The sequence below is a fragment of the Colius striatus genome, chromosome 2, assembly GCF_028858725.1.
Source record: "Colius striatus isolate bColStr4 chromosome 2, bColStr4.1.hap1, whole genome shotgun sequence".
NCBI classification, from domain to species: Eukaryota; Metazoa; Chordata; class Aves; order Coliiformes; family Coliidae; genus Colius; species Colius striatus.
Genome location: NC_084760.1, coordinates 77,590,544 through 77,845,054, shown reverse-complemented (window position 1 = coordinate 77,845,054; position 254,511 = coordinate 77,590,544). Strand labels below are relative to the sequence as shown.

Sequence of the window (254,511 nt, the reverse complement as noted above, 5' to 3'; positions counted from 1 at the left end):
AAAAATCCTGTGCGAGTCAGGGCTTCTTCAGCTGAAAGTGGAGACCACAACAAATATTTGAGCATAGACTTTTGTGTCTGTGCAGGGAGATCTAGTGGCCATGGGCACGCAAGCCTTTGCCAGCAGAAATAAAGAGGGGGTTTGACCCTGTTTGGAGCATCAGAACTGTATCCACTTCAAATACTGTTTCTGTTGAAAGGCTCTTGGAATTTGTGACCTTTGCAGGACCCAAACGCAGGGATCCAGTGAGATCCTCACTCGCTATATTTTCCATGCCTCTGCTAGAGCTCAGACAGCCTTGTTATAAGCTGTAACTGTCTCTCCTCCCCTAATTCTGGTAGCAACAAGAGGGTGGCTCTTTTGAGGAAGCCTTCCTGATCAAAAGAACCGCAAAACACAGAGGTGCCGGGGCTGTGAGCAGTTTTCATGCTCCAGGAAAATACAAAGTTTCTGGGCTTAGAAAGAAACCTGCCTGGGAAGGATCTGGAAGTAGTTTATTGCCCAGTGGTGTGGAAATGCATGTGGTGGACAGGCTGCAGCCAGCATCAGGGAGTACGGCAGCTGCTGTGCCTGGCGCCTGCACGCAGGTGCTACACAGGCCTCAGCGGCTCACAGTTCCAGGAACTGGAGGAAGCCACAGCCAGGAAGAGCAAAGAAAACACAGACTGAATAATCATGAAAAGAAGATAAACTGTGCAGAGTGGCAGCTGTTCTTTAGAGAACAGGCTGTGTAAATATCCCAAGGGCCTTGTGCATCATCCCCAGGAAGCCAGTCCCCAGAGAGAGACTCAGCTGGATCACCATGCCACTCCACACTGGAGGTATGTTTACTTCTGCATAGCCTTCAGTGTTTCCTGTGAGAACATTCCCCTACTCATAACCAATATATGCTGACCTTTCAACAAGCAATGTTTCCTTTCTCTGTCTATACACATCTGTCTGTGCCAGAAAAAGCCTCCAAACAAATTATTTAGTTCTCATCCTCTACTAGGCACAGGAGGCAGAGGTGCAGGTCCAGTCCCGCTTTTCCCAGTGTCAAGTGGGGAGACCAGCCACCAAATAACAGGATTCTTCATTATGTCTTCCATGCATAGGTGACATACAATGTAGTTTTTCTATTTGTATGTTCTTATGCTGGAAGCAGTTTCTAGAAAACAACATGTCTGGCATAATTTTCAGCATTGTGTATACCACCAGCTCTAAACCAACACTGTTGCAGTGGTCAGGATGGGTGACATTTGGAAGAGGAATGCAGTTTGCCAGCACAGTGGAGTTTCAGTGCCTGCTGAATCTTTGATTTGCCTGCTGAAATTAGTGTTGCTTCTGGCTGTAATTGTGCAAACTGTCATTCAATGAATATTTAACAAAACATATCACCAGTTTGCCTTTTAATTTACCCTTAGGTTTATTTTGTGTCTCCTATGTCTCTTTCTTTTCATCCTTTGCTGTGTTTCCCTCTTCTCTCTCTCTGCCTCTCCCTGGGATCTCCAGCAATGTGCCTTGTTAATGTTCATTCCCTGCAGATCAGTTGTACTAGTAGAGTTGCCAGTGCTAGAGGCACGCAGCAGTTTTGGCACTGGCAACGATCTGCAACGATCTTGGCAAAAGAACTGACCTTAGCCTGGAGCTGTGGGTTTCCTTATGGGGCTGTGCAGAGGCCCCACAGAGCAGGGATGGCCAAAAGGAGACGAACAGCTGAAATGATTTACTATCAAACAGATGCTTTGTACAAGCAAGGTTTGGATCAGACCAGTGCTGTTGAAGCAGTACTTAGGTGCCTTCCAGCCCTGCTCCACTCATGGCCTGTAGCTGTTGTAGCAGTGAGACATTTGGTCTTTCACCAGCCAAATCCTTGGGCTCTCTTCCACTGTCTTTACACTGCAGTTTCCACCCTCCCCTTCAATGCTTATGGTACCTGTCATCACTCAACACCTGGTTCAGCAAAGCAGCTGTCTGAAAGAAGTCTTTCAGTGATTGATTTACTTTAGCAAGTTAAAACATAAGAAACTCTTCCCAGTACAGTCTACACCAACGGCCTGTCAAGGGTACTGCAGTGCTGTAGGCACACTGTGCTTGCTCCCTGACACAATGTCCCTGCTCTAAAAACTGTCAGTCCGATTCAGAAGTGAAAAATGACAAAACAGAGCAAGGGGAGGATGTGCCCCATGGCAGGGATCTGCCCTCTCTCCAAAGCATGCACATTACTTAGAGTGTTTATGTGGTGCAGGGAAAAGGACCTGTGGATTAACTGTTGTCTTTATTATGCAAGTGAGAAGCAGGTAGCAGAAACAAACCAGAGAGTGAAAAGGAAACTTTAAGGATCTGGGTCATCGTCTTGTTTATTGGCTGTTAATGGTGCCCACAGGCTCTAAATGAGAACAGACAATTATTTGCATTTACTGCAGTACCAGGCAACTTCTGCTGTGGATTAGAATCTAATTATTCCAGGAACACAAACAAACAGAAAACACAGGAGCACAGAAGAAGAAGGAAAAAAGCAAAGTCGTTTTCAGTCTAAGTAGATAAAAGAAAGAGCTGGAGAGAGAAAGCATTATCACCACCTTTTCATGGATAGGAACTAGAGCACTAAGAGATCAAATAACTTGCCCAAAGTCATAGAGAGGGTGGGCCAGGAAATGAAGCCAATCCATCACCAGCCTTTGCGTGCAATCCCCTCTCTTCTTTGCACAAGGACTCTGCTCCACCCGTGCAGGGAATGTGGTTGTTTAACTACCAGGCAATACTCTGAAAACTCCCATGTTGAGTTGCAGTTTTAATGAGGTATAACATCTGAACTGTAGGATTGCTGTAAGAACTGATGCTGCTAATGAGTTGCTGCTGCTCAGTTCCATGGACCCATAAGAAGGACTCAGATGATTCACGTGCTTATGCTCACTTGCACCCGTGACGTGCCTAAATCTAACAGCTTGCAGGAGGTGCAATAACCCCCTAAATTCTAAAGGCAGAGATTTAGGACTGGAAAGCAGGAGAACTAAAAACCTGGGACAAAAAAAATCTGTTTTCTGCTACCTGTTTTTAATGGAGACTCTCTTGAACATCCTCTTGAAGAAAGCCTGTTTGGAAGTTGCTGAGGGACAGAAAAGACAGCTGAAGTGGTAGCAGCCACTTGTTGTACTGCAGGCACTGGACATGCAGCTGGTGGCTCCTGTAAGCCCATCAATTTGCCACTGTCATCACAGCTGCTGGAGATCCATTCCTGTATCATGCTCTCTGTAAACAGCAGCTCATAACCAAAAAGCACTGAGTGTCTCTGGTCCAGCATCAGCTCAGGGAGCCAGAGAGATGCTTGCTGAAAGCTACCTTCTGTTTGCTTGCAGACGTGTCAATATTTACTGAGTGAGGCTCCACTTTTGCCCAGCTGGAGCATGACAGCTTTGCCACTCTTGCACTCAGTGGCCCTATCTTCCAGCATTAACATCAGGAGGTGATGAGTGACCAGGCCGGCCTGATAAATGAGAAGAGATCTGCAAACAGAGAACAGCAAACACTTCCTGGGGGGGCTCAGGACACCTGCTGAGAAAGGTGTTCTTTTTTGCAAGGATCAGGTAGCATATGATGCTGTATCAGGAGAGACATGGGAAAGGTGCTATTGGTGATGTTGGATACTGAGGAAGACCAAGCTGCGAGAGGGGGTTCAGGTGGCCTCACAGGGAAGGCACAGGGTGATATCTGTACTCATGTTGCTGGGCTTTCAGAAAGCAATGAGCTCCACTGCACAGATACAGCTGCAGGTCCTCAGTTAACAAATGTGTATGAGTGAGCATTGTATGCAAATAAAAATCAAGGGACCAGCTTCTGCCATTAAGCCTTCAAGATTAATCCTTTGGGATTTCACAGCTGTTTGTGGATACTGTAGTGGTAGGAGCATTACAACTAATGGTTTTTATTTGTTCAGAGCTTGCTGGCATGTTCTGCTCTGCACTAGGCAGACATTAGCTCATAGTGGTGGCGACTGGCAGAAGGTGCTTAGAGATACTGAGAGAGAATATTCAAAAAAGGATAAATTGTTTTGCTGTAGCATGTCCAGAGACAGGCAATGAAGCTGGTGAAGGGTCTGGAGAACAAGTCTGATGAGGAGCAGCTGAGGGAGCTGGAGGTGTTTAGCCAAGAGAAGAGGAGGCTGAGGGGTGACATAATCACTCTCCACAACTACCTGAAAGGAGGTTGTAGCAAGATGAGAGTTCATCTCTTCTCCCAAGTAACAAGCGATAGGACAAGAGGAAATGGCCTCAAGTTGCACCAGGAGAGGTTTTGATTGGAAATTAGGAAGAACTTTTTCACTGAGAGGGTTGTTAGACACCGGCACAGGCTGCCCAGGGAGGTGGTGGAGTCACCATCCCCTGAGATATTTAAAAGCCGTGTAGCTGAGGTGCTGAGGGACATGGTTTAGTGCTGAGCTTGGCAGTGGGAGCTGAGTGGTTGGACTTGATGATCTTAAAGGTCTTATCCCACCAAAAATATTCTATTCAGCTTGGTCTGTTTCTTCTTAGTTAGGGTTTGGGTTTTTTTTCATCTTTCTCCATCAAGACCCTCTAGGTAAAGAAAATTAAAGGACTGAAGATTGAGCTATACTATCTAAGTGATACAGGATCATAAGTTCCCCAGAAGTTGGCTAAGACACCTTTGAAAATCTCTCAGAGACGTCAGTATGGGTGGCAGCATTTCCCAGAGGATTTAGGAAAAAAGAGAGAATGATCAAGAGGGTTATGAAGAGAAGGAGACCAGCCCTTGTGTAAGTAAGTGGTGGCTTGATACAGCAGAGTGCAGAATAAGGGAGACAAGGACAGACAAAGTGTTGAGAGGAAGGCAGGAAAAGGTACAAAAATGGTCAATAGTGTGGCTTATGGACTGAGAAAAATTAATTTTGGCAGCTAAACTGTGTATGGAGTCAGGCAGTGTCAGTAGTCCATCCTGGCTTTTCTGATGGCAAGCTTTACGTCCTGGATGGTTTAATGTGGCCTGAGAGTGGTTCAAATCTCCTTTCCTGTTACGGATTGGACAGCTCACCTCAGTGGGGCCATCGCCAGCATATCTCAGTTAAATGCTGGTGTCTTATGGTCATGGGAGTTTGTTTAAATGAATTTTTACATAAAGGTCACTCTATGAAACAATCTGCCAGAGCAGAAAAGGGTACCAGCAGGGCCATGCTCAGTACTGTCCTCTGAAAATCAGTGCAAGGCTCCAAGGATCCCAGCCCTGCTAACCCAAGCTAGCAGAGCCTGGGGCAGACAGCAGCTGCACTGGGCTGCCTCCCAGGAGCAGGGTGGACAAGATCAGCCAACATCTGTTCCTCTTTAATCTCTTGTTCCTTTATGTTTTGGTGTAGCGCTTTTGTGCGTAATGAGTTGCATGCTCTGGCACATCCCCAGCCACCCTCAGGGACAGTGGTTCCTCAGGCAGGCAGCACTCCTGGGACTGAAGATTTCTGCAAGGCTGGGATGTGTTGAGAGACTGTGCAGGCTATAGACTCAAGTATATTTCTGATGGCCCAGCATCTCCTGCCACACCAGACTCAGCTGGATTCCCACGGCTCACCAGACCCCATCAGGAAAAGGCTGAACCATGCAAGTTGGCCCTTTCATGTCACTGCTTCCAGATGTTTTGGTTACAATGGGTTCATATCAGGACAACCTCCAGGGCTTCCTTTCTCTCACACTCCACTACACAGTTAGTGTCTGCACCTGCAAGGTCCTCTCGCCTGGAGCCCCTGAGGCTTTTAACCTCATGAGCATGCCATTGAACAGACTCCGTTGCCTTAGGAGAAGTGGAAAGAGGGGAATAATGTACTAACAGTCTTCCACAAAGGCCTTGTGATTTCTCAGCTTCCACTGCTGCCTCCAGAAGTTTACTGTGACCATGGGAAGGAAGCCAATGGTGGTCTCCTGCTGAGAAAAACAATCACAGATACTCTGTGGCATCTTTCTCCATTTACCCCCCTACTGAAGGAACCCTCAAAGCAGCATCCAGGGCAGCAGCCTGAAGGGTGAAGGCTCCCTATAATACAAAGGGTTTAGACAGTCCTCAGAAGGAGAGGTGCTTTTCTCTCCAAACAATGTATGAAACCCTAGATAACTTCCTTCTGCTTTGGTGTTTGATGGCATCCCTACGGCTCCTCCAGGTCAGAAATCACAGAGGGATAACATTAATTGCCTTCTGCCTTTGAACTTTTTGAAACATGAGTGCCAGAACCCATACAAATGTCATTCAGGAAATCATCAGCAAGAGGAAGGTACATGGGACTGAACTTACTGAAGTAGTGAGGCACCAGCTTCTGCACGACAGCATGCTGCAGCCAGGAGCAGTAATGATGGCAGTATCACACGTGGAAGAGCAGTTCAGATGGGAAATGGATGTAAGGAATACACAATGGGACAGACATTGGAGGCTAGCAAACCCAGAGCAGCTCCAAAGGATTTTGAAATGACCCTTTTCCATGTCCAGCTGTAAGACAAAGCTGGCTGGATCTATATTCCCAAAACTCAGAGCAAGGGAGGATGAATAAAGCGTGAGGCCCTAAGCAGTGGAGGCTCTGGCTTTCAGATTTCCCAGACCAACGTCATTTCATGCTGGCCAGCCTATCTCTGCTTTGGTGGATGTATTATCCTCCTCTTGAAGTCAAAAGGGTGGAATAATGGCAAGTTGCAGCTAAAGGAAAAGAGCAAGAAAACATCTGGAAAGCTGAGCTGCTGCCCTTCTCGTGCATCCAAGAGGCAGGAGCCAGCAATGGCTGTGGCGTGTTGGTGGCACACCAGCAGATATTTGTACATCTTCTTCTGTCCCCATCTGAGTGCTAGGAGGAGGGTGCTGAACTGTCTCTCATCTCCTCCCTCCATGTCTATGCAGCAGGGAAGGGTGGTCATGGCTGAAGAGCACATATAGCTGTGGAAGCTATTGCTGTTCCGTGGGTTATTGTTCAAGGGCTCAACTCTTTTTTTGTCTTCCACGGTCACGACAGCTTTATGTTCCAGAAACCAGTGAAAACAGGATATAATGAAATGGAATGAACCTCTCTGTTGCTCTCAGGAAAACAACCTATGGGCAAGGACCCTACAAAGCCAGGAGGGAACTGCCAGGAAAAACAAAAGAGTCACTTAGCGGTGACTTCCCCTCAAGCTAGGGGGCCTCTGCCATGTCTCTTTTCTCTCCCTCTCCATGTCACTGCACAGATCAGTAGGAGATTCTAGAAACTAACGTGGAGCAAGAAGCACTTCAGTACTGCTCTCCTTTTTTCCCCTTCTCATCCACAGCTCAGAGATACCCAGTTTGGGAATCTGCAGAGGGTGCTGGTAAAGAACAGATAGGCCTTTAAGTTGCCAGAAAAGCCATGGATTAGTGCACTCTATTTAAAAATATCTCTTTTTTTCCTAATTTCTCCTAAGTTTGCAGGATAGAGACCTATCTTACAGTCTTCTGTGCTTCAAGTCCCAGCTGCTGCGCCATGGAGGCATGAAGGCCTTTTGTGCACTCTGCTGCCCACATCATACAGAAAATAGAAAGAGAAATTTGCCCTCTTTCCTAGGAACCAGTGGTTCTCAAAACAAATGAACACTCACTTGGCTTGTTTTTGCTTAGATTCGGGTTTGAATCAGAATTAGAGTCAAAACAAAAGCTATTTTCTCTTTGATTATTAATCTTTAAGAGGAACGTGAAATCAGTGGACCACGGGGGTTAATGCTGTAGTGGAGACAGTGCATTAGTCTGCATCCAGGCCCTGATAGGCTGATGTGTTTGAACCTTGACTCTTCAATATCAGGGGAAAAAAAATCACTGCAGATTGTAGGAAAGGGATCTGGATAGCCATGTCTGCAAGTAAGCCCTCTGAGAGGAGATAATAGATTTGTTCATCTTTTAAACATTTTTTTTAAAGACTTATCATCATTAGTACAGTTCAGTCCTGTAATGGGGCTGTTAGAAGAATTTGGATGTTCTTTATTAAACAGAGAATCTGGGAAGGAGAGGTTGCTGTCTTCTATTGCTTTCTGTTTGGATTTTAGTTACATGAGCTCTATTTCCTTCCCAATTTTTCAGGCCCTGCCACAGTTAGGACATGCCTACTACAGCATCCGTGTTTAGCTGCAGCATAGCAACTGGATATAAACTCTAACAAGGATGAAGTAACAGCAAGACAGGCTTCTGGGAAGGCCACTCAAGTCTAGTCAGTGGCTTGAGCATGCTTGTTGGACCCAGATGCTGTGGCTTCACTGCTGTTGACATCCCAACTACTTGGAGCTAGATGACTCTGCTGGTGCAGCGTTCCCTTCTCCAGTTGCATTTAAATAAGGAACATCTTGCAGATCCTTTTGCAAAGGCCTGGTGTAACAGGACACTCCACATGTTGGACAGAATCGCTTATTTTCCAGGGCTTTCCCATGGCCCCAGATCACCCTACAGCTTTCAACTTTGCACTTTTTAAAGAAAATTAATTCCAAATCCATGCAGGGGGCTCTGTGCAAAGAGATGATTGTCATGCTGGCATGTTCCAGGGGCTGGTGTGGCCCCATTAGTGCCTAAAGGAGGCAGATGGATAAACAGAAAAGGAAGATAAAGGAGAGCCTGGTATAGGGAGGTTTGAATTTGGGTGCCAGGTTGATGATTGACAGCTGGCAGAGGGAAAAGTGGAGACAGAGATGGCTCTCAGCTATATTAATGTCACTCAAACTTCACTAGCAAGGCATACAGAGAGGGGAATGGAGCAAGACAACTGGGCTAGTGAGGGTTAGTAACTCCAAGATCTACGTAAAAACACCCTCTCAGTGCCACAAGGGAGCTGAATATGGCAGAAGCGCAGACAGAGCTTAGACAGGCAGACGGGAGATGCCACCCCTGTACTGTCCTGGTTTGTAAAGCTTGCTTTATTGAGCAGTGCTAACCCACGCAGGCTGGCACCTTCTACCAAATGATGGACTATGCCTCTGTCTTAACACCATTTTCTTGTGTCGTACCTACAGGGACACTCAGCGACATCCCCTACCCCTCATCATGACCACTGTGTAAACTTTTCCCTTCCTGAGCAGAGGACAGATGCTAACCTACACCTGAGTGCCACAGCTTCAGCTCTGCAGCTTAGCTCTGCTTTCAGCACCAGCACAGCGTGATCCTGTCAACTATGTACTCCTGGGTTGCTAAATCCACTCTTTTAAAGAAGCTTGAGCAGCACCGGGGCTTGCAGTACCTCAGCTCTGTTAGCTTGCCCAGTGCATCCAGCTCACCCTGTCCTGTCCTCCTTGTCCTCTTGCTGGAAGACTCCCTACACCTCTCTCCCAACTTGCCAGTCAGCTCAGGAGGGCTGCCTGCCCCTGAGGAGAGTCCAAGCTGGATCACTTACATCATGGCTGTGCAGTGGGCCATTAGAGGTGCTCAGTTGTGTCCATGCTGCACAGTGCCCAGTTCTCAGTCCTTTGGGTCTCTCCAGCACAGCTCTCCCAGCTCACAGCTCGCTACTGGTTCATCAGCACAGCAAATACATCACCCACTGCCATGAGACACTGCCAAAGTTATGCTATAGTAGACAAATCCATGAGGTGAGGAAGCCAAACTTGAATTGCAGGGCAGGCAGGACTTCTATGTCCCCTCTCTAGACCTGTCTGCACATATAGGTGGCACTTCATATTGACATTATAAGTTCAGGAATGACTTTTCTTTTTCAAGGAATTTCTTACTTTGTGGTATCCCCGTCTTCCTGCCCCCACAGCACTCGTGTGCTTTACTTACTAGTTGTCTTCTGACTGTCACATAGACTTTGAGCTGCTCTTCTTGACCAAGACTCTCTGTTCCTGGCCTGTACTACACTTACGCTGCCACATCTTTGATCATTAATTAGAGAATCAGAAGATTAATACCTTCAATATACAGCTCAATATCTCACAGGTAGGGAAAGTACAACAGGAAGACCAGGCACATTTTCCTTGCCTCATTTCCACCAATTACTTATAGTTCTATCTTCCTTTATTATGCTGAATAATTTCTCTTTACTCTTCAAATATTTGAGGGCCACTAATCAATCATCCCTTAGGCAAACCAGGTTTTGCTTTTGCAGTGTTTTTCTGCATAGTAGCTACAGCCTCCTAATCATCTTTATTGCTGTTCTTTGAGCTGCTCCTTGTTTGTCACGATTTTTTCTGGTAATGTAGTTCCTGGAAGTGAGCACAATATTCCAGGCACAGGAGCCCTGCATGTCCCATTGCATGTGTGATGTTGCCCTCAGGTGGCTACTTCAGAGAGAAGAAGCAGGTTTGAAAACAAAAACCTCCCAATATCTTCAGGAACAAGATTTGTAACTGCATGGGAGCTGCAGAAAGGATAACTTTGTGCTCTCAAAAGTGATGTCTTTGCAACAGAAACTAGGATTACACTGACTTTTTCTGTCTGTCCATCCTCAGCACCTCCTCTCTGCATTCTAAGTGTGTTTTCCCATGTGGACAACACTGTGCTCAGAGAGCAGCAGGAAGAATCTCAGCTTTAGTGAGCTACACAAAGCTGAATGGGAAGCCTAAGACAAGAGGCACAAGAACTGACAGAGTTTCACCATCACCAACTTTATGAATACTAGTGGCATCACTAGAGCTACTTGTCTTGTTTATGTTTTTCAGCAATTGTCTCAAAACTATATGCATCATAACATTAGGTTTCCTTTCTTTATTACACCAGACATCGTGTACCTCCTAGGTGGTTACTCATATAGTCTTGGAAGATGCTCAGAAGGCAATGTGAGACTTTGTTAAAGGTCAAAATAGAAAATCATTGTGTTTGACTCTCCCCATTGTTATTTTTTTCTGTCTTCTCTATTCCTCTCTGCCCCTTTGTTAGGGAAGGGACCATACCTAACACCAGTTCCAAGGTGGAGATACACACCTGACTTATTTAGGGATTATTATGGTAATAAGTGCACTACTGTTTAATACATTACATAAGCTTTGATTTTGCTTTGCTCTGCACCCATCTTCCTCTCTAAACACTGTGCTACCCACAGAGGTGCCCAGAGCTTTTCTCTGAGATGAGCTCTAACTCAGAATTTTTCATTTAAATATTAGGTAAGTGAAATACTGGCATACAGAGAGCTCCATCTGCCATTACTTTGCCCCACTTAACTAATATTCAGTGCATTCTGCTCCCACTGAATGTAAATGCCAAGACATGTATTGGGTTTAAAAGGATCACCCCTTACTACGGCCTTTGGATGTTTTTCCCAGTCATTCTGTATCTTACATAGATTTCACCACCTCACTGAACACTTCATCCTCTGGATGTGGTGCAAAAGTAAGCTGTGGTCTCCCTAACGGTACCAAAAATTTTGCAATTGAAACCAAAGGAACTGGACTGGATTGTTCTTGGCTACTGTGTGTCTCTACACTGACCAAAGGGGAGTGTCTCTCAACTCCTGGCAATGCAACGTTGCTAAGAAATGGTTTCTCCTATGTTTTATTTCAGATCTTCAGTTCCTTGCTTCATGCAGAACCGATGCTTGTACAATCATCCCAGTGTGTCCTCCCAGTAACTTTTTGTTCTCTTTGCTTAGTCCAACAACTTTGTCAAGCAGAGATTTCAAGAATAGTTCAGAAAGGTGTTTCTACAGATCTCCTGAAAACTGATTGCTTGGGGAAGCACAGGGGGAGTTTTATAAACACGTCTAGAGAAAACAAAGACTTAGAACGATTCAGTCAGAATTTTTTCATGTTTGTTCTTGCAAAATACAAATTCTTTGTATTTTCAAATAGTAACTGTATTTTGCAACAGGAAATGAGGCTTCATTAGTTCCACTGCGTGTGGAATTGCCTATTAATCTTTGGCAAGGATTCATCCTGCAAGCTGTTGTTGCCAAGTTTTCTTAATAGCCACTTGCAAAGTGCTTTATCCTTGTACCTTTAGGAAAGGCCGGTCAGTTACGTGTGCTGGGATTTTGCTTAGATAAGTCTTTCCAAGAATGCTAAAAAGCTAGAGCAGACAAAAAAACCCATACTTATAGACTTGTTGATAGAGTCTCATTTACCATATTCAGGCTGATATCTTAAAATACAAAGCCTAATTGTTTTCCCAGCTGTATTTGTGGGTCCTTGTATAAGGCTCAAGGTCCATAATGCTATTTTCTTTAGATGAGATGTCTGCAGTGCCATTATTACATTATACCCAAACATCCCTGGTTTTCCAGACTGGCTGTTTTTAATGAAAAATGAAAATCACATCCTTATGTTTGAAGTTCAGCTGATTCAGTCCTCATTTTCTTAATGTTTCTGGACCTGAAGGGTTTCTTCATATTACTGTTGTTGTTGTTGTTATACAATGTAGGCATAACAACTAATAATGAACAGTAGGAAAAACCATAGAGAGAATAAATAATCATTTAGAAAGGAGGCCACAGAAATGTTTCCAAATAGCTAGCCTGGTTCCCAAAAAAGGGAGCAAATAATGCACAGAGGCAGAGCAGAACATTTTCCAAAATTTCCAGTGAACTGAAACATCATTAGACTGACTTCTCAAAAAGCCTGTCTCCCGTTGCACATTTCTTTGGGCCTACAAAGGGGAACTCACACACTCTGGCAGCCCCTCGGCTGCCTCTCGTACGGACCGTGGGAGTTCTGTGGGTGCCTAATGCTCACCGGAGGTCTCTGCCAAACCCACACTTAGATCTAGGCTTCCCCTTTTCCCTCTGTAGCCCTTCTTTGTAAAGGCTAGTTTTGGGAAGCTGACTTTGCAGAGTCGTGGCAGAGCAATGGGACAAACACAAGCTGTACACAATCCTGTAATGCAGCCCTGATGCCCACCGAAAAGCAAAACCAGGAATTTTTCCAAGATAAAGATGGAGAAAGGGAACCTGGGATTTGGCCTGTGATGATAGTTATTACAGGAACCTCAGCAGTGTTCATTGTTATAGAGAAGGATGGAGATTGTCCTCTGCCATTTCTTTTTTTGCCTTAGCCAAATATGATGACTGTTTTTTTAGAGGTGGTGGTTTTTTTAAGACAACGATATAAATTGTTGAATATAGACCCCCTACACATACTGATTTATCTGTAACCCTTTGTTGAAGATAAGGCCCTTGTTTCTGCCACCAATGCTTCTGTCAGTACAGTAATAACAAATAATCTGGGATATTCTTTTCTGTAAGATATTTATATTGTCCTACAGATCTTAAGACTAGTCCTTCCCTCAAGTGCCTTTAGTCAGTTGCATGCTTTTTTTTTTAAGATTCTTGCTTTCTCTGCAAGACAATCATTTTGTATGGATTTTCCTTCTGTATAAGAAGTTCCTTGTGTCCAGGCTACTGGGCACCTGGGTTAGCTGAGTCAAGCTCACAAGCCTCCACCACACTCACTCACCAAAAGGCCAGCAATGTCTTCAAGCCCGAGGGGGCTTAGTCTCACATTCCACTCTCGGGTTAACACTCCTAGTGCACAGCATAGCAGGGCTCATATCCCAGCACATAGAAAAGATCCATCCACCCTGCTTTCAGTGCACGGCCAGACACACATGCAGGGACCATCATGTTTGCCCATCCTGGCTGTGAGCACAAGCTCACAGCTCCTGGTGCCTGCCTCACATCACCAATATCCCCGAGATTATCCCCTGGGGTATCAGTGACCTAAATACAGTGGTTTGGATTTGAAAGTTGCTTTTGTTTTTACTGTTGCTGAGCCTTTAAAACCAGCACACGTAACAAACTGCCTGTTTCCATGCGGCTGTCTTGTAACTTTGCACCCCACCCCTCCAGATATTGCCTGCCATTAATAGGCTGGGTTTCACTTGGAAGTGCCTGGGGGAACCTCTTAGCTCTCTAATTAGCAACAGAAGGGGCCAGTCCTTGCTGGGGGTAGCAATGAAACGTTTGTGAGGTCTCCTGAGACCTCAGAAGGCAGAGAAAGGGCCATTTCCAGCTAGGAAAACTCTAATTTTTATTCTACATACAGTGCAAGGCAGAGAACTGAAAGAGAAGGTGTTGAGGGAAGGGTATTTGCGGAAATGATGATGGGCTTTCTAGGCAAGAAATGAGCATTTGTGAAGGGGAAGGAGGGGGTGGGAGAGGTAGTTTCTGACCCTTTCAAGTTTTTCGTCACTACTGCAATCTGAGTTTTATATAAGATACCACAGAGTAAAACAGAGGCCTCATGGGCTGGCTGCCGGTGGAAGCAGGAGCAAGGTGGTGTTGAGATCTGCTCTCAGATGTTTGAACTGGTTCTTGTTAATAAGATTCAGGTATTAACAGCTTGGAAGTGCTTAGGAGTTATGTTTCCTCCAGGGACATGATGACTAAAGCTGAGCACAGAGCCTGCTATTCAGGGCTGGAGTAAACTTTGGTGCAAAACAAATCTCCCACCAACCATCTGAATGTCCTGAGATCTCACTGAGTAGTTGAAAACTTTGTTTGTCCATTGCAGGTGCTTGGGGCTATTCTTTAACCCCCAGGACACAGACACATGTGGGTAAGCTTTCCATTTTTTTCCTGTGCAAACCTGGTTTTGTGGACAGTTTTTTTCATGCAAAGCCAATCAAGAAGGATGTGTGCATGGACAGTCCCGCCTTGGACCTGTTAAACCGTGGGGACCATTCCCCTTCAGAAGGCCTACAGGGAAATATAGCATTTGATATCTTTGTCCTGTGGGAACAAAGATCCAGTGTAGCAAAGGAAAGGCCTTAAGGAACTTCCTTCAAAGCAAAGGAAGAAGATGAAATTCAAAGACAGAATGATACCATGGGGCAAGCAGAGTTGTGGGCGCTTGGAGGAGCACAGGGGAGATCTGAAATTCCAGATATTGCCCTACTTGCAACTCACTGGTAGTGGCCACTGACTAGATACAAAGGAGAGAGGTGTTCCCTGGTATAAGTCAGGAAACTGCATTCATAAAGATCCCCTCTTATTGAGAACTATTTGCACCTTATTTTGTGCATGCAAAAGGAAAATTATGCAGCAAAGCCTTCACACTGTAAGATGAAGGACATCATTTTACAGCTGGGGCCATAAATCCCAGAAAGGGCCATGCCATGGCTCTGAAGGTCAGAATAATCATTTTCAAGCTGCCACAGCATCCCCAGTTGCCCCTGTTCATTTCATAACCGGGTCACCAGGTTTCCTCCCTGAGTCTGGGGTTTCAATGTTAATGTTTACAAGATATGAATTATGATAAAACCAGAAAGCCCAAAACGGGGGGGGGGGGGAAGCCAACATGGGGGGAAAAAAAAAAAAGAAGCCCAAACAGGAAAAAATAATTATAATAACAAAACCAGAAGTGGTATTTGGTGTCCCATGAGCTCTGCTTTCCCACTAGAGGGCACGCAGTATCTGCAGAACTGCTACTCAGCCTTTGGGTGCCTCCTCCAGCCCCGGGTCACACCGCAGTACTACAATTGAGGGGACCTGGGACAGCTGGCTGGTTCTGTTACCATGGGCTCCTCCTGCTTGTATCCAGCCTCTAAAACAGTGAAAGGTACCTTAGGGTAACACTTCCATGTGCACGCTTTCTGTCATTGCTGCAGGAATGATCCTGCAGATCAGTGACAAGAGCATGAGAAAAACATATGGGAAAGAAGCTCCCCGTTAGTATGTGACTTGTGCAATGGAAACATTACATTCCTTTATAAAAATTACGCCAGTTGTAAAGGGACTGCACCGTGGCAGCAATTGCAATTAGAGGGAGATACAATAATGAGTTACAGTATATCAGAGGTTATTCTCTTTTTTCCCTTTGCCAGAGTAGCAGCTGAATCAGTAAAATTATAGCACCGGGACAGAGGCAGAAAACTTTCTACTAGTGCTTCGAGGGGGCTTTTTTAAAAACAGGTTTGCTAAGATGCCTGTCATTAAAGATAAAGGATCCTGCCTCAATGCAGGGAGATTCACTAAGACACTTTAGCAGGTCCTTGCCTGCGGGATTCCCCTTTCCGTTTTACGGGACATGCATCAAAATCTCCCATGGGAGGCAGCTTTTTTTGCTTCAGCAAGTGGTCTCTGCTTGGTTTGGGCGGTTCGGCCACTAGAGGTTGTACGACGGAAGGGAAAAAATCTTTTTTCAGCGGGCGAGCGGCTGCAACATCCCAGAGCGAGATTTCCTCTGGGATCCTTTGATCTCTGCTCACCAGCACCCATACAAGACTGCTGCAAATACCCTGCATTTCAGTAGATGAGATCCTGGCATCTCAATTGTTTCAGATTTATCAATGGGGGTTTGTTGCTTTTTAGCTCCCTTTTAATGGCTCTGGTATGTCCCCTTATACCTTAAGCAAAAGCCGTTCTGATTCTCCCAAATCTTTTAGAGAGAGAGTAGCAACTTCTATCTTTTCTCTGCAGCTTTATATAGCTTCTCTGGCTCTTTTCCTACATCCCTGATATAGATAATTTCACTCTCAGATGTTCAAACCAGACTTTCCTCTGCCAGCCTTGATGCTTTTTTTTCCTAGTGCTAAGAAGAATTTTCCTTGGGGTCTGTTTTGTCTCCTGGAAACATCACAGCCTGTTGTACTCCAACCCGCATCTCGTGGGGACCTCAGCTATTTTCTACACAGGTTGTAATTCTTTCCTTGTGTTGCTAACAATTCTCTAGTGTTCAGACTATAGTCCCCCTGCAATCGGGTATACCATCTTCTGAGAAGCCTCAAGAGGACTGGTTTTGTTTGGGAAGTAGAACTTTAAAGCTAAGTAATCTCAGATGGACACAGGAATAGCTGTGGTATAGCAGTAAACTGAACTTCAACCAAATTAAGGATTTACAAGCTTTTCTTCCTGACGGCTCTTTTTGATGACATGGTGGCTGCATATGAACTCACAGCAATATGGTGTCTAATCACCACAGAGCTCACTGGTGATAGTGCTTCACTTGAAGCATTGCATGGAGATACGACTCATTTCCTCTGACAGTAAAATGTAGCTGTGCAGCACAGCAAGGACACTGTGCAATGATTTAGGAAGGAGAAACCTTTACACAGTAAGATTTTACCAACTGTGAGGGAAATGAAATCTAGTTCCCTGAGATAAAGCATTGATTTCTGTGGAAAAATTCCAAACTTAACTTTGCCCATTTGTTTTGGCTGCTGCAAATCACAAGTGCACACAGAGTAGGGGCACATGATACAGGAGTTGGAACGGACACCTGGAGTTGAGCTTACCTAAACCCCTGCTCAGAGCAAGGTCAGGTAGGTCAGGTTACTCAGTGCCTTGTTCCTGTCAAATGTTGAGTGCCTCAAAGCATAGAGATCCCAGATCCTCTCTGGGCTCCATCCCAGTGTCTGAATACTTCCATGGTGAACTAGTTTCTCTTCATTATATAACCAGAATTTCCTTTGTTGCAATTTGCATCCATTGTTTCTTGTCCTTCAGCTGTTGCTCCTCCAAGATGAATCACAGAATCTTAGAAATCTTAAGGGTTGGAAGGGACCTTGAAAGAACATCCAGTCCAACCCCCCTGCCAGAGCAGGACCACCTAGACTAGGTCACACAGGAACTCATCCAGGTGGGTTTTGAATGTCTCCAGAGAAGGAGACTCCACAACCCATCTGGACAGCCCATTCCAATGCTCCCTCACCCTCACAGTGAAGAAATTCTTCCTTGAATTTCTTTGGAATCTCTTGTGTTCCAGTTTATACCCATTGCCCCTTGTACTGTCATTGGACATCATTGAGAGCAGTCTGGTTCCATCCTCCTGACACCCACCCTTTACATATGTGTAAACATTAATGAGGTCACCCCTCAGTCTCCTCTTCTCCAAGCTGAAAACTCCCAGTTCCCTCAGCCTTTCATCAAAAGGGAGATGCTCCACTCCTTTAATCATCTTTGTGGCCCTGCACTGAACTCTCTCCAGCAGCTCCCTGTCCTCCTTGAACTGAGGGGTCCAGAACTGGACACAACATTCCAGATGTGGTCTCACAAGGGCAGAGGAGAGAGGGAGGAGAAACTCTCTTGACCTACTGTCCCACAGCCCTTCTAATACACCCCAGAATGCCATTGGCCGCCTTGGCCATGAGGGCACATTGCTGGCTCATGGTCATCCTGCTGCCCATCAGGACCCGCAGGTCCCTTTTCCCCTACACTACTCTCTAACAGTTCATCCCCCAACCTGTACTGGTACTTGGGGTTATTCTTGTCCAGATGTAAGACTCTACACTTACCCTTCTTGAATTTCATTAGATTTCTCTCTGCCCAGCTCTCCAGTCTGTCCAGGTCTCTTTGAATGGCAGCACAGCTTTCTATTGAGTCTGGGTCCATTTTTCCTACACTCTCCAGTGGGTATCTGTAGACAGCAATGACCTCACCCTGTGCCTTCTCTTATCTCTGGTGGAAAAAGACCTGGGGATGTTTATCAACAGCCAGCTGAACATGAGCCAGCAGTGTGCCCGGGAGGCCAAGAAAGCTAATGGCATCCTGGTCTGTATCAGAAATAGTGTGGCCAGTGTGGCCAGGGAAGTGATTTTCTCCCAGTACTTGGTGCTGGTGAGGCCACACCTCAAGTGCTGTGTTCAGTTCTGGGCCCCTCACTACATGAAGGACGTTGAGGTCTTGGAGTGTGTCCAGAGACAGGTAACAAAGCTGGTGAAGGGTCTGGAGAACAAGTCTGATGAGGAACAGCTGAGGGAGCTGGGGATGTTCAGTCTGGAGAAGAGGAGGCTGAGGGGAGATGTGATCACTCTCTACAACTACCTGAAAGGACACTGTAGTGAGGTGGGGTTCAGTCTCTCCTCCCAAGTAATGAAGGATAGGACAAGAGGAAATGGGCTCAAGTTGCACCAGGAGAGGCTTAGTTTGGAGATTAGGAAGAACTTTTTCACTGGGAAGGTTGTTAATCATTGGAACAGGCTACTCAGGGATGTGTTGGAGTCACCATCCCTGGAGATATTTAAAAGATGTGTAGACAAGGTGCTGAGGGATGTAGTTTAGTGGTGGGCTTGGCAGTGTGTGATTAGTGGTTGGACTTGACCTTAAAAGTCTTTCCCAACCAAAACAATTCTGATTCTCTGTCTCTCCTCATATGCCATGTGCTCCAGCCTCCTGGCAGCCTGGTGGCCCTACACCACCAAGGATGGGCTCACTCCAACCTTTCCTCTGTCAGCAAGGCTAGAACTGGACATGGCACTCCAGATGTGGTCTCAAAAGTGCTGAAGAGAGCAAAGGATCACTTCACTCAGCCTGCTGTCTAACCTGTTTGCTAATACAGCCCTGCACACAGCTGGGCTTGACTGCAAGGACACCTCCCTGATTCATGCTTAGATAAGGACCGCAGATCATTCTCTACAGAGTTGCTTTCTGCCTATTTGGCATCCAGCCTGTGCTAGTGCACAGGGCTGTTCCCTCTCCATGCAGGACTTTGCACTGCCTCTGTTGAACTTAATTTGCAACTGTACACTTAGGCAATAGGCGGCACTAACAGATGATGTAACTTGCATTGTCACCCAGAAAGCGTCACTGCCAAAGAGAAAGCCAGCAGAGGAGACTCTTGGGTTGCTTCACTTGCAGCAGCCAGGCGAGGAGGAACAGACATGTGGCAGGAGATCCTTCCAAATGCCTGGTGAGATGTCCTCAGCTTGGGGAGGAGGGACTACAAATGGGGCTGGCCAGGGTTGGGGTGGGAGAAAGCCCCTGTGAGGTCACCAGGCCATTAAAGGATGAGAGCGGGCAGCTGAGTTATCCTGAGCATGAGTGAGGAGGTTTTATTAGCCTGAGCCTTGGTTTGTGTCACTCAGATAGCTGCCTCTGGGACATGCTTGCTTTGTTAGCAGTGCCGAGCTGGTGCCATTGCCATGATAACCAGTTTCATGCCTCTGACTCACTAAACTCCAGGATATAAGTGCAGAGGGGTATTATTACTTGTTTCATAAGCTGCTCAGCCTCCAGGGAGGTGGAGGCTGACATTGTTTGCTCTTAGGAACCATGTTTTTCCTTATCTGGGAGCAGTTTAGAGAGATACCACCTTAAAAATCACATATAGGCTGTCTCAGAAATTGTTACCAAACTGCCTTGGTGATTGCCAAGGTCTCCAGTACAGGCAGCAGATTCTGTGTCAACGGACAGCCGTGGGAAACAATACTGAGTAAAAAGAAACACCCAGCAGACTGGGTATTTCATGGAGTTTCATGTCCTTTACTTTTTTTGTCTCCAGGTGGCATAATTATGACACCAAAGAGCTCCCTAAGCTAGCTGCCTTAAACAAGGCAGAGTACAAGACTTTCTCTTGTCACTTTCTAATGTTGCTAGATTTTAGATCGTGATTTTCTTGCAAGAGAACCTACCAGGTTGAAAGAGAACTGAGGGGGGATGTTCTCTTTTCCTTGCAGGCAGGTGAGATCTAAAAGCTTAGAATCCAGGTAGGAGCAGTTTGAAGTAGCAAAGGTATAGCAGCTCATTGAATTCAGAACAGGGAAAGGTCTCACAAGCCTCTCCTCCTGCCAGCCCAGCAGCCACAATGAGTAAGCACGTCTGGCAGCGGAATAACCCTTGAACTTGAAAATTCCCTGCCAAGGCTGTGCACCTATTACTATGCAACAGTTAAACAGTTTTCTTGGCTGAAGTAGCACACACGCTCCTAGAATGAAACACAGCAAGGACACATACCCAGTTGTATAGTGACTTTTATCTAAATTGTGCTGAAGGAGGGAATATTATGGCAACAAACTATCTAGCTAAAACACATTAGCTGGGAGACACTGTCTCTTTGTGCAGAGGCAAGGCTCTGAGCAGCTTTCTTTCTATCCCATCTAAAAAGTAGGGGAAAATTTGGATAGGTGTTGCCAGGTGACTAAACAGCATGTGATCCCATGGCTGGGCAGTAAATGATGCTGGCAGGTAACGCTCTTTGCACCATCTTCAAGGGCATTCAGACAACACTATCAGAGTATAAGGATTTTTTTCCCCTCTTTTGCAGGGAGAGCATCTTGTCCCGGATCAGGTGAGTGAAATCACTTCTCTGTGGCGAGACCTCCACCTTTTAGCATCTTTTATTGGGGCACAGCATAGTCCCTTCCCTACCCTGTAGAACAACAACAAAATCTTCAATCACAGTCCACTTGCAGCCTCCTGCAATAGCCCCAGACACCTTTACCAGTCCCCAAGGGAAGCTGGGGAGCTCAAGGCACAGGTCATAGGGACAGAAAGGTACACTGTATTTGGGACTGATTGATCAAACATTTGAACAGGTGTGAAACATGCTGTATGTCTGTTAAAACCAGCTCTGTTGACTTAGCTCTCACACCTCAAGAAAGTCTGACACTTTGCTGACTAACATAGAAACAGGGACAGAAGACAGAAAAGCTGAGACTCTTATCCATGGAAAATCTATGGCAGAGGGAGTGACGTCCTAAAAGATCTGTAGGGGAGCTATGTATAAAGCGCTGCCAAGAGGGGTATGTCCTGCACATCCATCTCTCTCCAGCAGCTGAAGACATTTGTCTCTGCTCCTCAGCCCATTCTGTATGTTGGTTTTGATTCCTGCAGAAATCTCATTCACTCTAGCACTGACCTATTGAACCTTGTCCCCCAGGGCACCTTGGTTCACAAGGAGAGGGACAAGGAAACCTTGTGATCAGAAAGCCTTGATCAGTATGGAGTTGAGGTGACCAAGAAGTACTGGTACACGTACTTGTCTCAGATTTGAAAAATAACAGCCCCTCTCCCCCAGCCCTGGCTGATGCTGTGGGGTTTGTAGGTATTTGTTACTGCTCAGGCCCAACTCATGTGAATACGAGTCTCAGCATAGTCTCTTTGCCTTTGACCCTTCTTTTGTTGAACACGAACAATGTTATGCCTCCCCAGGTCTTTTGAATATTCTCAGAAGAATGCAGTCCTGATCCCTGCAGTCACCCTGGGGGTTGGGGGGATGCTGATTTACTGGTTGAGGTCTAGACACAAGATGAAGACTATTGAAATGGGCGATGGATGGTGGGGCGCAGGTGAAAGACCGCTGAAAGGGAAAGAAGATGAAAGTATCCGTCCCTTCAAGATTGAAACGTCTGACAAAGAAATCGAGGTACTGGTGGCTGGGATGTAGGGAAGGGCAGAATGCTGCAAGGTAGAGTGAGTCCATCACCCACCTTATTGCCTCAAGGTGGTGTTTTAGGGGTGACAGCAGTGCACTTAACATACACCAGTGCAGCTACCAAGCTCTGTCAGATGATGCTCTGACTCACTGCCCTTTATGAATGGGATTGGAGCTCAAATTCATTGCAATGTACTATAAAAACCTCCTAGAGCCCAGACCTTCTATGCAACACAGGGCTGCTCCTGTGGAAACGCCACACTTGGAGCAGAAGATTTTGACAGTGTGTCTGCGGATGGTGGAGCAGGGTGGGAGGGTCTCAGGACAGCAGTGGCACCAGTGGGATGGGACTGAGGGATTTCCACAGAGGGGAGGGCTGGAAGGGTGAAGAAGGACCAGGTGTTGACTGAGTCACAGCACCTCTGTCCCTACATGCTTGTCTCTAATTATCTGTCCAGCTATCAATAGGCTGCTTCTTCTCCAAACCAGGAGTGCCAGCAAGTTCCTAGTGCCAAAACCCCTGAATCACCTTAGCAGCAAGGCAAGAGTAGGACCTGGTACACCTGGGTGCCCTAGGGGAACTAGTAACCTGTAAAAAAGATAGTCCCCACATAAATAATTTGTCCAGTCATGCAGAGCGTAGCACTGCTCCAGGGGTGCTCATGGTGTCCCAGAGAGCAATGTAAAAGCCAGTAGAGCCAGGAGAGCCCATTGATGGCTGCTCTGGCACAGGACAGGCAGAGGCAGCTGGCCACAGCCTCCACAGAAGGGCTCTCCTCCACAGGACCTGCATCACCGCCTTGACCAGGCCCGTTTCACCCCACCCCTGGAAGGGGCTGCCTTCCACTACGGCTTCAACTCCAGCTACCTGCAGAAGGTGGTGGCCTACTGGAGGAACCAGTTCGACTGGAGGAAGCAAGTGGAAATCCTGAACAAATACCCCCATTTCCAAACCACCATTGAAGGTGATGGGGTCTCTGTGGCTTGAGTGGATCTTGCTCTGAAACACATAGTGGCAAGGGGGAATTTAAGAGGTTATAAGATTTAAGACAGCAGTATGCATAACAGCTTAATGATATAAGTACAACATCACTAGTAGAGAAGATATTAGGAATAGCCTTCTACAGATTAAGACCATTACATGCTGGCAATAAGATCAGGTCTGCTTCAAGGTGGAGTTCCTCTGCCTCTCAACCTGTGCTAACTAACGATGAGGTTTTCTTCTGCCATTGCTTTGAAAATTTGCAAAATTCATCCAAACTCTGAGACTAGAATTTCCCCCACCACTATGCAGTTTATCCAGGTGAGGTTAGCCAGACTTTAGGTAAGAGATCTGCAGGTTAAACTTCTATCTTGCACTTAGTTTTTTCATGTTTCTCTTTTCACACACATGATTTGTAATTTTGACATGGATTTGCATGTGCCTTACCTGCACTATGCTGTTCATTTCAGTGCAGCTCTACTTATATACTGTGAGCCGAGTTTCTCAGGAGGTAGATGCTCAGTCCCCTGTGACCCCAATATCTGGGCTGAGAGCTATACCTCTATGTGTATATAAAAGATGAGACATAGGTATAATACCAGACATCTTCCAGCTAGGCATTGTCTTGCCATTCACAGCTTCTGCTGTTGTAAAATTACAATTTTAACACTGTTCTTTTTCAAAGAGCAGGGCAGAAATTGTGACAGAACCAGAACTTTAATTTGTCTGTCTTGAATGTGTGGCAGGGATCGATATCCATTTTATCCACGTGAAGCCCTCCTACATCCCTCATGGTCGAGCTGTTCAGCCTCTGCTGATGGTCCATGGCTGGCCCGGCTCCTTTTATGAGTTCTACAAGATTATCCCTCTGCTCACGGAGCCAGCTGGGCACGGCCTGAACGAGGGTGATGTGGTGTTTGAGGTCATCTGCCCATCCATCCCGGGCTATGGCTTCTCAGAGGCACCGCACAAGAAAGGTGAGCAATGAAAAGGCACTGTTGGACTCACAAGGTTTCTGGAGTAACACCTCAACCATCCCCAGGCCCCCTGGGTACTGCAGTTTGTCAATGCACATGCTTGGCTCTGCACTAACGTGTGTGGCTGAGGCTCTGGGGCTGACTGTGGAGATTTTAAAGGAAATGGTAGCTGAAAGCAGGTCTGCTTTTCACTTTCTCCACTTTCCACTGAATTTCCATCATTTTGTGTTCACTTTACTCCCCAGGAGTGAGGTAGAGCATCAGAGCATACTGTGCCTTCACACAGCAGCATGCTTATGTGCCTCGGGCCACAATCTTTGTCCAGGGAACGAACACCAGCACAAAAACATCAGCTGTGCTTCTCTTTACCTACAGGCTTTGACAGCATAGCAGCTGCTCGGATATTTCATAAGCTGATGAACAGATTGGGCTTCAAAGAGTACTACCTACAGGGAGGAGACTGGGGATCTCGTATTACCACAAACATGGCCCAGATGCTGCCACAGTGAGTAGCAAAGGGCATCAATGCAGAAAAGCTGCCTCCAGTTCTTAACTTATCCGTGCTCCGTGCTCAGGGTGCTGCCTTCTGTTTGCCCTGCCTCTTATTCTGCCCCTGCTTCATTTCCTCCAGGGACATCCCCACTCCTGTGCATTCAGTTGTATTCATACTCTTTGCATTGATACTGGCACAGTTCTCAGGCTTTCTAAATTTCAGCACTATTTGGCTTCCCTGTCACTACCTGTGGAAGTAAACCCTGCTGCATTTTTATTTAAGACTTCAAGGAGACAGATCATAGATACAAATCCAGAAGGAGATAAAATCAGCAGGGAGAAAAAGAAGGAAGGGAGTTCAGCCTTTCAGCAGCTGAACAGTACCACAAAATATAGGACTTTCCTATCTCAAGTGCAGAGTTGAGACTGATTGGAAAAAAAAAAATGCCTTCCTTAGAAGATGGCATCACAGGTCACTATTTAGCATTTAATGTAAAGTGGGCACCACAGCCATGCTTAGGCCAGAGAACAGATAAAATGGGAAAGCTCTTTGAGCAGTTAGATTACAGGCTGGTCAGCTCACTGTTCCAAATCACAGTTGTGCTTCATAGCAGCAAGGGCACTGTGGCCACAGCTGATCTACTAAAGCTTTTCAGGAAATACTCAACACAGCCTGTTCCCTGCAGCACAGAATACCACAAGATCAACAGCAGAGCTACCAGCATTGGATGTGCCATATCCAGAAGCTGTACACCTAAAGCTATCATACCAGTGGCACAGCTGGATGGAGATGGCACATCCAATGCTGGTAGCTCTGGCTGTTGATCTTGTGGTATTCTGTGCTGCAGGGAACAGGCTGTGTTGAGTATTTCCTGAAAAGCTTTAGTAGATCAGCTGTGGCCACAGGGCTTTGTGTATTTGGCTCAGTGAAATGCTTCTATCACAGCTCCAGTCAAACTTACTTTCTAGAAAATGTGGAGACAGAAGATTGCTTGGTTTAACTTCCTATTCATGAACTTAATTTTAGATCTGTGAAAGGGCTTCATCTGAATCTTATCTTCATCGGCAGTCGAGCTTTGAGAAGGACAATTTCTGTGATGCTTGGGGCTTACCTACCATGGCTTGTAGGCTTCACTAGGGAAGATGCTCAACGTATGTACCCTTTCATGCAGAAAAATATATATTACCTTCTGCAAGAGTCTGGATACTTACACATCCAAGCCACCAAGCCAGACACTGCAGGTAAGGAACCATCTCTATATCACTGCAAATATTGTATACTAACTGCTTATGGTATATAAAAACTTACAGTTGAAAAAAAATAAACCATGTTTGAGAAGCAATGAATTCTGGTGACTGAATGCAAGACAGAGGAGGAGAATTGTGGGAAAGTTAAAAGAAACAGCTTAAAAAATATAGAGACTGCAAATATCATTTTTCAGGATCTTTTAAATGGTGTGCCAGTCTCTTGATGAGAGAACTCCTTTGCAAAAAGACTCCTAAAGCACATGGTCCTGAAGTTGAAGCTTCTAGAAATACATGTGGATGAGAACAAGAAAAATATCATAAGCAAGCACAGTGTGAGACTTGCAGAGAGGTAGACCACAGCCCTAAGGCCTGAAAAGCCAGAAGGCTGACATAGTTAGTGGGGCCAGTAGATAAGGAGTCTGAAGAAAGATACAGCTGCCTCAGAAAAGTTAATGATTTGCATCAGCCCTCAGTAGCAAGGATTATGCGGGTATTCCTTTATTGAAACATTTCCTCATCGGGAAAGATAGTGGAGCTGTCTCAGACTGGTGTCAGATGTCAAGGCTATAGAATGAACAGCACCTCATCCTGGCAATTCACTGAAAAAGAAGAAACTCAGACTTCAACTAATGCATGTCACTTGAACTGATCAAATACCAAAGAAATAAAGGTAGATCATCAAGACACCAGGTTGGGATTTTTTTAAGAGCCAAATAGTGAAGTTAACCTCAAAAAAAACCCCAAACTGAAGACCAGTATATCTATTCCTTCTGAACAGAAAACTAGTAGAACTATTTTAAAGAGGAAAATTGATTTACAGGAGGTAATATCACAGGGAATCATGCTTTAAAAGTCAGAGCTCTTGAAGAATCAGAGTTGCAGATGAAAATGGAACATCTTTATTTTCCAAAAATGTTTTATTGAGGTTCCTCCAACAGTGTTCTTAAAGAAATTAAACTGTCTTAAAAAAACTATTAAGTTCATGGATTAATAACTAGCTGACCTGAGAATCTAAGCACAGGAATATGTAAGCAAGTTTCAGTTCAGGGACAGAGTCACAAAAAGCTGTACTTTTGAACATGATCCTAATTTCTCTACAGATAAAAGTTAATGATTAAGTGAAAACTTGACAGCTATCCAATGTTTGGTTTAATTTAAAGATAACTGCAAATATTTGGAAAAATGGTTGATTAAACTGGCCAATAAAAACTGATGTCAACAAAGTTCAAAGCAATCTAAGTACAAGAAAAAAATCCCATTGGGCTCTAGTTTGGCTGCTGCCAAATGAGAGAATCCATGATTCAGCCAGCTGAGTTTAAGAAAATCCTACAAACTCTTCAAGACAGCAGAGACAAAGACAAAACACTGAATCCATGATATTCAGAATCTCTTGCACCCCTGTGCACCTTGTTTAAAAAATATATATTTTTCAATCAGAAGAACACAGGAAAGGGACAAAAAAAAAAAGCTAAAGAGCTGGAACAGTTTCCATATAAGCACTGTACATAGTCTAGCACATTTCAACCTGGAAAAAAAGAAGATCAGGAATTTTCTTTGTGAAAATTGTGTAAAAAATGTGTAAAATTGTGAAATGTGGAAAATGAAGAGGGGAAGAATTGAATTCCTTCCTTAGCCTCAAGAAAGCTCAGCGTTATCAGTTTAGTTCTCATTAGGCAGGCTTAAAGCAAAGCTAAACTATTTTCAATCACAAGTTGTGGTACCTAAGATGTGGTATAGGTTGAATGACTAACAAGCTGCAAACAAAACCAGTGTTTCTGAGCATCTAATCCACAGATATTGAATACAGTGGTTATGTGGCAGCTTTTAGCCCAGAAAATGCTCATCTCCAGTTTAGTCACGTCCTAGTGGCACATTTTTGTCTGCCTTGCAATTGCTGGTCAAAGAATTTACATGACTTCCATCTGCAGCAAATCACTCCAGGCCTTCCAGCACAGGGAAACTGATGTGCCAATGCTTAAACTTACTCTGTGTTAACTGTCCACTGTTGTGCACCATCTTCTACAAAGTTACTCAGTGCTCACACTAAAACACACTTGAGACTATAGTGTAAAACTACAGCCTAGGATATGGTACAGGAATTTTCCCCAGGGCAAGCCTCTCTCACTACTGAAGTAACCCCTACCTGTGTGTAAGAACACAGATATCATATGCTGTGTACCTGCTGTGTTTACAACATTTGTTAGTGTTGCCCAAAGGTGGGAAAAGATAACAGATGCACAACATCCCACTGGGTAAAAAGCAACAAACAGCACTTAGGGGCCTGGTTAGCTGTCCTAAGCAGGATAGGACTCCCAAATAGTTAACATGAAATTTCTCTTCAGGCTGTAATTCCTTTGTATCTGAATTTGCTCCTTCTGCCAAAAGCCAATAAGACTTTATTAGCTCCTAGCTTCTTTTGTATAGGAATTATCCAAGTGTGTAGTGCTGTCAGTTACAGCCAGAATCCCATTGGAGTGAATTGGTCAAGAATAAAGTACTAGTACAGGGCTAGTAAAATACAGGCTCTCTACTGAATTGTCCTAGAAAACTCTGGAAAGTCCAGTTTAACCTCCACTGAAGTATTTCACTGCGATGCAACTGCATTAGCCCTTCTCTTCTTCTCCTGAATTAGGCTGTGGACTGAATGACTCCCCTGTGGGGCTCGCTGCATATATTTTGGAGAAATTCTCTACCTGGACAGATAAAGCGTTTCGGGAGAAAGATGATGGAGGCTTGGAAAGGTAAGAAAACAGATCCTTTTCCATGAGAGGATTAATCAAATGATGAGTGAGGTTAGCTAACAAGGAGATAGTTAAGACTGGCCAGTCAGAGCTGAATTTTAATGATGAATGATTGCACACAGGTAGCAGTTTAAACTTACAGCAGGCTGCCTGCAAGCTACAGCTTCAGCACCAGGCAGTTTTTCTCTGGGCACATCGGTCCTGATTCGTTTGCTGCTTGAAAATGTGCAGAGAACAAGAGGAACAATTCTTCTTCAGGGCAGGAGCCCAATATTACATAGTGATAAATAGCTTCCAATTACATGTCTTCATCTTCCAACAGCAAATACTCTCTTAATGAGCTGTTGACCAATGTGATGATTTATTGGGTGACATCCTCCATTGTGTCTTCAATGCGATTCTACAAGGAGAACATCTCCAAGGACCCTGGTTTAACTGGTCAGAGCAGGTAATGAAGTGGCGGGTACATGATAAATTGCAAATGAGATCAAACCCCATTTGCCTGTATAAACATCTAGATCATGTACAACAGCAAATTTGACTAGCTTTAAAAAATAAATCCAAGCTCTTCATCTTCTTCTGATATAGTTAAGGGTCACAGAATCTCAAGGTCTGTAAGGGACCTCGAAAGATGATCCAGTCCAACCCCTCTGCCAGAGCAGGACCACCTAGAGTGGGTCACACAGGAACTCATCCAGGTGGGTTTTGAATGTCTCCAGAGAGAGCCTCCACAACCCATCCGGGCAGCCCCTTCCAGTGCTCCCTCACAGGGAAGAAATTCTTCCTTGTATTTCTTTGAAACCTCTTATGTTCCAGCTTGTACCCGTTGCCTCCCATCACGTCTCTTTTGAACCTATAATTCACACAAGGTAGCTTGTGGCCAAGACAATGCACTAGACTTATCATAGTATATTCAGTCTTGTGTTCAAAATGCAGTCCTCTATACTTAGTCACCAAACAAACGTAATCTGTGGTCAGCTCAGCAAGAACAAAACAGAAAACTGAGTATTTCCAAGACAGAAGTTTAAACTGAATTAGGAAGGATTTATCTTACCTTTGGATAAACTAAGGACTGTAACTGTTAAGCACAAACTTTGGGGAAGTGATTTAGAGAGCGGTACTTGAAACCAAGCACCTACTAACAGCTGCTGGATTTATGACAACTATAGGAGAGGCTAGCCAGAAAAATGCTACTGAGCAGAATCCTCCAAGTGATTGATAATACAAACAAACATGAGTCTTTCTTTGTAGAGTCAATCAGTCTGCCTTTCCTCTCAAAAGCCATTTGTTAGGCTAGTACCATCACTTCTAAATAGGAGCTAGCTCATTTTGGACTTTCCCAGAGACAGGAGTCAACTTGCCACAAAACTACAAAATGAATCTGAAACATTTCAGGACCAAATTGGGTGTCAATTTGGCTCTGCTTTACACAGCTTTGGGACAGGGAAGTGCTGGAGAGAGTCCAGCGCAGAGCCACTAAGATGATCAGGGCTATGGAACATCTTTCATATGAGGAAAGGCTGCGGGAACTGGGGCTGTTTAGTCTGGAGGAGTTTGAGGGGAGATCTTATTAACATTTATAAATACCTAAAGGGTGGGTGTCAGGAGGTTGGGGCATCCTTTTCTATAGTAGATAGTAACAGGACAAGGGGTAATGGGATGAAGCTGGAACACAAAAAGTTCCACTTAAATATAAGAAAAAACTATTTCACTGTGAGGGTGAGGGAGCCCTGGCACAGGCTGCCCAGAGGGGTTGTGGAGTCTCCTTCCTTGGAGGTCTTCAAGCCCCACCTGGACATATTCCTATGCGACCTGATCTAGGTGATCCTGCTTCTCCAGGGCGGTTGGACTAGATGATCTCTAAAGGTCCCTTCCAGCCCTACCATTCTATGATTCTATAACATTCTTAAACTCAAGGACATTCAAATACAAGTGAAGCTCTTGAGCTATGCTGAAACTTCTCCAGTTGACTGTAGTAGTATCAGAGTCAGAAGGGTTTTATAGACTTTCCCCAGGATTTCTTGCAAAATGCAGTTAACTAATGTCTTCCAGGGTTGCAGTGTATGTTCCTACGGGGATTGCAGCTTTTCCTCAGGAGATAGCACATACACCACGTGCCTGGGCCAAGGGTAACTTCAAGAACATCATCACTTACTCTTATATGCCACGTGGAGGGCATTTTGCTGCATTTGAGGAACCGAAGCTTCTGGCACAAGACATTGTGCACTTTGTCAGAAAGGTGGAACAGCTATGAAGCTGCAGTTTAGATACACATGTAGAACAAAAGTAAGTTGTTCTGCCATCAGCAAAATCCTGACTTTGAGGGATTAAATAAATACAACACAATCACATAGAGAAGCCAGCATTTTATTTTGATAATGATTATAGTACTAAAGTTGTTAAACTCCAAAACTCCTCATTAAAAAAAAAGCATCTTGTCTTCTTTCATTCATGGCACCATACCATTGTTGCACTCACAGTTCAAGTATAACAGAATATGTATAACAGAATACGTAAACAGTTTAATGTGGTAACATTGCACTCATATGGGGAAGCGAGCAGAAAGGAAAGCACCTGCTTCCTCCGAACCAAGAGCTTCTTTCAATAGAGTGCTCACACTCTTTGATTATGAATGACAAGCAGCTTTGGTGGAAGTGTAAAGGTTTTGATCTCCTGAGCACAAATACTCTTACGTTCAAGCAATATTTCATTCGAGAGACCTCCGATTACTCCTTAAAGAGGGCAGTTGCACACAAGGCAGCTTTCTTCACTCTAGCAGTTCTCCCCTAGAGCTAGCCTCAGTGTTTAGTACACATTGTAAACAGTTGTTAATGGATCGTAAGGCAGAGACTACACTCCTAGTGTTCTCTTGAGCTCAAAAATAGCAATTTTATTCCCTCCTAGTTCTATAATCTCCCCTTCCAAAAGGTCAAAGTTAAAATATGCACCAAGTGTAGAGGGTTACTCCAAGTTTCACCTTGCTTTCGAAGGATTTTTACCATCCCATTGTGCAGCTTTTGCTAGCAAGAAACTGCAACCAGCTTCAGTACCAGCAGGCTTGAGTTTCTCTTCAAATAAGACAGAGCTATTTGGAGCTATCAAGCTCACTACATTAGATACACGTTCAACTGACAAGGTAACCGCAGCACATACCAAGTTCTCACACACTGTGCTCTAAGGGTTTCTCTCACTCCATCCCTGCCCCATTCAGCACTAGACACCAGGCCAGAAGAAAAGGTTCAAGTTCTGCTTATAAGTGACACACTCAGATTTCGAAGAGTTATCTTGAAGAGTTCTTGACTTGATAAGCCCACCTCACATTTCGGAAACATTTAGAGTCCAAAACTGAGACTTCTGAAACTAAGCACAAAACTAACTTTCTTTGGTTGTTTCAAGTTAGTTAGAATAAGCTAGCATATTGTGTCAGGAGTCCTAACTTCCTTTGAAAGAGGGTTAGAGCAGAAACTGCCAACTTGTACTTTTAACTGTCTACCTGATTATCAGGGCAGTTCGACTAAAGGTTAGTAAAAAGAGGAAGATGTGTCTCCCTGCCTCTCCAGGGCTGCTCAACCTCTTTCCATCACCTGTACAAGGCAATGCTAGGTACAAGGTCTTCCCACTGCTGAGAAGTCTCACTCTTTTATTAAGTAACTGAAATTGAGTTACAAGGAACACTAATTTTATCAAATAGGTGGGTAAACACTCAAGCAGTCAAGCCTGATCAGGCTGAAGGGACAGATGTCCTTTTACAGAAAGGGATTAGGTAAGAATGGTTACGGCCTTTACAGTGAAGGTAAAGTGTATTTATAATAAAGTACATTACAGTCCCAAGCAATCATCTACTGTAGTTATTACCAGAGAAATAGACGCATTAAAACTCAGGAGAGATAGGACTGGATCCAGTATTTGCCAGTTCAGTAAGTACACGGCAAGGAAAGTTTTACTCCCACGACATGAATTCATCTCGGATCCCTAAAGAATCACTGTATCTGTGTGCAACTGTGCCTTAAAGAGTATTTGCTTCCAAAAACTCAGGAGATGAAGACAGATGGATGCAATCGAGCTACAGGAAGGCAGCTGATACCCTGGAGAAGAGATCCAGAGAGACAAGAATATGCAGTTACACTTGATCAAGTTATTGCCACTTAGAAAAGCACAAAAGGTTATTTAATAGTCCCTTAAAGTTCTGGAAAACACGGGTCATTCATGAAAGCCTTTGAGTGTCACTGGCGCTTGAAACCAGACGTAGTCCTCCCAGGCAGAAGTCACACACTGAAGAGGCTCAGCGTTTACGTCGATGTCTCCATCACAGGACAAGCTAACAACTATTTTTCTCCCTCGGGTGGGCATTCTGTAGTTGAGCTTGGGCCGGAACCAGTCAACACCACAATCGCGGTGTCCCTGGAGCATAACGATGGTGCCTGTGGCAGGGAGCGCCTGAAGCTCACTGAAGACGTCAGCAACGAAGAGCGAGTGGAAGAGCTTGCGAACACAGGACGCAGTTTTCAGGCTCTCCTCAGCGCTGCCCTCCCAGATACCCTCCAAGTTGAGCTCATAGAGCTCTTTGGGGCTCATGATGGTACCTCCAAGCAGAATGAGAACCCGAGGAACCAGTGTCAAGCTAAACATAACTTCTATGTGCTGGAGCATTCCTTCCAACTCCATCACCATCTGCTGACACTTCTTGCTTGCCTGGTCCACAGAGGGTGGCTTCTTAATCACATCTCCGTTCTAGAAAACGGACCAAAATAAGATTAGTGCATTTAACTATTAGGACATACGAGTCCTAGTACACTCTCAGAAAGGATGGACCATTCCATCCCCAAAAGGCAAGGAATGCTCAAGGGATTTTATGCTACTTCTAAGAGACACAGTTACCCCCACACACAGAATTGAGAAATCAAACAGGAACACAAAATGCCATTCTATAGCTACTCAGTTTGAATCAGAATCACGCTACTAAGTCCCATAGGAATTAGAAGCCATATCTTTTAAAGATCAGCTATCACTCCAAACCCACTTTTTTTTCTCTTAAGACTTGTTCAAGTACCAAACATAGTGACAGGCTTTGTGCCTGAGTAGATGAGTGGGACAAGAAGAGATAAATAAGACATCCAGCACCTAACTCAAAGCTTTTTTAAGGGAAATTGTGGGAACTTTTAAGTATACACCTATAGCTAGCACTTTAGAAGCAGCTAATACGTCCAAATAAGTTATTGAGCTAGAAGAGTTTGTTCACAGGCAAATTATTTACTATTATTTGTGGGTTTGCCCATGGAACTGAAACGCCGCAGCCTCCGGGGCACAGCCCCCCCAACCCCCCCACCCAAGGCCCCCTGAGCCGCCACGACACCCCTCACCTGTACTCCCCGCCGGCTGAAGTAGGCGAGCTGCTCGTAGGGCAGCGGGAGCTGGTGCCGCTGGTGCAGGACGTGCTTGAGGAGCTCGCAGGCGAAGCGGCAGCAGCTCTCCCGGCTCACAAGGCCCGGGAACACAACAGACACCGAGGAGCAGGCCGCCGCCGGGCCGCTGTACCGCAGCCTTCTCCTGCTACGGCGGCCGAGGTCCAGCGGCGCCTCAGATACGCGGAGAGAGGCGGGAGAAGCCGCTCCAGCAGGAGCTGCGACAAGGCCGGGAGCCGCCATTTGCTGCCGAGCAGAGAGCGGCCGGGCACGGTTTGAATGTCCGCCGCCGCACGGCATCATGGGAGCGGCGGAACGCCCGCCCCGCGCCGCCGCCGGCCGCGCGCGCGCCGCACCTGGCAGCCAGCAGCGCCGCTCCCGGCCGGCAGGGGGCGGTGTTCAGCCGCCGGCCGCGCCCGGTGGCGCCGCGCTCAGGGGCCGCCCCCTCGCAGCGCTGCCGGCGGCACTCGGCAAACTTGCCGTGTTGCTGCGCCCGCCCGTAGCACGTCTGCAATGTGCCTGGCGGTGAGGGGGCAAAACTCCGCCGGCCGCCGCCGGCACGCTGAACTATCCTCTGCCGCCGACTGGCAGCCTTCTCGACTCCGGTCCCTTCGCCCCGCGGCGGGCTCGCCTCCTGCCGCGGCTGGGAGGCGGGGAGCGTGCTGTGAGTGGGAGCCGCCGTGTTTGGAAACAACGTGTCCGCGGCCCCATTGGGTGCCGCCTGCAAAACACGGGGAGGAGAGGGCGGTCGCCGGCGGTGAGTGGCAGGAGGAGCCGCTGCCCGGCGCTGGCGGCGGGAGAAGTGGCTCTGCCGCAACGTCGGCTGCCTGTTCAAAGCGCCGAGGAGTATGAGAAACGTGAATCAAGCGTTGCCCTCCCCGGAGGATGCGGCGGAGAGAAAATGAGGCTGGCTGGCGGAGGCTTGAGCGGCAAAACGCTCGGTGAGGAGACACGGCGTAGGGCAGCAGGGTCTTTCGCTATTGCACCCTGCCCAGCAGGAGCTGAAACGCCGTCTGGCATGGCTCTGTGCGGAGCTGCTGCCTCTGCCTGGTTTGGAGGTACCTCTAATCCCAAACACCTTCCAAAACGTCCGAGCTCCCCAGTGCCAGTCAGAGAGGGTGCCGGTAACTCGTTGTCCCTGAACAGGGGGCCTGGGTCTCCGCCTCGCCTATGAGTCGCCACGGGGGAAACGCGCTGGCACCGGCAGATGCTGGGGTAGCGGCGGCACCCCGCGTGCCGTGCGTCCTCTCCCCCCGTCGGACTCCAACTCCCATGCGCCCCCGCAGAGGGAGCCCGTCAGGGAGCGAGCAGGCCGCACCGCGGGGCGTGCCGGGAGCTGTAGTTGTGAGCGGGCGGGGCGCGGGACTTGCTGGGAGCTGTAGGCGGGCGGCGGGAGGGACTCAGTTTCCCGTGGCGCCGCGCGGCGGTTGCTGACGGCAGGGCCGGGGCGGAGGAGCCGGGGCGGGGAGCGCGGGTGGGGGGAGCGGGCGCCGCACCGGGACGGCGGCGTCGGGCCGGGCCGTACCGGCCGCCATGGACTCACGGGTGTCGGAGCTGTTCGGCGGCTGCTGCCGGCCGGCGGGCGGCGGGGCCGGGGGCGCGCTGCGCGGGCGCGGGGGACCCGCGCCCGGCGGCGGCGGAGGCTCGAAGGCGAAGAAGAAGAACGGGCGGAGCCGCGGGGGGAAGGCCAACAACCCGCCGTACCTGCCGCCCGAGGTGAGCCTCTACCCTGGCCGTGCTGACAGCCACCGCGTCCCGCTAGCCACGGAGGGGGCTCCCGCCGCCCCGGGGCCTGGCGCCGTGGGGACCCGCGCCGCTCCTGTCAGGGCCGGGCAGGGCCCGGGGACGGGGAAAGCCGCCGCAGGGATGCCGTCCGTTCTCCCCCCCGGGCGGCTCGGTGCGGCGCGGGATTGCGGCCCCGCGGCGGCCACACGCCCTGACAGGTTGGGTCGCGAGTCAGGCTGGGAACAGTTTTTGAAGAGGCTCGGCCGAGGGTCCCGGCGCTGTCGGTGCGGGGTCGCGCCGGGCTTGGGCTCGCAGCCGTGGCAGGTGATGCCGTCCTGTAGCCCAGGCCCCGAGAACGGTGTGTGTCCTCCCGTCCCGGTCTCTCCTCTGAGGTTTGACGTGGCAGCATGCAGTGCTTGTGCCCCGGGTGCCAGCGAGCCCCCTGCGTGGCCCACCAGACCCGGCCCGTTAGCAGCATCTTGCTGCCCGGCTTCCATCCGTGCTTTACCGTCTGGGAAATAAATAGGTTTGGAAATAAAGCTTTGATCAACTCGTAGTCCAGAGCATCCTGAGCACATCTCCCCGAGAGCCGATCTGGTGCGTTCAAGTCCCTTTCCAGCTGCCACATTCACAGACATTGGTTGGCAGGTTCTAGTAATTCACCGGCTAATTTGGCAACTATTTTCTTACATGGAGATGCAGATGGTTTTGAGAGGGTGTGAGGCACTTCACTGTTGAAGCGGGCAAAAATGGCACTGATAGTATAAGTGGGTGTGTGTTGGTTAGCTCAGGCAATTGGCACCACACTAATAAAACTGCTATTGCAGGAAGCATTGCGTTGCCCCACACATGATTGCTTGGCCCCGCTCAGTGAGCTTTCTGTAAAATGTATAAGAGCCTGCGCTGGAAGGGAGCAATTCCTCCACCAGGCAGGGTTGTGGCTCTTGGCAAGAAGGGAAGACAGTGCTTTGCTACTGTTAGGTCTCCACGGGCAGCATGATTCTCCCCTGCAGCCGCTGTTTCCTTTTTGTTGCTTTCAGCTGGAGGCTGGACAGCCCCCTGTGGTTTCAGCACAGCTTCCTGTCCCTGGCTACCCTCTGCAGTATGTGGCCCAGCAAGTCTGGGCTGCTTATTCTAGCCTCAGCTGCCTTGAAAGAGACCCACCCCCTTATTTAGAGGACAGCATACTCTGTGACTGTGTTTTCCTTAGAGCAAGAAAGCTGGTTGATGGTAAGAGAGGAAAACCTTCCACAAGTACCCTTTCCTTATTGTGTAGCTCCACTGCCTGAGAGCTGGGCTCATGATTCAAGACTTCTCTCTGTTGGCCTTTTGCCACCATAAGCACAGCTGTGGTTAGGAGCTGAGCTGGAAGGCAAGGAGAGGGCCATTGCCTCTTCTGACATGTACATCGGAGTCTAGAGAAGGAAGTGCTTAGTATTGGCAGCCCCATTTAGTCTGCCAACTGGCTTCCTGCAGGCTCCAGCAGGCTTGGTGGTGTTTACACTGAATCAATGGGAAAGTTACCTCAATATTGGCTATATATTCTCTTTTGAAAGCTGGAGCTTGTGGTTGGAGTGAGCTTGATGAGTACCCAGGCCTTTCTCTGGCAACCCAGGCTAGCTCCAGACCTTCCTGAGAAAGTTCTTCTGAGGATGTTGTGTACTGAGAGTCTCATCAGGTCTGGTTCTTCAGAACTGCCAGGCCAGTGACCAGCTTTGCTGTACTGCAAAGAAGTCAGTAGCTTGCTTCCTTCTGTCTGTTGGCATTCTGTCCTGCAAAGATATAACAAACAAGGGTATCGAAAGGAGTCAATGAAAAACCGATTGAGTGAGGGGAAGTTATCAGTGTGCAGGAGAGGAGGCAGCAACTTGGTTCCCAGTCCCCTGTTTCTGCATACATTGGGTGGATGGAAGCTGCTGGATAGAATGGGAGTGGGGTGCTGTGGGTGGCACTTGTGAGTCATAAACGGGTGAAGGGGGAGACTTTTAGTCATCTACTGGTCTGCATCTTTTTGAAACTGGACCTCTCTATGTCTGTTAGACCAACCCTATTCTTTACTGTCAGTAAAGAAATATCTCTCCCAAAACAGTATTTCCCCGTGTCCCCCTCTAGTTTTGTCATCTGGTTTTCATGGTGTGGGTTGCAAACAGATGAAACAAACCTAAAGTAAGTTCCAGTTGAGTGTAGGTATGAATGGCAGACACAATATATTTCTGCCACTTTCTCTCTCTCTGAAACAATCAGCACGAGCTGCAGAGTATCTGGGCAGCTGATGCCTATAGAAGTCCCTGCTGGCACAGCATCTAACCTTTCTGTCTTGTTTCATTCCCTGGCCAGGCAGAAGACGGGAACATCGAGTACAAGGTGAGCCTTTTGAGGTTACAGAAGGAGGTCCTCCTCCCAGAGGGTTATTTTGCAACAAGTAACTTCACCAAAGACAGCATATGGGGAACATGTCTAAGGAAAAGACAGAACAGTGTAATAAGTTATCTTCTGTGTCTCTATGCCGAGCAACACTCGGTATACTGAGCGAAAAGAGTTTAATCTCAGTATTCATATTAAGGAATCTGTTTTAAGAAATGAGACCCACCGTATTTTTTCCTGAACCCTCTTTGTTTTGAGAGAGAGCTGCAGGTGTTCCTGACAATTATTTGCCACTTTCTTGTGGCTGTTCTGCCATTTGCACTTAGGTGGCTCCCGTGTCACAGATAGGTCCCGCAGTGCTGTCTTTACCCCTGCAGCAGTCAGGGTACAGATCCCTTTGTCGAGATGCAGGAAGTTTCCTCTGTCAAGTGTATGCACCTTTGTGAATCCCATTCTCACCTGTCCCATGGCTTCTATGCAGAGACTAAGGCGGGCTGAGTCTTCTAGGAGTGTGTAAGAGTTGGGAGCATTGCCTGGTGGTGTTGGGTGAGGGAAGCTGCTGGCATAGGCAGTGGGATTCCTCCTGCATCCGGGCTGTGACTGTATCCCCTGAACAGCTGAAGCTGGTGAACCCCTCGCAATACCGCTTCGAGCACCTGGTGACGCAGATGAAGTGGCGGCTGCAGGAAGGCCGAGGCGAGGCCGTCTATCAGATTGGTGTGGAGGACAACGGGCTGCTGGTGGGCCTCTCGGAGGAGGAGATGCGTGCCTCGCTCAAGACTCTGCGCCGCATGGCAGAGAAGTACGTGTTCCCTTCATCTGAGGGATCTGTAGCCTTAAGCAGCCTCAGTAGAGAGGCTTGGCCCCAAGAGTTCCGTGAGGAGCCTCTGACTCTGTTCTACAAAAGCCCCATATGACTAAAATCCCCTCTTCGTGGGGCTCTGGAAATGCGAAGGCAGTCATAGGGCTTCTGGTTGAAAGCTCGAGGCTCCCTCCCTGCTGTCCCCAGCCTTCACCCCGTTCGCTTTGCCTACTGTGGCTGTAGAGGTGCAATAGCTGCTGAGTACGAGTGTGTCTCACTCCTTCCTATGGTGTTTGTGGCAGGGTTGGGGCCGACATCACGGTACTGCGGGAGAGAGAGGTCGATTATGACAGTGACGTCCCAAGGAAGATAACGGAGGTGCTCGTCCGGAAGGTGCCTGATAACCAGCAGGTAGGGACCTGCCACTCTGTCATCCTTTCCCAACAGAGACTTAGAGGCTTCATAAAGCAGCTTCCTTTTGGGATGGGAGCCCAAACCCTAGAGGCACTTCCTTATGGATTGGCCTATAGCATATGCTTTAAAGAGCTACCAGAGGGAGGCTTGATGATAACACACTTCATCTTCAAGATTGTGTTTGAGGCAGATACCAGTAGGGAACATTACCTGGGTGAGAGGTGGGAAATTGTTTCACCTTTATGGCAACAGCTCTGATGCCAGCCAGTGTGGAAGCAAAGAAGGATTTAGAGGTCCTGCTGCAGGGACATGGCCCTTTTTTATGCTATCACATCACAACTCTAGAAGAGTGTAGTAAAAGTCCTGGGCAGTGATGTGAGGACGATGTGAGCAATATTACACGAGAGGGTATCCATTGTGGAGGAGAGCTCTCTGAGGTACATGTCGGCTGTTATGTCATGATCCTGCATATCCAGCACAGCAGCAGTTAAGTTTTGTGATTTCTCTGTTCTTCTTGCTGTAGTTCTTAGACCTGCGAGTAGCTGTGCTGGGGAATGTGGACTCAGGGAAGTCAACCCTGCTGGGTGTCCTGACACAAGGAGAGCTGGACAACGGTCGGGGCAGAGCTCGCCTCAACCTCTTCCGGCACCTCCACGAAATCCAGTCAGGAAGAACGTCAAGCATCAGCTTTGAGATCCTCGGTTTCAACAGCAAAGGAGAGGTGAGAGAGTGGGCTGCTGAGCTTAGAAAGCTGGAAGAGAATGGGACTACCCTCCTGTTATATCTGTGAGTGAGATGTGAGGGAAGAGAGGTGGCATAGCTCTGTCCCTTTAGCTGGACCCAAGTGTTGCTTGTCCACTTACAACAGACGTCATTTCTTGCGCCCATAGTGAATGATCCCATTAATTCTGAGGTCAAAGTGGATAGATAAGATCTGAGTTCACTTCCCTGCCAGGGCTTTTTCTCTCACCAAGTCCTTATGTTCCTCAGGTGGTAAATTACAGTGACTCTCGAACAGCAGAAGAGATCTGTGAGAGTTCTTCCAAGATGATTACTTTCATTGACCTGGCTGGCCACCACAAGTATCTGAAAACAACCATCTTTGGCCTCACCAGCTACTGCCCAGACTTTGCCATGCTGGTGGTTAGCGCCAACACTGGCATCGGTGAGTGTCGCCCTCCCTGCATGGATTGACAGCAATGTGTGAGGAGGAATGGAGAGGGGGGAGAGTGGGGGTCCTTGTTAGCTGGGAACGGTTGTCAGACAAAAATATTAGACCGGAAGCAGCTACTGATTTCTTGCAAGCCAGTGCCTCTGAGTGCCTGGGAAGGAAGCAGAGCTGGGATCCTTTAACCAGCTGTAGACTGCATTAAACTGTGCCCTGGGCAGAGAGGCTTGTTTGGAACTCGAGGCTGTGTTTGTCAGAAAAATAAATGCTGAACTTTGATGTACTCTTACAGGTGCTGAATTCTGAAGCCTTGTAAAATGCCATGTCTGGAATGATGTGGCAGCACGTCTTTCCTTGATGTCTCTTTGCTTGTTTTATAGAATCACAGAATGGTAGGGATTGGAAGGGACCTTTAGAGATCATCTAGTCCAACCCCCTGCTAAAGCAGGTCCACCTAGATCATGGCAAACTTTAACTCAAGAATGAAAACTACTGCATCTTTCTGAAGCAAACAGATCAGTCACAAAAATTCCTGGTGGTTTTTATTTTCTCTGGATGGATGTTGTTTGGTTTTGTTCAAAAGAATAATTTTGCTTTTTCATTGCCTGATGAACCAAGGAGTTAGGATGGAATCTCTGGAGTGGGCTTGTGTGAGAGCTGGGAGACACAGCTGTCCCATAAACAAGTGACACTGGTGACTGCTACTGCACTCACGCTCTCGCTTGTCTCCTGCAGCAGGCACAACGCGAGAGCACTTGGGCTTGGCCATGGCCCTCAAGGTCCCCTTCTTCATTGTCATCAGCAAAGTTGATTTGTGTTCAAAAGCCACGGTGGAACGGACAGTGAAGCAACTGGAGCGCATCCTGAAGCAGCCAGGCTGCAACAAGCTCCCCCTTCTTGTGAACTCTGATGACGACGCTGTGACAGCAGCACAGCAGTTTGCACAGTCTCCCAAGTAAGGGACAATGGCTTTGTTCTGTCCGGAGCAGGCAGCTCAGACTGGGCTGCAGTGCGGAGCTGGGCAAGGGCAACCACGGGGGAAACAGCTGCACCTCAAACATCTTGCCTCCTCATCAAGTTTCCTACTTTTGCATTCTCCAAGAAGGCATTTTCCCCTCTAGGGGAGTCACTTCTCTATTACAGAAGTGTGGGTTGGTGGGGAACTGGTGCCTCAACCAACCATTGAGGCAGGGGTTACTGCACCTAGCCCCTGTGCCTTCCTGCTCTGGCCATTTATCACTGTAGCCTCTGTCCTCTTGCTGGACTTTGTTAATTCAGAATCCCAGCCACCTTCTGCAGCTGCGCTCTGGCCTTCTGCTAATTACTATCTGTTTATGTCTGACAGCATCACCCCAATCTTCACACTGTCCAGCGTTTCTGGAGAGAACCTGGATCTCTTAAAAGTTTTCCTCAACATCCTCCCTCCGCTGACCAACAGTAAAGAGCAGGAAGAACTAATGCAGCAACTCACAGAGTTTCAGGTGTGTGAAGATAGTTTGTTTCAAGCTCTGGCACTGCACTCATTGCTGTGACATGACAAACATCTGGGGGCTTTGGACACCATGGGCAGGGATGTGGTAAACACCTGGACTATGAGGACACATTAAAGAAAGGACTTGGTCCTCAAAAAAAGCCTGTTAGTTTGGGCTCTGTCCTAATCAAAGGATGTTCATCTCAGGGAAAAGGTGGTTTTTCTGATTGCCACTTAAGAAGGAGCAGTTCCTCCAAGGAGAAGGTAGTGGGAGGTGGTGAAAGCTCCAAGACAGTGCCTGATGAGCAGCTTATTCTTGTTGCCTTGCTGCAGGTCGATGAAATTTATACTGTGCCAGAGGTGGGGACTGTTGTGGGAGGAACTCTGTCAAGGTAAGTGAGGGCAGGCAGGCAGGCAAGAGTGGGTGCAAATGGTTATTGGGGTTCCCACAAGGTTAGAGTCCCCTGCTGCAGGTGGGAGCAGTGCGAGGCTCAGTCCTGACTGCTGCCAGCTGACTGAGCCAAGTGAGGTTAAAACCCTACAGAGCAGACAGGTCATGTGGCGGCAGTCTGCTCTAAAGTTGCTGGATTAGGAATGTGACCTGTAGGGTACTAACTGAAAACACTCTGGAACCCAGAGTCAGCAGGAGTTAGCCATGATCCCAAGGTGTTGCTTTCCTCCTTGCTCAAGCAGGGGGAGGAAATGTAGAGGGCCAGGCCTCCGCTCCCAGCAGAGGTTAACTGGGTGCTGCCTCGTGAGAAGGCTGCTGTGTCTCGGTGCTGGGCAGCGATCAGAGCAGTTTAGCTCCCAGTGTGTCTCCACAGAACTGGTGCTGGCTGCGGGCTCTGCAGCAGACGCAGTGCAGTGTGGCACTTAGGGCAGAGCGGACCCTGGCCCAGGGATACCTGGTGCCCTTAGGAGCGATAGCCTGGCTTTCCTTCCTGCTATAGGGAATCCCTCTTCCCAACAGCGATTCATCTCCGTTAGTTGGTCCCAGATAAGAGCTCAAGGACACCCGCCTCCATAGCCTCAGGGAGTTTGTGCAGGTTGATCTCAGAGGGTGATGTTTCTTCCTTGTCTCCTGATGAACACTGTCCCGCTCTTCTGCCCTGGGCAGCGGGATCTGCCGAGAAGGGGAGAGCCTGGTGGTGGGTCCCACGGACGACGGGAAGTTCCTGCGGCTGAAGGTGTGCAGCATCCAGCGGAACCGCTCGGCATGCCGCGTGCTGCGGGCCGGGCAGGCCGCCACGCTGGCCCTTGGGCCCTTTGACCGCTCCCTGCTTCGGAAGGTGAGTCCTGCTTTTCACAGGCTCCTTACCGCTCCAGCAAGCAGGACTGGAGGCTTGCCTGGAGGTGCCCCGTTGGTAAGGTGGGAAGGAAGTTCTGGACATCAAGTAGAGATGTTTTTCGGGGTTTTGGAACATCTCTCTTATGAGCAAAGGCTTTGGGATCTGGGACTGTTTAGCCTAGAAAAGAGAAGACAAAGGGGAGACTTCATTAATGCTTACAAGTACTTAAAGAGTGAATGTCAGGCGGATGGGCGACACTTTTTCTGTTGTCTCCAGTAACAGGACAAGGGGTAACGGACATAAGCTGGAACACAAAAAGTTCCACTTAAACATGAGGAAAAACTTCTTTCCTGTGAGGGCGAGGGAGCCCTGGCACAGGCTGCCCAGGGAGGGTGTAGAGTCTCCTTCTCTGGAGGTTTTCAAACCCCACCTGTACACGTTCCTGTGCAACCTGACTGAGGTGAACCTGCTTTAGCAGGGGGTTGGACTGGATGATCTCTAGAGGTCCCTTCCAAGCCCTACCGTTTGGCAATTGGGACACTTGCTGGAATGGGAGAAGATGGCCAAGCTACAAAGATGAGTACAGTGCTGAAAACTGGATGCAAGCCCAAACCCCAAAGTGGAAACATGCTTGTGGTTTCAGGGAGGCTGTTCAGAAGCAAGGAGACTGGCCCTAACTGGTCTGAACTTTGGGTTGTTGTGTAGGGTATGGTCATGGTGAGCCCAGAAATGAACCCCACCATCTGCTCAGTGTTCGAAGCTGAGATTGTGCTGCTGTTCCATGCCACAACTTTCCGGAAGGGGTTCCAGGTGACGGTGCACGTGGGGAATGTGCGACAGACTGCCATTGTAGAGAAGATCCATGGAAAGGTAGGCATGTGAGGAAAGGGAGGAAAGGCACACCTCCCTGCAGGGCTTGTTGGGATTCCACTGTGTCTTCTAGTAAAGCTAGGGGCTGCTGGTATCTTGGGTAGCTCTGCCCCTTTCTATGACCATACTCCATCCATTTGGTTGATTTTCTTCCCAGCACGTTGAAGAATTTCCTCCTCACAATATAAGCCACTGGATGTACTATATACATACAGCAAGACTGTGAAGGGAGGTGAACTCTCCATTCTCCAAAGCTTGTGCCTTCCTGTCTCTCATACACACAGTAACAGGAAGTGCTTAAGCCACGCAGCATGAGGAAAGCAACTTGCTTATTTGCCTCATCCTAGCATCCACCATGCACCCCTCCTGCACGCATCGGTGTGGCACATCGATCTGAGCTCTCCCTTTTTTCTCTCCAGGACAAGCTGCGGACAGGAGAGAAGGCAGTTGTCCGTTTCAGGTTCATCAAGCACCCCGAATACTTGAAGATTGGAGCCAAGCTGCTTTTCCGTGAAGGAGTCACCAAAGGCATTGGGCATGTCACTGACCTCCAAGCCATCACCACCAAAGAAAACGGCCTGGAGGAGTCCCTGGGGTCTGGGCAGCTGAACTTCTGACTACCACTAGATCGGGGAGATCTCTGCTTACCAGCAGCCACTGAGCAGGATGGATGCTCTCGTGGCTCTCTGAGTGGTGCCTGGAACTGCTGCTGTCCTCATATGGCCTGGGCATCCCTCCTCCACACTGTGAGATGGAGCCTGGGAGAGTTGCTGGCATTCAGCTAAGCCACATTGCCTGAAGGTCTCATTGTCCTGCCCTTCTTCAGAATAGATCAGAGGCACCTGCAGACCCGGGCAGGCAAGTTCTGGCTTTGTTTACTGTTTGAAAATTACTGGTTGGGAGGAGCAGAACCCTTGAAGACAAGCAGTGAAGGGATGATTTTCCATCTATGACACAAGATCTGGTCCCATTTCTGCTCTTTTAACACTGAGTTGATAACAATCCTCTCCTGAGTCGTCATGCAGCACGTACCTCAGGGCAGAGGACAGCAGAGGTCCTGATACCCACAGCAAGGGGTTGGTTGAACCTCTCAAAATCCTTTCAGGACACTTTTTAACCGTTTTAATCTTGGTTGGCTTTAATCTGCTGTGTGTCCACTTGCGTGTTGGTTTTGCATTACTCCAATCTGAGTGTCTTACTGTTGGACAAGCATCCTGTTGCCCTCACATGTATGCGCTGCTGCAGCATCCCACGCTCTGCCTCCCAGGGAGCTGCGGCTGCTCCAGCCAAAGGTAGAGCCTGCACTTCCATCTGGCGCTGGCAGCAGCAGGGCAGGAGGCCGTTCTGCGGAGGACAGGCTGTGTCACTAACACAGTACCAGTGGCTTCTGCTCTTTAGGTGTGATTTGGCAGTGGTGTGATCTTATTTCTGTTGCTCCTCAAGAAAGACTCCTTTCCCTTGCCACTAGGGTTCATTGTCAGAGGAAAGCAGTGCCCAGTGGCTGCCGTGTGTGAGTGCTGGCAGCCAGGAGGATGCAGCAGGAGCTGTATAGCTGTACATAGGCTTCCGGGTTTACTGCTGACTGTTAGTCCATATGCATCAGCTGTGAGCAACAGCCCTGTTGCATGGCACAGTGGCCTGGCAGCCCTGAGCAAAGAGAAGGGTGAGGGCTTGTGATAGCACTTGGACACTTGGATGGCACTGCTGCCATCCAGAGAGCACGTGGTGCTTCCGGGCTGCTGGTACTGAAACTGTACCTGATGGGGAAACTGTGATACACAAAGAGATTCAGAGGCAGCTCAGGAGTGACAGGAGCAACCTCTCTTTTGGGAGAAGCACTGATGCAGCTGAAGATCTGCTTTTTTTTCCCCATCAGCACAGTGTCAAGATAGCAGCTGCTGGCTCTGGGTCACTGCTGAAGCAGGATCCCTCTTTCTTCCCCTCCTGGCAGTGGTCTGAGTGTTACAGTGACATGGTCTTTCACCCATGCCTAGAAGAACGGGCCCCAGCCGCCAGCAAGCTCTTCCCTTGGTGCTAGTCTGTCACAAAGAAAGCTGCCTGTGGGGTAAGGGGAGACTTAAGCTGTTTGCAGCAGCCCTGCTGTTTTCTGCTCCAAAGTGGGCATGGGGTGCCGTGACCTCTGAAATAGCTGGTGGCTGGTCTCACTTCATCCCTGCCATCTGTGGCATGACTGTTCTTGGTGCCATGCTATTCATAATTGATGTTTTGTTGTCTTGAATTTTTCTAGTGCTGGGGGTTGTCTCTCTTCCCCAAGCATCTATATATAAATGTACAGAATAAAGATGTTTTGTTGAGCTTGCTGGCAGAGTTGTACAAGCCAGGGTGGAGCTGAGCTCTCGCCCTGCTGCCCTTAGAGCTGGGTCATGGTTGGAGGTGGCTGCTCTTCACCCACCCCTCCCCAGGCTTCCTGCATTCAGCCCTATAAATACCGTCCTGTGGTGTGGAAGGAATGCACGCGTGCTGCTGTTTACAGCCCTGGCCTCTCGGCTTATCTGAGCAAGCCCTGGTGTGCAGCCCGGGGGAACGGGCGGGCAGCCACGTCAGCCTGAGCACAGCACTTGGGGCTGTTGTGGGCGGAACCGGGCAGCCGCGGGTGCTTCCTCGCAGCCAGAGATTCCCCCCGCAGCCTAATTAAAGAGATGCTTTCTAGGGCACGCGTCAAACCCATGGTTTGGGTTTAAAATAGGAACGAGTTTGCCACTGCCTTCTCTCCACGAGAACGGGTTGTTCCCTTGGGACAAGCAGGGGCAGAAAGGATTCCCGTGGAGGTGACTTGTGTCATTGAAGGGATTTGCCTCTTCTCAGTGTGGTTTTGTGTCAGGTCATGGCAGTAGCTGAGTCCGGTCTTGCCAGACGCTTGGGAAATGAGACGTGTTGGTGTCGCAGGAACGTGAGGCAACCCTGCCAGACTGGTTGCTGTTTGTCTTTACATGAGGACTTTGGGAAATTTGTCCCTTTGACACGTGAGGACTGTAATTAATGGGAATAATAACTCCGTAATTCCTTCCTCTGCTGGTTACCGGCAGAGCTGCACGCACAAGCTGCTTGTGCTTCCTCACATCCCTTAACGACTGTGTGTCAAATACTAGACCCCCAGCACTGCCAGTTCTGTAGCAGCTTCCCACTACACACTGTCTGCTGGAAGGAGAGCAGCTCAGCAGCTGCAAGGACACTACAGTTCAGGAAAGGGGAAACAGCACACGAAAATACAACTACACTTTGCGTCATTATCTCTCGCCTTCTCAGGGAGGGGAAGCTGATGAAACACTCTGCAAAGTGTCTTTGCAAACCCCTCCCAGTGAGCAGGGGATGTCTTCAGCTGATGAAATGCTCTGTAAAGTGTCTTTGCAAACCCCTCCCAGTGCCGCCTTGAGGTGGCACATTGCTTCCCCTGTCTGGAGAGCCAAGTTCAAATCACTGGCAGCAGCAGCACTGGCGGAAGAGGTGCTGAGGCTCCAGGCTGCTAGCAGCATAGCTCAACTCTGCCTGGCAGCTTAGGGCAAGCACAGCTTTTCCTGTGGAGCTGCTCTCACCCTCTCTGAGGGCCCACTTGTCCACTTCACCAGTCTGCTTTGTTGTCTCTTGTAATTTGGGGAGTGCTGGGGCAGCCACTCAGATGTGAACTGTGGCCCAGAGCTGCATGAGACCTTTGTCAGAGCACTGTCAAAACAGATACCCATCAGCAAGGTGCCTGTAGTATCACCCAGTCTGGGAAGAGTGTGGTTATACACTATCTGCAACGGAGGAAAGCTTTCGGGGGGGGGGGAAGCTGTGGGACTCAGTCATGTTTCCCATCCCCTCAAGGAGGGTTCTAGCAGCAGACTGCGTGTCAATAGCAGCTATGAGGAACTGGTGTTCAGGCTTTAAAAAAAACAACAAAAAGTATGCTCCTGCAGCTCCAGCTTCCTTGACAGGAGCGGCCTTTCTGGTGCACTCTGGAGCTGGTGATAAGCATCACACAATGGCCTGCTAGAGTGAGTTGCCAAACAACCCCTAATAAAATTCTCAAGCAGGGGGAAGTAAAAAAATCGGTCTTGGAGCTGGAGAAGGAAGCACTGGTCTCAGCTGCTATCTATAACATACAGTAAGGGCAAGGCCTGCAACTGCAGCCAGGGGAGAACCACCATGAGGTCAAGGCTTCATACTAAGTCCCTGGATTGGGGGTCAAGCCTCAGCTGGGCTGGAGATTGCTGTGGATAAACCACTGTGCTTACACTGTTTGCTTTTATAGTAGGACCAGAAAGCTGTAGGAAAAGACGTCCTGAGCAGTACTGCTATGGAAGTAGCCACAGCAGGAAGCAGGTGAAGGTACCAAGCAGGCTGACTGCCACCAGCTAAACTGGGTGCGTCCAGCATCATACGCAATTCACAAGTTCAGGTTCCTTTTAGATGTGGGGTAGATATAATTTATTAGACTTTCCTGCATTCAAAGCTGGCCAGCTGTATAAAAGCTGTAGTTAAAAACACGGATTCTTTAAAAACAGTGATTAGCTAAAATCTCCCAGCCCCACTGGGAGTTAAGGAGGTAAACGCTTAAAGAAAAAATCTAAAGTTCTTGTCACACCTTCTCTGGGTCGTTTTGCACTAGATCCTGCTGGAGCCTTGGCCTTGTTCTTTGCCTTGCCAGGAGAGCTGGAAGCCGCAGTCTTTGGGCCGGGAGCTGCTGCTGGAGCCGTGGGAGCGCTGGGCTCCAGGAAGGAGCTTTGCAGCTCCAGAGCAAAGTGGTAGTCCATATGCTCTGGGAACTCCCACACCAGCACGAGCTGGCCGCACTTCTCACAGCGCTGCTGGTCCTCCGGCGAGGCAGGAGGGAGCGGGGCGAGCTCAGGAGAGGGTGGCAAATTGTGCTCCTTTCCCTCCAGAGCCGCCTCTAATTTCAGAAGGGTCCTGCAGCTGGGTGGTGGCGAGGGCATTTGTGTAGCATCAGACTGTGGCTTTTCACAGGGAAACCTCCTGTCAGGAGAAGTAGGGCTCCCCTCTCTGGGACTCAGCTTCACAGGGGACTCCAGGTCACGCTGCAGAGACACGAGGCCAACACCATCCCTCTCTCGGTGCTTCAGGGAGCTGGGCACAGGTGACTCTGCCATGCTAGCAGTGGGCAGGCTGGTTGCTGCCGCTGATGGTGACTGCTGTCTGTCTGTCGCCTTTTGGAAGAATGACTCAATAGCATTAGCTGGCTTCTGCCTAAGCTCTTTGCTGGGGCTCCTGAAGAACTTGACCCTGGGCCTGCTCAAGGAGGTGCTGGTGGTGGCAGAGCCATCAGGCTGGGTATCACTTGTCAGGAAGGTGGCAATGCCGGCAGAGAGGAGTGTGGCAGGCTCTGAGAACTTGTTTGCCGAGAGAAGCACTGATATGAGTGGTGGTGACCTGCAAAGGAAAGACCAACATCAGCTCACACACCAGCCTGGGAAGCAGGAAAGTCTTTAAGCAATATGAAGTGTTCACAGGCAGGGGACAGGGGAACTGCCATCCAGGTATCTGGCAAAGGAGGGGAGACAGATATTGCCTGTGACGAGGCGGTAGTATCATTACCTCCAGAACAGTTTCCTGGCAGTTGTGTTGGGCAGAGCAGAAAGCCTCTTCCCAGTACAGCATTTCCCAAAGGAAAGGGCACTGGAGCCAGGGGCAGCCAGCTGCCGGACAGGACTTCCAGTCCACCACAGGCTAGAGCTGCTGTGAGGTTCCTTGGCAAGGTAAGAGTGCCTTAGGGGAGCAGCAGCCTTGTAGGAGTCTGACAGACAGAGCCACCTTGCCTTAACTATGCCTCAGCCTTCACTGCAGAGCAAGAGGAAGGAAATAACACTGAATATGGAAGCTCTGCACTTTATTTTCCTTCCTTCCCCAACAGTGTCCTCCCAAAAAGCACCTTTGTCCTCAGGGATGAAGACCAGGGCCTAGCTAGCTTCTCCAGCCTGGCAGGGCAAGGGCTACTTCATTGCAGCTGGAAAACCCCTGCCAACAGCAACCATAAGCTTTTAAGAACAGAAGTGCCTTGCCAGATGCCATGAGTGTCTGCCCTGCTGCTAACAAGCAGAGGTCGGCTGCGCAGAGGATCACATTTCCTGCCAGTCACCATAACATGTTCCTTTCTGTCGGCTCTTTGGCTCATACTGCACTTCCCACAGCAGAACCACCACGGCAGGGCCTGGAACCACTTCCTCCACACTCACCAGGCTGCCTGGTGAGCCCCAGCTGCGTTGCAGTTTTGGATGAGGGCAAAGGCATCGTTGCACATCTTCTGGGCATCATAGCGGGACAGAGCACAGAAGCGCGACACTCGGGTGTCCCCCTGCATGCGGATGACCACCATCAGCTGCTTGGCCACTCGCTGGTTCTGTGGAGAGAAGAGGGAACTGAGGTTAAAGTGACACCTGCAGGAAAGAGCAGGAAAGGCCAAGGAGGCTAGTCTCATTGCCCAGATCCCTGTACTAACAGCTACCACCTCCTGATGACGCTGTGCGGCAGACGACAGCTTGTCCTGCCTGACCTTATCTCCAAGGGATGAGATACAGGACAGCAAGTGCGTGGACACTGTGCCACACAGGATGGGAAGCAGCTGGTCCTTGCTTTCCTTCAAAGGCAGATGCATACCTTTTCTTGCCCCTCCTGCAGCAAGGAAGCTACCAGACTAATCTCGCCCTGACCTGCAGTCTGTCATCTGCATTTAAGCACATTGCTTCCTCTCACAGCCTACAGCACAGGCAGAGCTGTCTCAGCAAAGGGCTGGTAAGGTTGCAGCAGTGCGAGGGGAGGAAGGTGCTGTGGCTTTCAGGTCCCTGCATCCTGAAGCACAGGATAGCAACTGTCCTTAAGCCTGCAGTGTTCTGGAACAAAATTGATCTTTCCTGACCAGGTTCCTGCACAGCTCTTTGCCTGGGGCACCTCAGCCTGGAGCACCTCAGCTGAGAACCAGCAGCTTTCCTCCCCCACACACACTCCTCAGCCTCCTGCAGACAGTCACGGTTCAAAGGCTTCCTGAGGGTCAGTAGGGAGAACGCTGTCCCCATGCCTCCTCTCCTTACCTGGCTCCTGTCCTTGATCAGTCTGGATTCCAGTTCCAAGGCCAGCTGCAGAAGCCAGTGTTGCACCTGGACGAAACAGTGGTAAACAGACAGGTTGGGCCTCTGGTCCCAACACTGTCCCGGGCCAGAGCAATGCTCCACGCACCGGCCAACACTGGAGGGCATAGGGCTGGAACAGACACACACTGTCACAAGCCCCTGTCTCTGGAGTACTCCTGCAGACATCAGCCCAGGTGAGGATCCATCACTGGAGGCAAGGCAGTGTAGATACCACACAAGTCCTTTGTCAATTAATCTGGGTCCCCTGCCCTAGATCTCTCTCTTTGCCTCTCCCTACAGCTCTGCAGGAACCTCTCCCCAGATAAGAGGTACAGTGCATCCTCCCCCTCTCTTTGGGCTAGTTACCATTTTCCAGCAGCCGAGCCCTTGAAGTTTGGCAAGGTGAATACCCAGGCCCACAGTTTTGCTCATGGAAATCCCAGCAGGGTTGGACCTCTCTGTGCAGGAGTTCAGCAATGCATTTCTGTGAAAGGGGGATTTCCCTAATTTCTGGGGTCCGAACTAACTTGTCTCACTGAGCCCCCAAGCTGAGTTTCATGGCACCATGACACAGAAAAGCAGCAGTTTCACAAGCTAGTCTTGGCTTTTAGCATTCTCATCTTCTTCAGTGCAACAGCCAAGCCTTGAGCTAGATGCAGGCTTCTCCTACCTCCTTCTGTGTGGCCAGGGCTGTCCTGCCAGGGAAGTTCTTGCTGCAGCCAATGGACTGGGGCAGGTACCGGTTTTTGACAGGTTCATCTTCAATTCCTCTGCACAAGTCATAGAGCCAGGACCTGAAAACCACAGAGGAAGCATGAGGTGACGGCAGATGTCACTGGGCAGCGAGTCAGCCTTCTGCTGAGCTGTGCTTTCAGTTCTGTGCAAGCTGTGGCTCTGCTCCTCAGCCTCAGCTCTGCAGTTGCAGCTGAACAGGCCACAGTTGCATGTCAGCACAACTCCTCCACCTCTTCTCCTGAAGTGGCAACAGTTCACCAGTCTGCAGGGCACCTTAACTGCACCCAGAAGTGTTGTTTCAGGCTCCAGTCCAGCCTTATTATAATTTCCCCTGTAATGAGACTGTTGAGCCTGCCTGCTTCCCAGCCCAGAGGGAGCTCTTCCGCAGATGCTGTAGAGGAAAGTAGAGGATCCAGCTGACAGGCAAAAACATTGTCCTGTGGAGGGTGCTTGGGAGCAGGTCAGACTGGAAACCTGTTTGTAGGCCTGTTAGACCAATGCGTTTCAAAGATGTCACTGAAATTTTACCTTCCAGCCTTCCTAATCATAGTAGAACAACCTATGACCAAAAGGAAGTCTCAGTTCCTGCCAAGAGCCAAGTTGTGCCGAGTGGTTTATCATTACCCAGTTTTGTCTCCAAAGTGAGTCTTGAGCTCTGTCTCACTGAACTGTGTCAGCTGCCCAATGTACTCTACTCCCAGGATGTCTGTGATGGCAGTGCCAAGCTTGCCTCCCAGGTTACGGCTACAGCAGAGAAAGAAACAGAAAAGACAAAGAGAAAACACAAATGAAGCATCATGTGGAGATTATGCCAAGTCTTCTTGCAGCAGCTGTCCCTGGAAGCAACTACCAGGACAAAAGGGAACACATGATACATAACAGTTGTTTTGCTCCTAGTAGGCAGGATACATAGGAGTTGAAGTGGAAACTGCTTCTTGGCTCACCTGGTTTCAGTGCTTTTCCCTCAGCTCCACCTTCAAAACGTGATCCCAAACTATGCTCTGAAGAATGCCTCACATGCTCTCTGCTTCCTCCTACACAGACAGAACCCTTCCCCACACTTTTCCCCTCTCCATCCCTAGTGAGACAATGAAGGCAGAGCACAGCAGTGCCTGGCTGCGGAGCAGGACCAGGGCTCCATTCCTCTGGAGTAGCAGTCCCTACACCAGGAAGAGTACCTGTACACAACATGGATGCTCAAAACCAAAACACAGCTGCCATCTGGGAGCACAGCTCTGTCAGTGATACTGGGGCACAGCTCTAGCCTCCTTGCCCACGGTTGCTCCTGGCTTACACCTATGCACCCCAGCAAGTCACCTTGAGCACAGCTCTACCCAGGGAAAGGCTGCCCACAGGGTGCTAGCAGGCTCTTTGAGTATGGTCCTGTCACTGGCAGGGCTGCAGCTCCCAGGGGTGTTCCTCCTGAACTGTTGCTTGTGGCTCAGGGATTACTGGCAGGATTTCCTCTCTGTTTCTTACAAGCCAATGAGCAGCTACTGTGGAGTTGAAAGCCTTGTTCTTTCACTACATGCCCTTGTAGGAAGTCCCTCTCCGACTTTCTTGTAGGACCCTTTAAGTACTGAAAGGCTGCTCTGAGGTCTTCCCACCTTCCTTTCTCCAGGCTGAACAACCTCAAACTCTCTCAGCTTGTCTTCGTAGGAGAGGTTGCTATTAATTAGCATCAAATTGCTCTCTGTTGATGGGGCCAGAAACAGTTTCCTCAAGTCACTGAAGTTCTGCTCACATAGGCACCAATGACTAACCAACAGGAAAAAGGACCACAACAATGAAGACGAGCAGGGCTCTCTTCCTGATAAAAGCCTGGGCTGTGGAAGCACAGCACCAGTGTTTCAAACACACACTCTTGCCACAGAGCAGCTCAGCCCCAGCCCCAGGCTGTACAGAAGCAGGCAGCTCCCCATTACTTACACACTGCTGACGGGCAGTTGGCTGAAGAGCTGTGGGACAAAGCGTGAAGGCACCAGCGTCTGCCTGTTGGGCTTGTTTAAGCCACAGGCCAGCTTGGCCAGCGTCTGTAACACAGAAGAGGGTGTTATTACAAACTTTGCCCTGACCTTGTTGTGACTCTACCTAACGGCCTGTGCTGTATCACCTCTCAGAGCTGCCTTTGGAAGAGCTGCTAGGAATGAAGCACAAGTTGCACTGTTGCTTGCTCCTAGGTAGCACTGGCCCTGGGACTTGGCACATACTGGCTGGGTACTCCTAAAGCACCGCTGCTTCCACACTTCTAGCTCTGCAAAAGGCTGGACTCCTGCTTCAGGCAGCTTAGGGTCTATCACCTGTTCTGGTTGGCCTAGTTTTCCATCAGGCAAGCATACTAGAGCTTCCAGAGCATCCCCATAATCCTCCCCCGCCTATTTCTCTCACTCAGTCTCGCTCCTTCATCATCTCAATTTGTCTTGCTTTTTCTCAATGTTACTGTTTCAATCTTCTCTCTGCAGAGTCCACAGCAGCATCATGCTGTAAAAGGAAATCTGCAAAACACAGAATTGCTAGCCTAGAAGGGATTTTTTTCTAGCCTATCTGCTATACAGCTTCCTTCCCACTCTACCGTAGGATCAAGGAAACACAGACCAGATTGAAAGACTTCTATCTGTGTTTTTGGGGTGTTTTTTTGAACAAGTCTAATAATTTCCTCTTTCACTGCCTTACCACACATCCCATGATCAGTAAGCAAAATTCTTTTCCTGCCTGTTGATCTTTATTAACAGTCTGTCTTACAGGCTCACTCCTTTCTAGACAAAGTAGATCCCTTTCCTTCAACTTTTCATATCCAGTCATCTTTTTCCAGATGTTCAATTATTGCTATTCTTGGTTCACTGGAGACTCTTCCAAGTTTACCCACACTGATCATAAAGTGAAGCACTGCAAGCTGAACTGCTCACTGAGACTTCATGGGGAGAAATAATTTACCTTTGCTAATCTGCACATGCTGGAACAGGATTTGCCATTTCTACAAGAGCACTCACACTACTGACTCATCCTGCTGCATGTCCAGAATAACTCTAGGCTACTTCTTGACTTACTGCAGGTCAGTCAAAAGCCTGCTGGTTGCCTTTTTTTTTCCTATAAACCACAAAAACCAGCCAGAGAGGAGCATGAGAAGCACTGCTTGGTAATGCTGAAACCCAGAATTTCCAGTTCTAACTTCATCTCTCAGGTCTCTCACAGCCCAGGCCCTGAGTTTAGCATCACCTGCAGCTATTTCTTCTCCACAGGCTTCAGTGAAAATACTGGCTCTTAGGAGATTTCAGACAGATTGCCCTGGATCCTACTCTAAACATCTCAAGTGCAACTCACTGTACAAAGTCTTTATGGAAAACAGCAATATTTTCTTCAGCCAGATGCATACCTCTCAGATAACCTCAGTCATGTTGTGCTTTGCTATAGTGTTATTGTCCGTTTATACAACTTAGAGGGAGGTGCATTAGAAACCTTGAGGTCAACATCTCACATCTGCAGTTTCCCCAGAACATTAGGCCCATAAATGAGTTTGAAACAAGTGGTTCACCATAAAACCACACTGTTATCCTCTGGATGCTTCCCAATGGGCCATGCAATTACTTGGTCTCATTTATCAGCTGGCTTTATGATGTACTCTTAATGAGTACACTATCAGTAGGAAAAGTCCTCCAGGAGAGTTTTCTCTAGTTAAAAAGGATGAGCTTAAAGCAGGAGCTCTCCACCTTGGGTTTTCAGCAGCAGTGGCCATAGCCAGGGAATGGCCCAGCGACTCAGAGGAAGTCAAGGCACTGGGGTGAGTCGGGTTGCTTTTCCTCTGTTTGGTCAAGCCATTTTTACCCACACTGGCCGTGCATTGGGCGCTGCTCAGGCAGCTGCTGGGGGCGGCCGCAGGAGCCCTCAGTGCATGACAGCAGCTGCAAACGGGCTTTGAGGCTTTGATGCTGCAGCTCTAGAGGGCTTCCTGCTGGGTGGAGTGCAGGGGCTTTGCTGACAGCACCTTGCACTCCTGTTGTCCTTTGCAAAAGGGGCTTATCTGTACTGTCATAGTTTTCAAAAGGCAGGCTCCAAAAAATGCCAGAGACTAAATGGGCGTTTTGGAAATTAAGGAAGATAAATTTTGTCTTGGAGAACTGCAGAAACATCTGGTACTATTACCAACCAGCTGTACACAGGTACTTGAGCTAGTTCTGCACCATCTCACCGTGAAACTAGAGCAGACTGTGAGGCAAAAAGGAGCCAGCTGAGGAAGATCACCGATGTAAAAGTTTCCAGTGGACGGAATGCTCAGTCTGCCTTTTTGCTGTCTTTAATAATGAACAACAGAAAACACCCCTTCTATCCCTAGCAGCTTCTCCCAGCTTTCATTCTATCACAGAACCACAGAAACTTAAGGGTTGGAAGAGATCTTGAAAGATCATCTACTCCAACCCCCTTGCCAGAGCAGGACCACCTAGAGTAGTCACACAGGAACTCATCCAGGTGAGTTTTGAATGTCTCCAGAGAAGGAGACTCCACAACCCATCTGGGCAGCCCCTTCCAGTGCTCCCTCACCCTCACAGTGAAGAAATTCTTCCTTGTATTTCCTTGGAACCTCTTGTGTTCTAGTTTATACCCATTGCCTCTTGTACTGTCATTGGACATCATTGAGAGCAGCCTGGTTCCATCTCCTGACACCCATCTTTTATGTATTTGTAAACATTAATGAGGTCACCCCTCAGTGTCCTCTTCTCCAAGCTGAAGAGCCCCAGCTTCCTCAGCCTTTCACCAGAAGGGAGATGCTCCACTCCATCATCTTTGTGGCCCCGCGCTGAACTCTCTCCAGAAGCTCCCTGTCCTTCTTGAACTAAGGGGCCCAGAATTGGACACAATATTCTAGATGCAGTCTCATGAGAGAAGAGTAGAGAGAGAGAAGAACCTCTCTCAACCTACTGCCCACAGCCCTTCTATGCCAGCATTCTTTTTGTCTCTTTTAAAAGGGATTATGGAAATACTGAAGTACCATGCACTCCCTGAAGAACTGTCTATCTACACCAGCAAGCACAATTCAGAGATTCCCAGAGCCTACACGTGGCTGTGCAGAACACACTACGGAGCTTCCACAGCCAGCTCACCTCTGCAGGTATAAACCTTCTCTGCAGAGGACAATAGGAGCACTAAGTGCTGTCAGCAAAGCCCCTGCACTCCACCCAGCAGGAAGCCCTCTAGAGCTGCAGCATCAAAGCCTCAAAGCCCGTTTACTTCTGCAGCTGCTGTCATGCACCAAGGGCTCCCGTGGTCACCCCCAGCAGCTGCCTGAGCAGCATCCAACGTACAACCAGTGCAGGTAAAAACGGCTTGACCAGACAGAGGAAAAGCAACCCAACTCACCCCAGTGCCCTGACTGGTTGTCTTCTTCCTCCAGGTCACTGGGAATTTGTGTCAGTAAAAACCATTCCCTGGCTACGGCCACTGCTGCTGAAAACCCAAGGTGGAGGGTTCCTGCTTTAAGCTCTCTTTTTTTCCCCCCCTCCCCTAGAGAAAACTCTCCTGGGGGACTTAAAAAACGTTTTCTTCCTAATGAGGTAACTCATTAGGGCCCACCAGCAATAAATTAATAAATTCAGTGCTGACTGCATAGGCCACATCCCTGGGACAAAAAATTTGCCTTCCTAGACATCCCATGAACGTGTGCTCACACACAACTGTGTTCTCCACTCAGCTCATCTTCCATGGGAGGCTTGGAAGTGCACATAGGAGAGCATCCACAGCACATTGCAACTACTATTCAGAAGAAACTGGGCTGACAAGTGACACACATACCTTGTTGTGTGAAATCCCAGCTGAACACCTGAATCCAGTGGCTGCTTCTACAGCCACCCTCATTTCTTCCACAATTACAGCACCCATCGTCAGCTGCAGATCAGGACAATCGGGGTTATCGAACGACAGCAACGCCAGCCACTCCTCTAAGCCACATTGCCGCAGCTCCTCTAGGAAAGACACACAAAGGGGATTATTGGGGGCTGAAAAGGGACACGAAAGGGATAGTTGGAGGCAGAAAAGGGACACAAAGGCGATCGTCGGGGGCATTTCTTTCCGAGTTCAGCAAAGGGAACGGTAGCATCAGCTGGCCTCAGCCAACAGCCCCACGCTTCTGTAACAGCCTGCCAACAGCAAGAGGTAGATGCAGACACCTTAAAAGCCACTCACAGGGGAAGATATAAATCCCGTTTACGATGCTCTTGCTTCGGGGGAGATACAGCAGCCCACCCGGCCCCTCTGTAGATGATGGCGCGGGACAGCAGAGGGGGCCCGAGAGTGGCAGCAGCGGCCTCCTTTCTGGCCGAGTCGCGCGTCCCCAAAGCAAAGCCGCGCAATGCAAAGCACCGGCCCCAGCAGCCGAAGCTCCGCGGGAGATGCAGCGCCGGGGCCGGGTCGGTGCGTACCCTTCCCGCCGGGCCGGGCGCCGGGCTCGTCGGGCAGCCCCTGCACGAAGGTGGTGGGCAGCAGCGCGGCGGGCAGCGGACGCCCCGCCAGCGCCCGCAGGCGCTCCCGCACGCTGCCGGTGAGGTCCAGGTACGCCTCGTCGATGCTGGCGCGCTCGATGGCGGCGAACCGCGACAGCACCTGCATCACCTCCACGCTGGCCTCGCGGTACCTGCCGGGCGGCGGGCACGGCCTCAGGCGTCGCCCCGCGAGAGGCGGCCTTCGCCGCCGCAGCCCACCCGCCGGCCCCGACCCCCCGGCCCCGCTCACCGGGTGAGGTCGGCCTTGCCCCGCGCCTGCGGCACCCGCGCCAGCGCCAGGTCGGGGCACAGCGCCCGCGCCTCCGTCGCCCACATCCCGCGGGTCACGCCGAAGGCGCGGGCCTCGTAGCTCACCGCGATGATCCTGCAAGACATGGAGGGCAGTGCAGAGCGGGCACGGCCCGGCTGGGGACGGGGCGGGGGGAGTGCAAGGGACCTACCCGCCGCCCTGCCACTGGGTGTACTGCACCACGGCGCAGGGCCGGCCGCGCAGCTGCGGGTCCAGCCGCTGCTCCACCTGCATGAAGAAGCAGTCCATGTCCACCAGGGCCACCACGCGCTCCCGGCCCCGCGACATCCCGCGCCGCCGCCGCTTCCCGCCCGAACGACTGAACGACTGGCCGCCCGCCGGCCCGGCGGGGCGGGGCGGGGCGCTCCGCCCCCGGGACCGGCGGCCCCCTCCCGCGCGGGGCACGGCGGGAGTTGTGGTTCTCCGGGGGACGCCGTTCGGGGGCGTCCCCGCGCCGGGCGCGGCGCATGCGCTGCCGCTGGCCTCCCGCCGCCCGCACATGCGCTGGCCGCTGCCTCCCTCCTCCCCACACCCCCGTTCTCGCCCGTAGGTGGCCGGTGGCGCGGGGCCGCTTCTGCCGCCATGTCCGCCGAGCAGGTGAGCGGCCTCTGTGAGCAGCTGGTGAAGGCCGTGACGGTGATCATGGACCCAGCCTCCACGCAGCGTTACCGCCTGGAGGCGCTCAAGGTACCGGGACGGGGCTCCGGCCACGCGGCTGCCCCGTCTTCACGGCCCCGGCACCCGCTCGGGATCGGTCGACGAGGTGGGGGGCGGGGGCCTGAGCAGCCCCTGAGGCGCCGGGAGCTGTCAGCAGGCGGAGGGGGGCGGCGGGGGCTGCGCCTGCGCGGCTGAGGGGGTCCGGCGGCCGCCCCCGGGGTGCTCCCGGAGGGGTCAGGGTTGCCCTGTCTTCCTCGCTCCCCGTCACCGGCCGCCCCGCGCCCACTGCCCTGTGTTAACCGCGTGTGCGTGTCCTCGGTCCTTTCCCAGTTCTGCGAGGAGTTCAAGGAGAAGTGTCCCATCTGCGTGCCATGCGGGCTGAAGCTGGCAGAGAAGACGCAGACAGCCATCGTCCGGCACTTCGGCCTGCAGATCCTGGAGCATGTGGTCAAGTAAGTCAGCTCGCCCCTTGCCCTGCCCCTGCGCCGGGAGAGGTGCCGGCCCGCGGCCATGCAGCCGCTGCTGTGCGCTCTGCGCCTGTGCCGATGCCTCTCTCTTCAGGGAGGCACTTTCGAGGCACAGAGAGACTGTTCTGTGGCACAGGACGGTTGCTGTCCTGCTCTCTTTCTTTTCTCCCATATAAAACAAGGAGGGGAGAAAATGATTTTTAGGCAGTTTGGGATGGTTAAGTCACCAAACTGTAAGACACGTTAACATGGTGAGACATAAACACGCACACAGGGTTATCGAGTAGGTCTTTGCAGTGTTGCCTGTCATTAGCCTCAAGCCAACAAAGAGGCTTTGTATTAGTTCTGTTCTGAAATTCCTCTCTGCCGCCTCTACAGACCTGAGGCTTTCTGCTTTGCTGCTGCTTCTCATGTCTGTTGACCTCACTGGTGCACGCCCATTTGCCAGCAGCTGTTTTAACTCAGCCTTTTCATTAATTGATTGGGCACTGGCAGAGTCTATGAGTTGTTAGTGTCTCTCTCTAGTTGAAATAAGAAGTGATGATTCATTGAGTATTAAGTCAAAAGATCTTTATAAAATGTTTTCCCTTAGTCTTCTTTTTCTTTCTCTCTTTTCCTCTCTTTCTTTCTTAAACTTTTTTGGACAGGTTCCGCTGGAACAATATGCCTCGCCTAGAAAAAGTTTATCTAAAGAACAATGTTATGGGCCTCATATCCAATGTAAGTACCTTCCCCCCCAGACTGTTCTCTGAAACGTGATTCTCTCACTTCTAGATAGAAAGTGGGAGTGAAAGGGAAAAAAATACCCCAGTTAATTAGCACAAAGGACCTGAATTCCATTCTACCTTTCATTACTTTCTTCTTGTGCATCCCTGGTTGTTCCTGTACTTTGCTCTGTCTTGTAGTCAGGTCAATAATCCTCCCACCTCACATGGCAGGGAGTTATGAGGCTTGTATGATGTATATAAGGTACTTTTTCTGTTCTTAGGAGGAAATTCAGTAAATACAGATGTTCTTATCTTTTGTAAGAATACTAAAGCCATTATGTTAGTCATCTTTTCTCTGTCATCATGATTGCCCCCGTGACCAAATGACCTTCTTCTGAGGAAAATCCTCTCGGTTCCCAGAGTTCCCAAGCGATGGGTGCCAGGGAGCGTAGGAGTGTCATCCAAGGTAGCTGGATAAGATCCAAGAGCTTCCCAATGTTGTGTTTTGTTGGTTGTGTGTGGCTTAGAATATTTGCAACCACTGCGCTGCCAAGGTCAGAGTTACAAATTTTGGTGGTTCTGTATAACTCTACCCGTCTTCTGTCACAGGGAACTCAAAGTATTCTGGAGGAGGAAAGTCACATTAAGGATGTTCTGTCTCGCATTGTGGTGGAGATGATCAAGCGTGAGTGGCCTCAGCACTGGCCTGATATGCTGAAGGAGCTGGACACCCTCTCCAAGCAAGGGGTATGAAACACACCTGTCAATCCACTTCTGCTTGCTCTTAGTATGGGTTTCAGTCATCCCGAGGAAAGCGTGACTCATTCGTGGTCAGGTGAGACAGGATGATAGACTAAAAAAAATCCCTGTAAGATTAAGTTATTCCAGGAGGTGATTTTACTAGAGGGAGGACCATTTTCCAGTCCTGTTTTCCCAAGGTGTGAGTTGTGTCTTCACGCGTGCTCACTTTGTTTTTACATCTCTGAGCTAGCCTCTAGGGATTTTAATGTTTGAACTGTGCTGATAGAGTGTATCTCATTTTGGGACGTCAGGAAACTCAGACAGAACTGGTGATGTTCATCCTGCTACGTCTGGCAGAAGATGTGGTGACTTTTCAAACTCTGCCTACCCAGCGGCGACGAGATATCCAGCAAACCCTCACCCAGAACATGGAGAAGATCTTCAGCTTCCTCCTAAATACCCTGCAGCAGAACGTCAACAAATACAGACGCATGGTAAGAGTCTCCTTTCCGTGGGTTCAGTCAGTGCTGGAGACATTTAGGAGTTGGGATACAACTTGCAAGTTGTTGAGGGAGCAGGTGCAGAAGCTGCTTGGAGTCCATTGTTGTCGCTGTGAGGTCGGGATCTGCTGTGGCTTGGGGAAGCTGGTGCTGATCAGAGAGACTGACCACACCAGGTTGACAGGGTTAGTGTTGTTCGTTTGGGTTTGGTAGTTTCAAGAGCTCAAGTGGCTGGATGTGTGCCTCATACGAACTGTTGTAGAGCCGCGCTGGCACTGAGGCTGTATGGCTTAGTGGTTGTGGCAGAAACAGGGAGGTCTGGGGTAATTCGCGTAACGCACAGTGGTAAAGAGGTGCTGTCCTAGGCTCTCATCTGGTCTCTTAAGCTGCAGTGGTGTCTTTGTGGTGATGCGATAAAATGTGTGAGGTTTTGATGTCTCAGCCTTGCATCTGGGCCTCTCTGGTCCGTGTCTCTGAGAGATCAGGTCAGGAAGCTCTTTCTTTGGTCAGTTTGTGGTGAGGAGTGCTCATCCTTTTTGTGTACAGACTTCTTTCCTGAATTCTAGAGATGTGCAGGTTGGTCATGATGGATGGTGAAGGCAAGTCTCTACCCCAGTCTGTCCCTGTGAGTAGGAAGTGGATTTGAGAGTGAAACAAAACTGAGAAACCAATCTAGAAATAAGTTGTGTGTTGTGCAGCTCCCATTCTTGTTTTCTGTGAACTGAAATCCAGTTATGTGAAAGCAGGAGGCAGGGAAAAACCTTCTCCTGCCTGACCCCTGTTCGTTTTCCTGATGCACTGACAGGCTGAACAAACCCACTTGTAGAGCAGGCAGCTCTCTCTTCATGGTGGTGGGTGGGAGACCCTGGTGCATTTTGTAGTCTGGTTGAAATGCATTTCCAGGTAAGGTTTGACTTGCAGTGCTTGAGGCTCTGAAGTGTGTCTGCTTCTGCTAACAGTGGAATCTTTCTGATTGGCAAGGTTGGAGCACCCCAGGAGCAAGAAGCCCTCACCACTCCACAGGTTAGCAGATCTGTTGGGATGTTTGTGCACAGGGTAATTCCTGAGGGTTGGGTGTTCAGTCTGTGCATCAAGACTGGGGGAGGCGATGGGCAGTTCCCCAAGACCATAATAGTCTGCAGTGCATAGAAGTGTGCAGTTCTGGATGGGGGCTCGGCTGTTAAACCTTTGGGACACAACCAGGTTCATTTAAAAGCACTGCACTGAGTACATTGATGGACAGAATTGCCAAACCAAAACCTTGCAGTGGAAAGAAATGCTTCTGGTCTCTTTGCATCTGGAAACAAATCAACCCTGAGTGTCTGAGGGACAAGAGGGTACAAGCTGTGCATTCCTGCACTGTTTGGAAATGGGGAGTCAGGCTGTAAGCTCTCTCTCCAGCTGCCTTTCTGACCATAGACAAATCACCCTTTGCAGACATTAGTCTCTGTATAGAAAAGCCACCAGTATCTTTCAGGGTCTGGCTTTTGGATGCAAGGTGCTTGAAATGCTGAAAAGTTTCTTCCTGGGAAGCAACCCTGTGCAAGCTGTGAGGAAGGACTGAAATGCCTTTCCTTCTCATCCCTTGTGTTTCCCCAGTGCCTGCTAACTGGAGTGTCATCTTTTGAATGAGAAGGAAATCGTGGCTTAATTCGCAATCCAAAGTCCTGTTGCCTTACCTTCTAGGGGGCTCCAGAGGTGGTTGTGATGGCCTCAAGCAGTGTCTTGAGCAGGGGACTGTGGTGCAGCCCCTTTCTCTGGGGAGCTGCTCTGTGAAGCTGCGTCTGGCAGTGTTATCAAAAACAGGTGTTCCTGGTGGTGGCTGAGTGGAAGTAGTGCTGTAGCTACTCACTTAACCATCTCTTGTTTTCTTTTTCAGAAGACTGATCTGGCTCAGGAGCCAAAGGTGAGTGGAGCTATGTGGGAGTTAGTGCATTAGTCGTTCTTAAGACTAAGATAGCTTAGAACTAGCCTTTTCCCAGGCTTTGGAGTCTGTTAGCTGCAGGTGTCATTTATAGATGGATTTGTTCACCCATAATACAGGCTCCCTGAGAAGAGACAAATGAGGAGTAGCAGCAGAAGGGTCCAAGCATCTCAGGGTGGTTCCTGGTACTCTTCTTCCAGGGAGTGGATGGCTTTAGGTGGAGATTGGTGTTTCCGTCTGCCTCTGACCTCTTGGCTCCTCTCTGTTCACAGGCCCAGGCAAACTGCCGCGTGGGGATAGCAGCACTCAACACCTTGGCTGGCTACATTGACTGGGTGGCCCTGAGCCACATCACAGCAGACAACTGCAAACTCTTGGAGATGTTGTGTCTGCTTTTAAACGAGCCTGAGCTCCAATTAGGAGCAGCGGAGTGTCTCCTGATTGCTGTCAGCAGGAAAGTGAGTTCTTCCTCTTCAGCTCCTCAGGCTCCCCTGTTTTTTCTCCTATTCTCCTATGTAATTCTTCAGATCGAGCAATAATATCTTTGGCCTTTTATTTAAGAAACAAAACTCAAATCTGGCTGCTTATGTTAATAATATTTGACGTGAAAGTCATGCTGACACAGCTGACAACAGCTCTTGGAACCCTCTCCAGCTTCGGTGCTCACCTCGCCTACCAGTTTTGAAGTGGGAGATCCCCATCCACCTTATCCCTCTCCCACTTTCTACAACTGTGAAGTGGGAAATACAGTTACCAGTTGTGTCATCTGGCAGCTCAGAGAAACAGCTGCAGAATCTAAACAGGTGATTTGACCCATAAGTTCACAAGCAGCTTAGTATCAAGGCTGTTTAGCAGCTGCACTTAAGTAACTGGCAAGTCTGCCCTGTTTAAAGTTCTGTGGTGGGATTGATTGGGGAAATTTATTGAGATCAGGAATATCTCAGGTTGGGGGTTTTTTTTTGGCAAATTTTTACTGAAATCATTGGACTGTAAGGCCTTACCTGGATGGGAAGACAACTAGGGATCTCCTAATTTCTCTTGCAAGTGGGAATAAATAGCTATGTAGATGGGAATGAATAGTTATGTTCTAATTGGTGTCTTTAACACATAGGGTAAGCTGGAGGATCGGAAGCCTCTGATGGTCTTGTTTGGAGACGTTGCCATGCACTACATCCTCTCTGCTGCCCAGTGAGTGCCATCCTGCTGCTGCAGTTTTACACAAAAACACATACAAATGGCTTAACTGCAGGAAGCTGGGTCTGGGTTAGGAGAGACCAAAAGCGCCATTTCTTTTTCTAAACTTGAAATACTGCAAGTTTTTTCCAAGTCCCATAGTCGAAGGACAAAGTGGTGACGATGTCACAGCTTCACAGCTTTCTTTTAGCCTGAGATTGATCAGAAGGAACCCTTTCAGAGAGGCATTTTCAGAGGTTTTAGATGCCCATAAAGTATTACTTCTTCATAATAGCAAAGAAAGTCCCACTCTAGTAAAATGTAAGTGTTCTAGTCCTCTTTTTATCTACCAGATTGACAGCAGTATGTCTGTTACCTGTAGCTTCAGTGTCCCAGTTTCAACTGAGATAGTTAATCTTCTCCCTGGTAGCTGATACAGGGCTGGGTTTGGGATTTCATGTGAGAATAATGTTGATAACACACTGATGTTTCAGTTCTTGCTACATAGTGCTTATTTTAAATGAGGGATTTTTCAGTTTCCCACTCTCTGTCAGCAAGGAGGTGCACAAGAAGCTGGGAGGGAGCGTGGCCAGGACAGCTGACCTGAACTAGCCCAAGGGCTATTCCATAGCATGGGATGTCATTCCCAGGATAGAAACTGGGGGCAGTTGGTGGGGAGGGGCAGATCACTGCTCAGGGAGAGTCTGGGCATCAGTCAGTGAGTGCTGAGCAACTGTATCCTGTATTGCTTCTTTTCTTGGGTGGTGTTCCTCTTCTGCTATTATTATAGTATTATTGTTGGGTTTATATTTTAGTTTAATTTAGTTGTTGCACTGGTTTTATCTCAATCCATGAGGTTTGGGTTTTTTCTCCCAATACTCAGCCCCCTTCCTAGAGGGAGGAGGAGGAGAAGAGGGAGCAGCTGCATAGTGGCTAGTTGCTATGTCTGGGTTTAAACCATGACAATGCATAACCATGATCCTGTTTTCCCCCCTGCCCTCATTCTCAGGACAGCAGATGGAGAAGGCCTGGTGGAGAAGCACTACGTTTTCTTGAAGAGACTTTGCCAAGTTCTGTGTGCTTTGGGCAGCCAGCTCTGTGCGTTGCTAGTAAGTCTCTACTAATACCAGCAGCAACCCTAGCAAGGCTAGTTTTGGGGCTGAGGCAAAACTGATCTAAGGTAGGACTAGAGTTCTCTGCATATTTGGTAGCTGTAGGATTCTCTCCACACACTTGGAAAAGGCAAGCTTGCAAGTGGGCTGACTGTATGCTGCCAAGTCTTAGGAATGTGGAATGGAGGGACCCTGACTGAATCCAGGCCTCTGCTGTCATCCAGTGATGTCTTCTATAACCTCTGTAAAATGCTGAAGCTTCACTGAAAATTGATCAAGTCCCTTGCTGTCAACTGCTACAAAGAAACTACTCCAGGGAATTACTCTTAGGCTAGAAGCCTTTTAAATTCCCCTATTAAAAATAACTGAGTTCTACCAGGATTGTCTCAAGCTGAAGGAAGATCCAGGTTTTGTTCCTGTGATTCTGTGATGCTTTGTGTCAATATGGAAATGAGGATAGGTATTGATACTTTGCATGCCATGCTGGATTCCATGGTTGCTCCCTCCATTCAGCACAGTGCTTCTAGAGTAAAGAAAGCAGGCTTATTGAGAGCTGCTGTTTGTGGGGAGACTGAGGCGGCTGGCCCGGGCAAGTGATACAGCAAAGTAAATTGTCACATGAAGGGAAAGGAAAAGACCTTCAAGAATTTCTCCCTAAAAAGAATGGACAGCAAACAAAGGATCTGTTACTGCTTTCAGTGACTTGCTGTTAGGCAGTGGGAGCTGTTAGTCTGTAATGAAGTAATGAGAGGAGGATGTGAGTCCTGTCACCCACGTTTCACTCAGGAGAGGCAGCACTGAGCTGTACAGCTCTGCACCAGGGATCTCGAGGGCTCTAGGCCACGGTATGGTCAGTGAGGAGCAACAAAACCTAGAGTTTATGGCTCTGGCCAAAACTTATTTTCCTGACAGACAGCCTAGAAAGTTATTGGTAAGAGATGTCCATATGCTAAGTACAGGAAACATTTGGAGGGAGAGGAGTGAGATCATTTAAGTGTATCTGCTTGTGGAGTTCTTCAGTTGTGAACTGCTCCACTTGGGTACTGCCAGCTGGGCTTCAACCAGTGGGAGCACAGTTGTGACTCACAGCAGCAGCAGTGGTGAAGAATTCAGTTTTAAGGGAACTCCAGTATCTGTGAAGTAACGCTTTTATCTTGATTGAGAGCAGTGCTGTTTGCAGCACCCCCAGGCTGGTCCTCAGGCTATGCTGATTTCATTAAAAAATCACAGTCCTTTCATACTTCGGTCTCTGCTACTTTACAGTCAGTGGCTTTGGATGTAGTGCTCCTGCTTAGTTGAGAGACATGCCACTCCTGAGCCCAGCATGACAGGGAGCTGACATTTTGTCTGAACTTGTTTATCTTCCTAATAGGGTTCAGAGTGTGATGTCGAAACGCCAGCTAACTTCGGAAAATACCTTGAGTCGTTTTTAGCCTTCACAACCCATCCCAGCCAGGTATGTAAAGGGCTCAGAGTCTCACATGTGTCTCTCTAAGTGTGAATGCGTAACTGAGCTAACCTATGGTAGACTGCAGGACTTCAACTGCCAAATACTGCTCTCCAGGCTCTCTGTTTCAGCTGAAGACCTGGAAGGTTGAGTGGTTTCTCCCCTGTTACCACTCCATTGGGAGCAGTGCCTGACTCAGAGGTGCTGAGTGGAAAGTGCAGAATATTTACTCAGCCCTAGTATCAGAGACTTCCTGCCATCCTGGAAGTTTGGGTTGCGCCAGCAAGGTGCCTTGGCCCCAACTGAATAGTCAGTGTAACTTACTGCTGCTTTCTGATAGCAACACTTAATGTTCGCAGCGAAGGTTGCAGTGCTGGAATCTTTCTCAGTTGCCCTGTGTTCTCTCCTTCACCGCAGTTCCTGCGCTCCTCCACCCAGATCACGTGGGGAGCCCTTTTTCGGCACGAGGTTCTGTCCCGTGACCCTTTGCTGCTGGCGATGATCCCCAAGTATCTCCGTGCATCGATGACCAACCTGGTCAAGGTATGTGGGAGCCCCAGCCCAGTGAGCTGTCAGAAGGTGCCTTAGGGAACGTGGCCTCTGGATTGCAGGGGAGAAACGGCATTTTTGTTGTGTCTAACATGATCTCCAGGCAAAGGAGCAAACGGCTCCAGCCCAGCATTTTACTGTCTGCTCCTTGCCTCCAGTCATCATCTGCTTGAGGCTGGTGTTAGCTGTGACAGGTGACTTCCTTCCTGACCTTGTCTGCTCTGTCTCCAGGTGGGCTTTCCCTCTAAAACAGACAGCCCCAGCTGCGAATACTCTCGCTTTGATTTTGACAGCGATGAGGACTTCAATGCCTTCTTCAACTGTAAGTAGCCATCATCCTTGTGTGGATGCTGTTGTCTGTGCCTTTCCTCTTACTTCCAGTTACTGGCTGATCTTGGAGCCTGCGATCTTGGCTTGGCAGCTTGCATTTGTGGCTTGACTCTTTCAGCCTGGATCTTGGAGTTGAATTCATCTAGGATTATCCTGTGGCAGTCCAGGCCTTTCAGTTTACTTACTTTTTGCTATTTTACTTTCTGGCCACATAGGTGACCAAGTAGAATTTGCTACCTAGTGTAAAAGAAAATGTGCCTCTTGGTCACCTAGAGGGATAAATGCAACAGCCTGAAGTCCAGCTAAGGTTAGGAGAGGAAGGCAGCTTACTAAAGACTTTAAATGTCATTCCAGAAAGAAAGAAAATCTCTCTTGGCCGTGCTATGACGTTTCTGGTTCAGTACCAACAGCTAAGGTTGAGCATTTAAAATAGCCACATTTAGTCATGATCTTAAGCCAGCAAACAGGAAACCCTGGATATTAATGATTTAATTTTTCCTTTGTTCTTGTACTTCCCAAAGCCGAGGTTGATTCTCACTGGCTGGTACAGTGTGTTACTCACTTGGTGGCTGGGAGGATATGCTTAACAAATTACTCAAATTCTTACTATTTATATTTGAAGATTTTAAGGGATACTTTTTTATTGCGTATTAAATAGTTTGTTTCTTGCTTAGTGTAATAAGTCTATTTGGATGGAAATGAAAAAGTAGCTAAATGCACAAAGCCAGAATTTGTAATAGTTTTAGGGAGTTAAATGATATTGAAGGTATATTGTGTATATAAGAAAATTAAACTGATGAAGTTACTTGAAAACCCAACTTTTTTACAAAACATGAGTTGCACTTGTAGCCAGCAGAGCTGACTCTTCACAGAATCATAGAATCACAGAGTGGTAGGGGTTGGAAGGGACTTTTTAGAGATCATCTAGTCCAACCTCCGTGCAGAAGCAGGTTGTCTGATCAAGTACTGTAATATTTTGATACAGAATGTTGTGTACTTTGCTTTTAAGATCTTTGAAATTGGAAACAAGACTTCTTTGGGTTTGTTGAGTTTGCATTAGCTCTTCAGCCTAAAATCCTAACTGGGTTGAATTGAACAATCCAGAAAAAGTCTGTTTAGCTGAAGGAAATAGTAATCTAATGCTGCTTTTCTGTTTCAGTATCTCAAAATGCTTTGCAAGCAGCAAACATGGTATAGCTTGAAGGATTTTTAAAATGTGAAATAGAAGCACAATTGTAGTAAAGTTGGGTTTAATGTAGGTTTTCATAGTTCATACTGCATTTTAATTGTACTTCTTTTTATGATAATCGGTGTTCTTGATCCATATGCTAATCCATCATTCTTAGTCCATTTAGATCTCTTCCAAAATTGCCCATGCTGTTACATCTAGTTTACTTGACTGTGTATGTGAGCACACTACACAGCTGTTGCCAGGGAAACACTCTGTAATGTTCCCAGGCCCGTGAAGCTGCAGGTGAGCTTCAGGGAACAGAACATTTGCAGCCTCAGCTTGTTGCATGGTGTCTGACTTTTTTGCAGCTTTCCGAGCCCAGCAGGGAGAGGTGATGAGGATGGCGTGTCGTCTGGACCCTCGTACTGGCTTCCAAATGGCTGGGGAATGGCTGAAGTACCAGCTCACGTCTCCTGTTGACACTGGGCCCATGAACTGTGAGTTATTTGAAAAAAAAATAGGGATATGGGGTTTGATTTTTTTAACTGCAGACAAATTCTTTGCTTTTTTTCCCCATATCCTTTTTTTAAAGGTTGGAGGGCAAGACTCAGCACTAAGTTTTCAAGTGTTTTGGGTCTTTGCAAGTTAAAATCAATTCAAACCCACCTCTCCCCAAACTTAACCCTCTGCAGCCTCAGCTATTACCTCAGCTAACCCTCAGCTATTCCATTACCTATGGAGTAGCTGATGTAAATCCCTTGGCTTCTCCTTTCCCTCCCCCAAATCTCTCTGCAGAAGAGTTGAAGTTGTCCCTCTCATACAATTTTACAATTATTTGGGCCTTGTTATCTCCATAACATCATGATTGTTTTTGTCCAGGGAAGTTCTGCCTGTCTGGCAAATCCCTCTGTCAGTCACCTAGCTTTCCTCCTGTGAAGGAAAGCCTCTTGGTGTTCTGCAGAGTCACAGTGAGGGCAGTCTTGCCTGCAATGTTGAGTCTGGGTCTCCCTTCTTTTCTGTGATTTGTTGGTGTTGCTCCCTATAATATCAAAAAGGTCAGACTTGTGTATCAGGAGCCTCCACTTGAGTGAGGCCAATGAGATGGGAGTACTTAATTGCTCCTAGCACATCCCTGCCAGGCATCTGCAGGGTGAGCTGTGTCAGTGCTAGCGTGTGCTAAGGTGAACTTACCAGTCTGCTGCTCTGTGTGTGGGGAGAAGCTTGGTGAGAGCTTCATTATTCTCTTCCTTTCAGCTAAGACAGGCGAAGGGCTCTGCTCCATCTTCTCTCCATCCTTTGTGCAGTGGGATGCCATGACCTTCTTCTCAGAAAGCGTCATCAGCCAGATGTTTCGAACCCTGGATAAAGATGTATGTGGATCCGATGCTCTTGCCTGTCTCCTGGCTTGTTCTGGGTTTGACCTGAGCTGGGGGGGGATGTTTCAGCTATGTTGTCCTTGAAAAGTTTGTAGTAACCAATTAACTCCAGATTGTTTAGTGAGTAATTCCCATGAGGAGCAGTGACCTTTCCTTAGATGGGACGGACCAAACTCCTCATACTGGCTTACTCTCAAGCACGTCTTGGTTCTGGATGTCGTGCCATGAGAAGTCACAGGAGAGCACTCATGTGGCATGCTTTGACATAGTGCCTTCCTAGAGGGGAAGAGGACTGTTAAAGTGGAAATTTCCAAAGTTTATTCCTTTAATTATCCTCTGCTTAGATTTCTTAAAAAAAAAAAAGCAAAACAAACAAAACCCAGAAAACAACTTTTGACTAAACAAAAGAAAACTCGTGCCCGGGGAGTAGGAGATCAGAAATGGTTTCTCTCTGCTGTTTGTTCAGCAGCAGGCAAATCAGAACGAGGGCATTTTTTTTCTAATTCTGATGTAGACTGACATTTTTTTTTATTACATTATGCTGCTCATGCACTTTAGTTCATCATTCTAATCAGAGTAAAATAATTATATGGGTTGACATAGTTGCCCAAGCATGGAAACTGTAGTAGAGTCAAGAGGAGAATTGGGAGGCAAACTGAGAGAAAACTTACCCTTCCTGCTGTTGCCACCAGTAGCATGGGGACTTGAGATTGACACCTCAAGACTGCCCTACCAACAATGGCAATACTGCTGTCCTTTTCTCTCAGCAAATATGTGTTGCTTTGCTTTTCTTTCTACTTAGAGAGCAGCTGTGTTCAGCTGTGAGGCCTGCAGCTCCGTGGCCTAGCTCTAGGAGGTGTAGGATGCGTGCTACAGGCTGAAGTACTGAGCGTGGCCTCCCTTTTTCCTTCTTTCCCTTTGCTGCCTTTGTAGGAAATCCCAGTGAATGATGGCATAGATCTGCTGCAGCTTGTCCTTAATTTTGAAACAAAGGATCCTCTCATCCTGTCCTGTGTGCTCACCAATGTCTCTGCTCTCTTCCCATTTGTCACTTACCGACCAGAATACCTACCACAAGTACTCGCCAAGGTAGGTACTTGAAGGCCCTGCCAAAATCTGGGAGGCTTTTGGGGGTGCAGGCCCCTTGCACTAAACTGCAGGAGTTAGTCCCGTTGGCATTACTGTCGGGGAAGGACTGCCTTTTGTGTTAAAGGGGGGGAAAACTGAGACTGAGTCTTCAAGAAAAAAACACGTCAGATAACCCAAATTTTGCAGTTCCCAGCTTTAAATGTTTACACTAAGTGCACACTCTGGCCAGTAAACAGCAGGTTTTATTTCAAGGCCTCACTAGGCCGATGATTCATCTTTCAGTTTAGCCAAGGGTTCTTGACCAACTCTAATGAAATTGCACTAAACTCCTATGTATTTCTTGAGCTCAAAGCACGTGTGAGTGCTAGATAGTAACAAATGAGTGAGTTTTGTGTTTTTCCTCTCCCTTTTCTCACAGCTGTTTGCTTCAGTTACCTTTGAAGTTATAGAAGAAAGTAAGGTATGTCTGAATTATCATCTACTAATGAGTTATGTAACAGTTGGATGAAGTCATATATTTCATTTGAGAGCATGCTGAGTCTCAGCACTCTGCTGTAGTAGACTTTTCAAGTATAGATGTGCTCCTGGAAAGGGCTGGGAAGTCGTAATGTAACTGATTTCTTCTTGGCTGACATAGCCTAATAAGCCTTGGCTCACAAACTTAGAAAGTCACAGGCATGGTCTAAGGTCAGTGCACTTAGTCCTCTGGTCTGTGCTGGCTTTCCTGAGAGTGAAATCCCTTCATTAGCTGTGGATATTCTTCAGTAGTTGGTATACAGGCTGTGAGAGATGGCTGTTAAAGCTGCCAGCTACCTACGGAGTGCTTGGAGTCTTGAAATGGTGAGATCCGTGGCATCCTCACTCCTAGAGGAGCTGGCATCCTCACTCCTCGTGAGTTGGCTACTGCTCCAAAATAAATTCAGCTGTTGCATGATTGTTTGGGGTGGGGGGTATGGAAAAGCTTTTGTGATCTGTACTCAACAGTGCAGAAAACTGTATGTCATGCATTTGTCTCTTGAAGATGCCCTGCATTTGTCTGAACTTTTTTTTGTTGCATTGAAGTTTGTTATGTCTGTCCAGGCTCCTAGAACTCGAGCAGTGAAGAATGTGAGAAGGCATGCATGCTCCTCAATCATAAAGATGTGTCGGGATTACCCCCAACTTGTCCTGGTATGTCAACTCAACTCTATGATGAAGAGTCTCTTGCCTCAATTTCAGATGGGTTTTGTGGGATCTTCAGCTTCCTTAGCTACAGCCTCTGATTTATCTTTTTCCAAGGAACATTCCTGCCATGCAAATGGCAAAGTTCTTTATTCCCTGCACCCCTCTTATTCTCATCCCACCCCCAGAAAAATTTTCTGCCTGAAGAGCTGAATTGTAAAGTGATGAGATAAGTGAAAGGGTGATGATTTAAATGCAAAAGGGGTAAAGAAGAGGAGGATGCAAACAGCACTAGATTCGTTTTTTGGGAATGTGTGCTGAATTTCCATTTTGTCACTTGTGGCCTCGGTTGATTCCTTTAACTGAACACACGGGCAATGACTAGTCTCCAGACTTTCTTCCGTTGCTTGACAGAATGTAGGAGTAAGAGGAGAGTGTTTGTCTTCTGGATTAGCTTGAGGAGACTGGAAAAAACAAACATGTTTGAAATCCATGAGCCACTGTTTTGTTTGGTTTTGCTGAACTAAACAGTCTGTGTGCAACACACATAGCTCTGAACTCCTTTCTGTAGAGGGGTTTGTGTGGAGTAGCTCTGGGATTGTGGGAGTACTATAGGACATTGCTAGTTTAAACAAAGACATCTATTGAGGATGCTAATTAGGGTAATTTAGGGGTTCCAGTTCTGCATTCTGCAGTAGCTGCTAAGAACTATCGAGCTTCTCTATCTCGCTCTACTGGCCCTTGAACTGGCTCCCTCTTCCCGTGGACAGCTGAACATCCTCACTGGGAAAGCCAAGGGCTCGGAGCTGCCCCAAACTGTGTGCAGATAGTTTTTCTGAGGGGGTGATTGCTAATGCTTATAGAAAGTTACAGGGAGGTGTGGTTGTGACTAGAGAGAGTAGAGGAGAAACTCAACCATTCCCTTGGAGACAGCGATAACCACAGGAACCATCATTAGCTGAGTTGTGAGAAAAGAGATGGGAGAGTCCCAAGTCTGGTCTTGAGAGCCAGAGGAGTGAGGTACTTTCGTTGTGCAAATAAAAGCACCAGAACTATTCTGAGGTGTTGATGCTGCTGGAAGGGATATGAGTGCCTAGAAGATAGAAATTTCCTCTGCTTATTTCAGCCATTCTAGAGACTAAACTGGATGTGGGATGATGACAGAGGGTTGGGGAAGAAATTCTTTAGGGCTGAATATTCAGAGAGATTTGAGAGTGAGATGGAGATGGCTATGTAGAAAAAAGGTAACTTAATACATGCTCCTCCATATGTTCTACCTAGTACAGTACACCCCACCTCTGCCTCCACAGCAAATGCATGACACTCTTCCTCTTGGATGTGTTTTCTAGCCAAACTTTGAGATGTTGTACAGCCACGTGAAGCAGCTGCTCTCCAATGAGCTGCTCCTGACACAGATGGAGAAGTGTGCTCTTATGGAGGCCCTCGTCCTTATCAGCAACCAGTTCAAGGACTATGAGCGGCAGAAAGCTTTCCTCGAGGAGCTCATGGCTCCTGTTGCTGGCTTGTGGCTCTCTCCAGAGATGCAGAGGTACTGGTCCTTTTTCTGAGCTTTGAGCTGGAGGTGTCACAGAGGTAATGTCGCACCCGACAAGGGAATGCTCAAACCAGATGAGAGTAGTGGGATGCCTTGTGCACCTCCCATGCTCTGGGCAGTCATTGTGCTAACAGCTCTCCTGCAGGTCACAAACTGCCAGCTGAGTCTAAATGCAGTTTGTTAGTTGAAAATTGCTAGGTAAGAGTTGCTTCAGGTGATAGAGGAACACTTCCCAGCATGCTCAAAGCATTTGCAGAAAATGGGAAATAAAAGATGTCTTTGCTCATCTCTGGGAGCAGCTAGGAAGCTGAGCTGTCTTTGCCGAAGCTGAGATGTCCTGCAGCCCTGGGCAGATGGGCACGCACAAGAATTTTCCCATCAGGGAAATCTGTTTGAGTCTCTTCGTAAGACATTCAGAGGTCATTGTGGCCTAGGAGTAATGGAGATGTTTGGAGAGTGCCCACATCTCTGGTGCTTTTTGTCACGTTCCCGCATACTAGTGGGAGCTAGCACTAGCTAGTCTCTCCAGCCCGCTCTGTAGTTAAGATGTTTATTGCCAGTGCAAAGCTCTGCTCATATTTCCTGATACAAACAATGATCCCCATTGCTATCTTTTCCTGCTGCCAGAGTCCTCTCAGATCCTGAAGCCTTTATCTCCTATGTGGGTGCAGACAACAAAATTACCGATCCGGTCTTGGAAGATCCGAGTGGCCTGAACCGCTCTAGAGTGAGTATCACTAACAGGAGAGGTGTAATCCTTAGCAAGATGGAATTTGCCTCCTTCCATTCCCATTTCTCTTGTGGTTCCATACAAGGTATCTCCTGATCATCTACTACTTTAGGGTGCAGATCAGTAGGTTTTTCAGATTGCAGAGTAACAGGCTGGCTTTTTCCTCTCTAAACTGCAGTTATGAGCGTGTAGGCCATGCAAAACCAGATTACTCAGTGGAGCAAGGCACACTATTCCCTCTTTCTGTAGGAGAGTCTGGTTTTGGGGAAGGCATTGGCTCCCATGACTTTTGGAAATACAATGCGGTGAGTTGTACTTTTTGAGCCAGGCAGCATGGAAAGCATCGTGCTGAGACTGCAGCGTGGAGTATAAGTAAAATTCATCCTAGGAGATTTGTATTGCTTGAATTGCTGGTGAAATGTTTTCACTTCTTGGACAGACTGCAAACAGGAGTTCCTACTTCTAGGTGTGACTGAAATGCAGTCCACAGAGCTGTGCTTGTGATGTGGGGCAAATGCAGTGTGACCGTAGTGTCACCACAGATATGTACATCCATCCCAGTAGGGGGAGGAGTTGAGAAACTGATGGTGTGGACCCTTCCTTTTATGGGGCAGCCCACCCTGGTTGCTTGCATACTCACAAGACCGTATGCATGGATGCATTGTCTAACAGTGAGGGACCAAAGGTCACTGAAGGTGATGGAAGGCAGCATAAGCATTTGCTGCGTTTTCTTGGCAGCAAACCCACCAGAGTTTGTTTGCATCACCTGATAGGGATCATTCTCGAGCATTCACTTTGAGATGGGATGATGATGGGTTTCTCTGAAAACCGTTTGTTCTCTGGCTAAGAAACACCATGTCCACATCTCTTGCTGCAGATAAGCTTTTGTGTGTACACCATTCTGGGGGTTGTGAAACGAGCTCGTTGGCCTGCTGCTACTGAGGAGGCAAAAGCTGGAGGATTCTTGGTGGGATACATGCCCAGTGGAAGCCCAATCTACCGTAACCCCTGCACTGAGCAGGTCCTGAAGCTTCTTGACAATATACTTGCTCTTATAAGGTGGGTCAAGTTGACTTGAAATCATTTACGTTGACTTAAGAATCTCTGAAAGCCAAACTGTGATAAATGTGTGGAATGCTCAGAGCATGTACTCCCAGTGAAGCCAGCGGGAGCACAGGCTGGTGCAGGTGCCCAAGTACTGTTCCTGACTGTTCACAGTGGGGAATGGCACTGGGGAAAATGGAGCCTTCTGAATGTTCATTGGCCTGGCCTACAAGAGTCCATCAAAGCCAATGGGAGCTTGGGCTGGGATTGCCTCCCCCACCTCCACTGGTGTAAATCTGCCACCCAGTTAATCGTTTCTCAACTAACATCTCTGCTCTACCCTCAGCCCCTACAAGGCCACCTCTCCAGTCACCACCAGGGCAGTCCCAGCTCTCATCGCATTCTGTTGTCGTTCTCTCTTCAATGTTCAATTAAGCTGATTTTGCTGAACGTGAACACCAGCCTCCTGAAGCACTGGCTGCTGTTGAAATCAGCATACCCTCAGGCTGTTGTTACCTTGCAGTACCTCTCACACGTCACTTGTGGTGTGTACATCTGGGGCAGCCAGAGAAGGGAGCAAGAGAAGGCAGGAAAGGGGAGTCCTGAATAACACAGTTTCCAGATTTATAAAGGAGGAATCTGTCGCAGGGTAACTGGCATCACTGGGATTTTGACAGGCTCACAGAGCGATTTTGTGAGGTAACAATACAGTTACATACTGGAGAACTCAAGGCTCTGTCCTTGGCAGGAGCCTGTTAGAAAGGGGCATTTTCAGATCCACTTAAATGTTTCAGCTCCCATGTGTGTGATGAAAGGGATCCTATTACTCGAGGTCTGTCTCTTTGGGTGTGTTTGGTAGTCACTGAGCTCAGGGCTGTGCTGCTTCCAGTGAGAAGCGAGATGCTGGACTGGTAGGACAAGCACATGCTGTCCTGGCCCACTCTAGCCATCCTTTTCATCACAGAGCTCTGTATAGCACAGCAGGTGCTACTTGGCCAGTGAGGAGGGTTGAACCATCTTGTTACAGCTGCGGAGTTGTGCTTGAGGTGTTTTTGCCTTTGATCCTGGAAGGCTGAAGATCCAATCAATGAACTTTTGGGAAAGGCTGGGTAGAGTTGCCTGAGTAGAGGTTGCCTCACGCTGCTTCTTCCAGAGCCAGAAACATGCTACGTTTCGTGGGAGACCAACTAAACCTGTGCCCAAGGTCTGAACAAGGTCCAACAGACTTTCTGCTGGTGTGATCGCCATTCGTGCCAGAACTTATGGACTACTGAAACACTGGGGATCTCCGTCACAACCAGCTTAGGAAACCCTTGTCAAACTCCATCACTACCTGTAAAGAAAAAGAAATTTTGTGCCTGTTTGCCACCTCCAGGAAAAAGCCTGAGTTGGTCAGTTGCCAGTGCTTCCTCATCCACATAAAGGAAGAGGCTCCATGGCTGTTTTTGAGCATCTCCCCTGCAGACCAAAATCTTTTCAGGGCATGTGGTAGTAATGTACATGGAGCAGCCTGTACTTTGCTTGGAGATCTTTGGGGTTTTCTTAAGGCTGGATGCTTCAACAAGAACCGGAGAGTGATGTATTAACAGAGGAAGTAGATCTTCTACCTCATACCTTTCCTGACTGCTGCCAGATGTAGAGGCCTTTTTGTGTGACAATTGCAAACTCATAATTGTTTGACGCAAAAGTTAATCATGTTTGTATCTTTCTGGAGAAACTGGAGCCTGTGCTGTGGAGCTTCTGGTGAATTTTTGCGGCCTTTGAGTGCCTTTCCCATGTACTGCTTCCTCAGGCTCTCTTTAATATGGATTACACAAGAGAATATGGAACGTGTCAGCACATGGAACCTGTCAGCAAGCAGGAAATGGGGCTACGAGGAAGGCTGCTGGCAGGGAAGGATGGAAGGATGCCTTCAGGAACGTAGTTGCATTACTACTTGGAGATGGATGCTGCTTGTAGTTCTGTGCCATTCTGCAGGGAACAGTTGCAACAAAGCTTCAGCATTTTACAGAGGTTGTAGAAGACTATTCTTGGTGACAGCAAGGTCTTGTGTTAACTCCCGGGCTCACACAGGAAGGAGCTGTGGACATTCTCACAAGTGGCATTTGTTACTTGGTGAGCTGATCTGCAAGTATCCTACTGAGCAGCTGAACTGAGCACCAGGTCAGGCATCAGTGTGCATAGAAGGGGTTTTGCATGCTGAGCAGTAAGGTCTGCTGCTCTCTGGGTACTGTGTGGCATTCTTCTGTTGTGTTTGCAGACAGAGGTGATGAAAATTGTTAAGCTGTAGGATCTTTGCCAGGGGAAGTAGCTTGGAGAGAGGTCTTGGATGAGACCAAGGAGTTAAGAGGAGTGAGAGGGTAATAAAGTAGTTTTGAGTGGCTTCTTTTTGTGCCTACCCACATTTGCCTCTTAGTCACTGTATTTACTCAAATGATTTTGAGGTTACTTTGTTAATCACTGCTTGCAGCTTTTTGAGTGGTGATTCTTCTGTCCTCTGCAGTACCTCATTTCACTTTAGGTGCTTTCTAGCTTCTGACTTAAATTGTCCTCTCCTGAATTGAAAACCAAATCATGGTCTCCAGCCACCCTTAGATAAAGACACATTTCTGGTGTCAGTAGCTGCATGAACTGATTGGCACAGCACCTTTATTGTTTGGAGTTTGTTGCAAGTGGACTGGTCAAGCTCAGCAAATGCTTTGCATGGACAAAGGCTTTTTTGTAACCCCTCTTGATGAGGTGCTGACATTACCAAGGCATTAATGATGCTGGTGGAAGAATTGCTGGGTAGACATAGGTGCAATAGGCATTTTTGTTGTAGATGGCTCCAGCTTTGGATAAGGATTCTTCAAGTGTGAGCTGTCCTAGGGCACTTCTGGCCTTCAAGCCCATCTCTCTGTGCATCAGACACTCTTTCCAGCAGGGCCATGACCACTGCTGAAAATCCCCCAGGATCTGCCATATCACTTTGCTTGTCTTTTCTAAAGCATAAAGGTCTCTGGAATTTTGTTTTCCCATGTTGTGTGTGTGGGATACACAGGAGTGCTGCTTACTGCTGAGAGTCTCAGCCAGAACATGGCTAGGGGCTACATCTTCATCATGTATGAGGGCTTTTGGATCCTTCTTGTTAACTCCCATGGGGAGCAGCTGATTAGCTGTTTTCATTACCTTGACACCTTACTAAAGTACTAATTAAGAGAGATCGGCCTGTGGGTGAACATCTGTCCTCCCAACTGTTACAAGAAAATGCTTCAAGGACTCTGAAACAACTAAGGATCATGACCACAGCTTCAGGATATGACTGTCTGTCCTGTCCTGTTGGGATTGGAGCAGTGGAGTTCCAAGGTTCGCCACCGCAATTGGCCAATCATCGATTTCGCCCCGCTGCCTTTCTGCCCAGCGTGAGGCAAAGCCAGCATGGGCCTGGAGCAGGCAGGAAGGCACACAAGAGGTGATGATTGTGGTAGCTAGGTTTCAGAATAGCCTCCAGCAGAAATGCACCCTTTTTTTGAGTCAATTGAACAACATTTTTTGTTCAAACTTTTATGGAGGCTGGGCAGTTTGCTGGCCCCTCTTGGGAAGGTAAAACCAGCTTGTGCCCCCTTCAAGGCCTGTTGCATGGTGTTAGATCCAGCCTTGAATGAGAGTGTGAGTTGTTAAGAAGTCATTGGTGTAGCTCTGTCTTACGAAACTTAGATACTTGCCTTCCTCACGTGCAGTGAGCAGGGAAGTATTTAACACTTGCAGAGAGAGATGGGGTAGTTGCCATTTGGGAGCTAACTCAGGCTCTGTAAGCTCAGGCAGATGTCCCCACATCAGGTTTGCCAAGGTTGTGAATGTAGACCTTCAAAAAAACCCATTAAAGCTTTAAAAAAATCATTAAGACATGAGCAAAAGCTGAGACTCTGGAGAACATCCCAAGGAGTGTCCACGATCCCTTCCCCCAGCCATTCCCACGTACCCCCCTGCTTTGGGAAATGCTGCTCTAGGGGAAGATACTGAGTTGCCCTTGATCACCTCTAGCAGCAGGTACAATGGCATTGCAGTTTTGGAGGAGGCTGCAGGATTTGTGCTGTGTGCAGCTGGCGACACCCAGAGTGGAGGTCTGAGGTCTCAAAGGAGAGAGGTAGGTGAGAGAGATACCCCCTGCCAAGTCCAGCTCTGCGTGTCAGTACCCTGGCTAGGAGGGCAGCCGTTTTGGCCTGGATGGCAAGAGCCAGCCACCCGTGGCTGAATCGGTGGTGTCCCTCACTCGCTCGCCTCCCCACGGTGCGCGATGCTTCTCAGCTGGATGTGCCGCCACGAGTAACAGCTGATCGGACCGATGCTCTCCCCAGAGTCCCTCCAGTGCCACCTGCCCTTCAGGGGACTGTGACCCAGCCCTGGGGGCAGCGTGTGTGTTTTGGAGCTGAAACAGCCCCTCCCTCTGCAGGGGCCGTAGGTGCAGAAGATCTTTCGAGATTTCGGAATCCTTGTCTTGTCAGATGTTAAATTCATCCTCCGATCCCTTTGGCCAAGCTAATGAGCTGTTGCCAGCATCAGCTGGAGAATTGCTGGGAGTTTTTACTGCCAATGCTTGCAAGGGGTGGGGTGAGCTGAAATAAGCGAAGGGGGCAGCCAGGAGATTCAGGACATGAGGTGGAGTCACTCCATGTCTCTGTCGGGTCAGCTTGCCCAATATTTTTGCAGGTGGGGAAGGGGGATCCCATGCACACGTGCTTGGTCTCACCTTCCTCATCATTTGCCTCAGAGGAGCTGTTCACAAGCTGAAGGAGAGGATCCCACTGTCAAGGGCAAAAGGGGTTGACCCACGTGAGCATAAACCAAGTGCTCTTCTGTTTCAGGACTCACAACAATCTCTACACGCCAGAGATGGTGGCTAGGCTGGGAGAAACGTTTGCAAAGGCCTTGGACATGCTGGAGGTGGAGAAGAATGCCATCCTAGGTAAGGAGCTTCTTTTTGGGAGGAATGTGTAGGCAGATTCTCAGAGGCATATCAGGCAGTGATCCCTCAGTAGCAGTGAAGAGGTCTGGGAGAGACAGCTGCTTCAGAGCATTCACAGCTCAGCTATGACTCAAACCTGCTGAAATGAGGAGGTGGTGTAAGTTACTGGTCTCAGACAAATTGATTTCTTTGTCATGGAATGAAGGGTACCCTACCAAACTGCTTATCCCAGTTGGGTAGTGATCTCTGCAACATGATGTTTCAGGCTGGAGAGACTGGGGCTGCTGTAATTGACTGCCTTTCAGCAGAATTAGTGCTCAGCAGGATCCCCGAGTGCTGGTGCCAAGACCTGGCCTGGAGAGCAAGAGCCAAGTCATGCAGTATGGCCCTGTCATTTGTTTCCAGACCAACCACCTATTAGAAAGAGGTTTTTGGATCCATCCTAAAACAGATTTAAGCTTGTTAAAACAGAAGCCTTTGCAACTGAGCAGAAGCGGGTGGCCTTGTGGAGGAAGTATGGACTGTGACTCTGGAAATTGGGGTTTAATTTCAGGTTCTAACAGTGAAATATTTTGGGCAAGTTGTTTTGTCTTTCTCATCTCCTTTTTTTTTATATGTAAAATGTACCTGTTTTCTGTGCCCTGTAAACTCTCTGTGAGTCACCACACGTAAAGCAGCATGGCCTCGATGCCTGCTCTAAACTTTTTAATACAGCAGCAGCAGCTGGTGTCCTGGCAGAGATGAATAGACACCTGAAGGGATGGGCGGTTAGAGGAGCTGCTCAATCAGCAGCTTTGCTTCAGCTGGGTTCTGGTAGCTCCAGTAAGCTTTGCTTTGGAGAGCTGAGAGGGCTATACAAAGTTTAGGGGGCACACTGCTCTGGGTGTCAAGTCCCACAGTCAAGTCCCACCTGGACTTGACTGACCTCTGAGGGGAGGTTCTGCCCCGGGATTGCTGCACCTCTCCCCACTTGGCTGCACGTTGATCTTGCCAGGTGCTTCCCTCGCTGCCCTCAAGCTCTCTGAGGCCTGCCCAACACTTTCTGAAGTGTGCTCTCATTAGCTGAAGCTTACTCTTTCCCACAGGTCTCCCTCAGCCTCTGCTGGAACTTTATGACTCTCCTGTTTACAAAACAGTCTTAGAAAGGATGCAGGGCTTCTTTTGTACCCTCTACGACAACTGGTAAGAGCACCAGACATCCCACACATAATCCAGCGCTGCACAGCTGGAGCAGTAGACCATTGCTGAGTGCTGACTTAGTCTAGAGTTAGACTTCTCACATGAGCTGTGTCCTATATTCAAGTACGAGCTGCAGTGGTGAACTCTCCTCAGTGGTTGTAACCTCCTGCACACACATGGAACGCAGTCACTGGACAAAAAGTACCTCGAAATGTGAATCTGCTTTTACCTCTTCTGCAGCTAGGTAGTTGGCTTGGAGCACTTAGCTGTTGTGCTGACCTAGTTTGTCTCTTTGCCACTTTTACATGTGTTCGGATACATCAGCACTTGAAAGTCCATTTTAGTGCTTAAATATTTAATTCATTGCAGTGATCCCAGAAAAAAAAAGGAGATACTGTGCTAAAACTCCTCTGTAGTGCTTGTTTAAGAGCACGGCAACTATCTGTGCTATAGATGATAGTACTTGTAGCTTTTGCAGGCTGGAGGCATGGTGCCTGTTATGTGGCAGACTTGCAACTAACTTGTTTTTTTTAATTGAAGTTTCCACATCCTGGGAAATGCAGGCCCCTCCATGCAACAGGATTTCTACACCGTTGAGGGTCTGGCCACCCAGCTCCTGAGCTCAGCTTTCATCAACCTCAACAACATTCCTGATTACAGACTGCGTCCCATGCTCCGTATCCTTCTGTCACAGCGCGAGAGGCTTTGAACATAGAAACTCAAAACCAGTGTGGCCAAGCGAAGGAAGGGTGATTGAGGAGGTAAACAGGGATGCACCTGGCATGGGTGAGCTGTGAGCCTGGGAGGGCACGGACAGAAACAGTGCATGGGGTCAGGATGAATGCAAAGGATTTGTGTGCTCCTGGAGGCACCATGAGAGGTGAGTAGTGCCTTCTAGCGGGGCAGGGGGGCATGAAGCGTATAGGAGCTTTGGTAGTAGGGTGTCTGGCTTGTATCTTTCAGAAATAGTGTGGCCAGCAGGACCAGGGGTACTCGGCACTGGTGAGGCCACACCTCAAGTGCTGGGTTCGGTTCTGGGCCCCTCACTACAAGGACATTTTGGTGCTGGAGCGTGTCCAGAGACGGGCACCGAAGCTGGTGAAGGGTCTGGAGAACAAGTCTGATGAGCGCAGCTGAGGGAGCTGGGGATGTTTAGCCTGGAGAACAGGAGGCTGAGGGGAGATATCACAGAATCTCAAGGGCTGGAAGGGACCTCGAAAGGCCAACTAGTCCAACCCCCTGCTAGAGCAGGACCACCTAGAGTAGGTCACACAGAAACTCATCCAGGTGAGTTTTGAATGTCTCCATAGAAGGAGACTCCACAACCCATCTGGGCACGTGATCACTCTCCACAACTGCCTGAAAGGAGGTTGTAGTGAGGTAGGAGTCGATCTCTTCTCCCAGGTAATGAGTGATAGGACAAGAGGAAATGGCCTCAGGTTGCACCAGGAGAGCTTTAGATTGCAGATTAGGAAGAAGTTTTTCACTAAGAAGGTTGTTAGACACCAGCACAGGCTGCCCAGGGAGGTGGTGGAGTCGCCATCCCTGGAGATACTTAGAAGCCATTTAGCTGAGGTGCTGAGGGACATGGTTTAGTGGTGGGGATGGCAATGTGAGGTGAGTGGTTGGACTTGATGATCTTTAAGGTCTTTACCAACCAAAATGATGCTATGATTCTGATTCTCTGGCTAGATCTTATGCTTGGGTGGGAGACCATCTGGGTTCCCAGCCCACTTTCCTGGGCAGGGTGTTCAGTCTCTCAGCCAGGAAATGGACATTGAGTACCCTCAGCTGAACTCTCAGGGGAAGAGGCTGAATACATTGTGCTGTTATTGTATAAAGATACCACTTGTTACTGCAGGGCTGTGAGAAGATGGGACTTTGAGGTGTGTGTCACTTGCTGTGCCAGTGGAAGGGGCAGGTTTGCTGCACTCTGGCAGCAGGCTGGGTGTGCTGGACCTTCCTTAACTGCTCTGTGCAGGTGTGTTTGTGAAGCCCTTGGTTCTCTCCTGCCCTTCAGAATACTATGAAACCCTCGTCTGCCCCATGCTGGGACCACTGTTTACCTATCTGCATGTGGTAAGAAAGCACCGTGTTCACTCTGTTCCTTGGCAGCCCAGACTCCCTGAGGCAGCTGCAGTGATGGGCTGCCACAGCTGTCTCTGCAGGGCAGAGCCCTCGTGCCTAATTACTTTGATGCTGTTTAGGAGAGGTGTTGTAGTTTAACAGCAGCCAGGAACTAAGCACCGGAGAGCTGCTTACTCCTCCCCTGGAGAAGAAAAAAAGTAAAGAATTACCTCTGTCCCAGACAAAACGAGGACAGGAAGCTTTTGGAGGTGGTTGAACCCTGGCTGTTGCACAGCACCCTTTGCTGTGAATTCAAACCTGTGGACATTAGCTCCTCAGCCTTTAACTCTGAGAATTTTTGGGGGTTTATGTTTTGTTGGGGTTTTCTTCCCTCATTTTCCTGACAGTTTGCTCAGATTCCTACAGCCAGCACAGCCACAGTATTTTCAGTACAGTTCACAGCAGTTCTTGTCCCATTCAAAATGGGGCTCGGCTTGAGAGCTGTGTTTAAAGCTCCTGTGCTTCTGTCAGCAGCTCTCACTTGGGCCTCTTTGCATTATGTCCAGTATGGCTCTTTAGGAAGATATTGAATCTTCCTTTTTGTCTTGAACAGAGGTTGTCTCAGAAATGGCAGGTGATCAACCAGCGAAGCATGCTCTGGTAAGCTTCCACCCCTTGATAGGAGGGGGGAATGAGGAGTGGGATGGAGCTTTGGTCTTCCCCTTTGCCCAGGGAACAGCCTTGCCCACAGAGGGCTGGAAAACACTGTGTGTACCTTCATGGTGACACACTCTCTGTGCTTGGGTAGGAAATACGTGTACAAGTCATTGGCTCCTTTCACACTCAAACTTGTTCTCTTCAGTGAGGATGATGCTGCAGATGACAACCCTGAGTCTCAGGAGATGCTTGAGGAACAGCTGATCAGGCTGCTGACCCGAGAAGTCATGGATCTCGTCAGTAAGTGAAATCAAGCCAGGTCCCCCAGGACATTTGGGAAGTTGTTATCCTGGAGGAGAAGGATTTCCAGTGTAAAACTTAACTATATTGGCCAGTAGTATATAAGTATATATAAGATAATGCTTAGCAGGTGTGGGACAGTTAACCCTGCCAGAATCTTAGCTAAAACCTAGTGAGAGATGGATTTCAAATCTTCGGAAGATGGGTTCTTCCTTTTTTCTTGTTAGCTTTTAGGGCTCCGTGCTTTTGGTACTCTCTCTGTAGGAGTGCAAGACCCCCATTTGGGACCTGGATTCTCCCTTTCTGTGCCCTGGAGCCCAATATGGGACATGCATTTGTGGACAACCTGAGTTTGTTGCTGGCAATTGCCATGTCTTCAGCCAGACAGAAGGGAAGAAGTCTCCTTTCTTTGCGTTCTTTTTCTCAGCACGGCTTAAGCAGAGAGGCTGAGAAAATTGACTCTGCACAGAGATTGTTACAGACCCTCAGCCTTCTGCCTCCCTTCTTGCTTGGCCCTGTTGCCTTCACTTCAGATGATGTTCATCTCAGGGGATCAGCTTCAAATGGTTTTGCACGGTCCTAGTTCTTAGTAGTGTGAGGCAGCCACAGGAGGTTCACTGTGGGAGGATGCTGTGGGTGAGGTATTTCAACCTGCCAGGGAGTGCAGGATTTGGCTTCCATGCTGGCTGTGTAAGAGCCGGGGGAGCTTGAAGCAGTCATAAGCCCATCGGTGTCTGTAGGATGATATCTGCATGCTCTGAAGTAATATCTTTTCTGCTCCTCTGACCTGCAACTGTTTTTGCAGCTGTTTGCTGTGTTTCTAAGAAAGGTGTTGAGCATAACACTACTGCTGCTGTAGATGGAGACGGTGAGTAAATGCCTACCTTTGCTTTTCCTGCCCTGGGTGTATACAAGCACTTTTCCCCTTTCTTCGTGTGTTTCTTGAGAGAGAGGCTGGCCTGTTGCTGGAAGATCTGTGTGAGGAGGGGTCTAAGTTTGGTAAGAAACCTTTTCTATAGTAGCTAGCAGCAGGACAAGGGGTAATGGGATGAAGCTGGAGCACAAAAAGTTCCATTTAAACATAAGAAAAAACTATTTTCCTGTTCAGGTGAGGGAGCCCTGGCACAGGCTGCCCAGGGAGGATGTGAAGTCTCCTTCTTTGGAGGTCTTCAAGACCCACCTAGACATGTTCCTATCAGACCTGACCTAGGTGAACCTGCTTCTGCAGGGAGGTTGGACTAGATGATCTCTAAAGGTCCCTTCCAACCCCTACCATTCTGTGATTCTATGGTCTAGCCTAGGAACAAATGGATTCAGAGATAACGTGTTGGAGCAGCTGATTCTTTAGTTAAGAAGAAAAGGGTTGAGGAGAAGAGCGGGATGTGCAGAGTCTTCCCAAGAGCTGGAAGTAGCTAGTTGGGTGCAAAGGTGTGCTGTATCTTGGCTCCCAGCTCAATTCTGCCTGTGCCTCCCTCCGTGTTCGAGAGGCCCATGTTCACAGTCCTGCTCTTTGCTCTGCAGACGACGAAGCAATGGCCACAGAGGTGACTCCCCCTGCCAGCGCAGAGCTCACTGAGCTTGGCAAGTGTCTGATGAAGCAAGAGGTAAGAGCACCTGCTCAGATTTCCACCTGGCTTTCTCTCTGCTCTGTGCTGTACTTTGTGGTGCAGCCAGAGGCTGCTAGAGCGATCTGAACTGCTGGAGCATCCCCCAGTGTGAGAATCTTCTCTTGGGAACAGGCGTGGTTTTTAATGCTCTTGTTAATGGTGGCAGAAGCTACAGAGCAAATAGGGGTTGAGATCCTGTGTAACACGCAGCTACAGAGTTTCAGCTCTGCTCTGGGTGAGGCTCTGGTCATTCAGTTCTAGGCTGCTCCCTGGTTCTGCCTCCCTCCCTCTTTTGATCTGTAAAATCTGCTAGAAGTGGCACAAAAGCCACAGTGTGGGCACAAGCCACTGTGCAAGGTGCCTTCATCCCCATACCTCTGTACTCCTCCTCCCATAGACACCTCTGAAGTTTTTGCAGTGACTTGAGAGTAGCAGCTGGTGGAGAGTTCATGGGTGTTCAGGGGCCTTTCCAGGGGAAATGACAGGAGCAGGTTTGGTTGACATGGGTTTCTTGTGGCTGTGATGGTGTACACTGGGTGCCTTTTGAGCACCTTCAGCTGGAACAGCAGCAGCATGCAGGATTCTCAGAAGATAACCCCAGGGAGCTCCTGCAGAGTCCCTGGATAGCTTCTTGGCTCCCTTCAGGTTTGAACCCTGGAGGCAGGCAATAGCTCCTCTGACTGGTTTCCCTCTCTGTCTCCTTTCAGGATGTTTGCACTGCGCTGCTGGTCACTGCCTACACATCCCTTTCCTGGAAGGACACCTTGTCCTGCCAAAGAACTACAACACAGCTTTGCTGGCCACTGCTCAAACAGGTACCTCTGTTTGAGCAGGAGGAAGGGGTCTGTTCTGGCAGGGCTGGGAGAGGAAGCTCGGAATGTAGCGAGAAGCTGCTTCACCTCTGGGCATCTTCTCCCTGGGGAAGATGGAGCTGCTGCAGAAGGGCAGGCAGTCATCTGTCAGTGTCCTGCTTCTGTGCTGACACTGCCTCTTTCCCAGGTGCTTCCAGGAAACCTCCTGCCCGACGCTGTGTCCTGGTTTTTCATAAGTGTGCTGAAGGGCTTGCAGACACATGGGCAGCACGACGGCTGCATGGCAGCTCTTGTCCACCTGGCTTTCCAGATCTACGAGGCCTTGGTGAGAATTCTACTCTTCATCCAGATACAAGGTTGTCTTGGGAGTGGTGGCAAACTTATCCCTCACCTGCTTGGGTAGGGGCAGAGTTGCTGATGGCCCCCCCAGGGAGAGCAGGGCTGCTCCTTTAGCAGAGCTGTGTTAACCCTACTTCTCCCTGCAGCGCCCTCGCTATGCTGAGCTGAAGGCGGTGATGGAGCAGATCCCAGATATCCAGAGGGACTCTTTGGAGCAGTTTGATTCAAAGCTTCTCAACCCAACACTGCAGAAAGTGGCAGACAAGCGCCGGAAGGATCATTTCAAGCGCCTCATCACAGGTTGCATTGGGGTAGGTGATATCCTGGAAGAACATCACCCTATTTCACTTCACACCCATCCCCTGCAGAAGCGAGGGGGCAGACAGCCTGCTTGCTTCTCCCCACCCGGCCCCTTCCCAGCCAGCAACATGTTCCCAGTGTTTGTTCTGTCTCTCTTCACCTTAGAGGTACAGTAGGTATAGCAAGGCAGACGGAGCAAACCCTCCAGCAGTGGCTGAGGGGCAGGGGACACATTGCATAAGAGTGCCAAGGGGAACCCAGTGCTAAAATGTTTGAACAAAGCTGCCAGGTGAGCGCTGGGCTTCTCTGAGGATGGCAGTGTTGGAGCCTGGTGGCATTGCATTAGAAGCTGGGGAGCTGGTGCACTAGTGGTTACTCTGGGAAGGACCAGGCCTGAGAGTCCCCAAAGTGCGTGCAGGGGGACCAGGCCTAGGGATTGCAGTCTGGAGTCTGCACCTTGTCTGTAAGCTGGCTGCCCCTGAGCTGAGTGTGAGGGGTGTGAGGGCAGCAGTGATTGATGCCTGTCTCTCTGTCCCCTGCAGAAGCCCCTCGGGGAGCAGTTCCGCAAGGAGGTTCATATCCGGAACCTCCCCTCTCTCTTCAAAAAGGTGAAGCCATCACTGGAGACAGACGTGCTAGAAAATGAGGATGGAGAGGGCCTCACTGCGTTCTTTGAGCCCTGAGCCTGGGATGCTGCAGCCATCTCCTCCCCTACCTTATATTTTGTCTCTCTTCATAGTAAGCACGTTAGATTCTCCTTGTCATCGCCTCCACAAGCATTTGTCTGAATAAAGCCCCTTTAAGGGTCCTGTCCCATTCTCCTCCCTGCACTGGGATGGGACCTGTGGTGGCATATGAACCAGTCTATTAAGCTTTCCTCAATTCCTTCTCCTCCTCTCCATCAGATGAGCAGCTTTAGACCTCCACTACTCTGCAAGGTGGGAACCAAGCACGGAGACTCCATTAGGTACAGCCAGGTCATCCTGTAGCCTTGGCTCACTCTCATCCCTTGGGGTGTAGGATTAATGCACAAGGCAGAGTAACGCACCCCGTGAGAAGGGGCTCCCCAAGTCTTCCCCAGGGTGCCAGGAGGCCGGCTTTGTAGGGACTCGCAGCATGCCTGTGGGTGCCTGTCCCACAGATCCGCATCCAGACAGGGGCTGCATGCCAGGGGAGCTGCACTGTTCCAGCATCTCTCTCCATATCAGCCTTTCTGTGCTTGGTGGAGCTGCTCTCTAGAAAGAGGCAGACACCGTCACACAGGCAGATGTGTGTATGATCACGCAGCCTGTTGGGCCCAGAGCCAAAGGGCAGGCTTTTCCTTTGTGCCAGCCTCTCCTGGACATCTCTCTCAGGGGAGCAAGACTGATTGTTTTTATTTCTTCTTTTTAGCATGCCCTGTAGACTAGAACATGGCCAGTGCAGGGTACACAAAATCTGGACCAATATCTGAAGCACCTGCAAACCAAAAGGGATCTCCTCACCCTGTTGCTGTGGAGGTGACAGTAGCCTGTGTTTTTACCCCGTCTGGTACTTAGAGAACAGGGGGCATGGGGCAGGAGGGCTTGGGTTTATACTGCAGTTTATGGGGATAGCCAGGTTAGAAACTGGGTTTTAGACGAGGTGGGACTCTTTATCAATCAAGCCACTCCAATTTGCTAAGCTGGTCCTCCTTACATGACAAATGTTCACTCGAGTTATCCCAGTGTCAGCACAGGAGCTGGGAGGGTCTGGCCAGAGCTAGCTGGCAGTGCCAGCAGCCAGGAGACAAAGCCAGTAATAAACTGTGGCAGCCAGAGAAGGTGGCACCTCCCCTGGGACAGACTTGACAGAAGAGAGGGTCTGGGAGGTGTTGGGAGTGCAGGAAGGAAGAGCAGGCTGTGGGAATCCACTTACCCTCCTGTGCTGTTCCTCCTGGCCTCAGAACATTTTTAACCTCTGAGTTAACATGGCTCCTGGCTCTAGCAAAGGCTGGGTGTATTTATTGTGTTGTGATATTTTTAACATTCTGTGACTTCATGCTAGACACAAGGGGGGTTTTTTAAATGGTTTTTAGAACCTTTTTTGTAGGAATGTTTAAATCCAAAGCTGTCTCTGAACTGGTTGTGTTACACCTCTGAATGTCAGTAAAGCTATTCCAGTTTCGTATACGTGGTGTCACGTTTCCTTTTTACTCTTTTATCTCTTTCAGTAAGATCTGAGACCTCTGCTCTGCCCAGACTGCTTTCCGAACGATTGTTCACTCCTTATTCCAGCTCCCAAAAAGGGAGCACCTTACCAGAGAGGAGACAAACTGTTCCAGACTAAATCATTAAATTGGAAAGCAAGGAGAAAATTGCATTTTAAAGTATTTGTAATAGTCACTCCCAGCTGGTTTATATTAATTCTACAAGAGCCACTAGGTCCCAGGTTCCAGCTTGAAGGGGGTGTGTTGCCAAAGTGAAACCCTTTGTCAGGGCTCTTCTAGGGCATGTCCCACCAGTGCATGGGGAATGGGCAGAGTACCATCTCAGCACGTTCAGATGCTGCTCCAGCAGCCTCCAAGGCTCACCTCCCACCTCATACTGTACTGAAGCCATAACTCTTCCAGCTGCTCTTTTCCATACCCTGGGAAGGCGATGTAGCTATTGCCTTTGGTCTGTCCCCTCACCTCTTACAAAAGCAGAAGCCCTCAAAGAGGTGGACCTGAGCAACACCAATACAAGTGTTTGTTACAAAAACCTGTAATCCAGCTCAGTATGGAAGCTGCTCGAGCTCGTTTAAACTGAAAGGACCCAGGTAGAACTAACTGGTTTTCAAAGGAGATGTTCAAACACCTCAATGACATTGATTAGGAACCAGCCACAGAGGGAAAGGAACTTTTCTCTGCTTGTGCTGGCACCGGGACTACATCCTGTCTGCCTCATACAGGGAGTACTGCACACCTGAGCTGGTGCAATTTTTAAGCAAGCAAAAAGCCCTGGGGAGGAATCTTGGCTAAGGCTGTTATGAGACCTAAACCATGAGGTACCGACTAAAGGCTAGCTCTTGGGTTCCCATCTAAGGCTAAGTAGATGAATGGAGACTCTGTGGACCAGGTTCAGCAGCCAAGGTCCCTGCAAACCTGCTGAAAGAAAATGAGGTGCAAGAGTCTGCGAGCACAGCTGTGACACAGCAACATCTCCCAGAACAGCCCTGACAGGGAAGCAGCCCTTTCTCCACAGCCTATTACCACTTGTCTTGGGTAAGCAGGGCATGGGTCTGTGCCCCTTATTTCTTCCCTACATATGGACCCTAACATCTGTAAGGGTGTTGACAATGTAACTATATCCCCATGAAACAGGTGGGGAAATAGCACAATTTGCTACACTAACCTCTAGCATTGCAGTGAGGATTGATTTAAGCAAGTGTGACGCACCAGTACTCCCAGCCATTCTCTGAAGCTCCAGTTCCTTCATCATCTTGTCAAGAGAGACTTTCAAAAGCCAAAACCTGCCTGGTGCTGACGAAGAGCAATGCTCACTCCTGACATTAACCTGCAAGTTCTCCCAGGCTTCCCTGGTTGAAGACAGGCCTTTGACTAACTTGCCCTCCACCATTGGGTTCTGCTTCAAGATCATTCAGTCACTAAAAGGGAGAAGAGTGTAATCAAACCTAACAACTGGGAAGAAATGCACTACCTATTGGAGAAGGGACAGTCAGTCTTTACAGAGCATGTTGTTAAACCCCACCTTTGCACAGAGAAGCCCAGTACTCTGTTATAGAATCATATGGGCTGGAAGGGATCATCACAGACCATCTAGTCCAACACTCCTCCCACAGACAGGGACACCTTCCACTAGACCAGGTTGTTCAAAGCCTCATCCAGCCTGGCCTTGGACACTGCCAGGGATGGGGCATCTACAGTCTCTCTGGGCAACCTGTTCCAGCATCCAACCACCACCCTTACTGTAATTAGTGTCTTAGTCCAATCTAAATCTACTCTCTTCCAGTTTAAAACTGTTGCTTCTTGTACTGTCACTACAGGCCACAGCAAAAAGCCTTTCTCCAGGCCCCCTTTACATATTGAAGCATGACAATAAGGTCTCCCTCAAGCCTTCTCCAGTCTGAACAACTGCAGCTCTCAGCCTTTCTTCACAGGAGAGGTGTCCCAGCCCTCTGACAGTACAGCCTTTTATCTGCCACATTAACTGCCCTGGAGCTGGTTTGAGGCACCTGCAAAACTGTCCTGCACCGATATTGCTTTGTTAAATCTCACTGCCCTGCAGCAAAGAGCTTCACTACACTGCCACATCAGCCCTCTTCACATGCTGCACACAATCTAAAATAAACGTTATTATTCATATTTAGACCTGCTGCCACTTTCTTCTCTGTGTATTACCATCTCACAGTTGTGAACAGCACGGGAGACAGCTGTAAATAAACCCCTTTATTTTAGTGCATCTCCTCACTGAGGCTCATTACCAACAAGGAATAAATTGAAAGAGATGGTCCTAGGACTCTTAACAAGCCCATCTCAAACCTCTTGCCTATGCAAGAGGAATCACAAGCAGACAGGTGCAGGACGCCTAGAACAGCAGTGCGGGGATGTGCTTCCCAGCTACAGCCTGGTCACTCCATTGGCACAGAGTCCAGCTCATTCAGGAAGCGCTGACACTTTCCCATCAGGATCTTGATGGCTTCACTCACCAGCACATCTGGAGGCAAGATACCCGTCGACTCCACTGAAACTGCAGAGAGACACAAGTCAGCACAGCCACCTCTTGTGACGAGCCAGATCTCCACAGCCAGAGGAGAAAAGGCTAACACTTGCCAGTGGGAAGCACACACACATTCTGAGAGCAACACCCAAAACACAACCTCAGTAGCTACCCACTGGAATATGAACGTATGTTGATGGTGGGGGAAGGGAAAGGGGAGGCAGAAGCCTAGCTACACACATTGGCCAATCTCTGGTTCTGTGCACAAGCCACAGCAGGGCTCCATGTCCTGTGGAGAAGGGGTCACTTACAGATGTAATGGTTCCGTACTCTTGCCAGGCGCACACGGTTCTTCAGACCCTCGTGACGGAAAACTTCTCTGCTGAACGTGTCCAGCCGTGCGTTGGCTACTCTGGCCACCTTCTTCCCTAAAGGGGAGAAGGTGAAATGAGATGGGTGCCTTGTGCTCACAACAGGTGCTTACTCCTCAGCAAAGGCAGCGAAGCCTCAAACACAAAGAACTGGCACATCCCCACTCCAGCGTGACAGAACTAGTAAACACAAAGCTTGTATGTACCCCTGGGTAGGGCACAAGAAGTCCTCTTCACGCTCAGCTGCTGGAAAGACCAAGCTCATCATCCAGTCTTACAGACTGAGAAGAGAGCATGGGAAGCTGCATTCAGCAGCTGCAGACCTCTGTGGACCAGCACCCAAAGCCTCAGCATTTCAGGGAGATGCCAGCCCATCATCTGCATGTAGACACTCATCTGTAAACCCAGGCTCAGAACAGCATGATCTGTTGCTAATCAGCAACACTACAACATGGTTTTGTCTCCGCAAGGTTTGTCTTTAATCAGTCTCTGCTTGTCAGGGCTCGTAAGGAATAAGGCACCCAGAGCATGAAAAAAGTACCTTTGATATTCTGGATCTCGATGACTCCAGGGGAAAAGCACTTCTGCAACAGCTCAGCTGCCTCATCCTCAATAGGCTGCAGGAGAGTAATGTCAGGAAGCAATCGATAACTAGCTGTGGCCACAGGAGAAAACTTGGCATGGTCTTTACCTGCGTGAGGAGTTAAGGGTCAAGAATGAGGACAGGCCTCAGGGAGCAGGAGTGCAAGGATGCTGGAGACTAAAGTTCCAGACAGAAAGGCAGCTCTCCCCTCTTCCCTTTCACATGACCATGCTATGTATCAACCACTCCCACTCTTCCTCCTGCTGTCCCAGAAGCCACAACTCACCTATACCCTTGACACAATGCATAAGCACATCTATTTCTTGTCCCGGTCGTAACAGCGCAATGAGGATGTCATCATGAACAGGTCGGAAGTCTGCATCTGGAAAGAGGTCTGTCTGATTCCCCAAGGGCACCCATGTCATGTGTTTACTGTACACTGCAAAGAGAAGCCACAAGCGTCAGCCAGCTGCTGTCTCAGAACAGGTCACCGGCCAGTACGGGACTGGAGATGGCACAACGTAAGTTCATCAGCATGAGGGAATCAGCTTTCTCTGCTCACAGTGCTGACAGCACAGCCCAAAAACAGGAAAGAAAAAGACAGCGCCTATCTTTAGGAGAGATCTCACCTTTGTGATTGAAATATAGCTCATTAGGATCAGATGACTCCTTGGCTGCCTGAGGGTTTCGGCTGCACTTGATTTTCAGTTGGAACTGCAGAGTATCGATTTCTGTGCCTTCTTCATCTCCTGGTAAGAGGAGAACAGTATGAGCCTCTACAGAATCACAGCTCTGCTTGGTTTATACGTGATCCTGATTTTGTGCCTTGGGAGAAACCTTCAATATTTCTGTTTGAGCCAAGACTCTCACCTTGGTTTCTGTATTCAAAGAGTCGAGGGTCAGCTCGGATTGGGATGAGGCCCAAGCGATGGGCCAGAATTTCATCCTGCACAATGGACGTGTTGTTGTACACAAATACTTTCTCTACAGCCATGGTTGGTACCTCAGGGAGATGAGAGATCGAGTCAGCGTGAGATGACAGTTGAACTACACACACCAACAGAATATCCAGCTAGAGGTTCTCACCTGTCGCATAAATAATTCCCCCACAGTCTATTTTCAGTGGTATCTCTGCCAAACTTGCCTACCAGCTATACCCTTATACCCAACATGCTCCCTTCTCTGTTGTTTGTTGTTGTTTGGGGTGGAATTTTTTTAAACAAAAGATCACAAGAAGTGCAAGGCAGGATGATCCACAGACACTACCAACAGCACCCTTAAGAGCCACAGGCACCATCCCTCAACCTGCTAAGGCCCCGACTCTCTTTGGGCCTCTGGCACACGTGCAGAACAAACTCATGCTTCTCTCTCAAAGCCAGGAGCTGTGCACACGGGCTGACTGACGAACGGCAGGACCTTCCCCGCTCCCCATCACGCAACTCTCCCCCGCTCCCGGGCCGGCACCTCCCGAGCGCCCCCCGCGAGTCTCGGTCCCCGCCGCCCCCGCCCGCCCCTCGGCCGGCCCCGGTACCTCGGCGAGCAGGATGCGGCGGAAGGCGTTGGCGATGGCGGCGTCGATGCCCACCATGTCGAACTCCAGCGCGCCCTCCTCCTCGCGGATCACGTCCACGCGGAACGCCTGCACGGACCACGCGCGGCGCGGGTCACGCCGGGCACCGCGCGTGGGGTCCGACCCCCCCCACCTCCCGCACCCACCGGCCCCAGCGCGGCCCCACCTCCTCGAAGCGCCGCTGGTCCCACGCGTCATCGTAGCCCGGGTAGTTGCCGGGGAAGTCGGTGGTGTGGACCTGTGAAGGGCAGAGCGGCGGGGCCATGAGGGGCGCCGGGAGCCGCGCGGCCGCCGCTGCCCCGTCCCGTCCCACTCACGTTGCGGACGCCGAACTCGCCCAGCACCACGCGGTCCCGCATCTCGTCCGTGCCCGCCTTGGCCGCCATGGCCACCGCCGCTGGCGGCGGAGGGCGGCGCTCCCCGGCACGTGACGGGCCCGCGCCCGCCCACGAGTGGCCCCACAGCTCCCGGGTGGTGCGGGCCTGCTTCCAGGCCGCCGGCCGGCCCGCGGCAGCGCATCCCGCCCGCCCTCCTCGCCGCGTCCCCTCTCCCCGTCACCCCCCGCGCTGTCGTGTCTCCGGCCCCGCGCCACACACGAGATGGCGGCAGCGCCCGCCCGTGGCACATCTCGCGAGCGCGCGGTGCCGCCGCCAGCGTCACATCCGGCTGCTGCCCCGCTGCCCAGCGGCAGAAGCCAGCGCGGCTCGGCTCGGCCAAGCCCGGCGCGGCCCGGTTTCACTCGGCTCGGGCACCATGGCCGCGCCGGGAGCAGCGGCGGGCGGCGGCAGGAGCGGCGCCGCCACCGGCTCCGCCGCCGACTGGGGCGGCTTCGAGGACAACATGCAGGTGGGGCCGTAGCGGGCCGGGGGCGGCGGTGGTGCCGCGGGGCCGAGCCGAGCGGGCGCTGACGCTGTCTGTCCCGGCGCAGGGTGGCGGCTCCGCCGTCATCGACATGGAGAACATGGACGACACGTCGGGCTCCAGTTTCGAGGACATGGGGGAGATGCACCAGCGCATGAAGGAGGAGGAGGAGGAGGAGGCGGAGGGCGAGGCAGGGGCCGCCGAGGAGGAGGACGGGGAGTTCTTGGGCATGAAGGGGCTGCGGGGGCAGCTGGGGCGGCAGGTGGCTGACCAGGTGAGCGCGGCCCCCCGCCCCGCCAAGCCCCGGGGCCCCGGGCGCTGCCCGGCCCGCCCGCCCCGCCACTGCCGGCTCCCCTTTGTCCGCAGATGTGGCAGGCGGGGAAGAGGCAAGCCTCCCGGGCCTTCAGTCTCTACGCCAACATCGACATCCTCCGGCCCTACTTCGACGTGGAGCCCGTCCAAGTGCGAGCCAGGTGGGCAGGGCCCGGCCCGGGCCGTCTCCCCTCGCGAGGCAGCGGGTTCTCGGCAGTGGGAGGCCGGCAGTGCCGCGAGCTGCAGCGGGCTGACAGCGTCACGGGAAGGCTCAGATGCGGGGAAACGCGCTGAGCTTTGTCCCACTATCCGTAAGGAGGTCCCTCTCACCCAGCGTTGCTGCTCAAGGCAGAAGGAAAGGGATTTGGGGCATCTTCAGCCTTGTAGTTCTCACCTGCATTATGTGGCTTCCATTGGGTTTACAACATAGGTGTACTCAAAAAGGCCAAGTGTTGTGAGGCTGGATGAAGAAAGGTGCCTTTACCTTCCTGCTATTCTGTTAATAACCTCATCCCTGAGTGGATCCCTAAATGTTTTCATTGAGAGCCCCCCTGCCTTCAGCCTTAAACCTCTGACAGTAAGGTTTGTCTCAGTTACCTTATGTGACCATCTAGAAGAAATCACTGTCCCTCAAGACACACCACAAACACTGTGTCACAGACACTCCCTGTGACCACAGCAGAAAACACTGGTGATGGGAGTAGGGGGTCTTTCAGTTTTGAAGCATTTTGTTAACCATCCTGTTTTCCTCCCTGCTTCCAATGTCATTCCCTGCTTTGCTGTGATGCAGGCTGCTGGAGTCTATGATTCCTGTGAAGATGATTAATTTCCCACAGGTGAGTTCTCGTTCGCTGAGTCAGACTCCATGACCAACTAAATGTCCCACAGACACCTTGTAAAGCTAAAGTAGTCCATGTTATTAAGGACTCTAGTTTGTTAGGTGTTCATCTCCCTAGAGATGTTGGTAAACCGTTTCCTGTGGTTGTTCTCAGCCTCAGTGGGCTGCCTTTAGTTCTAGACTCCACACACCCCAGATTCCTCATCACACAACCTGTCCTGCATGACTCCCATCAGCAGGGACTTCGCTGTTACATCTCAAGTGGCAAACTTCATCCAAGGCACTTCTCACATCACTTGGGATGGAGAGCCTGGTCTCCGGGAGCACTAACCAAACCTTCCCTCATCTGTCTCCTGTAGAAGATTGCAGGTGAGCTGTACGGACCCCTCATGCTGGTTTTCACACTGGTGGCCATCCTCTTGCATGGCATGAAGACCTCGGACACCATCATTGTACGTTGAGTCTCAGTGGTAAGCTGTGGTTTGACTGGGCCTTGGATTGCTCTAATGACACTAAGGAATGGAGAAAAAACCTCTGCCATGACTGAGCAGCATCTTGCTGAATAGCAGATCGATTTGAGGAAGAACCTTTTGGTTTGGGGATGGGAGGAAGAATGTATCGGGAAGTCTTGATGCTCTGTTGCTGGGACAGCCGGGTGTGGGTCACATGGCAGCCTCAGGGCTGCTAGCCTGCTATTTCATTGTGCTCTGGGACTCTGAGGTGGAATTTGAGTGCTGGCAGGTCACTTCTGTGAGTGGTCCTCATCCTGACACTGTCTCCACAGAGGGAAGGCACACTGATGGGCACAGCCATCGGCACCTGCTTCGGCTACTGGTTGGGCGTCTCCTCCTTCATCTATTTCCTGGCTTATCTGTGCAATGCCCAAATCACAATGGTGCAGATGCTGTCGCTGTTGGTACGTACGGATGGAGCTGCTCCAAGACAGGTTGTTCTGCATGGTGTTCCAGCACAGGCTCTTCCCAGGGAACAGGAAAAGTCCTTGTAAATCGGCAGTCCCCAGTAACTGCACTGGGACAGCCTGGAGCTCCAGAGTGCCGTTCTGACCTGCCCCATTTGAGGCGCGGCAGCAGCACGAGGCAGTTCCTTTGCTCTGGTCTCCTGGTTTGCACCTCTCCCATCCGAGAACCTGGTGGTAAAAAAAATGGGCGATTCCAATTTCTCTGGAATCAGGGGCTCTTCTGTTTCCAAAGTTGTTGCAGTCTCTGACATCCCTGGATATCCTTCAGGTTATTTGGGTGTGAGCTGAAGTTGTTGTGTTGGTTGGCTCTGAATGAGTGGCTTGTGAAGCTTTGCCTTGGTGAAGCGTTGCAGGAATAGGCTGCTCGTGCTCTCAATCAGTGGCCCTTTGTGTGGAACTGACACTTGTAACGTGGGCGTTTTTGTTCCGTCAGGGCTACGGTCTATTCGGACACTGCATCACTCTCTTTGTCACCTATAATATCCACTTCCACTCCCTCTTCTATATCTTCTGGTTGGGTGTTGGTGGACTTTCTACACTACGAATGGTAAGTGACAGGCCTCCTCTTCTGGGGACACAAGGGGGAGAGGTGTTGTTTGCTTTCTGTTCCTTGGGCCTGGCAGTTCATTTCACAACCAGACAGGCTGCTGTGAACAGCCTGGTGCTCCTGGGACATTTGGCATATGGAGGTGACACAAATTAATATCCTCACCCTTCTCAACAGCTGCAGGGGGTTTGCTCCCTTGCTGCTGTGGAGAGTTGTGCCTGCAATCATGGAGAGACTGGGCAAGGTTCACCTACATGAAACAAAATCAAATTGCTCTGATTTTGTTGGTGCACACTGCAAAAAAGGCTCTGAGCAGTGTTTCCATTGGCTCCACAACATGGCCCCATCCTCCTGTGTGCCCCCCAGTGCAGTGCCAGGGGCTGAGGCAGCAGCCACCTCATCTCTAATCTCCACCTCTCTCTCTCCCTGTCCCAGGTTGCCGTGCTGGTGTCGCGCACTGTGGGGCATACCCAGCGGCTCATCCTGTGTGGCACCCTTGCTGCTCTGCATATGCTTTTTCTCCTCTATCTGCACTTTGCTTACCACAAAGTGGTAGAAGGTAAGCAAGGGAGATAAAAAGACAGAACATGTTAGATGTGGGGGAAGAGGAATTGTTTTTTTCTTTCTCTGAGAGAAAGGACAGTTTGGGTCAGACCCGAGGACATCTGTGCCAGTTTACAACCCAAGGATGACCAGCACTGGTTTTATTAGAGGAAGCTGTCAGAGCAGCAGGGAGATGTGGGGTAGTTTCTGTGCGCTGAGTTTTAGTACTTAAGACCTAAGTTGTGAAGCAGGAAGCTTTTCCTCCCACAAGTGATCTATGGCAGCACTGTCCCATCTCTTCCTGAACCTTGCTGAAGTCAGGTGGCTTTTCTCTGATCAGGAAATGTCATAAGTCTTTCTCCTTCTCTGTGTAACACCTGTTTTTTATCTTCTGTTGTACCACACAGCCAGCTGAAGCTGCATCTTTCCCAGTTGGTGCTGTTTACCAGGCTATACGTATCCAGATCCCCTTTCTCTTTATATTTTCTCCTAACAAAATCTCAATCTCCTTCAAAACAAAAAAAATACTTCCCCAGCCCATTGCTGGAGAGTTTCCAGATCCCTAAATACGGGATTCTGCAAGTCTCTTTATGAGTTTAGGCAGCCAGATTTGTTCATGGTATGCAGGTAAATCCACACCATTTGGGGTTACAGCACAGCATTACAGGTCCTTTTAGATGTAAATACTGTGCTTTCCTGGATCCGTTCTTATGGCAAAGGTGCCCAGCCCTGATCTGCAACTTTTCAGCAGACGAAAGAGGGTAAAATACACTCCAGGCAGTTTTCTTCAGGGCACTCAAGACCGATTATCCATCTGGAGAAGGTAATTGACAGGGACCAGAGGACACTCACATTTGTTCGTGTGCCTCCTTCCAAATGTGGTCTGCGTTTGCATTGCAATGAGAAAAAATCCTCATTGCACCCCCCAGCTGCAGCTCCTGATGTCAGTCAGCAGGTGTAACAGTTGGTCTAAGAGCAGGACCTGTGCTGGGATGAGGTGGGGACAGGATTTTATCAAGCTACCCCGTCAGAACAGTATGCCTAGCAGTGTCTGCATTTGGGTCAGATGGCAAGGGACAGGATCTGGCACCCTCAGAGTGAAAGGATCGCGTTCTTCCTGGGAATGCACAGTTTCCCTGCCCCAAGGACAAGCTCTGACCTGTAGCCTGTGGTCTCTGGATAGAAGTGTTTACCCCTGTTCAGCCTTCGGGGCTAGATGTCTCCTCCCATTGCATGCAGGTGCTTTGCCATGTCCTGGGTCTTACCCCCACCAGCCACTACCTGGCCAGAGAGAAAAGCCAGAAACATACCATCTGCATCTAAACTAACTCTTGCCACTCTCCCCTTTCTTCTGTTACCTGCAGGCATCCTGGACACGTTGGAAGGACCCAACATGCCGCCCTTTCAGAGAGTTGCCCGAGACATTCCAGTTGTTTCCAATACTGTATTGAACACAACAGCCAAAGCCGTTGCATTGACCCTGTAGTTTCACAGACTTGGACTTGCTTCCTTAGTACTTCTTTGGGGCTGCATAGGGCCATAATAACCTGCTGCCTCTTAGGAACAGGACAGAACAGCAGGAAGGAGACTTGGTGGTGTTTTCCTGGACCTGTCTTTTGGGCTGCAGTTGTGGGCAGCTGAGTGGACTGCACCTCGGTGACTCAGAAGAACTGTGCTCTTCTTCCACCCAGGTCTGGGCTGCCTCGAGTAGAGTGGTTCTGTTGCCTGCATGTTTCACTGGGGTTTCCCAGCGCAGTTTGTCCTTTACCCCACTTTCTGCTTGCTGATGTAACCCCTGGGGTATCTGCCCTGTTCCTGTCCTGAAGAGGGAAGAATTAAATTGATGTTGGTGCTGAATGATGTCTTACATTTGAGCGTACTTGTGCAATGGGAGAGTGGTGTTGGGTCTCTGTGTCTTTATCTGTCCTGTCCTCAAAGCAGGATTGTTTGCAGTGTTTTGCTGTCCTGTTTCAAATGTTCTGTGATACGTCACCTGTGTCTTTGGCACCTTTTCCCTAGCCCAAGAGGCACGGGCACTTGAGTTTCTCTGTAGATTTTCAGGAACAGCATGATGTTTAACCACATGCTCTTCTTTATCATGGTCCAGATTGATTCCCCCTCTTCTGGCTGGGTCCAAACCACCGTCTCATCTCACCGTCCCTTCTCCCATGTATGTCAGAAATGTATCTGTCCCCATCCTTTCACAACACCTTTTGTTCTTAACACCCTTCTGCCCATGTTGCTCCATGGGACAGTAGTTCTGACGGTAGGGGCAGCATGCTTGTGCCTGATCTTCTGTGGATATTAATAGGCTAAGTTTAGGCCACCTTTGTGCAGCTTGCTCTTGTGTCTCCCAGACATGGGACTTTGACCTTACTGATTTGAGCAGGAGCAGCACTGTGCTTCCCCAGCCATGTAGGCTGCTGTGTAGCGTCTGGCTTTTCAAGCCAAGTCGGCCTCATTTCTGAAAGGACTCCTGGAGCCTTGAGAGTCTCTGGCAAACTTTTCTCCAGTGTTTCCATTAAACATGGAGACAGGAGGGAGTGTGCAATGGTAATAGAGTTGGCACAAATATCCCCAGCTTACTGATGTTGCAAAGCACGAAGTTCAGATGTAGCCTTCGCTCCCTGCTCTAACTTGTTCAAGAGCAGAAAGCTATTAGCTGATAGCTGGCTTGCACCTTTTCTCTCCCTGTAGCTCTGAATGATTGGGGAGAGGAGCCACCTTCAGAGACATTCACCCTTACATTCAGGCTGAAAAAAAACCCCAAAGTGTTTCTCTTTCTTGGTGTACCCACAAGTTAGCTGTGCATGAGGCAGCACGTCAAAACTGCACCCTTTGGTCTCTTGCTTATATTAGGCAGGACAGGATACAGCTGTAGTGGCATTTGGACAAGTGCCAAAGTGCAGTGAAAGACAGGAAGACAGCACCAGCTACTGTCATCAGGCTGGTCATCTGCTTCAGTTAAAACAAAAATGTGACAGGACTTGAGCATTTTCAGTCACAGACCTACTTTATCCTGTTTTGCTTATTCCCGAGTTCCTAGTTTGTCCCCTTTCCAAGAGCAAAAAGCTCGCCTGCTAACAAACACACATAATAGACATGTTGTCTCTTCTCCCTCCACCCCCTCCTCAGGAAACTTATTTTGACTGAAGAACACCACTCAGAGCAAGTTATTTGGGGCAATCAAATTGATTATTTGGGCTAGTTATTTGGACCAATTGAACTACTTTAAGATCCCGGTATTTCAAGTTTGACAAAATGGAAGTGTTAGCTTGTAATGCTGAATTTGGTATTTCCCTCTTTATAACTCCACGGGAGGTTGGTTTCTCATTTGCACTTCTTGCCCTGGCAGCATAGAGCGAGTCTGTTTCTCTTGGTGCAAACTCCAAACACAGGCAGCAGGGAAGGAAAGGAGAAAGAGATAATTGTCACCAGAAATGAGTCCATCCAAGAAGAAAAATTGTTCTGTGCCAAATTCTTATCACTGCTGATCTACAGACTCTGTCAGAGAAGAGCTGTGCTCCCCTTCCACACCTAAGCCACTTAGCTAAGTCAGAGGGATGACATTGTGCCCTGTGTTTTCACTCAAAGCACAGGAGAAAGCAGTGAGCAAATTCATCATGCTTCCCCTGTGCTGGAGTCATGACCAGGGTGACAACCAACCATCCTTTTGGAAGCTGTGGGGCTTGCTCTGCTCCAGTCCTTCAGCCCTGATCAGTTCTCTGTACAGCAGTAGCTGGAAGCTGAAGTGTTCTGTACTGCCAGAAAACCAGTACTGGCTGAGAGCTTCACCCTCTCCTTTTGCTGACAGAGAAGGACGTGCTTTTGCAGGGGAATGCATGCACGCTGCAGTTCCAGGGAGCATGCTGAGCACGCAGCCTTAGTGAAGTCCTTGTAGGGCAGCTCAGTGCTTACTCAAGTCCTCTAGTTATCAGGACAAACCTTACAGCCCTATCATGCCAGACTATCTCTGCCTTTGTTTCCTGACATATCTCACAGAAAATCTAAAATAATTTCTCCCTCCTCTCTTGCAGCAAATCTGAAATGATTGCCCCCATCACCTCCCTCTTTTGAGGAAGGGTAGCTCTGTGAGAACTGTGTAAGCCCCTTTTTATTAAACATGAAATAAACACACACATCTATCAGATGAAAAAGAGGAAGATAAAATGTGTATTAGAACATCTATGACCTCCTTCTCTGCAGTATCCCAGAGTCCAACCCATCCCTCTTGCACTAATTGTCACCTTAATTGTGTTCTGGGCTACAAGTATGCTGTTTCTTCTCCCATTTATTTTCCTTGTAGCATCTAGTCTTGCTCTAGTTGCTCCTCATCCTCTGTTTTTCTCTGTTCATGCATTGCCTCTTAATGCCATCAGTCCAGAGGGTCAACTCTCATTCCTCATGCCCGCAGTAGGTAAACAATAAACTACTTTCCTCATACCTGCTGAGTAACTGCATATTACAAGGAAGTAATATCTAGATCTTTACAAAATACTGCTGCCAAGTTCCCCTCTGCATGGCCCCCAGTGAGCCAAAGCTTTGAACCATTAGCTCCCGTGTCACTTTTCCCAATATATTTGAGCATAAAGCAAGATAGGATACTTGTCTCCTCAGTGTGCTCTGGCTCCTGGCAACAGGCAGTGAAGATGCCAGCAGTAGGGCATCTCGATCAGTGCGTTGACACTGCTGCTGTCAAATGAAGTGGGACATGTCCCAGGGGCTCTCCTCCAAGCACCTCTCTAATAATAGCCTGTTTAACGAAGTATTGGTTAATTAGTGCCTGGAGGTAACTGCAAGGTGAGTGAGACTGAACACAGTCTTCCAGTCAACCTGAATGGATCAGCAGCTGGTATTTTCTTGGACACACCAACCACCACTCTGATATCCAGCTTCTGCCCCTTGCAGCCCTGCAATACACAGGATTCCATTCTCACCTGGATTGTTTAATGTGAGCTTGCAGATCAGTCATCCCTTTTTTGAAAGCCATCATCTGTATGACAGCTGAATGCTCACAGCTCCTGCTCATATCCCAGCACAGATGTATTGCCAGGCCAGTGGTCTGTTCTTGATGTGTCTTGCAGGTATGGTATCAAGTGCATGCAACCCCTGAGCAACAGGGAAAGGGAGAGAGGTGTGTAGATGGCTCTAGAGAACAGCAATGTTCTCAAAGGTCATGGTGACACCTACCCTCTAAGTTAGATGCTTCAGCCAAAGCCTTAAAGCTGACGTCCAGCTTCTTGTGTGCTGCTCCCCTTGTCTCATTGAGGACCTAACCTGCAACTCTTAGCTCAGGTGACCTGCTCCTTCATGGCAATGGAAGAGAATTGCTTCGTATCTTCCTTCACATGCTATTTTTCCCCTCACTCCCCTCTCTCCCACTCTGACCTTGCAAACCAAGCAGAGGAGCCTGAGTTTACGCTAGAGCTGCCCACTGGACTGGGAGTCACTCAAGTGCTGCTCTGTGCAGCAGACAGATTAGTTGTGTGCAGAAAGCTGCCTGCTTAGGTGGTTTAACCTAATTTCCACACCACTGACTTCCTTTTTCAGTTCAGTGGAGTTGAAAATGCAGGGGCCCTGCTTCCTATTTCTCTCCAAGTACTGGATTACTCAGCAGGGGGTGGGGTAGAGGGGACAAATCCCTCCAGCCCTTACCCATGAGTGAGCTGGGAGCAAGCCATGCCCCTCAGGTGTCAGGCTGGGCAGAGGGTACAGGCTCCATGCTGCAAGGTGAAGGAAGCCTGCAGGACTTCCCCGGCCCTCCACCTTGCACCGGCTGCCACCAACCACCAGCTCCGCAAGCCCCGGGCCACTGCAAGCCATTCACACCGACCTTGCTCTTAAGCCATGGGTACAGCATAGGTAGACCTTGAGTACACCATGGCCCATTGGCTTTGGCCTCTTCTCCCGATGGTAGCAGGGCTTGCAGGGAGAGCCCTTCCCAGAGGCTTCCCTCACTTCTCCTGCACCCCTCAGCGCCGGGGCCGCGACCCCTCGCCTCAGGGCGGCAGGCAGGAGAAGGCGGGGCCGGCGTTGCCTCTCACAGGCTTCGAGGGACGCCAGGATGCGAAGAGGGATCGCTCCCGCAGGAAGGCAGCTCCGTCCGGCTCGGGACCAGGGGGAGGACCCGGAGAGGAGGCGGGGCGGCCCGGCAGGTGCTGGAGGAGCGGGGCGGGGAGCTGCCGGGCTCCTGCCCGGCGCTTGCTGGCGCAGCGGGGCGGGGCGGCCCCGCAGGGCTGAGGGCCCGGCGCCGGTTCGGGTTACCCCCGCCGATGGCTGTCCTGGGTCTCGCCGCCCGCGGAGAAGCGGCGGCGGCGGCGCCGGGCGGAGCGGAGCGGGGCGGCCCGGCGGCCGCCGGTAAGGCTGCGCGGTGACGCCCCCGGGGCCGCGGTGGGCCGGGCCGGGACTGCCCGGCGGCGGCGGCGTTGGCGTTGGCGGCCGCCCCGGCCCGCAGCGTGCAGCGCGGCTCCCTCCCGGCGCTCAGGGGCCGCGGCGGGCGGCGAGCGGCGGCTCCCCGAGCGGGGGGAAGATGCTGCCGGGGTCCATCCAGATCTCCGGGGAGACGCTGTCGGGGGCGGAGATCCGGGACATCTGCGAGAGCCTGCGGGAGAACTCGGTGCGGCTGCTGTCGCTGCGGGGCTGCCAGCTCTCGGAGCGGGACTTCGGGCACGTCTGCCGCGGGGTAGCCGAGTCCCGCTCCCTGGCCCAACTCAACCTCAACCTGGGCATCGTCTCCAACATCAACCGCGTCAAGCAGCTGGCCGAGGCCCTGAAGACAAATCGCTCTGTCCAGTCCCTCTTGTGAGTACAGCGGGGTGGGCGGCTGCGGGAGGTGCCCCCGGAACCCTCCCAGGTGGGGACAGGCCCTTTCAGGAGCTTGCAACTCTGTGCCAGCCCCTGAATTTAGATCTTGCTGGAGCAAAAATGCCCTTGACGTTGCAGGGAGTAACCCCTCGTCCTTCAGCCAGCTGGGAGGCAGAGCTACCTCTGCCCCTGTCAGCTGGGCACAGCCACGGCTTTCGGTCTCAGCCCCTCCGACCTGGTTGCCCCAGTGATGGGGGCTACCCTTGCCCTATTGGCATCCCTTTCACCCTGTCATCCTGGCCAAGGCCACCATAGCAGCTGACTGACCCTCCCAGCAGAGGCTCCCCAGTGCTGTTTCCCCACCTGTGATTAGGATTTGTAATCCTCATTTAGTTTGCTTCTCCCCATCAGGTGAGGAAGAAGGCTCCATAGTAATTTTCCCTTTTACCTGTACAGCCTCCACGGGAGTCCCCTGACAGATGCAGGCTTGGCCCTCCTCAACCCTGCTCTCTCTATCCACCCCTCGCTGGTGGCTCTGGATCTAGGAGACTGCATGCTGGGTGATGAAGGCATCAACCTTATCTGCGGGCTCCTGCCGCCTGATGGGGCCAAGTCAGGTAAGCACCAGGGATTGTGGGCTGCACAGTGACTGACAGAGCTTTCCCAACACAGATGCATGCAGCAATAAATCCTCAGCCCTGGAGGAGGCAGGCTCTGTAGTTTGCCTGGGCTGAGGAATTTCTTTCCCGGACTTAAGGGAAGCAGAAAAGCCAAGCAATAGGGGAGCAGCTCCCTTGGGCAGGCATGAGCTTTCTGCTGTTGGTCTGTCCTACTGGCAGTTTGGCACTCAGAGACCAACAGGTTCCTTCTGGCTCATGGGAGGAGAATTTGAAACCAGAAGAAGGGACAGCTTGGACTTTGAATTTAGGATTTTGCATTTGTGTTGATAATGTCCATAAAAAATATATGGTGTGCCCCCACCTCCTCACTCGGCTTTATTGTCAGTGCCTGGGGATTGTTCCTGCCCCTGCGTGTGCACTCTGTGAGAGTTGCATGGCCATAGCCTTAGTGTCAAGGCTCAGGTCTTTGCAGGGGATGATCTTTTGTGTTCAGAGGCCAGTGGGACAGTTAGGCTGAGAGCTGGCACATGCTGAGGTAACACTGTCCTCTCCTGACTCTCCAAGTGCTCTCCTCAGCACCTTCTTCTCTGTGTGCTCACAGTTCCACTGCTGCTGTTATCTCTGCTGGCCACCCCTCCCAGGTGCAGAACCTACTATCCCTGTTCCCCCCTTTCCAGCCTGTCACCTTGCACACCCTTTACTTGTTTCCATTGTGTGTGCTATTGAGGGTAAGCAGGACATAGGTTGGGAGAGGAGAGAAATGAAGCGGTCACAGCACAAACAAAGGGCTACCGCTGAAGGTAGTGGAATATTTCACTGAGCAGTGAAATATGTGATAACAGTTGTCAGAGTAAACCATATCTTTTAGCCCATCAGAGTACAGAGGACATGACTCAACTTTTAGCCCATCAGAGTACAGAGGACATGGCTCAAAGGTGTCTCTGGTTAGCTGAACTAGTTTGCTTGAGACAGCTTTGGTGACCCTAAGGCTCTGGTTTGGCTTCCCTCTCTTCTCCAGGCCTCAAAGAGCTAACGCTGAGCGCCAACCCAGGTGTCACAAGCAAAGGCTGGGGACGCTTGGCCATTGCAGTGGCTCACAGCTCCCAGCTCCGTGTGCTGAACCTGGACTACAACCCCCTGGGTAAGCTGGGGGGGCAGGGGGGAGGAGGAAGGGATGCCGCACTCCTGCCTCTCTCTCAGCCTTGGGGCAGCCTGTGCCAGTGGGTGGCTGGGGATCAAGCTCTAGACAGGTATCTCTAGCGAGGTGGAGTGGTTCCTTGTGTTGGTGCCTTCTGATCCCCTGCAGTGAGTTCACCCTGGCAGGCACTTTGGGCTGTAGGGGAAGCCAGCCTTGCTGCTCTGCTTATGTGAGGTCGCCACGTGCCAAGCAGGGAGGTGCAGCAAGGAGGTGCTGCCGTGCTGGTTGCACTGTGTTTGGTATCATGTTTGCCCCTCCACGTCTCCCCCTGTTCTTAAAGCCTTGAGTGTCGATGCCGGCTTGGCAGATGCAGCACATCCCTTCGCTCCTCCTTCATCTTCCTGGCAGAGCAGGGAGGAGGAGGAAGAAGAGAGCCTGGCATTCGTTGCCATAGAAACCAACCCTTCTCCAGCTCTGCTGCAAGGTGGTGAGGAGCAGATTGGGCCGTGCCATCTCCCTGAGCATCAGCAGGGCGCTCCCCTCCTCACCCCGTGTTACCTGACAGCAGCCTGTTGTGGGGTTTTTTTCCCCAAGAGAAGGTGTTGCAGTTGCATGATATCTTGACACTTCCTCTTGACATTCCTGGGGAATGTCAGAAGTAACACACTGGAGTCTTGTCTCTTCACCAACAGGAATCTTTACTTTCCCTGGTCCTGCTGCTTCCACTCCCAAACGTGTCCCCTTTCCACAGGGGTAGTCCATCCGCTGGTGCAGAGTTCTCTGTCCAGCTCCAGCCTCCTCCTAGACTGAGGTATTCAACTCTTTGTTTTGCATCTGGGATGCTTTACAGAGACTGCTAAAGGCCCTTGCACCCTTGAGTAGGAAAGAGATTTGGGAAGATATAGTTCCTTGGGGAATAAAACCACTTTCACTGTGTACCCTTGTGTTCCCACTTGGTAGTCATTGTCTGCTCCCATAACCACAGAGTGGTGTGCATTTATGCTGTCTCTTTTCTCGGTTTAAAGCTTCTCCCCCAAGGTAACTGAGATTTGGAGGTTGTCTGATGGTGGAAATGCTCAGAGGATGTTTCCACGACAGCCTCAGGCCCATGAGGGCGTGTGGTATGACATGAGGGAGAGCAGGAACTGCTAAGAGCCCCGTTTGCTTCTCCCACAGGTGACCAGGTAGCAGGGATGCTCGCTGTTGCTGTGGCCTCCAGTCGAACACTCGAAGTTCTGGACTTGGAGGGAACAGGACTTACCAACCAGTCAGCCCAGGTAAGACAGCCTACCTACAGTTACTCCACAGCACCACTGGCGCCTCAAGGGCCTAAGTCCTGGCCATCTATAGAGGCTTTAGGACCTGTACCTGCCTCCATCCCTCTCCCAGAGTCCACATGCACCCCCTTCCCTCCCTGCACCCAGGGATGCTGCTGCTTTCCCCTGGCCAAGGCAAGGTAGAGGTAAGAGGAGGAGGGCTGGAATTTGCAAGGAGATAGAGCATTGAAGCTCTTTCTGCCCAGCCTAGCTGTTGTTCGTGCTGCTTGGCAGCCAGTTCATCTTGCTCTCTCTCCAGACTTTGCTGGATATGGTGGAGAATTATCCCACAGCCCTACGGACACTCATCCTGGCAGAGAACAACATTAGTCCCGAACTGCAGCAGCAGATTTCTGACCTGCTCTCAGAGGGTGAGGAAGAGGAGGAGACAGAAGCTCGTGAGGTCACGTCTAGGGAGAAGAACCCCTGGATCTGTCAGAACAGTAAGCGCTCTGGGACCTGGGCTGTGGGCAGGGGCTGACAGGCAGGAATTGGGGTGTCTGGGCTGTTTCCAGTGCCACTGGTATCCCGGGGTGGGGCTGGTGAATGGGGTCTGTGTCCTCACCCAGTGAAGCAGAATCCAGGCAGCCTCTAGCTGGGACCTTGGCATTACAACAGCGTTGGGCTGAGCCTGCAAAGGCAGCCTCCAAGGACAACACGGCTGCTGCAGGGAAGGAAAATGGTACCACAGAGGCGTTTCCCCTGGTGCTGCAGTAAAGAAATCTTTGTGCAAAGTCTTAAAACTCAAGGGCAGGAGCATTAATGATCTTGAGGCCTTTGCCAGATATCCCAGCCAGAACTCGTGTCATTCCTCACTGCTTCCAGAACCTCCCTGCAATCCGCACAGCGTCAGCTATTCCTATCTCTGCATCCCAAATGTGGGAAGGGTTTGCCAGGTGCCACAGCCTGCCTGTTGCTTGTAACAGGGAAAAAAAAAGAAAGAAAGTATATTCTGGAGACAGCAGCAACTTGTTGTGTGTTGTTTGTGTATTTGATACTGTATATTGTGATGCCTGCCTTGTGATCCTGGTGGTTTGGGGTGGGTTTTTTTAACCTTTAGTTGTCCTTTTGCCCTCCCAGTTCAGACTAGCAGTAGACAAGCACAACCACTCCCTAGGCCTCAGAACATCTGGATCCTCATTTATTAGAGCCATAAAAATCCTTAGTGACAGCTCTGGCCAAGTTTTGGATCTAGTTTCCAGAAACCGATCCCCAAAATAGAGATCCCATGCAGCACTTCCGAACATATAGGCCTCTGGAGCTTAAGCACACGGCTACTAAAGATCACCTCCCTCACACACAGCAAGAGACTTCTTGTTTTTTAAAAAGGCTGCTGGATAGGAAACCAGTATCCTGATGAGTTCCTTAGTTGCTATGCGTGCCCATCCTCCTTGCAGCTGATTCACTTGGTGTGGGGAGAGTCTCAGCATTCCTGGCTGGTGCTCTGTGCCATCACAGAGCCAGCAAGCTGCCCTCACCTTCCTGAGGCTGGCATGGGAGGGCCGCACAAACCCTCCATTCATGCAGCACAGAGAGTCGGGATTTCCAGGCCTCTGCCGCTGTAAAATGGCTGCTTGCCCACTGCCTTCCCTGCTTTTGGGAAGGCAATGCCACAAGGCTACGTGGGTTTGGTTGTCTTACAGCCTGCTGGCCCACCCCACTTGTGCACCATCTCTCTAGCTGAAGAGGTGCTCGGTGAGGGCAGATTTAAAGATCTGCTCAGGTCTGGGTCAGCGCAACCACTATCGCTGCAAACTGTTGATGAGAAGGGTTCAGAGCTGATGTTCCCCTGACAGATAACCCATGCAGCTCCCCACCCTGGGCTCTCGCTGCAGTCTCTGCCTTCCCCCTTCTCCAAACATCAGTCGTGCTCTGCTTCATGGCCAGAGTAGACCTAGTTACTACTTAATCTCACAATCCTCTCAGCAGTGCGCTTCCTACTGCGCAGTGCTCTCTGATTCCTCACTCTCACACAGCCCTGTGCTCTCTGACAGCCCAAGCGCCTCATGGTTTTCTCCCTCTCTTGCCACAGATTCCAGCTCCCAGATGGTCCTGATGACGTCAGGTCTCGGTGACAGCCTCTTAGCAGAAACGGAGATGTAGCTGGGCTACCGTGCCTGCTTCTGCCCAGAAGAGCGTCGTGCCCGCCGGAGAAGCGGCGTCCGATGGTCCCCCCCCGGGCTACCCCAGCCCTCTCCTCACACATTCCACATCCCGTTTGATGCCTCCCTCGGCACCCCGTGCGCCGGAGCCTGCTCTGAGCGCAGCTCTTCACGTCAGTGTTGTCACACGCCCCGTCGGCCGCTTGTGCTTGTCCAGTCGCTGCATGCGTAGCTCACGCTGCCCTGCCTCCCCCCCGCCCCGCGCCCGGCCGTGTCCGCTCGGCGCCAGCTGTATTGATTCAGATGTGTATAAGAGATGTTCTTTCTATGGCTCGTGCTGCTGTGGCGGTGAGTGTTACGCGGGCCGCGGCGCTGGGCGGGCCCTCAGCGAGGCCTGGCGCGCCGGCAGGGGGCAGCAGCCTCCCGCCCCGCTGCCCGCGCCTCCCGCACGGCTTCCTCAGGCGGCGGCGGCGCCGTCACGGCCCCGGCCCCGGCGCGGGGGGGCCCCCGCGGCTGTCCCCCGGGCCTTCCCCCCCTCCGCCCAGGGCCTTCGCCTCCACTCAAGGCCTGGGCTCGCACCAGCGCTGCCACGTTTCACTGCACAGCCAAAGCGGCCCTTGGTGGAGCTTGGCTGGGAATATCGTCTTTCAAGGCTCGGATTATGCTGGAAGATTAAATTGTGGCAACAGCTGCTACCCCAGGGAACGCAGAATAAAATCATTAATTATGAGGACAAAGAAACAAGAAACTCTGACTGCGTTAGGCTTTGCGGACACCTAGGTCAGAAGGGCAAAGCAGCATTAACGGAGGAGGTGAAGGAAATTTCATCACAGCACCATTCTCTGAAAAGGAAATGCGTCCGACTGCCCGCTGCATCTTACATCAACTCCCTCTCTCATCTTTGCAGGGTTTCCTAGCTGGGGTTTGTCCCACCAACCCAAATCTGCCTTCCACACACAAAAGAAAATCTACAAAATACCAACACTAGAATTACAAAACCGAGGAGATGGTACATCCCCCCCTTCCCAGGTAACTCGGTTTCTGAAATAGAGAACTGACACTTGCCTGAGCGCTGGGATTTCAAGAAAACCAACACATATTCAAATGCTTAGCTACATCTCATCCTACAGTTGGAGGTCCTTTGGCAAGACTTGGAGCAGGCAGAAGGATGGCCAGCACAATACCTGCAAAGGGGTAGGCAGAAGTTTGGGTAACACTGAGGCCGCTTACAGCACAAGCAGCGTCGCTGCAGAGGTTTTGACAAGCCTAGCCTTTACAGCCCTTAGGTAATGTGAAAAATGCTCACATTTTTAAGTGTTTCTCAAAGCTGCTTGGTTTAAATAATCTGTGCTCTTTTTTTGTAGTTTTTTTTTTAAACCATTGTCAGTTTCTGAGTCAAAAGTGACACAGGTGCTGCTGTGACCAATGAATTCTGGTTTGCAGGCTCAGTCTAATCTTTGAGCTGACAGTCTCTATTCAGACCCAAGGAGCAGTTTCCTGAGCTTGGATACCGTTACAGAAGCAAAACACCGGTTATACCTCTACATCACTCCTTGCCTGGGACTGCACCTCTTCTCCAACGCAGATGACTTGATTTAGCAGGCTGCTGCTGAAGCGGGCACTCGAGATGACCAGTGAATTCACAGCCTCCTGCAAAACTTACAGGTCACCGGATCGCTCTCCTCGAGAGAGCTACTGGGTGGCATGTGCTGTTCAACAAGCTTGGGACATGGCACCACGCATGGTTCTGCTCCCTCACACGCTCAGGGTCAGTCCGGTCCAGGTCTCATCCAACAGACAGAACACTACAGCCATTGCCCCCTAATTTTAAAATAGTTTATTTCTCATCTTAAAATATACATCAGTTTGAAAATTTCAGAAAAAAAACCAGATTAACAGTCTGGAGTTGGGACACCAAAAGTGGGGTCAGCTGAAGGCCCCAGCTGCAGCAGCGCTGGAGGCAAGCAGGAGCGTGGAGGGCAGGTGCTGTGCCTGATGGGAAAGGGCTCTGCTCCTCTGAGCCCACTGCTCACTCTCAGCCTCTGCTAGCAGCCCAGTGCTGCGAAGCACAAGTGCCCGGTGAGGCACTGGGCACCCCTTTGCTGCCCCTCCCTTCTTCCACTGTTTTGCCTACCTTGACCAGAAGCAGAGGGAGGCTGGCTCTGCACAGCACCATCAGCACCAGGTGCTTCAGCAAGAGTGGGTTTTATCCCCTGGTCAGCATTCAGGGCAGATGGGGCTGAGCCCTGAGGGGCAATGCCTACCCCACAGCCTACAGGAGCCTGTGCTGTCCCACAGGCGGGCCTCCAGCAGCCTGAGAGCCGGAGGAGTTTGCTCAATGAGCACCCAGCCCAGGGTGGTAGCTGAGAGGCAGGAGCTGGCAGCCATTGCAGAGGGATAGAAGAAATGCAGCAGTGCAGGGGCTGATGACAGCAAACGCAGAGCCTGAGCTGGCCCCTGCCCAGGCTCAGGATAGGGATAATCTCCCTGCGGGCTCAGAGGAGGCTCTCACTCTCAGTGTCCTTGCATCCCTACTGGCCTTGCACTGAGATCAAGCAAAATACTGCAGTGAAACACCAAGTCCCACCCCCCAGACAGAGGGTGGGTGGCACCCAGCTCCATAACTGAGGTGGGAAAACATAAAGCAACCTGCCCAGCTGCCAGAGGCCTGCAGCTCCCCTTTCACAGGCCCTGGAGCCTCCAGGCTCGAGCTGAAGACCTGGCCTGCGCCAGCTGCAGGCCTTTTGCAGGGAGAGAGGGTTGGGGAGGAGAGCAGGGCCCTTGGGCAGCTCTTGGCTGCACTTCTTGCTGTAAGCATATGAACAAGAGCTCCCTCCTGGTGAGAGGGCTTTGGCTCCTACAGCCCACTGTAGAGCCCTCAGGGAGCAGGGTGGGAGGACAACACAAACCCAACTGAAAAAGTAGACAGCAAGCTGAGGACAGCCAGCAGGGGGCTGAGGGGTGCACAGCACAGGGAACCAGGCTATTCTCTGCCTTGCACTTCCAGGGGAGCCAAGAAACACCAGATAGACGAGGGCATGGGACAAAATTAAAACAGACACCGGGCTTTGTAGGCCCTCAAAAATAAAAAAAGCCTATATCTACAGACCTCTCCCATTCCCTCCCTCCCTCCCCAAGACACCGAGCACACAAGACTGAGAAGTCACACAGTATCACGCTACACTAGGAAGAACATCCAGAGAGGCCCTACCCAGAAGGGGAGGCCCCAGAGAAGCACCAGAACCAGCCTGGAGCCTGCCAGAGAAGGGGGCATGCGAGGAGACCCTGGCAAAGGGCTGCTGCCAAGCCGTGAGGTAGTGCATCTACAGGGAGCAGCTCCTCAGCACACTGCCCTTGCATCCCTGCTGGCCTTGCACCAAGCCCTGCCCAGAAAAGCCCAGTAGTATCCTTGACACCTTGCTCACCCAGGACAAAACCTCATTCTTGAGTCTGGAGGGGTTTCTGCAGGCTGGAGGCCAGGATCAGAGGGAGGCGCAGCTCTTAGAGTCAAGCCTCCTCAACACGCCCTCAACGCAGGCATTGGACTGGCTGCCAACGGCTGTGTCTGTTTATGCAGGGTGGGGAGAAAGAAAAAACAATACACCCCAAAACCAAAGGCTTGGAAAGAAGAAAGAAGCCCACCCAAGAGCAAAGCATCAGCACTGTTCAAACAAAACAACAGCACAGAGAGCGGGGGGGGGAAGAGGTGTGAGGGAGAAGACACACCAAAACAAACCCCAGTGCCCGGCAGGCAGTGCCTCCCGGACCCGCCTCAGCAGACAGCACCCGTGCCCCACACCGCAGCTCCAGCACCCCTGCGTGGCCTCAGTGGGGGCCGGGAGCAGAGCCAAGCGATGGGGACCTGCAGAGGCAGATTCTGGAGAACCACCCCGAGGGCAACCAGGGAAAACAAAATCCAGCAAGAGAATGAGACACCAGCAATCCCAGCACATCCTCAAGGGCACGCAGCCATCCGCTGGGAGAGTCCTCGTGCCCCGGCCCCACGGGCTCCCAGCAAATCAGACACCACCACACAGGCACTCTGCCCCATTGGCACGAGTTAAAAGAGTGCAGAGCAGCTACGGGCAACCGGCATGGGAGCCCCCCAGGGCCTCAGGTACCTGAGTGGGAAGTGGGAAGGAAGATGCGAGCATAAAGAGGCACAGGCACCAGGACAAGGGGTACCAAGAACAAACTCCAGTATAGGCACCAGTGTGAGGCTGTGAAGATAGCTGTGGGTGTGCCGGGGCAGTGGGTGTGCTGCTGCACGCTGGCTGTGCTAGTGCTGTGGATCTGAGGCGCCGGGGAAGGGGGACCCCGGCTCTTCCAGGTAGTAACAGAATAAATATAATATCTCAGAGCAGAGCAGCTCCCCCAGGAGGGGGGCACTAAGGGAGGTTTCTCCCTCAGAAGGTGGACAGATGAAGGCATTCCACAGCTCTGCGGCATGTGGCTGCTTCTTGCCCTGCCTCAGCTGAGAAGGTTGCCCTGCTCCTGGGCTTGCGTCAGACTGTCCTTGCGGTGCAAGTGGTGGACCCCCATCCTCTTGGGGCTGCGGTGCGGCCGACTGAGGGAAGGCTTGACCTTGCCTTCTCCGCTTTCCTCTGGGGTGCCTCCTCGGTTGCTTTCCTTGCTTCCCTGGAGCAACATTTCTCTCTCCTCAGCTGGGCTCTCAGGCAAGCCAAGGTCCACGTAATCCTTGTGCTTTTCTGGTGAGGGGCTTCCAGGCTCCGCGGTGCCTCCACCACTTTCCTGCAACAGCTTCTGGGCTTCATCCTGGGAGAAATCTGTACCATAGTCTGAGGAGAAATGGCTCCTGCGGGCTCTGGACTCGGTGCTGTCTGTGTCCACGCTTGAGTCCCGGCTGACGGTCCAGCTGCAGCTCTGCGTGGACTCCTCACCATCCGAGTAAGCCGAGGCTGCCCTCCCCAGCTCCTGCATGGAGCGGCTGAAGCGCTTCTGGAGCTCGGGGGCCGTGTCGTGGCTGAAAGCCGTGCGGTTCAGCAGCACCCGCTCCGAGGTGGGGGGCGCCTTGTCCACAAACATGCGCTGCCAGTTGGCCAGCAGGTCCTCCTCAGAGCTGGCGGAGCTGGCAAAAGCGCTCGGAACCTGGGGGGGGCTGCTGAAGGGGCTGCTCTGGGAAGAGCCGTGTGCCCTGGCTGCTTTGGGGGACTGCTGACAGGAACAGCTGGAGGCTGAGCGGCGCCCTTCTGATGCAGGGCTGTTGGGGAGCGTCCGCTGCCTCTCGCAGCTCTCGTCTTCGCTCTGCACCAGGCTGAGGGAGATGGCCTGGCGCGTGGCATACGTGCAGTTGGGCAGGGGGCTGTTCTTCGGGATCCTTACCTTGTCCTCTGAGAACTCGATCACTTTACGCCCTGGGTACATAGGATGGGGAGGCGAAGGTGTAGGGTATGGGCTTAGCTTCTCAAAGGCAGGGACCTCCTCTGGCACGCTTTCCACACTGCTCTGTGGCTTGCAGCCACCATTCTGCTGCTTCCCTGCGTCTCCTCCCTCCTTCCCCATCTGCCCTGCGCTGTTGCAGGCATCAGGAGGGGCTCCACTCATGTCCACGTGCACGAAGACATCCTCGGCCATGGGACAGCTGCCACTGCTAGACTTGGCTGAATTCAGAACCAGAGATTCTGGTTTCTCCAGGACTCTGGCAATGACTGAGGTGGGAACAATGTCAGACGGAGCCAAGGTGTGGGCTGCCTCTTGACCAGGGCCTGCAGACTCCTGAGTGCTGTGCAAATGCTTATTGACCATGTCCTGCAGCTCATAGGGAAGCTAGGGAGAAGGAAAAGGACATTAGAAGGAGGCTGCCACGCAAGCCATCTAGTTCCAAATAACCTGCCTTTTCCAACCAATCTTCGTGTGTACTTTGTACTCCTTATCTTGACCTCACTATGCACTTACTTTGCCTTGAGAAAGGTATCTCCTTCCACAGCAAACCTGCCCCATGAGGGACTAACAAAGCTCTCTAGTTGTCACACCAGTTGTGGTTCTAGGTCATGGTTCACAGACCCCATTTTGCAAGGAGGGCAAGACAAGACGGTCCATGAGGTCAGCCCCTCACGCATGTGAGCACACAGACAAGGCCTAGACAGCACATGCTAGGAAGGGGGCTATTGATCTGTGGAAAATCTGCCGTGGCTGCAGTGAAGTGACTCAACAGCCACCAGTGCTGGGACCTGCGGTGCTCCCTGAACGTCGTAATTGCAGCCATGCTGCCGTGGCAGCCTGCCCACAGACCACAATCAATGTCTCCCCTTGTTCCCATCAACCCCATCACCGCATCCCACTTCCTCACTTTCTCCAGAGCTGCTGGGTTCCTGCAGGACAGGGAGTAAGCACTGCTCCTCCCCCTGCAGGGGCACTGCTGCTCTCCTCATCACCTCGCCAAGTTGCTCTCACCTTGGCCACCACACTCAAGCACAGCGGAGGGCACAGCAAGGTCTGACCCATCACAGACAGAAGGAAACTGTGTCCCAAGCTGGGAACACAGGGCACGGACCATGACAACAGCTGGCTGTGAGGCAGTCTGGCTGCACAGCTTCTGAGCACCAGTCCCCTTCTAGGGGCAGCCCCTGACGTGGGATGTGGCACTCTGCGGGGGGGGGGGGGGGGGGGGGGGAGGGGGCAGGATTCAAAGCTCCAGGGAGGGGAGACAGCTGGGAGAGAGGTCAAGGTTACCCCAGCAGTAACTGATACACTGACCTCAAGAGTGCTAATTTGAGACACAATGGGGGAGGGTGACATGTTGGTCACCTGCTAAGTTAAAAAAGACAAGCACATGGGTTTGCTGAGAGGAACGTAAGAAGGGATGGAGGCTAGAGGTATGGCAAAGAGAGAGGTGGGGTAAGGGCCTGAATTATACTTCCAACATGAAAAACTGATGCTACTAATGTGGGGGGCCTAAACTCTACCGCTGCTCACCCTGAGGGCAACGTGAGCTGAACAGACCCCACAAAGGGGAGTATGAGTTGGTATGAATGTCTGCTCAGGAGGCCTGAAAGACACCCTGAATGCTGCCTCCCACATTTCTCCTCAGACTAAGAAGGGAAGTAGGGCCAAACTACTGCTGCTTGACTCTTTATCAGGCAGCATAACCCTTCCATGTGGCCAGGTGAGGAAAGGGAGAACACTGAGCAGGGTAAGAGAGAGGTCTCTCCTTCTGCCAGCTCCCAGCAGGCATCCAGCAGGCTATCAAATTCAAGGTTATTGTGCTTTTTATAACAGCTCTTGGCTGAGCTGTGAAATGGAGCTGGTGTGAAAGAGGAGCTGGCAGAGGCTCTGTGCTGCCTTCTCAGTGGGAGTGGGAACAGGAACCTCCCCCCCGCCACTTCTATCTGAGGCTGAAGGATGAGAGGCCAACAGCCTTGCAGAGAAAGCAAGATGCAGGTCAGAGACCATGAGCCCTGACCACACAGCAGCAAGACTGCTACTCACATCAGCAAACTTGTGGTTCCTGAAGTGGGACTTGTTACACTTGAGCAGCTGCACTGCAAGGTTGCAGTCCTGTCGGTATCGTTCCTGCAAGAAAGGGCACAGGTGTGCAACGGTGTCAGGCCACATCTCTTACCTAAAAAGGCCCTACCTGACTAGATGCTTGCACAGAAGCAGAAGGAGGCATCTGATGAATGGTTCGTGACAGCATCTGCTATTCCCTCCTCTCCACAGCCAAGGCGTCCCTTTCAACTCCAGTCCTTGTTCCAAGCATATGGTCTGTCAGTGTTTCAACTTCCTCTCCCTCTGGGGATTTTAATATAAATCTCCCAAAGTCCCACCAGACTTGCTATGCCATCCCAGAGCTCTCAGCCGTGCCTGAAGACAGTATCTGATGGCAGGCACCTTGCAGACAGACTAGGTGGAGTTTATAGAAACAAGGATCCTATCCAGGAACTTCTATATTAATGGTGTACAAAAAGCATCAGCTCCCTCCCAGCTCTAAAGTAAATGACTCCTCCCGTTGGTACAGTCTGGACTCAGGTCAAGATATAAGCTCAAAAAACCAAATACATCAAACCAAGGAGAGCACACTTTTAGTCATTTCCACAGCCATTTGCAGACTGACACTTACATTGAGTTCCTCCAGCTTATTGATGGTGGTTTTGGCATCAAGTAATTTATTTGTAAGCTCTACAATCTCCCAGTCCAGCGTCTTGCGGTCCATCTCTGCCTTTTTAATCTGGGATGCAAGAACACCAGGTGTAAATCTCCTTGGCACAGAAGAATCTGGCTTCACCACCCACCTCAGCCCAAGCATAGCACAACATGTTTAGCTGGGATACAGAAACTTCTAGACAGACAGACAGACAAGGGGGACAGCTTTGGCTCTTCACCAAGGGAGGAATTCCAGAGGCTGAGTGGAGAAAGTCACTCTGCTAGCCTCAGAGACAACAGGTTGAGTTTGAACCTCCTTAATGCAGTATCTCTTCTTACAGCACAACCATGTTTTCTGTGCCTTAGTTCATACAGTGCCTGTGGAAAGCCAGTGGTTTTGAGCAACTGATCCCATCCTACCTCTGGCAGCAAAGACCTCTGAGCTTGTGATACTCAGCCCTTTTCTCTGAGGCAACAGAAAGAGAATACTGCCCACAAAGATCCAGCAGTCAATGCTGAATGGACAAAAGGGGTTTGGGTTTTTTTTTTTGGCAGAGAGAGGACACTGTCTTGAAAGAGTTTAAGCCCAACACTACTCAAGAAGTTTTTCCAACCCTGCCCAAAGTGCTTTGAGGTTGTGACCACCAGGGCCCAGCTGTGCGTGGGAGGTAGAGAAGAGTAGGGGAAGACAATGTTCCCACGTATGCAGACTCCAGGCACCAGCATAATGAATATAAACCCAAGAAATTCAAGTGCTAGAAGCAACCTGGGCTACACAGAGGCAACCAGCATCTCCACTATTTGACTTGCCTGCTCTCAGCCCAGAAGGGGAAGGAAAGGGAGCAAATGAAGCTCACAGTCATCCACATCTCCTGCGGTGCCACAGCTTATGGGCACCGCTTCCCAACATGCCACACTCCAGCTGGCTCAGAGGCAAACGCTCTTAAGATGGAGCACTGCAAGCTGGGACCTGCTGCATCTGTGGGCAGCTGCTGGATCCCAGGTGAGCCCTTGGCTGGACGAGGGCTGGGGCCCCTCCACCTGGGATGGTGTTTGTGAGACTGATAATGAAACCAACAGGCTGAGACACGTAAAGAGGAAAAAGAAAAAACACACAAACGAAAAGACGCAACTGCAAAAATCCAGCTTTGGCTGAGAGAGGCCTGAGAGGTGAGTGCACCCAGCGTGTGCCAGCAGCAGCGTGGGGAGAAGAGAGAGAGAGGGAGGGAGAGAAAAGAAACAGCCATGAGTGTTATGAATGCACACAACAGACATACACGCACATTGGCTTTGCTCTGACTGTCCCTGGCCCCCCAGGATGACCACCCAGAGACTGGCTGACACACCCCTGGCATTTTGAGAGGGACTGAAGCAACATGACGGAGTACCATGCAATTATGTCGTGGGGAACCAAAGCTCATGGGCATGACCAAATAGGGGCTCAGGAAATCAAGAAAACAGTTCATGACACCAGCCAGAATGGGGAGTAGATGCATGGCCAGAATCTCACCCCTCACCCCATCCACCAGGTAAAGCCAGGGCCCCTTCCCCCACTCTGCTCCTAACACACAGGTCTTTTCCACCTCTCTGTAGTGCCTTAACAGGGCACTTACCAGGGCATGCAGCTTCTCCTCCAGGTCTTGGTTGGTTCTCTGGGAAGCAGTATAGCTGTTCTGCAGCCTACAGAAATAAGATTGTATCCACGGGAAGGATGTCAGGCACCCACTCCAACCCCCTTCACAGCTGCCAAGCAAACCACCAACTCCACAGACAGCTTGGTACTAAGACAACCAGTCATATTAAGTATGCCTCACCTCTGCCACATAATGGCCTTCAGACCCAAAGTTACTGGAAGCAAGATGAGGCTGGCCAGGCGGGATGATCTTGCAGGGGAAGGGGGTGAATGACTTCAGAGGACTTCCCTGAGCTATGTCATGTATAAGCATGTGACTAGTGACTGGCACTGATTTTTAACTGGAGATACTTTCCAGGCAAAGCAGTGGTGTATTTTCTTGTAGTCACCAGTGGCTCCTTTTGCACACGTGGGGTAACCATCCAAGCTGGATCCTGCCTTACAGTCAACAGATGAACAATTCCCTGTTGTTGTCAGCCCCTTATGCTGGCAGCATTCCTATACTATACTCTGGAGGTAGCAGTGGCTGCAGAGCCTTTAACTGCCCAGAAGTCTGAGGGTGCTCCTGCCTTTATGAGGATGCATCACGCCTTTGATTTACACACCAGGGCACAGCCTGCTGACGCCAGCTGAGGGAGTCTTTGGAGGGAGGGATCTCTCTAACTCTGCCCCTCTTGTTTTCTTTCTCATACCTACGGAATTTGTCCTTGAATTTCTCCAGCTCCTCCCGGTTCTGGCCCAGCTCCATCTCCAGGTAGTCCTGACCCGACTCCAGCTCCCTCTCCATCGCCTCCATTTTGCTTGTCACGTACGTCAGCCGTCGGCGCAGCTCCTCGTTCTCGTGCTGCAGTAGCCTAGGGCACACAAGAACAAGGCACCCCTGAGTGCACGGGGGGTACTCCACACCGCACCCTCACCTCGCCACCCTGCTCTAGGGCTCAAGACTCTACACAGGAGCCTCAGGAAGTCAGGCTAACCTGGCAGGAGATGCCAGCACACACAGAGGTGCACCTCTGTCAGGAGGAGACTCCAGCTCTCTTGGAGTAGGAGCAAACAAAAGCACAGGGCAGCTGGCCAGCCATGGCTTCCAGCTCCCTCTCGGGTTACAGTGCTTGGACAAAGTCCGCTAGCCAGATGAGCTGTGCAGCTCCAGCATCCCTCACTGCTGAATGGAACCCACTCAATAATTTATCTCAGTCCAGGTTAGAGGAGTTGAAGGCAAAAAGAGTAAAATAATCATCTCCTCACCTGACACTGTTCAAAAGCCCTCACACCTTTAATATGTGGCAAGAGGCCTCCATACAGCCTTAAGCCCAGAGCAGAGGTGGCAGGGTGCGTTTACAGATGTGATCCCAGCTGCCAGTCAACCCCATTCCAATACAAACTGCTCCCTTCCTCCCCAGCCAGGACATGCCTGGTGGTCAGATGGATTTCCTGTTGTTTTTCATTCCTTAGGGCTCAGTTGCTCAAAGAAACCCAGAAGCATGGCTTCCTCTGGGAGCATGAGCTTTTTCCTCACTATGCCCTGGAGCTCCGTGCTAGCAGCTGTCTATACCCCACACCACCACCAGCTCTCACTCTCTGTCATCAGCAGTTTTCAGGACACTGCTTCTGGTAGTTTACACCAAAACAGTGACAACAAGAAGGGTTAAAAAAGGCTCTCCTCTCTCCACCTAGATTAAAAGTTTCCTTTCCTACTTTCATGCCCACCAACCCCTCTGCCTGCACCTGCACTGGGGGTCTATGTTCCCTTTCCCTTCAGGGGGAGTGACATACAAGGCAAAGGCTGGCAATGCACAGACTAAAGCTCTGCCTGTATGGACCCAAGATGACTGAAGATCTGAGAGGAGTCTGCAGGGCCAGCCAGCTTCTCTGTGCAGGTGGCACAGGCAGAGTGTGAGGAATCAGCACAGCTGCAGTATGACAGGCATAAAGGGGGAGCAGGACACTTACTTCATCCTTTCTGCATCCGTCAAGGGTTCCTGCACAAGGAAGAAAACAGCTGTGAGATTCTTTGAGAGAAGGAGCTGGTCTCTCATACTGTCCTAAAGGGAAGTCTTCACTCCTAGACCCTCGCCTGTGACCCGTTCTGACAGGTCATGCTAGGTAAGCTTAGAGCTGCTATCATCTGTAAACACAACTGTGTGTTCTGGTTCAGGATGGAAGATCCAGACTGGAAACCACCACACAAGTTGGGTAACTTTACTCTCCCATGGTGCAATCTCAGCATCTCTTGCAACACCATCACCTTAGCTGGTGTTTCAGCTTTCTCCACATCCACGGTTCATGGGCAGCAGGAACCTCATGGGCCAGTATAGGCTGAGGATTACATTGTCACCACAGCAATCACAACACCCTTGAAGCCCAACAAAAAGAAGAAGAGAGAATCATTTGGGAGCTGGAAAATGCGTCTAGCATTTGCACCACCCAGACTGTGCTGTGAAAAGGGTTTTGTTCTGCAAACCTGAAACCAGCCACTGTAACTGTTCTGGAATAGCACAAGAAACACCAGAGGTCAGAAAAGCCTGTGAAAGAAATTAATGTTCTGGGCAAGATCCTCAGAGGTGGCTGGAGCAGGGATCTGCAGAACAAGGCGACACAGTGCAGTGACAAGAACACATAGCTCAGCTCTTCTCACTTCCTTCGCACTCTCTGTGTTAACCCACGAGATAGCTGCTGCCTGCCAGCACAGCTGGGAGACACTTAATTAGCACTAAAAGCAACTATATTTTCTGTGAAAGCCCAAGGCTGTGACCATTCTCACAAAGTCCAAGGTGCCAAGGGATTATTTTTGGTGCTTGGTACCAACAGCACTGCAAAAACTCAACATGTTACCACACTTTAGTTTGTCCATTAAGTGTCACAGCTAGGTATGGGCTGAAAGGCCATGCCCCAGATAGTTGTGGATGAGGTTGTTGAGCTGCTAGCAATATTATAAAAGGCAAATCACCCCAACATCCTAGCCCTAAGACATCATGGGGTTGCTTCCTTCATCAATTCACACTTTAAAAGAACACTGCCTGCATACATCCTTCTGTCCACGAAGACAAAACCATCAATGCAGTCTCTTCCTACATCCTAACTCCAATAGGACAATTGCTTAATTCATGCAGAATTATTTAGCATCTGCCTCCCCTACTCCCACCAGATACATACACAGCAGATGCTAGTCATCAAGCAAACAGGATAATGGGATTCCTAGCAAAATGAGGCAATGGCCCTGAGACAAGCTCGAAAAAAGAGGTAAAGGTTTACAAAGACCTGAAACTGCATCATACAAAGATCCAGTATGCCAAGGCAGCCAAGCACAGGGCACACACAAAGCATTGGGAGCACCCCAATACCTTCTGACAAGAGAGGTGCCTGCCTCCTGCAGCTGCCTGCTGCCCCACAGACAGAAGGGCCTCCAACCTGCAAACACCTAGGAAGGAAGTCTGCAGTGTAGAGAACAGTACCAGCTCCTGACTTCCTCACTCCTGGGGCCAAAGCGAAGCTGGTTCCTCCCAGGGAAGCACGGCGCTATCTGTCACCCACAAGAGAGCAGCCTCTGACGACTGAGCACCCACGGGATGAGGTCTGATGGCCTGCTCTCATTCTCCCCACTGGTATTACAGAATAGATGAGACCCAGGCAGGGGCTTTAGCCTCTGAGCCCATAGCCCTGGCACCTACCTTTTTTAGTGCCAGGCTGAAGGAAGGGGAGGATCTAGATGGGGTAGGCCCCTCCTCTCGACTCCAGTGTGTTGGAGTGGAGAAGGATCCTTTCTCTGGGTGGTTTGGATCCACTGCATGCTTCTGCCCAGGTTTAGTACACAGGTGGCGTGGCTGTAATAGCTGTGAACAGGGACTGCTTTCATCCCTTCTGCCCTCTGCACTGCTCTTCCACGAAGACAGTGAGTGCTGCTGCCCAGACGATGTCCCTGCCAGCCCCCGGTCTGCCAGCTCATACTGACACACATCTACTGCCCTTCTCTCCAAGGAAAGTTTTTCCTTACTGTTCTTCCTCCCAAGGACAGGTTTCTTTCTTAGTCTGGAAGTTCTCTCAGCCTCCTCAGCACACTTTCTCTGGCACACAGCCATTCCCAGCCCCCCACATTTCTTTCCTGCTTTTCTTCTGTTTGGGCAGGGGGATCTTTCTGTTGCACGTTTGGATTTGAGCCCTTGCAGGTGACTTTCCCCTTGGCCTTCTGGCATAGAGCTTCTAGGGGAAAGGGAAGGGTTCTGGTCTTGTTCTGCTGCCCTGGTCTCTCCTAGTGAGCGCAAGCGGATGGGACTCAGTACCCGCCGGGTGATCTCATCCAGGAATTTGGAGAACTGCAGCTTTTCCTCTGCAATCTTCTCCCTGCGCTTGGCAGAGTCAGCGGCGCTGCTGCTGCCATGCTCCAGCGAACGCTTCTCCCTCCGGCTGAGGCAGAGCTGGGATTCACTGGACTTGCACAAGCCACGGCCACAGGAGAGAGTCTCTACTGAGCGGGACTTGTGTAAAGTCTCAGGGCATGGGCCTGTCACGTTGGTCTGCTTCAGGATCCCTTTGAGAGGCAGCTGTGTAGAAGAGACTCGAGCCTTCCTTGGTGTCAGAACTTCAGGGGGCTCTTTAAACATAAGTGAGCGTTCCAGGCTTCTGCTCTTGAAAGAGCAAGTAGGATGGTGTCTTTTGTCTCCAGCCACCACAACTGTCTCCATGCTACGGCTCACAAATTTGCTGAGGGGCCGACGATTGCGGTTTGGGCACCGCTTCCCTCTCCGCTGCCCCGTCTTCCCACCATGTGGAAGCGCTGGCAAGACAGTCTGGCTCTTGATGTTCAGCTCCGCTCTGCACCCTGCCACTTCCTTCTCGCTGCTGGACTCCAGGGACCATGACGAGGAGAAGTTGAGGTTGCAAACCTCAAACCCCTCCGCCTGCTTGAGTTGGCCTGCCTCGGTGTAACTAAACCCCGTTTGCCGGTGCAATGGTGCTAAGCCCTTCGCCACCCGGGAAGCCGTTACCTGACTCTGCTCGGCCAAGACCACTCCATCCTGGTCGTCGCGGATGATGGGCACCTCGTGGCGGACCTCGCGGTGCTGCGGCGGTGCCTTGCGGTAAGGCTTCTTTGATGGAGCCGTGCTCGTCGACATCCTCCCACCTGCCTGCCTCCGAAAGTGGGTCACCTACCAATAGCAGAAAGTGCACACAAGAGAGAGTCACAGGCGCTCCACTGAACCCTAGTAAGGACCCAGTGGGAATATGGCTCCCCTGGAATCCCAGAGCAGGTCCCCATGCAGAGTGGGAATAGAGCTGGGAAAGGATGTGTCCATAAGCCTTGAGCAGCAGCTGCGGGAGAGGGAGCAAAGCAAGAGGTAGCTGTGTCCTTCTCCCAGCCAGTGAGAGCAGAGGGCTGGCACATCCTCTCCCCCCTCTACACACGCTCACTCACGTAGTCTCTGTGTGTCCAGATTATATATAGCAAACGAGAACAGACCTCACAGCAGCGTATCGATTAGGCTCTTTAGGAAAGGCCTTTTCCAATATGGAAACTGCAAGCCTTACAGGCAGCAGTGACAGCTGGAACAGGAGTTATTGATCACGTTCTGTCACTGTCAGCAGGGACTATGTGGGAGGAGACTCCAGCCATTAAAGAGCCCAAACACAGAAGTTTGTGGCTTACACTGGAACCCCACTGGAGCAGACCACAGGAGACTCATCAAAAGGAGGTTCCATACTTTCACAACTGCTTACTGTCAGAAAATACCACTCCCACTGTCAGAGGTGGGATCAAATTAAGGACCAATGCCATTGACATTGGTACTTAAGGCCAGATTTTACAATATAAAGCAGTACACCATTAGTGGAAAGACCAGATTAGCCTCTTTACCCAAGCTGCACCAGGCAGGATTCTTCCTGCTTCAGGAGCAGTAGGCGTACAAGTCCAAAAACTGGGCTGGAAGAAAAACAGCTATCTTGCACAAGTGGAAGAATCTCCTTCCTTTCCACCTCTTTGCGACTACAATGGAGGACAGGAAGACTTTCCCCTCAGGCAGTCAGGATTTCAATCACCCCTTTGTACACACAAGTCTTTTGGATGTCAAGCAGTCCCTGCAGAGCCCAATATCAGACTTTCTCTGATAACAACATGCATTGTTTGGAGTCTTCCTATATTTGTGATAAGCGCCTGCTTCTCATTCCCCTTTCCCTTGCTGGATCCTAACACTGATCAAACCCAGCACCTCCACAATCCTCATGTCTGACCTACAGCACTTCAAAGTGCAGGACCCACTTCAACTCAGATCATCCCCTCTCCTCTTCTACAGGGTGGACCATGTAATTCCCATTCACAATGACCTAGCAGGCTTTGCTTCCTTTGTGTTTTGGCCAGTAGAGTTTTACATGTTAAGTGTCTAACTGAAGCCCCAAGAATTCTCCCCAGTTCATATCCACTCTTGCCTCATGTCTTCTTGACACTTAGACTGAATCTCCTGGGAAGACTGGCAAGTGTGAAGTGTCTGCACCAAGCACAGAGTGACTCCAAGCAACAACAGGCTTTACACTTCACAGGAACACTTGCAAGCTGTCCTCCACATTGCTAAAAACAAGCTCACAAAAGTTTCTCATGCCCTTCCACAGACATGAACAACTTCCTAGGACTAACTTGTAAATCATCATAAGAATGCTGGAGAATCCCCCTTGTTGCACTCATTCCTTCAACATCCCTTCTCCTTTATAGACTTGAGTAGAAGAGATCTCCTAAGCTTTAGAAAAATCACATCCAGCATACCAAATGCACATTCCACTGCCTCCCCAAGCAAAACAGATGAGTGTGACTTGCTGGAAAGATATTTCTCTTCTTCAAAGAGGAATGTTGAAATCCTGATCAGAAGCAGGTTTGTCAACACCCCACCATCAAACAGAAGATCTAGGGGACAGTTGTGCCAATTCCTGCCAGGCTAAGCACAGGAGAAGTGCATGAAGATATCCCAAGCTGGAATCACAATTCTTTCTGTAGTCCACAGGACTTGAGCACTTACCAGCCTGAGCTCAGATTCAAAGCCTCATGAAGCAGGGACACTCACTCAGATGCCCTGAAGAAAAGAAACAAATAGCTTAGCATCTATCAAAACAGCCAGTTTGAAATATCACCCCATAAATAAGTAAGAAATAAGGAATATTTGTAACCAAGGAGAGTTGGATGGCCATCTAGCTCCAGGTACCTACCTCAATTGACACCAGGTCTGAAAGCAAGTGAAGTTAGCCACATAGCCCAGCAAGAGGTGGAAAGGCACCTGGCAAGGACACGTCCAAGGCACTCAGGTAACTAGGACCACACAAACTCAAAATTCATGAAGAAATAGCTTTGAGGGAATGTTGGTTCCAGGAAGCAACCAAGGCAGAAGGAACTGAACAAGTCTCCAGTGAAATGAGACTCTCCCAGCTAATCTTACCTGGACAAAAGATAATGGAAAGAAGCTGGAACACAAAAAGTTCCATTTAAATATAAAGAAAAACTATTTTACTGTGAGGGTGAGGGAGCCCTGGCACAGGCTGCCCAGGGAGGGTGTGGAGTCTCCTTCTGTGGAGGTCTTCAAAACCCACCTGCGATGCATTCCTATGTGACTTGATCTAGGTGAACCTGCTTTGGCGGGGGAGTTAGACTGGATGATCTCTAGAGGTCCCTTCCAACAGCTACCATTCTATAATTCTATGTTAACTGTGAAGCCTTTAGTACAGAAGTTTTGTAATTACCTCACTCGTCCTTTTGAGGCTGTGCTTCTCACTTACAAATGAGCTGGCAGTTGTCAGATCCTTGCTTGGACCAAAACAGTACCTCCTTGTGCCTACAGCTGTGATGACCCACATCTCCAGGAGAAAGGAAGGCAAGCTACCTCCAGCAAACAGCATGCTATGCTCTACTTTGCTGCTAACAAGCTTCTGTTAAATAGCATCCAGCCAGTCAGGGATATAACACAAGTTCAGAAATAACCTTCCTCTCTGTTCAAACCCAGAAGTACCCGCCACTACAAGAGAGTTGGGTCAATGTGGGAGTCAACTGTAAGAGTGTAGCTCTGCAGCCATCCCTCTGCCACTGGCATGACAGAGACTGCTGTGAAGCCTTCCTTTCCCTGATGCTCTTCTGCTGCTGTGTTGCATTTTCCCTGTCTGTGACACCGAGCCCTGGGAGGTGGGACATAAGTGCAGGGTGTGGAGCAGTTTTACACACACAGGGAGTCAGATTGAAGGTGAATGGAACAAGCAGGCAACCAGGACCACATAAACTCAGGCTTTGCCAAAACAAACAGAAGAGGTGTCCTGATCTAGTGCTGGCCCTGCCCCAACAAGCTGCCTGGCCCCTTTCCTTACTACAATGCTGAAGCTGGGTCTTGACTAGCATAGGGAAAAAACAGCTTCACAACAGCATAACTGCTCTGTGGGGCAAACTGTACAGTATTAGGGGAGAAAGAGAGAGAAAGTGGGGGAGGGAGAGGGAGATACTGGGAGAGAGGGAGGGAGAAGGAGTTAGAATGTGCACCTCCAGGAAGGATCAGGCCAGCATAGTTTCAATCCGCTTTTCCACCAGCTCCCAGTGGGAGTTGGTCCAGCATCAAGGCAAAACCACCAGCTATATGGGCTGGCAGAGAAGCAGAGGCTTCCAGGAACAGCTGCATTCATGGGTCCATGCATGTTTCCATTACAGAGGTGCTGAGAACAAACACACCAAAGGCCTCCCTGTCTCTCAGCACACAGCTCCGCAGGCTCAAACACGACTGTCCTGCTTCCTAACCCAGAGCCTACCCTCATCCCCACCTACCTGGAAAAGATACTGGGATTTTAAACCTGTCCTCATGATCTGAGACTTTCCAGAGACACTTAAATACTCACAGTGCCTCCAGGCAACTTTCCCTCAAACAAGGACTTACAGATCCAAAGTGACAACGTGTCCAAACATTTCTGGCCGCTTGTCTCCAAATCAGCTTTCCCCTGTCAGCATCCAGCAGCATCTGGCCAACAGCTCCTGAAACATGAGAAAGGAAACTTGATGTCAGTCACCTATCAGCACAACACACGGAAACAGCCAGGCATGCGCAGAGCAGCCCACGGCTGGGTGCCAGGGTAGGAGTCGGCAGCAAAGTGCTGCACCACCAGGCTGCTATCTAATGCCAGGTCCCTCCAGTGAAATAAGCTCCTTGTCTTCACTGTGCCCCAGAAAAGGAAGGTCTTTTAACCATCTCTCCAGTGAGTGGGATGCCTGTGCCTGAAAGGTAGCTGGGTTTTTCTTGATGGCTCCAGGGGTCATCGCTTCCTCATCTGCATTCCTCCCCCACACCAGGAATCCAGTCTCTGTCATTCTGATCCAACCATCCTGCCACACCAACCTGATTTTGTTCTGCAGTCTTCTCTGCACTGAACAGCACAGTTAAGCCCTCCTTGCCTACAATACCTGAGCATTCTTTGCCATCACAGAGAGAATCCCAAGGTGGCTCAGTTCACTACACCTCCATCCAAAGAGGAGCAGATAACTCTGCAGAATAGAGAGACTTTGTGCTCCAAAGCAGAAATGGATATCCAGAAACATAAGGCAGCAACTAATTCTGCTCACCAAGCTATTCATCAGTCTCTCTCTCTGAAGGAGCTTGCTGTCAAGTCCACATTCTGACTACTCTGGAGAAGCTGAGCTTTAGCCTGGAGCTACAAAGGAGGTATCTCTTCAGCTATTCTAATTAGCACTGTAATACAAGAGGAAACTTAACCTTCTGGTTCCTTTTGTCCACCCTTTCCATCTCTCATCAGTAATGTTTCTTAACATTTAAAGTCCTCTTCCTAGCAAGCCACTGTCCGCAGTAGCTTCAATTCTACTGTCTTCTAGCTACTACCCATTGTAGTTCCAGTCTCATCTCTACTCTCATTGACCATTACAGCTTCACTGGAATGCCTCATTGAGGGCCACAAGGCTTGACCAGCATTGGTAATAGTCACATCTTCCAGGCAGACACAAACATGCAGAGGGTCAGAAGACTGCTGTGGAAACTTAACAAGTTGCTTTGTAAATGTAAAAAGCTTAGGATTTCTCTACCCCCACACAAAGACAAAACACAACCCCTTTCCTCTTGAAAGTGAGGGAGTGCAGGTGCCAGTGACTGAATGCAGCTACACAAACAGTACACAAGCTCGACTCTAGCTGTCTTCACACAAAATTCACTTGCATAGTGGCTGTGTTGTCTGTGTGATCTGAGAAAGGCAAAACCCTTACCATGCACCAGGAACAGGTGAGATCTAGCACAGAGTTGCTTAAGACTACTCTGTACAGGGCCCAGAGAACTAAGAGCCACTTGGTACGCATGCAAAACCACAATACTACTCGTTAGCACCACTGTGTCTCCAGTAATGAGAGGTCCATAGCATACAAAAAAAGTCCAAGAAGCCCTTGGACAAAAAGAGAAAGCATCAGAGTAAAACAGCAACGTTTCTAGGCACCTACCGTCTTCCTGATACTTGACAAGTCCACTGAGGCCTGAGGTAGCTAATACTTTGCTTTGGTTCTGGGATGCACACAGTTTCTGCCTGCTTGCAGCAGCTCAACATTCCCTGCAAAGAGGCAGGGGACTTACAGGGTTTTCCTCATCATCACGTTCTCTTGTGTTGCTTTTTCTGACTTTATAAAACAGCCTCACTACCAATGTTCGGGGTCAGCACTCTCCCTCAACAGAAATACGGTGATTACATTGCAGAAAATGCTTCTTATTTCAGGTACTGTGTCATCTTAACAGTCTTTTCCTCTTAAAAATAGAATTTTCCTTAATATTTCTTTTTATTGAGAAAGATAAGCTTATATGACAGAGAAAATACACTTCCTAACGTCACCACAGCCACATTTGTTTCTAATGCAACACTAAAGAAACGTGCCTTGGGTATCACAGAGTCAGTGTGCTCCAAAAATCTCCAAATGTGATATCCATGTGTAAAAAACAAGTGGATATGTCCTGTGCCACATATCTGATCACCATAGCTAACCCAGAATTTTCACTCTGTCTGGGCCAGTCTATACCCTGAACGCATATCCAATACAAGACAGTGGTAAAACCTACTTTGGAAGGCAACAATGTCTCCTCGCTAACATCATGAGAAGAAAAAGCAAGAGAGACTTATCCAGTTGCCTTCCTGTGCCTATGATTAGAGGCGACCTTAGACTCCACATGTTTCAAACCAGACTATGTGAGAAGCTGCTGCAGTAGGTCTGATCAAGGCAACTAATCAGCAAGATGGATGATGGAATAGCTGCATCAAGGGGTCTTGTCCAGGAGAGACAAACAAACAGTGTGAAGTTAAAAGCAGCACATGTAGCCTGCTGGTGGCAAGTATGATGGAAAAAGACTGCAAGGTATTAAAGGACACTTTTAACATCTAATGAGAGAGATCTTTTCATTCAGAGAAGGCATCTAAATTAGAAGTATGTTCAGATTCATTCTGCTGCTGGCTACTTCAAAGCTCATTATAAAATAAAAGGATGACAGCTCATGGTGCAGAAACTTGCATCTCAGTCTGCTTGGACGTTAATGCTCACGATTCAGATCTGAGTAATAGCATTATAGTCACTCTTGGATTAAAATCGAGTTTCGGGAGGATTATTGCTCATTCCTGCTTTTCCATACCAATTAACCTTGACTGTTAGGCAGAAACCTCTGTTCCCTGCATGGGAACAATTCCAAGAGCTATCAGGAAAAAAAGATCAGGCTAACTGTTGAAAAACAGCCCACATAACAAGCCCTACTTAGCACCTAACATATTTTCAAAGAAAATGAAATCCCTAGACTCTACAGTCTTACATAGTTCTTGCTGAATGTAAATACCACTGGATGTATCATGTGTCTGTCATACTCAGTGCACCCTGCAGAAGCCACTTAAAAGTAATCAGAATCGTATTTTATTACAGTCCTGATCCTTCCTTCCACAATACAAAGACCCCAATACCCCTAATTCAGTTGCAGTCCATCTCCTGAAATGTGCATTTTAATACCTACTCTGTCTGCTGTGTTTAGAGTAGCTTAGCTTCCCTAACCCTCTCATAAAAGCCAGGACATATCAGTATTGCCCAAGAAACACTAACATTGCTAACATGTAACTGGAATAGAATGCAACAGCTGATTAACATCTGAACAGGAACAGGACAGGAAGCAAAGGACCCCAATCCAATCCCCATAAGGAATGTTAATGGAGAATAAAAATACCCAGTGGAGATTTTGACCAGGAAATGAATGATAGCTTTCTAATGCATATAAAAGCATAATACCACCTTTAATGGCTACAACTGAAATTGTACAAGAACCAGCTTGGTGAAAGGTCATTTGCCAAGTTACCTTTATCACCGACAGCCACCATGGGAGGTCATGACAGCTTCTTATCCAAAAAACACTGACACACCAGTTTAGCTGGAGCACAGCCTGTTTAGTTTGTTCGGCAATTCTTTCAGCTCTCACTAGCTTAGGGTACAAATTTCCAGGGCTTCTTTAGTTTTGCGTCTTGGATTTCATGTCCTTCCCCATTCCATCTTCTTACCTGTGTTCTTTTAAGATCTTCCATGGGAAGACTTTTGGAGCACACACATTTCTCAGAGGTCTAAAGAGATGTAAACCAGGCCATTACAAGGCAACTCATGGAGATTAGGAGAACCCTCAAAAGTTCCTGAAAATAACTGTCTGGGCCCTGCTACAAAAAAAAAATCTTGATACTCTAACACCACATATCTGGGGAAAAAAAAGCTGGTAAATCACATGACAAATTTTGGAGCCACTTAAACTTTCTCAAACACATGCTAGGGAAAGGCTGCAGCAAACAAACATTTGAAACGAAGACGGGGGATTTCTGTAGAAAACATCTAGGAACGCCCTTCTCAGACCTCTGTCAGATCCTGTGCTGTGTGGGAGGGGAAGAAAACAGGGGGTGGGGGGAAATAAAATCAAAAGGTATTTAATTAGGACAAGGTAGGAACAGCTTAAATTCTTCAACTACTGAGAGGTAGACTTTCACCCCCTGTAAGTATTAATATCAGAAGTCCTCTTGTTTCAGCCCTTGGTTTTATAGGTTCAGAGAAAACTACAGTTTCCAGCTCCTCAGTGCCAAAGACTGAATGTCACCAATCTGTCCCTCTAGCAGAGAATACAGCAACGCTGCAGAAGGCTCCATTACTGCAACCTATCTGCTTGCCTTAATGTGCTCTCTAAGACATCTGTGTACGAGTCTCAGCGATGCACAGATGGCTAACACACCATGCAGTACCTACACAGCTGGACAATGGAGCAGAGCACTTCCCTTGCATTATTTACAGAGGACAGATGGACAAGTTGCTGCAGTGACCCAGTCAAGAGAGCACTGGCAATGCCGAAGAAGTGTTAAGTCCAGCCCTGATGCTTGCAGGTGCTGGCAAAAGCAAATTTCAAGAAATGAAATGGATGTTTACAGCAGTCAGCTTTATTCTGAAATGCTATCACTGCACTCACGGTTGTGGAGTAATTCATGTGCCAGTTTTGCTCTCACAGAGCCTTCACCCACAAGCAGAAAATAAGATGTATTGACTAGGTTCATCCTTTTCAGCAAGAGAACTGACATCTGCGGTACTTACATAGTAATCTCTTCCTTGGCCATGAGTTTTGTATGTGCCTAAGTCACAGTATGTACTGAGGCACACAGTTGGGAGAGACAGTGATGAGGAAAAAGCATCAATATTGGGTGAATTTTCTTTCAAGCTCTGCTTAGCTGTAGAAAAGTTCATCTCAAAATGCTCAGCCATCTAAATCTTTTGAAACATTGAACATTTGCTAAATTTGAGATGTTGCTTTTGCTGCATATACAGCTCACTAAACAGGTCTGCAGACACTTTTACAGCAGGTGAAGGAGGAATCTTAAAATATTTCAGGAGTCTCATTTTTGTTCTAGACAAGAAAAAACCCAATTTATAAAGAGGAGCGATCTACTTGAATTGAACACCATGGCTAAGAAGAACCAAGTTGTACAAAGGCTTGCAATGATCAATTTGCCCATCCTCCACCAACATGTACCACAACAGGCTCTTTCATTCCACAATCACAGGGCTGAAGCCAAACATGACATACTGTTCAGCAAGTAATAAAAAGGATCAGCTTTTTTCCCCAAGGTCTTGTCTACACACACAGAGTACTAAATTAAATTGACTTAGAAAATAATGTAAAGCAGTAAAACACTCCTGGGTAAATGTTCTTAATTCAGTTTAAGAGCACTTTACTTTGCATCAACTTAAGTTAAATAGATAGATACAAGACACAAACTAAATTAAGTACGCCTATACAAGAATGCTGTACTAATATAATCACAGCTGTTTAGAATCTGATTAAGTTAAATCAGTAAACCCTCCCTGCAATGCCAAAATCCTTATCAACATTGAAGTTAACCCTTTTTTGCTCTTTTCTACTTCTGAGGCAGGTTTTCCTAGGTGGTTTTTTTTTTGGTTGGTTGGGGTTTTTTTCTTCCAAAAACCCCAGAGTGGCATCTCCCTCTCATAATCAATACAAGCTAACCACACTACCCAAGGTATATTAAGGTATTAAAGGTGTTGATGTTTATATGACTTCAAAGTTTTACTACTCCTATGCCAACTGAACACCACAATAATGCTCAGACTAGCACAGCCTAATATTTTCTCTACTCTCCCCAAGGAAGAGGGGAAGAGTGATCACAAATACTTGTGCTGTACCCTGTTTTCCATACACCCACACAGCTTTTGCTTGCTGATGTCCAACATACCTGGAACAGTTTTGACACCAGGAAGACAATGTTCCCCACTTGCTCATTCCTAAGGGTATGGCTCACCAAGAGCTTATCTCAGCAAACTGGAGCGTGGAGTTACAGCATGTTATCTAACTGCCCTCAGGCATGGTCTTACTATTGCCATTCTTCCACCAAAATGTGAAACTGTCTTACCAAGTGTAGGGTAAGCATATTCACAAGACAAATCTGAGGTCACAGACCTAACATCCTACAAATCTACACTCTAAAATCATTCCTCATCTCCTTGGTTTCCATAGCATTGCCCCTTGAAATGTATCTGTCAAAATTCCAGCAATTCCAAGATTGCTGGGTTTTTTTTCCATTCCTCATTCAAAACTATCCAAACTGTTCTTCCTGAATATCAATTATCTTCATTCTTTTGGTACTCTCACTTTTATCTCTACCTCCTTCTTCAATTAAATCTCTTCAAGCTCACTCCAACCTTCCTCACATCCGCTCCAGCAACTCACCCATCACTCTCTCCTCATCATTGCCTTCTGCTGCCATCTCCAAGCTACCTACCATGTACAGAACTAACTTCCTCTTCAGTGTAAGTTTTCCATGTTCAGCATGGAAAGATAATAGCAAAAATCACCTTGGAGCCCCTTGCAGACAATCAAATCCCTCATTGGCCTTCAGAAACTAAACTGTGCCACAACTCTGAACAACACGGTGAGCTGTCACTTCTGCTGAGTACCAGCAGCAGCCATGAAATCAACCAGAGTTCTAAGTCCATTTAATTATTTATTATTTCTTTGAAACAGCTATTTTGAAGCCCTGATCACTTGGAAACGTGGACTGTAGGTACACACAAGAGTTCAGTTGCTAAGGGAACCACACTTCCACATTTTCTGCTTTACAAGATTTAAATTTCAACTCTCAAAGAGCTGCAGGCACATTTTTGCAATAAACTGTTTGGTCTTGAGTCACAGATTCACACTGGTAGCTTCTAGCAATTATACGGTTATGTAGCTCCACACCAGCTCTAGGATTCATACTCACCATAAAGAAATGCAATGAGGAAGGCAGGAACAATTTCCATTCTATACCTGAAGAAATTGAGGCACTAGGAGAACAACAGCTTTGTGCACTGTTTTTGCATGAAATTCCACGTTAAAGAAAAACAGCGTCAGCTGTCATAAGAAAGGAACTGCAGGAAAATCCAACTACACACAGCCTTATTTCTTGCACCTAAAACACAAATCATCTTGTTGGGACAGAAAAGAAAATGAAAGTGTGCATGAGCTAAACACCTACCTGACAGCATTTGAGTTGAATAGCCTGCAATTCTTTATAAGAACAAATAAAGCAGCAACCCTGATCCAGTAGTAGGAGAACAATATTTGCACTATACTCAATTCTCTCTGCTGCTGGGGTTTAATCCCAGCAAGAATCGTTTTGGTTTAATTAGCTTTTCCCTAGCAGATGGTCAGATGTGAGAGGCAGAGAATGGTACAGGCTTAACTGTTGGGTGATTGTGCAGCTGCATCTGTAGCTGAACAGTTAAGCATACCCAGGAGTCCAGATGTAGTTTGCACGACATAGTCCATCTCTGCCATCAGCCAAATGTCAGCTTCCTCTTTCTCCAGATTTTGTATCAGAGGCACTACCCAAAGGCAGGCAAACAACTAACATGCAGTCTCACCATCATCTCCTTTCTCAGACAAAATCCTCAAACCTTAATCAACTGAAAGTCCCTCTTTCTCTGGTGAGAGAAGCACATTCAGAAGCATTGCCATGGAAACTTGAGCTATCCCCTGTACTATTCATCAGAGATCTTTTAGCACAGAAATATTTTATGATCTCTACAGCACTGAATACAGACAGCAGTCAGTATTATGAAGTAAAATTACAGACTCTAGCATTGTGTGAGGACAGCAGTGGGTCACTCTTCAACCAAGCAATCTGATCCTTCCTTCACCTACAGCCACTTGGTGAGCTGTGAGGGAAAAGCAGTGTAGCACTGGGAGAAACAGAAACGGTGTTAAAAGAGTAAACATACCCAGCCAAAGGGAGACAAAGACTCTTCCCAAAGCTGATCACATCTGCCTACTTTCTCTTCCCAGGGGTTACAAGTAATGCTGCTACTCACTACTTTGCAAAGTGGAATTCCTACCAGGCACAGATGCCTCCCACTTAAGTCACAACCACTGCCTACTTTGGAGACCGCATCATGTGTTCCACTTCGACTGCCATTCAGTCTCTGCATCCAGGCATGATGTGGGGTGTTGGAGCACCCACACTCACATACTGGCAGCAGTCAGCTCAATAGGACACAAAAGCAAAATGTGGAAAGGAGACAGCTCTCAAAAACATGCTTTGGGCCTAGCAGATTCAGAGACTGAGCCAAGGGCAGGAACAGGCACAAAACTTGTTTCAACTCCGTAAACAATAGAGCAGCATGGCTCCCGAAGCAGAATGTAACCCTGGAGCACCTTCTCTCGTTTTTTATGGTGTGGTCCTGCAGCTAATCTGCTTCAGGGAGGGGGTGGTGGTGGTTTGTTTTGTTGTTTTTTTTTTAATGATTCTCTTACTCTTCAGCACCACTGAACTGCTGAGAGACTTTCATTCTGAGAGTTCAGTCACAGAAATACAACATGGTTTAATCCATCTTAGGAAAAACAAACAGATCCACCCATCCGTCTTTCATTGGTGACCTGTGTAAAGCACGCAACTGGCTGTGGCTCTTCTCTCCTCACTCACCTGGGCTCCAGCTAATCAGAGCCAGCAGAGGGGACCCATACCTCCACTCCTTGACCTACATGAGGAGCCTGCCTGACACCACTAGTCACAGGCTGCACTGCTCATCCTTCTGTATATGCTGTATTTTACCTCCTAGGTCCACCTTGCTCCCTTGAGAGGGACAAGCACAGATACCTGAAACCAAGCAGAGTTGCTTTACAGCTCTTTCCCCAGGTACAACCTCTTTTTGGGGCAGAGTCAGAGCTCTCATCTTTCTCCTTCCACGTTTGTCATAATTTCTGACACCAGTGTTGTTCTCCATCTAGAGCTGCTAATGAGCATAAATTGTCTCAAGGGACAATTGCAGTGATGGCCCAGCGCTCCAGTTGGTCAGCTTGTCCAGATGAGTACTACATCCCCTGTGTGGCCTTGTCTTTACCATTGTTGTCCTTTGAGACAGCATAAACTCATCAATTATTCTGAGGTTAAAGAACATCTTAGCGGTAAAGACAAGCTCTTCCCCTCCACAGGACTCCTCTCTGTAGATTACCCTCATAAGTAAGTTCTATGCAGCCCTTCAGAGAGCAAGCTGGGAACGAGACAGTTGAGCTGCATGTTATCTATCCTCAAAGGGACTCTGCAAGCAGAGGATGATGGGCCCCAGATATCCTAAATTCATCAGGTTCCAGCTACTTTTTTTTCCCCTTTTTTTGTCAAGTGTCAGATGAAACCACTCAGAGCTAGTAGCTCAGCACTTGTCTACAGGCAAAGACCATGGACAAATGCCAGTGTACAGCCAAGCAGATGTTGCAAAGATAAGGTGTTTGTCCAGCGCCAATAGCAAGCTGTTTGCTCACGCCTTCAGCTTCATGCAGCTGCAAGAGCTCAGCAGTACAGTCTGTGACTCTGGACTAAGGAATGTCTCAACTGGAGGCACACCACATCTGCTGCTCGCTCAAGGTGCCCCAGGATCAGACCGATTCCCAGTGTTCCTATGCGGCTGCAGCCCTGCTCTCTGCTCCCGGTCCCACCAGGGGGAGATCTAGCTACTTGGTGAGGGCTACTGCTCCGGCCATCTCCCTGGCCAGCTGTTTGAGACTGGACACAGAGGCACAGAGATCTAGATTCCTACACAGATCTGAAGGCTTACAAGGAAGTCAAAACAAGGAACCAGTCACTTTCTCTCTGCAACTCACTGGCAGGAAAGGAAAAAAGGTGAAGAATCAGCCCTCCTTCCTCCTTAGCCAATGTCACATGTGTTTCATTCTGGCTAGCTTACTCCCTTCCTGGAAATCAAAAAATGACAGCAAAAGCCATATTTAATCCTAAAGATGATTTCAGTGTTTACAGCTGTAGCCTATACTGCATGACAAAGCTGAAATATCTAATGAAGTGTTCTATCAATAACATTCTTCATAACCCATTTTTAGACTTATATTTTGCTATACCCCATGTTGGCACAGGGCATACTGTTCAGTTTGGCACTGCAGAACAGAGGAAGAAAAACTAAGATTCAGGCAACACACTTTCTCATCAACACCCAAGTCCTAAAAGTTGGGTACAGAGTCAGTGGCAACTAGTTTGAAACAAAATGCACAGTTTACATAAAATCAAGAAAGAAGAGAGCACAATGTGAATAATTTCCAACTGTTTCACAACAGTAAGAGTCTTCTGCAAGGAGTAACATTCCCCTAATCCCTTGTCCCTGAGATCCTGCTTTGAAGAAGGATACATACTTCTCAAGAGAGGATGGTGTGGGCCAGGCTGGAAACAGTAGCTGTGTAGCAACTGACCCAGAGACCATGGCAACAACTGAAAAACAAAAAGTAAAAGTCAGAGCACTTCTGGGAGACAATTCTTTCATGCCTGATACTGTCTAAGGATGGCAGTAGGGAGATCATCTGCAGAAGACTAACCTCAACATGGAAATGATTGTCAGGTCACAAAATCTCAGGCTACTAAAAATTGCCAAGGGAAACGCCAAGTCCCAAAAATCAAAGCAGGCTGAGTAATGAAGTGGACAACCCAGGGGCTTACCAATGACATAGAAGATGTTCTGCTGTTCTTTCCACAACCCTTTTGTATGGGCTGTCCATACTGACACTGATCAAAGGGTCCATATTTGCCTCTGTCAAGCAAATGAATGACTTGCATGAAGAGGCCAAGGATGGCTTGCATGATAGGTTCACAGAAAACCAGTGATCATTTATTTCAGATATCATGTCAAGAACCCAAAAATAATGCATCTGTGTCCTGGTCTGTCATCCTTCACCAAGTTTCCCATCCTTAACTCTTGAGGTCCCAGACAGAAAAAGGAAGTTTCTTGAGAAGAAGCTGGACAGGTTCAGCTGTAGCACATACATGTAAGAACATTTACCCATCAACTGGGGGAACCACTCCTGCCTGGGTTAAATCCCAGAGCCATTCCATCTGCAAGAAGACATCTCACGCACAGTTTGTACTGAGCAGAGCTTGATGGCAGGATCCACTCAATCATCTACTGATTGCCAAGAGCACATGGGCTGCAGGGGGGGATATGAGCCAACCTTAATTGGCCTTATCGGTGTAAATTAAACTCTACAACACACCCAAGCAAACAGCCAGTTCCTTTGGAGGAGCAAGCATGAGTTATTTCACTGCAGCTATAAAGGAAACATTGCTGCTAGGACATGCCCCTGGAGTGACTGTACTGCTCAGCTCTCCCGCTGCATTCCTGGGGTTGTTTAGCATGGACTGAGCTCCTACCTTTCCACAAGCAAGGAGTCTGAACCCTGAATGCCATCTGCAAACACAGCCAGACTCCACCTCCTGCATGCCTGCAGGCCACCAGGTGTGGCCAGGAATGGCACAAGCTACACACTAAACACACCTTTGATGTGGAGCTGAAAGCATGTAGCCAGAGGGCATGAACAGCACGCCGCCCGCTGCCGCGCTGACTCCCAGTGCAGGAATGTGGCTGCAACCACAGGCCAAGGAAGGCAAACACATTGCATTCCTCACCAGGCAGGGAAGCAAAACAAGCAGCAAGCCCACACACCCACCACACTGACACCCGCCACGGTCCCCATACATGCCAGGCTGCCACTGCCAGGACCCCAACAACAGCTTCACCTTCAAACTCATTTGTGGGAGAGTCCCCAGGTTCTCCAGGTAGCTTCTCGGGCCATGGGGCAAGAGAAACAGAACAAGGCAGGAGAGTTATCAGGTGGGGAGAAGAGCTGCTACCAGTGCTGGGAAGTGACCATGTTACAAGGGCTGGAACAGCTCTGTAAAGTAGCCCAAGAAGGGAATTTCCCTGAATTTTCTTATAATGGGGGACACACACACACAACACACATAACATACTTGTTGAGCTGAGGAGGCAGAGCTGAACTTGGGCATCAGGGGTGCCTGGAAGGATCCAGGCCTTTTTCCACCCCCAGGGAAACCACTCCACTGTAAGTCAAGCAGCTTCTGGGAGACACAGGCACTTTCTCATTACCCCAAAATCCTTTTGTAAAACTCAACCCCATTGCCCACAGAAACAGACCTGACCTTCACCGTACATTATTCTCCCGCTACAGCATGGACAGCTAGTCACCTATGATCAAGACAGACTCAATCTACAAAAACCCAAGACATCAGGTAACCTCTTGTCTCAGAACCCACATCTCAGAGTCAAAACCAGAATCTATGCTCTAGTCAGAAAAAAAACCCAGTGCTCCTTCATGTGGCACCACTGCAAACCCCAAAGCTTTCCAAAGCATTCACTCTTCCCAAACATGAAGTTACTCTGATGGCAAAGAAGATGAGGATGCATCAGAAGGTGAAATTGCCAGCAGTGCTCTCAAGTCCACAAAAGGAAGGTTATATTGTGAATCCCCTGCATTCTTAATCTGCACCTATTTTGTGTACTACACAGAAACATAAACAAACTCCTAAAAATCCTTAAAACTCGTTACCCAGTGCTAAGGGCCAATTGTGACATTTAATACCCAGTGCTCCCTCAGCACCAGGCAGGAAAGCCAACACTGTCACAAGCCACTGTAGCAAGAATACATCACACTTGAATTTACACCAATATCCCAAACACTGTCAAAAAAAGAGCTTCTGTCTGCTGTGCTTTGCATATTAGGTTCTGAACTTCAGCAAAGCACAGGGATGTTCAGAAAGGAGCATGATTTCTCAGGGCAAAAGACAGAAACTATTTACCACAAACAGATATGATCGAGCACGTACTCCCTTCTGCTTCACAAGAAGCGAAGAGCACACATGCAGAGGGAACCCTGTGCTGTCACTGAGCAAAACAGTGTCAGCAAATTCAAAGAGCATACTGGAAGGGCTGAAACAGTGTAATCTCTGGGGAACCTGGAAGGGGAAAGGTCAGTGCAGCCACAAGCTCCAGAAACATGCCAATGCATCTAGCAAGCTGCTGGAGTAGGGAAGGTTTACAAGGCTGTGGCCCAGCTGCTCCACACCCCACACATGCATTTCAAGGCCCTCATCAAGGTACTTGATGATCTGGTACTGGGTAACAAGAACAGAGCAGATGAGGTCCAGTAGACTTTCCCATGCCCATTAAAAATCAAGGCCTCAAGCCAGTTACTCCCTTCTAAGCCAGTGAGGTAAGTTGCTGCAGTAGCTCCAGTACTTGGAAGAAAGAGGCATGAAAGACCAGGTTTACCAATAGATTTATATCCAAAGATATAAATAGAGGCCTGGCAGCATTTACAAAAGCACCCAAGCAGATTAGGTGTCTAAATCACCACATGCAGGAGAAAGTGCTTCTCCCCTTCTAACCGCTCCATACCTCTCCAACCCCAGCCACCACAAGAAAACCCATTTCAGAGAGGATGTAAGGCCCTGCTGCTCTCTACAGGTTGCCAAAGGCCATCCCTATGCAAGCCACTTCAATGGTGACAGCACCCAAACTCCCACAAGTCTCAACAGTGCAACCTGCAATGGCTGAAGTTCTCGCAGAACACAGCTCTGCCTGTTGCCTGGAATAGGAGCTGCCTCTTCAGCCTCTCCTCTCCCTTCCCCCACTACATCTTTATTTTTCATAGACTTAATACTGTTTCAAGCTACAACCCTCATCCTGCCACCGGTGGGCGGGTGAGTGGGGGAAAGGGGCCCTTTATAATTGTAGTGTTGCAATCTGCCAGCCCGGCCAGGCGGCCTGTTCCCGCCTGCACTGTATTAAATACCTTATAACTGATTACACCCCCATGGGGCATGATTAGCAGTCTTCAGAGAACAAAGTCTACTTTCATAAGAATAAGAACAGACACGTACTGCTAACCTACTACACAGCTGGGCAGGTGAGGAAACAGCGAAAGAAGGAGGGGGGGTGGAGAGTTAACTGTACTGCTAACTCTGTTCTTCCCTATCCCAGTGTTTCTGAGCTGAGATTTCTACTGCCCTGAATTGTTCCCTTCACATCTACTCCAGAAGATTCAGGTAACATAAGCTCATAAACAAACTGTCGGGCAAAGTCCTCACCTGGAGGGGTAAGGCCTTGAGGCAAGCGGACTGAGCTTTGCTGTGGGTGACAGCAGTTCCTTCACACCAGTTCTCAGGAAAAGGGTGAATTCCACCAGCAACATCAAAAACAAGGAGGAGGGAAAGCTCGAAATACCCACGCCCCTCTAACTTCTGTATGTATCTGGAAAATCTATATAAGTAACGACAAAACACCTCATTCAATCTGGAGGTTAACAGCTCTCCAGAATCAGGTGATTTGTTTTTCTTGTGGAGAGAGAGGAGGCAGCAAACAGGAGGAAAGCCCTCTCCATTTTAGATAATAGGGATCCCCAAACATACACAGTCCACATGCATTGCCGCAACAAAGAACCGGCCTGATGGAAACTTAGCCAATCTGACTTGAAATGACCTACACCTCATTAGCAGGTGCCTTCCAAATCTCAAATGCCCACACAAACAGCCACAAACATATTTGGTGCTATCTGGCCTCCATCTCAGCAAAGCACAAAGAATCAAACAGACTGTACAGCCTTCCACTAAAAGGAGTAAGAAAAATGAAGGCAACTCCTAGGCTCAAACAAGCCTAGGATAAGCCCTTCCAGTCACTCTCCACAAACCTGAGACAGAGGAGAGACAGAGAGTGGGAAGCTCCAGTAAAATGGTCTTACTTCACAGGGACACCTGTGCAGCAGCTTCAGAAAAAAATAGCAAGAACTCTTCAATTGTGTGTCATTTTGGAAACAAGTCACCTGCTTTACTCAAAAGCCCAGTGGCTTTGCCCATGAGCCCCTGGATGCTCATGGTACAGTCTGGAAACACTTGTGTTCTGCTGAGGCATTTAGAAGGGGGCACCTTGTTGACGTGTTCCATCCAAATTCTTACCTAACCCATGCAAGAAAAGATTCATTGATGGAGACACTTAGCCCAGATAAAAATCATCTGCTCTATTCAGCAGCTGGTCCTCCATCCAGCACATAGGAGGCATTTGAACTGTATTGCCTAGTCTCATTTGTACAGCAAAATCTGCATATTCTCGTTATTACAGAAAGACTTGAAGCCACTAACTGACTTTAGGCTTTGACACACTCGATATAAAAGCACTGACATATTTAAAGTTATTAAACAGATTGTGCTCCCAGGGTTTGGACAAATGGGCTGTTTCATCGTAAACGAGTGTAAGAGGTTCCAAAGAAACATAAGGAAAAACTTCTTCCCTGTGAGGGTGAGGGAGCATTGGAATGGGCTGTCCAGATGGATTGTGGAGTCTTCTCTGGAGACACTCAAAACCCACCTGGACGAGTTCCTGTGTGACCTACTCTAGGTGGTCCTGCTCTGGCAGGGGGGTTGGACTGGATGATTTTTCGAGGTCCCTTCCAATCCTTAGGATTCTCTGATTAGAAACTCCAGGAGATAAATTATCACAGCCAGTACAAAGCCAGCTGAAGTTGCAAAGCAGTAGTAAACCCAAGTGACATAGTAAAACATTTTATCAAATGCTGAAAACTAGTTGTGAAGCCCCAGATGGCCTTATATATAATTTAGTTCTGCTACTATGGACTGGCAGAAGGGTAACCACTCATCACAGTGTAAATAAAATGACCCAAAAACTCTATCATCCTTCAGCTCCTAGGAGACAGAAGTAGTCCGCTTGCATTTTGTGTATGTGTATTAAAATAATAAATATATAAATAAAATTGAAAAACTGCACATTTAACACTGTACTGTTGAACCCTCCACCACACCAGGCAGCTATCAATCAGGCATCTGAACCCAAAATGAGGTGGTGCAATCCAACGCTCTTCCCCGGCCACTGTACCCTCATAGATCCCCTGCAGCCAGCCCCTATTCCCAGAGTAAATTGCCTTCCACTGCAGAGAAGCACTCCTGCTATTCCCACACCGGTATTCACCATCAGGGCAAGAGACCCTAATTTAGCCCCCGCACGGGCCTTCTGCAAACTGCTAATCCCTGATACGCAGCTGTTTTTCAAATGTATGGGCATGAGCAAACTGTAAACGATTTATGGCGCGTGGCAGGAAGACTCCTGGCTCCCTGCATAGGCGGGGTTTTGGGACAAGATCATGCTTGGACTAATGTTTATATTGCAAGTTGTCAGTCAGGTAGTAAATCATCTCTGGAGCTGCATAGTAATACAGCTCTTCCCATCCAGCTGGAGTCTTGATGACACTGAATTCTGTTACAGACACTTCAGTTACACCTGGGGACCTATTTACAAAAGCATCATCAAATCATGGAAAAATGGATACGCTTGTTAGCAGGGTATAGAAATTCTGCAGTCCAGCAAGGGTGATTTGTTTTCAGGAACCAATCCAACCTGGTACCACAAACTTCCCAAAGACAACACTCTGTAGCAGTCCTTGAAGAAAGGGCCTACACAAACATCTACTACCAGAATGTATGGCTAGCAAAATGCATTTACCTGAGACAACCCTTCTGAGCTAAGTTTTCATTCCCTAGTATTTACATAACCATGGTGCAAGCAATGCTCACAAATTAAGTTCTAGAAGTTCAAGAAAAACCTTTTGCACAATTTAGTGCGTGAGACTCTTTCTGCTCAGAAAAATGAAGGCACCTAAAGGTAGGATGTGAACTTGAAGTCCATTCTCAAGAAAAGTTACTTAAACTAACTCTCATTTTAAACAAATACTCTGTAATTTTCCATTACTTTTTTTCCCCCGTTTGAAAGGGTTTGGAACACAATACAATGGGTATGGATCTCACACAGCTGAAAGGGAAGGGGGAAGAGTTCTTAATGAGGAAAAAATGATATATTAAAACACATTAAAAAAACCAGTAGAATTAACTGCAATCACTTCTCAGTTACGTGAGATGGACTAGGCTTCAAGTCACCTCCCTAGAATAGTTTTAACCTTCCCGTTGCATAGCTGCAGAGTCCTCACTAACGAACAGCAAAGCTGCAGGATAAAATCCGACTTAGGAGACAATGCAACAAAGTATCTTGTATACAGATTGTGCAGCAAGACATAGCCAGGTTTAAATTCAGTTACCCCGAGTAACACAGGCTAAAATAACCTCAGTGCCACAACGATTATCTAATTATTATCTTGGGAAAATAAATTCTATTCTTTTGAAACAAATGCTATAAAGTAAAACTCGCCTAAGGCTTTTTATGAGCCTTGGTGTAATTCCCCAATACTTAGAGAAACTACCTCATCTGTCCCTTTTGATTTCTGAGTCGTTCACACATGTGTTACACTAATGCAGCTGGACAACTGAGACTTCAAACACAACAGTAAGAAAAACCAGATACAGCTCCCATAACATTGCCAAAGCCAGCTTCGTCACAGAGACAAAATACAAATATGGAACTCAACAGAAGAGACAGTAGTCACTGTGGGACCTCCTGGGGCCTTCAGTTCTAAATTTGTTGACCCCTACAAACCAGAAATTTAAATTTCTCTCTTGCCACTAGCAGCGGGTCATATCCTGTGTACCTAAAAAAAACCAGCCTTTCTTTCCAATCCTGACCCATTTCACTTTCTCAGTATCACAAAACTTCTGTGAAAGTCAGTACCCCTTTGCTCGCAGCTGTTACGCCTGCCACAAAAAGGTTACGTTGTGCCCTAAAGCACGTGTTCCCAGAACAGCCCATAGGGAGAGTCTCAAGGGAGAAGGATCTCAAAATTTGGATTACTTGCTTTTAGCTCTGAAAATACACACATACACACACAGACACACTTTCCTTCTGGAGTTCCCTTTGTGTTTAGACGAACACTACAAACATACACCTTTTTATACATATCTCCACACCGCTGCCACTTACCTTTATTGGCCTATCCATTACACTGAACTTATGCCTACTTGAACAACCAGCACTGATGATTCTCTTGATCCTCAACACAGACTGGACATGAGCAAAGGACACAAACTGTGTCTTCCCGGACACTATTATGTTGAAGCTCATGCTACAGCATACTTGATCTCACTCGAACAGCCTTAAAGCCCTTCCTTTCAGACTAAAGTCCACTACGAAACTGCAACGTGGAAAGGCCAAACTCCACACGTTCTTTTCCCTCTTACAAGCGAGGACAAGAAGCACAAAAGCACTTTGGCTGACCACTTGGCATGAAGAGACAATACTTAAGTGTCTTTACATTCATGAAAAGATACTCCTCATCTATGGACTGTAGTATCTTTCCAAGGACTCCACTCTCCATCAGCTTAAAACCCTCAACTACCAAGCCAAGAGTAGCTGGAGTACTCTGTGGGTTTAATTTTTTGGTTGGTGGGTTTTCTTTCTTCCTAATGCAGCTATCACAAAAATAAATGTTAGTGGGCAACCTAACATAGCAAGCAAGTATGATTCAATACCCTGCCTCTGACACAAGCCAATACAAGGTGGTTTAGAAGATGGAGCAAGAAAGCTTAGTGGACAATTATGGAACAAACTTTCTTCAAACATTTACCCATTGAGAGATTGGGTTACATCTGAAAAAATACACTTTCTAAAACAAGTTCTTTAGCTAAAGCAAGTCTGAACATTTCCACTCCTAAGTGCTTGATCTTTCCTGAATCCCGCTCAGCTCTTAGCCTCAGTGCTATTATGTGGTAGCAAATTTCCACAGATTAGACATCATGTGAAAATACTTTAAAATCATTATTCAGTTTGATGCCTATCAGATTCACTGAATTGCATTCACCTCAACTGAAGAATACATTCCAGCTCCTTCACCTCTGCACAGCATCTTCCCCAGGCTTGGCACCCAGTGTTGTTGAAAAGCAGAGGAAAACTGAGCCCACCCAAGTGATGCTTATCCTGCATTCCAACCATTGCAATGCTGTTCTCACACTCCTACACGGCCTTCCACACCATTTCCTTCCTAAGCACAGCTCCCAGAAGGACACTCCAGAGAGGGTGGCTCACGTCATTTCGAATCTATGAGACAGCCTGAAAGCTGCTGCTCTTGGCTCTCTCTGTCTGAACATATTAGCAATAAGACCATATATGAACATCCTCACAATGAAGAGAGCAATTTCTGAGTCTGGAACAAACAAAGCAGGAAAAAAGATAAAACATTAATTCAAGAAAAAAAGATTCAGCCAGATAAGGCCTTACAAGCAAACGGCTCCTGGGAAAAATAGCAGGGGGGATCTCAGAGTGCACACTTGCCTTAAACTTGCCCTCTATAGAAACACCACCTACAGGATACGCAGGACGGTGGAGCACACATTTTGAAGTCCCAGCTTGGAATATCCTTTCTTTCCTCTATTAAACTTTATTAAAGCATTCAACACCACAGTATCCAAGCATCTTATAGACAGCTGTAGACTCTCAAATCCCCAGTAGGACAGGCATTATTGTATTTTGCAACCAAAGAATGAAGAGCAAGAAATAATATTGATCTGAACGCGTTCACAAAATAAATCTGTGCAGGGATTAAGTATCCCACATTGCAGTTCAGAATTCCGACCGCAGGGTCATCCTTTCCCTCCAACCAGCTGTAAAGGTATTTCAATTTTAAAGCATTACATTCTTCCTACTACAGCTACAGAACCAGCCAATCTAGATCTAAGGAGAAGCCCTCTGGTAAGGGAACTGGCAGGGAAAGAGGATGGACCATTTCATGCCCTAAGGCTTTAGCCGTGTTTGCATAGATTCCACACACAATTCCTTTGCAGTCCCTGTAAAACAAATTTCACAGAGGACTATATTCACCCAGTTACTAATGACTTGAAATACACACATTGACTACAAATGCCACAAGTACTCACTCTCTTCATAGCTCAAGGTGTCATATAAAATGAGGCTATCTTCCCAACCAAAGCCTTCAAGCAGAGATACTCAGCTTCAGGACCTTAAATAAACACTCTCAAAGCATCAACCAGGTTGAACAACCACGAAAATGCGCTCTATCATGACAATTCCAGTTGCTGACAACCCCAGTCAAAAGAGCAGAGACGAGTAAAAAAGCTGTCAAGCCAGATCCACACTTCATAGCAGAGGAAGCCTGCCCTCAATCTTGTATCACAGGCAAACTCATTTGAGACTCCGTGCATGTTGTATTTCTCCCAGCCACATGAAAGGCAGAGGGTTATTAGCTGCTACTACGTTATCCTTGTCACACTGTGCTGTAAAAGCTAGGCCCTTGCTAACAGGTAACACAACACAGCTCGTTATTTATGACCTAACATCCAGAGCTACTTCTTGGGACCATGCCACAGATGTGGTGACACATGGAAATCTTAGAGAGTCCAGTTGTTAGTGGATTCTTCATAAAACATAACAGAACAAGTTAGGAAACTCACCTTCAGAAACAAAAATCATCATCCCCCAGGACTCACGAGCATCAAGTCTACTTCAAACAACTACTGAAATATACCATCACATTTCACTGAAACTTGTTGATTTTGCTACTATTCAAACAGCTTGACTTTTCTCTTCATTTTAAAAGCACTTTATAGGCCACACCAGCTGTCACAAATCCTTTCTCCAAGCCAGATCTCATACGATTCACACCAGCATGTTGACCAAAGATCACTCGTCCCATCTGACTTCATTTGTCCTGCCATGGGATGAAAAAGGGGCAGACCCACAAAGGACTGTATCTCTTTCAAAGCCATAGTCTATTTCACCTACATACTATGCCCCATGATTTTAAGTAGAGTGGACAGCAGAGGTGAGAGTTCAGGGTTGGAAAGCTGCAAAGCAATTGACTTAGCAGCTTTCCAATAAACAACTTGAAACAGATTGGAAAAGAATGCAAGGTCATCTTTGGTTCAGAAAGCTGGTTTGAGGAAGCAACAGGTCTTTGCACATAACTCATCCCCTCTGACCTAATGCCTTGTTAATATTAAAGTTGAAGACAGCCACGGGCTGCACTTTGGAACTCCACTGGCCCTGATGAAATGCATTCCCACCATTTCAAAGAGTACTGTGTGCCCAGGAGAAAATGAAAAGCCAAAAGCTGCAAATAGCATAGCTAAGACCTATTAACTTAAACCTTGATTTAACATCCAGAATCTGAAACACTGCATGCAAAGCACTGTTGGGATACATATGCTTTCTGTAGCAATTCACTGAGAAGAAATAAGAAAGGACATGTACTAAAAGTGATTTGACAAGTGACTGAATGGTGTGATCAAAGGACCAGCTGCTGGGTACCGAAGAGCTGCCCCTCTAAACTGGCTTTCAGCAGTCAGTTCGGGAGAGAACATAAAGACTGGTGCTACACTTGCACCACCCCTCAGGAAATTAAAAATAAAACACAGGTAGAAAAAATCCCAGCATGGTGAAAGGAATAACCTAACAGAATAGAGGAATAGAATTGCCTAACTTCGGCATGGCAACAGCGTAAGAGCGGCATCCATCTGAAAGAATTTTACTGGGATTCTGCATGGGCAGACCACTTGTGGCTGTAGAGAGAACAGTTACTTCAGCACTGGCAGGACAGACTTTAGACTGCTTCTCTGGATGGTGTGTAAAGAGCACTGGCTTCACAGGAGCCCTTACTGAATTCTCCAGGTTCACTCCCATTTTATTGACACCCCTGATCTCTCAAGTCAGGCAACACAGGGCTACTATTGATGCAGAGAACATCACCAGGAGGGACAGTTTTTCAGCTGTGTGGTTCACATATTATCGAAAAATTCAAGTAGTGGGACCCAAAACACAATCTGACTCAGCATCAGCTCATTCCCAGCTTTCTTACCTGGTCTCTGATGCTTCAACAAGGATTCATTGCTTCCTCTTACATAGGCCCTTTATGTAGGTCTTTGTCTGAATCTGTAAAACAGAGATACATACTTCTGAAAAGCTTTCACTGGCACAAAATCTCCTACATTTGATGGATGATTCTTTTCAATTGATGTACACCTGGCAGCTCTCAGATCTAGGTCATTCTGAGCCCTGCCAGACCTGCATATCATTTGCACAATCCAATGCCTACCAATGCAATCTCCTGCCCATCTAAAAATTCACTCATTAGCACTCCATCTTTTACTCTGATCCATGTGGTGGTGTGCTTACGCCAAGAGCCAGATGCAGTTGAGTTTGTTCTTTAAAGCCTTTGTATGTTCTTAGGGACAGCTCACTAATTCTGCAGTAAAGAAGGTATCGAGGCTGGTAGAGAATTTCACATTCTCCCTGCCACGTTTAGCACCAAGTGAGTGCTGCTACATCCCTCACAACTCTACCTCTGTCATTTTTAGTCTGGTTTTCTAACACACACACATGCTGGTCCAGACTTGTTCCACTCTGCGGCTTCTACTTCATCAATGCCCCCTGCACAGATATGGTTTTCTCATCCCTCACACCACCTACCTCTCCATCACCCAGAGTGGACTACACCCTGCGTGGACCCGGCCTGCTGCCTCCGTGCCTGCTCTTGCTCCCCACAACAGGTCACTCCCCACTCGGGAGACAGCTCCCTAATGCCCTGAGGGAGTGCTGAGGCAGTGACACTAGCACCCTCCTCCATGGGGACGGTCCCTTCCCTGAGGCCGAGGCTGTGGCGCTACCCCCTTTCCGCACCCGGCCCGGCTGACTCCCCCGGCCCACGCTGCCACCCGCCCGGACTCGCTGTCCTCGAGGGACTCGACACCTTCCTTCCGGCCCCGGGCCAAACACGGAGACAGGAAGAACTCTGCCCCCCACCCTCGCAGGGCGTCAGCCCGAAGCCCGCCCGGGAAGGCCAAGGAGGCCCGGGAGCGCGGGGGGCCCCGCCCGGGCCCGGGCTCGATCCCCAGCCGGTCACGTTCCGCACTCCCCGCCCCCGGGGCCCCAGCCCGGCTCTGACCCGGTGGGGCTCGGCTCCGCCCAGGGTCCCAGTGACTTTGCAGACGGTTCTGCCCCGGTTCGGCCTCGCCTCGGGCCCGCCCCAAACTTTGCCCCCGCTCGGCCCGGCCCCACGCTCGCGGTTCAGGCCGCCATTTTGCCGCGGGGCACGCCGGGTAATCCGGCGGAATCCCCACGCCGCGGCGCAGCTGCGTCACCGGGCAGCACGGGGGCGGGGCCACGCGCGGCGGGGGCGGGGCCACGCGCGACCGTCCCGTCACCGCGGCAACGCCAGCGGAGGGGCGGGGGCGGGCGGGGGAGAGCGGCGGCGGGACGAAGCAAACCGGGCCGCGCCGGGGCAGGGGTCGGGGCTGGCCAAGTGCCAGCGGCGGGGGGGGACACGGCGGCGGGGGCCGCGGCGGGTGGTGCCTGTGCGGCGGTCCCGCGCGCTCATCCGCTCCGCTCTGGGGGAGGCCGGGGGCCCGCGTCACAAGCGGCGGGCGGCACGTTTGTCTGGGAGAGCTTTGCCCGACGGGCCCCACGGAGAGGGCTCCCCTCGCACCACGAGGCCATCTGTGCGCGGTCATCGTGTGAAGTAAAGCTCCCTGACGAGACAAACGGGCTCAAAAAGTACCACCAACGGCGTGGCATCGGGGGCCGCCGCGCCTTCGCGCAGGAAACCTGCAGGGCTGAGGCTTCTTCGGATACACCGAAGGACGGGGCGCAGGCTGCCGTGCTGTTCGGCTGCCTTTTGCTGCGTGGCGCTGGCACAGGCCTCTCGTCTGGCCAGGGAGGGATTACAGGAACGGCGGCCCCTGCTCATGCCCCTGCGTATTCTTCCGAGGGCTCCAGCATAACAGCTGGGCTGCAGCCCTCGATCACCTCATAGGCTACCTCGGGGGTTACACGCTTGAGAGCAGACCTTGAAAAGAGGCGGTTCAGCCCCTGAGCTGATGAAAATGACAGTAAAATAATACATTTTTTTAAAGTGTTGTTTGGTGACGGCAGTTAGAGCCTAAATGGGTGCACTGAGGACCTCAAAGTGTGCTTGCACCGTAGCTGCAAGTGATCTGCCCTCTTCAGGTCTTTGCCAGCCAGGGCAATTCTCAGCGAGCCAGTGTCCAGGATGAGCTCCTTCCGCTTGCTTGCATGCCTCAGTTTCTGAGAAGCATCCTGGCAGTCCAGGGTGTATCACAGCCTGCCGCTAGGAAAGTATAACCGCATCCCTGGGCCAGATGGAGAAGGAAGCAGAAGGGGAGAGTGGTAAATGGAAAAATCCAGCTAAAACTCCCAACTGCCTGCTTCTTGAAAGAGAGGGGCTGAGGACACTATATACAAGTGAGAAGGTGGACAAGAGCTAGTCAAACACAGACAGAATTTGTTAATGGGCTTTGGTCTTTATTTGCAAAATGTTCCACTTTATTGTTCTAGCTTTGTGACTTCAAGCAGTCAATACGTTTTAATTTTGAGCCAAATCACCCCATGTATTCAACTCTGAGCTCACACAGGTACTTTGTCCGTTGCTTCTCATCCCTGGTGCAGACTTACCCACCCTCCACTTCCTTTCCTCTTACCATTTCTTCAAAAACATCTCCTGAATTCATTATTCACATGGTAAATAATGGAGCCTGGTCCAGAAGAAACTGGCATGGTAAAGCCCTGATAATATTTGGGCGGTGTTCCTCCATGTATGGCGTTTATAAAGCTTTCAGATTTGCATTCGGGCAATACCAGGATGGTGTCGCTGCAAACTCTGCCCAAACAGTCCCCTCTCCTACACACCGAAAGACGGGTGCTCAGCAGGACCCTGCGTCTATGACCTTGGGAATATTGTGCAAAAGCGTCCTCTGCGCACCCAGCAAGTGCCGTCTGCGCCGTGCCACGCGTCAGCCAGGGATATTTCAAGAAAGCCTTTGGTACTTGTGCCCCCATAAATTCTCCAAATCCTCCCTGCGCCGGAGTCAGATAACAAGCAGAAGGACAATGGCTCCAAGAATCCAGGCTGCCCATCTGCTCTGTACTTCCAGATTCTTGCTTCCAGAGCGCCAGCTGATGAAATTTTCATAGCTGATGAGGTTTCTCATTTCCACCGGGCCTTGATGCCTTGGAGCCTCCACAGTTGTGGGCTGTTCAGGTTTCTGTGGGTGCGCACTGATGGCAGCAATGATTAGAGTCCTTAGCTTGCTTTCGGTGACCTGTCAGAGCAGGATCTTCAACCTTTTTTCAAGTCTAGGTGAAATAAGCCCTACAGGAAGGAAAGAGTTTGATTTTCAGATGGTCTCAGCATGTACTGCTTCCATTAAACTCAGCTCTTCTCAAAATCAGTTCCGAAAGTCAGACAGCCAAAAGTAGATAGTAACTGAGCTTGGGATGCCTGAACACTGGTCATCTGTTCTGGGCACCACCTCAGCTCCCCAAGGCCTTGATTCCCAGTCCCTCTCCCTCCACACACATCCACCCTGCTTTTTCTTGTGTCCAGTATGCATGTAAGCTGGACTTACCACCACCCTGAGCCCAGAGATGTGGTGTGATGTGGAAGCATGACGTTGGGTTACATTATATTCATTTATATAACACCAGTAATACCAAAGTGCTGCTCCCTGCTAGAGCCAGTTGCTCGCTAAAGCCTCTGAAGTTCAATTAACAAGCACCAGGTAATTTAACACTTGACTCCCAATAATCCTTTTATTTTAAGGGGCCTCTGGCGGATGTAAAGCCCTCAGCAAACAGTCCTGGAAGTACATTTGAGATTCCCTCAAATACCAGCTGAATTTATGACCCTTGGTGAAGAGCAGGGAGGAATCTCTTCAAAATACTTTCCAGCTGGCAGCACTTTATATAGACTTCTGTAAGTGTATAAAAGGAACCCCTGGAGGGGCAGGTGCCACCTTGTAGAGGGACAAATCCCTTTGAAGCGCCTAGAGTCTTGGCTAGGGAAGAAGTAGGTGCCAGAAATAGTGTTTCCCCACCAGAAGAAGATAGTGCAGGCTTGGTCCTCAAGGTCCTCACCAGCCCAGGTGAATCAGGGAAGACGGCAGGTGCTGGACCACCTTTTGGTGGCCGCTCAGAGACTGTCACCTGCCTGAGAGCTGCATGAAGTCCTCTTTCCTCTGACTTGCATGCTGCATTCCTGAAGGTGCTTGGCAAACACTCACCTCCTCTGCTATTTCTCTGGCTCCAGCTGCACAGAGAATTCCCCAGTAGACCTCAGCTAGGAAACCCTGAAAAGCAGAAAAGATTTCGTGGATGGACTGAGCCCACCAAAAGCAAAAAAACCCATGAAATATATTAGGCAGAGTTTGCATGCTGGGATGTGCCAGTGGAAGAGGAGCTCAGCACCCAAAAACAACAGCATGTCTGGAACAATAGGATCAGCGAAGCACAGCCAGCCTGGGACAGCCAAACAAGTCTGTGAATGTAGAATTGGACAGCCAAACGCATCCTACCAGTATGCCTGGAGCACACAACTACCAGAAAAATACAATCCACCCGTATAACAGTTGCTAACAACACTCTGTGTATAGTTCAGTCCATCCTGCTACATAAGTGTGAGGGTTTCAGGCTCAATTTGAACATGAAAAACTGAAAAAAATTCCTGGCATTTTTTTCACAGGCAAATGCTTTGCTTTCAGGATCCCCAGCAACAGAACTGTGCTGACCCATCCCAACCCAAAGCGCTCTTTGTCTTCCAGACTGCCTGAAGGCACCCATTGCGGTTGGGATGTAATTGTGCCGGGCACTGCACAGAAAGACAAGCAGACACAATATCCTGCCCCTGAGGCTTGAATCTCTGAATCTCTTGAATCTCTCTCAAAGCATCTCTGCCGATACAGAATGGAGGATGACGGCAGAACTGGACAACAATGGCAGAAACTCACTTTCATAGTACCCAGGTGCTTGGCACGGCTCCGTGGTGCCACGCCATCACGGGGTTTGAGCAGAGAAGGATGCACAGCTCACACTGGTATTTTGGACATACATGTGCTGTATACTTGAATTCATTGCACATCAACACTTCCCCATTACAGTCGCTGCCTCTGCGAGTTTTGTGTATTTATAAATGCTTCTGGATAAAATTAGAAGAAACCAAATAGATCTCAGTGACCCCTACTGGCCATTGCTAACTGGCCATAGAACAGCATGGCAGCAGCCAGCCCTTGCCCCTTGCCCTGTCCCCAGGCCAGCAGGGAGTGGGGCAGGGAGTGCCGAGCCTGGCAGCAGTGGGTTTGGACCCTCTGTCCCCACTTTGTGCTGTCTGCATCACTGCTGGGGACAGGCAGCGGGGGCAGTCAGCAGAAACCAGCGTGTTCTGGCCTCAAGTATTTGGTTGTGGCCTCCCCCTTTTCTCCCTGCTGGCTCCACACCACACTCACCCAGTGAACCCATCTTGCACTGAGCTCTGCACAAGTGCCTCCAGCTCTTACTCTATGTGTCTCCAGGGCTCTGTGAGGGACCAGGTACCAAGCTGTGACCTTGTCCAGGGTATTATGACAGAAAAAGCCGGTTCCCATTTGGGACCCACGGCACAGTTACCACTGCTCCCCAGAGTGAGTTCCCTGAAGGAGGAGCTGCCCTGGTACTGCACCGTTTTTCTTCTCAGCAGTCTTGCCAAAGCCCCAACAACACTCCCTATAAAGCCTTCACCCCAATGGGTGCTAAATCCAGCATCGGTGCTGCTGTACAACAGAGACTGAAGTTTGAATGGCTCTGAATGAACTCTGAATGGCTCCCATGGCAGCCATTTAGCCAGGTGAACGACTGGAGAGAAACGGCACAGTGTGTGCCCAGCAGGCTGGGTAGCTGCTCCAATGCAAGGCAAAACCCCACGGAAGTAAAGGCTGGAGTCACGGTGTCAGCCTCAGACAGAGGCTCCAGGGGCTCTACCTCTCTTCCCCTTTGTCAAAACTTGTTTAGCTTGTCATGCTAATAGAGTGTTATGAACTGAGATAAAAGTAGGTGGAGAAGGGGGGGAGGAGGATGTCTCAGGAGAGCAGAGCACATGGGGAGGTGGTGGAGGGGTTAGGTGTGACGTTGGCTTGCCCCACCATCCACAGGCAGATGTGGCTGGATGTGGGGCACAGCGTTCACCGGCACTTGAGGGGGAAACACTACACACTGAGGTGTCAGGGACAGCACTTCACTGGGGTGCACAAATGGGAGGACAGGAGCTGATCCCCTGAGCCCTCTGGAGACTGAGCAGGGACTCAGAGACTCTTCCAGGTAGAGGCACGTGGCTGTGTGTCGTCTGCCAAGGAGCACTGCTGCGTGCCGAGCGTGTGTCTCTAGCTCACAGAGATCTCGGGATTTTGTGTAATCTGCAGCACTGCTCTCCCCGTGTAGCTCTCCTTGTTTATAGGGACGGGTCCAGGCAGGCCGGGGAGGAATTACCTTTCCCTAGGACACACTTGGTGCTTGGCTGAGCATACTGCTTCCCTGCTTCACGGGAGGGAGCTGCTGAAGGCCAAGGAGACAGTCAGTCTGCAATTAGCCTCCCCCCTGAACGCTCGTCCACATCCCCTGGGGCTGCTAATTACAGACTCCTCTCTTCTGCACCCAGGGTTCAAGCCTTTCTAAGCACTGGCTGTAGTTTCTTAAAATGACCTTGAAATTCACTGCAACAAACTCTCCTGTCAGGTTTTGCTGCAAATGCCAAGCTCTGCCAGCCTCTGTAAATACCCAGGAGCAAGCTCAGAGGCAAGCACTGGGGAAGCTCAAAACATTTGCTTCAAGACATTCCTGTTAAATGTTTGCACACTCCCGGTGAGATTAAGAGCTTTCGTTGCTAGAGCTGCCAGCTGGAAAGAGAGAGGGAAAGGGCATGGCTGGAGGTGGGCTTCAAGGCATCTGCAGCCGTGTGCCAGCAAAGGGAAAGCCAAGCAGACATCTCCTTTGCACTGCGGTCCTTCCAGACCTCCTCCTGGCAGCGGGAGGTGGTTGGGTGGGGGAATGGGTACAGCTCCTGAAGTCTGTGCTCTTGGGAGAGCCCTGACATTACCTGTCACACACACATGTGGAGGGAAGCCAGAAATCACAGGGCAAAACAAGATCCTGCATCTTGTTCATGAACTCATGGGGCTTTTTTGAAGGTGGATGACACAGATTTTTGAGCTATGGGGGTGCAAGATCTTTTCTCTAGCCGTCCTCTATATATACCTCTGTCTCTTTCTCTCCCTCTTCAAGTCTAACTCCTTTTGCCCCCAGTATTTCATCTTTCCTTTTTCTTTTTTTTTTTTTCCTTGATGTCTCTGTCCTGTCTTTTCCAGCTCCTCACAGCAGGTTTGGAGCCTGACAGGTACTGTACTCAAGTCCATTACTACAACACATGCACTCTCCTACTCTTAGAGGATCTGATTTAGTGGAACAGCCCAGCAATCAGTCAGATTTTAGGTAGTCCCAACAGCTGCCTGGAGGCCAGTGCAGGGCGCAGACAGCCTTCAGGAAGTAGCAGCCCTGATGATGAGGGACTCCCCACAGCTGGCTTGGAGCAGAGGGGAGGCAAAACTGACACTTGGCTCTGAACATGGGGAACCACCTCTCCAGGAGGTAGAATCATAGTATCATTTTGGTTGGAAAAGACCTTTAAGACTGTCAAGTCCAACCACTCAGCTCATTCTGCCAACCCCACCACTAAACCATGTCCCTCAGCACCTCAGCTACATGGCTTTTAAATATCTCCAAGGTCGGTGACTCCAGCTGCTCTCTACTCCGTGACCTAGAGCTCATCTTCAGTGTCCTGTGGAACGAGAGGGTTTACAGCTCCTTAGAGTTCATTCCTATTTATTCTCACTATCTATATAAATGTCCATCAATCTGTTAAATTAATGCCTTTTCTTGACACCCAGTGCCAATGAGTTTGATGGGTCATCAGTGTTTAGGATAAAGGTGATCCTTCCATTGTTCGTTTTGACTGTGCTTATTTCTGATTTTGCCACATGTCCTGGCAGGCCACAAAGGGTGCAAATAAAAGAGGCTCATGCTGAGCCTAGACAGTGTTCCCAGGGACTCCAGGGTCACAGGGAATGTGACACTGGGCTTGGGTAGCATTCCTGGAGGCTTTGGGAAAAGACAAAATACATCCTGGGGTAACCCAGGGTGGCTACCCTTAATGCAGTACTGAAACAGAGGAGGGTGAATCCCAGGGCAGCTCCCATACACTGAGGAAGCCCTTGCAGAGGCACCAGTTCATGGGAATTAGGTATCTCCCTCCCTCAGGGCCACTTCTGGTGGCCTCAGACATTGGACCTAGGAAGGTTTGAAGGGCTTTTGGAGGCTGAACTGCACTTTTGCCACCGGAGAGCAAAATTAAGGGCAAGGCAACTCAGGATGGATCCACCAAGACCACAGTTTGGCCTTTTCTCCGTCCTTCCCCAGATCTACCTCCGGTCCCACTGTTGAGCATCTGCGTTGTCATCTGTCAGCCCAGCCACACTCCCCAGAGCGGCTGATCATTGACATGGTGCAAATTGTGAGGGAAGAGCCAGAAGGTTTTCCACCTTCGACCTTCACCCTCTCCCTGCTTCTCTTTCGCCCACCCTCTCCACTTCCCCACTGCAGGCACAAACACCTACTGCCCATGGAAGCTATTTCTAAGCAATCCCGGGCATCTGGGGAATGAGGCTCTGAACAAATATCGGAGCGTGTGTGTGCAGTGAGCGCACACACACACACACACAGCCACAGCCACACACACACACAGCACAGCCATGGTGCTGCCGCAGAGTCAAATATAGACCTTGGGGAAGGGGGAACAATGGCCGGGGTTGGGTTACATGGCTGCAGGGCCAGCGAGCTGCTGATGTTTGTTGTGGGCTGGGGTGGAACGGGAAAAGCAAGGGGGATGGGATGAGGGAGAACATTTGTTTTAACCCAGAGCCCCCAGACTGGTGCCGTGCGTAAGGCAGAGAGGGTGACTCGGAGTGAGAGCTCTGGGAGAGGATGATCATTTGAGTTGGCAGCTCAGAGGTGTTTGTGGTCTTTCTCCTGCTGGTTTGTGCTGCTCCGCTGCCTCTCTCAAGGGATTAGGGTGGACAGGAAGGGGTGAGTTTCTCTGGGCTTCTGCATGAGGAAGAGTTTTGTTCTTGGGAAGGCTCCTTGAGAGGAGGAGAAGAGGCAACATCACCTGTTCCGTCAGCCCAGTATCCGCTCCTTGCCCCTGATGTCCGGCTGCCTCCAAGGTGCAGGTTCCAGACACTGGAAGAAAGCGAAGCAGCTCCAGCTGGTTTTGACAGGTAATTCCCCCCTCCATCTGGGAGCAGTGATGGTGTGTTGGGAGGAAGGCAGGGAAGGGAGCCTGCAGCTGACACGTCAGAGAGGGTGACTGCGGTGGCAGGTCATTCCTGTTCCCACTCCAGGTCCCTGCTTTGTGGGATTTCCTTCACTGGAGGGAAAAGCAGAGGAGGGACTCTTATGGCTAGGAAAAAATCCTTCCTAATTCTGACCAGCAGCTGTTCCATCTGAGATGCCTCTAGGGATGGCATGGCAGGGATCGGAGCCCAGCAGAGCAGGGTCTAAACCAAGTGCAGGAATCCCCTCCTCAGCACCCATTTCTTGGGTTTGCAAATAGAGCCACTCTGCTCGAATCCCTCCGGGCAGCCCAGGGACCACCAGAGCAAGCCTGGGCCTCGGGGGTGTGCCTGGGAATGGGACAGGAGCCCTTCATTGCTGAGGAAAGAGCGCACTTAAAGTCCACAGTGCTTGGGGTTCCCTTCTGGTTGCTTCCACCTCCTCTGCACTCACCATTTTTACTCGCACTCATCACTGCCTGCTTCTATCTGTGATACTTGCATGCAAAACCAAACCTCAAAATCCAGACCCCTATTTCCTCTAACATACCCATTTTCCCCACTCTGGAGACCGGCTCTGGTGTCTGTTCTCCATTCCCCTGCCTCAACATTCAGTTCTCCAGCAGCCAGCTTTACCTCCTCAGCCTGGATGGCTTTCTCTCTGTGCCACAGCTCTCACTTCTGAGAGAAGCAGCACAGGGAAGGCCAGATGTTCCTTTTGGCTGGCTGCAACCAAATCAGTCACCCTCTCCTGCAGCATGGGATGGCTACTTATGGATACCAAGATGTGCAGGGACCCCTCCACAAGCACTGTCCTAACTGCCCATTTGGGTGCACACACAGCACCCAGAGGGTGTTCTTAGGCACCTTTGACCTAGTGAGGTCTGAAAAGGCCTTATGGCATTGTGACACGGTGCAGTCAGGAGCAGGGCAGATCCTGCACAGTAGAGTGAGTGCAGGGGAGGGTGTTGTAGGAGGTGGTGTCATGCCTGAGACAGTTGGTGCAGAAGGTAGGATTTCAAGGAGAAGATGAAGGTGAGGCTAAGCAGCCTACACTCAATGTTGAAGGTGCCAGTAAAAACTTGTTCTCCAACCATGACTGGCAGAGCAAAGAGTGCAAGGCAGGGTGTTGTGGGGTTAGAGGAGAAAGATGGATCCTCCCAGATCCTAGAGCAGCAGTGACTGAAGAAGGGAGTGTCTGGTTTACAATCGAGTATCAGGAGCTGTTCTTTGCCTTCAGCCTGCCCTTCTCCCTTTTGCTGTAAGCCCCAGATATAGTGTGAACCAGGACTCAGGAGCAGGCTGAAATGGATGTGAAGAGTCAGGGCGTGAGAATGAATGGAGAACCACAGGAAGCATCTCACCATAGAGCTAGTGCACACTTGTCCCATAAGTGCCAAAGGACCTGAGAGAACAGCTGGAAATTTGGACCTCTGTGGGATGACAGAGACAAGAGGAGACAGCCAAGAAGAGGAACAGTGCCCCTGGCTGACAGCAGAGCAGGGAAGAGGAAGGGAGGCAGCTCCTGTGGCCGTGCAGAGGGTGGGAGGCTCCCATGCTATTGCTCAGTAGGGTTGTGTTGTCCAGACCTGCTGAGGATGGAGCAAGCAGGGGTCTGCAGTCAGAGCTGACAGAGAGCTGGGCTTTGGTGAGACTGTTGCCTCTTGTGCTCTCCCGGGGCACTGGGACTGGCGCTGCCTCCCACGGCTGCTTCAGGGCATGTGGTGCTGACAGGGCTGTCAGGAACTGCGGAGGGCCAGGGCGACTGGAGGAAGGTGAGAGCAGGGATGGAGCGTGCTTTATCTGGTGAGATGAGATGGGATGTGCAGGTATCCACGTAAGTGGCCATAGGATGTATTTCTTCTTCCTTCCTGGTGGAAAATAGCAAAACTTGTGGTGCGCAGTAGTAGGAGAGGGCTGGCTGAGGTGAACTTGTAATCTAATTAAGGACTGCACCTTTGAAGGTGGCAGATACAATCTTGTCAACTAGCAGAAAGGCCATGCAAGGTGAGGAGGAGACCATGGACACACTGCGGTCCATGGCTTGTGAATGGCAGTGAGAGAAGTGCCGGAGGCCACGTCTTTGCTGGATGACTTCTTTCTTGTGGGGTGACCACTCCACGATGCTCCTTTACTTTATGGATGGGGCTTCCTAACCCTACGGTTTGCCACTGAAGATGTGTTTGGCCCTTGAAGCTGTCAGGGTAGGGCTGCAGGAGGCGTTTTTGCTTATTTCGGATAATCTCAGTGAAACGAGGGCTCGCGTCGTCCCGCATCTATTTCTGTGGGGAGAAAGAGGCGGCGAGGCGGAGGTGCCGGGCGGGATGCTGTCAGCCGCGGGCCGGAGCCACTACCCGCGGGTGCGTGTGCATCCCGAGCGGGGCGAGCGCTGCAGCCCGCCGCCATCCCCGGGCACGATCCCCTCCATCCCCTGCGGGCCGCTGCCGGGGAACGGGGCCGCCGACCCCCGTCAGCCGCAGCCCTCGTCCCCAGGGCGGGCGGGCCCGCGTGGGGCCGTGCCGACCCCTTCCCCCCACTCCCCGTCCGCCCCCGGCGGCGGCTGGAGCGGGGCAGGGGTGAGCGGGCAGGGCGGGCCGGGCCGGGCCGGGCCGGGCCGGGGGCTGCCTGCGGTTTGGGGCGGCGGGAGGCGGGCTGTCCCGGGGAGGGAGCGGGGATGTGCAGGCACACGCAGCCGCTGGCAGGCGGCCGGGGCTGCACGGCGGCGGCGGCGGCGGCGGGCGGAGCGGCGCGGAGCGGCGCGGCACACGCGGCGGCAGCTCCCTCCGCAGCCCCGCGCCTCCCCAGCCCCGCCGCCGCCGCCTCGGGCATGGCCGCCCCCCGCCGCCGCGCCCTGCGGTAGCCGCACGACCCGCCGAGTCGCCGAGGTGAGCGGGGAGGGCAGCGAGCGGCGCGGACCGGCAGCACCCCCCGGGCCCCCGCCGCCGCCTCGGCCGCGGGGAGACCGGCGGGGCCGGGGCGGTGCGGGGCTCCCCTCCGCGGCCGGCCGGGGCTGGAGGTGGGGGAGGAAGACGGGCGACCCTGTGGCTGTGCTCTTCCAGGGGGCACTGGGGGCTTGGGGGGTCCCAGAGCCGCGGAGGGGGAGAAGGGGGACGGGGCGAGCGGGCAGGAACGGTGAACCGCGGCGGCGGGGCATCCTCCGGGTTCCCGCCCTAGCCCCCCGGCCGCCTGGCCCGGAGGGGTCCCTGGTAGCCCTCAGACTAGGGGCAGTGCCTGATGGTCCCCCTCCTGGGGTTGCCTCTGGTAGCCCCCAACCATATTAGAGATTCCCAACACCGCCTAGGGGGAGGTTAATAGCCCCCGAGGGGCTCGGAATAGCCTCCAACTCGTCCAGGCTGCTAGGGAGGAGTGGGATGGAGGGAGCTCCCTGCCCCGTGCCTCTTCGACCCAAAGCCAGGCCTGCGCGGGTGCTGCTCACACCTCCCTGGGGCACTGGCTGCCCCTCACAGGGGTCCTGTGTGGCCACTGGGCAGGAGCCGTGAGCAGTGACCATGGGGCAGCTGCCTCAGGAGGTCTGAGAGGCTGCACCTCAAGTGGGGAGGCTGTGGGGAGCGGTGAGGGGAACAACCTTTGCAATGACATGGGGTTGGAGGTTTTGCTCCTCACAGCCCTGAAGGAACAGGATAACAACTGTCTGGCTCTAAATGATTTTATTAAGTTTCATAGGAATTGCTTCACCCTACCCTGAAATGCAGCAGCTGTTCACCAGTGCTCGGCTTTTTGGGGCAGGAGGCGAAGGAGGGTCCTGTGAGCATGGTGACAGGGACAGTGGGGAGGAAAGATGCAGCCGTCCCCACTGGGATTTGGCTGCACAGTGGCAGTGACATCCTGTAGCCTCTCTGGAAATGCCACGTTCTTTGTTGGTGATGGTTTGTTTGCTGGAGAGGTGCTTCAAGCTACATCATTGTTTTAGCAGGCTATTTTGTCTGGTCCAGGCGAGTGAAGCCCTTATCAGGGACTCCAAAACCTCTTCCTGCAATACATGGGTACGTGTGAGCGGGTGTGAGGACTTCTGTCCCCATCTGAGAAGTCGTTCACACAACTATTGACCCAACACAGCCTTCCTGAGCCATAGAGTCAAGCTGAAAGTGGCATGGCCCCTGTCCATCTCACCCACGCAGCTGGATAGAGCCTGCTCCGTACCTTCACCGCTCTCCTACCAGATCTGTTTAACCCCTCCCATCTCATTATAGTAATGTATTTATGATATCACCCTCAAATTTCCTGCCCTTAACAACCCCAGGAGGCTGGGAGGGAATGAGGCATTTTTGGAAAGGGTTACTTCAAGAGGGCAGGAGGCAGTCAGAAAACAGATGGGTGCGGGAAGGCTGGGCTGCCAGGGCTCTGTGCAGGGCAGCCCAGGAAAGGAGCGCACGACGCAAAGGGCACGCGGCTGCTTCTCCTCCCTGGGGCTGCAGCCCAGCCCTGCCACCCATCACTGCGCCCCCTCGCCCAGAAAACAAAGTAGGGCTGCTCTCTACTGCCTCTGCTAGATGTGCCTGATTCCCTCCTCTTCTGAAGGGGCTTGAGAGGCAGCCTGGACGCTGTAAAAAAGGCTCAGCCCATCTATTCGTTTGAACGTGCACAGGAGGGACTTTTGCTTCACACGGAGCTGAAGCCCCCCAGACCTGGGAAGGGAAGGTGAAGGTTGCCATGGCTGGGCTGGTGTTTCTGGAGGCTTCTGCCCTCTTGGCAGCAACGAACAGGGGCAGGTGCTCCAAGATGTGGTGTGTCAACCTGAGCAATCATGCTCAGGGCTGAGTGTGCACACTCAGTTCTCATGTAAACATGTTCTAAAAGACTTTTTGATTCTTAGTGTTCCAACATCGCCTTAGAAGAAGGAGTCTGTAAGGACGGGGGGGGAGCGTGGTGACAAGTCTGTACAAAACTGGATGTTTCAACTCAAAACTTGCAGGTAGCAGAGAGGAAGGGATGCGTGAAGTGAAGCTGTGGTGTGAGCCAGGGGATTTTTCCAAGGTTGCTTTTTTTTTTTCTCTGTAGGTGTTGATCTCGGTGGGGCCACACTGACCATGCTCAGGAGCTTCTGTCTCCAGCTCATGTCCTTGGTTTGGATCCTCTTGGCCCATCACCAGCTTGCCCAAGGTGAGTCGCTGAAGACACGGGTCCCTCTCTTTTATATCCGTCTTTCCAGACCTTTCTGTGTCATTGCTGAGGACTCCTCAGTTTTCCCTGAGAGTTACCTGACCTGGAAGACCAGTAAATGCTGTTCAGTCGTCCAGCACCTGAGAGGTGACTGGTGACAACTGTAGAGACGCTCATTCTGGTGCCCGCAGGGGTGGCATTGCCTGAGCAGACTGGCGGTGACAGGACCCGTTGCTGTGTCTCTCTGTTACAGTGAATGTGTCCGTGAACTGATGAACCCCTTAGGAGAGGCAAGGCAAGGGCCACCAAAACTGAACAGCTAATCCTGGATCTCATGAAATCCCTTCCCAAAGATTAATTTGCTCTCCTCGCTCTCTGGAGAAGCAATAAATTCCTCAAACCATCTGCCATGAGAGACAGTTACAAATAGGAGAGGCGGCAATACCCAGGCTTCAATGAGCGCTCGCAGGATGCTGCTCCGGCTCCATGGTGGCTTGTTTTGACAGGCTCTTATTCTGAGTAGTAGGACTTGGCTGCCTCATTGCAGCAAAAATGCATTCATGGGGGGTTTCTCCCCCTCCTTACTTCCTAGGTAGCACATCACATAGCTTGGGGAAAGCCTGAGTGTGCTTCTTGGTGAGGGGGCATTAACCTGCCCTGGTCTGGGATGGAGGGTCTCAGTCCGGTAAGGGAATTAATCTCCTGGGTCTGGCCTGGGTTTACCCTGGGCTCCTGGAGAACCCTCTGCCTCCTTACATCTGCTCTGTCTCCTCTGCCCATGGAGCATGAGTGAGGCAGCTGCCTGTGGAGCTAAGGTACAAGCAAGTGATAGAATAGAGGAGAAGGTGGAGATGAAAGGGGATACCTGGCTGGAGAAAGCAGGCTAGGGCCAAGCAGAGCATGAGAAGTGACACGGTGAGGCCATGGCTCAGTTACAGCTTCTGTGGCCTTTCAATAAATAAATAGAACTGGATACCTGTCCCTATGCAGTGCTCAGTTCTGCCTCCCCGTGCAGGAGCCCCCACCAGACTCCTCCGTGCCAGTAGCTGTCCTTGGGGATGGGGATGCCCTGGGAGAGAGAGAACCATTCTTTCCATTTCCATCCTTAGTCCCTTTGTGCCCCTCACAGTACCTGGTCCTGAGCTTTCCCATCATACTTGCTGTGTGACTATGGGACCAAGGTCCCATGTGGGTTAGGCTGTATTACACAGGTTGCCTTAATGCAACCCCCAGCTGTTGCCCAGAAGGGCCTGAAGTCCCAAAGCAGCAGCAGAGGCAGGGTGGGGAGACAACCAGAAACTGGGTAGTTTTAAAGCAGAGTCCCATTTCTCATTAAAGGCATTGTTATTGCTGCTTGAGTGACTGGGAAATCCTCCTCTCTCATGGGGCATCCAGACATTGAAAGGAGGGTCTCCCACCTTATAGTTCTGGAGAGGGGCAGGCTGAGTGCTTAGGAAGGAAAAGAAGGCTGTGAGCCAGCAGGGCCATAGGCAGATCTGGAGTCATCTATGGTTTCTGCTTAATTTACCTCTCCCCATCTTCTGCCTTGTAGGTGATGACTGCAGTGAGCGCTGTAATCTCGCCCACGGCTGCTGTGACCAGGATGGGAAGTGCAGGTATGACTTGTCCTTGGCTGTCGGCTCCTGCTGCCCTTAACTGTAACTACTGTCCCTCCCTTGAAGCTATACCCAGTGCCTACACCCCTGCCCCAAGTTAAGTGTCTCCTCCTCCACCCACCCACACTTGGGATTGACAGCTCTGCCCTCTTTTTACCTGACACCCTCTGCAATGGGAGATTTTGATCCCCCAGCCTCTTGCTGTTCCCTTCCAGCCTTTGCTCCTCTGCTTCCAGCATCCACCCCCACCACACACTGACTGATGTCATTGTGCTGAGCCCTTTTTGTCTAGATGGGAGCTTAGGGCAGCCTGGCCATGCCTGAGTGATGTGAGGCAGCCTTCAGGCTCAGATACAATGGAGGAAAGTCATCATCAGGCAGCTGGGCAGGCTTGAGGGTCAGTCAGCTTGCTCGGCCTCTTTTCATACAGGTTTCACCAGTAAGCCGACGGCCACCACAGCACAAGTGTATATGTGGGATCCAGCTGCAGCTGGGGCCCAGATCCCATGTGGGCAAAGCCTGACCCTTCCCTTCAGCCTGGGAAGCAACCGCGGGGCTGCGCTGGGCTGCCACAGCCCTGGACACTGCCTCTCGTCCCACTGTAGGGCTGTCTGGAGCCTCTACTCTACAGGACAGCCCTGGGAGGAGCAGACTGCTTCGGGCTGGCCCAGACACCTGTGCTGCAAGGGCACAGACTGCCTACCACCGCCCCATTCTTCTCACTGGGGCATGCTGAGCCCTCTTGCACTGCACAGCCTCTGGTGTCACACCATGCCTGGGCATTTGCTCTTGCCCAGTGGAGCAGGCACAGCGCGGCAGCGACCAGCACTGCACTGACTGCTGCAGTGGGCAGCGCCCGGCTCTGGCTTTGCTAGGACCCCTCTTGCAGCTGCAACCTGCTTCTCCCTGGGCCCTCTCAGTGGCTGTGGCTGCTCGTGGTAGCTTGGTGCTGGAGGGCCTGGGCCAGCTGTGCCGCACTTCTCCATGTGGCAGGTGGCCCAGCTGCAGGTCTTTCCAGTGGAGGCATGCACAAGTTGCTGCTCCACATTTCAGGTCTCCGGAACGTCTGCTGAACCTTTAACAGCTTGGCAGTACCCCACTAAAATCACCTCAAATGCAGGGAAACTCGGCTGCTTATGTAGCCACCTCCACAGCAATTTTTAGGTTGGTCAATTTCCTTTTAGAGATGAGGAGGAATTGATGGCATCTGCTCCCTGTGGTACTTGGGGATAGAGGAGCCCACTGCCCTCTGCAAGCTCATGGCCGTTGAACTATGCATTTCCCCAGACTCTGTCAGGCACATGGTATCACCTCTGTTCCTATAAAAAAAATCTCTATATATCTTTTTTTAATTTCTTTAATTTCTTTAAACCATTTCCCTCATCATTTTGGAACAACCTGCAGTGACAATGGTCATTCCAGGTTTTCACCAAGAGGATCGTTAAGGACTGGAAAGGGTTGCCCTGGGAGGTGGTGGAGTCACCACCTGGAGTTATTTGAAAGGCACATAGCTGAGGTGCTGAGGGACATGGTTTAGTGGTGGGCTTGGCAGTGGGAGGTGAGCGATTCGAACTGAAATGATCCTAGGTGTGAAAGTGCAGTCTCAGACCAGCCTGTCAAAACTGCAGTCACCCACACATCATGCTGCAATGAGCCTCAACTTTGAAAATGAGCCCCCTTGCTTGCTCCAGAGACCGTGTGGGTTTTGTCAGGTTTAATTTCGTGCTGAGCATAGCTTTTGTTGTGGCTGCTGCCACCTCCACTCAGCTCTTGTTATCACTTGCTTTCCCTCTTGGAGATGGTGGGTCTGAGGGAAGCCACTGGAGCAACGCAGCTTAGCCATCACCGCTGCCGTGCTCTTCTGGGGCCAGAAGGCTTGTTGTGTGTGTGGGGGGTTTTCCCATCCTACTGCCCTTGTGAGCTGTCTGATCAGTCTACTCCATATGCCAGCTGTGGCACACAAGCTTTAGCAGCTGGATTACAGTGCACTTCAGACGAAAAGCAGCACATGTTGCAATGCAGACACACCATGAAACACACTGGCCTCAGAGGCCTCTTGTCCTTTTCCCTCAAGGAGTTCAGGGTTAGGGATGGGGCTTTTCCCTGCCCATCAGACTGTTGTGTGATGAGGGAGGTGCGGTAGTTGCTGAGTTAATGCAGTGATGTCTACAGAGTGGTTGGCTGGAGGAGAGCAATGGGACTTGGGCACTAAAAGTGAAGCTGCTGAGCTCTGTTTCTGCCCCCTCACCCTCCCTGGCTGCAGAGGGTGAGTCTGCTCCTGCTCTGGCCATTTTCTTCCTTGGAGACATGAGGTGCCGGTACTGATCTCCTCTGGAGGACAGGGTCAGCAGGTTCACAGGAGGCTTTGGGAGGGTCTCCCAGCACTGCTCTATCTGTAGGAACCCTGTAGAGCAAGCAGCCAGCATTTCTGCCGCTGCTGCTGGAGCTGTATCATGCTGCCATGCCCTGTCTTCCCACAGGTGTGATCCAGGCTGGGAGGGCGAGTACTGTGAGGAGTGTGTCCGGATGCCGGGATGTCTCCATGGGACGTGCCACCAGCCTTGGCAGTGCATCTGTCACACTGGCTGGGCCGGCAAGTTCTGTGACAAAGGTGAGTGACATGCCAGCCTCTGGTGCTGAGGGCAGAAGCCCAGCACACCCTACATGGATGGGTGAGCCAGCATAGCCAGAAGCCACCCAGGATGGTGGAATGTTGCCTCCACAGCTGGGACTGTCCCCGTCTTGCAGAAAAGTCATGCTGCTGGCACCCACTCCCTGGCTGCATGGCAAGAGCTGCCACGACACCGGCCAGCCTCAGGAAATGGAGCAGATGAACTCATTGCCTTTCCCACGCCACGGCTGGGCTCTGGGCAGCACCTCCTGCTTCCCCTGTGGCTTCCTGCCTTCAGCTGGTGGCCAGCTGCACTCCCTTTCTCTGGCCTCAGAGGCTGCTTCTGTGTGGCAGGGTCTGCACTGGCTGGCCAGATGGCAATGCACAGCACCTTCACATCATGCACATTTGCAGGACAGTTTACTTTCTCTGCTCCCCTAAGCCTGTGGGTGCAAACTGTAGCTGGGAGGCACCACACAGGCTGCGCTGCCATTTACTGCAGGTGCCCATTGGAGGAGAGGCAGGACGAGCTCCTGCCGTTTCTCCATCCCTGCTGGGTTTGAAGGGCTGTGTTACAACTGAATTCCCCACACAGCCCTGCTTTTCTCGATAATTCCCACCTTCTTCCTTCCCCTCAGACATACACATCTGCGAACACCAGTCCCCGTGCCAGAATGGGGCTCAGTGCATCTACGACCGAGACGGGGAGTATTCCTGCCTGTGTCCAGAAGGCTTCCACGGGAAGGACTGTGAGATGAAGACGGGGCCATGTGAGAAGGCAGGGTGAGATTACAGACAGCATTTGCTTCAGGTCACGCACGGCCAGGCAGCGGCCCAGCTTGGCTTGTTGTCTGTGGATTTCCATGTGCTGATGGAGCTAAGCCAAAACCCATCTTTGGCTTTGGTTAGCTGTGTGCACCGCACAGTCCCACCAGGGCAAGGTCTTTATTGTGATCTGAACAGATTCCTGTCCCTCACCACTGTAGGTGTGATGAGCTGACATCCGTCACGCCTTCAAGGAGCATGGGGAGGGCACATTTCATATCATTTGGCTGAAACCTTCCCTGGTGGGTGGTGCACCCGTGCACAGCCACAGCCTTTGAGGAGGTCTCACAGCCCCTCACTTGGGGAGGGGGGAACTCCCACTCGATCTTCTCAAGATAGCTGCCCCCAAGGAGAGAGCCGGTGCCGGCCACACGGGCAGCTGTGTGCATCTGCCTCCCTGGGATGGGGAAAGCCACTCGCTGTCCAGGGCCGTGACCCATCCTCTCCCTGCAGGTCTCCATGCAAAAACGGGGGGCAGTGTCAAGATGACAACGGCTTTGCCAGCAACTTCACGTGCCGGTGCCTCGCTGGGTTCGTGGGAGCTCTCTGTGAGAACGATGTGGACGACTGCCTCATGCGCCCCTGTGCCAACGGCGCCACCTGCCACGACGGAGTCAACCGCTTCTCCTGCCAGTGCCAGCTGGGCTTCGAAGGGCGCTTCTGCACCATCAATATCAACGACTGCGCCAGTCAGCCCTGCAAAAATGGGGCAAAGTGCTACGACCGCATCAATGACTATGACTGCCTCTGTCCCGACCGTTTCACTGGCAAAACCTGTGAGATCTCTGTCCCCGACCCCACCTGGGCTGCCCCCTACCACCCCGCCAGCCATGAGAGCGGCATGAAGAGCACCACCAGTGAGATGCCGGGGGTGACGCAGCCAGAGCTCGTCAGGACCGTGGTCACGGGGCGGCGTGTGGCCAACCACAGCGAGAAGGAGCCGGGGGGAGGGTTGTTGAAAATCTCTGTGAAGGAGGTGGTGACCCAAAGGGACTCGGGGCTGAGCGAAGCCCAGTTGGTGACGGTGCTGGTGTTCGGGGTGCTGACAGCAGTGCTGGTCCTCATCACTGTCCTGCTAATGCTGAGGAACTGGCAGAGAAGCCGTCAGAGGTCCAACTGGTGCCAAAGCCCTTCTCAGGCTGCGAGGAAGCTCCAAGACCAGGAGTGCCAGGTGGGCATGCTCAACACTGTCCTGATCGAGCCTAGGAAGACGACGGAGCTGTGAGCTGCAAGGACTGGGAGCCAGGCCCCAGCAGGTGGTCATGCTGGCAGATCCTTTGAACTGCAACCTGGGCAAGTGCGCCAGCACTGGCCGGGCACGGGGGAGGGCTCCTGGGGCAGCCAACACGCCAATGGAAGCACTGAGCATCGGTGTGATGGCCCCGCTGGCGTCTGAGCTGTCACCCACCTGAGGGCCTCTGAAGGCAGGGCCATGCCGGGCCAGCACTGCAGGGGAGCAGCAGCCCACGCCACGCACTGCTGCGATCACCTGACGTGAGCTCTCTAACAAGATGGGTAGTGCTGAGGAGGGCATGGTCTTCTTGCAAGCCTAGATTCTGCCAGGCCCTTTGTAACTCCTCTCCATGAGTACTGGAAGGACCTTTGACCTCATTTCCACTGGTGTTAAGATGTTTCTTCTGGAGCCTTTGGGACAGTGGTGGCTGCACGGGCCTCCCTCCCTCAGCATCAGATGGGGATGGCTCCTGGCTGTGTCTGGAGGCTGTTCACACACTGCGTTGCTAGGGATCAAGAAAACATCCCTGCTCCCTGGCCTTGTGGTCCTTTGAGACAGTTCAGAGACTATGGAGATCATTCAGGGTCTCCTCATGTCCTTCTGCCCTGGGTGATGCCCTCTCCTCCTGCTCTCACAGACTTGGAGTTACAAACACATTCTGTACCTCCGTCCCAATAATCCAGGGGTCTTCCCCCCCACTTACCAAGCCGTCCTTTCTGGTCTGGCCAAAAATGACCAAGCTCCTTCCCCTCTCCAGCGTGCGCTTCTGCCTCATCATTTGCTGACAAGGAGGAGCACGGCCTGCTCCCCTCTGGGGTCCTCTGGGCCTGAGCTGATCCTTCTCATATGCTCTCACAGGTGAAAGTGGAGATGGACAAGGCTGGAGATGTGCTCTGGTTGGTTCAGGAGCAATACGTGGTCCAGATCCTCCTTTCCTCTCCCTGTCACTCCGAGACAGACGGATGGCACTAACCTCAAATCATTGTATTGTTACTTGCCACAGTGAAGGCCAGGCTCCCCACAGCAAACATGGGACAGGCTGCTGAGCCCGGGGTGACTGTAGGAAGCAGACAGGATGCTGCCTTCTCCATCACTGCTCAGAGGCAGCAGGTGGCCAGGTCACTTAGCCTTTGTGCTAGGGCTGCTTCTGCTGGTGCTGCTCCCCGGGCCAGCAATCGGAGCCAGGCTTTGCTGGGCCTCTGCATGGGCACAGAGGGCTGCGCAGTGGGGTGGGTAAAAGCCCCACAACCCAAACCCTCCTGCTGGCCCCTGTGGTTGCAGACAAGGGTTTGAGATGGTGGGAAGAGAGCAGAGAGAGGAGCACTCAGCCAGGATGGAGACCCAGGAGAGGGGACCGGAGCTTCATCAGAAAGATTATTTTTTTAATACATGGATGGATGATGTACCTTTATCAAATAAAACAAATACAAGCCCAGAAGCAGCGTATCGGAGAATCATAACATAATTTCTGTTGCAAAGGACCTCTGGACACCAAGCTTCTGCTCTCGGCAGGCCCCACTAGATCAGGTTGTGCAGGTATTTGTCCTGGATGAGTATCTCCATCACTTTCCTCAAGAATGCACACCCAGATGGTGGCACAGGAGTTGTCCTGCCCTGTGCTCTGGCTGCGGGGCTGGAGGTGTCTCCTGCAGCCCCAGGAGAAGGAGTGGGACCTGCCTCAGGACTGTGTAGCAAAGGTGTGTACCTGCTAGGCCTCGCTTTAGTGTTGGGGAGAAGGGGAAATCTCAAAAGAACCGAGTCCAAGGGAAGAGCAATCTCACTGAAAGCAGCCGTGGGTTTGTTCAGCTGGGAACAGTGCAGCAGGGATAGGGAGTTTCCCATGGAAAAGTGGTCTTGAAATAAACTAGCCTTAGAGGCCTTCGGTGTAATCACATCCTGGTCTTTCAGGAGAAAGGCTTCTCCACTGTGAACTGCAGAAAGAGCACCAAGGTCCTTGGGTGTGACCTTCTGGGCTTGGAAAAGACAACGCCCTCTCAAAGTAGTAGGGAGCAGGTTGTCTTTGTACAGAGAGCATCACTCCTGCATCTCACAAGGAAGTCTGTGTCTGGGGAGAAAAGGGGACAAGCACCTGAGTAACAGAATTCCACAGGATGTTTTCACTTTATTTTCAATGCGAGACCAAGTCTCAGACTAGGAGTCACTGATTCTTCAGTGAGCAGAAAATCCCTCTGTCATCACAAAGGAGAGCCCTGGAGGGGAGCAGCATCCCACCAGCCAGGCTTGCACAGCTCTGACCACCAGGCCCCATCTTCCCTCCTAAAGGCAAGGCTGCAGTGCCACGCTGCCATCCCTGAGGACACCCACAGTCCCTGCCAACAGGCAGCAGTAACCCCTCACCGCACCTCAGCGGCTCCTGGCCCCGCAGGGCCCGGGCTGGTGCCTGAGGTGAGAGGAGAGGCAGGCAGAAGCAGGAGAGAGCTCACTGCTGCCCGCTGCGCAGAAGGTGCTGGAACAAGGAGCCATCTCTCTGGCTCAGGCGGGAGGGTGAGTCCAGCTCTGCCACTCTCCCAGCTTGCATCACCAGCACACGGTCTGAGTCCAAGATGGTGTTGAGCCTGCGGACAGCAAACACCAGGATACGCGTTGGTGGGGCTGTGGAAAAACCCTGGATACTGCTCCCCCTGCTGTCGGGGGCTGGCCCATGGCATGCCCAACATAAGGCTCTCTGGGGAGCCTTTCCCTGTGCAACCAGGGCCACGCTGCAGTCCAGTCCAGAGAGACTCTGCACACTGCTGAAACAGAGCTCCTCTTAGGAGGGCACAGTGATGCCTTCCAGCTGCTGGGCAGGGCAGAGCACCAGGAGCACAGGGAGAAGTTCTACAGAGGGACAGCATGCGGCATGCCTGATTCTGGGGCTGCACAAGATGTTTCCATTCTCACAACAGCTACTGAGTTGCCTCTATTTGCCCCTCTGTTTCCTCACCCAACACCTCCTGCAGGCAACAGAGAGGGACTTATGCACAAGGGCCACTCCCCAGCAGTCTGGCATCTTTGCTGTCACCACCAGCTGGACACTGTGTGCCCAGCTCTGCCCGGACTGCTACCAGGGCAGCAACCTCAGCCCTGGGGAGGGAAGACAGGGCAGCAGGAATGCACTGTTCAGTGGGGAACTGCAGCCCTACAAAGCTGCAAGTCACAGGGAACATACTTGCACAGGATTTAAGCAGGTAAAAAGCATTATGGAGTTCAAGACTCTGGTTGGTTACACATTCATCCCAAGAAGAGTGCCAGCAGCACTGCAAGTGACCTGGAGGGGCAAGGGACGAGTCACTTCTCACCCTAGATCTCACATGTCCCATTAATGGTTCACTCAAAGCTGAATGTTGTGGAAGAACTGTGTATAAAACAACCCCATCACCCACCTCTCCCTCTTTACTGCTCTCTCCCATCTCCCTTCAATCCCAGTGGGGGCTGGAGCCATCTTCAACCCAGTCTTGCTACCTTGCCTTCTGCCACTCCTTCCTCTGCTGGTTCTCCTCTCTAATTACTCCTCCATCGGAGGTGGCCTTCCCTCGCCCAGCCCAAACACACACCTCAGCCCACGGTGCCCTTACCTTTCTACTCTGTTTATGCACAATATCCCTAGTGTAGGAGCCACATTCCCTTCACACTCCTCCCGCCTCCCTCCCATCTGATATATTTAACAAGACCCACTCGATTCACTTGCCAGGCCCAGCCCACTCTGCCTGTCATCCATCACTCCCACTTCTGTGCAGCAGGACACCAGCCCTGCCACCTGCTCGTTTGATTTTTATTTTTTGTGGTAAGTTTGTGCTTTGAAAACACCCTCCATACAACTGCATAACCCTCCTCCAAATCCTCCTCCACTTGGCAAGAGCGGGAGCACTGCCTAATGCCAACCCATCCTTTCCCGCTCCACAGGACTCGTTTTGCCCTCCTCCCTCTGCCTGTAACCACTTGCTGTCCCTACACTTACACTAAACCTCTTAGCTGTGCGGCCGCCGCTGCTGCCCTGTCTTGCTTGGGCAGTGTCTAGTTTGCTGGCACTGGGTGCAAGCTGGGGCCAAAACTCGGGGTTTTGGGAAGCAGAACTCCCCGTCGTCCTGCCAGGAGCTGGCCGCAGCCCTGCGCCGCCTGCTGTCCTGCAGTGCCCTCTGCTGAGCCAGAGACACCCGCTCCTCCCCGCACCGCCCCTTTCTGGAGGATAGGCCTTTCTCCGGCGCTCCTTGCCCTAATTCGGCAGAATCACGAGGTCAGATTCACAGCAGTGCCCGGGAAGAGCCATCTGACGGCCTTTTGCCCCTCGCCTTCCCCCAGTTTCTGGGTACAGCTTTTTCACATGCAGCTGTCCCCAGCACCCAGGCGGCCTGATAAAGCAGAAAAGGCAGATAGGCAAGGCCCAACCTTTTGCACTTGAACAGCCTCCTCACGAAGAGACTTCCCTGCTCAGCTGTGGGCCCAGGCATGGCTGGTGCAGCCCGCTGTCCCTCTGAAGGGCAGGAGGGCTGTAGCCCCCTACCTGTGAGCGATCGTCAGAACGGTTGTGTCGGCGAAGCGCTGGCGGATGGTCTGCTGCAGCAGCTGGTCTGTCTTCTGATCCACGCTGGCCGTGGCCTCGTCAATGCACAGCACCTGCCACGGACAGGGAGTGAAGGGAAGCTACCAGGCACCACCAGGGAGACCCCGATCCCTGCCCACAGGCAGCCTGAGAAGGTAGCACAGGAGGGAGGCCTGTCCCTGTGACACCCCGGAGCGCTCTGCTCTGCTGTCCCCCAGTGGAGGCAGGGCACTCACCTTGGCCTGTGTCAGGAGGGCTCTTGCCAGACACATCAGCTGCCTCTGTCCCACCGACAGATTCTTTCCCTTCTCCCCCAGCTCGCCGTACAACCCACCTGCAGGTATGAAGCTCAGCAATCACCCCATCAGGTCCTGCCAGTCTGGGGCTTTCCCACTAACACTCAAAATCTCACCCCTGCTCAGACCCAGGCCTTGGGAAACGGAGCCTTTACATTCGGATACAAGCAACGTCTGGTTCAGAGATGCCATGCTCCCCTAGAAAGAACTAGAAGCTTTATTTCTTAAGCTCTGCTCTAACATCCACTGGGGCCTGATCTCATCAGCAAGATCTGCCACTCAATCCATCCCCTGACACACCCTTGACACTAAATCTCAGGGAACACCCGTGGGTCCTGCTGACCTGTGCCCACTCCAGTCCTCCCGTGGCCTCACCTAAACAATTCCCTACTGCATCCACCCGGCCCCTTCCTCAGCAACCTGGCTGAGCTGAGGTCCTCTCCTCTCTGCCCACACCAGGGCTCCCCAGCCTCTTCTGCCGGGGTGTGGACTCACCCAGCTGCGTCACAGCGTCGCGCAGGTGGCACTGCTCCAGCACCTCCTGCAGCTCAGCATCCGTCCGCTTCCCCTGCGGATCCAGGTTCTCTCGGATTGAACCACTGAACAAAAACGGGTCCTGGGGAATGATGGCCAGCCTGGACCTGCAAGGAAGTGAGAGCTCAGGGCTTGTGGGGTGGCTTCTGCAGAAAAGCAAAGGCCTGCTATTTTTTTTTCCCCGGGGTGGATGGGCTGCCCTGGCTTGCTGCGTTATCTTAGAGGCACAGAGACACGGGCCACGTATTCAGCCTGGTTTCCTTAGCACAGCTGTTCAGAAATAACAGAGCAACTCCCAAGAAGCTGACACAATCAGACAAGGGGGTACCACGACAGTAAGTCCTTTGCTCCTCACGGCTGCCTTTGGCATCCAACCACCCAACCAGCTCTCAGCCTGTGGGACCAAGTAGCTGCCCCCTCTGTGCTGCTCAGCACTCCGTACCTCAGCTCCTCCAAGCCCACCAGCTGGCTCTCAATGCCATCCAGGAGAATCCGGCCCGATTTCAGCTCCAGCATGCGGAAAAGGGCCAAGAAAAGGGTGGATTTTCCAGATCCTGTGCGACCCACAATCCCCACCTTCTCTCCAGGGTAAACAGTGAAGGTCACACCATCAAGGGCATTAGGCAAACCTGCTCGGTAGGCCAGGACCACTTGGTGGAACTCCACAAGCCCCTGGCTTGGCCAGTCAGCAGCAACCTAAGAGGGATACCCGGGTGAGACAGAGTACAACTGTGACCCACTGCCATCTTCAGTCTCACCTCCCCTCACACAGGCCAAGCCCCTTCCATCCCTTCAGATGGCTGAGTGGCTTCTGAGGAGACTCAACGCACAGCCCAGCTCCAACAACAATCCCCTCCTACGCTTGTTTTTGCTTTCACAGCTTGGGCCTACCACCCATTCTGCTTTTCTACTCCTTCCCATCATTCCAGCCTTCATCAACTCTCGACACAGATTCCTTCCCCCTCAGGGGATGGCCTAGCAAAGGATAAGTGATCAAAGTGGTTTCTGTGGGTGAGGGCCCTCCACCCATTCACTGGAACCCTGTGATCTCTCCAGGAGGCAAATGCAGAGCACAAAGCCAGAAGACGGGCCAGTCCCTGAGAAGGTGTTTTGGGTTTTACCTGGACCAGTTTATCTTGGGGCTCTGTGGGGATCTCTGTGGTGTATTCCTCTGTCCGCTCCACACTCACCATCATGGTCTCTGTCTGAGTGAAGTTGGAAATGAGGCCTGAGAGGAGGTTTGTGATAGACAGGGCGTATGAGAGTGCCAGGCCCACAAGTCCTGTGAGGACAAAAGCATAAACACAGACATTACTGGAAGGGAAGGAGCTGGAATCTTGGTGGAGGACATAGAAACAGAAGTCAGCACACTGGAGTCTGGGATTATACTTGAAGATGGGGACATACAGCAGGAGGGACAGGAGCTGACGCACTACAGTGGGTGACACTGTGGGTGACAGGGAGAAGGAGCTCTGCATCTTACCCTAGTGTAGGAAGACAGGCAGCTCTGGGCTAGGAGAGGAGAAACCCCTGGAGTGGGAAGGAACCCTGCCTAGGTGTGGGCATAGAACAATCCCTGTCAGCCTACCTGGATTTCCCAGTTGCTTCTGGTGCTGGATGATGGCAATTCCTGCAATAGCAGTAATCACAGTGACCCCAATCATCTGCAGGCGGATGTCCAGCCACTGCACTGCTGTCTTGCTGGCAAAGAGGCAGTGCTGGTTCTGCTCCAGCAGCGCCTGATTCTCCAACTCAAACCTGACAGGGGCACAACAGAGATTCATCACATTCAACCTCCTTTCCTGCTGCCCCAGACCAGGGGCATTCCTGCCACTCTATAACCAGCCCCACATCAGGAAGGCCGCTGTCTAATCAAGCCAACGCTCTGGCTCTCTCGGGGCTCTTTCCTCCCACTCACCTCTGTGTTGCCCGCATGGCTCTGATGCTGCTCAGGCCCGAGAGGGTCTCTGAGAAGTGAGTGTAAATAGGAGACAGGGTGATGCTGCAAAGGCGCTTGAGCTCCCGGGATGTGCGGCGGTAATAGCGCTGGATGGAGAAGTAGAGGGCAGCCAGAGGCAGCAAGACCAGAGCGATCCAAGGGAGGCCATAGGTGATTATCACCAGCATGCCCAAGAGCTCATACATATTGAACAGGAAGATATTGAGGATAAAGGGCAGGCTGTCATCCACACAGTACAGGTCTGAGGAGAAGCGGTTCAGGATCCGGCCTGTTGGTGTGGTGTCAAAGAAGGTAACTGTGGCCTGACAACAAGGAAACCAGAAAGTAAGAGTCAGTCAGCTGCAGTGAGATTCAGCCACAGACAGCCCTTTCCTCTGCTGGAGAAGAAATCTCAAGACTCCAAAACTGGTGTCCACTTGCAGTCAAACCACTCATGCTGTTTGCATGGGAAAAGGAAGGAGTGCTTCTGTGGCCAGTGGCAGACTGCTACCAAGACACAAGTCACTCAGATCCCATACTGGCAGCCAGTGGGACAATCCTCTCTAATCCTAGCCTCTAGTCCTGTCTTCCAGTCTTCTAATCCTAACTCTATCTTGAGGACCCAAAGAAGCCCAAATCCTAAAGACAGTTCACTAGCACAGGCCAGCACCAGCCCCAAATCTTGCTTAACGATCCCTTCCAATCTCACCTGAATCTCAGCTTGTGATCCTGCAGAAGCTACTTTGATTCTATTTGTGCTCATCTTGGCTATATGGCTAAGCCTGGTGATTGAACAGATACAGGTGGCAACTACAAAACATCCTCCATGGAATGGAACAAGCCTCACAGGACCTTTTGAACCCTGGCTCATCGGCCCCTCTTGCTGGCTGTGATGCAGCCCTTTATCAATATAGTCCTATAGAGAGCCCATCAGCTAATACCAAACGAAATGCTAACCCACCTCCCAAACTCTTACTCCCAACTATGAGGAGAGCATCAGGGCAGAGTGATGTGCAGTAGCATCAGCCTGCCCCGCACTGACCCTTACCTTTAGAGCCCTCTGGAGCAGTCGGTCGTGAATGACGGTGGCAGCATGGAACGTGCCGTAAGCAAAGAGGAAAGCCCGGAGAATGGTGAAGAGGGAGTTGGCCCCTGCAATGCTCCCATAAACTATCAGGTAGAAATTCACATCCTGTGAGCCATTGGAAGGGACTGGGCTGGTGTCCAGAGCTTGGATGGGGGAGCTGGAACATGGAAGGAGGAAGATTATGAATCTGCCAAAGGTCCACGACAGTAAACTCACAGACAGGGCATGAAAACCCAGGAGCATACTCAAGGGGGAACCAGGATACTTCCACCAGGATACTCTCCTTTCCTTTGAGAGACCACCCCTTTGGTATGCTGGGACAAACATTCTGATTACTATGCAGCTCGGGGTCTTCCATCAGCCCCAAGCAGGACGACTTTGGGCACCTCATCAGGTCAGATATTTCAATTCTCTTTCTTTCTCAAAGCAGCCACACAGATGCCCTGCAGCAGGGCGGTCAGTTTACCCCTGCTCTCAGTGAAGATCTTCAGGGCAAATGCAATTAAAGGCAAAATAGAAGTTTTCAGCTTTCTTTGACGTGTCTTGACCACATTCACTTACACAAGCCCACCAATGGAGAAGAGCAGCAGCTCTGGGGAAGGCGAGGAAGCTGAGCAGACCATCACAGAGGTATTTGCTGTCTGAGATATGCTGGAGATCCAGTATGACAGCCACCAATCTGAGATATTTCTGGATGCTACAGAGAAAGGCAGACTACATAAAGAGGGACTCAAACTTTGAATCAGCACATATGAAGCAAAAAAGCGGTAGGAGAGGCTGCTGGGCAACTTTTGTTACTGTCTCACTGCCTCGTCTAGGCTTCCCCTGCCTTCCACTGTTGGTAGTAGAGCAGCAGCAAGGGAAGAGCCTTGAGCTACAGCAGTGACAGGGCACTGCTATAAGAGCAGACATGCAACTTGCAGCAGTGAGATGCCAGATCCTGTTCCCATATGTGCCTCCTCCCAGCTGTGCTACTTTAGTTTAGGGAAGAGAAAAGAGGTCTTCCTGCTGCAGGGAGAGTGATTAAACCCCTGGACTCCATACAACAAGGGAATGAGAGAAGAGGAATGTCTAAAGAGATGTGTGCTGCCAGGCCACTCACTGCCTCACCTTGCATTAGGAGCAGCGAGAAGAGAATGGAACATGCCATGCAGCTGCCCACTGCCAACCAATATGCCTTGTACACCTGAAAAGCTACTGCTCCTTCTTTCTTCTCTTCCTCTTTGAGGATGAGATGATTGGTTTGGGTTGATTCTTCTGCCTCTGTCTCTCTGACCTCTTCTTGGCCCTGTTCATCAGGGGCTGTGGGAATGGAAGCAAAGCAAAGGTTAATGTGACATTAATTCCTTCTGCAGCTGCTCCTTGCTCTGAACAGAGCAAGTCTAGACTATGAGGGAGAGCTCTCCTCTTTCAAGATGTGCACCAATCCTGGCAGACTGTCATCCAAAGCTCCACCACAGCTGGAACAGCAGATTCAAACAGTGCTCCAGACCAATACCCAACAATACGTGGGCCTCCTCTCCCTCTCAGCACACGCCATAGCAGAGCTAGGTGGTAACAGCTGTGCTCTAAGGCCAGTAGCCATCAGGTACATGTTGTGTCAGGGTGGTCAGCTGAGCTGTGCTGCCCCAGCCATCCTCAAACTTTCCAGGTATATCCCTTTACCCTTCTGCTTCTTGTCCATATCCTTGAACTTAGGGAAGGCTTCCACGAGTGGCAGGATGTCAGCTGGTGTGCCTTTGAAGAGAGACATGCAAATACTTCAGAGTCTGTGAGGAACAGATGCCAGCTACTTACTGCCTCTTGCTATAAAAAGGCCCAGTTTTGTTCTCTCATGGCATTTTCTATTTTCTCACAGCACCTACACCCTTGAAAGCCCTGCTCTGTACAACCTGCTATGGCCTTCTGCCTTATCAGCTCCCCACCTCTAGGGCTGTCTTTTTTAATCTGTGCATCTACATATTCCCTTCCACCCATCTTTGCACACGTGCAGTGTCCTCAAGCTCTTTACCATTGGCTTCCCCACAGGTTAACCTATTCCCTTAACACCCATCTTTGCTCAAGCCATTCCAAGACTGGCTCACAGGCACAAATAATGCCTGAGAAGACAGATAGTGTACCTCTCTTAACTATCCTGCCATTGTCTAGCAACAACAAGGCATCGGCCTTCTCCAAAAACTCCGTCCTGTGCGTGCAAAGGATCCTGGTTTTGTTTTTGAGAACTCCCAGAATACATTTTTGCATAAGGTGGTTGGCTACATCTGCATCAACAGCAGCCAGGGGATCATCAAGGAGGTAAAGCTCTTTCTCCTGAGGGGGATAAAAGACAAAGATACAGCTGTTGGCCCTGCTGTATGGCACACCACCAGCAGCTCTTGGTCAGCACAATGAGATTTAAGACAGGCTGCCAAGAGCACACTGTATAGCTTGGTGCTCCCAGCTTCTTGGCTTCTGACTTGGCTCTGGGCACTGTTTGCCACAGCACGACTCCTTTGCAACTCACCTGGTAAACTGCTCTGGCAAGGGCTATTCGGGCTTTCTGTCCCCCACTGAGTGTCACACCATTTTCACCCACCTCTGTCTGGTCACCTGCTGGTAGAATCTGAAACATTGAAGAAAATCCATTTAGAAGGGAGACCCAAAACCATAACACTAGGGTCCCTCTCCTGCCCTAATTCCTTAGAGCGACACCTTACCAAAAATTTAACAATGCAGCAGTCTACACACTGGCTCTGCAGACAACTGTCAAGCTTGACATTTATGCAGCTAGAACTCTCTTACATTCCAGCATAGAGTGGCTACATCTGAACTACCTGTTCAGAGCAACTTCTGGTCTGAGGTAACTCTGAAGTTGTGCCTGAGAATTTTCTGGGAGACCATAAGCTGTGGCTGCACCAAAGTCATGTCAAGGCCTATCTAAACAGTTTAGCAGTAAAAACTACAGGATTCCAGTAGCAGGAAAGACTTTTTCTCTTGATTTTGTAGCACAGGTATAATCTGCTGTTTCTCAAATAAATATCCCACCTTTTTCAGAGAGTATTCACAGCTCCTACCAAAGTAAACAGGAACTCCTAATGCTTGGCACTTCAGAAAAGGTTATAAACTCAGACAAGGCAGCAAGCTTCAGGTTTACTGGCTAATGTCTCCATAAGCCTCAAACCTAGACTATGTGTACTACTGACAGGTGGACCACAGACAGCCCTTCCAGACTGCAGGGAGGTTTCTTCTGATCCAAAAAAGCATCAGCTGTTGACAGGTTCTGTCTGAATAATCTGGCAGTCATTAGCTCTGCAAGAACATCTCCTTTCCCCAGGATCAGGAACTTTTGGTTCAGCAAAAGAATAAACCATCTGAAATGGTACCAGAGTGACTTCACACCTTAAAGGACTGTGGGGCCAGGTATGGTCTGGGACTGGTAATCCAAGTAGCACTGTGTGTAATTGGAGCAGCACTGGTAAAACAATCTAGAGCCTGAAAGAATGAGAACTGCTCTCAGTGAGGCTCAGGCCAGATACAAAAGCTGGCCTGGAAGGCACAGGCAGGTTTATAGTTTAGGCACTCACGTTCAGGTCCTCAGAGAGGGCACAGGCCTCCACCACCTCCTTGTACAGCCTGGCATCATATTCCCGCCCAAAAAGGATGTTCTCTCGGACAGTGGTAAACTGTATCCAAGGCTCCTGTGTGGCCAGACCAAATCCTTGCTCCAGGTCACAAACATACACCCGTCCACCCTGCCTGCAAACACACCAGAAGTGGGTGGAAAAGGCAACAAAGGAGAACTGTTGGCAGATCAAAATGACTTACAAATAGGGATAACACTGGATGGTCCCTGCTTGCTGTGAAACAGAGCCCAAGCCTAAAGACTACTTACTTAATGAGTTCTCCAGTGATGGCTGCAAGCAGAGAGCTTTTGCCAGAGCCAACCTTCCCAACGACTCCCAGGAGCATCCCCTGCAAAGGGAAATGAAAAGGAGCAATCTGATGCAATAATACAGGGTGGCTTGCCTGGATTTCTTGAGCCACACATAGCCTGTAAGAAAGCTGGCTGCTGTCTTAAACTAGGATTATCTCACAGGTTCAGCAGCAGAGCTAGGTACAGTTCTCAGGTAAACCAGACTCCTGATATGGTAGGACACAAGCCTGTAAAGAATGTTAACTCTGGAGCCCAGCTCTGTTCTCTGCTCAGTCCTCTCCTGCAGCAGTGGCAGAAAGCAGAGGGAGCTGGTTCACCTCTTGTCTGTAAGCCATGCCTTGATCTCCTCCAGCACCCTTCAGTTCTGAGAGAGGTAATACGTGTCCTGTGCCTCTTCACCAAGAGAAGATTTTGATGCAGGAAAACATACCACTCTTGCTCCATTATTTGGTTTCTATAGTGCAATTCTATTACCTCCTGCATCCTTGCTCACCTTTCTCACTGACAAGCTCTCAATGTACAGTTGCAGGGTGCCTGTGGATAAGGGCTGACTGGTGCTTTCCTCCTCAGCTGGTGTCCATAAGAAGGCCGCACCTTGCATCTCTATGGCAGCAGCAGTACCTGAAGGGTTGTCTGCAAGAGACAAGCAGTACAGCATTGCACTACTGTGAGAGAGACAGAACGTAAATGGCAGCTGGTGTCACAAATAGTATCAGTTTTGTTCTCAAACAGATGAGACCACGGACAGGGCACTGCCATGATACACCTGACCCAACCACAGAATGAGATGCTTGACTACTGACTTGCCCTTAAACTTACACATTCCTTCCTGCAACCCTCTTGTCTCCAGCTCCCACCAGATACACTTGGTGACCTGCTGGCTGTCAGAGAGACACTGTAAGGATAATCTGGTTTTATTATTGCTGAAGCTAAAATAAAGGCAAGGAGCTGGCAAAAGGCAAAGAAGGAGAGAAAGGGAGCTGAGATGTCTCAGGAGAGGGCACCCACTCAAGAGTTTCTGTCAGGCAAAGCCAAGGTTGTTGATGGCTTCAGTGTCAGAGGAGCACTGGACAGAGGAGGGAGTAGCTTCCTCCAAGGGACGTTAATAGCAGAGCTCTGTGGGGACGAGCAAAGGTCCACAGTCAGTAAAGAGAAATAATACAGCCTTGCCTCCCGTCTTGCACAGAAATTAAGTGCCTTCAGTCTGCCTCTGACAACCGAACGTCTTGAATCACAGGGAGACAGCCCTCCAGTACTGTCCCTGGGCCTCAACACCCTAGCTCTGTGCTCTGAATGCCTCCTGCCCAGGGTCCCACACCCAGCAGTGTCCTTCACCATTACCTAGGGCATAATAAGCTTCCAGGTCCTGGTCCACGAGATCAAGGAAACGCTGGATTCGATCCAGGGAAACTTTGGCTTCCAAGGCCGCATTCAACACCCATGGGAAGCTGTTGAGGGGGAGAATAAGCATCCCGACAAGGGCCAATGCTGTGAACACCTGTGTGGGTAAGTAAACAGCCATGAGTTGGAGGCAGTACCTCCCTTGTTATCTTGTATGCTCCAAACAGCTTCACCAGAGAGAGCCTGAGGAGTTGTGGGGAGACACAGGCTGTGTTTATTTCCCAGAGAAGATGCCTCAGGACTGCAATGCCACTGTACGTTGTCCTCTGCATGAGACAAGGTTGGAGCTCTCCCTGCTACCTACTCACCTTTGTGGCTGTGAGTTCGTGACCCAACAGGACATAGGTGATGAAGATGGCAATGGAGACAACAACAGGCAGTGCGGCCCACAGATACACGCACACAGCATCCAAGTACTTGATGGCTCTTAACCTCTGCAGCTCTTTAGCCCGGCAGGCATTGATCCTGGCGCTGAAGTGCTTCTCCCATGCATAAAACTTGATCACACGAATGCCACATAGGAACTCTGTCATTAGCTGTACAAAAAGAGGAAAAGAAATGTGCAAGGGATTCTGAAGTAGCCTAGGGGGCAAGGCAAGCATAAGAGGGTCACTATATTGTGGGTGGTGAAATTGCATCACCCTGACACACTTCTGAACCGTGTATGTGCCTCTAGCCTTCTTCCGAACAGCTGTGATTCAATTCATCTACTTTGGATCCTGACAAGTGGCTAAAAAGCCAACTCTTTAGAGACAAATGGGGAGAAAGTATAGCAAAGAATTCGGAGAGCACCCAGCTGTGCCTCACCTTCACCCGCGTGTCCTTGTGTTTCAGCATCTCCTTGTTGTTCATCATGATGCAGTTAGCTATGACCTTGTTGATCGGCACAAGCAGTAGTGTCAGGGCCAAGCCTCCCAGAAAGGCTACCCCCACTTGCTGGTAGAGGAGGTAGAGGGTAATGGCAAACTGGAAAGGCATGCTCCACACCTCGTGGAAGACGAGGTAGAAGTTGACCAACCTACTAGTGTCCGTGCTCATGAAGTTGACAATTTCCCCCACGGTGAAGCGGGCAAGGCTGGTGCTGCCGACACGCAGAGCCTTGCGGTAGATGGCAGAGATGACGGTGGCCCGCACCATCAGCGTCACCTTGTTCATCTCGTGGCTGAACTGGCTGCGCAAGAGGGCGCCCAGGAAGGAGCCGGCAAAGAGCCCAAGGGCATAGAGCACTCCATTCCTCAGGGGCTCCTGCCGGGACTCCATGAAGTTCACTAGCAGGTTCAGAAGCAGGGGACCTGAGAAACTCAGCAGGTTGCCGGCCAGCTTGAGAAGCCCCAGGGAGTAGAAACGAAGGCCAAAGGCCGTGTGAAGGACTGAGAAGAGCCGCACAGTCTCCCGGGCACGGTGCAAGCTGTCCAGGGCACTGCTGCTCCCGTCACCTCCAGCAAGGATTGGGCTAGTGAGAGACACTGTCTCCTCCTCTGCTTGGCGTGGAGCTGCCTTCTTCTGCCAGCAAGAGTAGAAGTGATCGCAGACCCTGGCAGCCTGGAGCAGGCGAGGAAGCACACAGACATCCTGCGGCTGGTTCAGCTTCCCCTCATAGCCACGTTTCATAAGAGGGTTCATCCAAACATAAAAGAAGCGTGAGAGCCAGCTCTCACCATCTTCTGCTGTCCTTTGCTGATCAGGCACCGAGATCTCTGGCTCTGAGATGAGCTGGTCATGTTGCCAGGAGCTATTGATGGAGAGGAAGACTTGTCGGCCAGCAGCAGGGAAGAGGTAGCCTATCCCATACACGAGCAGAGAGGTCAGCTGCAGACACAGAATGGCAAACCTGGAGGAGGCAGCAGGGTGGGCAGGGGACCAAGCTATCCCACTTTGGTAGTACCACATCAGTGTGATGATGAAGGAAGGCAGGGGTAAGAGAGTGAGGAGAGCCAGGATAGCAGGGCCCCTGGTAGACCCATGAATGGACCTGCAGAGCATGAGAAGAGCGAGGCCGTGCGTGAGCCATGTCAGGGTGGCAGTGCCATTGGCCAGCACTTCCAGGTACACAGGGCCCAGCTCCTGCTGAGAAATAGTGGCTGGGATGGTATCAGCAAGGAATAGGCCAGCAAGTATGAAGGAGGCAGCAATTCTGCATCTCCAGCCTGACTTGTGAGGCACCTCAGAGCGAGATCTAGAGCAGGAAAGAGCAGAGAAAAAAAACCCATTATAGCTGAAATTCAATCACCTCTCAGTCACTAGTCTCTTTTCTTCCTCTCATCTTCCCCATTTATCCATTCACTCTTACTTAACCTCCTGGATTCACTTCCCTAAATTTGTATCTCTTCCAGACTGTAGGCATTGCTAAACTACATCAGGTCAAAATAGCCCTGTACCTGATCAATACCAGCAATTCAGATGCTACCAAAGAATAACATTTCCCTGCAAAAATTTGCTTGCAAACTGATACTTTGTGGTCAAAGCAGACTCCAATTCTTGAGAATTAGCAAAAATTTTTTAAAAAGTGTATTTAGCACAAATTCTGAATGATCAAATTCTCTATGTCATATCTCTGATCTTTGATTTCTCTTTGTTTTTTTATATTTTGTCTAGAAACATTACTTTTATCACTATTGTTTTCAGTGATGCTGTCTATGTAAAGTCCACAACCTATTGCTCAAGAAAATATTTCATGACCACTTGGCTGCCCAGAGAGTCTCCTCTGGAGACATTCAAAACTTGCCTGGACGAGTCCCTGTGTGACCTACTCTAGGTGGTCCTGCTCTGGCAGGGGGTTGGACTGGATGATCTTTCGAGGTCCCTTCCAGCCCTCAAGATTCTGTGATCTGTGGCCTTGCACTATCAGTAAACCTTGCAGTATTTATGAATTTCAGAAGAAGGTAAACAGGAACACAATTTTTGGTTTCTTTGTACCTTTTATTACCTTATATACATCTTCCACATTACCTCTCCCAGAAGACTCCCAGTTTCCGCAGCCTCCATTCACTGCCACTCTTTTGAATTATTTTCCGTGAATTTATGCTTACTACCCTCTCTATTCTTTCTGAATTCTTTTCTGCAATGAGCTCTGAATTAGGATTGATGCTGGGAAATATAATAGCATTATACTACATAATAGCATTACATATTCATCACACCACAGGGAGACCTAATTTCCAGCCTTCCCACCCCACCTCCAGTCCTGCATAACAATCAAGAGCGAGACAAATAAGTTATCATACCTTGGAGTGCCAAGGAAGCAGGCACTGACCACTGCAAGGATCACATGAGGAATCACATTTAATGTCAGCTGATTAAAGCAATGGCCAACACTGCCGTGAACCCACACAGGGAGTGGATCTTCTGTGCTGGTCCCACACAAACCTGACAGGATGCTCTCCATCCTTTTCTGGGAATTCAATGTGAGAGCTCGGAGCTCCTAGGGTAGAAAAAACAGCATGAGGTATACAATTGAAGCACAGCCCCAGTTCAAAGTAGACTGTGATGAGAAATTAACACAGGGCTAGAAATAACTTCCTGGGTCACAGAGTCCAAACCTTACTATTGTACATTTGCTTGCTTACCATCTGTTTACAAAATGATCAAGCTTCAGCTTAAAATAAATTATGCTGTTTGCCCAGGGACTTCAAATGCTCTGGGAATGTGAAGCTTTCTAATTCCCAGGCTTTTCCCAATAGCCAGTTTATTCTTTGAAACTATCAGGAAGCATCTGCCTTTATATTGCTCACTCTGAAAAATACTTTTGAGCTGCTTAATCTCTCACTTATGTTTCCATCTTCAAAACAATCCCCGCAGGACACTCAAGACACCGTGTAACATTAGACACCCTGCAGATGGCAGGAGAGGATGCTGGTGTCCCTTCAGAAAAGCAGGTGGTACCTCCAAACTACAGAGATGGGAACCAGCAGGACTGCGTCCTTGCGTGCAGCCTCACGGACCGAAGCACATCTGCGAAGCCCTCGGCTTTACAGCGCTTTCTGTTTGCACCAGCTGGTCCCATCTCCCTCCCGGGGCCGAGCTCGGCGGGCAGGAGCGGGGCACCGCAGGAGCAGAGCACAGCCGGGTGCCGGTGCCCTGCCACGGCGGCCCTCCGGCCTCTGCCGGTACAGCCCTGGGCGCGGGGAAGCCTTGGCTAAGAGCCACCCGGCTACCGCCTCGCTGGGCCAAAGGGCAGCCGGCCGGCCCGTTGCGGGCAGCGGTCGGGGACCCCCGCCGGTACCTCCCACGCCAGGGACGCACAACGGCGCCGTCACAGCACGCTGCCCGCCGCCGTACCTCAGCCCGGGGCTGCCTCCCACGGCCGCCTCGCGCGCCCCCGGCCGGCCGGGAGGACGCGCTGCAGCTCCCGGCGCCGGGTGGCACCCGAGGGGAGCGGGATGGGGAGGCTTCGTAGGGCCGAGAGCGGGGCAGCCGTCGGGCCGCAAAACGAAGGCGCGCGTCAGCCTTGGCGATGCAGATATAAGGGAGGCCGCCCGGAGGCGGGAGCGCCAGGCGCCGGCCCAGGCCCAGGCCCGAGGCCCGGCCGCAGGCAGCCGGGGCGGCGGCGCACCAGGGCCCCGTGCCTGTGAAGCCAGTGTCGTCGCATCCCGGCTGCCTTGAAAGCGCCGCGCTGAACCCGGGACACTTCAGGGTTGCGGGGAAAAGCATGAGGCCGAAATAAGGAGGAGAAGCAGATGAATTACACAAGTGCAGCTCGTTCGCTCCCTCCCCTCTTTCTCCCATCATATTTGGCCCACAACCTCTGGCAGCCCATGAACATTTTTACACTGACACCAGACACTCATCACGGCCTTGCTGTGTCACTGCCAACCAGCATTGGAAGATGTACACACCACTGCGTGTCCAGAAGGCGGCAGCAGCAGATACAGCCCAGGTACTGCGTGTATCTATATATATGTATGTGTGTGTGTGTGTATATATATATATATATATATATAATGCATATAAATATCCTTTTACAGGTTCAGCATTCTTTGCTCCTATCAGATGAAGTTACTAGGAGAGCACTTTGCCAACAACAGGTAAGTTACACCCAAAGTGGCAGGGCTCCCCTAGTGCAGTGATAAGCCATACAAAGTGAGATCATTATGTGAACAGAATCCAATCACCTGAATCACACAAGCTAAACAAAGTTAGTGTGTCTCTGTAAATAATCACAGGTAGTAACTTTACCAACATGCAGCTCAGAGATAGACTAAAGCATTCTCTGAGCTTAGAAGTACTACCAGTGGGGTGCTGGGGAAGCCACATTCCTGTCTGAGAAAACAGTGATCTGGCAGAGGGAATGTGAAACAGCAGAGGTCAGAGCAAGAGCTTGGAGGCCACAGTACCCTCTAATCGTGGTTTCCTTGAAAAAAGCAAGAGGAGAGTGTGTTTTTCTTAACCATATGTGTACACATATCTTCTTGTTTAATTGTTGTTTCTGAGGATTATGACTTCTCACAGCCCTGAAAGTAATCTTTATCCATGTGTCAGTTGCAAGGCTTCTTTTTTACGACAAAACTAGCTACTGATATTGTACACTGTGTATTTGGCCAGTCTGCTTTTTCTCCCAAAGGTCCTCCAGAGGTTTCTAGAATAAACTTTCCTGTAGATGTCTCAATCCGAAGTTTTATGTCCTCTCCACTCAAGGAAGCTTCCCTTCAAAAAACATGTTGTGAAAGTAGCAAACTCTCAAGAGAGCTAACAGGGGATGTGTGAGGCTGAAGCACAAGTTGCACACAAGTGAAGCTTTCAGATTTTGTGGTTCTGACGTCTTATTTCCAAATGAACAACAAAAAAAGCCCAAACCAAAAAAAATAAAAGCCCCAACCAACAAACCACTTCCCCATACCTGACATCAAAAATGTCCTCAGATACCAGGACAAAGACTATCCTCTCTCTTCAGTTACTTGCTCTCAGAGCTTTTCCCTTTCAGACACTTTGCATTCCTAGTTTTCTCATTTTTCACATGCATTCTGCTCGCTCATCTCTCCAAACCTCTTTGTGTTCAAAAACATCTTCCATTGAAAGACTGACAGTTTTCAGATGCCACAGAAACTTTTTTTTTTCCAGACAGCATCATCTACAGTCACAGGGGAAAACAAACATAAAGAGTACTTGAGAAAAAAAACGGAACCCTAGGAGAGTACCAATCCACCCTAACTGATCTGAAATCACCAGTGCCTGTTCTGCATAAAGAGATTTAAATAGGAGCACGACAAGAACTGAAACAGATATTCCTCATTTTTTTGCTTCCTTTTGGCTATTTCCCACCTCTGTGAACATTGCTGCTGGTGACACTTACTGCTGTGTGTCTGACCAGTTTAAGATCTGAGTCATGTGGAGTACAGGCTTGTGGTTCTATTGCTTACAAAGTGTGTTTCGCACTATAAATAAGCATAGGCCTAACATTTATTAACAAAAAACCAAAAAAAGGAAAAAAAAGATCCCAACATCAGGTTTAAATTAATCCACAGGCCAATGCAGATCAGATTTTATCCACTGTCTGGTGCCCAGAGCTTTTTTAAACACTCCAGATTGATATACCCACAGTAAGGAAGAGCTATCTGGCAAAGGGAGACTGTCCTCCCCACCTTCTCTTAGCTTATTTTGTAACACATTACTTAATACCTCTCCCAGGACTTGGAGGCAGGGAATAAGTGTAGGCTGCATGCCCATTGCCCTTCCCAGCTGAAAGCAAATATCGAGCTGAAACAGAAGCTGGTGTAGACAAGTCTTAAATTCAGAAATATCAACCTTGTAATTAAAGATGTAAAAAGTTCTGAAAGCAATTGTCTGTTTGGATAGATTTTCTGTTCTCCCAGACAGGGTTCTGCTATCAGCTGAACTGTCCTCAAATTCCATGACATCACAACCAAGGGAGGCTTGATTACTTGGCTCAGTCCAAAATTTTTCATGAATGGGCTGCTTTGCCTGGATGTGAAGACACAACACAGATATTTTTCCCCATTTTGCAGGGAAAATATTAATGCAAAATTCAGAAGATGAAATATCTTCCATCATATCTTCTTACAAGAACACTCATTTTGTCACAAAACCCACAGAAGCTGTCTTTGTTTATTAGCAGTTTTATTGGGTTTGTGTGGCAAGGTTTTGCGGCTGCAGGGGTGGCTTCTGTGAGGAACTGCTGAAAGCTGCCCCTGTGCTCCATAGAGCCAATGTACTGGGCTCCCAGCTGGATGCAGCACTATCAGAGGCTGAGCCCATGAGTGACAGTGGCAGTACCTCTGGGGGACTGCCAAGAATGGAAAAAAAAAACCCAAACCCTTACTGTGCAGGAGCCAACTGTGACAGAAGAGAGGAATGAGGATGGGAGAGCAACAACTCTGCACACACCAAGGTAGGAAGAAGTGCTTCAGGCATGTGAGCAGAGAACCCCCTGCTGCCTGTGGTGAAGACCACAGTGAGGTAGGCTGACCCATGGAGGTCCCCAGAAGAGCAGATATCCACCTGCAGCCTGTGGAGGACCCCACACCAGAGCAGGAGAAAAGTGTGAGGAGTCCTCTCTCTGAGGTGGAAGGTGCAGCAGAGAATCTGTGATGAACTGACCACAACTGCCATTTCCTACCCCACTTACAGCAAGGAAGAGGTAGAGACCTGGGAAGACGGGGAGGGTGAGGCAAAGGTGTTTTAAGATTTAGTATTTATTTCTCATTACCATTTTCTGTTCTTATCAGTATTAAATTCACCAATTTTCCCCAAGCTGGATCTGTTTTGCCCATGCCTGTAACTGCTGAGTGATCTCCCTGTCCCATAAGCCTTTTGTTTTATTTTCTCTCCCCTGCCCAGCTGAGGAGGGGAGTGACAGAGCAGCTTTGGTGGGCACCTGCCCTCCAGCCAGAATCAACCCAACACAATCTAACATTAGACAGAGTGACTCAGATATAAGAATGTAAGGCATTATAATTAAAGTATTTTGTTTTTACTGTTACTGTACTACTTTTTAACCTAACAGTTCAGCCTAGATTAACTTCAATTTTGATTTCTGTTTACTTGTTCATGCTGAGCTAATGCTGACTTTTCCTCATTCTGTTCTTCCCTTTCTCAATGCCATTTGCTCCCACAACTTCCTTACTTGAGGTCTAGCAAGAATTCAGAGACATCCAATTACACCAACATTGACCTCAGCATTCAATTAGCTAAAATCTCTCCAAGCAACAACTAATTGCAAGTTCAGAAACAAGCTTTGGAATTCCAAAGAGGAGTCCAAGAGCTGAACTTGTAGTAGAGCAGACTGACTGGCACCTCCTTTGTCCAGGGAGAGTCTGGAGAACCAGTTGCAGGAATACTACAAAAACTTCTGCAAAGAAGGTAAGGACCTTGCCTGACTTTTTCAGTCCCTGAGACAAACTGCAGCACTTCCTTTTGCAGAGACATGAAAACTCTCAGTTTGCACCATTGGGCCCAAATTTCAGTACTGATTTTAGGAATAGTTTAACTGAATGCCAATGTGGGTGCTCAGTCCCTTTAAAAACTTAGCTCAGGAAGGCATATGATTGAAAGGTGACACTGCAGCTACTACCAAATGAGTTTATGAAGTGTAATTGCAAAGCCATGTTCAGTAGGATGACAGGGTGCTACAAAATTCTAATGAGCACTAGTCAGTTAAGCATTTGTCTCCAACCAATGGATTTTTTTTTCTTATGAATTCTTTTAACACCACAGCACATACACTGTTTGCTTTGCTTTTTTTACTATTCCTCCCTTGAGCACTTATTGTTGCACAGATCAAAGTTTTAATGAACTTTCTAATTAGTTACTGCTACCTGGATTCTCTTACCTTCCAAATGTCACCAAATCCATCACCAGATACTACCAGGGACATCCATAGGCCTCCTTTGGATACAAGGCAGGAAGAAGTTATAAAACATTTTTTTATGTTCTGGCCTTTTACAAAGCTTTTGGGTATTATTGAATAACTTTATATAAACTCTGACAAGAAAACAAGTGCTAGGTTTCTTGGGTTTGTGACTTTTGAAACCAATCCATGGTTTAAAGCCATTCTTTAAAACTTATTTAAAGAAAGCAACAGCACCGAAGACATGTCCAAAACTAAACAAGTCCGCTTTCTCTCTCATGCTAGGCTGTTTTCACTTTCTTCAGTTGGTGAAACTAACCACTTGACACAGACAGCTGATGCTAATGTATGAAAAAAATGGCTCTCCAAGAGCACATTTTGAAGTAATAGTATATTGCTTATAAATTACTTGAATGTAACCTACAGTACAAAACTAAAGGGGAAATTCCTATGTATACATCAGTTTTATAGTTATTATAAGGCACAAATCTGTCTCTCAGGGTCACCAAATCTGCTGCTTAGGCTAGCTAGCTCAAACCATTTTGAGTGTCTGTTGCCTCCACCATCATCATGTTTTGTTCCCACCAGAAGCAGGTCCAGTCTGCAGGGCATCTTCAAAGATTAAATTTTTATCTCAGGATACTTGTAAGTGACTAATGAGCATTATTATCCTCAGGAGAGAATGAGGAGGAGGGCAACAGTAACAGAAATTAAGATAGTCTTTATATCGCTCATACTTATTTTGATAGTTGGCATAACAGAGCGTAGTTCCTTAGCCTGTGCAGGCAGCAGTGCACTCACTCAGAAAATGTCAAGGTGGAGCAGCCATTTTAATACAAAACTATACCCAACCACTCTCAGCAGAAATAGCTTCTTATAGTTTCAGAGGGACCCCCTCCCATCAGCCTGCTGCTGCTCGTTTGCAGCTGCTGTAAGTAGTATCCTTCAAATGGTGTGTTACCTTCTAACATACCTTCTGAAGAAACACGTGCAAAACTCCAAGCCTGTGACTGCTTTCACATACATACATGCCTTTGCATTTCACCCAACTAAGTTACAAGTGTAGTACATGAAACTTCTCCCAGTTTCTAAGTAAGATATAAAGGAACTCCAGAAGTTAGGAGTGTTATTTTCTTTCTACTGCTAGCCCATCTCAATTAATTGAAAACACACCTGCTCTTCCCCAGAGACACCTCTTGCAGCATGAAGGAAGATAAATGTTTCATGCTTCACTTAAGACTCAAAACCCTCATACTCACTTGCCTGCACCAAGTCTGGTCCAGTAGCAGGTGCTCAGGCAAGGAGAGGAGACAGGAAGCAATTACTCCCTCTCTTGTCACCCCACTACCTGGCAGTCACAGCAAGGACATTGGTTCAGAAATGTAATGAGCTAAAACCTCAGACTCAGCACTGCCTTAGGAGGCTGCTAAGGATTGCTCTCAAACGCACTTCTACTGAAGGACAATGCCTATACCAACAAGCTCTGTAGCACAGTGTGGGAAAAAAAAAAACCCAAGAAAACTAACCAACTAAATCCCCTTTGCTTTTGGGTTCAGTCGCGGCGTTGCAGTCAATGCGAATACGCCGGGCTGCGGCAAGGCCCGGGCGAGCCCCGCTGCCTCAGAGCCCACAGCCTCACATTCCGCCCCTCAGCGTCTCCCCTTGGCCTCCACGAGCAGGGAGCCCTCACCGGCCGCCCAAGCGAAGCTCATTCTCTCCCTCCTCATCCTCTGCCCCGGCCCGCTTGGGCTGCAAGAGCAGAGGCGGCGCGGCGAAAAAACCCGGAGAAGAGGCAAACAGGACGCAGTAGCCGCCCACGCGCGGCCCAGCGTGTCCCTCCCAGGGCCGCCGGGCACCAGGGGCGTGGAGGGAGGGAGAAAGGAGTGAATGAAGGAAGCGGCGCTCCGCACCGCCGAGCGCAGTTGCACTGCTCTTCTCCTCTCTCCAGACTGCAGCCCACTCCACGGCACATGCCTGGTGCCTGCCAGCAGCCATTTTGTGCGGGCGTCCCCAAAGCACCGCCTCCCGCCCCCCGGGCTCAACCCCGCCCCCTCTCCCCTCCCTGCCGGGTTCGGGGGTGCCTGGCTCGGGAGCGCGCAGGGTGGCTGGCGGCGCGCACGCGCGGGGGGCGGGAGGGGGGGGCAGCCGGGGCCAGGGGGGGGGCCGGGTCAGAGGAGCTGGGGCGCTCGCGCAGGCCGCCGGGACCCCCGGGCAGCCGGCGCCATCATGTACCGCTCTAGCTGCGGCCGCTCCGGCCCCTCGTCCTCGTCTTCATCCCACCGGCTGAAAGAGGGCAGCTCCTCGGGGTCCCGCGCCTCCCGCTCCAGCACGTCGGGGCCGGGGCCAGGCCGCGGCCGGCCTCCGCCGCTGCCGCCAGCTGCCGCCGCTACCGCCGCCTCGCCGCCGCACTCCGCTTCGCCCCGTCCCCCGCCGCGCCGCCACCGCTCCCCGTCGGGCCACCGCGGCGCCTCCCGCCGATCCCCGTCGCCCCACCGCTGCAGAAGGTTGCCATCGCCACCGGGAGGACCTGGCCCCGCGGGGAGCCGGGGCCGCCGGGGAAGCGAGCATGGAGACGGCAGCAGCAGCCGGGTAATTACTGCCGTGCGCTGAAGGATCTCCGGTGCGGAGCTTGCACCCTCCCGCCGAAGCTGTCAGGCTGCGGGGTACCCCCGCCGCCTCCTCGGCCCCCGGCGATGGCGGCCTCGGTGCCCCATGAGGCTTGGCGGAGGACGTCTCTCCCGTCAGCGGTGCCCCGGCCCTCCGGCTGTGGCTTGGGGTCAGCCCTTGTGGCCGCCGCCCGGCGGGAGCTGGGGGCTGCGGGGCCAGGGCCTCAAACTTGGCGCGGCGGCGTTCTTGCAAGATTGCGCCGGCCCCGGGCTCTCCGTCTGCAGAGAAGAGAAGGGGCATTTCTCTCCTGTTCCCTAGAGAGCAACATGAGAAAAAAAATAACTTTAAGTAATGCTTTTCCTGTCATTTTGGTAACATTTTTATTTCTCTCTTATTTGCTAGAGCCATTTTAGATAAGGCTCAAAGATGATACTGTCTTTTGCTAAGGCAAAGAACATAACTAGTGCTTTCTGCCATTTAGCACTGATTTGTGGTGTTGTATAAATGTCGTTTAATTTATGGGAAGTTATATTTTTTAACGGGATATTGAATGAGTGCTTTGAGTAGTTTCTGCTGTCATGAGTGTACAAAGGAGACTCTGTTACAGAATTATGTCTTTGAGAGGTATCCTTTGATAGGCAGTGCATTGTAGTTGAAGCTGTGCACAAGGTGTTACAGTGTTCTCAGTCTTGGCAAAATCTGATTTGGACATGTGAAACTGCGATTTGGCATCGGAAGTGCTGCTGTCTTGGATGCAGATGCCTTTGTACTTAACCAGAGTGGAGAGCTGTACTTTTGGGGGATTTTTTTTGAGAGAGAGGGTGGCATTTGCTCTCTTCGGTTTTCTCTTGTTATTCCTCAGTGCAGTGATTGTCCTGTCTGCTAACTGTTGCCTGTAGTATGTAGTAGGTTCACTGTGCATTTGTACTGTGCTGAAAGAAGAGATTTTCATACTAGGATATTTTAGGTCTCTGTTCCATGACTGCTCAATCCAGCAGGCGTACAATTAAACAGAATGGTATGCTCACGTTTTCTTGTCACTCTCTAATCTCTTTGGCCCCTTCCCTTGTGCTCACACTTGCATTTGTGAAGTTACAGGGTGAGCTGATTTGAGGAAACAATGTGGCTGAAAGTCAATCCAACAAAAATATATGGTCTGCTGTGATTCATTGCATGATGAGACCCCAAGAGAGAATGGATGTTTCTCTTTCTGATGGTGGTAGGGCTTCTTACCCAATTTCTTTGGGCTTGTAGCCATAGAAGAGATCACAGGTGATAGTAGTGGAGTTTTTACCTGTTGGTGTTGTTTGTTATTTAAAGGTGAGCTGTCCTGAAGGTATGGGAAGATAATCTGTTTGACATTTAGGCTGAGAAACTTGCTGCTGGCCATTTGTTTTTAGGCTGTATTTCACCATTATCTCAGTCCTTTAAGTTGTCTGTGGGATAACGCAGCACATTGCATTGCTAGTAAGAATCAGGTTGAAAATCAGTAAGAGGAGATAATGTTTGGTCTGATTCATATCAGTTTGTGTTGTGGCTTGATGGGCAGTTACATGGTCCCAACTGGGGGAATGACAGACAATGATATAGGAGCAGAACTTTCTTAAACTGACTTCACTGTCACTCAGTCTGCCAATTCACTATATCCATGATGAGTTGTGAACCTATGCTGGCTGTGACAAAACTTTCAATGCTGAATGTGTTGATGATTCAGACATGGAGAAATTTGAACTAGGAATTTTTTACTGTAAACCTCCCACTCTTTAGGGAAAAGAAAAGCTACCAACCTGTGCCCCCCTCCCCGACTTTACACAGACATTATTCTTGACAAATGCTATTCTTACAGCCTTATTTTGCACCCAGTTACAGTATTCATCTCAGCCAATTGTTGCAGATTCTTGATGGGTTTTTTTGCCTATTCCAATTTCAGAGAAGAAGAATTATTAATCCTAGAAATTAGGCTATAACAAGTTGGCTAGTGCTGACCTACTGAGCTAAATATCTTTTTTGTTTATTTACAAGAATATTAACCTTTCTCTGGGAAAAAGCTCGCACAATAAGATGAATCTCGAGACAATTAAATACAGCTCTTTAGTCTGTATTGTGGAGTCTCTTGCATATGCTAAAGCCCAGTGTAAGCAATTCTTGGAGCATACATTGTGCACATTTTTTTCCATGGGAGTTCTTGTCCACCAAAAGGTACTTGACCAACACTACTTCTTTCTTAGAAGTGGTTTTATAAAGCATGACATACATATTTTATACATATTTTACTGTTTAGAAATACTGTTTCCAAAAATAGCATTAATTGGAGAAAGGTAAAAGCTGAGATTATGCTAATGTTTTCCAAACAGTAAAACAAAGTGTTATGAATAGAAAGTAGACAGCAGATATGTTGAGTCAGCATGATTGGGTAAAGTTTATTAATGAAGTTTTCAGATTTATGTGACTTTAGACCCCCTCTCCCAAAGTTTGAGTGTACAAAGTGTGGAAGTGTGAGATTACACAAATGTTTTAGTAAGTGGCATTTCTGACCTGTAGTTGAAGAGAGATAATTCAGACAGAAGTCTGAGGAAGAGGAGTTGAAGCAGCAACAAAGAAGAAAGATTTGGAATAGGGGAGTATATGCATAAAGGTGGAAGATTCAGGATGTGGAATGAAAATGCTGATGAGATAAGGGCATGAGGTTGAAATGCAGAAGAGTTTTGAGTACAAGCTCTAACTTATTTTCCTTACCCTTCATATGAATTGGAGCATGGAAGGAGCAGCCGTAGAGAATTCATTTTCCTTTTTCTTGATTCTGGAAGTTGTTTTGGTTTTTGGTTTTTTTTTTGAGATGGAGTGCAAGCATTCCCAGATTATCAGGTTCATTTCCCATTTCCTCATGTGTAACTGGGATGCTGACTGCCAGTGAAGCTCTGTGTTGGACGTTGTAAATACGGATGGTGCTAGTTTTTTAGTGGCTGGGGAAAACTTTGTGGGAACTGATGGAGCATGGAGTTACTGCAGAGGTTTGGGGCAAGTACTGAAAAATGTAATGGAGGAGAAGGTGGTCAGGACTTTATAGTGAGAAATTTTCGTGCACTTTGTTCTTGCAAAACTTACACATGCTGCTTTTATTTGTTCCTGATGACCTGCATGCTTGTTCTTTTTATAGTTTCTCTCAGCTGCTTTGCATTCTTGTAAGAAAATTATCTGAAATTATCTGAAGTATGTTGGGTCAACAGAGAAAGGAGAAATGAAGAGCCTGTATGCAACCTGTGCAATAATATGGCAGTGCTAACTGTGATTTAGGCGCCAGAACAGGAAGGGAGGAAAATGCATTGCAGTGCATAGGTAAGAATGACTACTGGTGGTGTTGTCTGCACCAAGGAAAAAAGCTGTTAAAACTGGAATTTCTCAAATTGATAAAAAATAATTGGTGACGTTCAAACACGTACCACTGTAACTACTGTCTCTGGGTGATCTGTATGGCAGTCATAGGCAAGCCTAACATCCCAGACTTTCTAAATGTATTTATTTTCTTTGCCTAGAACTTTGTTCCAGAATGTAATCATTGCTTTTCTGTCTCCAGTTTCTGGAGATGGTTGTCATGTATGTGCCCAGCTTGCCAACAGTCTTGATGGCAAGAAGATGCCCTTCAAGAAAATCACTTCTTGAGGCAGCTCTCAAAATTCAGTGTTATATTGGACCCATGTAAGCCTTCAGAGTGTGTTTGTGAGACACTTTGCATATGTTGTATCTCAGCCAGGCTGTTGCAGGATTGTACTGTGCTATACAACACACTTGGTCTTGGAAAGGAATTAAAAAGTATTCTGATAAATGCTGGGGTTCGAATTAATCGAGCAGAACAAACAGAAATCACTGATACCTTAGGACAAGGTTATGCGCACAATGCATTCTAGTGCAGATGCAAGTAAATTTTGTTCAGGTCAATTTGTGAGGGAAATCTTTTGCTTTCTTTGTGGAGTTTATGTACTGTTCTTTTGGTCTCTTGGAGAACTGAGCTGAATCTGCTGCATCTTCTCAGGGGGGATGCAGACAACAGTGCACCTGCTGCTTGCTACTGCAGTTTTCAACAGTTAAAGCAATGTGCAGTGCATGACTGGTTTGGCAAAACTGAAGCTGGTTCATTGCTTCTTGTTAAGCAGAACCTAAACCATCTTGGCAAGTGAAGTACCTCTGCCTTCAGGCAGTCTCATCTGTTTCTTATCAGAGAATCATTTTGGTTGGAAAAGACCTTTAAGATCATTAGATCCAACCACTAACCTCACATTGCCAAACCCACCACTATACAGTGTCCCTCTTCACCTCAGCTACATGGCTTTTAAATATTTCCAGGGATGGTGACTCCACCGCCCCCTTGAGAAGCCTGTTACTGTGCTTAACAATCCTCTCAGTGAAAAAGTACTTCCTCATCTCCAATCTGAACCTCCCCTTGCACAACTTGGGACAATTTCCTTTTGTCCTATCGCTTGTTACTTGGGAGAAGAGACCGACCCCCACCTTGTTACAACCTCCTTTCAGGTAGTTATAGAGCATGATCATGTCTCCTCTTAGCCTCCTCTTCTCTAGGCTAAACATGCCCAGCTCCCTCAGCCGCTCCTCATCAGACTTGTGCTCTAGACCCTTCACCAGCTTAGTTGCCCATCTCTGGACATGCTGCAGCACCTCAGCGTGTTCCTCACAGTGAGAAGCCCAGAACAGAACACAGCACTTAAGGTGTGGCCTCACCGGTGCCAAGTACAGGTGGACAATCACTGCCCTATTCCTGCTGGCCGTACTATTTCTGATACAAGCCAGGATGCCTTCTTGGCCACCTGGGCACACTGCTGGCTCATGTTCCAGCAGCTGTCAATCAACATCCCCCAGGTGCTTCTCCTGTGGGCAGCTTTCCAGCCTGTAGCGTTGCATGGTGGTGTTGTGGTCCAAGTGCTGGACCGGGCTTGTGGCCTTGTTAAACCTCATACAATTGTCTTTGGCTCCAGCCTGTCCTACCCTCAGGCTGATCTATGCTCCCACCCAGCTTCCTGTCATCTGTGACCTTAATGAGGATGTGCTCAATCCCCTCATCCAAATCACTGATAAAGTTATTAAGTATGACAGGCCCCAATGCTGAGTCCTGGGAAACACCACTGGTGACCAGCTTCCAACTGGACCTAGCTCCATTCAACACTACTCTCTGGGCCTGGCCATCCAACTAGTTTTCCAAGTTATGTAACTCCCCTTACTTTGATCATTCCTGTGTTCTAGTGTCATACTCAAGAATGATGAGAGTCATAACTAGTTAAGCATAACTTGCCAGTAATGATGTTTTCTGTATTGAGTATGTGTCCAAAGAAAGATCTGTACAAAGATAGTTAGCTCCGGCCTTCTCTGCTGTAGTTTTTTCAAAGGCAAATTTACTGTTTTGACTCTACCAAATAAAAAATAATAATGATAAATAGTAATGATAATGGGGATTGTATTACAGAAAGTGTTTCTATAGTCACTGACATTTTAATTATTTTGTTGTGCTTATCTTCTGAAAGCTGCATGAGGTTAGGAAAGCTGTTGAAAACATCACTGCTAGGAAAATCTTTGTTTGCACTGGTTCATGTGCCTACTAAAGTTGGAAAGGGACAGAAATCCAGATACTTTTATTAAGAAATTCCTGATAATTTTTCATGCGATGTTTATGTAACTGCTTCTCTTCTACAAGAAAGGAGGACAGCAGAAAATCACAGGCTTCTTCAACTTCTCTGTTTTTTCCTGTCTTCCAAAATGGTGCTTTATCAAATGTATTTTTGGGTTGAAAATTTTCCTCCTAGATAATGTGAATGTAGAGTGTGTTATTGGCAGCTGAGACGAGACATGACATGCAGCCAGTACCCTCCCATTTCTTTAGTAACTAAAGACAATCAAACTATTTGTAACAATTGATGTTCTAGTTTGATTTTTGTAATCAATCCATCCACCCCAAGTCTCATATGCAGAGCAGAGTCACATGCCTTTCTGTAGCTGAGAGTAAAATTCCCTGATTGATGGGCTTGCACTCTTTCTTCAATTTACAGAGACGTTCACCGAGTCTCCGCTCTGAGTCTTCACTGGAACAGAGTTTGCGGATTACAGTTGGTAATGACCGGTATTGCATTGGCACACCAGAGCGAAGGAGGCTGCCTGATAGACTGGGCTCACCAATTGATAACCTGAGTGACAGGTATGGTCCTCCGCAGGTGGGGATTCAACCATGTGAAACAGTAAGAACGTGGGAATGGCTGTGCTGGGTAAGACCAAATGTCTAATTAGCCCAGTGAATGCCCAGGGAAATCAGGATAAGAGGGCAAGCATGTAGTGATGCTTCCCTGGAATACTCCCCCAGCCTCCAGCAAGTTGTGGTGCAGGGGATTCCTGAACAAAAGTTGCTGCCTGTGTTCATAGTAGCTCTAAACAGATCTTTCTCTGATTTTTGTCAACTGCTTCTAAATCCCATGTAAACTAAAAGTGCCCAGAGTATATTGCAGGAGGGAGCCACTCTGGTTGACATTTCACAGCTTCAGCCACCTTCTTCTGTTTCTTGTCAACCTACCTAGTCCTCAATGAAAGGAAGGTCATTTATGGATAGCATAAAGCTTCAACTTCCTCATTTATTGGAAGGAATAATCTAATTTCCTAATTTTTGAGAGTGATGCAGAAGAAGGCTCAAGAGTAGCTTGAAGAAAAATGTATTATTTTGACTTGAAAAAGCCTGCAGAAGTGAACATAGTCAGACAGTCTTATACACGGTAAAATAAGTGTTAGAATTCTTAGTATCACTTGGTTGGAACTGGAGAGAAACATAGTTCATGAAGAGATGTCTTTTATGTTAAAAATACTGCTGTGAATAGTGAAGGGTAAATATTAGTAGATACTGCTTGGAAATCTTTTGGTATAATCTGGTGAAACAAGTAAAATCAGAAGACTGTGTGCAAATAAAACAATTTTGTCTTGAACTGCAGTGTTAAAGAAGGCACAATTTGTGCCCCAGAGCATATAGTTGCAGTTTCAGGTCCGGGCTAAGCATCCAGCATAAAAAAAAGAAGCAAACACTAAAACTTCCATTTTTAATGCAAATATCCCCAACTGTTAAAAAAGAAAAAGGGGCAAGTGAGCAGAGTAAGTGAATTTCCTGTCATTCTCAAGTGTGACATTAAGTTTCAGCAGGTGCAGAAAACCAAGTGAGAGTTCAGTTTTCAGCACTGTCACTTATTACGCCTTTACCTCAGGTTTCTTGGGATCAGCGTTCAATTTGTGAATCCCCTGTGAAGCCTTTAGTCATCTGAATGAAGTGAGTGCATATGCCCAGGGAAAGTGCAGTGGTTGGAAGGAGCAGGAAGTGGTACGTAGGAGAACTGACACTGCTCTGGCAAGTTAAGAACATGCGAGCTGGGGGTGTGTGTTGTCCCTTTGCTTCCTCTTCTCCAGTGAGGTTTTATATTTAACCTGTTTATTATGCATAGTTACAAGTAACATCAGGTACGATGGAGTCTTATTTTAGCATGAGTGAAAATGATGAAGAACTTTCACTTTATCTCTGTTACAGGACCCATAGATATTAAAAAAGTGGTCAGAAGAGACTCATGAGAAGGTATAAAAGTGACAGATAATCAGAATGACAATATAAAAAAGTGAGACTGTGTAGACCTCAGTGTTTAAGTGACTCCCCATATATTTGTAGTGTAGTTATGTGAGAACTCCATGTGATTACATTTACTTCCCTCTCAGTCTCTGTACTGGCTGCACTTGTCTTGAGTGGTGTCCACTTTCCAGAAACTTTAAGTGTGTGACAACCTAGGAATCTCTTACTTTTTTGTAAATCTTCTGGTTACTGCTTCTGACTTCTAAATTTCTTCACTTTTAAGCCATTTTCGTTGTTTTTAAAAGACATTTTCTTTGTGCTTAAGGATATTGTTTATCTTTTTTTTTTTCATGATGCATTTTTTTCTTCCCCTCTGAGGGGCTGCCCTGGTACTCGGACACTGACTTTATATCTTTATCACTGGGCTTTAAAGTAGGCCTTATTGTGAATCATTATTGGGTTTAATGCTGGGCATATCACATTGTTTGTCATCTGGGATGTTCTCAGTAAAAAAAAATAATAAGAAAAGGAGTGTGTTCTGAAGATGTTTCAAATTTTGAAGGAATTGGAGCAAATGATTCTGAATTTAGATATTCTCAGCTATTTTTGTTAATTACTCAGAGATTTCAAGCAATCCCTTTTGGAAGTGATTCTCTGTAATTTACAGGGCCTTGGGATAATAGAGAGGTTTATTAGCTGATAAAGGAAATAAAATACCAAGGGATGGAAATCAGGGATGTTTTTGGATTCTCCCGCAGCAGTGGATTTTCGGGATGCCCCAGGAGAATTTCTCAGGGTGTGTGTCCAAGTGCAGGTCCACCCAAAAACATCTGTCACAAATTGTCCCAAGTTTCTAGGGCAGCTGGCCCCCTGCACATGTCTAAGTAAACATACCAAATGCTGCTTGCCTGTTACTTCAAGGTCACCTAAGCAACTTCAGTCTTCTGCTTCAATAGATTAATTTCTTTTTCTGTCTTCCAGAATCTCAGGCTATCAAGGTGAAGAATATATCTTATCCCTTGCCCCATATTCCACTTTTCCCTCTGTCAGTATTTTTAAGACTACTGTTTTTCTACTACCACCTGAGCTGGCATAAACTATACAGAGCATCCTACCAAGTCCTTCATCTGAGGTTAATCCAAAAGATGAGACTGCATCACTGCAGAGACTTGTTTTGTGTTAAACTATGACCTGAAATAGCTTTTTTTTGTGGCATAATATCAAGAGTGACAGTTGGCTTGAGCCAACTGCCAACAGCTAATCTGACTTCCTATTTAAAGACTGTGTTAAGGTGGGGTGCTGTTGCTTGCTTGCAGAATAACATTATTTCTGTGTCTGTATATGTGAATAAATATATCAAAAAGTAAACTTAACTTACACTAGTTATAATACTGTGAGGCATCGTGACTATGTAGACTGTGGTCTGTTCTCCTCTGAAACTGCAAATTCCAGTACTTGATGAATTTTGTGTTGGTGGGGAAACTGGGATGGTCACAATGGTACCACCTTGTATCCTCCCTCTTTCAGGGTGCAATAACCTGTATTGGACATTGCTGGCTACATGTACCCAAAACAGTTAGGAGGGTCATCACATGTTTCAAAGAATCAGAGATTCTGTAAGGCAAGTAATCCTTGTCCTCACACCTGTATTTGATCTTTGAGTTTTAAATTGGCATCTTAGCTGCTCAGAGCGTTATTTGGAACATCTTTCTAATAGTAAATACAGTTGGTTTGCTGTTCCTTTCTTTCTAAAATGCGATTAAATATTCCTTCTACTCTGTCACTGCAGTCAGAGCATTTGAATTGTAGGTGACACCTGGCAAGCATGCATGCAAATAATTTGCACAAAAATGAGCTGAAAGTATGCTGTGAAATGCATCTGTGACTCCCACCAGGTGTGTTTGTACAGCTTGTATAGGTTTAGAAGGCTCTTGGAAAAGGTAACACTGGGGATGGACATACCTTTACCTAGGCCATGAACAGCAGCACTTATGTATGAAATTTAATTCTAGCTGCTTTTTAGATATTTTGGAGGGAGTGGATGTGTGTAGTTTACTGGAGACTGGGAATATACCGTCTAATACTGTGGATAATAATACTGTGCCATATTTGTCTTATAAGATGTGTTGGATTGCTAAAGTATCTAATAACATGAAATGCTTTGCAATGATGCAGGTTAGAGATAAAGTGAAGTTTAGTGTTGGTTTTGTCCTGAGATATGCTTGTGAAAACTGTCAAGCAAAAGACCTGGTTTGTTTACATCTGTTATTCTTTTGTGTGGTGACTTCAAAAACTAGGGCTGTAATTTATCTGCAAATATTTTTGAAGGTGCCATCTGACATGACTTGATTTGTCCCTTCTCAGATTTACAGAGGGACCTTTCTGAGTAGGAGGAGATGACTTTAGAGGATTCAGGCAATCACATATAGTTTATCTCAGGCTGATGTCTTGATCACTTGAGATCTAACATTTCTCTAGTTTGTCTGTCCCATTGATTTCACTGAAGGAGAACATTTGCTTCCCCTTCTCAGATTTTTTTAAATACTTGTGAGTAAAACAGCAGCTGGTAATTTTAAAGTGGTTTTGTTTGTTTGTGCGTGATCTAAAAAACAGGAGAGTTTTTAGGGGTGGGGAAAAAGGCCTTAGTTAAAGCAGTACTCCTAATTGAAGATGTGTCTTCCAAAAGAAGATATTTTAGGAGATGTAGCTAGTCATTCTGGTGTTGTGCCAGTTGCATGTCCACTGTGTGTAATAATGCAGGGGCTGGCACAAAGGAATTATGCTATTGCATTTACTATCTCCAGGTCATAGATTTATCAAAAACTCTGCTTCTCTTTGAGTACAGCAGTTCATGTGATTAGTGACAGTTGCCACAGAAAAGCTTGCTAGAGGGTCTAGTGCATTTGCCAGTGTGAAACTGAATTACACCTTGAATAATTCATATGAAATGTGGCCATTGCATCTTGCTGGAAAAGGTGAGGAAAGGGATTGTGGTCTGAAATATGATAGTAAGGTTTTTTTAAAAAACATGTAGTCTTTCTCCTTCACAGAAATAAATCCATCCTCTCAATTTTTCAAGGCTTTCCCTCTGCAGTATGAATTGAATTGTTTACATCACTGTGTTTGCAGGTGACTTTCTAGGATGGTGTATAGTACTGTTAAAAATAAGTCTCGCTCTCTCCCTTGCCTTTTAAGTACGTAAAGTGGTGCTTAGTGGTGATGTGACTCTGAAACTGATTTGGAAATGTTGGAGTAAGACTTAGTTTACTCTGACTCAAGTACTTGCGTTCTATGCTTCTCTTACTCAGGGATGGTATGGCTGATGGTCCAATATTCACTAGAGGCGTCGCATGTCCTCGAAGCCTGGAGAGATACCCATCGCATGAAGATCAACCTTCAAGTCCCTTTATGATGAGACACGATGAAGACTACCGCAACCGCGACGTGTTTCTCCATCGTTCAGATTACAGTCTGCACTATGGGCGTCGAGAAGAGCTGCCTCGTGGGTCCGACAGGGATGGTGACAAACTCAGGAAATCGTCCTACCCATCGAGGCCAGAAGAGAGGGGACGAGAAACGAAGCGTCCACGGTATGAAAAGGATGAGAAGATGCATGGGGTGAGTGGAGAGCATCAGAGCTTCTCATCGGGAACGCGAAACTATCGCAGACGAAGCCGCAGCCGCAGTAGGAGCCCAAGCCCGTCATACCTGAATGAAGAGTTTCGAGAGCTTGACCGTGCAAGGAGGAAAAGAGAAGAAGAAGAGCGCAGTAGAAACTTGAATCATGTTTCAGGCAGTAGTTATGTGATCCCTGGCCTGACTAACACACTACAGACTTCTGAGCCTCGGTATACTTACAGGCCTGAGGAAATCCCATCAATGCCCAAAAAATCTATTTTGAAGAAACGAGTGGAGATGGAAATAGAGTCTCCTATTCAGGTTTGATCTCTGCCTGTCTGTCTATCTGTTTCTGTTTTCCAAACCATTCACTTCCTGATACAGAATGTTAGTTTGATTTCCAAAATAAAACAATCAAATCTTTACATGTGCCTGTCTTTGAAAGGACGGATATCATTTTGCAGGCCTATACAAGTTAGGTTTGCATTAGAGATTCTAAATCGTGAGGGCATTTAATTAAGAATCATGTATAAAATCTGAGGCAGAATAAAATGTCCTTGTTGAAATTCATCTCAGGATATCTGGGCCAGCTTTTATTGAAAAACTGAATATTTTTGTATCACAGGTAGTCAGGACAGTGATCAAAGCTCTCTGCCTGTCACAGTACCTCATTTTTGTTTCTTTATAGACTTAAGTGAACTTCCTAATGCATTCTCAGTACCTCAGTCTGAAAACATCTTTGAAGTTTCTTTATTTTTTTCTTTTTGGACTGTAGCCTGGGATCAGTCCTACTTAATTTGTACCCACGCTATACCATTTGAGTCTCAAAATTAGAGCAATGGAAAGATAAGCAGTGATTCAATGACTTTCTCATGTTTTAGTGCATGACTTCTGACACTTGTGATCTGCCTGTTGTACTGATCAGCGTTGGCTTGACAGTAACACATTTATCTCAGGAGGTGCTCCAATATTGAGGATCCCATTCTGTACTTATTATTGGAAATACCATTTGACATGGCATTAATTATGCATATCTGAAGAGGTAATTGGGAATAACCTTAGTGCAGTTGTTTTTGCCTCTCTCAAAGTTGTTGAAATCGTGTTTGTCCATGATTAAAGTCAAAGAGTAGCCAAAAGGATGTTACAGCATTTTCAGTTTAAAAATGTCAGTACTTACACTTGCAAAAGATTAATGAAATTCTTTCCATTCTCTGAGATAAGAGTTCATTACTGGATGTGACATACCAAAATCATTAGGCAGCTTGTTTTCTAATCTTCTGTGTCCTCTTTTAACTGTGTATTGTCTTTTCTAACCCTTTTCTTCATCTGTGAACTCAGGGAGACGTTAACACATTCCTTTGTTCATAGTCATCTCAGAAGGTGCTGTAGTAAATAGTCATTTCTCTCTCTTTCAGCCTGAGAGCTTTTCAAGCAGTCCAGCTCACAGCAAGGATCGTCCTCTTCTCTCTAGTCATTCATCTCTGCCCCAGAGCAGCGATACAGCTCCTTTTGCCTCTGAAGTGGAGAACTTTCTCAAACTGTTTAACAAAGATTCTGTTGTGGAGTCTACAAATAAGGAGCTGCGTGACGGTTTATATGAGTGGAGCCCACTTTCTGGGGCTCCCAAAGACTCTTTCACATTTGAGGAGAAGTTTGGAAGCTTCTTAAGTCACAAGGAAAAGGTAGAAGCCAAGTCAGAGCCCACTGATCGCCATACTGACTTCCTGCTGCCTCATGAGAGAGCCAGTCAGGATGGCAGTGGTTTCTCCCGCATTTTAGGCATGATGGCTGATTCTGTTAGTGCTCAGGAGAAGAGACGGCGTAGTTTTCCTGACATTGAGGATGAAGAGAAATTTCTTTATGGTGATGAGGATGAAGACACCAAAACTGAATCTCTCCCTGTTCAGAAGTCCCTTGCGAGCTGTGGCAGTGAGATAACAAGCCAGAAAGTGAGCCCACCTCCTTCTCCAGCTCCAGCTGTTAAAGTGGATCCTTTAGAAGAGCCTAATGCCGAGTATGCAAAAATCCACGACTTACTGAAAACTATTGGGCTTGACATCGGTGTTGCTGAGATTGGCAAGCTAGCAGTTCGTACGCAGGAGCGCCTCCATGGCAAAAAGCTGGCGTCTCGTTCTCCCGACCGGCGCTCCGCGGACCCCCGCAGGCCGGAGCCCTGGGATGTGCGTCGCAGTCGCAGCGACACGCGTTCTCCCGAGTCAGGCCAGCAGCGCTCCGCCTCACCTCCAGGCTCTTTCCAGCAGTCCAAAAACGTGTCTGCTCTTCAGAAATCAGAATACCTTAAAAGCAAGCCGATGGGACAGGATATACCTCCCCGTGTCCCAGAGCAGCCTCTGTCTTCTGTGTCTCTCATTCCCTCAGTTCCACCAGCTCCTACTAGTTTGCCACCCACACCTACTTCTATTTCCCAATATCAAATTCCCACCTATTCCCAGTTCACTGCTGCTCAAATGCCCCAAAACTACCCACCTCCCACAATGGCTCCTCCAGGATATGATGCATACGGGCACTATATGGCGTATGCAGCCCCTAGCTGGACCATGTACCCTGCTGCCCAGCAGCCTAATCCTACCCTGCCAGAAGCTCAGGGTCTTCTTACTATGGCCATGTCAGCAAATCCTACACGTCCCAACCTCAGGGTGATTGAGACAGTCTCTATGGAAAAAGACGTCCCCGATTTAAAAAGAGACAGTTCTGTGCTCGTTCATGTCCCTACCACTCCTGCTCACCCCAAAGTACCCGTTCCTGTGTCTTCACACCCTCTCAAAAATACCACAGAAAAGATGTCAGATGAAAAAAATCGAGCAGCTCAAAAACAGAAGGTATGTCATGAATAACTTCTTCAGCTTACATGATTGAAGTTTTCTTGTTGATGAAACTGGGCACTTCCAGAAGAGCTCTTTTGGCTGAAGGTGTGAAGGTGTGTGGTTTTCTCCTGCTGTGACGTACTCTGATAGCTCACTTCGCATCTTGGCAGAACTTCTAGGGCTTTGTCTGCACTACACATGTCTTTGGATTGGGCGTAGTCCACCATTTTACTTGTTTTAAAATCTTTTTTCTGGGTTGGCTTGGAGTATAAAAACTTGAATATTCCAGTTGATGCCCCTATGCTGACAGAAAATCCTTGATGAGAGAATGGTATTTCGGTGATTAAAAAAGCCCCACAAAAGTAAAAAGGACTTGTGGCCATTAAGACATGGCCTAACTGTTGGTGGAACTACTTCCAGGGCTTACACGAGGCAGAATCTAGGGATCCTGACAACATGTACATTGCCGTAGTAGTAGGGGTTCTGTAGAGGAGACAAGGCCTTTAATCAGTTATTTGTTCAAAGGAAGAGTCAGTAGTAAACTTGAAAGAATGAAGCTGGGATGGAAGTTGCAAGGACTTTTCAGGTTTCATTTTCATAGAATCCCAAGGGCTGGAAGGGACTTTGAAAGATCATCTAGTCCAACCCCCCTGCCAGAGCAGGACCACCTAGAGTAGTCCTTTTTAGCATATTACCTGTTCTCTTTGAGAATCAAGGAAAACCTGTGAAAAGTGGATTTGTGAGCTTCTCGTGACAGTTTACCTTATTGAACAATAAACAAACCATCTAGGTGTTGCATTTCAGACAGTTGCTTGCTGTGATCAGATTGAAGCAGAAGCCTGAATATTAGCTAAAATTGGCCAGAGTTAAAGCGGGAGGCAAGGTGAGGGGCTAAGTTCTTTTGTCACTAGTGGACTGTGTTAGCTATAGAGATACTGCATGACTTTTGAAGAGGCATTTAGCATTGAACTTGCTCACCCCTGTAGTCAGATGAGCCCAAGCACTTTGGGAAATGGTGCAAGAAAGGAAGCAGTTGTTTTCCTTTTGACACTCTCCAAAAGGAAAAAAAATTGCCTTCACATTACTTGCAGATGCAGAGAAATAGACATATTGGTTGAGTTAAAATACTCAAGAACATTTTGAGAATAGTGACACTGACTGGCAAACTCAGGTCTTGCAAGACTAAGTAACTTCTGTTGGGAAGAGAAGAAAATCCAGTCCCCTTCCAATCTGTTTAGGTGATAGAAGAGAGAGAAAAGCTGAAGAATGAAAGAGAAGCACGGCAGAAGAAGCTTTACTATCTCAAGACTGAATTGGAAAGGCTTCGTAAACAGCAAGGTACAGAGAACACAAACACACCTCTCACGTTTGGTTTTTTCCACTGGGTTGTGTCACAAGTCCCAGTACTTGCTAGAAGAAATGATGACCAAACTAATAGTAGTCTGCAGTTTAAAAGTAAACTTTTCATACTCTAGGCAATGCAGAACTCTTGAGAAATCGGTGACATAATTACAATATTAAAACTAATTATGTCAAAATTTGGCTGTTACGGTAAAGCAAACGGGTGCTTTTTCATCTTCTTTGGCAGCTTGATAAGTTAAATTAATTGTACTTTGTGCATTTTAGTGCTTCTTTAGAAGAAAAGAGAAACAATAACTGAAGACATGCCAGCATGCCTTTCAGTTTTTCTTGACTCTTATTTTGAATAGGAAAAGTCCTCTCTAGTCAGAGCTAACTTTGTTTTTTAATTTTTAAAACCTTTGTTTGGTCCAAGTAAATCGTGGTTTCCCTCACCTTTGGAAAATGATACTGTCAGGTTAGAACGTACAATTAACTTTTGCTTGTTTGATCACTTAAGGAAATAGTGGTGATTAAATTGATTCTCTCTTGTGAGGATTATACTGCCTCTGTTGGGAGTGTATATTAAGGCTGCACCTCAGAGTCAGTTCCATTTTTACAACTTCTAGTCAAGACTTAGTGGTAATATTTTATGTTAGCATTTTACTTGTTGCTGTCATAATTATACAGATCTTAAGACAATTTTGCTGTTGTATTTCCAACTCTTCTACTTCCTTGATTGACACAGGTGAGATGTTGAGGAAAAAACGTCGTGAAAAGGATGGACACAAAGACCCCTTGTTGGTTGAGGTGAACAGATTACAAGAGAATATTATGAAGGAGATTTCAGAGCTGCATAAAGAATCCGATGCAGCTGACAAGAAGCAGTCTGAGCTTGACAAAGTAGCACAGATCCTGGGCATTAATATATTTGAAAAACCCCGGAAACCATCTGTGGAAACCAAAGATTCCTCAGAAAAGAACAGCAAGTCAGAAAGTGCAAAAGGTCTGGAGAAAACATCTTCCTCCAACAAGGTAAAGCCTTCTGGCTTGTCTGCTAATGATTTTGCCACTAAGAGAAGAGGGCACTGGGGAGACAGCTGCTCCCAGAGGTTTACTAGAGGATCATTTGATGTCATTTGTTGCCACATCTCATATGCTGGTTTTGATGGTGCATGCAGGTGAGAGTCGGTGTTTATAATTTCCCTCAGGGATTGTGCAATTTACTGCCTGCTTTTTCTGATCTTAGTTTTGCTGAGGTGTTGCTTGGATGGAACAGTTATCATGAATGTTTGTAGTTGCTCAGTCTCAGTGCCCTGTCAGGAGGACAGACTTGTTTTGTCTACAACATTTCTGGCATGGCCTGTCAAGGAGGAATGTTAGTAGCGGCAAAACTCTCAGTGAGTTTGAAGTATGTGTGTGATGATGTTACCAAATCACAAGACACGCAACTGTCACCTTAACATGATTATTATGTACATGCTACATGTCCTCTCTTTAAAAATGTCAATATGCTTGCTCTGACATTGTCTATACTGCCGAGTACTTGGATATACCAAAGCGGGCTTATCACGTTCCAGAAGATAGTTTTACTTTGGAAGTAGTGTATGATAGGAACATCTGAAAGGTTATGCATGTATTCAGAAGATTAATGATCCTGCTTTTCAGATGTTTATTCAAATACATAACAGAAATAGCTGATAGGAGATGGTAGATGCTTTTTGTGTAGACCTTACTGTCAATTTTTTCAAGAATATATTAGTAGGGTGCAGGATATCTCATACTAATAATTCAAATCTGTGTAACCTGTAAGTTTTGCCTGTGCTTCATCCTGGTCTGTTTTGGAGAACTCATTAGATGTCTTTCACTTTAAAACTTGCTTTTGTGTTTTGTTTTTGTCGTTTCTCAAAATATCACTGAAGTTTAGTATCCACTTCTTTTACAAGTAATTTACGTCAGTCACCACATTGTAAAAGTAAAGTTGGCACAGGCAACACATCTGTTAAATCTTACATTGCATTAAGTTATATTACTTTTTTTTTTCTTGAGATATGGCATATGTGAATATATTTTTCATTATTTCATGGTTTGTATTTTCCGTATCCATGAAGACTTGATCCTCTTTTCATAGCTCAGTATTTTAACGTGGAAAATTCTGAATTCTTTCAGGAACACTTTATTGTTTTCAGATATCTGTAAGCACATAGGCATTGCCTTTATTGTCTTAAGATTGTACATTATAATTGTAATTGTTAACTATTTTTAGTGAAAAGAAGGGTGGTGCAGGCCTTTTGACACTGAGATCAGTTGACTCTGCCAACAAGGCCAAAAATGTATGCCCAAGGGACTACCTTGTGGTCCCTTGCTTCAGAACCTGTGTCTGTGTGTTGTAGTTACGCAGTCAGTGCAGAGGTGAAGGAAGCCATGTTGTACTAAACAGACAGATCATCCCTTCTGGGCTCTAAGAAGCAGCAAATTATAAAGGCATTTTTGAGCCTTTAAGCACTAACAGAGGTTAAGAGTTGGCTGTCACCTATCTGCGTGAGAAAGTTAAAGTTCTGGTTGAGACAGCATTGTTACAGGATCTGTTGTGTGGGTGTATGTCTGTAAATAACATAAACAAGTGACACTTTTCCGACATCATGAACATCCTTCCATGCACTTCCTGTAGATTGTAAGTTGCATCTTCTCATTGTTTAAGAGAATATCGGCTTTGCTATGTTCTTGCAGACAAAATATATGCAAATATTCACTATGTCCCTTCCTACTTTGATGCCAAGAACTAGATTGTATTGGGATATGGATATCTGTGGGGTGTATAGTGGCCTGGGTGTCTCTTCAGTGTTTTGTTTTACAATATATGTTGTATGGGGTGCTGTTAATAGGAGAGATTCTATTCCTGCTTATCAAAAGGAATTTTAAGTAAGGCAGGTGTTATTTAACAATTTCGAATCTGCTTAAGTAAATTTGTTGAACACTGATAGTGAGCAACTTGGAAATCATGAAACCAACTTGGGTCTACTAAGTTAACATGCTGTTCTTTCCAGACTGCCATGCAGATGAGAAGTGATAACATAATGGACTTTCAACCATTGAAAATGTAACTCAAGCCTCAAAATATATCTAGTGCTGTCATAATCTATATTAGCAGGGCTCCTTCATGATCTATTTCAGGGGTTACTTGTTTTGCTACTCTGCAGTGTTAGTTCAGTATTAATTTTGGCTAGAGGCCTAAAATGTCTGTGTATGTATGGCGTCTTTCTGTACAAATAAATGGAGGTGCAAGTACCACATACTTAAATCACAAGATGCCTAGGTAATTAACAGAACACCATCTTTCTGTGATTACAAAGCAATGAGTCTTCTGGCGAATTCAAGAACTCTCAAATAATCTGATAAAGCCGATCAAGTTAAATACTTTTAGTCAACTAATTCTTACTCCATTCTTCATTCTGCTTTCATCCAAGCTACTTTTACAGTCACTTTTGAATATTTCTAGGGAGCCGCTTTAAGTCTTCTGGGCATGACTTGGCTAGGATGGTAAATTGGAACTATTCAGATCTTTATGTGAAACCCATAAAGTGTGAAGGGTGCATGCCGTAGGGAATATGTTCTTTTGGTTCCTTGATTACCTACAACACTCCAGCCATTACATCTGTGAGCCTTATTGGAAGCTCTTCACTGCAGCCACGCAGCGTCTTATCGGCAATACCAGCTCTGTGAAACACTGGAATTAGCCTGGACGCTGAAAAGCAGGTGATACATTTTATTTTTTTGGTGTGTGTGGCTTCTGCTGGAGGCAGGTTCTGAGTAGAGCATTCTATCTGTCCTGCCTTGTCTTAGAGAAGTGTTTGCTTTTGTTCAATTTAGGAGTCAAAAACTACTAATGAAAAATCCAGAGGTAGAAGCCCGAAGCCAGCAGAATCCTCTTCACAGACCTCCAAACATCCTTTCCAGTTGGCCAATATTTATGAATATTACGATGCAGGGAACCACTGGTGCAAAGACTGCAATACCATCTGCGGGACCATGTTTGACTTTTTCACACACATGCATAATAAGAAACACAGACAGGTACGTTGCAGGCTTCCTTCACTAAGTGCATTTCATGTTGCTGTAAATATTAACACTAAAACGTACAACACGGAACTACATCCTACAAGAGAACTGGAAGTAATAATGGACCCAAGGAGTTGCTTATCAAATTGTTTTTCCCTGATGTTGGACTTGACCCGTTTCTACAGCTACCGGTGTGTTCCAACCAGTGTGAATCAGGCCTGTGTTCAGTTCACTCGGGAACTAGTGCTTGATATTTGTGTTTCATGTTTACCTCTTCTTTGCTATCATTTACATTTTACACTTTCCACAGGTTAATTTCTCATTATAAATTGCAAAATGGGAGGGGAAAGAGAGGAAAACGTAGTTCCTATAAATATATTCAGGTTGATTTTAATGTTCAGTGTTCTGAAAGATGCTAAAAAGGAAAAAGACAAGTGTACTTGCCTTGCTAGTGTAAATATATGAGCCTGTATACCTCTGTCACTGTGCAAATAGACCCTGGATCCTTACAACAGACCTTGGGCTTCGAAGAGCCAGAGTGAGACCAAACAAGACTCCATAAAACGCATTGATAAGATAACTGTTCCTGCAAAAGGTATGTTTCTTTTTTTAAACTTGGATATCATCTCCCTTTGCCCTCCAGCAGATTCCAGTCTCACAGAGATAGGAATTACAAAACTTTACCTTGTTAAAGGAGCACATATAGATACTGCATTATTAGGTAAAAGACAAAAGATTTAATTTCCGGGTTGTTCTTAAGGTCATGAGGAAAGATTGTAGGAAAACATAGCATGGTTCCTTCTTTTCATTTAGAATGTAGGGTTTTAATTTTGAATATCAGGTAACCTTTTCTTTCTCCATTGTAGTTCTGAAGTGATTTTTTGCTAACATATTAGGATTCAGAGCAGGAGCTTGCTGTGTTTGGGCACATCTTGTGCAGTACTCCACTCAGTCTTGCTCCAGACTTTTCTGTTACATTTTAGTAGAGTGTCCCTGAAAAATCACCAGTGAGTACTTGGTGTGGAAGTGTAGAATCTGAGAAGGCCATATGAAAGGGGCTGCAAGTGATTTGGAAATTAATAAAATAGTTAAACCGGGAGTGTCTGAATAGGCCTGCTAGTGATCAATCTCAGTTTGTTAATCTGTTATGTACTTCTAGTAGTGCCTGCTAAAAGGAGAGTCTGCAGTGTGTTAAATAACTGCAGCTGATTCTGTAGGCACAAGGTTGCAGTCTGGCTGATCTTCAATGCAAATACTTCTTTTCTTTTTATAAACCAGATGGTTAGTATTGGAGGAGACTATACCACAAAGACAGAAAATAGATGAAGACTGGGAAGTATTAAGCTGCTTGAATAGGGATAGCCTTTAATATGATGGAGAGCACTAAAATATTTTTTTGAATCAAGCTTCTTCACTTTACATATTTGCTCCTGGTAGAGTGATGTTTCCCACACTGTAAGCCTAAGGGGAGCAGCATTAACTGTTCCAAAAGGAACATTGCTGGAGGTTTTACTGTTGTTCTTTGATATGTTTATCTGGCTGTGTTAAGAGCTTGGCTTTTATTAAGTTTTGTTTCTCTGATTGTTTTCTTCGGCCTTTCAGGCTCTGAGTTTCTGATTCCTATCACTGGATATTATTGCCAGCTCTGTCATGAATTTTTTGGAGATCAAATCTCAGCAGAGCAGCATGTGAAAAGTCATCCTCACAATGAGAAATACAAGGTTGGTAATTGGTGTACCAGCAGTGAGTCATTCCTTATGTTAGCTTCTATTTGTTCTATCTTCCTTTCCTGAAGAATGTCATTTGACTCCGTGGAGTATGTTATTGGTTATCTTCATTACATTCTACTGAACAGAACAAGCAGAGCTTCCTACTACACAGAGATTAGGCTTGCATCTGCATGAGGCTGAAATGATGTTGAAGACCCAGTGCTGATTTTCAAACTCTTCTGCAAAGCGACAGCGCTGTTGCAAGCTACCAGTCAATTCACTTTAAATTACAGAATGTGGAGTTGTTAGCATCTCGGTTTCTTGGCAGGAACAAGTTCTTTGCTCTCTTAGCGTTGAGGTGGCACTTACTGAACAAGTCATAACTGTTAGAGAGCTGTATTAATTTATTTATTTATTTTCACAGAAACAGAGGCTAAAATTGTGCTGTTTATTTCCACAGAAATACATAGATGAAAACCCACTCTATGAAGAGAGGAGAAACCTGGACCGTCAAGCAGGATTGGCTGTGGTTCTGGAAACAGAACGCAGGCGGCAGAACGAACTGAAACGGAAACTAGTTGAGAAACAGAAAGAAGAGAAGGATGAGAAGAAACCAAAAATAATAAAGAAAGAGGAAGCAAAGAGCATCGCGGAGCTCGGAGAAGGGAGTGGTGAAACTCAAGGCAAAGCAGATTCTTCCGGGAAAAAAATGGGCATCAAGCTTAAGCTGAAGATGGAAGATAAGAAGGAGGAGAAAAAAGAAGAAAAGAAAGAGGAGTCTAAAAAGGAATCACCAAGCCAGACTTCCTTTGGGAAATTCAGCTGGAAAAAGACTGAGAGAGAGGATAAAACCCTGGGAGGAGCTAATCCAAAAGAGGAGAGTACAGAAGGAAACAAAGAGGAGAACAAGTGTCAGACTGGGAAACCCCATATCAAGCCTATTGAAATCAAGCTGTCTGGGAAAACTGTTATTCCACACACTACCCCGTGGACACCAGTTTTTTCCACATCAACATCAGCAAAAATTCTACCCAATCTACCAGTCCCCACCATGATTTTCAGGAAGTCTACTTCTGCAACGGTTAGCAAACCAGCACCTTTGAACACCTTTTTATCCATAAAATCCTCTGGAGCTACCACCAAACCACTGCCTGTGGTAAAAGAAACCAGTGCTGATCTTCTGCTACCTCCAGATATCATCTCAAAGGCCTTTGGGGGAGAAGAAGTAATTTTAAAAGGGACAGAGGAGGATTTGAAAGCAGCAGAGAAAAGTGAGTCTTCTCAGACTTCCGATGTGCTACCTCCACGCCCTTCACCAGCAGTCCAGCAGGCAGCTGTCATCCCTGCAGATGAAGTAGCTCCAGGCGTATCTGAAAGTGAACAGGCAATGCTGGCAATGCCTGTGAGACCCCCTCCACCACCACCACCTTCAACTGCTTTCAGTGAACAGGCAAAAAAGGTAGAGAAACGAAACTCTTGCTTGGCCACAGCCAATGCTAAAGATCTTTATGGTATTTTCTACAGTAGTGGTGGAAAGGGTTCAGCTGACAGCAAGCTTGCAAGTTCTGCACTTCCCAATGGAGAAAACTCCAACCTAGCCAAACCTTCAGACTTATCCCCAAACCCTAGAACAAACAATAGCTCATCCTTGAAAGAGGTTTCTCAGAATGTGGCTGCTGAAGCTAGCCAAGTCCACTCAGCTGAGAGAAGCTCAGAACTGGAGAAAACTGATATTCAGGAGACTTTAATACTTCATACCGAGATGAGCTCTGAGATTGAAAATGGTATTCAGAAAGACATAGGCCAAAAATTTCAGACCTCTCTTTCAACAAGTGTTGGGACTAAATTGAAAGAAGATTCCTCACAATGTAATAATCAAGTAATGGGGAGATGGATTCTTGGTGAGAATCAGGCTGAAGGGAACAAGAAACCTGTTCAGCCTCAGCTACTGAAAATGACGGTGAAAGAATCGCCAGAAACAAAACCGGCTTCTGGTATCCAGATGCCTACAGAGACTGGACGTGTGGGTATGGCAGGTAGAGAGCAGTTAGGCAGTCAAGAATTCTGTGATCCACAGAACACAGAAGTCCAAGAAAAATTTGGACAAGAAGATGCAAAAAAATCTGTGGTTACTAATGCAAACATTGTTAGTACCTTGGAGAAAGATGCAGAGATGAAAGACTGTGAATTAAAAGGGGTAAAGCCTGAGCTTAGTTTGTACCCAAAGACTTTGTTACCTGAAACACAGAATGAAATTGAAAATTTGGGAAATTCCCATTTGATAGAGGAAAAGCTAAGTGATAACTGCACAACTCACTCAGAAACTGACAGTCCAGACTTGCTTTGTGGTTCTCAAAGCACTTTGAAAGAAAAAGCTTTAGTAGCAGTAATGCGAGAGCAGAATTCCATTGATGTCTCCTTAAAAGATGTAAAACCGAAAAGTGTAGCCTTGGAAGTATCTCAGTCAGGAGTCCTTGGCAAAGCTTCCCAAGGTTCAGAAACACAGAATAAGATTTCAGAATCAACAAGAAGTCCTAGTGAACAGGACACTACGAGAACTAGTAATGGAGAGGAACAGGTCATCACAACCTGGTCTTCTGAAAGTAGTTGTGATCCATCAGGTACTCCAAATGTAGAAATAATAAGTTCTAATGAAGTTAGTGCTTCAGAATTGACAAGAGTATGGCCAGACACATGTGTGGCCAACACAAAAACTAGAAATAGAAATAGCATATTGGAAACTCAAGAAAAAGTTCAACCTAAAAAAGTTCAACCTTCAGGACAGGCAGAATTAGATAACCAAACTCAAAGGCAGGAAGTTGCATGGTTAGTCAATGCCTGCTCTGCAAACATTGTTGAACTCAGATCCAGTGTAGAATTAGTGGTAGAAGTTGAAAAAAAATCGTTGGGACACACTAGATCTGATGCAACGTTAGATAAAGTTTTTATCGAGAGAGATGCAAAAGAACTAGGCACTGGAGGCTTTTCTAGGGCTCACTCTGATCTTGCACAAGAGTCAGTAGTTGCTTTATCAGCAGATTTACATAGGGAGCATTTTTCAGAAGAAGCTGTCCACTCCCCAGAAAAAAAACATGAGGATGTAACAACCTCAGCAGCCAGTGACTTTCACCTGAATACCACTCACTCAGGATTGAACTCCAAGCAGTTGGAAAGTCTCTCTGCAAATGTTTGTGTGGATAAAAAGAAAGCTGCTTTGTCATCAGAAGACGTGAAAAACAATGAAACTTCCTCACAGAAAGCAGAGAAGTTCAAAAGCAGTAATTTCAATTTGGGAGATCCCAAGGTAAAACATGAATGCTTCAGCATCCTCACAGCAGGACTTTTAAATGAGAATACAGAAGTCTCAAAACTAGAAACTATTGCATCCATTAGGCTCGAGTCCAGTAAACTTAAGAAACTGGACATTGAAAAAACAGTGGATGAAACTGAGATCCCTGTTTTTTCTCCATTGACTTCTGGTAGTCGGGAAGATAAATTTTGCACACGGATTTCTCAAACGGCTGTGCCACAGCTTATGTTGCAGTCCTCAAATAGTGACACTACAGAAGTGGTCATGCCAGTTCTGGAAATGCAGGGCATTTCTCCCACATCTGAGATCCTTCTGCAAGTGGAGGAGAGCAAAGCTGGCACAGTTGAAATGCCGTCGCTGAGTTGTGACAGAGGCAGCACAAAAAGTCAGGCTTCCGGATGCATGGAAGCTATTCTTCCTGGGCTCGAAGAAACATGTGGAAAGGAGGGTGGCTCAGGAGGGAAGACAGTCTACAGCGTGCAGAGCACGACGACTGAGCAAACAGAAACTGCTGACAGTAGTTTGGAAGCTACAACGAATTCAGGAATCACTGAAAGCTTAGAAGAAAGCCCAGTGGGTTGAAGTGAACCCAGCCAGTCCCAATATTTGAGGAGCCAGAGCTGGGATTATGTATATGTTTTTTGCTAGTTTTCTTGTTGTTGTTCCAGTTGAGGGATTTGGGTGTATTTTGCATCCTGTGGTAGGATTTGGCTAAAGTGAAAGTTACATCATTGGAAACCAGACACATGCTTTATTCTGTACATAATTAATGTGTAAAATGTTTTTCATGTGATTTTTTTTGCCAATTTCTTTTCTACACTCTGCTATTAAAATGGAATCTCTTGTTTATAATGCGTGCGTCTTTGTTGTTTGTTTTGGGGGGACTTTTATTCTTTGGCCATTCTTGGATGCTTTCCAGCTCACCCTGTTTGTGTCAGTAGCACCGTGAGTAGCCCAGCCGCTGGGACAAGCTCAAGAGCAGCAGTTTAGAACTTGAGGAAGTGGAGACTTTCAGAAGAGCTAAACCTGAAAATTTCAGTAATGCATGGTTTTGTTTACTTTCATTGTTTGAAATGCAAAGATGTTATTAGAGTTGGTTTTGTTTGTTTATCTGTCCCTGTGATTTGTAATTACTGTTGTATTACCTCTGTATTTAAGCTGTTTCATTGTATTGTATAAGCACGTGTATGGATGCCACATCACTAAGCAAGGGGAGAAAATCTGTCCGACTGGCTTGTGGAGAAGAAGACTAATCGGTAAGGCTCTGTGGCCTGACACCTGGACCAGACACATTGAGGTCACTTACATGATTTGAAATGGGCTTTCTTTCATTGTATTGTGATCCAGTAACTGTTTGTGTTAAATCATTTAGCAGCTGACCAGCTCTGAAGAAGCAGAAGATCAGAACCCTGGTGTCAGGAGTTGGACTCGCTCCATGTGATACAGACACATGCATGCCTACCCTGAATGGTCACTGAGCTATCAAAGGCTCTGGTGTGATGGTTCTCATTTGTATAGCCTGTTAAAGACTAAAGTATTAAATGTGTTTGCTTGGACAAAGATAATGTTTTTATTTGTAAATTGTTTAAAAAAATAAACATATGGTGGTCAACAAGACTTTCTTCTCAAATGTCTTTTTTTTTCTTAATTCAAGGAAAATGTTTTAATTCAATTAGTTTCTAATTCCTGTAGTGGCTGATAAAACTGAGAAACAGGAGATGATGAAGATACTCAACAGTTAGCCTTCCATAGTAAAAAACTGATTCATTCCCAGCTCAAGTCAATGGAAAAACTACTGTCAACGTCATCAGTGGAAGTTTGTTTGAAATCCTGAGCCTTACAAAGCTCAAGGCAGGGTGTCATGTCGGGGGGGAAGACAAGCAGAGTTGCTATTTCTGTGATCAGAACCAGCACATGCACCTCCAGAAGGGAAGAAAAGCACCATTTGTCTTGCGTTTTCATGACTGTGTGTGGAGAAGGTATGAAACGTTTTTCAGAGTCATTCTGGTGGTTTTTGTGTTAGAAATGTAAGAACCATTTGGAAATCTAGTATAAGTGGTCATCACCAACCAAAAGGTAATTAAGGGAAGAGGGCTTTTGAGAAAAGCTTTTTAAGCTGTTTTTTCATGTTAAGCAGTTACTGCAATGAATATAAGAAGACTTTGTTGCCCTACTTTCTTCAAATAACCATTTTCTGACAAAACCAAAGGAAGCAAGGTTTGACATCCTTTCATACTTTTAAAATGGAGTTGGGTAATGAGTAGAAATTGCTTAAATCCTGTTTAGAAAAAAGGTCCTTTGTTGTCATTTCTCAGTTTTCTTCTGTATTTTTTTTCCAGTTATATATCTGAGTTTGTTTACATTTGACTCATAATTTCCCCCCCACCCCATTTTCTTTCCAATTTTTCAGTGAAGTGCCTGGTCCTTTGTAAATCTTCAGAGGAGGAGGGAAACTGATTTTCTTGCCTGCCTTGTATTGAGGGTTATCAATGCAGGGAAGGGAGACGTTGAAGGGAAGGCCAGATCTTTCCACAGTTGTGCATTTTAGATGGTGCTGTTTTGGAATACAGACATGCTTTCTGGTTAGTTTCCTTTTGCAGATTGATTTTCACGAAGGTCTCAGTGCATGCAATGACAAACAATAATTTGGACAATCTTCTTCAGACAACCATGTTCAATGCTGTGTTACCTATGTGGGACATACTCTTGATTAATTTTATTTTGTATGAAAGGTCAGTAATATAAATCAAATATCCTTGTTACCTGCTGTCCTACAGTTGCTTCTACAAGTAAGTGATGGTGTTTAGTGCTGGACCCAGCTGGCCATGAATGGACAGCAGCTGACATCAAGGGAAAGCAAGAGCTTTGCATTTGAGAAACAGAGTTCTTACCCCCTATTTGTCTTCAGCTTTCCAGAAGCTGAACCTCCCTATGGTACAAATTAAATAATCCTTGTCTTCATGCCCTTTATTAAAATAATTGTTCTTCTGTCTGAGAATGGAGTTGAGGGTTTCTGTTCCATACTTGGAAGAAAGACAGTATGGTCTTTTGTGAGGTAGGAGTTACTCCTGGAACTGCTGGAATGGGCGAGAACAAAACAGATGGTGTAGACGGTGACATCTGGTCAGATTGGCAGACAGAGGCTTTAACAGTGTCGTGCAGTTTGATGAAATGGCATGTATTTTTATTTATGTATTCTTTTTTTTTCTGTTTTTCTTTTTTTAATTTTTTTCTTTTTTTTCTTTTTGCTGTGGTTTCCAGAGGCATGCAGTAAATGGTTTATCCACTGTACTGGTCCCCTGTGCTGGCAGAGCTGTAGCATAGTGCACTGACTGGGAAGCCTTAAGCTCTAGGCTGACCTTGGACTCCAGATCCTCAGGAGGAGGGGTGAGTTAATGGAGGGGATTTACTTGTGTGTTTGAATGGTGCAATACAGCATTACCTCTCCTTCCCAACCTAAAAGCTGCATAAGGCATAGAGAAATTACCTTTCTCCTGATTTTTAGAAAGCTGCTAATAGGGAGGAAATAAACCTAGTTTGAATGTTTCTTTCTTTACACTACTTCAGACCGGGGACAAATACCTCATAAATTCAAAGGACAACGTGTTAACTCTGAGCCTTCATTTCATGCTGCAACCTTTATTTTGCCATGATGGAGGCTGGCAGAAAGGCCTTTCTCCTGGATGAAGCTTGTTGCAAAATCAAGCGTTGTTAGAGGCAGTGGAAGAAAAGCCATGGAAAAGCTACTGTCTTTCTCTCCCTGATTGTACATCCAGGTGTTTTCTAATACTTCTTTCAGTTTCTTTTAACATCTGTGGCTGTATTTGGAAAAGAGAAGCAGCCTTCAAATGTTTACAATTTGCAGAAAATTTTAGAAGCAAAACTAATGTTTTAGGCAAAATACAGTAAGAGTAGTCTTGGGCAAGTAAATTTTGCTTGTAGCATGCTGGAATCTTGTCTTTGACTTAAGTTTTAACTAAGCAGCAAATAGACTTTGGGGAGGATTGTTTATTTGTTGTTTTAGACTTTTAAGTGGTATGTAAGAAGGGGAGAAATGTTATCAGCCAGCATTCTGTTATTAAATTTTTCCACATGTTTGTGTCTTAATGGTAAGAAGTAAAAGTAGTAGATTAAGATACAAGGTCTCTGACATTTCTTAATCTTTGATAAGGTTGAAATCAAATGTGTAATTCTTAGCTAAGGGAGGGTGCACAAAGATCTTTAATTTTGCCCATGGAAACAGAGAGTAAGAAAAGTGGGCAAAGGCAGGTGGTTTTTTTAGCCTGGTAAACACCCAAAAGTTTTCAGAAATGGCAAATGAAAGTAAGTGATGATAACAGAAGACTCTTTAAAAAGACAAATCCCCAACCATCCACCAAACTAGTGTGTCCCAAAGCATGATCGAACTGCATTTATTTAGTGCAAAAGGCAAGAGAAATCACAGGAGGCAGGTTTTTATATGGTTTGTTAGGTAATACTCTTGTTGGTTTGTTACTCCCTCAGAACCCTACTGCAAGATAAAGGGAGCAAAATTATTCTCTGATTTTGGTCCTTTTCTGCCTATTGAAGAGTACGTGCAAACAGCCCAAGTACCACGACTGTGGGAGAACAAAGCAGCAAGTAAAATTGATTTTACTTGACTCTTCTGCCTCTGTCTAATATAAAGAAGAAAGAGATGCAAGTTGTGGTTGCTAGACCACCCTTTCTATTAGCTAGTTTCAGCCAATATGGATGTATTGCTGGTTGCAACCATCTTGAGCAAAATAACACAGCTGCAGACTGTTCTGCCTTAAAGCAGAAACCTATTTAGAAATCCATATTTAGTATCAGTTTCTGAGGTTTGTTTTGCAATCCCACCTCCACCTCTTCTTGGACTGTCTTGTTGCTTGCAATGAGAAGGCTGATTACCATGTTCTAGGCTCTAGTAAAATGAGTCAAGCTGCTGTAATAACTCCCATGAAGCTGTACTGCAACTGGAGGTGCAGAGAGCAGAGTCACTGGAATTGTTCAGGCAGGTGGAGAACAGTTGAGTAGCTGCAGCAGGTGGTAAAACTTGTATGAGAGCTGCTTTGAGGAAAGCGATATTCACTGTACCAGTGGACTGACTGGAGAATCTTCCGTTTACAGTCAGCAAAACACACACACACACACACACACACACACAAGGCTATGTTTTTGATTCTTAATCAAATACAGTTTTTCTTCAGGAAATTGCTTTTGCAGGAGAGCTTTAGCCAGAACCTGATCAGCACTGAAATAGTGCCAGTCACTTGGGACACCACCCTGTTTTATTTGCTTAAAACTTCAGGTGAATGTAGAAACAAAAATAACCCTTTAGCAGTGATGGTAGCTGTGAAGAGTATGAAAAGCCCTGTAACAGCTGTCAGGTAAAGAAATGTCAGGGATGATCCTTACATCAGTGCTCATATTAGGTTCTGTTCATCTCCTGTCAAATACGAAAAAAACAGAAGTTAAAGGTAAATGCCAAATAATTAGATGAGAGAAGGACTCATGCAGCTATGCACCTGAAAGATAGGATTAGCAGGGGAAAAGAAAGAAGTCCATTAATAAAGGAGTTACTGCTTTTTCGCCTAAGAACTTAAGACTTAATGCAATTAAACCCATTTAATATGGTACTTTCCAAGTATTGTTTAAATGTCATGTCCTCTGCCAGTTTAGTTGCACAGATTGTATTGTTTTACCAAGTGTATGGAAGAGATTCAAAAACAGTATATCTTGATCGTGTCTCTAGCCATATCATCCAAAATAGGATTAAAAAAGTAATTCACAGTTGTATTTTGTGTATGCAGTGCAATTAATTAATGCACTAATTTCAATTGGCTGGGAGTGGGGGTGTGGGGGATGAGGGGAATCGCATATCTGCATTGGCCACAGTGCTTTATAATTCACATTTGATCTATCTGGAATTTGATTGAAGACATAGGCATGGACAGCCTGCTTGAAGCTGGCTACAATATCTGCAGAAGTGCAATGTTCCAAGATACTAAATGATCTTTAATTATTCCTCTGAGAGTGGAATTTGTATTTCAGAATGCAAGAGAGGCTTACAGTTTGATAGCTGATATCAGGTTTGTAAGATGAAACCCTCTACTCTATAAGGTTAGTATCCTAAAGTATCAAATACATACCTTTTAGTTGTCCTTAGTGCATTACCTACATTCATAGCATGTTCAGCTACAGTTGTTTTCATTCTGTGTTAAGCTTGCCGAATTTCTTCCAGACTACATCAAAAGCTTTTAGTATTGAAAGCTTTTGATGCAGAGGGGAAAACAATTAGAAGGGCATCAGATTTGGGAATGTAACAGATAAACCCACGAAATGCTTAGTCCAGCAAGCAGGATTTTAGAATGACAATTGAGTTTACTCTAACAAACCCAATTCTCTTTGCTGGCTTTTGGTTAATTTCCACAGGAGCTCTGAAAATTTTATCTGGAACTGCTGAACTTCTGGAATCCTGTTCTGAGAAGGTGGGTGCAGATTTGCATGACTGGAGTGGTATCTCTTTCTCTTCTCTTTGGTATGAGGGAACATTCTCTTCATAATCATTAATGTGATTAATCAGTGAGGCTTTTTCTATATTCTTAATGGTTAAACGTGCTGTTCACAGGTATGTCTGTAATTTAAGTTCTTTTGCCAGCATCCAAGAAGACTGTTTATGTCTGGCTGTTTCCTTTCTCTTGATTGAACAATATTATTTTTTAAAAATTAAACTTTTATGAAATAACACTGGAGCCTGAGTGCTGTTTATTTTAAAAATATACTCTCAAAAAGAATTTTTAAAGTGCAGGCTACTTCAGGGTATTAACAGTAGTAAGAGTGGGTGCTAGATTCTGAAGCTTCTTTATTCATAGGGCTTTTATGGCCCTGCAGTACTTGGAAGAGCTGCTTAAAGTAGGGAAAAAAAGCTTTATAAAACTCTAGTCTCAGTACTTAATCTGGAATCTTCCAGCTATTTTTAAACTCAGCCACCATGTTAAATTATTCATGCAGACTTTTCGGTCATATGTTCACAGAAGTCCTTCATTAACTTTTTTTTTGCACTTACTGCACCTGAGGGAGATGGTGCTGTGTTTCACCAACAGAAGTGTCCTGACAGTAGCTCCTGAGCAGGTAAAAGAATAAAGTCAAACCACAGACAGCTTGCTTATTGCATAGATTTATCATAGCTGTTGACTATTTTAGAAAATAATGTGCAAGAGTTTACTTTACAGGATGTAGATAGCCTCATCGTGCTTTTGCTGCTGTGCAAGGAAGGAGAACACTTTGGAATATTTCTTTTCCCCACACAAGCTTCCCATGATACTGACTTGTTTCCTAGCAGCAGTGCTTGGGAAGTCTTGCCCATCTATATAACCTTAAGTATTGAATCATCAGCTCCCAGTTTATTGTCTTACAGGTCATAAAATCATAGAATCATAGAATGGTAGGGCTGAAAGGGACCTTTAGAGATATCTAGTCCAACCCCCCTACAGAAGCGGGTTCACCTAGATCAGGTCGCATAGGAACATGTCCAGGCGGGTCTTGAAGACCTCCAAGGAAGGAGCCTCCACAACCCCTCTGGGCAGCCTGTGCCACTGCTCCATCAGCCTCACAGTGAAATAGCTTTTTCTTATATTTAAGTGGAACTTTTTGTGTTCCAGCTTCATCCCATTACCCCTTGTCCTGTTACTAGCTACTATAGAAAAAAGGGATATCCCAACCTCCTGACACCCACCACTTAGATATTTGTAAATGTTAATAAGATCCCCCCTCAATCTCCTCTTCTCCAGACTAAACAGCCCCAGTTCCCGCAGCCTTTCCTCGTATGAAAGATGCTCCAGTCTCCTGATCATCTTGGTAGCCCTGTGCGGGACTCTCTCCAGCAGTTCCCTGTTCCTCTTGAGCTGAGGAGCCCAGAACTGGACACAGTACTCCAGATGAGGCCTCACCAGGGCAGAGCAGAGAGGGAGAAGAACCTCCCTTGACCTGCTGGCCACACTCTTCTTGATGCATCCCAGGATGCCACTGACCTTCTTGGCCATGAGGACACATTGCTGGCTCATGTTCAGCTTATTATCAATCAGGACTCCCAGGTCTCTCTCTGCAGAGCTGCTCTCCAGCAGTTCGACCCCCAGCCTGTACTGGTTCGTGGGGTTGTTCCTCCCCAGATGCAGGACTCTGCACTTGTCCTTGTTGAACCTCATGAGGTTCCTCTCTGCCCCACTCTCAAGCCAGTTCGGTTCCCACTGAATGGCAGCACAGCCTTCTGGGGAATCAGCCAGTCCTCCCAGTTTGGTGCCATCAGGGAAGTTGCTGAGGGTACACTCTGTCCCCTCATCCAGGTCGTTGATGAAGAGGTCAACTTTCCCTTTCTCCTTCCTTAATTTGCTACTGCAAGAGGCTGACTGGTAAACTAATGACTGTAGCACTAACATCCTCGGGCTAATAGGGGTGCAATCCAGGGATAGATTCAAATACCCTGTGTGGAAGAGACTGCCTGTATTTTCATTCTTTTCTTCAGTGGCAGAGTTAGCAGAGGTACAGCTACTCTAGAAAATAAAATAACCATGGATTTCTGCTGATAAGGTGTTCAGGAACATGGTTCAGTATAGCTAGTGAAAAAAATGAACTGCCACACAAAGGCTGCATTTTAAACTTGTTCTGTAGCAAAAATTATCCCCAGCATCTCCTCAGGTCCAGCCAGTAGCAAGGCTGAAGGTGTACTCCCAGTAGGCATGCACACATGCACATATACACTCGTATGTGTATACACCTGGCCAGCCACACAGATAAATCATATATAAAACCTGAAGACAGCACTTCTACAAATGGAAATAGGATCATCCTATTCCCTCTGTGGAATGAAGGTCCTTGATGGGACGAACAGATGAACAGACATACACAGAACGTGGGTCCCTCTGGTAGCAGGCCTTAGATGCTCATTTATAGAGTAGTTGGCCCCAGGTCCTTGTTCTCTCCAGCTAGACACCTGGTCATACAAGACCTTGAAACCCACTGCCTCACTCAGGTTGCTGCTACTCAGACCCCCTTGCATCTGAAAACACAGGTGCACACAGGCTAAGAGTCCCTTCAATAACTGTCCCTAAGCAGCCTACCCTGTAGCTGGCTCTGCTATCCTCTCACCTCTGATTCTCTCAAGCATCACAGGACTGAAGAAAGCCTGGAGAGCTGAAATTAGTCAGAGGCTGGAAGACTATTAGGTAAAGAGTCATATGTGCTTGTTCTGCTTTTGATCTTCCTATAGGGTCTGGTTTTAATTCATACTTCCAACAGGCTATTCAGACAGTGAGCTTCTATCTGCAACACAGTGGCTGGATTCTGATGCATCTGGGCATTCTGGAAAAGCTGCAGCATCCTCAGATAAATGATTAATAAAAAAGATTTTGATACAAAAGGGACTAGCAGCACTTTAACATGCACACTCTGCATCTCATAGCACTCAAGTGTGTTTCAGGCTGTTACACAAGTGCAGATTTCAGGATGCCTCTGTCGAGGGGATTTTTGACAACCACAGAGCAAACAGGCGAGGCCTGAGGTGGGGAGATGGAGACACTGGGAAAATATTTTTTTCTGTAATGAAATAATGCCTGCCTTAGGGTTGTCATCTTTGGCCAGATTTCCTGTGGAAGTGAGGTTTAAACCATCAAGGTCTTGTATCTTCAAACTCCATGACCCATTCCAGGCAAATTCAACAAGCATCCACAGTGGAGAAGGTGGCAGGTCCTTTTGGTTCAAAGCTGGAGGAAGGGTTGCAGTGTCAGCTCAGGCTTTATTAGATGTGAGAGAATCTGCTCAGGAGGAGATTAAAGTCCTTTATCTTCAGTAAGAACACACATCATCCTGAACACCAAAACCAATCAATCACAAAAGGCAAATACACAGGAAACCAACTGACTTTGTGGCAACTGTTGACAGAGCAGTGGAGCACTTCACACCTCTCAGGGTAAATATTTCAAGCCTCTGCACAGCCTTAGGCCATAAAAAGACCACCAACTTCCTTAACCTGTCACAGCCTGAGGGTACCTGACCAAGATCCACCCTACACATCCACACCCTTCCAAGACTAAGGAGGCTGGAAGGCATTTACAGGAGTCCAATGGACAGGACAGCAGCAGCCTGGGATGACTTGGTTCTTCTCATAGGGGAAATTGGTATTACATGGCTTTTCCAGGCTGGCATAACAGAGGGAGTCCTGTACAGCTCCAGCCAGGACACTGCAGTGAAACTGCCTGAGGGACACATGGACTCTCAGAGGGAAGGAGCTGTAGCAGACTCAACCAGGGAAAAAAACACAGGGAGAGCTGAGCTTGGTTTTATGGCTTGACAAGTCTTCTGCAAAGTCTTACGTATCCCTTGGAAATCAGCTACCCCAGTTACAGCTCTGGTGTGAGCTGACAGCCCAGGTTGCTTCTAGTCCCAGAAATGACTGTTCTGCAAAGCTACGCACAACAGCAAACTGGGACAAGATTTGTTCAAGAAGCACTTCTATGCAAAAGAAAAACTAGCTGTACAATGTCCGAGTGTATTTCTTCTGGAGGGGCCAGGATGCTGAAAAGTTGCCATTCACACCTCTGATGCTTCCAGAATTTGGGTGATGAAAGACCCTATGTAACTAGGAAGAAGAGTATCACAACTGACAAGACATAGAATGACAAAGCAAAGCTCTCTTCCCCAACCTCGGGGGGAATTGTAGCTGCCTGCTCCAGGTTAGCATCACACTTTGAACTGTTCTTCTCCCAGACCATATAATCCATATGGTTTTCAAGAATCTGCTGGTTCCTACACATGGAAAGGAAAATAAGGCAGATGTAGAACTGAGAGATACAGGGTGGAGAGTGTGCCTTCAGTTGTGTGTCCCTGCCCTGCAGTATTGTGAGGACTGAATTGAAGAGAGAAATAAACAAAAGGTGGAAGTCATTAGCTGAGCACTGGGATGAATACAACCCTTCTCCTCCTGTGCCTATGTTTATCTGAATCATCATAGTGTCAATATCGTTTACCTGCAGTAAATGCAGGGGTGACAGCAAGTGTTTCCAAGAAGTTAGCACAAAATCCTTGCTTTTCAACATGTGTAGATTCACAAGTGGACACAGAAACAGTCTCTGTGAGAAAATTAATTGTTCCATGTACTGCTTGCTACCATGGATGATTTTAAACTGTATTTAGTCCTAGTCTGTGGGCAAGACAAAAAAAAGCAGAAGGTTCAGAAGCAAGGGCTAAATGTTATCATGACCAGAAGCAGCAGCAACTGAGAAAAAGTGTCAGAGTGTGGACATACTGCCCTATTTTGTACATTTCCAGCTATGCCAGCAAGCTGAACCCAACCATTACATCAGAAAAAAGCATCACAAGCCTTTGGCCTTAGTGTTGAATTTGTGAGGAAAAAAACAATCCCAACCCCCCAAATCAGACTCCCAGGCAAGGCTCCCAAGCAGAACGCCCGAGATGCTTTGAATAAACCTAAACTTAATGGACTAAAGGAAAGGTGGGAGACTCTCACAGCCAGATTTAGCCCAGCAGTGATAAGGCAGCTTGCCCAGAGCCTTAATCTGTTTTGATTTTTAATTCTGAAATAGCTTTTGGCTACCCTTTACCAGCTACATTACAGCTGGACGCAAAATACACAGAGAAACAGAAATGCCCGTATTCTTCCTTTCACATTAAGTTTTTAGGAGGAAATTTTCACCTAAATGTGTATATTGGACAGAAAAGGTGATTTAATTGTCTGTTAGTGAAGAATTCCTTCTTTTTAGCTGTCATGGTTTAACCCCAGTCAGCAACTAAGCACCACACAGCTGCCACTCTGCTCCCCTCCCTTCCCCAACCTCGGATGAGAATCAGAGGAAGACAAAACTTCAATGTGGAGATAAAAACTAAGTAATAAATAAAATTAATTAGAATAACAATAAAAAAAATAATTATTACTGTTATTGAAATAAAACCCAAGAAAAGACAATTGCACAATGCAGCTGCTCACCAATTGCTGACTGATGCCCAAGAACGATCTGCTCCTCTCCACCAACTCCCCCAGTTTCTATACGGGGCATGATATCCTATGGTATAGAATAGCCCTTTAGCTAGTTTGGGTCAGCTGTCTTGGCCATGCTCCCTCCTAACTTCTTGTCCCCCCACAGCTTGCTAACAGGGCAGGGGGAGAAGCAAAAATGGCCTTGATGCTGTGCAAGCACTGCTGGGCAATAATCAAAACATCCCTGTATTAGCAACATTCTTTCCAGGCATAAACCCAAAACAGCCCTGTAGCAGCTACTAAGAAAAAAATAAACTCTCCCTGGCAAAACCAGGTTACCTATCTTGAGGCTACAAGGTCCCTCCTTATTTGACCACAACTTCTCTTATTTATGCCTGCCAAGAGCAACTTCATGAAGCAGATGCAGCTGAGACCCCTGTACTAGACCATCAACTCACTGTGCTGACGGACTGGGATTATTTTTGGCACTAGTGCTTTTGACTTTCCCTGGCATAGCCAGGGCATTACAACATACTCTGCTCTCTTATCCACGCTTCCTTTTTTAGTACTGATATGCTTCATGTGGGACTGCTGCATCCCAGGCAATCTGGCTATGCTGCCTAAGAGAACTAGAAAGAGCAAGCAAAACTATCCCCTGTAATTTAATTTCCCATTATAAATGATGCATCTTTATCCAAGTACATGGCTTTCCTTCTGAAGATGCTGCCAAATAAGCAACTGAAAGAATAGTGTTACACCCCTCCCCGGTCCTCAAAGTTTAAAGGAAGGAGTTTCACTGTCATCACAAAGTCTGGCAGGCTCTGGTATGGCCAGCACTGCTTCAGCGTCCTCAAAAGCCACGTAATCAGTAGGACACCAAGGTACTGCTTCAGTCAGCACTGCCAGGGCACTGGGCAAGAATGAAACCTGTGGAAGCAGTGATTTTAATTTATTGATTTTATTGCCCCTCAGATGTGTGACACTGGCCACAAGCTGGTGACACAAAGCTGGGTGGGTGTATATACCTGCTTGAGTGCAGGAAGGCTCTTCAGAGGGACCTGGCCAGGCTGGAGTGATGGTCTGAGGCTAACTGTGTGAGGTTTAACAAGGCCAAATACTGGGTCCTGCATCTGGGCCACATGCAATGCTACAGGATTAGGGCATAGTGGCTGGAAAGCTGTCTGGCAGAAAAGGACCTGGGGGTGTTAATTGACTGGGGCTGAACATAAGCCAGCAGTGTGCCCAGGTGGCCAAGGAGGCCAATGGCATCCTGGCCTGCATCCTGGCCTGTATCAGAAAAAGTGTGACCAGCAAGGCCAGGGAAGTGATTGTCCTCCTGTACCTGGTGCTGGTGAGGCCACACCTCAAGTACTGTGTTTAGTTCTGGGCCCCTCACTAAAAGATGGGCACTGAGGTGCTGGAGCGCATCCAGAGACTGGCAACGAAGCTGGTGAAGGGTCTGGAGCACAAGTCTGATGAGGAGCAGCTGAGGGAGCTGGGGATGTTTAGCCTGGAGGAGGATGAGGGGAGACCTTATCATGTTCTACAGCTACCTGAAAGGAGATTGTAGTGAGATGGGAGTCAGTCTCTCCTCCCAAGTAAAGAGTGATAGGACAAGAGAAAATGGGCTCAAGTTGCACCAGAAGAGCTTTAGATTGGAGAGGAGGAAGAACTTTTTCACTGAGAGGGTGGTTAGACACTGGCACAGGCTGCCCAGGGAGGTGGTGGAGTCGCCGACCCTGGAGATATTTAAAAGCCGTGCAGCTGAGGTGCTGAAGGATCTGGGTTAGTGGTGGGCCTGGCAGTGTGAGCTGAGTGGTTGGACTTGATCTTAAAGATGTTTTCCAACCGAAATGATTGTACCATGCTGTGACTGTAAGGCAGCGAGCGCACTCGCGACCCCGGCCGCACTGTTCCCCGGTGCGGCGAGAGCCGGCCTTACGGCGGGCACCAGAGGGTCCTCCGGGCGCACGGCATGCTGGGACTTGTAGTGCCTCAGGGTCACTCCGGGCCGGGAAGCACTCGCACACCGAAGCGGTTTGGGCCTCCTGCCGCCCCGTCGCCCTCCGCCTGTGGCCGCGACACCGCTCAGCACAGCGCATTCCAGCGTGGGGTCGTGGTGGGAGGGGCCTTCTTCGGGGCCTGCCTTGTACACCGCCTGAGCAGAAACGTGGGAGGTTTGGCTCGTCGCGGGCTCTCTCCCCACAGACGCACGCCGGCACCCGCGTTCACACTCGCATCTCCTTTTAGCAACGCTGCCTGGCGCGGCGAGTAAGCGGAGACCATCGCGGAAGAAGGCCGCGTCGATCAGGCATGGCGGCGGGGCGCCCGGAGGGAAGCCGGGTGGAAGGTGAGTGAGAGGACTTGCTCCTCCCTCCCTCTCTCCCCGCCCTGACATGCCAACCCGGCAGCCGGCGGCGCAAGCAGCGTGCGAGCCGCGTACGTGGGGCCGCGGGGGAGGGGGCAGGCGGGCGGGCGCCGGGGGCTCTGCGCTCCCACACAGCGCGCGGCAGGGGCGGCGTGTGAGCGCTGAGCCCTCCTGCGCCGGGGTCGGGGGGCTGAGGCGGGGGCGGTGGGCGGCGGGTACCGGTGGCACTGAGTCCTACTGTCGCGCAGGTTCTTTCCCCGTGCACCGCCGCAGGATGGAGTTCGAGCTCCTGGAGAGCGACGTGCTGGAGTCGCTGGAGGACCTGGGGTAGGTGCCCGGCGCCGGAGGGAGCGAGGGTGGGTGGGAAGCGGGTGGCGGTTGGCCGCCGGTGGCGGGGCCGTGGCGCCCGGTGGCCGCTGCTGTGGGCCGGGAGCAGGAGGGAGGACGGCCCCACTGTGGGCCCCTGGCGCGGGCAGCGCCGCGGTTCGCCCTGGGCAGACCGGGCAGCCGGCGCCCCGGAGGGCTGCGGCCTGGGGCAGAGCTGCGCCATGCTTAGCGGTGGGGATGGTCCCGCCTCAGAAGTGCGATGACCCTTCCCTTAGCGGGGCTGGTGGTGGTGCCGGTTGGGCTTGAGAAAAACACCAAAGCGAGCAAGCAGGTTTTTATCTGTACGGCCTTTGTAGACGTTTTACCTCTTCCTGCGTGCTGCTGATATCCTTGGTTCTTGTGATGCCATCTCATTGGTACCTTCTTTGTTCAGTAGAGCAGTCCTAGCTGTGGGCAGGGAGAAAGAGACTTTTCCATAGAAATCAGAGGAGAAAAAAACTTTTAGACTTTACATTTATTGGAAAAAAAATTGTAATTGAAAATATTTTTCCCTTTTTTTACAAACCGTGTAATATAGCACAGGAAACTTCTCTGTTGTTTAAACCTGTTACTCCGTCAGAGTCAGTAAAGGTTAAGTAAATATGAAAGAGAGAGCAAGGAGAATGTGCCCTGATGTAAGTTTGTGTGTCTGTAAACTCTTGAGAGCTGAGACAAGAGGCAGTTACAATTTTGCTGCTGGTTCTATGCAAACAGCTGTATTTACTCACATTGGCTGCATTCCCATACATCACTTTGTGGCGAGAGCCATTACGCTGCAACAAAGATTTTATTTCTAGGCTAGGCTAGCCATGACAGTTTCAAAGCTTGACAAATAGGCCTCTGTTTTGGCAGGTATTTCGCCAGCTGACGTGTGAAAAGGCTTCAGCCATGATATACACACACTGTGATGGGCTTCTTTTTTCTGACATATCTTTCAAAAGGATCTTATTGGCTTGAAGGACTTGTGTCTTGTGCTGCTTATCTGTGTAACTATAGACAGAAAACGTTATCGATTTTTGACACAAAAGTGAAAATTGATCTTAAAAATGTGGTATCAACCAAGATTGGCAACAATGATTGAAAAGAAAATGTGGAGAGTGAAAGAGGTGGAGCTTCAACACTATTGGTAACAAAAGGGAAAGCTACTGCATGTTACTAAATGACTGCATCCTTATGTCTGGAAAGACTGGATTGTTTGAGGTTTTAAGCTTTGGTAGTAGCTCTGTGATCCTTTGCAGGTTAACTTATTTTTTATAAGCACCAGCTGAAGATGATTCTGATGTGTTACTTGATGTATTTTTTTTTGTAGCATTGCTTATCAAAAAGTCGTTTCATTTTGGATTTGTGCTCCAATAATGGCCTTTTGCCTTGTAAGTTAGTTTGTTGAACTATTGAGAAAACAAAGAAACCAGACAACATAGAGTTACTAAAAGGGGAGTGTAGCTTTAGAATGTGTGTCGTTGGCAGGAATGGGAGGAAAAAGCTGTTTGCAGTTGGGAATCTGCAAGTTGGATTACTGGCCAAGTAGAGGTATTGCTGATGTCATAATTATCAAGAGATAGCACAGACAAGATGTCATATCTGTCAAAGAAAAATTCTAGAAAAGGGGCTTCTGACATGACCAGTGACCTAAATCCAGATCCTGACAAAGCAAAAAGCTTGTCATCACCTCCCTTCTATTTTGATCTATAACTGGGTGTTTCTGTTCTGAGTCCCAGATGTTTCTATACACATGTAGGTCTGAAACATCTGTGGGATGGGACTTCAAACTTGCTCTGATTAGCCTGTTGAAATTGTCTAGCCTACTACATTACAGCAGAGTTGTATTACATCAGCTTACAGTTTCCCACCACCTGAAAGTAGATTAAGTCTGTATTGCTAATCGAGCTGTTCCGTGAGGTGAAAGTTATTTTTGAGCATGACTTACTCATTTTGCTTGAATGAAGTACCAGGCTGTTACAGTGCAGACCAAATTCTTTATATGTGGTGTTAAGCCCAGGGACAAAGTGTGGAGAATAACATTTGACATATTTCTTTTCTTCTGAAGTTTGCCAAGAGTTGACTGGACTCCCTGGGTTGCTGTGACATAGTGGGTGACATTGCCTGGAAGTTCAGATGAAGAATTTTGTTTGATTATGCTCATTCTTAGATGCCTTTCTGTCTTGGGTGCAGTGTATCAAAATAATACTGCACATTTTTAAATTAAGTTCTTTGTTAAGCTCTGGCTTTGCGTCTACCTGGTCAATAAGGCAGTTTTCTCCCTACTCTTCCTCTTATCAGTACGCATATGTCCTGAGAACTATGCCTTGGCCTGACCTGTAAACTCATACTTTCTTTCACAAGGCCTGATTTTGACTTATTTAAGAAGATGATTTTTCAAAAGAGGATATTGTTTTGCAGATCGCTTTTGTAGCATTTATATTGAAGGCTTTATTTTGCATGGCAACTCTTCAATACATGGTAGGAAGTGACAGGAAAGAGGCACTAGTTTGACAGTAATTATTCAACATACCGTAAAGCAGTGCTCAAGAGTGGTACTTTGAAACTGCAGTTGCCCTGGGTAGGTAGATTGTGATGTCTTCAAGCCATAGAGGCAGAAATGTTGCTGCTGTACGTGATATCATTTGCCAGAATTAAGCCTTTGATGATGATATTTTGTGCCGCAGCCTCTTTGGCAGGAAACTGGTGCGCATAGAAATGCAGAGTTTACTCAGATGTTTTCAATGTGCTTTATTTCTTACAGTTCAGTGCAGAAATCCTATCAGTATAGTTCAGCATTGCAGATGGTTTGAGGGTGTATATGTATACAGCATAAAATAAATGTTATCACAGGACATCAGTCATGGTGAACTTTAATGAACTGTCCTTTTGTTTTATTTGTCAGTTACAAAGGTCCATTGTTGGATGATGGAGCGCTGGCCCAGGCAGTCTCCCGTGGAGCCAGCTCCCCTGAATTCACCAAACTCTGTGCTTGGTTGGTATCTGAGTTGCGGCTCTTCTGTAAACTAGAGGAAAATGTGCAGGCAACTAACAGTAAGTAGCCATAACTCTATCACAAACGTCCACTTAATTATCTGTTCCTGCATGCTGCAAAGATTTGGGCTGATGAATTGCTGAATGTCTTGTACCAGGGAGCATTGTCTGCATACTGTCTGATTTTGGATATTTTCCACCTCAAACTTGCCTAATGAACAGCCAGTAGAGTTGAAATAGTAGTGAGGATCAAACAGTCTTTCTTCTGTATTTAGCTTTTGCTGTTAATTGTTCAACCATAGAGCTTTTTAAAGTTCTTGAATGGATTTAGGGAAGCGTTAGTGTTTTGGGTTTTTTTAAATTAGGTCACGAGAATACTTTCAATGCTTGAGTTTGTACCTTTGGTGTAAGAAATAGGTACTGTTCAAGGAAAAGTTTTTATGACTACAGTAACCATGTTTTCTTTTTATGGTTGGTTACTTTAACTCTTCGCTTACTGTGTATTTTTTCCCTCTTTATGAAACACTGTGTGAGAAGGAGCCTGAAAATGTTTGCTTCTTTACCTTTTTGGTGAAGGAAGGAAACTTTAGTTTTCCAAAGATGTTATTTTTGGTCAACTAGTCATGGCATTCTACAGATTGTTAAATTTGTTTGACAACCTGTGCTTTTGAATATCTAATGTATTAATTCATAACGCCTTTATGAGTTTAATTTTCTACTCAGTGGCCAAAGATGGCTGCTCTTCACCTCAATATCTGTTGTTTTCCTCTTTCCCTCTGTTTTTAACATGTTCATCCTTTCTTCCTTGAGTCTATTTGACTCCCTTTCTATGTAACACATCTGGCGTCCTCTAGTAGTGTAAGGTACTTACTGTGTGTTTTGCATAAAAATACAGTCTGGAAGTATTCTAACACCTGTTTCATTCTCTAAACACAGAGATAGAAACATTTTATCTGTAGTACCTTCAAGTCCTGCCTTCATTTTCTGTGACTTGAGTTTATAAATAACAGACATTTTGGGTTGAAGTCCATTTTCAAAAGAAGAAAAACCGTTACCTCTCATTAATTGCTACATTTTGCATAACTTGTGTAACAAATTCAGATCGGTTTCACTGATTTCTGACACAAATATCAGTCTAAGCTTTGATTTATGTGGCTTAATTATTTTTAAAGGATGTTGGTGGGAAATAAGATCAACTGACAAATGTGAGTTTACAGTGAGAAGCAGTAATACCCCTGTAAAACATATGATGTTTTTCATGTCACTTTTCATTGTAGAAGCTGCTAGTGGCTGTCTGGGAAAAGCTGTCTGTAAAACATCATTTTACAATAATGAGAAGTATCATGGCTTCAATTAGGTTGTGCTATGTCTTTGAAAAACCCAAAGAACATTTGGCTTCCACTAAAAGCAGAGTTTTAATGTTAAATGGCAGCTGGAGCAAAACAACATTTTAATTTGTATGTTTTAAATACCTAATTCATTCTAGTAATAGACAGAGATATCTTTTAGCTGTATACAAATTATTATTCTTTTCCTTCTAAGGTCCAGACGAAGCAGAAGGATTTCAGCTGGAAATGAGTGGGTTGCTGGCTGAAATGAACTGTCCATATGCATCGTTAACATCAGGAGATGTGACAAAACGCCTTCATAATCAAAAGAACTGTCTCTTGCTGCTTAGTAAGTTAAAAGGGTGCTTGCAAGCAAATCTGGTTTTATGCAAGAATCCCAGTATTGTTTCTTACTCTTAGTGAAATACTGTTTTGTTTATCATAATGTATAAAAACACTTGCCTAAAATGAGTTACATCTCCCTGTAATTTACAGAGTCATAATGTTAAACTTTTGGGTCTCAAACTTACCAATCGCTCTATAGCCAGTGTATAATATTCCAGATATTAATCTTTTTCACATTCACAAGCAAAAAGCTGGACCTACTACTTCTGAAAAAGTACTCTGAAGAGGGAATAATTTGAAGACTTCTGTCAGGATTTAGCCACTGAACTTTGTTTAGAAGGGTTGTAAAAATGACCACTAACATCAGATGCAGCATCATTGTGGAGCCTGCACCATGATGATTTGGAAGGTGCAATAAGACTTGCATTTTTTTCCTACATTGTGACAACAGCTGTAATTGTTGTGAAAACAAGAAAATATGTTATCCCAGCTCCCAGTTCTGTTGATCATTTTCCTTAGTAAATAGCTTCCACTTTGCTCTCTGTTGATTGGAAAGAAATCAACAGTAGTAACGGTGATGTCTTTGCTTTACTTTCCCACCCAGCAGTTCTCAGTACCTAAATTGGTTTCATGCCTGCTTAGGAAATGTTACAGGGGAAGAAATAGTACTTAAATTTAGGAAAAGCTTGTGGTGTTGAGTTAGAAGTTCTCATCTAATTTATGTTGAATTCAACATCAGATTTAAAAGTAATGTTTTATTTGCTTCCTCAGTGCTGGTTCTTTAACTTTTCAAACCAGAAACTCAGTTCTGTTCTCAGCTGAGATGTAAGAAATGAATTCCTCAGTAGGTTTCTGTATTTCATCAGTAGGAGAGAAATGAACAGTAAGACTTAATGTATATTTGTTTTGATAGTATGTTCAGAAATATCAGATGAGGTGATGTAGTTATTGGATTGAAAATATTTTGTAGCACAATCTGCCCTTCAGCTCATTCCCTGTAAGCCAGGTAATTCAGTACATTTGGCTTGTCTGTGACTCAGTGACAGACAGAGGTCCTTTGTGATGTGCCTTTTGATAACATAAGGCCATGTTCAGAAGCTGAACTCTGGTATCCCACCTGGCAGGAATATGTATTTACTGTTAAATGTAAAATCAAAATAGATGCCAAACACCTTTTCTGGGTACCATGATAGTTACATAGCTTTTTTTTGCTTACATTAAGTGAACTTAGTAGGTATGCTGTTGTATGTGAGCTGTAAAACCAGATGTTTTCAGGAGGAATAAAATAACCATCATCAATGGAACACCAGGGTAGTTCATGTTTTAATGAAACACAGTGTAGTTGATATCAATTGGAAGATGTAGCAGTATTGCTGGGAGAGGAAAGCACCCAATAAATGCAAGGAGTTGAGATTGTTGTGTTCTGCAGCATCACTAGGATACAGTATTAAGTACTGGCATCTGCAAAAATAAAAAAGCACAGGAGTCTCAGGCTGGTTCAGAAAAGGCCTACAGAAAAGAATCAGTATCTGGAGAGCATTTGTGTCTTACAGTGACAGACTAAAAGTCTTTGCCAGAGGAGGCTGAAGGTAGCTTGAATGCGATTTCTTGGTTCTGCTAGTTTCTTTTTCGGGGGGTCCTAACAGGGTGTAAATAATTGAAAGTTGGATATAAGCAAAAATCTGTATAAAGTACCATTGAAAGAATTTACAAACGATTCTTCACTGCTTTACATATGTTAACAATTTTATAAGGTGTTCCGTGTCTTTAGCAAAAGACATTCTAGACATCTAGAAGAAAATCTAGAGATCATTGAAATGCTTTTTCTTTTCTTACCTACTGATCAGTCCCAATTTTATAGATTGTGGGCTACTTTGGTATAGTCATGGGTTTACTTCTCTGCCTATGTCTTTATCAGTGTAGTATCTATTTTGTAATCTTTCTTTTTAGAAGTTTATGTTTCAGTTATGGTCAGCAGTATGATTAATGATAAAAATATTGTTAAACCTATGCATTTTGTTTTCAGATGAGACTGTGAAGTGACAATTGCAGGCAAAGGCCATGGACTAAATTTATATCCCTGTAACTGATGCCTAATGCTGAAATTTTTGTGTATACTGTGTTCAGAAATTATGATTTACTTTTTATTTGTTTGATAAAGGCATGGAATGCCTGATGGGAGACTCTTGCAGTTATGATACTAAAGAACACTACAGACATTCTAGCTTCTGTTTCATCCATCACTGCCTTTCTATGTGGAATTGTTAGAAACCTGAATTTGCAATAGTAGTTCTTTTTAAAAATGGGATTATTTTTCCGCTCTGCATCTTCCTTGGGGAAGAAGAGGAGACTCATCCGACACATCACTTCTCTCTACTCATTTTCTTGCTGGGTTTCCTGGAGCCTGATGGAGTACTTGCTTGTCTAGCTTAAAGTGCGTGTTCCAGACCCTGATCCTGCTTGTTTCTGTGTCCTCCTGTCTTTGCTGGGCAAAGCCTAAAGGAAAAGAGCTGTGCTCTGTTGAACTCTGTGATTAATACCTGTCAGAAGCATAGGGGTATTTCCAGTCTGTAATTGGTTGTACTGAACTTTTCACCCGTCTGTTGTGTTTCTAGCACTGGGATCAGTGATTATTAGAAATATGAGTGTTCTGTGGATAGCGAAGTTAAAGCCGCCACTCTTTCTAAAATAGTCCATTTGCACATTTGTTGGTTGTAAGCACCTGAGTTCTCACTGGTTCTGAAATGATTTGACTCTATCTGATGCTGAAATCTAATTTTTCTTACCCCAGCATACCTCATCTCAGAACTGGAAGCTGCCAGAATGCTGTGTGTGAATGCCCCTCCTAAAAAAGCACAGGAAGGAGGTGGCAGTGAAGTCTTTCAGGAGCTAAAAGGCATATGTATTGCTTTAGGCATGTCCAAGCCTCCAGCCAACATAACGATGTTCCAGTTCTTCAGTGGAATTGAGAAAAAAGTAAGATCCAAAGAAACAAAACTAGAATATTTATGATGGTTCTGTTTTGATGGAAAATACTTCTGCTACTAAGGAATCTTGTGATACTGTGGTGTTTGAATTGTGAAGGAGAGTTAATGTGATTTACTGAGTATGCTGAAAGTCAGGGCTCTTAAAATTAATTTAAAGGCTTTTTCCATGCCAAGGCACAAGATCAGGGACTACAGCTGTCAGTGCCCTCTGGGGTGAGGTATTTCTTACTCAGCTATAGGTTTTAATGCCATACTCTTGCAGAGGATGTGCAAAATGCTGAGCTTAGGCCTCAGGAAGAATGTTAAGGAGAAACATATTCCAAGGAATGCACCTAAACAAATTTCTACAGGAACATACTGTTTTAAGTGTTTAGGTTAAAAGGTGATGTAAATGAAGTCAAGTTTACATCTTCTCCCTGAGGCTTCATCAGTTGTGGTTCCATTTATTTTTGTTCCTTTACATATGTGTGTTCTTCAGGTTCTTGTGGTGGTTTTTTTTAAAGGAACTTAATTTCATTTGAGTAATTTTCATAAAGCAGAGAAACAGAGTGGAATGGACTATCCAGTGCACAGACTAAAGGTAGCAGACAGAAAAAATCAAGTTTTTAATATAACTGTAACTTTCAGGATAGGGGAGAGCAGAACGGCAGGAGAGAACCTTCGTGAACTTTAAAGAGCAGATATGGTTACAAAGTTTTGCCAAGTACTTTCAGAGGTTTTTTTACTAACCTATTAGTTGCATTGTACTTAAACAAATGCAAGCAGTGCTTCATTTCTTTGCAAGAAATGAGTTTATGTTGGCCTGTTTAAGAAGAGAAGGATGGTGTTCCAGCAGAAACCCAAGATGTAGACGGAAGCAGTTTGGTTTTTGGTTTTGGTATTGTCATGGGCATTAAAGAGTTAGATACATAAGAAATCTGTGTTTCTGTTTTCTACAAAAGGTAGATAGTACTCATAACCATGCACAGTGCTAGCAAGCTTTACTAGTGAAAGACACTTCAAAAATACAGAGCAAATAACAATATTTTTATTCCAGCAGTTGTGTTATGTTTTACCGATTGAGTTTTCTTTTACATTGTCTTGCAGTGTTAAATGAATATTATCTCAGTGATTTATTTCTGTTTGTGGTTATACTAAAAACCAGCTCTGAACTGTCCTTATAGCTTAATAAAATACATGAGGAATTTCTAACCTATGGAGTTTTTTAGAAATCATATATAGCTAACAGTCCAAACATTTCATGTGTTGGTAGTATTTGAGAAGGAGAAAGTAAAGCTGACTAATGAGTGAAAAATGTATTTCACATTGTCGATGAAAATACATCACAAAGTCGAGCAAAAAGCGAAAATTTAAATAACAGAGTGAAAATTTTACTCTTGATTGTAAGATGAAAGTTAGAACAAGGAATCACCCTAAAGTTTTCTTGGTTTTAAAAAGTGAGTTTTAGAATGGCAATATTCTGATCTAGCATGCGAAAAATCAAGTTGCCTTTTTCTTTGCCCATACGTAGTACAGGTCAGAGTGGAATCTTTGTATAATTAACTCTCTTTGTTAATGATCTACCACATTAAAAAAAAACCAACCAAAAACTACTGATACTTGAATGAACTGCTACTTCTGCTATTCTGAAAGCACTTGGTTTTAAAATCTCAAGTTAAACAAGTTGGGCTCAGCACCTTTGGAAAACCAGATTTAACATAGTATATTAAATAAGCTGCTGGAGTGAATGACCAAGGAAGTTGAAAAATGTGATTTGCAGCAGTGGAAAAGGGAAGTTTCAGAACCCCAGCCTGCTTTGATTCATGTTTTTTTGTCAATGCTACTCCAGCTCTTCCCCCCCTTCCCCCTACAAAGTCCTCAGAAAATTGTGGGATGGGAAAGATAACCTAAGTTGTACCTACACTTTTAAAATGCAAGTTAAACTTCATGTTGACAATTTTCTCCTTTTGATTGTAGAGAGAAGTCTCTCTAGGTTGTGTTTTAGTTTACATAGTCTCAATACCACCTTTTTTGATAAAAGTGTGGGTTTTTTTCTGAATGTGATGTATAGAATAATCCCTCTGTCTTCCAGGGGAGCTGTACCTCATGAAATCTTTCTGTTTTAACTGTAGATTTACTCTATAGTCCCTTCTCTTAATTTTTAAATAATTATGACTGACACTACCAGAAATATAGAAGTAGTTACTTTCAAAAGAAATAAAAAAGTGCTTTATTCTCTGTCCCAGAGAAGATGACTTTTAGGTTGTTTATTAGAGGTTTATTTATTTATTATTTACTAGAAGTTGCTGTCATGCCTATGACTGTCCAGAAGGCCTCTCCTGTAACATGAATCTTGAAAAGCTGATTTTATTTTAGACAATGCTTATATTTTTATATGTCTCCTAACAGCTGAAGGAAACTCTAGCAAAGGTTCCACCTAATCATGTTGGAAAACCTTTGTTGAAGAAGCAACTGGGACCAGCTCACTGGGTAAGTATTTGCAGGTATGATAGCCTGTTTCTCTTTTTTTGGATATGTAAAGTATCAGTCTTGATTCTCTGTATAATGTTGCAGTATGATTTTTCTTATCTTCAGAAACAGATGAGAAAAGTCAGTTTCTTGCAGTGTTTTACATATACATTGGTGCAGTAGATGTTCAACAACTGGTAAGGTCTTAGGCTCATGAGCCTAGATGTCCAGATGCAGGCAAAAGTTTTCCAAAATAAAGGAGATTTAATGTGGTAAAGCTGACCTGCGTGCTTGTGCAGTAGCTTAAGCCTTCCTCTCCTGCTGCTTACACTGTCTACGTGATGTAGCCTTGCTGAGATGGTGTCACATCCCCTCCAGTGGCTTCTTCCCAGCTAACCTGTGGCTTTTCCCATAGTTTCCTCTTCTCCTGTTGGAGTAGTCTGCTCCCTCTGTAATCTCTTTTCCAGTGGGTGCACAGGTGGAAGCTGGGGGAGGCTGTACATGCAGACAGCAGAGCCACAGTCGTCTCCAGCTGGGTTTTGTTACCTGCTCTTCTAAGGATGGTGCTTGGTTTAGACACTGCTGCTGCACCAGCACAAAGCTATGGCTACTGCTGCAAGACTGAGAGTCTCTCTTGTGTTTGTTGCTTAAGATTGAAGCTCATCTACTCCCAGCAGTCTTTTTCCTTCAGTGTTTGTTGAGGCTGAAAGCAGGTCCCACCACATCCTCCAGTCAGGCTTCAGTCAACACATAAATCTTAATGGTGCATGTGTCAGCTGTTGCTCTGACTAGACCACCGTCTGCTACCAGGTGTGTTTCTAGTGAGGGCTTTTCCCTGTGGGGTGCTCTGTTGCCTTATCTGTGTGCCGACTGTGCTTTAATCAAGATCCTCTTACAATACCTTACTGACTCTTAGTCCTCTGTCTTTGCTCTATCTTTGTCCTTAAGCTTACTCTTTTTTAAGAAGGCAAGGATACCTTTGTCCCTAGGACTTATGTATGTCCTCGCATCTCCTTCAGCTTGTTGCGTGTAGTATTTTTGCACTTCTGCTTCTCTGTCCTGGTGGGTGTTGAGAGACGTGTGCAGTTTTTGCCTCCGTGTGAAAAGCAGGCAGCTGTGCTGTTACAAACGGTAGAGGGCTGAATGTGAGGAAAACAGAGCCTTTGAAGCCTTCAGGGAAGTAGCAGCAGCAGGCATAGTGTGCTGTGAGCCCACTTGACAAGGTAGTTAATTGTGGGATTAAGCCCTGGTTTAATATCACCACGTGTGTTATTTTCTTCATTCACGTAATTTATTGTCTTAAGTAGAAATATTTTGTCAATAATCTATAGGTTATGTTTGCAAATTTTTGTTGCAGGAAAAAATTGAAGCAATTAATCAAGCCATAGTCAACGAATACGAAGTCCGAAGAAAACTATTAGTCAAACGTTTGGATGTTACAGTGCAGTCCTTTGGCTGGTCAGACAGAGCTAAGGTACAAACTTGCCCTGAAGTCCTGGTAGATGGTAATGCATTATAATAAGCATCTCTCGAATACTGTTTCATTGTTTCATCCTTCGTGAGTAAGAAACAACCACAGGGCTTGTCTGGTTTTAGTTTGGGTTGCTAAAGAAGTTTATGGCGAGATGACTAAAATAAATCTATTTAAAACTGATTTGTTGGATTTTAAAACCCTTTGTGAAATGAGAAGATAGACTGTGTAGCTATACACCAAAAGTGAAAACATACACTAGAGAAAAATGGGCCATGAGAGAAAAATAGCAAGAAGAGATTACTGATCCAACCGTTTGTGTTCAGAGTACTGTAACAGGAACCATTAAGTGCCGTGTCTGGCGATAGGAAAAGCATCTTCCTGTTGACCACTCCTTAACTTTCTGCTGTCCACAATGATAGGACAAGGGGCAATGAGTCTAAACTGGAACACAAGAGGTTCCAAAGAAATACAAGGAAGAATTTCTTCACTGTGAGGGTGATGGAGCACTGGAACAGGCTGCCCAGCTGCATTGTTGAATCTCCTTGTCTGGAGACATTAAAAACCCACCTGGACGAGTTCATGTGAGACCTACTCCAGGTGGTCCTGCTCTGGCAGGGACATTGGACTAGATGATCTTTTGAGGTCCCTTCCAACCCTTAAGATTCTGTGCTTTTGTGATCAGATTTCCTTAACTCAGGTGTGTCTTCAAGCACAGATGCACATGAGAAAAGCTGCTAAGGCACTGCTTGCTTGTTCTTACTTCATGGGCAGTGTAATATTTTCTCTTTCTTTTGTATTTGAACCACACAAGTAGCTGTTACATGACATCTGTTCTCTCTGAGTGGTTATGCCATGCATATTCTGCTTTGAAAAAGAAATTAGATTGTTTCCCTATTTCCTATATTTCGTAGTGAAAAAGCAATGACAAGATGTAAAGATACTAAAGAACAGTATATATCTAAACCAGATTTGCTGACATGCTCTTAATTGCGCTACTGGAAGTATTTGAGGCCAAGTTACTAGTGCTAAACTGTGACACATGAATTGTCAAGTGTTCATTCTTGATAAATGCTTTATTAAAAAAGCAGCTGTAATTTAATCATAAACTGTGACCTCTCCTCTTTTCTCTTTCCTCACCCGAGTAGGACTTCCACTGGTGTGCTGTCTCTTAAACCTATCATTCTTCAGGTTTCTTTAGTGGATGACTAAAGAACTATCTGTTTGTTAATAGTGAATGAAAATATGCAAAGTATGGGTTAGATTGAAAGCTTCTAATTGTGTTTACAGCTTTGGCTTCCAAATCCATGTTTGTTTGCTTTCTTTCTAGGATAATTCTCAGGTGTTTTTAACTTGACTCCTTGAAATCCTTTCACGAAACCCAAAATTGTGTATATGCACTTATATCTATTGAAATGCGACTGGAAATGTCTTAGGGCCATAATGATGTGAAATTACATGGCTCTAGTATTCTAGACATGCCATACAGGTTGTTCCTATGGTAACTTTTAGCAGTACCTTAATACATGATGGTAACTTTTTCTTCTTAAATACTGAAATCTGAAAAGTATCAGAACACACTAGTATAACTAAGTAGTTGTTCTCCAGATAGACTATAAAGTTTTTGCTGGTCTTTCTGCTTTCATTAAAGGGGTTTTAAGTTCAAAAACGTCAAATTTAACATAAAAGGTAAAAAAGGTAAAAGCACCAAAATGCTGTGGTCAGTCAAACGTGCCAGGGAAAAACAAACTACTGCTCTAGTGAGTAGTGTTGCTGCTTCTGTCTTTAGCCAGCATCAGGTAAATGACATGTATGACTTCCTTCATTTTGAATCAAACTTGTTCAACTTGTAATATAAAAGTAGAAGCTTTAGGTTTTAAAAACATACCACTGTGTCACTTGGAACTACATACCTTCAGGTCTTCTCAGTTCCAGTTTTCTGCTTTTAGATGAAAAATAGTGTTTTAGGATTTTAAAATCTGCTCCCAAGTTCTTGCCCTGTCAAGAGATTTTTGGGAAAATCTGTTTTTCCTGTCAGCAGTGCTGTCACCTGGGGTCCAGACAAAAAAGCAGCCCTTTTGTCAGCATACAAACATCACACAGTACACTCTGTCAGTAACTAAGGTAGATGTAAGTCATGGCTGATGCTACTCAGGCCGGTAGCACAGGTTTCTGTTGTGTCTGTCAGGCACTCTCATACTTTGGAGGTGTTCATAAAAGCCAATGTGGTTAATGTCAAAAGGCAGTAGAAGAAGAGAGAACACATATAAGGCAAAGTTGACGCTTAGGATTTAATTTCTAGCTTGAGCACTAGGTAGATGAGACAAAGGACTGAATTAGAAGAAGCACTTGAGAGCTTTAGTTCTGCCAGTACCTCTTGATGGTTTATCTTTGAAGAAGCTGACCACAAAGAGGAGTGTGCAAGAGTTAAGTCAGCCTTTTTCTGCTGGTCTAACACTGGAATGGGTGTGGGTCAGGAGGCATATGCAGAAGGAGGTCTGGAGGCTGGACACAGACATGTTTCATTGTATTTTAGACGTTACCAGTAATGCATGTAACTGTATGACATACTTCTATAGCATGTCTGACTGCCTGCTAGTGATATGGTCTGAATGTATATATCGTTAACGTTGTCAGAAGGTCAGTGTCTTTGCAGTTCAGTCAGAAAAGTGTTTCCTATATCACTTAAAAAATTAATTTGACAAATGCTGGTTTTGTTGCAGTGATTCTTGGTTATAAAGTGGTTCTCCCTGTTTTTGTATTCATTTTGATCCTATTCGCAATGGTGTCTCGTTCTTCAGTGTCTTGATTCTTTTGGTGAGATATCCTATTGCATTCCTATTACTTTAACTGACTGGATTTTGGTTTTCTTCTCTCCAACAGAGTCAGACAGAAAAACTGGCTAAAGTCTACCAGCCAAAACGTGCCCTCTTGTCTACTAAGTGCACTATTTCCATTGCAAACCTCTTGGCAGCTCGGCAGGATCTATCAAAAATTATGAGAACGAGCAGTGGGTCCATCCGAGAGAAGACTGCATGTGCCATTAATAAGGTACCTTAGCTGGCCAATGGCTTGTTCTGTTACAAATAGTGAGGTAATTGGAACCTAGTAATAAATCCTACTTATTTTAGGATTGGAAGTGGAATCTGGAATTAAATAAGAAACTTGGTGTTTATATACTCTGGATTATTATTGACATTTATAAATATCTAAAGGGTGGGTGTCAGGGGGTTGGGGCATCCCTTTTTTCTATAGTAGATAGTAACAGGACAAGGGGTAATGGGATGAAGCTGGAACACAAAAAGTTCCACTTAAATATAAGAAAAAACTATTTCACTGTTCAGGTGAGGGAGCCCTGGCACAGGCTGCCCAGAGGGGTTGTGGAGTCTCCTTCCTTGGAGGTCTTCAAGACCCACCTGGACATGTTCCTATGTGACCTGATCTAGGTGACCCTGCTTCTGCAGGGGGGTTGGACTAGATGATCTCTAAAGGTCCATTCCAACCCTACCATTCTATTTCTTATGCATCACTGCATCATAGGAACTGAGTAGGTTCAGAGTGTCACTTCTTAGAGGCAGTAAAAAAATTGCTGAAATATTTTTGGATTACTTTCAATGGGAGTAGACCTGCTCAGTCGTATCAGAATCACTGATGACGTTACAGTGCTGCTACCTGTTTCTGTCACTGTGTCTAAAATAACACCTACATAGTAACTGTATTTCTGCTCTGTGCAAACAGAACATTAAGGTCACGAAGCCAATGATCTCACAAGTCAGATCCCTGTAAATAAGAGATTGTAGGCAGGTGTGTAGTTTTAGAGAAGCTTGCCTTGCTGAAGTCCTCTGGATGTGAAAACCCTTGTGCTGTTTGTATGTCAGTAAATGCCACCCTTTCCTGAGGTGTCCTGAGTCCTGTGGCAGCTCTCCCTTTCCCCGTGCAGGTGCTGATGGGCAGAGTGCCTGACAGAGGGGGACGGCCCAATGAAATTGAACCGCCACCGCCCGAGATGCCACCGTGGCAGAAGAGACCTGAGGGTGGTTCGCAGCAAGGTGGCGGCGGCAGAGGAGGAAGAGGCGGCTACGAGTCCTCGTACGGAGGGCGAGGAGGTTATGACCACGGGGGTCACGACCGAGGAGGAAGAGGAGGCTATGACTCATCGTATGGAGGGCGAGGAGGTCATGAACAAGGGAGCCATGATCGAGGAGGACGAGGAGGAGGACGTGGTGGTTACGATCATGGTGGCAGAGGAGGCGGAAGAGGAAACAAGCTTCAAGGAGGCTGGACAGATGGCGGAGGTGGTGGCTACCAGGATGGCAGCTACAGGGAGAGCAACTACAGAGATGGAGGTTTTCAAACGGGTGGCTACCATGGTGGTGGTGGCGGCGGCGGCTACCAAGGAGGAGGCTATGGTGGCTACCAGTCGTCTTTATATTCAGGAAGTGGCTACCAAGGGGGAGGTGGTGGTGGCTACCAGCAGGACAACAGATACCAAGACGGTGGGTCCCACGGTGACCGAGGGGGTGGGCGTGGAGGAGGGAGGGGGGGCCGTGGCGGTCGTGGTGGCCGCGGAGGTCAGGGAGGAGGCTGGGGAGGCAGAGGTGGACAGAACTTCAATCAAGGAGGGCAGTTTGAGCAGCACTTCCAGCATGGAGGTTATCAGTATAATCAGTCTGGCTTTGGACAAGGAAGACACTTCACAAGCTGAAGCTGCTAAAAACTTTTGCTTCAGCAGAGCTCACGTAACAGAAACCTGGTTTCAGAGGCCTGGCTTCATCGCTGCGTGAATGAATCACGGCAGGTAGAATCTCTTTGGGTGGGATGTCCTGCATTGAGCAAAGTATAACTTCTGGTAGATCTCTTCTCCTCTCCCACCTCCAACCTGTCTGAATCAAAAGCATCATCACTAGCCACTGCACCCTAAACATCAACTAATAGCTGCGCTTTTTAAATGTTGGACTGGTTCCCTCAAAGCTACCTGCAGTTTGATTTAGAGAAATATCAAGACCTCTCTGGTCAAATTTGTCTGTTACAACAGACAATAGAACTGTCATTTTTCCTCCCTTAAGATTGTTTGATCACACGCTCTAAAACCTATTCCGAGTGTTGCCTCTTTGGCTCGCCGGCCTCTGGTTTTAGGTGCGAAGATGTTACACACGTGCGCACGTGCACTGAACTCCCTCTGACAAGCAGGTTCTCGTCTGTTCCGTGAGCTCTGCTGTGGATGCCACGTTCCGTAGCCTTATCTCCTGCTAAACACAGTTTTCCCACGTGCTCAACTCGGACGACTGACCGCCGCCAAAATCTGCCAAGACCGTTTAAGCTAAATTGTGACCCGGTAGTGTTTGTAGGCCTGTAGTTAGGTGTAGCGATTCAAACTGACCTGCATCCATCCAAAACAAGTTGCTCCTTCTCTAAACCTGATTTTTTTTCTTTACTTGAAATCAGCTAGAAGAGATGACAAACTGAGATTTATTTTATTTGCAAGTTAATACCACTGGCTCAGCAAATCTAGGGCAATTTGTTTTGGGGGTTGTCTTTTTAAAGAAATGCACTACGGCCTGGGAAGATTAGTTCCTGTCTGGAGGAAGCCCTTTTATTATTGCTGCAGAAAACAAAGCCTGGCTGAGTTTGTTGTTCTAATGGGGGTTTGTTTTGTTTATTTTTTCTTCTTTACTGAAAGCCACATAATGCTTCTTGCTGGGTTTTTTGTGTACATAAACATTGTCAAGCTGTGAAAGAAAATGGCTGAAGGTGTGCTGTTGTATAAAAGGTGAGCAATAAAAGTATCTATGTTCCCTTTGCTTTAGTTTCTTTTCCTTCTTGGAAGTAAAAAGGTGCTGCAATAGCTGGGAATTCA

The 254,511-nt window shown here is 48.2% G+C and overlaps 13 protein-coding genes across 39 annotated transcripts; 8 read left to right on the top strand and 5 right to left on the bottom strand.

Annotated features, from left to right (window-relative positions):
• The first annotated feature begins 19,405 nt into the window (after positions 1-19,405).
• LOC104557585 (epoxide hydrolase 1-like) lies at positions 19,406-30,662 on the top strand. Its single transcript, XM_010201858.2, has 10 exons — positions 19,406-19,505; positions 20,859-20,882; positions 21,746-21,959; positions 22,753-22,933; positions 23,697-23,927; positions 24,303-24,432; positions 25,447-25,661; positions 28,300-28,408; positions 28,731-28,856; positions 30,461-30,662. Exons 1-10 carry the CDS (start codon positions 19,477-19,479, stop codon positions 30,660-30,662), a joined length of 1,461 nt encoding a protein of 486 aa, XP_010200160.2. The 5' UTR covers positions 19,406-19,476.
• Positions 30,663-30,759: 97 nt separating this feature from the next.
• On the bottom strand, positions 30,760-34,090 carry MAD2L1BP (MAD2L1 binding protein). Its single transcript, XM_061989935.1, has 2 exons — positions 33,769-34,090; positions 30,760-33,139 (listed from the first exon to the last, which is right to left on the bottom strand). Exons 1-2 carry the CDS (start codon positions 34,051-34,053, stop codon positions 32,609-32,611), a joined length of 816 nt encoding a protein of 271 aa, XP_061845919.1. The 5' UTR covers positions 34,054-34,090; the 3' UTR covers positions 30,760-32,608.
• Positions 34,091-34,286: 196 nt separating this feature from the next.
• Positions 34,287-46,228, top strand: GTPBP2 (GTP binding protein 2). 2 transcript variants are annotated; one of them, XM_061991224.1, is made up of 12 exons: positions 34,287-34,751; positions 37,873-37,899; positions 38,517-38,701; positions 39,004-39,112; positions 39,639-39,836; positions 40,106-40,280; positions 41,019-41,238; positions 41,629-41,764; positions 42,088-42,146; positions 42,872-43,043; positions 43,749-43,913; positions 44,333-46,228. In XM_061991224.1, the coding sequence occupies exons 3-12, from the start codon at positions 38,568-38,570 to the stop codon at positions 44,528-44,530; spliced, it is 1,566 nt and encodes a 521-aa protein (XP_061847208.1). In that variant the 5' UTR covers positions 34,287-34,751; positions 37,873-37,899; positions 38,517-38,567; the 3' UTR covers positions 44,531-46,228. The 2 variants fall into 2 exon arrangements, with proteins under 2 accessions (XP_061847208.1, XP_061847207.1); XM_061991223.1 differs by lacking the exon at positions 34,287-34,751 and adding an exon at positions 35,281-35,526.
• A 2,090-nt stretch (positions 46,229-48,318) lies between these two features.
• POLH (DNA polymerase eta) lies at positions 48,319-58,871 on the bottom strand. Of its 3 annotated transcripts, XR_009818289.1 has the most exons (11): positions 58,662-58,871; positions 58,451-58,585; positions 58,141-58,352; positions 57,515-57,684; positions 53,660-53,763; positions 52,355-52,474; positions 51,666-51,789; positions 50,957-51,022; positions 50,105-50,268; positions 49,467-49,709; positions 49,216-49,301 (listed from the first exon to the last, which is right to left on the bottom strand). XR_009818289.1 is itself a non-coding variant. In XM_061991221.1 (10 exons), exons 1-10 carry the CDS (start codon positions 58,796-58,798, stop codon positions 48,452-48,454), a joined length of 2,082 nt encoding a protein of 693 aa, XP_061847205.1. In that variant the 5' UTR covers positions 58,799-58,871; the 3' UTR covers positions 48,319-48,451. The 3 variants fall into 3 exon arrangements, 2 of the variants coding, with proteins under 2 accessions (XP_061847205.1, XP_061847206.1); XM_061991221.1 differs by lacking the exon at positions 49,467-49,709 and having other exon boundaries at positions 48,319-49,301; XM_061991222.1 differs by lacking the exons at positions 49,467-49,709; positions 50,957-51,022 and having other exon boundaries at positions 48,319-49,301.
• Positions 58,872-58,999: 128 nt separating this feature from the next.
• XPO5 (exportin 5) lies at positions 59,000-90,597 on the top strand. Of its 5 annotated transcripts, none has more exons than XM_061991216.1 (33): positions 59,000-59,197; positions 59,498-59,619; positions 60,282-60,354; positions 60,951-61,088; positions 61,394-61,576; positions 62,564-62,605; positions 63,462-63,488; positions 63,779-63,964; positions 64,618-64,694; positions 65,689-65,788; positions 67,164-67,247; positions 67,656-67,781; positions 68,019-68,109; positions 69,657-69,785; positions 70,543-70,658; positions 71,598-71,753; positions 72,172-72,213; positions 72,834-72,923; positions 74,264-74,463; positions 75,097-75,196; positions 76,077-76,258; positions 81,088-81,188; positions 82,274-82,370; positions 82,908-83,044; positions 84,349-84,446; positions 85,048-85,094; positions 85,297-85,391; positions 86,197-86,259; positions 86,913-86,995; positions 87,706-87,813; positions 87,998-88,135; positions 88,296-88,460; positions 88,992-90,597. In XM_061991216.1, the coding sequence occupies exons 1-33, from the start codon at positions 59,093-59,095 to the stop codon at positions 89,130-89,132; spliced, it is 3,642 nt and encodes a 1,213-aa protein (XP_061847200.1). In that variant the 5' UTR covers positions 59,000-59,092; the 3' UTR covers positions 89,133-90,597. The 5 variants fall into 5 exon arrangements, with proteins under 5 accessions (XP_061847200.1, XP_061847199.1, XP_061847203.1 ...); XM_061991215.1 differs by having other exon boundaries at positions 72,816-72,923; XM_061991219.1 differs by lacking the exon at positions 62,564-62,605.
• Positions 90,598-92,842: 2,245 nt separating this feature from the next.
• POLR1C (RNA polymerase I and III subunit C) lies at positions 92,843-96,161 on the bottom strand. The gene is made up of 9 exons (XM_061991213.1): positions 95,970-96,161; positions 95,819-95,890; positions 95,614-95,721; positions 94,953-95,085; positions 94,712-94,831; positions 94,369-94,521; positions 94,041-94,190; positions 93,440-93,556; positions 92,843-93,158 (listed from the first exon to the last, which is right to left on the bottom strand). Exons 1-9 carry the CDS (start codon positions 96,036-96,038, stop codon positions 93,040-93,042), a joined length of 1,041 nt encoding a protein of 346 aa, XP_061847197.1. The 5' UTR covers positions 96,039-96,161; the 3' UTR covers positions 92,843-93,039.
• On the top strand, positions 96,114-101,589 carry YIPF3 (Yip1 domain family member 3). The gene is made up of 9 exons (XM_061991214.1): positions 96,114-96,498; positions 96,581-96,787; positions 96,880-96,986; positions 97,616-97,661; positions 98,023-98,115; positions 98,448-98,579; positions 99,076-99,189; positions 99,625-99,748; positions 101,097-101,589. Exons 1-9 carry the CDS (start codon positions 96,406-96,408, stop codon positions 101,216-101,218), a joined length of 1,038 nt encoding a protein of 345 aa, XP_061847198.1. The 5' UTR covers positions 96,114-96,405; the 3' UTR covers positions 101,219-101,589.
• Positions 101,590-106,196: 4,607 nt separating this feature from the next.
• Positions 106,197-112,162, top strand: LRRC73 (leucine rich repeat containing 73). 3 transcript variants are annotated; one of them, XM_010205453.2, is made up of 6 exons: positions 106,197-106,533; positions 106,993-107,153; positions 108,175-108,297; positions 109,471-109,571; positions 109,870-110,053; positions 111,643-112,162. In XM_010205453.2, the coding sequence occupies exons 1-6, from the start codon at positions 106,262-106,264 to the stop codon at positions 111,711-111,713; spliced, it is 912 nt and encodes a 303-aa protein (XP_010203755.2). In that variant the 5' UTR covers positions 106,197-106,261; the 3' UTR covers positions 111,714-112,162. The 3 variants fall into 3 exon arrangements, with proteins under 3 accessions (XP_010203755.2, XP_061846176.1, XP_061846177.1); XM_061990192.1 differs by lacking the exon at positions 111,643-112,162 and adding an exon at positions 109,684-109,756 and having other exon boundaries at positions 109,870-110,027; XM_061990193.1 differs by lacking the exon at positions 108,175-108,297.
• A 1,372-nt stretch (positions 112,163-113,534) lies between these two features.
• On the bottom strand, positions 113,535-153,279 carry TJAP1 (tight junction associated protein 1). 8 transcript variants are annotated; one of them, XM_061991207.1, is made up of 13 exons: positions 153,137-153,279; positions 152,051-152,124; positions 130,337-130,431; positions 128,637-128,863; positions 128,450-128,503; positions 126,434-126,595; positions 125,120-125,281; positions 123,402-123,430; positions 122,141-122,302; positions 121,429-121,495; positions 119,793-119,900; positions 119,162-119,245; positions 113,535-117,499 (listed from the first exon to the last, which is right to left on the bottom strand). In XM_061991207.1, exons 6-13 carry the CDS (start codon positions 126,560-126,562, stop codon positions 116,183-116,185), a joined length of 2,058 nt encoding a protein of 685 aa, XP_061847191.1. In that variant the 5' UTR covers positions 126,563-126,595; positions 128,450-128,503; positions 128,637-128,863; positions 130,337-130,431; positions 152,051-152,124; positions 153,137-153,279; the 3' UTR covers positions 113,535-116,182. The 8 variants fall into 8 exon arrangements, with proteins under 8 accessions (XP_061847191.1, XP_061847192.1, XP_061847189.1 ...); XM_061991208.1 differs by having other exon boundaries at positions 128,637-128,704; XM_061991205.1 differs by lacking the exon at positions 128,637-128,863.
• A 13,159-nt stretch (positions 153,280-166,438) lies between these two features.
• DLK2 (delta like non-canonical Notch ligand 2) lies at positions 166,439-174,184 on the top strand. Its single transcript, XM_061991203.1, has 5 exons — positions 166,439-166,517; positions 168,070-168,133; positions 170,614-170,744; positions 171,383-171,527; positions 172,023-174,184. Exons 1-5 carry the CDS (start codon positions 166,445-166,447, stop codon positions 172,792-172,794), a joined length of 1,185 nt encoding a protein of 394 aa, XP_061847187.1. The 5' UTR covers positions 166,439-166,444; the 3' UTR covers positions 172,795-174,184.
• Positions 174,160-197,805, bottom strand: ABCC10 (ATP binding cassette subfamily C member 10). 9 transcript variants are annotated; one of them, XR_009818285.1, is made up of 24 exons: positions 197,549-197,805; positions 195,299-195,354; positions 189,738-189,934; positions 187,321-188,689; positions 186,822-187,049; positions 186,454-186,610; positions 185,606-185,745; positions 185,071-185,150; positions 184,763-184,934; positions 183,703-183,801; positions 183,320-183,509; positions 182,865-182,936; positions 182,310-182,501; positions 181,761-181,896; positions 181,161-181,356; positions 180,092-180,435; positions 179,762-179,931; positions 179,295-179,455; positions 178,616-178,869; positions 178,135-178,280; positions 177,580-177,677; positions 177,305-177,417; positions 175,167-175,379; positions 174,160-174,868 (listed from the first exon to the last, which is right to left on the bottom strand). XR_009818285.1 is itself a non-coding variant. In XM_061991198.1 (23 exons), the coding sequence occupies exons 2-23, from the start codon at positions 195,341-195,343 to the stop codon at positions 175,244-175,246; spliced, it is 4,695 nt and encodes a 1,564-aa protein (XP_061847182.1). In that variant the 5' UTR covers positions 195,344-195,354; positions 197,549-197,805; the 3' UTR covers positions 174,876-175,243. The 9 variants fall into 9 exon arrangements, 5 of the variants coding, with proteins under 5 accessions (XP_061847182.1, XP_061847184.1, XP_061847183.1 ...); XM_061991198.1 differs by lacking the exon at positions 174,160-174,868 and having other exon boundaries at positions 174,876-175,379; XM_061991200.1 differs by lacking the exons at positions 174,160-174,868; positions 195,299-195,354; positions 197,549-197,805 and adding an exon at positions 190,792-190,816 and having other exon boundaries at positions 174,876-175,379.
• ZNF318 (zinc finger protein 318) lies at positions 197,489-223,231 on the top strand. 2 transcript variants are annotated; one of them, XM_061991196.1, is made up of 10 exons: positions 197,489-197,905; positions 203,977-204,122; positions 208,829-209,459; positions 210,554-211,978; positions 213,202-213,301; positions 214,050-214,336; positions 217,172-217,375; positions 217,856-217,955; positions 218,963-219,081; positions 219,530-223,231. In XM_061991196.1, exons 1-10 carry the CDS (start codon positions 197,543-197,545, stop codon positions 222,959-222,961), a joined length of 6,807 nt encoding a protein of 2,268 aa, XP_061847180.1. In that variant the 5' UTR covers positions 197,489-197,542; the 3' UTR covers positions 222,962-223,231. The 2 variants fall into 2 exon arrangements, with proteins under 2 accessions (XP_061847180.1, XP_061847181.1); XM_061991197.1 differs by lacking the exon at positions 203,977-204,122 and having other exon boundaries at positions 197,783-197,905.
• A 13,167-nt stretch (positions 223,232-236,398) lies between these two features.
• On the top strand, positions 236,399-253,441 carry FAM98A (family with sequence similarity 98 member A). Of its 2 annotated transcripts, none has more exons than XM_061991183.1 (9): positions 236,399-236,718; positions 236,985-237,063; positions 239,987-240,135; positions 241,618-241,752; positions 244,540-244,724; positions 247,124-247,204; positions 248,541-248,657; positions 251,538-251,705; positions 252,595-253,441. In XM_061991183.1, the coding sequence occupies exons 1-9, from the start codon at positions 236,682-236,684 to the stop codon at positions 253,357-253,359; spliced, it is 1,716 nt and encodes a 571-aa protein (XP_061847167.1). In that variant the 5' UTR covers positions 236,399-236,681; the 3' UTR covers positions 253,360-253,441. The 2 variants fall into 2 exon arrangements, with proteins under 2 accessions (XP_061847167.1, XP_061847166.1); XM_061991182.1 differs by lacking the exon at positions 236,399-236,718 and adding an exon at positions 236,757-236,807.
• Positions 253,442-254,511: the final 1,070 nt, after the last annotated feature.

Excerpts from the sequence above, each read along its gene's own strand:
- LOC104557585 (XM_010201858.2), top strand. The coding sequence starts at position 19,477 with ATGTGGCAGGAGATCCTTCCAAATGCCTG. Across the intron at positions 21,960-22,752 it reads CGTCTGACAAAGAAATCGAG|GACCTGCATCACCGCCTTGA; the intron begins GTACTGGTGGCT and ends TCTCCTCCACAG. Across the intron at positions 22,934-23,696 it reads TTTCCAAACCACCATTGAAG|GGATCGATATCCATTTTATC; the intron begins GTGATGGGGTCT and ends AATGTGTGGCAG.
- MAD2L1BP (XM_061989935.1), bottom strand. The coding sequence starts at position 34,053 with ATGGCGGCTCCCGGCCTTGTCGCAGCTCCTGCTGGAGCGGCTTCTCCC. Across the intron at positions 33,140-33,768 it reads TCAGCCGGCGGGGAGTACAG|AACGGAGATGTGATTAAGAA; the intron begins GTGAGGGGTGTC and ends TCCGTTTTCTAG.
- GTPBP2 (XM_061991223.1), top strand. The coding sequence starts at position 35,344 with ATGGACTCACGGGTGTCGGAGCTGTTCGGCGGCTGCTGCCGGCCGGCG. Across the intron at positions 35,527-37,872 it reads CGCCGTACCTGCCGCCCGAG|GCAGAAGACGGGAACATCGA; the intron begins GTGAGCCTCTAC and ends TTCCCTGGCCAG. Across the intron at positions 43,044-43,748 it reads ACCGCTCCCTGCTTCGGAAG|GGTATGGTCATGGTGAGCCC; the intron begins GTGAGTCCTGCT and ends GTTGTTGTGTAG.
- POLH (XM_061991221.1), bottom strand. The coding sequence starts at position 58,798 with ATGTCGCGGGGCCGGGAGCGCGTGGTGGCCCTGGTGGACATGGACTGC. Across the intron at positions 57,685-58,140 it reads CGCCCGGCCCGGCGGGAAGG|AGGAGCTGCGGCAATGTGGC; the intron begins GTACGCACCGAC and ends TGTCTTTCCTAG. Across the intron at positions 49,302-50,104 it reads GGGGCTCACCAGGCAGCCTG|GTCACCACCACTCATATCAG; the intron begins GTGAGTGTGGAG and ends TTTCCTTTGCAG.
- XPO5 (XM_061991215.1), top strand. The coding sequence starts at position 59,093 with ATGTCCGCCGAGCAGGTGAGCGGCCTCTGTGAGCAGCTGGTGAAGGCC. Across the intron at positions 81,189-82,273 it reads GGAGAAGAATGCCATCCTAG|GTCTCCCTCAGCCTCTGCTG; the intron begins GTAAGGAGCTTC and ends TCTTTCCCACAG. Across the intron at positions 88,461-88,991 it reads TCATCACAGGTTGCATTGGG|AAGCCCCTCGGGGAGCAGTT; the intron begins GTAGGTGATATC and ends TGTCCCCTGCAG.
- POLR1C (XM_061991213.1), bottom strand. The coding sequence starts at position 96,038 with ATGGCGGCCAAGGCGGGCACGGACGAGATGCGGGACCGCGTGGTGCTG. Across the intron at positions 95,891-95,969 it reads GCGAGTTCGGCGTCCGCAAC|GTCCACACCACCGACTTCCC; the intron begins GTGAGTGGGACG and ends TGCCCTTCACAG. Across the intron at positions 93,159-93,439 it reads AGTACGGAACCATTACATCT|TTTCAGTGGAGTCGACGGGT; the intron begins GTAAGTGACCCC and ends GTCTCTCTGCAG.
- YIPF3 (XM_061991214.1), top strand. The coding sequence starts at position 96,406 with ATGGCCGCGCCGGGAGCAGCGGCGGGCGGCGGCAGGAGCGGCGCCGCC. Across the intron at positions 96,499-96,580 it reads GCTTCGAGGACAACATGCAG|GGTGGCGGCTCCGCCGTCAT; the intron begins GTGGGGCCGTAG and ends GTCCCGGCGCAG. Across the intron at positions 98,116-98,447 it reads AGACCTCGGACACCATCATT|AGGGAAGGCACACTGATGGG; the intron begins GTACGTTGAGTC and ends CTGTCTCCACAG.
- LRRC73 (XM_010205453.2), top strand. The coding sequence starts at position 106,262 with ATGCTGCCGGGGTCCATCCAGATCTCCGGGGAGACGCTGTCGGGGGCG. Across the intron at positions 106,534-106,992 it reads CGCTCTGTCCAGTCCCTCTT|CCTCCACGGGAGTCCCCTGA; the intron begins GTGAGTACAGCG and ends TTACCTGTACAG. Across the intron at positions 108,298-109,470 it reads CCTGGACTACAACCCCCTGG|GTGACCAGGTAGCAGGGATG; the intron begins GTAAGCTGGGGG and ends CTTCTCCCACAG.
- TJAP1 (XM_061991204.1), bottom strand. The coding sequence starts at position 126,130 with ATGGAGACAGTTGTGGTGGCTGGAGACAAAAGACACCATCCTACTTGC. Across the intron at positions 123,431-125,119 it reads TCAGCCTGGCACTAAAAAAG|GAACCCTTGACGGATGCAGA; the intron begins GTAGGTGCCAGG and ends TTCCTTGTGCAG. Across the intron at positions 119,901-121,428 it reads AGGAGAAGCTGCATGCCCTG|ATTAAAAAGGCAGAGATGGA; the intron begins GTAAGTGCCCTG and ends CTTGCATCCCAG.
- DLK2 (XM_061991203.1), top strand. The coding sequence starts at position 166,445 with ATGCTCAGGAGCTTCTGTCTCCAGCTCATGTCCTTGGTTTGGATCCTC. Across the intron at positions 168,134-170,613 it reads GACCAGGATGGGAAGTGCAG|GTGTGATCCAGGCTGGGAGG; the intron begins GTATGACTTGTC and ends GTCTTCCCACAG. Across the intron at positions 171,528-172,022 it reads GGGCCATGTGAGAAGGCAGG|GTCTCCATGCAAAAACGGGG; the intron begins GTGAGATTACAG and ends CTCTCCCTGCAG.
- ABCC10 (XM_061991198.1), bottom strand. The coding sequence starts at position 195,343 with ATGTCCCTGGTAGTATCTGGTGATGGATTTGGTGACATTTGGAAG. Across the intron at positions 188,690-189,737 it reads TGCTTCCTTGGCACTCCAAG|ATCTCGCTCTGAGGTGCCTC; the intron begins GTATGATAACTT and ends TTCCTGCTCTAG. Across the intron at positions 186,611-186,821 it reads ACGAACTCACAGCCACAAAG|GTGTTCACAGCATTGGCCCT; the intron begins GTGAGTAGGTAG and ends TTACCCACACAG.
- ZNF318 (XM_061991196.1), top strand. The coding sequence starts at position 197,543 with ATGTACCGCTCTAGCTGCGGCCGCTCCGGCCCCTCGTCCTCGTCTTCA. Across the intron at positions 197,906-203,976 it reads GAGACGGCAGCAGCAGCCGG|AGACGTTCACCGAGTCTCCG; the intron begins GTAATTACTGCC and ends TTCAATTTACAG. Across the intron at positions 211,979-213,201 it reads GAGCAGCTCAAAAACAGAAG|GTGATAGAAGAGAGAGAAAA; the intron begins GTATGTCATGAA and ends CAATCTGTTTAG.
- FAM98A (XM_061991182.1), top strand. The coding sequence starts at position 236,765 with ATGCCAACCCGGCAGCCGGCGGCGCAAGCAGCGTGCGAGCCGC. Across the intron at positions 237,064-239,986 it reads GAGTCGCTGGAGGACCTGGG|TTACAAAGGTCCATTGTTGG; the intron begins GTAGGTGCCCGG and ends TTTATTTGTCAG. Across the intron at positions 248,658-251,537 it reads GCTGGTCAGACAGAGCTAAG|AGTCAGACAGAAAAACTGGC; the intron begins GTACAAACTTGC and ends TCTCTCCAACAG.